The 274,347-nt window shown below is 40.8% G+C and overlaps 7 protein-coding genes and 1 long non-coding RNA gene across 22 annotated transcripts; 4 read left to right on the top strand and 4 right to left on the bottom strand.

The window, feature by feature from the left end:
• The first annotated feature begins 90,524 nt into the window (after positions 1-90,524).
• On the top strand, positions 90,525-101,539 carry LOC125906351 (alpha-synuclein-like). Its single transcript, XM_049604966.1, has 6 exons — positions 90,525-90,818; positions 91,226-91,385; positions 91,541-91,570; positions 93,341-93,471; positions 99,912-99,986; positions 100,760-101,539. The coding sequence occupies exons 2-6, from the start codon at positions 91,265-91,267 to the stop codon at positions 100,778-100,780; spliced, it is 378 nt and encodes a 125-aa protein (XP_049460923.1). The 5' UTR covers positions 90,525-90,818; positions 91,226-91,264; the 3' UTR covers positions 100,781-101,539.
• A 7,592-nt stretch (positions 101,540-109,131) lies between these two features.
• Positions 109,132-121,320, bottom strand: nop14 (NOP14 nucleolar protein homolog (yeast)). Its single transcript, XM_049604537.1, has 19 exons — positions 121,150-121,320; positions 120,536-120,718; positions 118,686-118,820; positions 118,327-118,468; positions 117,890-118,032; positions 115,770-115,901; positions 115,527-115,649; positions 115,277-115,408; positions 114,834-115,152; positions 114,598-114,728; positions 114,402-114,487; positions 114,153-114,288; positions 113,721-113,822; positions 113,157-113,310; positions 112,918-113,077; positions 110,655-110,802; positions 109,984-110,102; positions 109,696-109,851; positions 109,132-109,607 (listed from the first exon to the last, which is right to left on the bottom strand). The coding sequence occupies exons 2-19, from the start codon at positions 120,716-120,718 to the stop codon at positions 109,511-109,513; spliced, it is 2,598 nt and encodes an 865-aa protein (XP_049460494.1). The 5' UTR covers positions 121,150-121,320; the 3' UTR covers positions 109,132-109,510.
• A 756-nt stretch (positions 121,321-122,076) lies between these two features.
• On the bottom strand, positions 122,077-127,634 carry LOC125906115 (uncharacterized). The gene is made up of 7 exons (XM_049604536.1): positions 127,466-127,634; positions 126,694-126,822; positions 126,467-126,591; positions 124,569-126,125; positions 124,090-124,401; positions 123,858-123,997; positions 122,077-123,748 (listed from the first exon to the last, which is right to left on the bottom strand). Exons 1-7 carry the CDS (start codon positions 127,582-127,584, stop codon positions 123,161-123,163), a joined length of 2,970 nt encoding a protein of 989 aa, XP_049460493.1. The 5' UTR covers positions 127,585-127,634; the 3' UTR covers positions 122,077-123,160.
• Positions 127,635-137,272: 9,638 nt separating this feature from the next.
• add1 (adducin 1 (alpha)) lies at positions 137,273-169,627 on the bottom strand. 10 transcript variants are annotated; one of them, XM_049603422.1, is made up of 18 exons: positions 169,487-169,627; positions 157,198-157,406; positions 156,107-156,269; positions 155,630-155,781; positions 154,781-154,861; positions 154,431-154,580; positions 154,190-154,333; positions 153,912-154,010; positions 153,438-153,611; positions 152,888-153,145; positions 148,928-149,023; positions 148,729-148,821; positions 145,875-146,031; positions 144,932-145,309; positions 143,939-144,031; positions 140,628-140,643; positions 138,439-138,492; positions 137,824-137,961 (listed from the first exon to the last, which is right to left on the bottom strand). In XM_049603422.1, exons 2-17 carry the CDS (start codon positions 157,390-157,392, stop codon positions 138,441-138,443), a joined length of 2,301 nt encoding a protein of 766 aa, XP_049459379.1. In that variant the 5' UTR covers positions 157,393-157,406; positions 169,487-169,627; the 3' UTR covers positions 137,824-137,961; positions 138,439-138,440. The 10 variants fall into 10 exon arrangements, with proteins under 10 accessions (XP_049459378.1, XP_049459384.1, XP_049459380.1 ...); XM_049603426.1 differs by lacking the exon at positions 138,439-138,492 and adding an exon at positions 142,128-142,161 and having other exon boundaries at positions 137,855-137,961; XM_049603423.1 differs by lacking the exon at positions 138,439-138,492 and having other exon boundaries at positions 137,799-137,961.
• Positions 169,628-178,009: 8,382 nt separating this feature from the next.
• Positions 178,010-228,456, top strand: sema4d (sema domain, immunoglobulin domain (Ig), transmembrane domain (TM) and short cytoplasmic domain, (semaphorin) 4D). Of its 4 annotated transcripts, XM_049603447.1 has the most exons (21): positions 178,010-178,173; positions 189,924-190,039; positions 198,219-198,277; positions 212,611-212,744; positions 214,652-214,797; positions 214,895-214,957; positions 215,076-215,174; positions 215,266-215,359; positions 215,523-215,639; positions 217,250-217,401; positions 218,098-218,273; positions 218,383-218,539; positions 218,710-218,932; positions 220,119-220,231; positions 220,810-220,982; positions 221,178-221,224; positions 221,389-221,760; positions 223,552-223,764; positions 225,575-225,787; positions 225,990-226,081; positions 227,612-228,456. In XM_049603447.1, exons 4-21 carry the CDS (start codon positions 212,648-212,650, stop codon positions 227,630-227,632), a joined length of 2,568 nt encoding a protein of 855 aa, XP_049459404.1. In that variant the 5' UTR covers positions 178,010-178,173; positions 189,924-190,039; positions 198,219-198,277; positions 212,611-212,647; the 3' UTR covers positions 227,633-228,456. The 4 variants fall into 4 exon arrangements, with proteins under 4 accessions (XP_049459404.1, XP_049459401.1, XP_049459402.1 ...); XM_049603444.1 differs by lacking the exons at positions 225,575-225,787; positions 225,990-226,081; positions 227,612-228,456 and having other exon boundaries at positions 221,389-223,693; XM_049603445.1 differs by lacking the exons at positions 178,010-178,173; positions 225,575-225,787; positions 225,990-226,081; positions 227,612-228,456 and adding an exon at positions 185,276-185,443 and having other exon boundaries at positions 221,389-223,693.
• A 2,008-nt stretch (positions 228,457-230,464) lies between these two features.
• LOC125905486 (uncharacterized) lies at positions 230,465-241,160 on the top strand. Of its 2 annotated transcripts, none has more exons than XR_007451663.1 (3): positions 230,465-230,545; positions 237,460-237,680; positions 241,082-241,160. It is a non-coding gene; the product is annotated as an uncharacterized LOC125905486 (long non-coding RNA). The 2 variants fall into 2 exon arrangements; XR_007451662.1 differs by lacking the exon at positions 230,465-230,545 and adding an exon at positions 230,559-230,899.
• Positions 241,161-241,190: 30 nt separating this feature from the next.
• On the top strand, positions 241,191-267,814 carry shc3 (SHC (Src homology 2 domain containing) transforming protein 3). 2 transcript variants are annotated; one of them, XM_049603442.1, is made up of 13 exons: positions 241,191-241,250; positions 242,798-243,897; positions 249,243-249,313; positions 253,733-253,796; positions 256,370-256,489; positions 257,627-257,680; positions 259,010-259,061; positions 259,151-259,280; positions 259,381-259,534; positions 259,649-259,742; positions 259,857-260,048; positions 263,424-263,749; positions 263,909-267,814. In XM_049603442.1, the coding sequence occupies exons 2-13, from the start codon at positions 243,253-243,255 to the stop codon at positions 264,035-264,037; spliced, it is 2,031 nt and encodes a 676-aa protein (XP_049459399.1). In that variant the 5' UTR covers positions 241,191-241,250; positions 242,798-243,252; the 3' UTR covers positions 264,038-267,814. The 2 variants fall into 2 exon arrangements, with proteins under 2 accessions (XP_049459399.1, XP_049459398.1); XM_049603441.1 differs by lacking the exon at positions 241,191-241,250 and having other exon boundaries at positions 242,424-243,897.
• Positions 267,815-267,854: 40 nt separating this feature from the next.
• Positions 267,855-273,514, bottom strand: LOC125905485 (sphingosine 1-phosphate receptor 3). The gene is made up of 2 exons (XM_049603443.1): positions 272,823-273,514; positions 267,855-272,367 (listed from the first exon to the last, which is right to left on the bottom strand). Exon 2 carries the CDS (start codon positions 272,288-272,290, stop codon positions 271,145-271,147), a length of 1,146 nt encoding a protein of 381 aa, XP_049459400.1. The 5' UTR covers positions 272,291-272,367; positions 272,823-273,514; the 3' UTR covers positions 267,855-271,144.
• Between the last annotated feature and the right edge of the window lie 833 nt (positions 273,515-274,347).

The raw sequence follows: 274,347 nt of genomic DNA, 5'->3' as shown, positions 1-274,347 counted from the left end.
CCCACAGGTTTTATTGATTTCTTCGGTGGGAAACTGAATAAATTGTGTAAAGATGGTCTCGAAGAAAAGCAGAAACATTTTCTTTCTTTTTAGATGTATTAGAAACATTGGGAAAAGTATCAACGGTGTGCAACTTGGGCCTGATCACACCACAGGAAAAGTGTTATATGCGCATGATAGTAATAGAGATGGAGCTTCAGAGCTTTGACAAATATTTAATAATATTAACCCCTATTAAGTTCACTCCGTGAGAGATGGACAAATAAATTATTAAACCACAAATTGACGTGCTATGACATCAGCCGCTATTATTTCCTTGTATACTTTTAAATTTGCATGTAAAGGCCATTTAACTCATTGTGACTTGAGCTATGTCAGTTTGTGGGATATTTGCCATTGGAGGAGATTGTGAGCTATAACTGTAGCAGATCATGCAGCGTTACTCATTCAACTGTTTCCCTTTTGTTTACCGGTGTAGAGCGGATGTGAGACGAAGGAGACTTTCACATCAGACACCCGGAGCCCACTTGACCACAAAGTCCAGTTTGTTTGATTAGTGTAAACACTGTGTAGCATGCCCAGACACTGTATGTCGATCTGTGCCCGAGATACTCAGATGCGGCTCGCATCAGGTGTGAAAACAACTGTTACAAAACATGCAAGAAGCAGTTGGCGGGTAGAGTTGCAAAGGCATTTCTCAATGCCGCCTGCCCCTTTCGAGATCAGGATATGCACGCAGCATCTGCCGATGTCATCCTTTAAACTGCAAAGCCACAATATTGTTCTCAATATTGTCTCCAAAATGTAAAACATGGTAGACATATTCAAAGGATACCTCCACTGTATGGGCTTGGGATCTTGTGATTGCTTTTCTGCACTGTAGTGACAACATAAACAAATGTCACCAAGATGATGACGCGAGTGTACTCTGATATGAAACAACCATAGACAATACAAAATAATGGATGTAGCTACCATGACACCACCCATTGGTTTGTGGACTCCCATTTTAAAGCCTTGAGTTTGGCATTCTGGCTGTCATCATCTTGGATTTTTGGAGCCAGAAGTGACGATACTTGGACCAGAGGGTCAAGCTGGGGAGGAGCTAACTCAGACTATAGCAACGCATCGCAGACAGCCTGTCATAAACAGCGGCACTGCCCTTAAAATGGGTAACTTTAAGCCTAACAAAATGTTTACCGGTGAGTAACATAAAAATTCACCTCCGGTACAGTTGTCATCAATGGGGAAGTTGGCTATAGAGACCAAAAACGTAATTGTACCAGGCTGTAAACATGTTTCAGTCACAAATTTGTTTGGCATTTTACCATGGGTGTCTACGGGGATTAACTTGCTTCTAGAGCCAGCCTCAAGTGGCCATTCAAAGAACTGCAGTTTTTGGCACTATTGTGTTGACTCATACCTAACAGTGTTGCCAAAAATATCAATTCATATTTATTCTGCATATCTGAAATGGTTTTAATACTCATACCCTTCAGTACCGATACCAGTTATGCTTTCTCGCTCTCTCTTATTTTCATTGTTTACTTCAGTCATTCTGCTGTTCAATTTTACTGAATGGTATCGAAAATGGTATTGAACATCGATATGTTTCAAGGAATTGGATCAAAGTTAGAAATTCCAGTACATTCCAGTCAGACAACACTGGTAACTGATATGAAAACACCCTAAAGCTCCTCAAAATCCAAGAGCTTAATAAGGAACTGTTGCCCAAAAATTAAAGTTGGATGATCAGACGCCATTGTTGACATGTCAGTTGAGGGTTCATGGTGAGATGAATAGATGAATGAATGAGACAGTGTGAAAAATGTTGGCATATTTTGCTGGTCATTGCCTCCATTAGCTGCAGTCTCTAAAGCATAACTTGCTGTAAAGTTGCCATTTTTCCTGTGTGAACACGCCAAGTTGGAACCTGAGTAGATGCCAGTTTTGTTGGAGGACTCAGTTCTTCTACAATTGTTGTTAAACAACTGCTTGATATATGAATGCAGATATAAAATTATCTGGATATTTATCTTGAAACATCAAACTTTTGTTTCACTTTATTATTACATGAATGTTTTGTGAGCTTTTCCAACGATACCTCAAGCCACAAGACTTTTTTAAGGGAACCGTGTGACTCACGCAGCGGTCGTGTTTATAACTTTGTGACCTCGTTGCCCTGCGTTGGTTTATAGACCTTACAGCCAAAGTGGATGCTCTCCAGCTTGTTGACAGTGTAAGAGAGTGTGTGTGTGTGTGTGTGTGTGTGTGTGTGTGTGTGTGTGTGTGTGTGTGTGTGTGTGTGTGGACTTATTCCACTACTTCACAATGCCAAGCTACAGTATGTATGCCTGCTCACATACATGGCAGACGTGAGCTAGCTGCATCTGTACCAGGGAAAATGTGATGCGCGATACTGTGCAGTGGTGAAATGTCGACATATTATGGAACTTCACAAAAAGCCAGTGAGACGTGGGCATGCAAACACCATGTACGCATACGCTCACATACACTCGTGCACACCTCCACTCTGAACGCTGAGGGAAAAATACAACCTTTTGTTTGTCTTGGAGGCTTCGGCACCAGTGTCACCACATTCACATACAGCAGGCAAAAAGTCATTTAGCTATTTAAAGCACACCAGTGTTAACAATAAAGGGCTCATTCAGCTGGCCTTGTATTTGTGTTTTCTTGTTAAATAAGTAAGGAGCTCCGTCCTGCACCAAGCAAACAAGTGCATGACTCCACACTGCCGAGAAGAACAATTGACAGTGTGTGTGTCCCTGTTGTGACTGAAGTGTCGTTAGAACTAAACGGTTGTGCTATTGTCATCATATATACCCAGGAGCTACAAGTATCCTCATTTCCTCACTCTGCATGTGCTTGTGTGTGTCTGAAAGACGTATGAATAGAGGAGCAGTGTATTGTATACCTTAGAAAATTATAGCTTAGTGTGTTAGTTTCTCCCCTCTGTCACAGACCTGAGAACCACCGCAGGGAGAACATAAAGCTATTTCTGGAGTAGCTCACTTTCCCCAGCTGGGTTAAAGACTGCCCCAGAGGGTTTTGAACATAGCCATTACTAATAATGTTTATATAGGAAGATGTTTTGCAAATGTTTGTGGTAACTCAAAGAGTTTAAAAACAAAAAAAAGGAAAAAAAGTACAGTTTATTACAACTTATTTTCTTATTCTCTAATTGTCTTATTTTCATAGCTTTGGTCAACTCTTATTGGTAATATATAGATTGTATTCACGGAGTCATGCTAGCTGCTCTGTGAGGCTGTTCTTAGGGCTAAATGCTAACAGCAGCATGCTAACATACACACAACATGCTGGTGTTAAGAGGGTTTACTGTTTGCTTGTTAACCAACTTAATTTAGTATGGTAACATTTGCTAATTTACCACACGGCAAACAGGAATGCAGCTCAGCCTTGCTTTGATTTTTTTCCCAGTGGCCACTCGCAGTATTGCAGTCAAAAAAATCCCCTACGGCCCAAAAAGCATTTTCCCCATAGAGACCACCATTTTATCTCTCAGACCTAGCCTAGTAAGACCATCTTGATGACATGAGCTTAACATTCTGTTTTGCTCTCTGTATCAGTCTGGTCCCACTGTCCCCAAACACTTTCCAAAAATTAAAATCCAATGGAGCCAATCAGTGATCCACACCGTAGTTGACAATCAATCAATCAATCAATCAATCAATCAATCAATTTTATTTATAAAGCCCAATATCACAAATCACAATTTGCCTCACAGGGCTTTACAGCATACGACATCCCTCTGTCCTTATGACCCTCGCAGCGGATAAGGAAAAACTCCCCCAAAAAAACCCCTTTAACGGGGGAAAAAAACGGTAGAAACCTCAGGAAGAGCAACTGAGGAGGGATCCCTCTTCCAGGACGGACAGACGTGCAATAGATGTCGTACAGAACAGATCAGCATAATAAATTAACAGTAATCCGCATGACACAATGAGAGAGAGAGAGAGAGAGAGAGAGAGAGAGAGAGAGAGAGAGAGAGAGAGAGAGAGATATGCAGGTAATGACAGTAGCTTACAACAACATTATTGAAAGTAATACTATTATAGTTATAGTTCTGGCTACTGTGGTACAATATGTTGAAAGTATGTCTTAATATCTGGCAGTATACATGTGTGACAATAGTCATATGTGTAAAATAACAGTAGAAGTATGACTAATGACTAATGACAACAGCAGCAGCAGGAGGCATCTGGCAGGACCACGGCAGCAGCACAACCACACACGTCACGCTGTCCAGGCACCGCTGCAATATGAGTTAACCTGAGAGACAGTGGAGCACAAAGGCTCTAGAGAAGAAGCCGAGTTAGTGACATCCAGAATGGCCGAGTTAGCAAGATGCAGTAATAGGACATGAGAGAGAGAGAGAGAGAGAGAGAGAGAGAGAGAGAGAGAGAGAGAAGGTGAGAAGGTGAGAAGGTGCCCGGTGTATTATAGGGGGGTCCTCCGGCAGACTAGGCCTAAGTCAGCCTAACTAGGGGCTGGTACAGGGCAAGCCTGAGCCAGCCCTAACTATAGCTTTATCAAAGAGGAAAGTCTTAAGTCTAGTCTTAAATGTGGAGACGGTGTCTGCCTCCCGGACTGTATCAGGAAGATGATTCCACAGGAGAGGAGCCTGATAGCTGAAGGCTCTGGCTCCTGATCTACTTTTGGAGACTTTAGGAACCACGAGTAACACTGCGTTCTCAGAGCGCAGTGTTCTGGTGGGATAATAAGGCACTATGAGCTCTCTAAGATATGACGGAGCTTGACCATTTAGAGCTTTATAAGTTAACAGTAGGATTTTAAATTCAATTCAGGATTTTACAGGGAGCCAGTGCAGCGAAGCTAAAACAGGAGAAATATGATCTCGTTTCTTAGTTCCTGTTAGTACACGTGCTGCTGCATTCTGAATTAGCTGGAGAGTTTTTAAGGACTTAGTAGAGCTACCTGATAATAGAGAGTTACAGTAATCCAGCCTAGAGGTAACAAAAGCGTGGACCAATTTTTCTGCATCTTTTCGGGTCAGGATAGGCCTAATTTTCGCAATATTACGCAGATGGAAAAAAATGCAGTCTGTGAGGTTTGTTTTAAATGAGAATTAAAAGACAAATCTTGATCAAATATTACTCCGAGGTTTCTTACGGTAGTGCTAGAGGCCAGAGCAATGCCATCTAGAGAAACTATGTCATCAGATAAAGAGTCTCTGAGTTGTTTGGGGCCAAGAACAATAACTTCAGTTTTGTCTGAATTTAACATCAGGAAATTGGTGTTCATCCAAGTTTTTATGTCTTTAAGGCAGTTATGGAGTTTAGTTAATTGATTACTTTCTTTTGGCTTCATCGATAAATACAACTGAGTATCATCCGCATAACAATGGAAATTTATAGAGTGATTTCTAATGATGTTACCTAAAGGAAGCATATATAGAGTAAATAGGATTGGTCCGAGCACAGAACCTTGCGGAACTCCAAAACAAACTTTGGTACGTAAGGATGATTCATTATGAACGTGAACAAACTGAAAACGATCACATAAATAAGATTTACAATGTAAGCAGCCAATCAGGGACTACGTTGTAGTTGATGATGTAAAATGCAGGCCCAAGCTTGCAGAACAGTAATGGCAGCTCCCGCTCCCTAGTAAAGTAATAAGTGAAGTTATTGCAGAAATAGAGTCAATAACAACAATTAAACAAGAACAAGAGTATACACTCACTATGATTCTGGCAAAGAAAGAGGTTTTCCGACATTCTTCCCACTGGCTTTGGCAAAAGCTTAATTTTGCTGCGTTGGTGATGAGGATATATACACAGTGTTTTGTTACGCTGATTGGCCAAAGGAGTTTGTTTATCAAGGTGAGTACTTCCACCCACTGAATGTGTTTGGGGTGGCAGCGGGGCCAGGCTGATACAGACTGATTAATTTATTTCCATAACCACTTATCCTGCTGGGGGTTGCGGGGGAGCTGGAGCCTACCCCCTACCCAACCATTCATGCTCGCATTCATACCTAAAGTCACCAATTAACCTAACCTGCATGTCTTTGGACTGTGGGAGCAAGCCGGAGTACCCGGAGAAAAACCACACTGACGCAGGGAGAACATGCAAACCCTGCACAGAAGGGCTCCCCCACCCCAAGGTTCGAACTCAAGGTGAGGGGGTTCAAACCAGGAACCCTCTTGCTGTGAGGCATCAATGTTAACAACTGCACCAAAGTGGTACCTTCGCTGAAACAGACAGCAAAACAGAATGTTGAGCTCATGTCATCAAGATGGTCTTACCGGGCTACCTTGAACTGCAAGGAAGGTCAATTAGGAGAATATTTCAAAATCCTGTGACATCATTACAATGTAAAGTCTATGAGTTGAGCAGAAACTGTGTATATTCATTTGGCTGCATACCCAGGAATTAAACCTGGAAGCTAGAAACTTTTTTTGGCTTATGTATCAAGTGAGCAGTTCCATTGGACTGAATAGGCTCCATCTTGGTATCCAGTGTCTAGTTATTGTTATTCATCTGTGCTAAGTACATGACACAAAGTACAGCTGAGGCTGATGGGAATGCCTTTATTTTTGCAGGTAATTTTGTCACAAACCAAAGTACTGGAAAAATTAAAACTATGACCCGATGATGGCACTAGATGAAAGGTCAGGTGATCACCACAGTGATTACAGTTCATCCTCTGTGAACCATGACTGTCTGTACAAAATGTAATAGCAATCCATCAAATGGTTGTGGTCATATTTTAATCTGTATGACTGATCGACAGACTGCCCCCAGCTATGTAGCTAGGTTTCCATTATGGTTTTAAACAAACCCTTGGGTTGACAAAAAAAAGATAATTAAATTAAAAAATTAGAACCAAAATATCCAATACAGTTCACAGGCATACTTCCTGCTTCAGCCTTGTACCTTCTTACATCTAAGTGGCTTAGATAATCTGGCTAAAGGGAGCAGTTCAACACAAAATCTAAAACACTCACCTGAGCTAGCTAACATTAGGGCTCAGCTGGGGATGACGCCATTAATCTTTACATCTCATGCTGTCACGAGAAATAGCCTCCAATCTATGAGTAGATGCATGCTTCCTTCTGCATGGTGATATGGTTGGCGGGTGTAGTTAAGTAGACAGAAAATAGTTCCCACATGAAACTGCTCACAACAAGGTCTGTGGATTGCTCTCAATTTTTTCAAATACATTTTTGGCACTTTGACAAGCCGAGTGCCATCTAGTTGCATTAAATCTGAGAGAAGGCAGACATCTCTACGGCTGATATCTCCAACACTCTGCAACTCACATCAAAATGATTTACATTATTAAGTCAACAGCACTGCAGGTAAGAGGAAAAATATGTATTTTTGGTTTTGCGAACTGTCCCTTCAAGTGTTGGCTTGTCTTGTGGTCTAACCGTTTCTTATGGAGGGTGGATTAGCTTACAGTATCTTCTCTTTCATATACCATATTGTTTTTCCTTTCCCCTCTTTCTCCTCTCTCTTCATCTCTGGCCTCTTTAATTGTTCTTCATATATACAGTACATTAATGTGCACGCATACCCATCATCAACACATCCACCACGACTAAGCCTGCGTTCCATAACAAAGAATCCAGATTGTGTAACTGTCTGTCAAACCAGTTTTTTTTCTCTCCTCACTATTTTAATACCTCACCACAGAGTTGCAGAGGGAGGGAGGACCCTCCCCTCCCTGTGACTCATTCTGATGCGTGCGTAAGCAGCCGCTACAGACCTGAGAGTAGTATTCCATTACTCTTACCATTATTATTGTCTTCATCATCCTCATCATCGCTGTCGCTGTACTGTTAGCTGGCTATGCCAGGCTGTGTGTAAATGAATGCTGAAAAACAGAGAGCAACTCAATGTGGCAGCCAGGCTCAGATCTGAATGTAGATAATGCATCTCCATGGAAATGTTCAGCTGTTTAGTTTCTTTCTTTCTCAGAGTGCATTTTTAAGAAATGAGGAAGGAGCCAGGGACTGAAATTGTACAGAACAAGAAAACAAATAGAAAAGGGGGAAAACACAGGCAGATGTAAGATTGAAAGAATAGAGAGGCAGCAGGGAAAGCATGAAGAGAAAAGGGGGATATGGAAGGAGGAAAAAGGGGGGGGGGCGCTGGAAGTGGGGGAAAAGAGTTTGAAAAAAGCAGCAGAATGGCAAGCAGCAGGTGTTGGGGACATAGTAACACAACTCTGGGTCAAAGACGGATCATTGTCGAGGGGGTTTTCCATTGAGCTGAGGGTCTCTGTAGTATTATGTCACTCTTACAGCCCCATTAAGCCATAATGAGGGTGTTACCTAAATTATAATGTCACAGTGGACACTGCCAGCAATACTATTACACTTGGCTCCACAAACTATCAATGCTGTCACTGTATCAGCTTGTCCATATGACAATATACAACCTAGCTCCACTTTTGTTCTAAACATTGAGGAAAAACTCAACGTTCGACAGATCAAAGTGTTGGGGCATAATCAGTGAGCACAGAGGCACAGTAACCACGTCAGATGCCATCGTGAGAGAGAAGCCATGGCATGGGGCCAGAGAGTAAATATTCACTTGACGATAATGTGCGTGCTGATCTGGTGCACACACCCTCTGCCCACAGATAGGAGCAGCCTTTTATCTTAAACTGTACACACACTGGCTCAGTAACAGTGACAGGACAGAAAAATAGCAGCAGTGAGCAGTGTGAGAATGCTGATGGAGCATCTTCAGTTAGTATGGAAACTATCGATGACATGGTAAAGATGCAATATCTGTCTTATGCTGCTTGAGTCATTGCATAGATTCAAGCTCAGACTCATACTGCATGTGCCAACGTTATCCAGCCATACTGGAGAGTCTGTGAGGCCTCTCTCATTCCTGTTTAGGCATTAAAGTGATTTGCTCGCACATTACTAGATTCTTTTTCAGTGGTACTTCATTTTAAGGATCCCTATAAAAACTTTCATTATTGTGTATGAAATATGGCAAAGGAAAGGAGCCAAGCGAAAGTTATTAAAACTCCACCCTCACACATTAAACTTGTATATTAAGATAGATGTTAAGTGGTCTGACCGCTTGTCATTCCTTACCTAAATGCTGTGATAGCTTTTTCTCTGCGCTGCCATAATGTGTCTTATTCAGCTCCATTTCAAAAGGCACTCTTTTTCCTGAGGACCAAGGCCGGAGCCACAAAATGTGAGAAACAGAGACAGTTTTTGTGATGGGAGCAATTTGATACTTATCACAACTTCTGTGCGCCACTTGGTCTCTGCACCACGTCATGGCCATCTACAGCACAAAATGTTGTCGTTTCTGCGATAGGAAATGTTAAAGTGGACCACAGAAAGCTGGTTTCATCTCATAGTTCATCAGATAAGGCCGCAGACCGCGGTGACAAAACGCACCTGAGGAGCTTCTCAAAGAGGCTCTTTGTGACTCTGTCCCCCCTCACTGTCTAAACAAAACTAGTGACTGTGCTCAGAGCCAGGCTCCATTTCTAAAATACACACTTAAGAGCGTAATAATTGGCAGCTAATTGGCTATCACAGCGTTACGGTACAAGGGCAGCGTGGTCATTTAAAAGACATTTCCTGTTTTAGTTCTCTGATGCTTTGATTGATAAGCACAAAAAAAAAAGTATTATATCGTCAGAGATGCAGGCACCAATCCAACAGCTGAAAAGTTCTGTGATAAAGGGTGAGTTGTGGGAAGGTGTCACAATGTAATATTTGCTCATCTAGGACTGCTGAAGTCAGACCTAAGTCCAGTTCAAAATAGTAGGAGGAAGTATTATGCTTTGTGTAGCAGACTGTTGGGTTGAGTGCTTGAATTGAGCTAGTTTGTGCAATGTGCCGTCCAACCATCTCATTGCAAAAGTGTTCCATCTGAAGGCGGTGCGGAAAGCCTAACGTCATAGCCTCTTACTGGCTGCCAAACACCGCCGCAGTGATAATCATGAAACAAAACCAAAAGTCTGCTTTGTGAGGCTTTATTTAGGCAGAGCTGGCTTTGGGATAAATGCGACTGTCAGCATGCTAACATGCTTAATAGCAATGTTAATGCACCAGTATGTAGCAGGTACAGTGTTAACCATGTTTACCACTTCTATTTAGTGTGTTACCATGCTAACCTTTGCTAAGAAGAGTGCAGCTGACGATGATGGGAATGTCATTAGCTCTGCAGGTATTTGTAATAAACTAGGCTGACTCACCAGATGTAGACTGAGGCTATAAGCCAACCATTGGTCGGCTGATTTAGCAGGCATTCTCCCCTCCTTCTGCTATCTGTGTGTTATCACTTCCGAATCCCCTTCACTATGGGAAACAACAACAACCTTAAAGCTAACAACATTGACAATGGCAAGCTTTGACGAAGACTTGGATTGTGCAATAAGGTATGCCTGCTTTGAGCAGTGAATTTCTGTTAAGATCTACAGTGAATAAAACAACTTGTGAACACACCTATGAAAAGCCCAGACTCCATCTTGCAGGAATTTTATGTCCAATGTTGATCCACTTTTTGACAAGGCCAGCCGGAGCTGATTTGCCACATCTTTTAACTCTGGCAGCCGCATGCTGCAGTGAAACTGACATCACAAATATCTCAATCCGTTCCACTTCACACAAGCTTCTGTGAAATCATCGTAATAATGTTCTGCTAAAGCCACATACAGCTAGCCAATCATCTGGGGTTTTAATGGCTTTAGTGAGTTCCTCCACAGCTAAAGTATAGTTAGGTTTCACCTCCAGGGCACCAGTTATTACCAACAAATTATGCTTGTCTTTTTTATCAATAAAAGCCAAATCACACAGTGACATATGACTCTAATGTTTTTTGTGAAGTTTTCTTTTGCGGAGCCATTTTAATGACAGTGCTCGGTGCCTCCCCAAGTGCAAATGTTTCGCCAAAACAAGTCCACCCCAGTCACTATTTTACAAATAAGCACAATTGCTGCATCCTGGGCTTTGTGCTCCCTATGACTGTGATTGGTTTAAAGAAACACAAACAAGCCAGAGCACTTTTTTCCCTATAGCAGAAACATTATCGATGATTCTAGACCTCTCTTTAGTGCTGTGGAGATAGATCTGGCTCTGCAAGCCTAATGATAAACCAAAGTATGGGATAAATTGAAATGTTGACCCAATTACACTAGATGAAAAGTTCAGGAATCACAAAGTGATTACAATTCCTGACTGAGGGACACAAATGTCTGTACCAAATTCAATGCAGTCAATGCAATAGATGTCAAAAAAGTCAAGGGAATCACCAAATTTATTAGGGTACCCTATTATGGTTTAATGGATATCCAAATTTCTAGTGGTAAAGGAAAAGTCAGGAGCTCATCAAAGTAATGAGGATTCATCTTCTCGGCAATGTAGATATCCAAACCAGATTTAATCACAATCCATCAAATAATTGTGGGGATATTCACTAAAAACCAAAAACTGATTGTGGCACTCGAGGAAGAGTCAGTCTGACCCAAAGTGGTGGAGGGGCTGACTGCTGGTTGGATTGTTGGTTTCAGAAAGACACAAAAATCTGAGGAGGCCTCAAAAGCATGGCAGGAAGGGTTTCAGACGCTGTTTGATGATCAATCCCAGCACACTGACACTTGAGGTTAAAAACAAAGTGACTAAATGGAAAGTTGACATATTTGTAACCCCACAAGTGCCCAGCTAAAAGTATATTTACATGTCATGAATCAAATGCAACCCAATGTGATAGCTCTGCAATAAATGTTAGCTTTAAAAAACTAATCCTTTTTTAATCTTTGCTGAGACAAGGTCAACTTTATGATGTATTTGTTGTGTTGAATTATGACATAATAGCATCAATGTAACTGTTTCCATCCCCTGAATGTGCGCCCACTGTAGCAGTGACTTAACTCCAGACTCAGACCTACTTTCACTACATCACAGGATGCACTCAGGAAGGGAGGAACAGGCTGGAGCTTGAGCCCGGCTGGAGAGGAGTATGCAGGCATAATGTCGGTCACAGGGCGATGACCTCATAACATCGTGCCTTCAACCTGTAGTTACACAACAGCCCCAGCGCCACCCGTGTTGGAGAGGCCGGAGAGGAAGCGCTGAGGACAGACAGCCTCCCTCTCGGGGGGGCGGGTGGAGAGACAGGCCAGGGCTCAGATCTGATTTCGCAGGAAGGAAAGGAGAAGGGAGGGGAGCGTCGGATAAGAGCGCTGCCGTTGCTTTATTTTATCCTTTCTCCCTCTTAACTGTGACCCGGGCCTGTGCTATGAATGCCACAGAGGTGGAGTTATTACACACACAAAGCCGAGCCAGGTCTAATCTTGTTACTATTCTGTTCGGTAACAATACAGGGCTCCTTCTACAGGGGCCTCGCTTCTGATAAGTGTGGTTCAAGAGAAACAAAATGAGGCGAAAGTTATGTAACGTCTTGAGCGGCTGCTGCCACTTCAGGCTGATTTTTTTACTGATTGGCCTCAGGGCCCTATGACGTTTTAACATTCCTAAATTCTCCTTAAAACACTTAGTCCCGTTCACTTTCACTCTCCTTTGCTGTCATTTAGAGAGCCTCTTCTTCACTGACTAGCAGGTGAATTTGAAGTGCTGTCTGTGTGTCTGCCCTGGGCCAAAGGGCGCCTCAGTCTGGATATAGAAAGACAATTACTACAACAGGAAGCTCCTGTCAGCTGGAGGGAGACACAAAAGAAGGCTGTGATCAAGGAATGCACACACACCCATGTATACAAGGACCCTCATACATGCTGGATATCTTCTATCTGTGTATTCCCATTGATGCTTACAAACACACCTCACACAACATCCATTCCCACACCAAGTCTCCTATGCCTTCATTCATTCATCTGCAATGACAGGGCACTTCATCACCAGACAACACAGAATCTCTCCACCCACCAGAGGATGTGGAGGCCCATGCCAGAGATCTGACACAGTGCTGGCAGAGGAAGTGAATCCACACCCTGCCGGCTGGGGAACAACCGCTGCAGACCTCACTACCTGTCGGCCTCGTCTGTCAGCGTAACAGTCAGACAGTCATCTCCCAGCCATGTGTGTGGGTAGTATATTAAAATCTATTTAAAGTTATATTACGAAGGATTTTCCGAAAAAATAATGTATAGACTCATACATAAGTATTCCCTCTCAATCATTACTTACAACCCACTAGAGGTGTGTAATGGTGTGTTTTCCTACAGAGACTCTGCTCTCTGCCTGTATTTTCTTGCTTTCTGTGTTGTGATGTTTATGGGCGTGTACCCCCACAGCACTCAGGTGAAGTTGTGGCTTTATAAAAAGGTAGCAACCAGGCGCCATGCTGTAAGAAACAGGCATCCAAGAGGCACAGCACTGATAAAACACAAGTATAGCGAGGCAAAATGCCAAATCAGAGTGAATCTGGGGTTAGCTTTTACTTTTACTTCCGCAGGCAAACATGTTTATGAACAGCAACCAAATCCTCTGTAGTATACCTTTGAAGGAAAAGTTCAACAGTTTAGGGAATACACTAATTTGCTCTCTCACTACGAGTTGTGATGATTGAATCCACTCTGGTGTCGTCGTCGTCGTCCTCCTCCTCCTCCTATCCGGGTCTGGGTCGCGGGGGCAGCAGCCTCAGCAAAGAAGCCCAGACAGTCCTCTCCCCAGCCACTTTTGTCAGCTCTTCCGAGGGAACCCCCAGGCGTTCCCAGGCCAGCCGGGTGATGTAATCCCTCCAGCGTGTCCTGGGGCGGCCCCGAGGTCTACTCCCAGTTGGACATGCCCGAAACACCTCCCAAGGGAGGCGTCCAGGAGGCATCCTTACCAGATGCCCGAACCACCTCAACTGGCTCCTCTCGATGTGGAGGAGCAGCAGCTCTACTCCGAGTCCCTCCCGGATGTCTGAGCTCCTCACCCTATCTCTAAGGCTGAGCCCAGCCACCCTGCGAAGGAAACTCATTTCGGCCGCGATCTCGTTCTTTTGGTCACTACCCAGAACTCGTGACCATAGGTGAGGGTTGGAACACTCTGGTCTCTTCCCATTAAATATGTAAGCTATCAAAAGCCAAGAGACTGCCAGCTAAGCTTTGCATAGAAACAGGAAACAGGTGGGCACAGCTACCCTGGCTCTGTTTTTGGTATCTGTATGGATTCCACAGATTTTGTTGCCTTTAGGAACATGGTCAGGCTAACTGTTTCCTTCAGTTTCCAGTCTTTGTGCCAAGCTAAGTTAGCCAGCATTAGCATAGAGCTATCAAAGTGGTGTCATTCCTTTTATCTAATGCTTGGCAGGAAAGTGAATAAGGGTATTCCCCAAAATGTCAAACTTTTTCCTTTCAGTATCATAGATACTTGTTTTCCAATCAAACTTTTGAAACACGATCATGGTAATTTGCTAACAGTGTTAGTTACTGTGACACCGTCTCCGTCTTGAAAATGCTCACTGTAGAATCTAATCATATATTTGACATATGCTTCAACTCCATAGCCAATGTTCTTCATTTGAATCATTTATGAAAAACTGTCTTCTTCAAAAATACAAAAATAAAACATTGTCACAAAACACATGGAACATTCACATTCAAGACTTGTGTGCTCTGCATGTTCTATAGTTTCACAAAAATTAGGTTGTTGTTTTAAATATTAACCAATCAGAAGCAGGAGCTAACTGAGGTTGTTATTACTCATAAGCATTCTACAACACTATCAGGCGTTCCCTTTTGTGTCAGTTCAAAATCTCTAGTAAGTGTTCAGTTAGGTTGACAGTTTTATTCTGACTCACTGAATTCAAACTGAATATATCACAATGAAGTTAAAGTTTTGAGTTTCAGTGTCAATTTAAGGAAGATAAAATCCACATCAGATAAACAGTGTTGAAACTGTCGCCTTCTTTAAAATACAATCCCCCCAAATGGGTGTGTAAAAATATTCCTACAAAGTTCACCAATGAACACCCTCAACACTGAAATTCTGCACCTTAACCTCACAGTCTTTTATTCCCTTCATATCCAAAATGCTGGAGTAGAGCCAAAACAATGAAAGTCATATCACTATCCAAACACTTACGAACTGCACTGTATCAGTAAATCTGCATGTTTACCAGAACGAATCAGTTTCCGTGTTAGCCAACACTTTACATCTCATCTCGAGAATAAATTCATAAACAGTTTTAAACTACAGAAAGGAACATACTGAAGAGCTCTATTCATATTTTCTCATATAATATTTTATCATTCTGCAGCGAAGCATTGCTCATGTCGGCCATGCAAACACTGGCAGAGTTATTTTTCCTGCTTCATCTTTGACTCCCAACTACTAAAGCTGGGCTTATAAAAGTAAATTACATGTCTATAAACTAACCTCCTGGGTTTGTGGGGCCATATTTAAAGTTGCGTCATAGCAGCAAAACAAACCCTAAATTATGTAACACACAGTCATGGCACTCTCAGCTCAGCAGCTGTAGGTATTAAGATGTAAAATATATTTATACGTTTCCAAAAATGTTACTTGCTGGTTCTTTGCTTGTTTGAAAAATGCCCCAAATTCCTCTAGTAAACATGTGAGTGGACACACAAACACACACATGTATGTCTGTAATCAAACTATAAAGCCATTTCTTCAGGTTTTATCTCTTCGGTTATTGCTAAAGTCTAAAGTTTTTTTTGTCATTTACGCCTTACTTTGTGACTCGTTATACCACTGAAAAAGGCAAGTTTTCTGTTTTCTAATTAAAGACAGAGATACAGATCAGTTCAATTCAATAAAAACTGTTTTTAAAGGATATAAAAAATATGTAGTCATCCCCATGTCTGCCAAAGTGGTGAAACCTATACAGTAAAGCCACCAGATACACAGTGAGTTAGCCTCAGCTTCAAGTCAGCTCACCTTACACATTTCTGACTGTAACTTTAAAATTTTTCAAATAAAAATAAAATGTCAAGTGCTGTATCGTAGGCAGCTGGACTTGCTTGAGTTTCTTGAAGATGTTTCACCTCTCATCCAAGAGGCTTCTTCAGTTCTCCGAAATCAAGCAAGTCCAGTTGCCCATGATATAGCACTTAAGATTACCATGACCTGGATGACTGAGATTCTTTGCCAACATTAAAATAAAATGCACAGTTTGGTAGCTAGTTTCAGCAGGAACTGCCAATTGCTCTGACAGCCCTAAATTCTAAAGCCCTATTAGTCCAAAAAAAAAAATCCCATTGGACTGAAAGCCCATTTCTTCGAGAGCTCGTTATCACAGAAACACTCCCTGAAGTTGGACAACCCAATCGCCAGAAAAAATGTATACTGTATATTTCTGTAAACCGCGGATACATTTGTCAACAACACTGTGGTAAAGGCGCAGTAAGGTTTAGGCAAAAAAAAAATCACTTGGTTATGGTCAGTTAAAAACACCCACTCATAATCTGCTGGGCAACACCACAAACGGTTGGTAAAAACACCCGGGCTTGGTGGCTCAAAGGCCACTGGGAACCTGAAACTAACTGCAAGGAGTGTGTATTTTTGGAGAAACAGGACCTCGGAGCATGGGGCATTTGCACTGTTGCAGACATGGGCTTTCGTTCCAATGGGACATTTTTCAAACTAATGGCCGTCAAAACAATGTCATTACATCATTTCACCACTGCCATTGAAAAGAGCTATGATAGTAAAGTTGTGTCTGTACTTTAGGTACCAGCTAGTCTGAGCGGGCGGAAGTTCGCTGCAGAGATCAGCCTCTCATTGGGCGGAACGAGCCACCCGCTGAAGTCCCGCCCTACCACCTCCGGTTGTGTAGCAGTTTTCAACCGTTTTCAACACGTCCTTTACTAACTTTTGCAGTGTTTGATCTTGCGGAGATGTAGCCATTTTTCTGCCATGGTTCGCCTCCTCTAGGCGATATTTTTGTGGGCATATTACACCAAAACCTGTTTCCCCCCCGGCAATATTTTTGCAAGCGCACCGTTGCTGTTGCAACGCCCAGAACGATTGTGATCGGTTGAAAGAAGTACAAGCAGCCGGGGCGTTTTTTTCTCCAATCTCAAAGTGATAGTTGGCCCAGCCAGACCTTTTTTTTCTTGAGAAAGGTCTGATGAGCGAGACTAGGTACCAGCAGACCATTGGTAAACAAATGTCTCCTGGACTAACTTGTATAACAACATCTGCTTATCTTCTATGGATATCTTATTTCTGCTATTGTATCGATCCAGTCTTCCAGGTGTGCCAACTCTCAGAACTCCACACTGTATGTGAATGATCATACGCACAGGTATCCATACATGTTCTGTGACGTACAAATTCAAGGGTGAGGTCGTGGTCTGTGGTGGAACTCCATGGTTACATCCCACACATGAATACCTGTGTCTCTCATTCTCAGACTGGCCTACTTTCACCCACACATGACTCATCGCCGACCTGCTATCTGATAAAGACTCATTGTCCTTTCCTCTATTTTGAGGAAACAAGTTTGTCTACCTAATTGTCTACTGTTACATTTTCCTACCCATTCCTAAAATAGTATTTTTTACTTCTTACGCTGTCAGTGCGGTGTAACTGTGTGTCTCTTTTACTGTTGTGACAACATGAAATTATGAACAGCCACAACTGCTGATATGGTCTTATCTTCCTGTGGACTGCGTGGGAGGTTTGTGGTGCAATTTACTGCCACAAGGAGGCCAACCAAAGTCCAACAAATGAAACCAGGTTTACCTCTTAAGAACAGAAAAAAACAAGCTTTAAGGGAAACCCACTCCTCTGGTGTCCCGATGGGTGACTAAAGCAGATTAGATTAAACATGCTATCGCAGGTATGTGGTACTCTGGATTCTCTCTGAGCTGACACACTGACTATAACTTGTTCAAAGGTTTCCAGTGACCTGCATACCTCACAGCAGGACAGACTTTTCACTTACAGTACAATTACTCCCTTTACTTATTGTTACAGGGGGATCTCAGTAGTGTTATATTTCTATTGAATGCTCTATTCCTGTAGTTGCTCTAGTTCTTAAGGGCCATCCACACCAAGAATGACAACTCTGACAAGAACTCTAAATACATCATTTAACTTAAAAATAGTTCTAACTTAAGTGGATGGCGAAGTCCACACCACAAGTATATAGACATTGGCAAGTTATATCTCAGGGAGCACTTACAGAGTGACTTACTGAACAATGGAAACCCTGTCAGCCAATCAGAATTCATCCAAATTTACAGGGCATCACTTTCACATGGCAGATGACATTGTGGAGAGATTCATCATGTATCCTCATACAATCTTGTATAATAACCATGACTGATGTTACCCTGTGGTTGATATTACATACTTAAGATAAAGTTACGTACTTTACATAAAATTATGTAGGTTAATTGGAGGCAGGTTACTTTGGTTGGGTTTAGGCAAATAAAGTTATGTAGGTTAGGTCTAGGAAAAGAAACAAGAGACGACATACCTTATAATAACTCAAAGTTCACTTGGTTTCACAAGATTACAAACACTGGTCTCCTGGGTGAAGTCCTGTGTTGTTTGACCCATCAATCACCCCAGCCTGAGTCCTGTATTAATTGTGACTGCAGCCTTCCCAATTACGTGGGTTATCTATGAATTACTGGCCTGTGATTACGGGGATTATATACAAATTGTGATGCATTATTTTTTGTAGGTAAACATATGAACAGTGCATGAGAACAGCCTTGAAATAAAGCACCCATTTGATGAAACAGTCTTTAAAGACTAGATATCTGGAAAGCTAACAGGCTTACCCTCGGAATCAGTGGCGTTTTGTTATTAGCTGCTGGAGTGAGCAGCAAATGTTTGGCACCACTGTTTACAGAACATTACTGTTTATCAATGTGGATGCTCACATCATTATCGTTATTGTTACAAGAATCATTCTTCATGTGGACGGCCCTTTCACCATGCTAACCGCATGGCTTTAGAGATGGCAATGTAGTCAGTCGATTGGTAGATTGTTCTGTCTGAAATAAACTGAAATATCTCAACAACTATTGGATGGACTTCCATGAAATTCCAGTACAGACATTCAAGAGCCCCAGAGGATGAGGCCTAATGACTTTTCCTTTGTTGCCATAATGAGGTTGATATTTGTGGCTCTGGGTTAAATGTCTTCTCTAAACTACTGGATATATCATTTTGAAATTTTGTACATACATTCATGTTCCCCTCAGGATGATTTGTGATAACTTTAGTGGTCCCTTAACTGCCAAAATAGCACCATCATCGGGTCTTTTTTTTTGGTCTCATACTTTGGTTTATGACCAAACACCTGCAAAGCTAATGACACTCTCAGCTGCCTCAGCTGAAAGCAGAAACTTTGTGTCTCAGGCTAATAAAGTAATGGTAGCATATATGATATGCTAAACTAAGATACTAAACATGGTACACATTAGCATTTAGCTCAAAGCATTGCTGGGCTTAAGCACAGCCTCACAGAGCCACTAGCACTCTTTCTTCTATTTCTCAGTGTCTTTTGCCATTTCCATCTTTACTGTACATCACTAATTTCTACCCTTTTCCTTCCTGTGTTTCTTCTTTCCTCTTCTTTTCCTCCTGCTCTTCCACCCTCCTCCCTCTACTTCTCTTCCTCAATCTTCTCCTCCTCCAGTACAAACGCAATAGTGAGTGTGAATCCAAAACTCTGACTGACTGCAGAGAGCCCCAGAGGATACTGCATTCTTTCACCCTGCCCTAACATGTGCGCACACACGCACGCACACACAAATACACATAACCCCTCTCAGCTGCCTGTCCAATCGCCACACCCGACTGCATGACATCAGTTTGTGATGTCATCATGGGACCAATGCTGGCATGCTGTCCAGTGCAACTTCATCATCAGCATCATCATCCCTTGGCAGTGGCGGACGAGCCTCGAATGGGAGGCAGCTGGATTGTAACAATTCCTTCACCCTTTGCACATGTCAGTGTGTATGTGTGTGTGTGTGTGTGTGTGTGTGTGTGTGCGCGCGCAGAGGGAGCAGAGGGGAGGCTAAAAGACGCAATTGCTCTAATTCAAACAATCTGAGCCAGACGGAGCTTGGCTTTCTTTGGCTACTTCGTCCAGTTTATAAAAGCCTTTCCGGGCAGATTCACATCGTGTTTGTCAATATTTCAACTGCAAGGTAAATATTACAGTGACAGCACTTATTAAAGAGGAAAAGCGAGAGAGAAATGTGGGGGAAAGTCAGCTATCAGGGAAGAAGGGAGGACAGATAGACACATGAGAAAAGAGGCAATAGTCCGAGGGAAGGAATAAGATGGCACTGGACAGGAAGGGATGGGTTGTGATGACAGGGAAAGGCGAGGCATGACAGGACAGGATGGGATGGGACAGGGAATGGTACAGTAGGGTGAGGCGAGGTGTCACATGGTGGGACGCGACAGGAAAGGTGGTGCAAAACTATGACAACAGGTGCAAAAAGCAGACTGGATAGTGAAGTTAGGAAAATAAGTGTGAGAGAAAGGAAAATCGGATGTGGGGCCCAAAAGAAAGGAAAAGAAAGAAGAGTGGATTTGAGGAGGCATTTGGCATTTATCTTTTGAAGTTTCTTTGACAAATGTGGTAATTTTCGCTGTTGAGGAGACAGCTTTATTACAAAGACATGGTACGGGAGCCAAAAGGGAAGAACAAAGAAAAACAACGCAGAAGGCTGTCAATAGTTTTTATTTTTGTTTTCAACAAATCCCTTGAAAAGACCAAAACCAACAATGCGTGCTGTCTCTCAGTTCTCTCCAACTTTACTACCTCCCTACCACTCAGCCCCAAACCCATTTGTTCCATCTGAAGGCGTAGATCTTTAAAAGTTAGTCACAAATATAAGTAACAGCTGGGCGCTGTGGTTTCTGTAAAACACCATTAAAACAGGAGTAAATAGTGCACTTAGTGAAGTACCACTGTGAACTACATTCTCCATATGCACTTGCATGACAAAGCACAGGTGTGCTCCATTTGATGTCATTAGAAGCTATAACATTGTGGTGTGTTCCATTTGTGTTAGGAAGTGTGAATTTGCAAGTTCCCAGTGAGAAATTTCAACTGGAATGCCTCCTACGGATGGATTTCTGACTCAGAAAGTCAAAGGAACCTCACTAACCCCGACCTCAAAATCCAAGATGGCTGCTCTGTGCATCAACAGTAGTGAAAGCTGTAGTAATATACTATTTATTAGCATTTCTTTCTTAATTGTGTCTCATTAAAACAGTCGTACATACAGACCTGTCCAACTCGTTACTCTGAAAATGTAATAAATTATTACTCTTTTCAAAAGTAATAATATTGCTTTACTTATTACTCTGTGCCAACAGTAATTTGTTACACTACTCGTTATATTACTTTTCCGTTACACCCCATAAATTGGTATTTGCGAATCTCCCCAAAATTGAGATGTGTGCCTGTGATAATTTCAGGGTAATCGCTGTTAAGTGTAGCTAAGGCTAGATAGCTTCTATTTACCTGGGGGCTTTCTGTTGCCTGTGACCAGTGTTTTCCCAAGGCCCTGCCCAAAAAAATGGACAGTCACTCATGGAGCAACGTTTCATCCACAACATATCCAGCCACAAGCTTCATTACGTCTTTTTAGCTGCAGCTGTCCACCCTATTAAATCCAGTTGGTTGTTTAGCCAGTGTAGGGCTACAGCTGACCTCCGCTGCCAAGGAGGGCTCATCTTCGGAGGGGTGTAATTCCTGGAGCTTCACGTTGTTGTGCTGTCAGTTGTAGTAGGTGTTTCAGAGCGGAGGTTTGAGGACGTGTTTTTTTGCAGTGGAAAGAGTTTTAGCCCAACTACCCGCAGCAACAGTGGTCATGTCATCTTTCCTCCCGATAAAACCAAAGTAATGGGAATATTTTCATCTGCTAAGGTAAGCATTTCAAACTAGCTTGCTGCTTTATGACAGGCCTGCGCGGTGCAACGACTACTAAAACGAGTCCGCTGATGTGACTGTCAGTAGTGACGTGATATCAAAGGTAACATTGTAACGAGGTGTTTGGTTTTGGAGTAGGTGTAATATTATCACTGAAATTTCATTAGTAAGTAGTTACACTACTCGTTACTGGAAAAGTAATATTATTGCTGTACTGCCCAACACCGGCTAACAATGGCTAATCTAGCCAGAACTGGTATTGTAAACAAAGTCTTGGTTTTCTGACTTATACTTGAACGCGGTCAACTTGGGTGTGATGTTATTCCTAGTTTTTAAAGTAAATGGAACGCAGCATTAGCCCTGATGAAGGGCTAGTAACCAAAGACTTGGTTGTAACATTAAATATATTTTTATGGCATATATAACTTTTTTTTTTTTTTTTTTTTTAAAGAAAGTGCAATCATTCACTGTGTATTCCACACGGCTGTACTCCACCAAACTGATGAGTTTGGCATGTCTGAATAGCTCCACCCAAAACTGCCTTAAAGTCCCCAGTGAAACGTAAGTAGGAGCACCTTTAGCTTCAGTACTGTGATGTATTTCTCAGTGAAATGGAACATTTGAGCTGTGTACAGTTAAAAGATTGCTTTAAATCAAAGCCTCCACATTTGAGTGGACCACTAAAAACTGGGCAGGCTTAGAGGTTAGTGCGATACGGAGCTACAGTGCTTGGCGGACTGTTGGCTCCACACATACCTCCCTGACCATTAGATCAGGAGAAGGATGAGGGAGAGATGAATGAATTCGCCCTCTACCACATTGTTTTGGAAATGAAAACAAAAGTTGTGCCCGCTGATATCCAAACATGTCTCTCTTCATTCTTCCTCGGTTAAGTAGCTAATAGACTACAACCTACAAACGGTGAAATGCTGTTTTATATATGACTTTGGCTCAGGCCCCCAGGAAGTGTGCCAGGCTTTGAAGCCAATCATCACAGCGGCCAAACAGTGGTACTGCAATTTCCAGGATAGGTAACATAATGCCCTGCAGCCCAAAAAGACTTTTTCACATTGAGTTACTTTGGGAAAGACATGCATAAACTAGATTTGTTTGATTTGTTTCATTACCACAAGTCTGTAGTGCACACGCTCTAAAGGCTGCATAGCACGGAATTTGTGCCGAAAATCCCCGGATCATCCGAGTAATTTTATACGTGGCAGTTGAACTATTTTGGCTTCATGCACCACTGAGCGACTTCTATAGGAATGAACAGGGCTCCGCCACCAATGATGTATCCAGTTCTTGTAATACAACCATACTATGGCTAGCTAGTTGCCTCTTGTAAATACCCCTAAGTGCAGGATCAGTCAACAAACATTTGAAACCATTTTACCAACAGAAAGAGAAAAGGCAGGGATTTTGTTTTACAAATACTCTGATACTGATTTTTTGTTTTGTTTTGTTTTGTTTTTTTTAACACGATTTACATTTAACAAACGATAAATTACTACTTACACAGGGACACAGGGTTAAAACTAGGAAAATGTATTTTTCATTTCATGGAGACATTAATGACAATTAACTAAGACTGTGTTACCCAGTGAGTTTGTGACACTGGAAGTGTCTCTGGCTCATCCCAACCGACTGTTAATGAAAACTCATTGTGACGAACCGTAGCACTGTGGCGCCTGTGCAGTGAGTGTATGCCCTGGAAACAACCACACTGTTACAACACACCTGGAGCCCATCCCAGAGACAGAGAGACAGGGAATGAGAGACAGACAGAGAGACAGAGATGGATGGATGAGGCTGTGACAGCGTTGCAGCTCTTGCTGCAGCTCTTTTCGCCCTGTAAATTAACTCTACAGTCTGATTAATTGCTTCATTCGGAGCAGCCCATGCTGCTTTTAAGGGACCCTGTCTCCAGCCCGCTGGCTGTCAGGCATTAGTGCTAACATCATGCTGCATAGATCACCTCCAGATGTTGTCACGTATACTTTACATCCACTAAAGCAAAATACTGTTAAGCCGGGCGCATAATGTGAGACATGAACTGCCTTTGTTAGGTTTGTTTTAAACTGTCTTTTCGCTTAACAGCAATCTAAAAAAATCTTACATGATGTTATATGTCATATCTCACTGTATAACTAAAGCTATGGCCTTTAACCTACTTAAGGGTGTAGAAGACAAAAGTATGTAAATCTGATGCAAATCTGATGATCTCAAATATGCAGTTTCTGCAAAAGAAAGCTGTGGCTGCCAAAGGGGAAATACTGCATATAGTGTACAGTATTCGGCTGAGTTGGACAGCAGAAATCATCTGTGATGAATGTTTTACATTAGGGTAATAAAGTGGACTGGAAGAATCCACATTGGATCAATAGTGCAGGGCAGCTTGCCAAACCATGTCATTAACCGCATATTAATTCTGGCAGCAGCCGCCGAGCCACATTCTGATCGGGGTGGTTTCTAGAGGAGTGTTTACCAAAACAAGACTTCCAGCTCTGCTTTAGCGGTTTCACAGAGCTCTCCAGTGACGTAGGAAACCTCGACATATTACTGTGTTTATGTGCGCATGCAGAAATGTGAGGTCATGTCAGTCTTGTAAGTGTACTTTCTCACCAGAATGTGCTATATTGTGGACCCATTCCCAACGAAAATTAAAGCCTGGTCCTGCAATGGATCATAATTGCTAAGATAACTTTGCCCCAAACAATAAGAGTATGGAAAACTGTTGACTGAATGTATTAAACACAAGTCAGGCTCTTGATAAAAAGGAAAAAACAGCACAGTCAAATAGGAGTTATATTTTAGCTGGAATGTAAGGCTAAGATTTACCACAAACTTAAATATACCTCAGTGCTTTATAGCCTCTCTAACATCAGCTGTGTATTGACTATCAACCATATAATCTCTACCTTCCTCTGCACCTCTGATATCTCATTCTTCTCACTCCAAATATAAGACATGTGTCAAAATGTTCCTCCCCTAATTGACCCCTAATCACATTTGCTGAACACACAGACGTCTGGGGGGTCTGTCGGACTTGCCTCTCCTGAGGGTGTCATGTTTGCTCTGTCCTTTCCATCTCACTTGTGCATCATAATGTCCATATACATTTCCTTGAGCCTCTATTTTTGACCTCTGCACAGAAATCCAGCAAAGAACTGAAAATTAAATCTTCTGTTGCTTTGTTATTTTACAGATAAAAGTTTAATGTTGGTACTGTTGAAGAAAACACACAAGGAGAGAGCACTATAGTTAAAGGGATGCATTGGGATTTGTAAGGTAAGGAAAACAGACTGGATTACAATGGCGTAAATGTGAAACTTCAATGGAACATAACTTAATGAGAAAGACTTTTGAGAATCAATCCCTCTGTCTGGAGCAATACGCTAAAGATGATGGAGGTGAGAGTTCATGCTGATACTTATTATTGGCTGATTAAGATGTATGATGACCCCTAACCCCTCCGAAATCTAAACCACATGTGGCCAAAAGAGGACACTAATAGATCTCTGATGAGCTTTCATATAACCCTGTTTGTACGGAGGCTGATCTTGCAGTATTCAGGCTGTTCTCATGCACTATTCGTACAAATACTTACAAAATTTATTTGCATCAGAGTTCATATATAACCCATGTAGTCATCAGCCGTTTATCCATGTATAAGCCACATGATTAGAAAGGCTGCAATCACCTGACCAATGCACTGAAGGGAGTCAAGAAGAAAGTCGTAACAAGAGCAAAGGTCCACATAAGGAGCCTGCCGGTGGATGGGTCAAACAACACAGGACTTTCCCCCAAGGAGACTGGTGTCCGGGACCATGTGAAACCAAGTAAACCTTGAGTTACTTTAAGGTACATTGTCACCATAATTCTTTTCCTAAACCTAACCTACATAACTTAACTTCCCTAAGCCTCTCGTATCTAAATTTACATTAAGTACGTAACTTTATGTTAGGTAAGTAACGTGACGATGCCCACCCAGGTTTCTTCTCCTAAACCTAACCTACGTAACTTTACATACCTAAACCTAACCTAGGAAACTTTACTTACCTAAAGCTAACCTAGGTAACTTTACTTGCCAAAGCCTGACCTAGGTAACTTTACTCGCCTAACCCTAACCTATCTAATTTTACATTAGGTATGTAACTTAATGTTAAGTTCATGTTACCATGCCCAACCATGATTCTTTTCCTAAACCTAACCTATGTAACTTTACTTGCCTAAGTCTCTCCTATCTAATTTTACATTAAATACATAATTTTATATCAGGCAAGTAACCTGACGATGCCCACCCAGATTTCTTCTCCTAAACCTAACCTTTGGAAATTTACTTACCTAAACCTAACCTACGTAACTTTACTTGCCTAAGCCTAACCTATCTAATTTTACGCTGAGTACGTAACATTACATTAAGTTCATAATGTGATGATGCCCAACCATGATTCTTTCCTAAACCTAACCTACGTAACTTTACTTGACTAAAGCTAGCCTATCTAATATTACGTGAAGTACATAACATGACGATGCTCTATTATGTTTCTTTCCTAAACCTAAACTTTGTAACATTATTTGCCTAAACCTAACCTACGTCACTTTTCTTACCAAAACCTAACATACGTAACTTCACTTACCTGAACCTAATCTATGTAACTTTACTTACCTAAACCTAACCTAGGTTACTTTACTTGCCTTGCCGTTTTTATGTGCTTTTTCATTAGGTACGTAACGTGACGATATCCAAGCATGTTTCTTTTGCTAAACCTAAACTTTGTAACTTAACTTGCCTAAACCTAAACTATCTAATTTTACATTAAGCACATAACTTTACCTTAAGCACATAACTTTACCTTGAGTACGTGATGTGGTGAGGCCATCCATGGGGCACTAATTTGTTAGATATCATAGTAACCACTGTATGTGCTTTTTCGTTAGATATCATACAATCTATTGTATGACAATATGTTGCAGTTTTTATGTCATCAGGCTCATAGAAGTTTCAAGCTCAACATCTTTCTTTTTTGGGTGCTAAATATCATTATAAATAAACCATAAAACCATATTTAAAGATGGCCACTGTAAAAATTCAGGATACAAATTGAAGGATCTGGTTGTAAAAGTCAAAATGTCTCATCTTGGCGGGTCCACAATATAACCCATTAAGTCACATGTGACTGTTTCAAGTTGATGGCTTCCAGTTGGTCTCCAAGTCTTTAAACACAAAGAGGCTAAACAGTAATTGGATTTTTATTAAGTTTCTGTTCAAAACAATGAATCTAAATGAAAGAGTATCTATGTAGATTTACACTGACTTTTTAAACTACACACACAAAGTGCAGTGTACTGTCGAAAACAAACAAGGAATAAGAGTTAAAGCTGTATTATCCTACTCACTTTTTCATAGTGTAACAGGCAAACTGAATCATTGGCTTCAACTTTCACCTCCGCTGCTTCTCTGACATCAGTGCTCAACTAACCATTGAGAAGAATTTGGCAGCTCATATCTGGCTCTAATTAGGGATTTTGTCAGTGCTGTTTGGAACAGAGAGACACAGAAAGAAAAGTTGGGAAAGGAGGTTTAATTTTGCAATATGAAACAATGTTAAGTCAAATGTTTCCATACTTAATCAAAAACTCATCAATAAATGTCTTTATGCATGTAGTTTCACTCATATCCTGCAAATATCGCAAAATGTTCATGAGAAGTTCTAAAATGCAAATATATTCATGCTCATGAAAAGTGACAGAGGTATTTTTCCCACCACACGAGGATTATGTGAAGGAAACTGCCAGCGGTTTTCACATTGAACTAACGTGGTGGAAAGTGAGGGTGTTGTGGTCAGGTTGGTGTATGGGTGGATATGGCCTTAAACTCTGGTGACCTGGGTTTAAATTCCCACCTCATTCCAAGGAGTTTTCTACTGTGAGAGTTTCACTTTTTAGGAAACACATTTCTTACTTTACCATCATCAAAACCATCTCCTAACTTCAGTTTCTCAATTTTAACCACAATCTGAACCAAAATGTTTCACTCGCCAAACCATAATCCCTTTCTTAAGCCTAACACTGTATCTAATTTTTGATTTATGTCGACAACATGCTGAATTTAAGAGTTGATTTGACTTTGTTGGATCATGTGCACATCATTACTGAATGTTTGCTAAAAATGTATGTCCCCAATTACAAACCCCACAGTTTGTAATCTCACTTTATCTAGCTTTGTCACAAAAACGCCAAGTTAGCAATATCTCTGTGGATGCTGGTTTCAGTGTTGGTTTCCTCAGTTAACCCCACACTTTTGTCTCTCAAATATCTCAACAACTACTGCATAGATTACCATGAGATGTTTTAGAGACATCCATGTTCCACAGAGGATGAATCATACGGTGACCCCTGACTATTCGTCTAGTGCCACCATCAGGTTGACATTTGTGGTTTTTAACAAAATATCTTGACAACTGTTGGGTGGATTTCCATGGAATTTCCACAAAACTCATTAGCCTCAGATGTACTTTGTGTTTAGTGCTGATTAACAAGAGTAAGATGTGAACGTCATAAACATGACCTGCTAAACATCAACATGTTCCCAGCTGGCATTGGATGTCAATATGACATCAGGGAGACATTGGACTCTTACGTTGGACAGAAACAGACAAATTTTGGTTGGACTGAGAATCGGGTTGACAATATTCTAAATGTCTAATGATGTAAGAATTTGATGTCGTGTGGGCGTTAACATTATGATGTTTTGCAGACATTGGGTTTTTATCTCCATACCTTATGATGATGTTACTATTCTACATCAGCAATACTCAACTTTTGGCCCGTGGGCCAAACATGACCCACTATCAGGTGCCAGGTGGCCCATCGCCAATTAATTATTAATATTAGACAATTAAACAAAATCACAATTAAAATATATTAATTCGTTTAATTTCAATGCATTCATTCATTTTCTTTGAATGTGGATAAGGTGCCAAAGTGTATAAAAAAAAGCATAAAAATATAAAAGAGTACCAGTGGACGATTCCCCCAGACCACCCAACATAGGTCCAGGCTAAACCCCAAATGTCCTCAAATCATAGAAATCCCTGACCTGTGTGGGGTCCCTGCCACTGGATTTGCCTCTTGAAAAGGATGAGTTTGGACACCAAATGTTGAAAGGTTAAAACATTATATACTTACAGCTATTATCAATGTTTGTTTATAAACTGGTCTCCTGTCATATTGCAAAAGTGGCCCCCAGGCTAAACAAGGCGAGTATCCCTGTTCTGCGTCAAGATGCTGAATTTTGGTTACTGAACACAACATAAAACCAACAAAATATCAATGTCAGTGTTCTACTGACAACAGGTGACGTTGGCATTAGATGTTGCCCCAACACATTCTCACTTCGACCTTGTCACATATCAACATTTGGTCATGGACTTTCCACATTCAGAGACGATGTGCAAGGTACCCTGAGTGTGTTGGTTGTTGACGTACTGGGACGTTGTGGCAAGTTCTGCCTGTTACATGCATTGTCTTCTTACAAAACTCCCTTCCATTTTAACAGGAAATTTACCATTTACATAAAGTCTTTTTTAAAATAAACACACTACATCATCAGTACACTGCAAATCGACATTTTTTTTCCCTAACGCACATGGTTGGGTTTAGGAAAAAAGAACAGGGTTTGGCTTTTTGATCTTACGGGACACAAACATCGGGTTTTGTTCATCGTTGTCTGATGCCGCATGTCACCACCCAAGCACCACATTTGGACTTTGTAGTGAAACCAGGTTGGTTGTCCTGACACTGAATTTTGGTCAGCGGACATTACAAACTAAATTCGACCAAATATCAACATCTAATGACGTTGATGGTCAGCTGGATTAGCATTGTCATTGTGAACATATTTGCATGCTGACATTTAGCTTCAAACACTGCTGTGTAAATGTACAGCCTTACAGGGACACTAGCATGACTGAAGACTCTCAGTCTTGTTCATTCAATTATCCTAAAAGGAAACCTGGATACCTAGTCTTGAGGAGTAGAAACTGTAATCTCTTCTTGGTGTTCAGTCAGTGAGCCAGAAAAGGATTAGCACTGACACAGGACACTGAATTCACCCAGGTATGTCCAGAATGTCATCAACTACAACATTAATAATTAGTTGACAATTACTGAGCATGGTTAACATGGACATTTTGTAAACTTTATGTGGCTATGTGTGCATTATTCACTGAGCAAAAAAACATGTATGAATGTCTCAACAGCAGCAAGAAAACTGCTTGCTATAGAGTGACAATACATTGTTGCTGTGTTGACAATAAATGCTGCTGTTATTTATGATGCCTGTTAAACAAAAACCTCACACAAACAATGTCAGTCTATACCTCTCTAGTATGGATACATTACTCTGTTGTTACTGTTTCCTCCACTTTTCTAGGACAATCTTTTGTAGCTATCCATCATGAAAATGCAGCAACACAAACCCAGAATGGTATTAAGTCAAAGATGATTAGATGGATTCAGGCCAGGGAAGAAAAAGCAGCTCAGCGCTTGAGTAAACACATGTTTCAGGCACTGATGGCAGAGGCTCACAATGAGATCAGACCATTTCATTAGCAGCCATGGTTAAACAAGCTATAGACTAAACACAGACACACTCCCAACTACATACGCATGCATAAGCATGTACAAATCAAGATATTGCAGAAGTTGCCTTACTTGTTTAATTGATATTTACATATTTTATTTTGTAATACCGAGCTGTGGCAGTTATAGATGTATTGCTAGATATAACTGCAATTATAGCAGCATTAATAATAGCCAACCATTGTTGATTGAGCAACACTGCAGTCAGCATTATCTCACATTATGTTTAGGATTGCTATTGAAAACACTTTTATAGGATCACTGAGTTTACCCACAAACACTCTGCCTAAGTGAAGTTATGATTACTATAATGATATAATGTGCTAACCACCTCCATTTTTTCCCCCTCGACACAGAAAGATTGATGGTGGCCAGTCAGACCGTTCCCCGAGGAATCCTTTGAAACCCTGCAACAATGTTGCTATAACAAAGATTCATTATGACTTTTATAAAATAAGCTGTCCAATAAGATTGTGAAAATGATTTATTGCCTTTCGAGGGGAACATTCCTAATTTCTAATAAGCTGCAATAATTTTCAGAGCAATCCGCTCCATCTAAAACCGGTTATACTACATTAATGTCTTTTACTTGCTAAATGAATTAGCATTTGCAAACAATAATTTTCTCTTGGGGCTTTAACCACAGGAATTTGACAAACTCCTGCTATTAATCCTGGTTAAATACCAAACTGTAGACAGCACAAATATAATTGTAAGCCAATATAAAGTCTCAGCTGGGTTTCGCAGTTGCATTGTTTTACTGTGCAGCGTCATCTCTGTTTATATTGCTCAATTCTTTATTGTCTATGTGCTTTAAAAATTAAAGATGTTGAAGTTGCAGAGAGTTCCTAGTGAGTGAGTCTTTGTTTCATTGGATTTCTCAGGAGTCGTGTCAGACCAACACCAGCGTCTCAACAGGAAACAGAATTCCAGAAAACATCACATCCCACACTGAATAAAAGATTGTTTACAGTGTAAAACGCAATGGTTCAATCCAAAAAGCTGTCGAAAAGCTGAAATTGCGACAGCCAATCATCAGAGGAATCAATCATCCTATGATCATATGCCACTGCTGCCTGATCCAAGTGTTGATCTGACTCATCACACGCTTTTAAATCAGCCCTCAGATCTGCTAATTATTCACTGTTACGTTTGCTGTGGTTCACTGGCCTTCTCAAAAATGGGTCGAGTCTCTCCTGCTGAGTGAAACATGGTTTCAATAACAACACTGTAACGATTTGACAATCATCATGGTTGCCATTCGCCACATCTGAAATCAGCACATTCTTGGCTTCATGCGTCACCTTGAGGCAGCTCAGAGGAGCCATACCTCTTGTGAAATGAGTGCATGCTCCTCTTATGATATTGCTCGCCAAGTTCAGAGGTTAAAAAGTCTCATCTGACAAATAATACTTGCACTGACTGAGGTGATCACTTCAGATACTGTTTTTTGTGAGTGAGAAGGAGCTTGATTTGTCACTTGGCCAATGAAGTGAGCTCATCAGTACCACATGAGGCAACATCTGGGGTGTAATGAGCAACTGCAAAAGTTCTGATTGAGAAAGCCCTTTCACCTTTAAAAACACACACAGATGACTTCTCTAACATCAAATATTCTTATGCAACATTTAAAGTAAAATTCGGCAGAGTTTTCCGCTCAAAAGTGAATCTGCCTCATCAAGACTGTGTGTCTGTGGTTTCTTTCGGTTTGACTGACAGTTGGCAACAACCCATCAACTGTCATCAGATTTTAAATGCATAATTGCTACATCCTGATTGGTGCATGGAAGCATGTGACTTTTTTTTTTTTTTTTTTTTTTTATTGAGTCACGCCCACTTCGAACCAGTAAGGAGAGCACAGTCAAAACTGCACAGAAACTATGTTCATGCAGGAGCCCAGCTGATTGTAATAAGATGCTGAATGAGGAAATATGTTTTGGGTGCCTTTAAAGCACAAGGTATTAAGTGTTTTTATTGGTAACATGGAAGTTATCACTATATATATCACACTTGACATGTCTGATTCTAGTGCTTAATTTCCAGTGTGAAACATGCTGTCTTCACTGAAAGACTATTTTTACAGAGGAGTACAGAAGACATGCAACAACAACAACAATCACTTGAAGCTCAATATCAGTACACCAATAAGCTTGTGGTGGACTACCAGAGGAAACAGAAAGCCCCCTGTCATGTTAGGTAGAGGAAGTGCAGAGAGTTGACCTTTGACTAATCTCTGAACCCATAGGTCTGACAACGATAAGTCTCCGGGTGCAAAGGAAAACATTCCGGGGGTTCCGGTGTAGACAGCGGATATCCGGACAAAGACTTTCACTTCAATGCGCCAGCCATTTCGACAATCTCTAACAGATATCTGCTTACAAATGCAGATACATTTTTAAAAAGCTCATAAAGCTAAGACATTGTCAGATGACAGCCGATAGGTTCCAAGATTGCATTTTGGCCAATGCATTCTGCCTCTTTTGCTCTCCACATGGACCGTCCACCTGCCACTAAAACGTGACTGGTCAATACTGCTCGGACTACATATGAAACCAGAATGCTTCCAATATCAAAGTCTTATACACTGCTTAGAGATTCTGCTTACATCTGCAGATATCTGTTTGTAGAGATTAACCTTTTATATTTTGGATATAAAATGTCATCACTTTATCATTTTATCCTGTTAGACATTTGTGTTTGACCACCAAAATCTAATCAGTTCATCTTTGAGTCCAAGTGGATGTTTGTGCCAAATGCAATAAAATGTCCTTTTGACAGTGGAATTGTAATATAAGCCAATAACCATTTTGATTCAAATATAGCTAAATACTGATTGGTGGAAGTAAGTGACACCCCATTTTTCTATCTGAGCTCTCTTCAAACCAGCTCAGACAAAAAAATAAATATAGAAATCTGTTTGTTGAAATAACCAGAATCGTTCAACTCTGAACATTACATGTTCATGTAGGACCCCATCAATCATTGTAAGAAGCTGACTGAGATAAATCAAGTTTCCTGCCTTTAGATTGCATCCAGGTCATTTAGATATTTGATTTGACTTGTTTTTGACATGAGTGTCTGTGGAGACATTTCCATCTTACTAAAAGGGTCTCAAAGTGGACAAATCTAACAACATGAGCAACGCTCAGTTGGTCTTGACTCTGTTGTGTAGCAACAAGGAACATTTATTCTTCTGACTTACACTGCCTCTGTGGATCAGAAAACAACTGTACCTACTGCAGAATTATCCATGATCTCCAAATGCCCCAAATGCCAAACTGCAACACTTGAAATGACCAAAGAACCCTAAAATTAGAGCATACCATCAGTAAGATGCAAACATTAACACTGGGAGTAGAATGCAGCATCCTGGCTCTCTGTTTTCAAGACTCGGCCAACACACCTGACACAACAACAACACTTAATAACATCCTGACAAAAAATATGTTACTTTATAAACACCTAGAAGATGTATATGTGTAGAAATGTTTTTGCTGCCTGAAAGAAAAGGGTGCAATGAAGTGAGGAAAACAAGCATGTCTTTAAAGTGTAAGCTGCTTTTAATTAAATCCTGGTGCTAAAAATATATATGCTGTATATATTATTTTTTATTCCCCTGCCAGGTAATAAAACCGCAATTGATTATTGTGTTAAAATTAAATAAACTTTAAGCTGAATTTTATGACTCCAGACGTCCTGCAGAGTTTGGTGAGCAAGCTGAGGTCGTCTGTCAGGACAATGTACTGGAGTATCACATTCAGAGAGTAACCTCATATCAAACATAACACAGTGGTTTACTTTTGTGTTGCCATCCTTTTATGACCATGGATATTTCATTAAGCATAGTAATGAGATATTTAGGATTGAGAGGATATCAGATAAAAGTGTTTTCTGTCTTTTTCAGTCAAGAATGTCAATAACAATTTCATGCCTGCAGGTCAGAGTGATACCTCCAGGATGTGTTTGCATAGATTTGCACAAGGGCTGGAAAGAGTGGGAAAGCTCTAGCAACACGGAAAAGCAACGACCTCAGCTTGTATTACTGACATACAGTATTATCTCATTATGGCTCAGTCTTTGTGTGACTTTAGAGCAAGAGACAACCTTCGGGGCTCAAAAATGTAGCCAACGCTGAAGTGACAAAAACTGCAGTTCCCCGAATGGCCACTTGAGGCTGGCTCTAGAGGCAAGTCAATCTCGGTAGAACCCCATGTTAAAATGCTCAACTATACAACAAAAATAAACATGTTTACAGCCTGGAACAATTAATTTCCTCCTTTAAGACAACTATACTAGGATGAATTTTTATATAACTCACCCATTTACTCTACATTATAGGCTAAAAGTTATGCATAATTAAGGTTGTGGCCACTATGAGTGACAGGCTGTCTTCTAGGTGTCATCTCTGGCTCTCTCAGTCAGATTTACCCCTCGCTTCTCCCAACCTCCGCCCTCTCATCTAAATATGGTCATTTCTGGCTCCCGATATAGACAAGATTGCAACAACTAAAATGCAGAACTTGAGGCTTCAAAATAGGAGGCCACAAACCAATGGGTGATATCATGGTAGCTACTACTTTTTTTTTTTTTTATTCTAGTCTTTAGAGACAGTTATTATTAGAGTTATTAGACAATCGTTTGTGAATCAACACAGTATCTCCAGCAACAGCAGGTGTTACAGTCCATTTTGTAAGAAACTCAGATGTCGTGAAACAGTTAGGAAATTTCATATGAGAGATTACTTGCACAGGCACTGGTTTTACAGTGCATGTAATAAATACTGTTCAATATCTTTCAAACCTGTGTGCCAAACACATGTTGGGTGGACTGAAATTCTGTGTAATTCATCTGAACTGTAGTCTATTCCGTTATGTCATAAGAAATCACTTTCAGATATGTCATCTGTCTTAATAAATCATGTTTTTCTGGAGGAAATAAAGTTTCATAACACAGCAAATTTGACCTGCATTGATCCATTGATTATCTAAATCGATAAAGGTTGGCCACAAATTTAAACTGCACTTCAGAACAAAACTGTCATTGTAAACTCAACGTCCAATCACCCAATCAAACTTTTATTAAACTGAAGCCTCAGAGACTTCCTACAGTTTGACAGTGATTAGATTCAGGCCAGAAAAGGGTGCAAACTAAGTCAAGGATATCCTCACCGCACCCTGCCTCAGCAGGCGTGTTGCCTGCTGCCTCGTGCGCAATACTATGCTCGCTATTTTCCATCGTTCGGTCTCATTCCAGCTCTAATTTCAGAAAAGAAAACACATTTATTTAAAACATGCGGTCCCTCTCACACCTCTTTCCCTGTTTTTCACCACTTTTTTCTCCCTCTCTTTCTTTCTCCTCGCCTGCACCAGTGTTCTCATCGTTTTCTTTTTCTCCGTGTTTCCTTCCCCCTTTGCTTTCTCTGTTTGTCCTCTGCAGCATGTGTCCTGTCCTGTGGTCTTTCTTTAGTGTCCATATGCTGTTAGAATTAAAAGTGGGGATGGAGGGAGTGAGGGGGGGTGGGCAGCTCAACCCTCCTCCTGAGGGAGCATCTGCTTCTCTCTTTCCTCTTGTTCACAATCATCCCTCTCTCCCTCTCGCTCTCTTTCTCTGCGGACTAACAAACAGCTCTGACCTCAGACAGTTGGATACATTACAGAGGAGCAACATGATATAAAACAAAAAAACATGGAGCCAAATGACAGATCAGGTTAAGGATGTGGCCCGACTCCAGTACATCACAAACATTTGCAGATAATTGAAATAACTATTCTGCTCATATGTTGTAATCTGACAAAAACACATTCTTAACTCTGAAACTCTTTCATATTGCGTTTGACATTAGATGCTCTTTATAACACCCTACAAGATGTTTAAATTCAAATGCTAAGTTACTTACATTATATCTTTCATCATGCTGTCAGTAATGAAGGTTTCTACAAGCACAATTTAGTCAAGGAATAACTTGTGACAAATACCCAACAATGATAGTCAGTGTTTTGCAAATATGTTTTTCACCTTTGTAATAACTTTATTATGAGATTTATAGCCATTAATTTAGTCAGTTTCTGTGTTCATGTTTTTGGGAACACTGCAAGTCTCACTATTAAGCATTTTCAAGCCCTATACAAACATTTAATAAATGGTTTACAGCACACTATAATGCAGTTGTACACAGCTATATGCGGAGAGTTAGGTGAAAAGACTGACCCCTCTGAACTCAACAACCGCAAGCAGACAGTTAGCTTATCTTAGCATAAAGACTGGAAGCAGGAGGACAGAGCTAGCCTGGTTCTGAGGGAGTCAAGAAATAGTCCAGCACAAGAGCCTCCATAAAACTACAAACTGGCAAAGATTATATTTCATACAAATCCATACATACTTAGGCTAGAACTTAAATAAAAAAGACTTTTCGCTGTCATGTGATTTTTTTTGCTGAGTAGTGTGGACACAGAAATCCAGTCTTTTCTCATCAGATCTGAGTCACTTTCACGTCAGGTGCTAAATCCGATACATATCCGAGCGCAGGCCATGTGAACTGCTGTGGTCATTATCAAATTCCAGGTGTGTTTGTCCCATACATCCATGGTTTTCCCACATCATGCCTAACTCCGCAGGCACAGATCACTCTCCATACAGTGTTGGAGCAGCCCGTTGAATCTACAGAGCACTGCTGTAGCCGTACCGTTGCTGCAGTAGGCTGCTTCAGTTGCCAGCCAATAGAGCCCAACTGCCAGATGCTTTGATGGGAACAGCTTGCCTACATTTTAAGTCCTGCCGTGAAAGTGTTGTCATTAGGAATCGACAGAGAAATTGGAATGTAGCCCTGGATGTTCTGAAGTTTCGGAGGAACTGTTCCTCAGTGAAACCTTTCACAACTCCGCCCAATCACCCCTGACTGCTACTGCACTCTCACCTCTCTCTCCAATAAAACTACAGTACAAGCAACAGGCTTTTGCATTCCTTTGTCTTCTCAACCTCATCCTAAACATATGATTGCCATCCTCCACAGCAATCATGCAAGAGATAAACACTTGCACCTACTGCTGTCTTTTTTTTTTTTTTCCAAATGCATGTCTATCAAATGTGACATTTTTCGTAGTTGTTTCAATGTGCATGTGTGCTGTTATTGGTTGCATGTGTGTCATTTCAGGGCAGAGATCCATTAATGTTGATGTCAGATATGAGTCTCTTCAAACATGAATATGATCAGTCTAGCTGAAAGTTCAGATCTGAGGAGAAATCAAAATTGAGTATTAAGCCCTGTAATGTGAGCACAGCTTTAAACACGTTTTTATGAGAAGTTTCGGTAACATAAGCCGAACATGTTTTAATAACAGGTCTGTAATGTCATTACTTCTCAGTGTTGTATTTGGGCCAATCTCACATTGTAAAAAGGAAATGATGAATTTGTCTCTACGGCTTTGAATGCTTTCTCACTGTGTAAACAAACATCTTTACGGATCGACTTGACAGTTTCCAGAAATCCATCAACAAACACGGAGAGCAGCTGAAGTGTTATGCATTCAATATGTCCATAAATTAGCCACGAACCCAATAACACACCCCGAAAAGCCATTTTCCATGAGCTATTCCAGAATGTGACTGGTATAAAATTTCATATCTCCAAACGATGCTTTGAATCATCCCATGAAATACATCAGCCTCATGTTGCTCGTGAGATGCCGAGCAGCTGTTTAAAGCGGGCCGAGTAACAAATTCGGCCTCTAAAACACAGGCGTCGTGTAATGTATGTCTCAGCGGGCTCAATAAATATTGTAATAAAATTATGATAGTGTCAACGTTTCCAACCTCCACGAAGGGAGGAAAGTGGAGTGAGGTCCAGGCACTTATGTCAGAGACAAGGTCTTTTGTTATGTGACATATAAATTTGAACAGGCCCTATACGTATGTGGTATTTAAGGAGGAGAATTTAATCAAACTCAGCTCCGTTAATGTCCGTGGTGGGCTGTCATGTGTTGCCATGCCTTTACATGTAAACCTTCTTCTGCCAAAGCTATGAAACAGTGGGTACTATCTAATGTCACCTAGTTTCAGATTTTTACCAGAGAGACGGTTTCATAGCTCTGCTTAGCATGATAAAGCAAAGCAGATTATTTTAATTCTTAAAGCGACAAGTGGTATCATCCTACACTGATGTGGTGTTGCAATCATACAAAAAAATGAGTTATCCGCTGGGAAAACTCACGTGAATGCCTCCCCAAGTCAGAACAACAACTTGGAGAGTCTATGAAAATTTTGGTACGAGTTGCCAAGTTGACGTTATACATGCAAAAACATGGCGGATAAAAGTAAATGTTCGTTTAATGGCAATACAATTTTTATTGATTCATATATTACATGTAAATTTTTTTGCTCATGTAATTTTAAACATGATAGCTTGTAATTGTTCGATGCTGTCCATATAGTGATCTAGGTTAGTTATTCATCATTAGTCAGGTAAAGCAGTATTTTTGTAGCTTTAGGTGATGCACTGGTGCAGCTACAAGTCTGAGAAAAAAATCACTTTTTAATATAAGCTTCATACTGTTATCAATGTGTTGTTAATATGGTCTGAGAAATAAAATACAACACATCTTCTTAGTGGCTTCCATGTTGTTCCCACATTACAACGTCCAGACACACCAAACCGACATCAAAGAATTAATAATGAAAAAAGGCCGTCTGTTGCATCGCCTCATGTCGCCTGTGTCTTAGCCTAACAGTTGCACCTGAACACACCACAAAGACTACTGCCAATGGCCACCAAAAATAGCCAATAGACATTTCTGCTCAAGAACTTGATAACTAAAAAATAATCTTACCTAATATAACAGATTTGTTTCCATCTCACGCCCTCTTGACTTTCATCATTTGTTTACCTTACGAACTTAAATTTTTCTTGTAGTGCACTCAGTAACTGGCCCTCTTGTCTCCAACACTAATTGAACATCCTGTAGCCAAAAAGAAAAAAAAAGCCAACAAGGGCTGAAGAAGGGCTGAAGAAGGCCAGTGTTGCGGAAATGCCGCAAAAACCAGGGCAACAGATGCTCACCAATGGCCCAACCATTGGCTTGGTGTGTCAGGGCCTTTAAAGCTCATGAAAACACCAAAGTCAAAGGAACAACTCCCGAACTTGGGAAATGGGACCATCTTAGGAGCGTTTTTCTCAGAACTACCAGTCTGCTGATGTGAAACGCACACTCTGTAAAATCAACACACGGAAAGCAGCTGGACCAGATGGTGTCCCACGGCCGGTCCTCAGAGACTGTGCTGTGGAGCTAAGTGATGTATTCACTAAAATCTTCAACCTGTCTCTCAAACAATGCACTGTCCCCACCTGCCTGAAGACGTCCACAATCATGCCAGTCCCAAAGCAGGCTGCTATAACAACTCTCAGTGATTACAGGCCCGTCGCACTGACACCTATAATCATGAAGTGCCTGGAGAAACTGGTACTGCAACACATCAAGACTGCTCTGCCACCCACCCTGGACCCCTACCAATATACATACAAAACCAACAGATCAACAGATGACACTATCTCATATGTCCTCCACACTGTACTGCGTCACCTGGAGCAACAAGGGGCATATGTAAGGCTGCTGTTTGTGGACTACAGTTCTGCATTTAACGCGATCCTACCCAGCAGACTCTTCACCAAGATGTCCGACCTGGGCATACAGCATAACACCTGCCTGTGGATTAAGGACTTCCTGACAAACCGGCCACAGTCAGTCAGGATGGGCCCTCACTGCTCCTCCACTCTGACACTCAGCACAGGAGCCCCACAAGGCCGTGTGCTGAGCCCCTTCCTCTGCTCTCTGTACACTCATGACTGTGTACCATCTCACAACACCACCACCGTAGTTAAATTTGCAGATGACACGACTGTGGTGGGGCTGATCACCAAAGGCGATGAGTCGGCCTACAGAGAGGAGGTACAGGGGCTGACAGTGTGGTGCAGAGAAAACAATCTGACTCTGAACATCAAAAAAACAAAAGAACTCATAATTGACTTCAGGAAGAAGCAGGATGTCCATTTGCCACTGTACATCAATGGGGAGAGGGTGGAGAGGGTGTCCAGCTTCAAAATCATGGGCACACACATTACAGAGGACCTCACATGGACAGTTAACACTACAGCACTGGTCAAAAGGGCCCAACAACGACTGTACTTCCTGAGAACGCTCAGGAAGATAAACCTGTCCCAGCAGCTCCTGAGGTCATTCTACTGCTGCTCAGTTGAGAGCATCCTCACCCATGGAACCCTGGTGTTGTATGGTAGCAGCTCTGCAGCAGACAAAAAAAAAAATCCCTGCAGGGAGACATAAAAACCGCACAAAACATCATAGGACACCAGCTACCTGCCATGGAAGACATTTTCACCTGCCGCTGCCTGAAGAAGACACACAACATTCTAAAGGACTCATTTCACCCTGCCCATCACCTGTTTGAACTGTTACCCTACAACAAATGCTACAGGTCCATCAGAACATGCACCACATGTTTTATGAATAGTTTCTATCCCAAAGCCATCACCATAATGAACTCTGAACTGAAAACAAACCCCCAGATCACATCACAACAAAATGTGCAATAATTTGTTTATGTGCAATAATTTTATGAGCACTTTATTTGATCTCTTTTAACTGCATATGTTGGCATGATGAGTGTATGGTCTGTCTACTGTGTAGATGAGAGTATGAGTGATGGATGAATGCATTTATTTACTTATTCTTACTTTTCATTTATTTTTATTGAGTCTGATCTTTAATGCAACTGAATTTCGTTGTATGTTCTGTACAATGACAATAAAGTAATCTAATCAAATCTAATCCAACCAACAAGACAGGAAACACTGCATTTTGCTTTTCACAGTTACTTCAGTCGTCCACCATCCGCTATTTTCGCTACTTTGGATAGTAACTGCATAGAACTTGCTTTGACATTCTTTGGTAACTGGGGATAGCTATCGGGGAAAACAAAAGCGCTATCCTCTTCCTGTTTTGGCTGCACAAGGTTTGATGCGCTTCCTTTGAGCCTTAATTTTCCCAGGAATTGTACCTGGTGGCAGACAGACTTGCACAGTGAAAATGAGGTTCATGAGGAACCTAACTTACCTCTGATGCTGTCATTATTCTATAGCTATTACATTGTGCAATCAACATAATGATAAGTTAAGCAAAAAACTCATCTATTTCCCCTTTAAACACATGGAGACTGTTGAGGTCACGTCTATTGTTTTGCAGTACGACAGGACTGAACCCCATGCTTTCATACGATTATGTAATTACCTCTTAAATACCTTTTTACTCCTTCTCACACACTATGTCATTATAGTTGCCTAAGCTATAGCTCAGCTTTTGCGTTTCTTGTGTATGAAATTATGTCTCCAACCCCTCTTTCACGTCTGCTCTGCCCCGCTCACACAAACATTGGACTGAATCTGCAGGGCACCTTCCCCGGCTCTGCTGACTCAGGCAAGATCAAGGCGTGGGGAGTCTTCTTTTTGGCATCAGGGCAGCCATGAGGATCTGGAATTACTGGGCATCGCGCCATGTGACGACGGTGTCACACTTGTTTTGTACGTGTATACGCATAGCAGTGTGCTTTATATCAATAAGATTACACAAAGGGCTTTCCTCACTGTGTAGGAAAGGGTGTGTAAAGGCGGCACGCTTCTGCGATGTTGATGATTCATGTGAGCTTTTTTAAAAAGGTGTGACTTCTTTTTCAAGAATGCAAACGACATGTCCATACTTGACCTATGTGCAACCTCAAGGTGAAGGGTTTGGTCCGTTTCATAAAACCGTAAAGCTCCTGCTACATTAAGCTGCATGTCTGATGCAATTGCATCATCGCAGAACAGATGTTTGTGACATTTTGCATCCAAACTCTCTCGCTCACGCGCTTGCCTCGCTCTGCTTCTCCTCTATGTACTGTACGTACTTTACCCTCATATAAACTTCTTCTTCAATGTCAGTGCACCTTCTGGGACATTAACAAGGCTATCCCATAAGGTTCACTGAACGCACAGGGATGATGCATTTACCTAAGCAAGATTAGATGACATAAACAAAACAGCATATCACAGCAACCAGGGTTTCAGCCTGCCATAAAGTAAAGAAAAAATGAAGGAGGGGGAACCAAGGATAAGAAATAATGACAAAATCATGCTGTTCGTTTGGCAGCAAACAGCGAGGAACACTTCAGAGGGAATCCAGGGAAACTGAGTAAGCATATTTGCTTTTCTCTCTGGAGTGTCTTCAGCGTGCATTGCGGTGGGGCTTAAGATGAGGCTGCTATGTATTAACAAGGTTTGAGTTCAGACTTGTGTATGACAAGTCATCTGTCTGTTTTAGGCTCGTCACGTTCCACTTTTCCTTCTTACACCGATACGAGGTATGGTTCATTAGTAGTGTGAGAAATGAGAACGGATTTCTCACAGCGAATGAACAACCCTGTGTTTTGTAGTGAGGACTCTACCAGATTTTTACTAATTACAGGCCAGAGGGGGTACAAGCTAAAGCCAAACAGCCTCACACACATCAGAGAGAAGAATGCCTCTGCCCTTCAAAGCCTCGTGAACGTATGTATCCTCAAACCACAAGCTGCTAATACACTGTAAAGAGAGCTATATTAAGTGAAATATAAGCCAGATAATGACTGTCAGACGACTTCTACAGTATACAGGCTTCCACATGTTTCATCTGCTTTATGCTTTGCATGTCATAGTACAGCCGTACCTGAATACCTCTGTAATAAGTAAGGGAAGGTAAATACAAGACAGGAACATAAGAACCACTTGACGTACCGTTTTCTCCTTTTGTTTCCCCAGTGAGTAGTGCAACTTTTTCTTGCCACAAAGGGCAATACAACTCTCATATCTGTTCATGAAATATCAAGTTACAACCAGAAGACTGTTAGCTTAGCTTAACATTGGAAGGGGAAACATCTAGCTTGACTCTGTCCAGGCTTTGGCTCGGCCAAGATGTAGTTGCGCTCATAACTATTACTGTGTATACACTTTGGTTTTTGGACGGACAGATACACATACAGTACAGGCCAAAAGTTTGGACACACCTTCTCATTCAATGCGTTTTCTTTATTTTCATGACTATTTACATTATAGATTCTCACTGAAGGCATCAAAACTATGAATGAACACATGTGGAGTTATGTACTTAACAAAAAAAGGTGAAATAACTGAAAACATGTTTTATATTCTAGTTTCTTCAAAATAGCCACCCTTTGCTCTGATTACTGCTTTGCACACTCTTGGCATTCTCTCCATGAGCTTCAAGAGGTAGTCACCTGAAATGGTTTCCACTTCACAGGTGTGCCTTATCAGGGTTAATTAGTGGAATTTCTTGCTTTATCAATGGGGTTGGGACCATCAGTTGTGTTGTGCAGAAGTCAGGTTAATACACAGCCGACAGCCCTATTGGACAACTGTTAAAATTCATATTATGGCAAGAACCAATCAGCTAACTAAAGAAAAACGAGTGGCCATCATTACTTTAAGAAATGAAGGTCAGTCAGTCCGGAAAATTGCAAAAACTTTAAATGTGTCCCCAAGTGGAGTCGCAAACCATCAAGCGCTACAACGAAACTGGCACACATGAGGACCGACCAGGAAAGGAAGACCAAGAGTCACCTCTGCTTCTGAGGATAAGTTCATCCGAGTCACCAGCCTCAGAAATCGCAAGTTAACAGCAGCTCAGATCAGAGACCAGATGAATGCCACACAGAGTTCTAGCAGCAGACCCATCTCTAGAACAACTGTTAAGAGGAGACTGCGCGAATCAGGCCTTCATGGTCAAATAGCTGCTAGGAAACCACTGCTAAGGAGAGGCAACAAGCAGAAGAGATTTGTTTGGGCCAAGAAACACAAGGAATGGACATTAGACCAGTGGAAATCTGTGCTTTGGTCTGATGAGTCCAAATTTGAGATCTTTGGTTCCAACCGCCGTGTCTTTGTGAGACGCAGAAAAGGTGAACGGATGGATTCCACATGCCTGGTTCCCACTGTGAAGCATGGAGGAGGAGGTGTGATGGTGTGGGGGTGTTTTGCTGGTGACACTGTTGGGGATTTATTCAAAATTGAAGGCACACTGAACCAGCATGGCTACCACAGCATCCTGCAGCGACATGCCATCCCATCCGGTTTGCGTTTAGTTGGACGATCATTTATTTTTCAACAGGACAATGACCCCAAACACACCTCCAGGCTGCGTAAGGGCTATTTGACCAAGAAGGAGAGTGATGGAGTGCTGCGGCAGATGACCTGGCCTCCACAGTCACCGGACCTGAACCCAATCGAGATGGTTTGGGGTGAGCTGGACCGCAGAGTGAAGGCAAAGGGGCCAACAAGTGCTAAACACCTCTGGGAACTCCTTCAAGACTGTTGGAAAACCATTTCAGGTGACTACCTCTTGAAGCTCATGGAGAGAATGCCAAGAGTGTGCAAAGCAGTAATCAGAGCAAAGGGTGGCTATTTTGAAGAAACTAGAATATAAAACATGTTTTCAGTTATTTCACCTTTTTTTGTTAAGTACATAACTCCACATGTGTTCATTCATAGTTTTGATGCCTTCAGTGAGAATCTACAATGTAAATAGTCATGAAAATAAAGAAAACGCATTGAATGAGAAGGTGTGTCCAAACTTTTGGCCTGTACTGTATATACACATGGATATATAACATGTACATTAGTGAGCTTTACATCTGGGCAACACTGTCTGTGTGAGCAGCACAAGACCACAACCTTGCTGAACTGCGGCAGTTTGCATGCATGCAGTGTTCACACAGACAACATTGCTGCTGCAGAGCTGCCTGTTGCAATGAGCACTGTATTTGCACAGTGAAATGCCAGTGCTCCACTAGCTGTGCAAGCCACAGACGTGCAAATATTTTATAATAAAAAGTCTTCTATTAACAAATAAAAGGATTCTGTCCACAGAAGCATTATATTATTCTCAAGATGGAAACAGGAAGTGTTAAGTTACAAAGAAGAATTTTTATTTTTTTTTATATCTGTGACAGATAAAGACATTTAAACTGTAGTGAAAGTTGGTATGATGTCAATATGATTAACAAAAACACAATTTTCACGGTCTATTTTTGCTGAAAACTGCATGTGATAAAATTGGTGAGACTCTGAATCTCTAGATGTTCTGCAACTGTGCAGCAGCCAAGCCTGAGCAACACTGCTCATATAAGCAGTGTGACTGCTTTCACCCGTTAACAGGTTAACATTTATCAGTCTAGATTGTTTTGGTGTGAGTTGCTGAGTGTTGAAGATAACAGCCATAGAGATGTCTGCCTTCTCTCCGGTGTAACAGAACTAGATGGCACCTGGTTCCAAGTGCCAAAAAAATGCATTGAAAATTGAAAATCTCAACAGCAATGTCTCTTTCCATAAATCATGACCCAGTTATTCAAGATAATCCACAGACTTTGTCGTGAGCAGTTTCATGAAGGAACTATTTTTGTCTACCAAACAGGTAAGAGGAAGAATTTTTTTTTCTATTTTGGGATGAACTGTCCCTTTAAGAAGCTAAAACCCCAATTGTCTGGGTTTGCATATTTAATAGACCCCCACCCCTCCAAAAGGTGGATGTCTTCTGTTACCATTTAGGAAGTTAACCTGAATGTTTACTTAGTCAGAGGTGTTACACTTCCGCATGCTTCTCACCCCTTACCCATATTCTGTAACATCTTCCTCCCCCCATGTTCTTTCTCTTCTCTTTCTCTCACACACATACACAATCTCAATGCACACACAAGTCAAGTAGACGGTTTGAAATCCAAGCTATTGATGGTCACCTTGGGAAATGCCAGCGTTAAGGCAGAATAGAGTCAGCCATTTCTTCCCACACCTGCTGCTTTGTGTCACTTTATCCCAGAACATCCTCTCTGGTCACCTTATCCTGGCCTTCCCAAAGACAAGTATAGGATGACTAGGAGGATGATTGCCAAGTGCTCCAAAATGACAGGCAACTCGTAAAAAATGATAACAAAGATGTGTTTTTTTATGTTAGAATATTTAACATAGTTAATTTGCTTGCAAAGTAAATTCTGTGACACAAAACAGAGGTTACGTTGTTGCAGGTCGCTATGAATCGTCCATTTCATCAAAGAAATATGTCATGTAGGTTTTACTGTAATGCAATTTATATTTAAAAAACTCTTTTACTCAGCTTTCCCCCACTGGGATACACAGGTAACCAGAGCAGTTAGTGCATCCAGTGACATCAGATACCGCCAAAGAGAATCGACTCTTTTCTCCAAGCCACGGGAAACACAGGACGCAATCTAGGCCTCTCACAGTCAGCACGCTATCCAGCAACACAGGCCCAAAGCTTGGGTTACCAACTTACGCTCCTCTCTTTGTTCATATCCCCATTCAGCAGAGAGAAAGATAACTGAGGCTGTTTTAGGCCCTGAGGTGAGATTAACGGCCTTTGGGAACCAAAGTGGCTCGTTAGGACTGTGTATGAATTAAACAGGAAGGACTTTTGAAACATTTGTTGACTTAAAGATTTTGAAAACACTTGATAAAGTTAGCTGGCAGTTTGTTCCCATGTGATCTTCTCTTTTCTCACGAGGGAAACACCAGAGGTCTGTTTGAATCAGTTTGCAGGCATGTACGTGTTGAGTGGGGAAGGTTGTCCATAGATGTTGACTTGGGCCTGGGAAACAAACTTAATCTGAATGATCCACTTTCTCAGAACATAAATTTGTGACATAATTAAACACTTCGCACAACATCACCAAAGAGGGGTCTGATGGCAGGAGTGTGTTTCATCTGTCCCAACCGGAACTGTGATGTTCGGCCAAATAAATAGAGGGTATCAGCTTTCCCGCAAGCCCAGTAATTAAATGAGGAGGCTTTTTTTAGCGCCGCGCTGCTTTGAATCATATCGGCACCGGTTAGATAAGGCTACATGTTAATTTGCATTGCATGAAGAACATACAGAAACACGCTGAGAATTAGAGAAAACAAATAAGTCTGAAACGCATGGTCTTTGAATTTTAATCAGATTTGTTTCCAGTAAAAATATTTGCCTAATCAATGGTTTCCCTTAGAGAAAAAGAAACAATCATCACACCATGGATCATTAGGCAAAATGGGCACACGCCTCGATATGCCTGTGCCCAGCAAGCCAGCTAAGTTTAGTATTGCCAACACTTTTGATCATCATTAACAGCTACAATGGCACATAGAGAGCCGTGCTGTTTACTACAGTGGAAAGAAGCTCTCATTAACAGAACATAATAACTGTAGGCACCAAAATGCAGTCTGGGAGACAGTGGCTTCAGGCCGAGTTTATACAAAACAGTGATTGGCTTCTGATTAAAATATTGGCAAAATAAAAAGGCGTCAGTATGTCACTAAAAGTCAATTAGCCATCCGGTAATTACAGCACTTCATTGTTAACACCACTGTCAGTAAAAATAGCAGGGCTGGGAATAATACAGTGTGGTTTTTTTAAGCAGAGGAAATATGGTGGAGCGTAGGAGGGCAGAGCAGTGGTGGAATGAAGGTCAGGTAGCACCTGTTTAACATCAGCGGCTAACAGCAGGAATATGAATCAAACCATCTGGGTACAGCTCTGCCCATCAGATACTGCTTGGCATGCAGCTGCACAGTTTTGTGTGTGTGTGTGTGTGTGTGTGTGTGTGTGTGTGTGAAAAAGAGGCACAGACAGACAGATATATGAGAGCAGAAGAAGAGAGAGAGAGCCAAAAATGAAAACCAGAGATCATTCCCGAGTCTACTCTGCAAGTGGAGGTGCTCGACAAGATCAGCATTTTGTTTCCTCTATCAAAGTTCTATGGGATTAACCTCTCAACCTAATAAATATATTTAGAAATATTTAGTCCATATTTAGAAAATTCAAGTTCAGCATCTTGTGGGGTGGCACAGTAACAGAGTCAGAGGGCTCTGCCTGTATTCACAGAGCTTGAATTACATTTATCAGGGACAATACACATTAATTAACATCAACTTAATGTAAATTAATTTTGAAATATATGTGAGAATTTTGTTTGCGCATCCATTTCTTCCACATTCATTCCAAGGGAATGGGTGCAGCTTTAAATTGTTTTTCATTTAGGTCACTTGCTATTATATAACCACTGTCACAGTAGGCCTATACTTCTGGTGGTACTACAGGTTTTTACTTTGGGAAATTAGGTGGTAAGGTGTGGCTGAAAGAATAAAAGAGTCTGATTAGGACCAGGTAATCTAGGTACTTTTCAAACTTTATCTATTCTCCCTGAGCAGGCTCTCCCGGTTCTTCAAGTCTGTGTGCAGAGCTCTACCTTCAATGCAAGCAGCATAATGGCAGAGACAAGCTACCGATCTAAGTAGGTATCCAGGCGCATTCTTGCCATCAGAAATTTGGGAATTGTCCCGCTGGGCCAGTCTTCTTTTTCCAGCCCCAGCAATATATAGCTTATAATATAGGTCATCTTTGCTGCAGTGACGAGGCTGGCGCAATCCATAACAGCAGGTAGCACCTGTCATCACAACTGAAAGTATCAAGTGCTCGGGCAGTTAGTAGCTAGCACTCGTTAAAAGTATTTAGCATACGTGGGGCGTTGGTAGCGTAGTGGATAGTGCCGGCGCCCCACGTACAGAGGCACTGCCTTGCTGCAGTGGTCGCAGATTCAAGTCCGGCCTGCGACCCTTTGCTGCGTGTCAGTTCCCACTCTCTCTCTCTGTCTCCTCATTTCACACACTGCCCTATCCGTTAAAGGCAAAAGCACAGAAAAAATAATCAATATCAATAAAAAAAAAATTTAGCACACGAGTAGAAAGAGAAAACCCGCAGCCGGCAGTGCAGAGACAGTATGCAAAAAATGAAAAAGGCTTTGCTGGCTGACATTACCAAGTGTGCTAAGTTGACAGATTTATTTAAGCAGTACAGGTGATGATGAGGACAGGGGTGAAGAGGCAGAAACATCAAAGGGGACTGAGCAGGGAGCAGGTGCTTTGTGAAGCTTGGGCTACATGTTGAAAAAGGCTAAATCAGCTAACTAAAGGACAAAATGTCTTTGTTAACTTTGAGGTTTCAATGCAAGTCCTGCTGTGGTTTGACCATTTGCGTGGTTTACCTAGTCAGACTCAGTGCACAAACATTTAGAGAAGCTTATACTAAATTTCTCTAAGTAAAAAAAAACAAACAAAAAAGAAGGTCATCAATTTTGACTTGAAATGAGTAATATAAACATGTAAATTTAATCATTTGCTTCTAGATTATTCATCAGTCTGCCTCCCGACAAACAGTGCACCCAGAACGGTGATGTGGGGTAATTATAACATGGAGCTAATTAATTATTAGTTAATTATTCAGATTGTGCCCGACCGAGCCCCATGGCCCAAAACCCAGCCACCAGATGCTCACTGGCGACCTCCCCCCACCCTAGGTCTGGCTCCAGGGGGAGCCCCAGTGTGCTCATACCGGGCAAGGTGCTCAAAGTCCAAGTATGCCAAGTCATCAAGGCAGTGGCGGTTCTAGGCCAGCTTCAATGGGGGGGCCAAGCTAGGGCCAGTCCTTTTGATACAGGGGCACATACAAGTACGGTCAAATATCTAAGTCTGAACAATAAGATATATATATGTGTAAGAGGGTCCGGGGGCATGCTCCCCCGGGAGAAAATTTTGTATTTGATTTAAAGGCATCAATCTGGTGAATTCTGAGAGCAAAGTTATGATGGCAGAATATGCCTAGATTTCAACATCTTTGTGCTTTTTATGTGTGAAAAATGTTCCATTTTTACTGATAAAAACATTAGTTGTACTATGTTATGGTGAAGGGTTACACTTAAAATACGGCCAAGTATTAGGGGTTAAACATTTCAGAATCAAAAGAAAAATGACTGACGTACTGATCTGCCTCTGGAGGGCTATTTTAATATTTAAAATCATGTGCAGACAAAATATTCTTTTAAAATTCTCACACTCACAAGTACAGTTCCAGATACGCAAAACGAAAGGAAAACAAAAGGTGAGATTCAAATAAATTACACACAAACAGGCACAAATTACTACTTTCCTCCCTCCCTCTCGATTTGCAAGTACAGCACCCTGAACCAGAGCATTTCAAAAGCCCTCAGGTAGTTGAATGCCTCTGGGACAGGCCCATTTATAGCAACCCACTGGATCCATGGCGTGCGCGATCCGGCCGAGGCGCGGGTGCTGGAGCTAATAGCAGCCATTCAAGAAGCTGCTCCACCAGTCGCGGCCTAGAAGCGGCTCGGCGCTCCGCTCCACTAAAATTACGCGCCGGGTCTATTTCTGACGGCACGTCAATTTGCACAGACCAAATGAGTCAAACAGGAAGTCAGGCGCAGAAAAGACGAGAGTATCCAGTCGATTTTCAAAATAAAAGACCCATGAAAACTCCGGATCGTATTTCACATCACTACACAAACATGATGTGACAGGCATGAGTCAAATGAAAAGGAAAAAGTTTTCAGAGCTTACCTCAATGGTGCTGTGTGTTGCCGTGCAGGCTCAGAGTTGTCTTAAATACAGCCACACAATTCTCTACTGATGTTTTCTGGGTGTTTTCAAGAATGCTCACGAAGTGGATGTCAGTATTCTTCAATATTCCGCTTAGAAATGCGGTCTGCTCTATCAACTCAGGCTCACATTAGCACTAGGAGAGGAGCTCGTAGCGCTAGCGTAGGAGCTCCAGCCGGTGCGCTACAGAGTGACGTTCATTTACCGGAGGCATTTTATATCTGGCCATTTTTTGGAGACTGTGGCAGGGCAAATTAGTCAATGTATGGGAAACACTAAACACTAGAAAACTCAGGCCCTTTTCCTTCTTGTGTGGTGTATTCTGCATGATTCACTGGGTGCGCCTCTTTAAGTGGTCCGACCGGCAACCTGTTGAGACGATTTAGTTCCGCGTTCCCCCTCCGACTCCTCGGCGGGGGGGCCACAGGGGGGGCCGGACTCGGAGTTACGGGGGCACTGGCCCCTGCTGGCCCCCGCCTAAAACCGCCATTGCATCAAGGTCTTCTTGAGGAGCTAGAAAGTGTCGCTGGGGAGAGGGACGTCTGGCATGCTTGGCTTGGCCTGTTGCCCCTGTGACCTGCCTCTGGATAAGCGGATGAAAATTGATGGATGGATGGATGGATGGATGGACTACTCATCAGTTATTTTTCGACATATATTATTTGATAGCCAGGCCAGCAATGAAAATGATTCATTAAATACTTGCTCTACAGGTGAGCATGACTCTGAACAACAAAGGGAAAGGACATTAAAGCAGGGAGTAGGACCCAGCAAAAATCTAATTAGAGGTGCACTGTCTGCTGGTTGTATTTTAGTTGTTTAAATACTGCTGACTGCTTTGCAATATTTTAAATAAGGCTGAAAGGCAGGCTATTAATTCAAATTAGGTGTCAGGTGATCATTACACTAATTCAACTTTGAATTTTTGCTTTCTTTCTACACAAACATTAGGAGGAAAAACTTTAAAACATTGTTTCATTGATTTATATAATAGCCTAAAACAAACAGGGCATGTTAACTGACTGTTTTTTCTTTTTAAATGAATGAGTCAGTGATCGATTTTTAGGTCAATCAAATTGGGTCTGCTTGACAGCAAATTCCTGGACTGTTTTTTGTTGTGAGTTGGCCCCTGCAAGTATTTGCAAATATCTATGCAAATTTTATACATCAACTCGTGTTTATTTTTATATCAGTAGTGGTAGTACATTAATGCAGCCTACCTGCCTGAGATTAAGTACAATAAGTAGCATCATAATGCAAATTTGCTGTCTTTTTATGAATAAGACAGCAATTTACAGAATCAGCTCTTAAATGGGTGAACAAATTTTACTCTACCCGTTAAAAAGTGTGAAAATCTCATTTTCTGTAGGATCCCTATAGATCACAACGGGAAGCTTCTAGCAACCCAAGGTCATGAGTTATTACGAACATGGGTCTGAGGCAGCGGCTGTGGTCAGTGAATGCCTCATTAGGGGACAGCTGGCTGATTGTGTATTATGTAATTTTCAATTGCTTGGACGAGAGGTTAAACCCACAGAGCCCTGTTAAAGGGCTGTGTGAAATGAAAAAGATATTATATTAATAGTTCTGCGTAACTGGGAGCAACTTTGAAAGCTGATTTAATTATCTTAATAGTGCAGTTTATATATAGTATTATAGTAGATGATGACAATGAGATATGTGGAGTTTTCAGCCTCACAAAGACTTAATGGACTGTCGTGCATACACTGACAGCAACAGGAAGACGGCGTGTGCAGGAGCCTCATCTCCCAGAAGACACAGACAAATTAACAAACAGACAAGAGACGTAAAAGCAGCCTACGTGTCTGTGTGTGTGTGTGTGTGTGTGTGTGTGTGTGTGTGTGTGCCAGAGGGCCAGCTAGGCATTACAGCCATCCCAAACAATGCTTCAAATTTCTTGTTGTGTCACCCAATCTACTGTATGCTATTTTAGCTAATCCCTTCTTAGATTATCGCCCCAGGCATCTCATATAACACCTGTTGTTTACCTCTCAGTCATCGAGACACAAACGGCTTCATGACTTAAGAACTCATTTATCTCTGCTGCCACTGGCCTTTTAAATACCTCAATGTGATCGCTATATTGTATCTATTGCTTGTCTGATGGTTACTGACTGTATAGCACGTTGCCCACCGGGGATTAATAAAGATATCCTTGATTCTTGATTGATTAAATCTTATGAAGCACATGGAGGGTGACATCTTCAGTCACCACCCCCCTCTCCTGTCCATTTCGCTTTTATGGGTGCCACCACTAACAGCTGTGGAGTGGAGAGTGAGCTGATGACATCCTCCGGGGTATTTGTGCTGTAAACGTCAGGTCTAAGAGGTTAAATAAAGCGCTTAATGCTAGGACCAAAGTCTCCAAAGAGAGGGAGAGAGCAAGAAAGAGACACACACACACAGAGAAGGGGGAAAGGGCGTAACTTGACACCAACCACTACCTCTATTATAAAGAGCATCACTAGCACCACATCTGTCCTATATATAGCTTGTGGGCTGCTTTCAGTTTCAGTTTTCCCCCCTCTTTCTTTGTATCTGTGAGACTCTAACCCTTCTTTTCTCCACAGCTTCCACCCTCCTGCAGCCTCCCCCCACCTACCGTCTGTCAATCACAGAGTGGGGTCCTAATATGTGTGCATGCTTACCTGCATTCAAGTGCATGAGCTCATAAGTCGAGGTTTCATGCACATTAGAAATGATTTAACACATTTCTAAGAGAACTTTGAAAAGATGGTCTTTTCTCACAGAATTAAGCTGCATTTCACTTATTGCTTTGGAAGTGCACCAATAGGCAGGCCTATATTTCCGATTGGCAGAAAAGGCCTCTCTGCTTTATTGTACACCGTGTTAATGGCTCATACATTATAAGCAGTATTTCAGCTCAGGATTTTGGATACCGTCACCGAGCAACAGCAACCTCAATTCATTAAATCGCATTAAAAACATTAAATCAAAGTCTTAAATCAAAGTCTTTAATGCAATTTGCAGCTACAGCAGAAATCTGCTCCATTTACTCATCTATCACTAGAGGGGAAGAACATTAGCTACAGTGAGGAGGAAATGAGCTACCATTAGCAGGTTTTAATTATCCACAACATGTATTTTATTATACAAGACATCAAGACATCTGAATCGTGTGGGGAAATGCAGATAAAGTAACGGGTGAAAAGTCTCAGCATGCCTGAGGGCAGAGAAGAGTATTTGCACTAAACAGAAGTATAAGATGTCAGTTGTCAGTCAGACTAAAAACAGCAGAAATAACATCAAAGTGTTGTTGTTGTTGATGTTGAGAATGGATTAAGTTTTCAGGAACCCTAACGGATTTTACTTGAAATGTGTCCATGCTTGCAGCTTTATGAGGTTGTGCCGTGGGGCTTTGAGCTCAATACTAACCTCAGCATGCTAACATGCTTACAGTGACAATGCTTACATGCCGATGTTTAGTAGGCATAAAGTTTACCATGTAATCGAAATTAGCTTAGCATGTTAGCATGCTAACGTTTGCGAAATGGCACTTAACACAAAGTGGCTACAGCTAAGGCTGGTGGTACTGTCATTAGTTTTACAGGTACAGTATTTGGTCATAAACCAAGGTAGTGGACAGATTAAAAGTTTGACCTGATGATGGCGCTGATGAAAAGTTAGAATCACTAAAATTATTACAATTCACTCTGAGGGGGACATGAATGTGTGTACCAAATTTCATCACCTATCCTATAGTTGTTTTTTTTTGTTTTTTTTTCCAACCCATCAAATAGTTGTTGAGACATTTCATGCAAAACAACAATACATTACACATAAACCTTATGGCGCCACTAGGAGAAGTCAGGGGATAAGCAAAGTCAGTAGGATTCCTCTGGGGACCATGAATGGCTACCAAATTTTATGGCAAATAATCCTATACTTCTTAAGAATTTTTTTGCCTAGACATCCTGGAAGGCCAACTCAACAATCGACCAAACCAAAGGTTGATATTGCCATCCACAGAGCCACTGGTGTGGCTAAAAACATGAACCATAATAAACTAAAAGTAGAAAAGTATTAAGCAGAGTTTTTGGGAGAAGTACTGTAAGTGACTCAAAGCCTTGGTCGTCTGGTTGTTTGAGTTTTCCTCCCACAGTCCACAGAAATGCAGCTCAGGTGACACTGGCCAATAAATAAATTGCATTAGTAAATGTTAAGGTGCAGCCTATTCTTCTACAAAATGTGTTTATAGGGTATTATTAATTATGTTGGCAAATACTCTTCGGGCCAAACATGACTGTAGCTTTGACTGTGTGTTAGCCTTGTAATGAACTGGCAACTAGTGATGGGCCAATTGAACAACCAAATCTCTTTGACTGACACTTTTTAATAGGGACGCACAATATCGGCACGTCATCAGTATTGGCCGATATTAGCCTTGAAATGAACCAGCCAACATGCATTGTCTTATTTTGCACAATTAATGAATATCACATACATTGAAATGCACAGTATTTCATGTCTCCATCGGCTAGTGGGTCATCCTGATAAGAATATGCATGCATAATATGATATGAATATGTTACGATATGATGAACAGCACTGAATGAATGAATAAGGACCGATAAAATCAGACTTGAGTCAAGACCTCTGCCAACCAACACCAAAGGTGCATTCACATACTCCTTGGATGGCTGTTCCTCCGACTTCAATGTGTTCATGAGCTTTAAGCTGTTAAGTGGAAACAACATGGACGCTACAAAGAATATGTATTTCATTGCTCATAGCATTTAAACAACCAATTCTGTAACATTTGATTGAGATTACATAGCCTACCAACATACAAGTGGTACTCTGAATCATAAATGCATCAACTCAGAGAAACCGATACTGTCCCATCACTACTGGCAACCTGGGCCTGCGTAACAACTAACTGCAATGAAGGTAAGTGCATTAAACACAGTAGGTACAATCTGCTGTGTGGAGGCTAACGTTTTAAAGTTTTATATTTTAATGGAACACTGTCTTGCATTATCAGCTGGTAAACATCTCGGCTACAGAGTTTCCTTTCAGTGTGTCTGATACACAGCTCAGTTCTTCACTTGCTATTTCAGTTTGACGCTAAAGGAGACATGCAGACGGTTCCTGGTTCCTTGTGGTTCCTCCATCAGCTCTGAATCCGAGTGGGTGGCTGACTAACTGGTCCACTGGCATTCCCCCAGAGACACAAGGAATGACAAAAACTTAGAAAAACAAAGGCGCACCAAAACCCCAATTGAGTTGCACAATAAAATCCTAATTAGCTACTGGCAATAATGATAATAAAAATATAGTCTAGACATGCTGTATTGAATAAAAAGTGGGGATTTTATGAGAGCGTAATGCACAGTTTAAAAAAAACCTCCACACTGTTGTCTGCATTGCCAGTGACAGCTTATATTATCTTGTTTTATGAATAATAAAAAGCTTTGCAGTTTTCTTGTTTGCTGATGTAAGGGGAAAGTATGCTGGTGGGTGTGAGTGAAGTCTGGGTCAGAGTGGCACACTGGAAACAGCTCAGTGTTTCATTAGCTTGCCTACTGTTGCTTTATTGTTATTGAAGTGGCTGTTAATTTAAGCTAACTATAATGAAGAGCCAGTTGAGTTAGGGACATGGTATACTCTTCAGCAGTAATTCTCGCCTGTGCTTTTTTGAAAGAGTTAGTGCTTGCTTGCAGTATTTATTTAATGGCACCATTTTGTTTTTGCTTTAGCACACATCTTAAGCAGCACAGCTTGAAGAAATAGTTCAACATTTTGGCAAATATGCTTTGTTTTCCTTTTTTTGCAGAGTTAGATAAGAAGGCTGTTACTGCTCTGATGTAAGGGCAAAAAACAGCAAGCTTGGTTCTGTCCAAAGGTGGGAAAAAAATCTGCAAACCAGCACTTCTAAACTCACTTATAATCATGTTTTATCTTGTTTGTTCAATCCAAACAAAACCTGATTGTGCCGGGCTATTTCCTGGGCAACATTAAACTAACTAATATAAAGAAAGCTAAACCATGTAGGCCAATTTCACACAAAACAGTCCTTTAACAACACTAACATGTCCTATCTGTGTCTGGCAGTCCCTTCTTTTACAGTCTTGGCTGCTTTTCTCCATTTCTCGAGCCAATTTCTGAACGCTAACTGATGTTCACGCTAGCAATCAGATTTCGGCTTTTGGTTGCCGAAACTGAAGATATGGTTGCCATTTTTATTCACCTTATTTTTTCAGTAATTGAGATATATGCAGCTATATGCCAGCTTTATAATTAAAATGTGACATAAAAGAATCTTTAAAAGCTTTATTTGAGTAGTTTGTGTTTATCTGATTATATTATCCAATAATCTGAACGTATCTGTTTGTTCAGGTTCATCTGGTTCTTTGTCAACTAAATCAATTTGCACATCCGTTTTTTGATGTTGACAGGCTGACGTTTAGTTATACTCCCTTTACATACAACAATGGATTCGTCCATTTCAAACGTTACAAACGTCACTGCCCTCATACTTCCATGAGTCCATTACGATTGTGTAGATACAGCCAATAGGTGGCACTGGAGGGCAGAGTCAAATGTTTGACACAACAACAAACAAGGCAATGGTGCAGACGATTGTAATATTGTACTCTTAAACAAAGGCAGTGTAGACTATGGTGGCCTGTGCGGCTATTACTTACATCCCGACAGGAACTGCCCATTGGTTCAACAGCTCATTGGTTCGACATCCCATTGTTCCGACCATATTAAACTCATTGTTCCGAAGTCCGTTCCGAAATCATCATGATGCCCTGTGGTTAAGGTCTGGTTAGGTTTAGGCACAAAAACCACTTGGTTAGGGTCAGGAAAAGATCATGGTGTGGGTTAAAATGAAAAAGAAAGTGACAAACTCATAAGCCGTGAGCCTGCTCTGCCTCAAGCCGGTCGTGGTGCACCATACGCCCGCCGTGAGCCGTTCAGCACCGCGGACAGTCGGACTAATGGAATGTTGAACCAATGGGCTGACGAACCAATGACATGAACCCCATCCCGACATGTGGACGAAGAATCCTTTTACCTCTATTACCAATTCATTCCGTTTTGCCATTTTTTAAATGTCTGCATAGTCACGGTCATATCTTGCTTGAACCGCCCTACACTGCCTCCTCGATCACCAGTGACACTGCTCTGTTTCATCTGAATCCATAAGCTTACAGAAAATATGCACAAATATGGCCGAAATGAACACGGAGAATGGACAGAAAGCTCCGTCCATCTCTGTGTCTAACATTGAGCATAAATGAGCCCTTAGTCAAAGGGTTGGCAACCTTTAGTGCCATAAGAGCCATTTCTGACTAAAAATAATAAAAAAAAATCTGACTAGAGCTTCAAAACATATTTTAGCCTTATAATGAAGGTAACACAGCCTATTAAGTTTAAATTAGCCTATCAACATTACTAATACGTCTACCTGTGCATCCATTAATATGTTTTACATCAAGGTGCCTTTTCTGCAGTGGGCTATTTATCATTATTTGGTACTTTAACGAGTTGGCAGTGAAAGCAAACAAATCTGTCTGTCCACACACTATTGAATTCTCCATTTTTGTCAGAGCTGCCCTTTTTGCTGTCCCTTTATTATTTTACAGAACAGTTGCCACAAATGGCAACCAATGACCAAGAATTGGTTGCCAATTTCTCAAAATGGCTGTCTAGGGCAACAATTACTGTCGAGCCTTGTTAACTACAATATTACTGCCTCTTTAAAAGGCTTCCCACAACTTGTTTTTGATGGAGTCGTAAAGCTTCTTCTCGTCTTTAAAATATAAGCTAAATTATTCGTAATATACAGAGCTAGATATTAGAGGAATCATATTTTTGATAAACTGTTTTTTAAGCTGGACATAAACATACATAAACATAGTGTAAATACATAATCTGAAGGTTTAAAGAAGATTTAGATTAATAATGGACCATTCAGGTGCCCAGATGCTCATTTGAATGGCCTCACAAGCTACATGAACACTGTTTACCTTATTTGGAAATCTGGTGTTTCCATGTTTGTAACAATGAATGGGACCAGAATCTCTGTCATGTAACTTACTCCCACTGTTTTATTGTGTAGAGACAGTGTGGCGATGCTGGTTGTTGCCACAGCGGACACCCATAAAACAAGTCATTCTCTAACTTTGTTTGTCGCTTACTCCATGTAACAAATGTGGCAAAATCTCTTGCACTCAATCTTTTTCATTGTTTGAGTTGATATAGTGCACTGTGAAGGATCCATTGATGGAAATGTGCACAGAGTTTTGAGCATGGTTGAAATGTAAAAAAGCATCTATTTTTGTGGACCTCTGGTGAGGAGCTTTTCCTGCAGCGTGCGGGTTCCCTTCTACTCTCTTTGATCTTTTTCTGGAATCAAATGTAATGATTGTGGCTAACTTTGAAATCTGGAAACACACTTGCTGTGTCTCATTGCAGAGCTCCTTTGCACGGTTCTCACTGGCACATTTAGGCTGCTGTTTTATTCATTTGAAATACTGGATCAGTTTTGATGAGATACTACAAACCACTAACCAAGCTTTGTCTCATTAGTGCAGAGGTGCCAGGGGGTTTTCATTGTGTCAACAGACCACACCACATTATCAAAGGAATAGTTTGACATTTTGGGAAATAAATTCACTCTTCTTCTTGCCAAGAGTTACATGAAAAGATATCTCCTATCTGCCCTCATGGAGCTTGAGCTGGGATATACCTAACTTACTGAAAACAGAGGGATACAGCTGGCCTGGCTCAGATCTACAAAGATCAAAAATATACCTACAAACACCTCTAAAGCTCAAACAGAAACGTAGAAACGACAAGACACTATATGGTTTTGATTATGTGCAGTACACGTTTCCTGTTTCCAGTGTTTTTGCTGAATGAACCTAACCACCCTCTGGCTCTAGCTCCAATGCTGCATTCAAGTCATGGGAAGGATGGTAGAGGTGGGAAAGATTCCCACGTAATCTGCGAGTATTCACTTCTCTCTGTTTCCTCAGAGGTTAACACGATCCAGACAGTTTGCGATTGGTCAAAGGCATGAATTCTCATGGCAGCGTTCTCAAAATTTAAACTCTACATGAAACCACCATGATTTTACTCCTCCTCCACAGGAAAATTTATGTCCAAACTTTCGTAATTGGTGGTGTGACTAAGCCCTGACGCTACATCTGCGCAGGAATGGGTGAATGAAACCTGAGTACTCTCAGCCCTCCATTGCATTAAAGTATTAGTGGACCACAGCGTAAGCAGTATTGAATTACATATTCCTGGAAACCCAATGTACTTTCTGTGTCCACTAATGTTATACAGTTTGATTTGACTGCTGTTGCATGAATAATGTGTATTGATTGAACCTGCAAAGGTTGACTGCAAACTCACTTTATACCTACTTTAATCTATTTTCATCTGCTGGTGGAGTGCATTACTTGTACTTGATGACAACATTGTTGCTTGGTAATAAAACATTTCTTCAACCTGCTGCACATTTATTTATTGTCTTTTCCATTCATGCAGTTTTAGTTTTACTGTTGTTAACAGTTGGGGTTCTTCTTTATTGTTTTTTTTTCCTGGTCATCAAACATTATCAAATACCAGCGTATGGTGAAACACTGATAAACACAGCTTCTGTCTGAGTACACCCAGTAAAGCAGAGACTTAAGGCATGTTAAGCTATAATGTCTTTCATGTGGTAATGGGCCTATTTGTTGGAGTTGGGGGACCGTGCTTTCATGTTACTTAAATGACTTTATGAGACTATATTTCTATATATAAAAAAGATCTTTTTACCACAAGCACCGCGGAGGGTTTTTCCATGAGACTGTGCATTTTGTAGTGAAGTTCTTGGTTTCTCTCTCAACCTACTACAACATATTTTAACAGTGAATTGTCTTATAAATATAAACCAGTGTTACTACTGTGGTGTAGGAAAAACTGATAACTTTTTGTTTTAATATATCTGGGAGGGATTTTTTTTTTTTTTTTACCATTTTGCATTATCATTTTGGGCTGACATTCCACCACTTGATGGACGGCCATGAAATTGGGTATTCACGGTCCCAAGAGAATGAATCCTGTTGATTTAAGTGGTTCCTTTAGCATCACCAGCAGGTCAAAGAATTCACTTCACCTGAGAAATATCTTAACATCTACCAGACAGACATTTATGGCTCCCAGAGAAAGAAACCTTAGAACTTTGGTGACTTTGGTATCCACTTAGGTTGAATTTGGTGGCCCCTTTATTTCCATATAGCGCCATCATCAGGTCAAATTTTGAAATTGTCTATTTGTTTCTGACCAAATACCTGTAAAAACCCAAAACTTCACCATCAGCCTTAGCTTTTTGTGTTTTGTATTTTTAGTGCTTAGACTGTATAAAATAATGAAAGAAACTACTGTGCGTCACCCATTGGTTTGTGGTTTCTGTGAAGCGTAGAGTTTGGCATTTTGGCCGTCACCATCTTTGTTTTTTTGGAGCCAGAAGTGACTATATTTGGGCAAGAGGCTGGAGCTCTGGAGCAGCAAGGGGTGAATCTGACTAAGAGCCCAAGGACACTATCCGTAGGCAGCCTGTCACTCAAAATGGCCCTGCCCTTAATTATGCATCTTTACACCTTCACATCTTTACACCTTAACAAAATGTAAAAAGTTCAGTTATATATAAAAAAAACAGAGATTGACTAGCTTTTGGAGCCAGCCTCAAGTGGCCATTCGAGGAACTGCAGTTTTTCAAGCTTGTGCATTGGCCTCATTTTTCAGCCACTTGGTTTAGTGCTATTTAGCAAATGTTACCAAGCCACCACACTAAATTAAGATGGTAAACATGTCAATTATAATGCTTGCTTGGCATCAGCATTTTAGCACCTCCACTGGGAGCATATTAGCATGCTGATGTTAGCATTTAACTCAACGCACCACTGTGCCAAATTATAACCTCACAGAGCCCCTACCATGGCTAAAGACTCTTTGTCTTGTTTGTTATTAAAAAATCTGGGGAGAGTTTGGTAATTTACCAGCAGGTGCTTCTTGTCTGTGTGATTCACAATGTTTAACACAAACAAGTGTAGGTCTATTTTCAGGGACATGGGAATACGTTTGTCTCAACTTGGCCAACTTGTGCTTCATCTTGAATCTAAAATTCCCCCACTGTCATTATCAAGTGTAATGAGTTCAGGGCACTTCAGGTTAGGAAGCTTGTGCGATTCATCTGTCGCTCCTTGTGGTTAGACTAACCTAACTTCACCTTGTTGAAGAGTAATTTGACAACGTAATGAGTTCTGTCGAAGGATGTCCTCACTTGATCTTTCTTTCTTTTGAGGAGTGTGTTTTAGTGTGATGAATTAAGTTTGTGACTTATATGAGAACATGTTTCTATCTTTACAGAAGTTCTAACTTAAGATCTTAGGTACAAAGCATTTATCATCATGACGCACAAGGAACCAGTCGACACATGCATACAACGTCCAAAATAAGAGTTTATAATTTCATCTGAACAAAGAGTCTATTATGGCCGACTCAGGGGCAGAGAGAAGACGCTGACTGCTGATATTTCTGTTTATTTAAACATTTTACTCACAGTGAAACAACGTTAATTTTGGTTTGTGGGATGTTGGCGGTCGGGGATTGTAGAGCGGTGTGAAGAACAGATGGTCTGAGTAAAAAACCTGCTCAAAAACAGACAGCCAGTTGTGACAATGCAGCTTTTTTTCCTCTTTCTCAATTGTGAAATTCACCAGTGTTATTTTGTCCCGCAAGTGACAGATCCCTGCCCTGGATAGACAGCAGATATTTGTTTTAAGCTTTTGTTTGACTCTCTGTATATTCAGTACAATACGGTAATCACAGAAGAGAATAAGCCAAAGACACCATACTTGTTTAGCAATCAGTGAATGCAAGAGAAAAAGAGAGAGCCCCATTCCCAGCCATAGCACACACATGGGAGTCTGTTCCCACTAGTGTCTTAAAATAGTCACCAAGGGCTTTTCAATTACACAGGCCACGCTGTAAGAAGGGGCCCAATCATAAAACCAGAGTGTTTACCTCCTCTCTAAATCTTACTCGGCTTTGATTAAGGGGGCAGAAGGCGGCTGAGAAGCTGGGACAGAAAGGACAAGGCCATGGGGGGAGATGCTGTACAAAAACTGTAGGAAACACAATGAGAGTTGTAATTGTCAGCCATCTGTGACCTGAGGCCAGCAGGGCATCCGCCATAATGTTAGCTCAGTTCTGTAACACTAGAAGTATGGAGACAACACGAGTGGGGTCATTACAGAGGCAAAGTCAGGTCAAGTGAAGCTGAAGTTCAACTCGGTCTATGATAAAGGGGCAGTCCTTTATTTTACATGTCAGAGTCAATCAACCCATCATGGGAAGCACTGCTAAGCCTGTGAAAACTGTTGAATTATTTTCACAGACTTAACAGATTACACAAGTGACATCACCTGCATATCTCAGCTTGATCTTGGTGATTACAAAGTTTAAACCCAAAGCTTATAAACTGTGAGTTTGAAGGTCACCAGAAAAAATGCTACCTATATGAATTATGGGAAGTATAGAATCCAGTGTTTTTCGAGCTTGAGCCATACAAATCAAGATATCTCTGCTCTTCCTGTTTTTTTTTCTTCAGTTCATCTCTTGAAAGTCCTTTACAAATATCCTGCACCTTTACCTTTAAAGGAACAGTTAGCAATTTTCACTTTCTTGCCAAACTACATGAGAAGACAGATTTTCGTGTCTGTTAAGTAGGCTATAGAGTCGGAAGGAAGAAGGAAGAGTCCAATCAATTTTTGCCATAGACAATGATATGTGACTCACAGTTGGAGCTCCTCTACAGCTTGGAAGGACATGAAACTCCACTGGTTGAATCATCATATGAATCACAAAAATATCTGGCTCTATGATAAAAAGTCAAAACATAGAAACCATAGACTGTATATAAAGATGGACCACAAGACAGTTCCCCAAAAGTGAAGCCAAAAAGACATGGGCCAAACTAAAAACTTAGTTAACGTCAAATAAATTTTTCCCAAAGATGTTTCTATCATTTTAGTCAGTTCTTATTAAGCTGATGTATGTTCACGATTTTGCTTTTCTGATATGTTTGGTTTTAATTAGTTATTTGATCTATATAAAAGGGGTTTTGATATCATGATTGACAACTGTGATCGACTTGCAATTGGGTGGAACAGGTGTATGGGCAGGACCTTGACACCACGGTTCCAGCCCTGATCATTACTGTGCAGGCTTTGGCTCCAAACGACATCACCAGCGCAATGCAGCAGCGCCCAATCCGATATATTTTGGCTTCATTTTTGTACAGTGGGAAGAAGTGGAGACATGTCGCCCATCTTTATATCTAGTCCTTGGTACCAACGTGTACAGACATAACAAACATAAAAACACTGAGGGAGAAAGTAGCTACACCTCTCAAGTTGTGTCTCAGCAAGAAACATGCAATCACAGTGCCTGAAAGTAAACTGCGTGCATACGGTTTTAAGTAAAGGGATTCTACAATCTTCATTTTGAATTGATTCACTTTTGGTTTCTGGGTCAATTATGGAATAATCAAGCAACGAAGTCATGGCCTTCACAAAAATCTATTGGAACTGAGACAGAGTTCAGGAACACTGAGGATATTGTAAAGAAAAAACTGTAAAAGAAAAATTTGAAATAGGAATACAGATTGGGCAAACACACTTTGCACCTATAGCACGCAATTTGCTCAGCTTAGCATTAAGACTGGACACAGGGGGAGACAGCTAGCCTGGCTCTGTCCAAAGTTTAAAAATCCACCCAACAGTACCTTTAAATCTGACTAATCTGTATCTTGTTTACCTAATGTGTACATATAAATGTGAAAACGTGCTGTTACTATTTTTAAACCAAAGACTACAGGAAGTTGTTGAGCCCAACTGTTGCTCATCTAGAAATTGTTACAGTGACTGTAAAACCACAAATTGCCATTTTTGCATTTCTTTCTGTATACAGATTGAACAAACATAACATGTTTGTTAGTGACATTAGGATGAGCTGGTAGAAGCATTTTTGAACTTTACACAGAGCTGTTTCCCCCTGCCTCCAGCCTCTATGCTAAGCTAAGCTAATCATGCCCTGGCACCAACATGTGCTGAGTGTCACGATCTTAACTGTTTCACAGAGATAAACATTATGTAAGGTTTGTCCTCAGAGCTGCACTACAGGATTCCCTAACTGTCATCATGGAAAATAGAGCTGCTCCCGCATGAAAGTATACACACACACGCATGCATGTGAAATTGCGTGTGTCACTTTATATGTCTTTATGAAAATAACAGCCGCATACAAGGGCGTGGACGTGGTTATAGAAAAGGATTTACGCTCGTGTTCCCAGGTTTCATTGTCGATCGCTGCTTTGAGGAACCAGCTGAACCTGTTTGGGCAGAATTCCCTCTCAATAAATCGCAAAGTAAAGGACATCTTTTACAGCACACCTTACTATTCATGTTACACTGCAGGTATCATCATGATGTGTTACTTTTTCCTAAACCAGACAAACACTAAAAACAGCGTTCAGAACATCACTATCCAGGGAGGAAACTGTTTACTACTGCCTTCAAGGTGCTGGGCTTCCTCAGTGCTTTAACACTGCAGAGTTTTTATCTGCACATCTTCATCAGGGCATAGAAAATCTATCTTTTTTATTTTATCTTCTCTTCCATCTGTTATTTGCTCATTTCCAGCAACTGGAAATAATCTTGACAGTCTAGTTTTTGTCAGTTGTAGAAAAGCAGTGTTACTAATGCAGCAGTTATATGAGTCATTGTTCACAAAAAAAGTTACCCACACATTGGAGCCATGACAGGGTCCATTTAAAAATAAATATATTAAACAAATACTTGTTTTTGAATGTAGGATTTAGGCATAAATCATTGATGCTCATTTAAGGGTACATTTGATTTTTGTTGATCTTTAATTCAGCAGGTCAACCTCAGCATAAACACCCCCGTCTGATCTTTTTCTGCTGGCTGGATGCTCAGGGGATTATGTTTTTTAACGAGCTTCTCCTCATAGGAGGTGGATCATCCCTAATCAATATTTCAACGCATATATTAACATTATCCAAATTGATTAGGTGCCTTTGCATCCTTAAATGTTGTTTATCAAAGGAAAGGTCACTTGATGTATTTGGCTGTGCAACAGGGTATCTTCCTGAGGACTCCATAGGAATACATGGTGTAATATTGATCAATGGTTTAGCTTAGCTTAGGTTTATCATCGCTAATAATTCATAAGTGAATGTTTACACATCTCTTTGGGGAAACAATGCAGAAAACACCAGTGTGTTTGTTTTACTAATAAGAGAGTCCAATCAGAAAGGCAAAGATAAATCAATACAGATAATAAAATCATCATAACCGCCGCATGCAAAGATCACATCAGTAAAGAAACATAAAAATGTATGTTCAGAGCGAGATGACTCATAGTACACACTCTGCTAAGTGTCTCACCCCTGCAGCTGTGTTAATCCGCTGCTCTGTCTGTGTCGCAGTGGTGTTCTGCAGGGGTTTACGCCTCGTTTCCACATAGCTCTGTGTATGTATGCGAGTCAACCGGAAGTCAATTTATATCCATGATTCCTGATGTGTTTATGAAACTCCTCCTTCCACTAATTTGTCCCAAAAATTGAGACAGATTTCGGGCAGAACGTATGCACTCTGCAACAAGAGGTTAGCATAAAAACAAAAAGGCTAACAGATTATTGAATGAGATACAGCTCTATCTATACATTTTTTCCTATGTGAAAAGTTCAGTGGTATATTCAGCTAGCTAACATAGGCTAGCTGTGTGACATATAGAGTGCATGCATAGTGGATCATACATCTTTTAACAACATATTTCACAAAACTGGCTACAAAGCTGACAGGCCAACCTCCTTACTTATTTGTTGCTGTGTATTTTTGGTCCTGATTTTGTCTCTGTGCTGCTCCATGCGCATATTCCACAAGATTGGAAGGCGAAAAACACTCAAAATTAACTTTTCTGATGTTTGTGTGGTGGCGGTTCTAACTGTCTATAACACCAGAAGCCAGAAGTCACACCAGAAGTCACTTAACCTGATGAATGTCTGATGACCAAAATATGTTTATGTCATTGTGTAGGAATTCCCTTTTCTTCACCTATGGACTATTTTCTCCTACGCACCTGTCTACAAGTTTTTGGAAGCTTACCGACCACCCTGTGGAAGCTAATGGGGACCCAAAAAAAATGTGTTCAGCAGAGCTCCAAGATACATGACATATTCTAACATCATGTCAAACATGAGACAAGCCTTTCATTTGAAGGAGCAGGAATTAATTTTTCATGCACTGATGGCAGAAATATGATAATTTTGACAATAAAAATGGAGCACAGCAGTTGTAGCGAAACAATGAACACAAGTAAGTCTCATCCCTTTTTTTCTCAGACTGTAGGCTGATGTAAGTTCACTCACCGAGTCTGACCGACTCCAGTTGATAAAACAATTGATTCAATTTGAGAACAGAGCATTAAATTATTAATCCTGGCAGGGAAAGCGTTTTTTAGTGAACACATAGTGGTGCATGATTCCTGTCTAATGCTCCATTTGGCACGTAGGAGGAGGTAAGATGATGTTAAAGGGTGAAACACAAGCATTAAAGATTTTTTATTATTTCATAAGACAATGGAAAACAGGAGTGCTTTAAAGCTCATCAGTGCACTCCTCTTTCTTTCTGCCTCTGTGTAGCAAAAGCTCTCTGGGCAAAAGGCTGCAGATTTTAGTGAAGGCAGAACTGAACCTCTTTGATGGTATTGTGGGAGAAATCCAACAAGAAAGATTGTTTTGGGTGGAATTACATATGCGTGATTCAGCACGCAGAAGCGCAAACTGTTTTGTTCCTAATCTGAGGCGCAACAATGCGACTTTGGCCCCTTTGTCCTCAGATCAGAAATGTGGCCTTGGTTCACTCTTGTCTGGAAATTCCCATCCTGAAATTTCTCAGATGTAGAAGATCAAGCCAAATGAATAAGCATATGTTTGAGAATTCCCACCAGCTGAATGGGATTGCTTTCAATGCAAGGAAAAATCTTCCAATTTGTGATCCATGCGAGTCAACATGGCCAACTGAGGACACAGACACTTCTGATCAGGACAGACTGAAGTGCCACCACAGCACTGACACAGTGTGCACCATCTGCGCAGGTTGTGTCAGCTGTCATGTGTGAATAAAGACGTTTCACATATTTTGATATCTAGCCATGAAGCTTTTCAGTTTTCTCATCACCTTCTGTTTTCTGCAGCATGCAGCTCTCAGTGTAAAGGGCCGTCTGTATCTCATAAAATGTGAGATTTTACTGCCGTAGAACCACGCAAAGCATACTGTCCATAAAGATGAAATATTATTGTTGCTATGCATGTTTGTATAAACATGTGGAAGGAAGACAAATATAGAAACATGCAAAATAATGTGTGCAATTTGTTATATCATAAAAAAGATTTATACAAACACTACGTGATGTCCCACTATTTGATAGCATTCTTGATGACCCTATTCTGAGATGTATTTCTTGTAAGCCTATAAAGGCTGAAATTCATTTCCCTGCATCATACACAACATCCCCATTTAAAAAAAAAAATAAAAAAAATAAAAAAAGGCCAGATCTGAAGTCATCATCAGATTCTCAAAGCACCAAACAACACTTACAACACAGCGGAGAGAAAACTGTGTTGCAATCACATTCCTCATTCTGAAAATCCAACCCTCCCTGTCTTTTACTAACATAAACAAGCCTATGGTCTTCAGCTCATTCATACGTCTTTGGAGTTCCTGCCTGAAAGTGTAAGTCTACCAGTTCTGACTCAAGGCCAAGGGACGCCCTTTTTCTCTTTTCTCTTTCTCAGCTTTGCAACCATTCATGCCCTGTGGAGCGTATGCTCCACCCAAACAGTGTCTCCATGGTGACACATACTGTATATAGACCAACCTTTAAGGTGTGTGTCAGTGTGTCTCTCTTTTTTTTTTTCTCTTCTCTACCTAAGAGGCCTTTGAACCGTGACAACGGTTGAACGACAGCGTCAGCAGATAAGGGGTTTCCCCCTTTACGGCCTCCGGTCGCCCAGGCAACATTCCTGAGTCGACAAACATTGGCTCGGACCTCTGCATACCAGAGGATCTCCCAGGAAGTCCAAAAGGCTTTCCTGGTGTGTTGTTATTGTTGTTGCTATAGTAGTGGCTGCCAGCCAGCGAGTGTGTACAGGTGAGAGCAGGTACACCTACTGTATCTGCTTCTACGTGTTACCCTCCATTAATACTTAGGATGGAAATAGAACACTGTCTTTATATGGACAGGGACACACCTGAAAGACGTCACAGCTGATAACACTGTGGATTTTCCCAGACACAAAACATTACACTATGTTTGTATTGTAGATATAAACAATGTACCAACATGATATCTGCATTGACTTTATAGTTTGTGAACAGACACTAAAATAATTATTCAAATGTGCATGCTCATCACCTTTATTATTCAGAGAAACTTCCTCAGATCTGTGACAGAACCATGTGCAGCATCAAAGCATCACATATATAAGTTTTAAGACTTAGGAGATTTCTGACCTGACCCCTGTAAAAGTCAGTGTACGTGGTTCTGAGTGTGTGTGTGTGTATGTGTGCACGCACGTGGTTTGCCATGGTCACTAGGGAAGTGAGAGGCTTGCAGCCGTTCAGTGCAAACACAAACCAGGGCCATCTGCATGCCTGGATCCACTCCAACAGCAACACTAGCACACACACACACTTTACATGATATCATGAATTGGGTGTCAGCGGTTGTAGCACCTCATCTTTCGACGTAAATGTATACATCTGGGGCTGAGGCAGATGTTCTGCATATTGTGATAACCTAAAGGGGTTTTTGGCAACATCTTCTATTCAAAACTCAGAGATGTTGTACAATTAACAATGTAAATTAGATTATTACTGTTTAAATTAAATAACAGCTCCTGCAGTGTTTTTAATGGTTCTACATCGCACACATTGTGAGTTAGATGTGTCTCGCCTTAGGTCCTGGTTTCGCTGTTGCTGGGTAATGTTGAGAAAACAAGTGAAGCATGTTGTTATGAAACAGTGACTGATGCTGTGTAGCAGCAAGCCAAAGTGAAAATGCCTCTTTCCCTGCCAGAGATTTGTATTGGAAACCACAAATCCATGGCACAGGACCATGTAGGCCTTCCTCTAGCACTGCGCAGATCCAGTTCCACAGGAAAATGCGTGTATGCGTGTCTTTTCATGTGTGTGATGGAACGCCAAACGTGCTTAAAAAGCTTTCATTTGGCTTCACTTGTAACTCCGACTGTAACTGTAACCGAGTGTCTTGTCGATTTCACAGCAAGAAGTTGAAGGAAAGATAAACGGCCTGCAACAGGTTGCCATGGCGGTTAATGAACATCTGCTGAACGCACTTAATTCAATTGGTCAACCCAGAAAAAACTTTTTTTCCCCCCCTCACATACCTGAAGTTGATGGGAACTTCACATGCTTTGGATTTCAGAAATTTCAAAATATTTTCTAAGACTCATCCCCTAACAGTAACTTGAACTTGATATCTCCTTCTAGGATCCTCTTTTTCTTTCTCCCCTCTCATCTTTAGTGGAAATGTTTTTGGAGAAGACATCCTTAACTGATTAAGTCTTCGAGGTTGTCCTCTCGGTCCAAGTTGCTGGGCTCCACCAAACAAGAGCAATGGGATCCCAGCTGTATATACTGTACAGTCAACCATCCATCAAGCTGGTCCCCTTTCCTCTGAAACTCCCCGACTTCCCTTTGAACCTATCACCGCGGACTGAGAGAAGAAAAACATTTGACAGTCACGACAGTCTGCTGAGTCCTCTTATCAGCCACGCAGACAGTTAATATGTATGGATTATTAATCACTGAGCGTCCAGATTGTGCTGGAGCCTCTTGAGCTATAGCACAGACACTCATCTAGTGGAGAACTTTGTTTACCAGAGGCTAATTTGAGGTAAAGTTGTGGGGGTTTTTTCCCCTCTTTCAATTTCAGTAAGTTAATGGTGAAAAACAGTGGGTCTTACCAGTGGCAATCCTCGACTCTGGAAGGGAGCAGCCCATTGAGCATACATATTACATATTGTAGTACATATTGCATATTGTGGGTTTTTCTTTATCTTTATTTTGGGTTTGGCATTTTGGCCATCACCATCTTGGTTATTTGAAGCCAGATGTGACCATATTTGGACAAGAGGGTGGAGCTGGGGAGGAGTGAGGATCTGACTGAGAGCACAAGGATGCTACCCACAGACATTCTGTCACTCCAAGCAGCCATGCCCTTAATTATACGTAACTTTAAGCCTTAACAAAACCTAAAACCTAGTTGACATTTACATTCACCTGCCATACAGTTGTCATGATGGGAATATTAGCCACAGAGATCAAAACTGTTTTGATCTCTGTGGCTAAAAGTTAGAGCATTTTATCATGGGGGTCTATGGGGACGGAAAAGCTTTTGGAGCCAACCTCAAGCAGCCATTCGAGGAACTGCAGTATTTCGAACTGTCTTCATTTTCCAGTTTGGAGGTTATGCCCAGGGCCCTAGAAAGTACGCCGCAATTTGAAGCCAATTTAACACAGTGGCCAAACCTTGTAACTACAATTTTTGGGTCTGTCACATAACACCATCGAGCCCAAAAAGGATTTATTCCAAAGACTTACATTGGTAAAGAGATTCTGTAATCGGTGGATACATTTTTTGAGAATCACGACCCCTACAAAATGGTCCAATTCCATTTGGTCCAATAACATTTAGAAAGTCTAGAAGAGCAGTGCGATTAAACCCTGTTCAAGTTAGCGGAGAATCCGGTAGAAGTTGGCTCAGCCAGCCAAAGTTAGCCCCTTGGCTATGCTATATAGGTCCAATAATGCAAGAGATCTAGATCACTTTTCATCTAGGAAGTTGAACTTCTTTGGCTTCATGCGGCACTATGCAACTTCAGTGGGAATGGACAGGGCCCCACCATCAACGCTGCATCATGTTCTCTTTGTATATATCCATGGTCGCCGCTTGTGCTAGATTAAAAGTCAGAAGATCACAAAAGTGATTGCAATTCATCCATAAGGGGGCATGTCCATCCATGTCGTGACATTTCACTCTTTACCATAAATGTCAACCTGATGGTGGCACTACAGAAAAAGTCAGGGCACCATGACTGTCTGTACAAAACTGCTGTGCCGATACATCTAGCAGATGTTGAGATATTTCACAGAATAAGTCAAAATGCTGTCCTTCTGGAGCCGTTAGAGGAAAGGTCAGGGGATCACTTAAGTCATTATCATTCTTTGGACACCATAGATAAGTTCCAAATTTCATGGCGATCCAGTAAAGATATGTTACTAAAAGCTAACAATGTCAACCTCTGGCCTGGCTCTAGAGGAAAAGTCAGGAGCACACTGTAGCTTTCTACATAGATGTCTGTAAATGACATTGCAAGCCATCCAATAGTTGACGACTAACCAACCGAAAAAATTTGTATCACAAAGCATTTTCTTGTTCAAGAGTGACAGAACACATCAGACTAGTTAAAACTTGCCGGTGAGTTTAAGTTATCACTTTGATCTGACCTTCAAACCTTCTAGTCTTGTGTTTGGATTTCAACAGATGCACTAAATTGCTACCAGCATGAGCTACAAATCTGATGTGACCACTGAAAGAGTCTTATCAGATGTACTGTGAAAGTTGTCACTGAGGAGGGATTAAACATAGTTACGTGGCAAAGCTTTATCGTCAGTCCCAATCACACTCTCACTTCCCATCAAGGAGTTATCTGGATAAGAAGATGTTTTCATGTTCCAATCATCATCTCAGCGGATATGATACTGCTGATGCTTTCACAAAATGTAGTGTTGTGTAAGAGCTAATGGAGAATTTCGGTAATGCCCTCAGTAGCAAACAAGCATGTTAAAGATAATCTGAATTTAAATTTCCTAAATGTAGAGTTATTCAGACAAAGTAAACCTGCATGATAGATAGTTTTGTCTGGTTGTGGAAATCAAAAGGTAACAACAGTTGAATTTTTTCCATGACTCTGTATTATTACTTGCGCCAGTGTTGGTTTGTTGTTGGTTTGTGTGTCTATTTGTCAGCACAGGTAATGAAAAAAGAAAAAACTACTGGCCAAATTTCCTGAAACTTGGAAGGGTGTAGCATGGGCCAGGAAAGAACCCATTGAATTTCAGTGCGGATCCAAATCATGGTGCAGATACAGGAATTCTTTTTTACTTTCGTTAACATTGCAATAGATAGATAGAGCATTTGGCCTCAGTAGAGGTCTGCGTAGTCTGTGTCCTCTTCTAGTTTTATATGTTACCAGTGACACTTCAGCCTACGTATGATTGCCTAGTTAAGAACCTCAGTTGCAAACAAGCAGATTTCCACCTCTTGTGATCAGAGGACATCTTTACTCCCTACTAGACTCTTGAGATTTCTGTATTCATCATATGTTTCTTCTTCCTTGCCTCCAACTCATCTCTCTCTACTAAATCTTATACTCATAACACCATCGCATAATTTCTCCTTCTTAACATATCAATTATTTTTGCCTTCTTCCAGCTCAGGTTGAAGTATGGACATCTTCTCCCTGCCAGCTACAGCGGACTCAATGACCACACCACCTGCCCAGACAGCGAACAATTCCAGGGTGATTTGGACAACAATCTGTTGTGTCAGGCCAATATCACAGCTGCATATTTCACTCATCTCCCAAGATCTCTTAAAGACATATCACACTTTTATTACACCATCCCCCCACTCTCTTATCTCAAATATGTTCCTTTTTATTTGTGCCAATTTCAAAATTTCCTTTCGACTATCTTTACCTAACAATTCATGGCATCTTTATAGATGAGGGAATTCTGCATACAGGATGTGTTCTGCTGTTGCATTTATTATTGTTATTTATGACTGACATAATACTGTCGGTAAAATTGATCAAATGTGAATACCAGTCAAACAATAATCACAATTATGTGCCAAAACAGGCCTGTTAGTCTAGATATGGAGTGTGATACTACTCAGATATGTCACACACACACACACACACACAAACACACACACGTCTGTTGTTTTAGTATCTTTTGGCGCCATCTAGTGAGTATTTCTCTGTGCAGGCAGGCAGTTGGTAATACCATGATAAAGGAAAGTAATGCATCATGAAATAAATGTCAGACATATGTAAGACACTGACAGATTTCTGTTTGAAAAATGGGTCAAAGAAGCCATTAAAACACAGGCATTCAACACCCACAGTGTAGAGAATCGACAAAACCTGTGAGACAGAGAATATCCAGGTGTGAAACATCAGGACTAATTCCTGGGAATTATAACAGTAAAGCTGGTAAGGCGATACCATCTGGATCGAAGAATAACAGCATGAGATTTTCACTAGTGAAACCAGAATGTCTGAAACCACTGCTGGGTGGGAGAGAAAAAACAACAGATGTGATGTGAAGTATTGCGTAAGGTAAAGGTTGATGTGGGCATCACCCCACCAGTGTAATTAACTCAGTATTAGTCACTGGGGTCACTCCCTAAAAACGATCATATAGTGGGTGAAATATGTAAAACCAGCTATTCCATGCGGTATGACTCAAAGAAAATATATTTTAGGAAACTACAGTCAGCTACAGTGACCTAATTTAAAGAATATAAAGTTTGGGGAATTTTATGTCAAAATTACAATGACAGCTTTACCATCTGTGCATAATTCAATTACATTGCATTTTATTTATAAAACCCAATGTCACAAATCACAACTTGCTTCAAGGGGCTTTACAACATACCCTAAAACGTCAATTAAAAGCCTAGTCCCAATTAAACGTCCAGTCCATTTTACTAGCCCAATGTAGCTACACATTTTGACAAATAAAGGCCTGTCTCAATTAGAGGCCTGCTCTGGTTGCCAAGGAGTTTATTTTTTAGAACTCTTTGGATGTATAAAACCGGATTGTTGAGTACCCACTTGAGCGAACATTAGCTAGCTGTTTAGATCACATATACAAATATAAATGTTTAAAATTTTATCAGCACGGAGATGCTACACATTGTTAGCGCAGTTGATTTAATTTTACTGAAACCATGAGCACCTGAGAAGAGTTACCAGCATGACAAAAAAACAAGTGGTGACTCCCTTCCTCTGAAGCCGTCATTAAGTCAGAATGTGTGTCCATTCCTTGATTTATTAGTTATTTAGATCCCTTTAATCCATAAGGGTCCACCAATCAAAAGAATCAAAAGTTTTAAAATTAATCCAAGTTATGAATATTGTTTTAACAGGACAAAGTGGCGTTATTCCTGGATGTCATGAATCAAGTGTCGTAAAGTAAAACATTATTGATATGTTATTCGAAGCCTAAGTTTTATACAAGTAATATTCACACTGGTTCAAATAAACAATTTGATCATATTTCACATCTTTGCTGAGAAAGAGTTTTATGTCAAAGGAATTAAAGGCCTGTCCCATATAGACACCTGTCCCTAATATCCAGGTGCCTGGGTTACTTATTAAAGTTTTACGGTACACAATCTATCCCAACACCACTAATTCAAATAAGGATAAACAGCAACACTTTGTAATACAGCTCACTTTACAGTGTAATTTTGTTGTACGAATCAGCTACCAATAAAATATGGACTGCTCCCTGGTGCAGTGGAAGAAAACATTTGGGCATTTTAGAGAAAGAAAAGGACAAACAAATTATGCTAAGAGTATTTTTGTAAATACTGGGTACCTATGGGTTATAGTACTGGGAAAATTGTGCAAATAACCTTAATATTGCTGTGTAATTATGGCTTTTAAGGCAATGTGTGAAAATGTTTGCTGTGAAATATCTGAGTGAGGACGCTTTCGAGCAGTAGCATTAAATAATGCAATATGAACTGCAAAACCATAAGTACAGAAAGCTGCAAATACAAATTAGCAATTGTCCCTTTCATGGTGCTCACAGTTACACACTCTGGACGCCTTTGACTTAAACAAAAAAATAGAGAAGACACAGAGGCAATGCAAATGATCACCTTTTCACCTCTTGTTGCTGCACCCACTTTTAGATCGAAACACCTACCAACGCCCAAGGAGTGACTAACTGATGAACAGTCATCTCTCCTTTGTGATCTGCAAAGTGTCTGATGATTCAAAGCATGGCCGATGTCCAGGCAAATGCAGTGGGAGTGACTGTCTGTGAGCCATTATTGGGATGGATGGAAATAAAAACAATAAACAAATAAAATATGTTGTTAAGGTGAAATTGAGGGAAAAGCAATGCAATGCTAGAAACTAAGAAACAACAAACAACACAGAGTAATAGTTTACATAAGTGACAGGAGATGCCTGGAGGAGGAGACTGGACTATCCACGCAAATATGTATGTAGTATTTTTTGTGTTTATGCGTAAGTGTTTTCTCAACTTTTCTAAGTTTAAATGTAATTTTACAATTGAAAGTATGGGTTGGTTTGTATAATAGACAGCTAGGCTCTTTATTTGAAGCCACAGAAAATATTTTCTGAGCAGCTGTTGATTTTTTTTCTTCCTCTTGGCAGTCTGAACCTCCCAGAGATTTCATCAGAAAAAAAATAATATTTGAAGGATTCGTCACCCCGATGTTCCTGGTGTTGATTCATCTACAGAGCGAGCGCTCATTGAGCCAGAGAAAACAGAGAGATACAGGAATGACAAGCATGTTCATCGATTTCTAAACGTCTTTGGAAAGCTGTGGTCTGAAATGTACTCAAGGCTTCCTTTTACCTCCTCAAGGCCGTCATAAATCTGACAACGTGAACTCTATAGCAATTCAAATGCAGTAAGAGTTTCATCTTTCTGTATCTGAGTGATTGATGCCTTTTAATATTTCTGTTTTTTCTCTCGACCAGGTCAATGGGTTCAGGCAGCTGTTGCGTACATCCCACAGTAGGTGGCACTACACCACATGGAATAAGTTCATATCCTCAAACACTTTGCACCTGCATATGCTATTAAGTAATAATGCGATGAATGATCATCATATAAGTCATGTCTCATTATTAGCCCTCATTATTCTTATTTTAATAAAGATGAGTTTATCATTTGTTTTATCTGATCATCAGTATGATTTCCATATCTTTGTCTCTCAGTCACAATGACTTTGTGACTTTGGATCTCAGTCAGTCCATCTTTAATGAGGCCAGACCCATAAAAAAAATTAAAGTTTCACTGTGAAGTTCTGTGTTTTTATTTCATCTGAACCAATCTGGTTTGGATCTCCATGCACACTCACCCACACACACACATGCATGCATAGAAAAAAAATCTGCCAATTACTGTGTGACCACTGGTGACAGCAGGGCAGAGCTGCAGAGTCATACTGGGGTTTTGATGTGTCTTTATTCATAAAAGACTCCTTATGCTTCACTGGTTACTGTGCAGGAACAGACTGTGTGTTCCTCTTCATGCATACACTGCAATGCACTGATAGCTCTGTGTTCAGTTGTATCAGAGGAATATTTCAAAACCTAAATGTGAAAACTGTATTATGCATGAACAAAGGACTTCTATAAAGCAAGTCATTATGAATCCCCCCCCCCCGTAAAAAAATAAAAACAGATTTTGAGATGCAATATCTGTGACTCATGTTATGTTATCCCTCTGAATGATGACTCACTGAGGGTGGTAATTTAGAAAGAATTACATAGAGAGGAACAAAAAAATAAATAAATGAGTCACTTTCTGCTGTTTACGATCTTGTTTTCCTTTGTATAAAAATGAAGAAGGATCTTAAATAAATAAAACTTTTTCAAGGACTAGCAGCATGTTATTATGGATTGCCCATTATTGATCGACACTGCTGATGAAAGAAATTGCATTAACATGACATACCTCTCTCTAAGCTGTCCACTGAATATGAGAGCCGAGGTTTAATCTGCTACTTTTGTCCATCTGCGACACTGTTCAGTGATTACAGCAACAAGCCAATCGTTTCTTTTATCATCAAAATGATTTATGGTGTTAGAACATGTTGGAGAAAATGAGCCAATCGTAACGATCTGTAGTCTGGCTGACAGCAAGATAAATTAGAGTGCTTTACTGGCACCTCTGCCCTGTCTGACCTAAAAATGGAAAAATATACCAGTATCTGTGAAAAATGCCAATCATTAACGCAAAATGTAACATGTACGAACTGCGGTATGGATTGCGTATTTAAATAAGGTCATAGACATCATACATTCAAATGAAGAAACCTGTCTGACAACTGCTGACTCAGTATCACATCTATTAGAGTATATTTATGATCAGTAACAGATCAGAGTCATAGAGTCAATACCCTAAGAGAAAGCCAGCATTTATGGTTAATATCTAGAAGTTAATGCATCGTTCCATGGCAACAAATATGAGGTGAGCCCAAAGTTAAGATCTGTCTGTCTGGCTGAATAATTTAGATCGATGACTCCCAGCTATGGGTCCTTGTACGTGAAAAGATTTTGCAGCAGCTCAGTAAACTTGTAAAATCAAAATCTGATTTAAAAAATGTCCACATATTGAGTCAGCTCTAACAGCACAACACCTTGAGGCAACTAAGAGTGTGTGAAAAGCAAGCAGAGAAGAAAAAGAAAGAAGCTAACAGTAATGGATAAACAATGGTTAAACTTGTCAGCTAAAAAGTAAATGGTTGAAATTGTAAGCTAAAAGTAAAACAGTTAAAAATGGTTTAAAATACTGAATAAATTGTTGATAATATTGGCTAAAAATGAACCAATGTTCACATTTCTAAATGCCATTTTTCCATTTATTTGTCTCATTCGTCTTCTCACTTGATCTCCTCTCTATTCTTTTATTTCTACAGTATGGTGGGATAAAAAGCTGACAGGCAACAGAAACCATTTTAACAGAATCACATTAGATAATAATTAATATTTTGTGATTGAATTTTATGCTGCCTCACAAGATTTAAAGGTCCAGTGTTGCAGGATTTAGGGGGATACATTGGCAGAGGTGGAATATAATATAATAAATATGTTTTCTTTAGTGTATGAGCACATGAAAATAATAATTGTTGTGTTTTCGTTACCTTAGAATGAGCCATTTATGTCTTCATAGGGAGAAGGTCCTCGTCTACAGAGTCCGCCATGTTGCATCACCATGTTTCTACCGTAGCCCAGAACAGACACACGAAACACTGGCTCTGGATAGCCCCGTTTGCGTTTCCCATCAGCCACTATAGTTAGCAGCCCGTCTGCGATGAGCCGAAAGACATCAGAAAAACACAGTTTTTTCAGATTAGTAACCTGAAACTGCTTTATTTTAGCTGTATTTTAACTTATGCAAAGTTTATTTTGGTCCGCAGTGATAGTGTTGCTATTTTTACACTCTGATTCTATCACTGCAGCTAAAATTAAGAGACACCTGTGTCATGAGAACTGGGAAAAAGGACATTATTTTATTAGAAAATGAAATGCAACATTTGGTCAGCTAGATGTGGTCAGTCATTAACTACTTTTCCACCCTTTACTTCAGTAGCGGAAACAGTCTGGCATCACTTTAAAGTGTTTCATGTGACATATTCATCGTCACACAATTACATAGCAAAAAATACTCTGTAATGTCACATAGGCCTACAGCCTGGTAATACCTACACGTAATTTAAGACTTGGCCGACAATGACTTTTTTGATTTTCAATATTTCTACACTGCCATTGTAAGATTTCGGAGTACCGTTAACATCGCATGCCACAAATATTTTACTGTCTCGTAGTCACAGAGAGTTTTGGTACTGTTTCACCATGTCATTTATAATCAACACCCCCACCTCTTTCACATGAACAAGCTTGTGGCAGCAGAGGAAAACCCAGAGTTGACTGAACTGGTTGATAACCAGCTTTGTAGTACTGATTATCCAGATGGCCAATGTTAGGGTCAGTCAAACCATAGAACTGAAAGATTTCCTAGGAAAGTTGAACTGGCTTTGCAGTACAGGCCTTAGGTCTGTTTGTTTTGGAGAGGAACAGACCTCTGCAGATAATTCAACTTCTGGTAAAAAGCTCCTGAACCATGAACAGTGACGGAACCCTTACTGGGAGTTCACACTTAGCACATGGGAGAAGGTTCAGCAGTCCTCAGTGCTAGATGTCACTAAATCCAACACACTTCTCCTTTAATCAGTATCAACAAAAACAAAAATCAACAAAATAAACCCTCTCTTCCAGTACCACCAGAAACAATAACATAAATCTCGGAACCATCGCTTATCAGTTTAACGACAATAATCATATGCATTCTGCCTATATATGCAGAATCTGTTCATAGAGATTACATCAATAAACACATATACAGAAATGGCTAGTAGTACGGATTACAGGATTTCTACGTGCATTAATCTAAAGAAAGGTTAATGCTACAAGCTACATTGCTATTAGTCTGGAATCCATTCGGTCCTGTAATTGAGCCTGTGGGCTGCTGGCTGCCTGGCGCTGCACCGTACTGAGCCTGGGGCTCACCAGCACACACAGTAATGAGCCTGCTTGTCCCCTGCAGCAAGTGATAAATGACACATGGCCATAATGGCTCTTCTCTGTAGCATGTGATTGACAGCACAGTGAAGAAGGACTCGGCCCTGTGATACTGTGAACATTTGAAAAACATGCATTGTATCTTCATACAAACCACAAATGTTGCTTAGACAACAGTGGTGAGAAATGAATGCAGGCTAGTTCAATGCATAAACAAGGCGGTTTCCTATCACACGGATCATATGCTGTTGTCCTTATCGTTTAGTTATCCGTCTATTTAATTAATTTAATATCTTGTCTCTGATAATGATCAAAGTTATTATTTGGCTCAGGTTTCATTATTTAGTGATGTGATCTGAATATTTTCTGTGTGTGTTTAGCCACTGTTATCTTAAATGATAAAGCCTATCAGGAACACTGCAACATACCAAGCTACAAACAGCAAATCGATAAATGCTTTGCATACTTAAAAATAGCCCTGCTTATCAAGTGCATCACAGTGCATGTGCAGTACATCTATGATCTAATGTGTACTGACAGTTTCCATAGTGTGACTCATTTTAACTGTCTCAATTTAACAAAACCCAGCTGTGTTGAAGCTCATATTATGATGAATATGTTAATCTTACCGTCCAATTTGAAATGATTTGAAATTAGTAACCATGTTTTATGGTTAGGAGTACAAAAACAGGCTTTGTAAACACTGCTGTCTCTTTAATGATATTTGACTGTAGTGTTGTACACTGAACAAAAAAATTAAACAAAACACTTGTTTTTGCAGTTTCGACAGGTTAAGTTTAAGACCTAAGAAGTTATTTATCAAATTTTGGTCACAAATTTGTTTAAATCTGTGTTAGTGAGCACTTCTCCGTTTCCATCCACCTGACAGGTGCCACATATCAAGATGCTGATTAAACAGCATCATTACTACACAGGTGTGCCTTGGGATAGTCACAATCAAATGTGCAGTTTGATCACACAACACAATGCCATAGATGTCAAAACCTTTTAGGGAGGGTGCCAGTGGCAGGGATTTCCACCAAACCTGTTGCCTGTAAACTGAATGTTCATGTCACTACCATAAGCCATCTCAACTGCAGACCATGTAGAACCACACCAGTTCAGGACCTCCACATCCAGCATCTTTACCTGCAAGACTGTCTGAGACCAGCCACCCGCACAACTAATACAACAACTAGTTTACAACCAAAGAATTTCTGCACAAACCTTCAGAAACCCTATCAGGGGAGCTCATCTACATGCTCATCATTCTCACCAGGAGCTTGACCTGACAGCAGTTCATCATCATCATAAATGGTTTAAGTAGGCAAATGCTCAAGTGTTCTCTTTACAGATTAATCCAGGTTTTTACTGGGTAGATAGCAGACGACATGTACAGCATCATGTGGGTAAGCAGTTTGCTAATGCCAACTTTGTGAAAGAGTGCCCCATGATAGCAGTGAAGGTATGGTATGGTTTGGCGTAAGTGACGGACAACAAACACAGGTGCATTGTATTGATGGCAGTTTGAATGTACAGAGATACTGTGATGAGATCATGAGACCAATTGTCCTGTCAATCACCCACCACCACCATGACCCTCATGTTGCAGTATGATAATGCACAGCCCCATGTTTACAAGGATCCATAGACAGTTCCTGGAAGCTTAAAACATCCCACTTCTTACATTGCCTGCATACTCACCAAACATGTCACCCAGGGTGCATGTTTGGGATGCTCTGGATCGGCATGCATGACAGCGTGTTCCAATTCCCGCCAATATCCAGCAAATTTACACAGCCATTGAAGAGGAGGGGGCCAACGTTCATCAGGCCACAATAAACAACCTGAGCAACTCTGTTTGAGGGAGACGTGTTGCACTGCATGAGGCAAATGGTGGTCACACCTAAGTAATTATTTGGCGTATCTGTGACCAAAAAATGCATTTCTGTAGTGCAAGTCATGTAAAATCCTACTAAAAATCATTTTTCAAGACAAAACTGCCCATTTATTGTGACCATCCCGAGGCACACCTGTGTAGTAATGATGCTGTTTAATCAGCATGATATGGCACGCCTGTGAGGTGGATGGATTATCTTGGAAAAGAAATAGCACTCACTAATTTGAGAGATATTAGTCTTCTGTGTGCATAAAAAAGCATTAGATCTTGAATGAAAACTGGCAGCAAATAAATAAGCGTTGCATTTAAATTTTTGGTTAGTATTGCAAAGCCCAAACTGAATTAGGCTGCCTGTATGACCTGGAAACACCAACGCAGCAGCACTTACAGTAAACTTAGTAGCCTATAAATTGTATTTTTGAGTGTGTTGAATTTGCTTTTCAAGTGACGAAATTATTTTCCATAACATTTCCATGTTTTATAGTGGGGCAACAACAACTAGCTACTCTGGCCAAATGCAAAACCAGAACATTGTACAATTTAAACATTTGACACAATACGCTGTTTCACATCCCCCACATAGTTTAACACAGGTGATAATCAGACTGGGCACTTACCTGTTCTCCTCAGTTTGTTTGGTAACCCTTTGGTAAGATGCTCGAGATCCGGAAAGTCTGTTTTTCAACAGGTACCATCTCCTCCGACTAACGCACGAGGACAGCAATGAAAAAACAAGCTTTCTCAGATAAGCTAACAGTTAGCCATTTTCCTGGAGAACCACTCAACGTTAAATGTGCTTATTTCTACCTGTGGTTTGGTTTATAAATATATCCCGCGGCCGCGGTACCGAGGTGTTTATTATTTCTTCAAAAGGCAGACTTATGCATTTGTGTCGTAGCGGTACTGTCAACTTCTGTCAACTACGAACTACTGACAATAATAGCCGCCGCCATTAGGTGGCACTGTGGCAACAGGCAAGGAGTCTGCGCATGCGTAATTGTTTTCCCACACTAGAGGTACTTCCGTGTGGTGCTATCCAAATAGTGGCTTCTTGAGCAAAGCTTATTAAAAACATTATTTAAAAACCTTTATACCCAGCCAATTACCTTAAATTGTAAAATAATGATAAAGCATAACAATAATTATTTTTCATGCCGTGCATTAATTTCAGTTGGGAATCACCAGAGGCCTCATGATACAATATTATCATGATACATGAGTCATAATACAATATTATTGCAATTTTAAACATGTTGTGATGTGCTGAGTATTGCTATTAGAATATATTGCAATTTATTACCCTTTTTCAACTGTAAATTATGTCCTCAAAGGAAAACTTTGTCAACATCTGTTTTATCTAATAAGATAAAGTCTGTTCATCTCACTTCAGTTATTTTTATAGCAGCAAAATGTATCTAGTGGACTGAAAAAGCAACTGATCACATTACCCTAGCAGGCTACCAAAAGTTTAACTTGTATTTGTAATATTAATAACTTACATAATAAAAAAATATACTTGGCATCCGTGTAATGATACGATATTGTAACATAAAAATATTGCACTATTATTCTGTATCGATTGTTGTAATAATCCACAATTTTAACTTTTAAAACCTACACTTCTTTCTGCTGCCACCAGGTGGAGCTATACCAATTTGAATCTGAAAAATAAGTGATGTCACTCCATAATCTTGGCAACTACTGGCCACATCGCCATGATATTTGCTGTGGATATTCATAGTGGATGGTGATTCACAGGCAGAAAACATAGCAGTAGACTTTGGCAGAGACTGGGGATCTGAGTAGAGAGAAGACATTACTAGAAAGATACAGAGCGGTTGTGGAGGGAGAGTGTCAAGGCCATCTGGTTACTCAAAAAGGAGATGCCAGCTCCATAACATCCAGACACTTTCAGGGGATAACTTTCATGCTACCTTAACTTTTTGACTTTAATAAGTGAAGGCTTTTCCATTTGTTCCATCAGATCTCTCCTCGAAATTCTTTTGTAATAAATCTTTCATCTTCTCATTCATGCCTCTGGGATAAAGGATATGTATTTGTTCAAGCACCATCAGCACTCAGTGTGCAGCATTTTCTTTTTAGTTCATACGTCATTTCATTCATTTTCTAGTGTGCCACATCACTTTGAGTGCTAAGCCTTTTTCAAACACACCCATTACGCTTTATTGGACGTTTCCAGAACAGTGCACCGTCTGAACATAATGGCACTATAGAAAGCGATATCAGCTGACCACTTAGCATTAATGGCTGCAAAAATGTTGCTGTCAAAATGCAAGGGATCAGTGCCCTGGTAAACTAGTGGTTAAGACTCTCTCTTCTCTTGGAGTGCAACAAAGTGATTGCGTGCCAACTAATACAAGAAGGCAACAAATTAAATTCAGTTTAACCGTAAGAGATTCCACATCAGACAAGACAGGATATTAATGCTAAATTGTACTGTTGGTGGTTTCGGATCGATAACTGGCAGTAATGTAATGAGTTTAAGAGTCTGTGCCAAACTAGTGAGGCTGTTGTAAAGTGTACCAAACTGATGAGTCATTAGGATTCCTCTGGGCACTATGAATGTCTGTGGAATCCATTCAATTGTTGTGACATTTCCGTCTGGACCAAGCGGTAAACCACCCAACCAACCAACACTGTCATCCTTAAAGCCACACTGATAGAGTAGCCAAAAAGCTCTGCTTTATGTGGTGAGAATTTGGCAAGTTGATTACGGGCTTTTCAAAAACTTCCAAGTTCCATATGTCTCCTGTATTCAGCCGTCTGTTAGAGGAAAAACATGATTCTTGGGCGGCAGTAGCTCAGTCCATAGGGACTTGGGTTGGAAACCGGAAGGTTGCTGGTTTAAGTCCCTGTACGGACCAAATATGGAGTGTGGGCTAGTAGCTGGAGAGGTGCCAGTCTGCCTCCTTGACCTTGAGCAAGGCACCAAACCCACAACTGCTCGGGGCATCCATGGGCAGCCCCCTTGCTCTGACATCTCTCCATTATATGCCTGTATAGGTCCTGTTTGTGCATGTGTGTGTATTTTGGACCTGTGTGTATATGACAGCAGAGTGAAAAATTGAATTTCCCCTTGGGGATTAATAAAGTAGATCTTCTTCTTCTTCTCCTTCTTCTTCTTCTTCTTCTTCTTCTTCTTCTTCTTCTTCTTCTTCTTCTTCTTCTTTAAATACAGCACATTTCTTTTCAAAAATTTGTAACTATACACCCTTGCAATGATGAAACTGGAACCTGTGGCACCACCCAGCATTTGAAATCAACTCAGAGTGTGAATGCATGGCTTCACAATAATGTCCCTCTCCAAGGCCTGCTCCTCCAGCCGGTATCCTTGGAACTGTCTGAACATAATCATACTTAAACCATAGTTTATTTACCGTGGACAGATCTTGTGGGAAATGAGAAATGTATAAACTTCAGCAGTGGATGTAAAACGAGTGACTCCTGGATAGTCTCTGGATGGTATGTGTTGAGGTTTAAGTCCAGAATAGAGTAACTAACCAGTGTATAAACTGAATAAAGCATATTTGAATTGGAGTTTGGTGAAAAGTGAGTGTTGTGTCTCTCCCTGTCATAACAAACTCATTGTACTGGCAGTCTGCTAAAGTGCTGCAGTCATTCTCGGCGGTGGTCAGAGCAAGGCTGTGATTACAGCTTCTCTTGTATAAGCTCAACCCTTTTGTACTGTACTTAAATAGTGTTTTGTATATCTGTAACTCTGTACAGGAAATGTGTTGTCTGGTCTGTTTCCTTCTTTCTCACATCAGCACTACTTCTCTGCCCACACTTCATCTTCTGTGGTTTTCTGGTAAATTTAATCACGAAGGTTCTGCTCACGTTGTCATTACATTTTCTTCTATGTAAACCACAACAGACCTAGTGTTACGTTATAAGATTCAGAACCATGTTTTCAACAAGTGATCTGAAATTATATGCTTTAAAAGCAAGAGCAACATTTTTATGTTCCCCACCTCCCAGAAATATCAAAGATAGCATATTTAAATTTTATTTTTATTGCATAGTTGAAACATATAATGTGAAGTATAGACTTGGTACATACATTGTAGATGTTTGACACTGATATTTACTCTAGAAAATGAATGGATACAGTGATACATTATTGATAAAGGCTGTTATATAGACATGTAAAAGGAAAATATAATGTATCATGATATAGTTGGAGGAGGAAGAAGTGGATGTTTTCCAGCGTATTTGTATAGTTCCTTGCTATTCATGCACCTATTTTGCATTTAAATTATACAAATTTTGAACATGGCTCTGATTTGTCTGAGGACCAATTGCTAAAATACTTTATGATGTGTTATTGTCCATATGTTTTTATAGCATTATGCAAAGCACTTTGAATGTGTATGACATTTGCCATACAAATGAATTTGCCTTGCACATTGTTTCACCTCCACTGTTGATGAATTTCCATAAATGCTCACTTTGTTACATTACTGCTGTTTACATATGGTTAGAGTCCTGTTACGCACCACTGACAACCAAATTACCTTGAATGATCAGGAACTGTTGAACATACAGTGGGGAGACAGTAAAAAAAGAAAGACATGGATGACCAAGAAGAAAAGGTCACAAGAAAGGAAACGATTATTTGAGCTTGACTCATGTATCACCCCATCAAACAAAGTAAACAACAGTATTTGTAGCCAGTACAATTTTACTGTTGTGTCCTGTCCTATGGGTGCCACTTTCTAATGAGGCACCCCTTATTTATAAGCTGTAACTAATAGTTTTATTAATGGTTCATAAATAATTTGCTAATGCTTTATAGATTAGTTGTAAGCCATCAATAAGAACAAATTTGATGTTGTCAGATGGTTAAAAATCCCACTGGCAAGTCTTTATTTTTATTTTTGGTAACAATATAGTTACAAATGTTGGTAATCCATTAATAAATGTTCATGGGTTTATAGAAGTGTAAACTTGATAGCTCATAAATAGTAATTTACTAATGGGGCTGTTGCTAGGTTGTCATTTTAACTAACTGGAAAAGGGCTGCACACAATCAAAATTCATAAATTAAAAACTTATTAACACTCTCAACTGCCAACTTGGTAAACATTATCAAATACGTATTAGCATTCATAACAGCTGCCTTGATTGCTTCTTAGAAAGTACATGTAGCCTATATCATGTATTATGCATTTCTATAAGCCAAGAACAACTTTGTGGTTGTCAGGTTATGTTTATCCTTACTTTTTGATAAGAATGAAGATATAAATGTTTGTAACCCATTAATAAATGCTCAGAGGTTTCTCACTCTTTAATATGACTGCAAGTCTGCATTTATAAATGGGTGATAAGTCATTAATAAAGGCTTTTAATCATCAAATCTGCAGTTGTAAGTGTTAATAAGTTGTTGATAAATGGCTCAGGTTGTCTGCAATCTTTTTATTTAGAAATAAGTGGATACTTAAGAGTTCAGTGTGAAGGATTTAAGGGGACATATTGGCAGACATATGTTTTCCTAAGTGTATAATCACCTGAAAATAAGAACTGTTGTGTTTTCGTGATCTCAGAATTAGCTGTTTACTGTAAAACTTGAAGTAGCCTGGGCTATTATTTTGTTAAATCCCTGACCTCAACAGGCATATATCAGGGACAGGTGTGTATATGGGACAGGCCTTTAATTCCTTTTAAACAAAACTGTTGCTCAGCAAAAAAGGGATATACAATCAAAATATCTGTTTGAACCAGTATGAATATAAAAATCAGGCTTCGGATAACTCAAATAACATTTATGTGTTATGTTATGACACTTGTTTTATGACACCTGGCATACCGACACATCAACACTTTATCCTGTTAAAACAATACTCATAACTTGTATTAATTTTTATGTAAAACACCTTTATTTCTTTTGATTAGTGGACCCTTACGGACTAAAGGAATATAAATAACTTATCGGGTAATCAGTTAAAGAACTTCTATAAAAATGAATTGCCTGGCAACTCTAATTGAGACCTTTATTTGTGTAGCTACACTGGACTAATAAAAGAGACTGGGCATGTAAGGGACTAGGCTTTTAATTGAAGTTTTACAGTACATCTACATAGGGAGCACTCCTCGTCTACAGAGACCACCACGTTGCACCGCCATGTTTCTATAGTAGCCAAGAATGGACAAACCAAACACTGGCTCTAGATGGGGAAATTTGTGTTTTTGCAGTTTTGTGTTTATGTGTCCACCACTGTTGTAGTGGTTAGCACTGTCGCCTCACAGAATGAGGGTTCCTGGTTCGATCCCAGGAGGGAGCCCTTCTGTGTGGAGTTTGCATGTTCTCCCTGTGTCAGTGTGGGTTCTGTCCGGGTACTCCGGCTTCCTCCCCCAGTCCAAAGACATGCAGGCTGGGGATAGGTTAATTGGTAACTCTAAATTGTCCGTAGGTGTGAATGTGAGTGTGAATGTTTTTTTGTGGGGTTTTTTAGATATTTTTTGGGGCAATTTTAGCCTTTAATGTATAGGACAGACAAGCATGAAAGGAACAGAGAGAGAGAGGGAGTGACACGCAGCAAAGGGCCACAGGCTGGAGTCGAACCCAGGTCACTGCGATAATAGCCTTGTACGTGGGGCGCCTGTTCTACCACTAAGCTACCAACGCCCCATGAGTGTGAATGGTTGTCTGTCTCTATGTGTCAGCCCTGTGATAATCTGGTGACCTGTCCAGGGTGTAACCTGCCTCTTGTCCAGTGTCAGCTGGGATAGGCTCCAGCCCCCCGCAACCCTCCAGAGGATAAGCGCTTATGAAAAATGGACGGATGGATGTCCACCACCATAGTTAGTAACTTCTTCGCAAAGAGCTGCGTCAGAAAAACACAGATTTTTAACATGAATAGCCTATGCTTTAGTTAATGTTCTCACAGGTTTAAATCAATCTGTTTGTGTTGTGAGAAAGAGACCTCTGCAAATAATTTGGCTCCTGGTAAAAACCTCCTGAACCATGGACACTGAAGAATCCTACCTGGAATAAGTTTCAGCTGGTTACAATCAGCATTGCATTACATGCCACTAAATCTCCAACACATTTTCATTCTGACCTCGTCACATATTGACATTTGGTCATGGATTTTTCACATTTACATATAGCGTGCAAGGTACCCTGGGTGTGTTGGTCAAGTTTTGCCTGTCTAATGCATTGTTTTCTTTCAAAACACACTTCCGTTTTCACAGGAAATTTAACATTTACATACAGTCTCTTTCAAAATAAACGCACTACATGGATACAACACCGTGACTGACGTTTTTTCCTTCAACAACAAACACACATGGTTGGATTTAGGCAACAAAAGCACATGGTTAGGTTTAGGAAAAAAGATCAGAATTTTGCTTTAGAATCTTACGGGACACAAACACAGCTCTCTTGGGTGAAAGTCGGTGTTTGTTGGACACACTGGATCTGTAAAGGGACTTTTCACAATCTTGCAACCCCAAAATTTGTTGTTACTAATGCTGTATAACTGATCTTTAAAGCATAAATTACTTCTGTGTCACTAAACCATACACTCTTCATAAGGTGTTGCAACTATATGAACATAAAATTTTAGCCTGTTGGTTTTTTGAGAATAAAAAACATAAATATATAAACAGAACAACTCCAGGTGACTTAAATGATTGTATACACAGTCTGGTTTATACAGTCAGCCAATTCCAACATGGGCTTTTAATTTACAATGCAAAAGATTCCCCAGGGACCCTGTGTGCAGCTGTAGTTAACATCTTACTCACATGTGGGAACAGTGAGTAGCCCAGTAGTGTGATCTTGCATAATTACAACCTACTGTCACTAATTGATAGTTGGGCCCAGATGCATTCAGCCGACTGGTTTTTAAAAAAGCTTACAGCACCTACACGCTGTGGGCAACCCACGTAGAGCAGAAAAGAGCTACGTAATCTTTGTGTGTGTGTGTGTGTGTGTGTGTGTGTGTGTGTGTGTGTGTGTGTTGGAGACGGACGGACGGACGGACAGCGGAGCATCTCTTCTCTCGCATCAGCATCACGGGGTCTAATCGCTCTTTCTCCGTCACCGAGGCGTAGGAGGCGTCTGTCAAACCTGTGGAGCGTCTGTCTGTCTCTCTGTCTGTGCCCGTCTGTCTGTTGGGAGGACACTACTACACACGTCGTCTCTTAGAGTAGTTGTAGTTGGGAGACAATAAACCGGTTTTACTGCTCTTAGGGGGAAATCTCGACTGTCATCCCGGAAGACTCGCCACATTCTCGGCGTAAAAGAAGTTGAAGCGAACAGGTGCGTAAAACACGGCTCTTCTGCTTTTTGGTCTTTTTCTCCTGCAAATAATTTAAAAACCATTTGTTTAGAAATCTCACCTGCAGTATTGTTTTATTTCCCCTAAGGCATAGCATTATAATAGGTCGCTTTCCCTTTTTTTTATTTAATAAATCCATTCATGGTTTCTCAGTTGGGCTGTGACCAGTTCCTACAGGTGGGATTTTCAGCAGCCTCAAAGCATTGCTTCTTCTATCAACTGCTCAGATATTTCAGACGGTGATATTGCTTTGACAAAAACCTTTCAGAGAGGAAAAGTAGGGCGGCGGCATCGTTTTTGTGTGTCTTTGTGTCATACGTTTTATTACCGAGCGCTTCAATCCGGGAGTGCCTTCTCATCATTGCGCCTGTTTTTGACATCCTCACAGCTGTGTGTGCGTGGTAATTTGTGAGCCAATCAAGCAGCCATGGACATGTTTAAGAAGGGTTTCTCCAAAGCCAAGGATGGGGTCTCGTTGGCGGCTGAGAAAACCAAGCAGGGAGTGACTGGAGCAGCTGAAATGACGAAAGATGGGGTTCTGTTTGTCGGTGGGTGCTGGGAATTGATTTGATTGATGATGATGTCACGAGAAAAATTGGACAGACAGCTTTCATTATTCATTATCATTACTACTAGTATTTTTATTACAACTGCTACTATTCGTGTTTTTGACTAACTGAGCTTCACCTGCTTTTTCTTTCAGGTAACAAAACAAAGGATGGAGTCACAACAGGTAATACAGTCAATTCAAGCTTCACTGTGATTGTTCCATTCTCTTGTTAGTCTGAAAAAAAATCAATATTGTATAAATTTACACATGTTATAAATCCAGCCCCTTTTTTTACACAATCTTTGACATAAAAGCAATGGGCTAATCTCATTGAATCCTGGGGTGGTCAGTAAGAGAGATGCAGGTTAGTAAGTGCCATATTTACTCAGCACAACCTGCCGTACTCCCTGCGGGCCAGGCCTTGCCATTTCTCATACATAACAAGCAGAGAAGCCAAGGGAGACTTCCTGTCATATGCATCCAGGGAAATGGCTGTGTTGTTGCATCATAGCTGCGAGTAAAGTGAGTGTTTTGGAAACTGGGATTAGACAGAACGTCTTATTAAAGCCACTTAATGAAGGAGGAAGGAGGATTTTTTTTTTTCCCCCTCCCAAGCAGCCATTAGACCTATGATCTAATAATCTGCTTTCAGGAGGTCCACATATGATGCCTTATAGCAAAGTGCAAAAGCTTAGTTGTGATGAATTATCATGTGTAACACAATCAGCATACAGTGCAGCAGCCTTTATGACGTGTGACCCCGTGTTAAAGGTTGTACGTGACAAGTTCCACACAACATAGATAAAAATGTAATGTGTTATATTTATGTCTGCTGTACTGTCCTGCTAATAATCTCGCATCCTTTTGAATTCAACATGTGTGCCCTTACGAAGGCCCTGATCCCTAGGGTGTGCACCTCTGGTGTAAACACAGTATTTAGCTCTTAGTGACCCTCAATCCAGCACTTGTTTTAAATGGATCTGCAGATGCATTATTTACATACCTGATTATATCAACATAGATATTTTTAAGCCTTAGCTCAAGAATGAAACCTCACTGGTTTTAAAATTCTCATTTACAATTCACTTCCCTAAACAGTTTACATAAAAATCACACAATGCACATGTAAGATCAGATGCACCGATATGCAAAATTCAACAATACCCAGCAATACATTGTTAAAACAGTAACAGGTGGGATGAAACTAGGTGTAGTCTATTAAAGGAAGAATGCCGCCACGCTGTTCCTGAGGTTTCTCATTTAACCCACACTACAGCTGCTGATCCAGTTTTAAATTACTCTGCAGGGCGTTCCAGGTAGATGCATTAGAGTATTACAGTAATGACTTTTTTACTTTTACTTTTCATTTCAATGCAGAAAGTAGCTTTCACCACATTTAAGTTCTTTCATTCAGGTTTGTCTCAAAGCTACAATATGCTATATTCAAGAAGTGCGAGATATGAATGAGATTGTAATGTAACCTTTGAAAGAAGTATCAAAATCTTTCTCACACAAATAAAGGTATAACATTTAATATGTTTAGGGGTATTGTGGCAGTGAAACAAGCTGATTATTTTAGTATGTGACAATCCTCACCTTCATGCGTCTGTTTATTTGTTGGACTGTGATCACCAAGTGTTGGATTGGCATTAGATGTGTGTAGAACTGCCTATATGTTTGATGACTTTATCACCTTCATCAGGTTAGACAAAGTTACATAAAAGTAAAAGTAGGTAATCGTAGTCATACTAATTTCTATTTTACCACTGCAGATTAAAGGGCAGGTGGCAGGTCGACTCAAATTACAAACTACAATTAGGCCTAAGCTTTGAAATCCAGTATTGTGAGATCTGTGTCATGTTTATTTTCCAGCATGCTTATCCTCACAGGTATTGAGGCTCTATAGAGCTACACCCTCCTCAAATGCTTCTTCTTCTTCATTTGTCTCTACAGCTGTGACTGGAGTGTCTCAGGTGGGTGAAGCCATGGTTACCGGGGTTACCGCTGTGGCCCACAAAACTGTGGATCAAGCAGGCAACATTGCTGTTGCCACCGGATTGGTCAAGAGGGCCCCAGCCAAACAAGTACGAAAAAATCTTTTTTTAAATCAGTATAGGTATCATTGTCTCCATCAAGCCTGGGGAGTTATGCATTTGGTTGTGTGTGTGTGTGTATGTATCTGTCCTCAGCTTATCATGCATACTACTGGACCAATCAGCCTAATATTTTGTGTGCACATTTATGACTGTATACTCAAGGATCTCTCACAGTCATGGTGATTCGTAACTGCTCATAACTGTTCTATACGATCATTGACTGATAACTCCTCACTTCTCTTAACCAGTCAGTAGGTGCCACATGTTCTCAACCAAATCACGTAGCAAAACTTTAGAGCAAAAGGTGTTTCTGGCAATTGGCTCAGCTAAAAATAGGAAGCCTTACTGTCTGTTGCAAGCAGGCCCCAGAAAAGACGCTCAGCCTTGCAGCTAATTTTTTCCAGTGGCCACTCATGGTACTGCAGTGAGAAAATCCCCTGTGGCTCGAAATCAACCCAATCTCACAGAAATACGTGAAATGACCACGACCTTTTAACACCGCATTCCGTGGTGGCGGCATGTAACACCTACAGAGGTGTCCTCCAGTGGGTGTGAATTTTCGGGTCAGACTGTAACGTGACTGATGAAATATCATTGTGGGTGGACACCAAGAATTATATATAACATCGAGAATTATCTATAAAATCAAATTCCAACAGCCAGATGGGCAGCTAACCAACTATAGGGCTGAAGTTCTTAGATGTTGCTTGTGTGATGTGAGCACCTCATACATAAGACAGGCAGATCCACTCCAAGTTGTGAATTATATTACGGGATGATGTTTTGATAGTTTGGTCATTTACTGTCACTACCCCCTCCTAAAATGTAAGTAAAACCTAGGTAGCCTTAGCCTTCTGACTTCCTCTTTTCAAATGTTGGGTGTTGTAAAGAGACAGACATATTTGAATTGCTAATGGTACATAGTGTGTGTTTTAATGGACTGTAAAGTGTTATAGTCAGCAGCACAGCACGTCATTTGACTGCATGTCTCCAAGCAACGTTGGCCTTTATATATCAGTCAACCCCTGCCACTAGAAACACCCACCCAGAGGTTTGGAAATTAAATAGTTTTAATTTTTTAGTTTTTAAAGTTTTAACAGTTTTACCATCTTCTGAAATATGTAAAAAAAAAATAAAATAAAATACACAATTACACCATATTAGCTTGTATTTCCTTAAATAAAAAGTAATAATAATTCAAATTTTAGTGCAATTTTACACCTTCAGAAACTGTAGTTTGCAGCACAACACATCCCTCCATTTCATGACAGTGCCTGCCAGCTGTAACTCCTCACTGTGTCAAAATGGCCTCCTGACCTTGAGCCATTTGTCATCACTTCTCATATCTGTTGTGAGTCTTTCTTCTCTGAAATGAAAGCCGTTACGTATTGTTAGCTTAGCTGCATTGTTCATTTTGTCAGTCTGGCCATCGTTTGTCCAGAGGAGTAGAAGGAGGAGGCGGTAAAGGCAGTTAACTGTAGCAAACAATTTACTGTCGCGACACAAGTCAAATATGAAGAATGACTTTCGTCTCCCCTCTCCAGTGGGTTCTTTTGGCCCTCTCCTCTCTGGCAAGGATTTTGATAGCTGTTCATGTAGATTTTTGATACAGTCAGGGCTGTAGCCACCATTTAGGACACACTCAAATAGAATTGCTGTTAATAAATATAGGAGCTGGTATTTATCCATTACAATCCTGTTTATTTCCAAAAATATGATTGAATATTTAACTACATTAATGCAGAACAAAACATGATGCAGGGTCACGCCCCCCTCAGTATTTAGAACATGTGCATAAAAGTAGCAGGGGACTTTTAAAAGAAAATAAAGACATTTACACAATGAATTGATGCAGAAGAGGCACAAATTGGTGCATAAAAAATTCAACAAAATGTAGGGAATTAAGTGAGGACTCCCAGACCCTGTTTCTATAGGTGTCAACCCACTGTTGAACGTACACCCTTGAATTTACATTTAACAGTCTCTGAGACATGTTTTTGACTGTAAATGCAGTCATTCCAGTGTTATCTCATACAATCGCACTTTAGGTACCTTTCAAAGATATGGACCACTAGTAGCACTATGGAGCATTGTGTGTTCCTGTTTTGTAACTCATGCACACACTCAAGTACATAATGCAAACTTTTGTCATTTAACAATAGTACACTGATCAACAGTTAGTGGCTGGAACGGACATCCAGGGAGCTAACTGGGTAGAGCATGTACTATAAAGCAGAACTACCAGCAGTAGCTTAGGTTTGAGTCTGGCCTGGGCCCTTTGCTGAGTGTCATCCCCTGTCTCATTGTCTATTTATCGAATAAAGCCGAAAATGCCAAATGGAAATTCAGAACAAATGGTATCACTTCACCAAAAAGAAAAGTAAACATGGTCTAAACATGGACCCCAAGAATACACATACATACTGAATGTAAAATAAAAAATAAAAACCTTGGTGCTGGATCTTCAGCGTGCACAAGATCCCCAACCTAAATCTCTCAATTTTCACTTTTACTTGACACCAGCTCCCACCCAGCCAACATATGTTTGTGGGCCCCACATGGGTTATGCTGGGGCTACCTGGGTACCAAGTGGGTATGGGCCCAAAATGGGCATCTTATCTTGGGCCCACTTGGGTAATATGAGTAGATCCCAAATAGGTACCACATGTGGGTCCTAGTTGGGGCCCTAATGGGAAATGAGTGCACAGGCTCAGGATGGGCAACATGAATGGGGCCCATTGGGTATACCAAGTGGGATAGACATGCGCACACACCATCAATCCCATATATGGTGATTACATGGGTCCAAGATAGTGCATGAAGAGGTAATCAGTGTATGGGTGTAAAATGGGGAAATATATATGGAGCCCACTTGGTCAAACGATATGGGTAAGAGAGGATATGTGGGATCAAGTTGGGCAGTAGGGTGGGACGCCTGTGGGTCAATTGTATTGGTTGCATATGGGCAAACACAGGTAAAACCTGGCTGTAGATTTTTATTAGCACAGAAACTCAAACAAGACAAACTCTACAGGAGGAAAAGATGGCCCTCGTGTTCCTGCTCTGCTGTTTTGTTACCTCTGGTCTTCTTTAGTTGTCAAACCATAGTAGTTACACTTCCCCATGGTTTATATCTGGATTAATAAGGTGGTAATTCTGAAGGGATGACTACATTTGCTTGTAATTACCCTCCTCTCTCTTAACATCGCTGTGAGTAGCAGGAAATTATAAGCCAATCAAATATTTCCCAGGGCAACGCCAACACTTGTTTGTTGTGATGCTCGATCTCCTGTCCCCTAATTAGCGATGAAACACAATTTAGACTCCAAGAGATAACAGCACACACACACACACACACACACACACACACACACATGAACACACACTTCTTTAGCTCTGCTGTGATTAGCTGTGATTAGTGAAAAGTACCATGTAAAACGATGAGATAGCAAAGAAATTATCAAGTTATTTTTCTGCCAGTGGCGTCAACTGACACCTGAACAAGCAGTTCTTTTATTAAAGCAATTAAATTATTTTTTGCCCCTGCTGCTTTCATCCTTCCATGCTGGCATTTACCAGAGTTGTTTTTATAATCAAAAGACGCTCGCGGTATTTCCCCACAAACATCCAATAGAGTCTTTTTATCCTCGTTAGCAGTTGTGTTTTTAAGGCAGCTAGATAGCTTATATTCACCCTGAGGGATAGAACACTGATGGAGCTCCACCTGGTATGTGATCAGCCTCTTTATGAGGAGCCCCGACGAGCCAAACTGGCATGCAGCACAGACAAACAGATGGACAAACAGACACAGAGTGGACTGACGGATGGAGAGATGATGGAGTGACTGACAGAGGAATAAACAGATAGATTTAAATCAATATATGTGGAGAAATCTTGGTATTCCCAGTGAGAGACTGACATGCAGACGGCAGCAGACTGTGCTCATTTAACAATCATTCCCAGGCGGCTCAGCCATTAAACATTCATATTGATTTCATTTAAAAATTGATGCCAAGTTGAGAGACTGTCATCAAAGATTGTCTCATGTGCACACACACACACACAAAGACACACGAAAAGAGGATGGTGGGAGTCTGATTAATCTCCTCATCTCGTTGTTTGACCAATTCATCAGCTGCTGCTGGTGACTCATATCAGGAGACAACAAAGCCAGAAAGGTAGAAGGAGAGGAAACTGTCAATGAGACAGAGTGGTAGGATGTGCGGTTGGGAGCTGTGGAGGACGCACGACAGGAAATAGAAAATGATTTCAGCAAACAAGTCTTATTGCTCAGATCTTTTTAGCGACATGCAATAAAACAGGCTCCTGTATTTCACATCTCTGAGAAGTAATTTCTGCATGAAACAATACAGATTGTAGGTGAGGTGTTGCCTTGGTTTTGCTTTGGGAGATGGTTCACACAGATATTTCAGGTTTGATTTGTCCTGACAAGTGAACAAATCTTTAACTTTTGGCTAAAGTTTAATCTGACCACAGTAAAAAGACAGGTTGGTGTTTATTGGCAGTCCAACTATGTGTGTGTGTGTGTTCACATGAGCACACATCTCTCTGGCTCTGCTGGGAGAACAGATGGAGGCTTGATGGGTGGTGTTAAATGCAACAGCAGGAGGACAAGGTGCAATAAGTGGGTTAAGGTTATGTCAGCCGCCGGTGAGCGCGTCGCACACACACATACACATGCACACGTCAGCACACTGTGACCGCACCCTATTAAGGAAGGTCAGTTCAATGGCACAGTGTAATCAAGGCATCCTTTCAGCCAGACAGGAGAAGCGTCACACACCCCCACCTCGCCTTCTTCATTAGCACTTCATGCCTCGTCTCTTTCTCAGCAGCCCACTCACTCGGAATGACCACCAGTCACAATGATGGTTAGGAGATGATTGCAAGTGCCTTTTAATGTATAAATGGACAAAGCACAAGTAGGGGGAGGGTTTCAGTGGGGTGTTTACATTCTGTGTTATATAATATTGCACAGATTATGACATAATGATAGTAAGTGCACCCAGATGTTGCAACTAATGATTGTCTGCATTATTGATTAATCTGCTGAGTATTTTCTCTATTAGAGGTCTAGTGTGCTGGGAGAAGGGGCATCTATTGGCAGAATGTTTTCTTTTTTTTTAAAGATTATTTTTTTGGGCTTTTTGCCTTTAATATACAGGACAGTGTGAAATGGGGAGACAGAGAGAGTGGGGGGACAACACGCAGCAAAGGGTTGCAAGCCGGAGTCGAACTCGTGACCACTGCAGCGAGGCATCACCTCTATACATGGGGCACCAGCACTATCCACTAAGCTACCGACACCCCTGGCAGAATGTTTTCATCAGTTTATAATCACCTTTAAATAAGAATCATTGAGTTTTTTTGTTACCTTAGAATGAGCTGTTTGTGGGTAGATTTCCTGTTCGGCGAATAAATCCCAGAAGCCTATGCACCACACTGGCAGATAAATGTTTGTACCAAAATAGTAAAGTCATAACCAAACGAATGCAGAGAGTCTGTACCGTATTTTTGCATCATTTATTCTCCCCTCAGTCCACAAGGATCCTAAATGAACACAGTGCCTAAGACTGCCCGATTTTATGACCTTATATTCACTATGACTATGACATTTTACAGAAACTGTATTTAATATAATTGAATGTGACAAATGATTGATTCATTGACTGACCTCTTCTTTAAGTTTGTGTTCAAATCATATACCTTATTTTCACAATGAAATGTATTGAAACAAATATAAACGTGATAAAAATGCAATTTCTTATTTTGGCTGGTGAAAAATGTTGTTAGCTGGTAGAGTTTTTCACATACCTGACCCCTTAGTTGGTGAGTCAAAAAGTTAATTTCAGACACTGGTTGCAATGTTTCAGCCTCACAGCTTGATGCCACTGAATCCTACACCCTAGAACTTACATCATTTTGTCAAAAAAAAAAAGCAAGCAAAAATATTGCAAAATGTCTGTGATCATTTCCCACAGTCCAAGGTGATGCCTTCAAATGTCTTGTATTGTCTAGCAACAGTTAAGTGTATCCTCATACAAATATTCCTATATCTTACAAAGATGCACATATAACAAAGATGTCCCCTAGGGGAAAGTCCTGTGTTTGTTTGACCCATCCTCCAGCCCAACCAGCTTTGTTATGCTGAGTTTTGCTCTTTATATTTCTTCCTATTTTACTCCTGTTGTCGTATTGGTCACACGATCCCTGCCTTCACAATGACATCGGTTATATATCAGTTATTGGCTCATGATTCTGGGGGCTTTATAGACATTCTGGTTCATAACTTTTTGTTGGCATACAAAGGAACAGTGTGTGAGAACAGCCTATTCAAAACAAAACCAATTACATTTACTATGTAACACAAAGTAAAAAAAAAAACTTTTCCTTTTTGTCTTTTCCAGGGTGACGAAGCCTCAGCAGCACAGCAGGAAATGGCAGAGTCACCGATTGATACTGACCCTGCTGATGTTACAGAGGTAAGAGACTCCATCAGCAACTGGCTGACCTAACCTACAGTCAGTAACAGGAAGCTGCATTTCAAAGTCGCAAACCTGTTAAATAATCCTCCAGAGCTGAAAAAAATCATTACTAAGGTGAAACCATGTTAAGAGAAAAGACAACATGACAAGGGACTGTCCACCCCAAAATCAAAAAAGAAGACGGCAGTGTGCATCTACTCACGGACAAGAGGCTTGTGTCTGTGAAAAAGCAAGACGTATACATTAATGGCGTCCTCCTCAGCTGAGCTGTAATGTTAGCTAGCTCAGTGGTGCTCGGTGAGCTAGCAGTAGATGAAACTTCCTTCTGGGAAGTGATACGGTTCGCGGGTGTAGTTCAGTAGAAACAAAATAGTTCCTACATGAAACTGCTCACAGCAAGGTCTGTGGATTATCTTGTAACCAGGTCATGATTTCTGGAAAGAGGCATTGCTGTTGAGTTTTTCAAATGTGTTTTTTGGTGCTTTGAGCAACACAAGCTGAGTGTCATAGAGTTCCATTATATTGGAGAGAAGGCAGCCATCTCTACGGCTGATATCTCTAACACGCGACAACTCACACCAGTCTAGACTGATATATAGCACTACAGATAAGAGGAAAGATGTGTATTTTTGATTTGGGGTAAGCTGTCCCTGTAACGGGTGTTGTAACATTACCTCAACTGCTTTACACAGTTCCTGATATGTAATATTGTAACGCTGATAGTGATGTTTCATTCACATTAACCCCCGCCTCTCCCTCTTCTCTCTCAGGACGACACCGATGAGAACTGATCGAAAGCTTCACAGTCAAAGATGATTGATCAGTGATCAATGACCGAAACATTCCATGTCGCTCTGCCAAGTCCCGTTGTGCCTCGTTTTGGTCCTGTATGGAGTCTGTTACCAACGTCTGTATGTGTGTGTGTGTGTTTCTGTTTGTGTTGTTACGTATGTCTGTACAGCAGTATATGTGTAAATGTTGTAGAGAAAGAGAGGTGTAGTGTGAGTGTGAGTGTGTGTGTGTGTGTGTGTGTGTGTGTGTGTGTGTGTGTGTGTGTGTTTGTGTATGCGTGTGCCTTTTACACATCAGTCCTGAAAGTTACCAGCTGTCATTTACAGTGAGTAAATGTCACTGTGTGTGTGTGTGTGTGTGTGTGTGTGTGTGTGTGCATGCGTGCGTGCGTGTGTGTGTATATGTATGTCATCTGTCAACTGTGTGGCTATGTCAGTAACTCAAACATGGAAATATACCACTTCAAGCACCTAAGTGTCTCTATATAAATGAACAATTTACAGTGATCTGTTTGAAATGGAAGCGTAATGATATTCTCTATTTTGGTCTGTATACTGTCACTGTTTTTTGCGGTGGACTGTAAAGTGCTGAGCTGTTTGTGCATTCATATTGTATTTTTTCAGTTATCACTGTTATAAGGAATATATCTTGTATTGAATGGATTTTTGAAAACCAAGAGCATGTCTAACTATTCAGCTTAACTGCTGTGATATGAATTTATTTGGAGTTAAGTGTTGAATAAAAATATGTATAAAACAGTGTGTTGTTGAAGTTGTGTTTTTATCTGTTGTTAAAGGTGGCAAAAAGAGTTAAATGTGAACTTTTGGGCTCTCCTCACCATCTCAGCTAATTCCTAAAATTGCTTACTGAGTTTGTGTGTGGGGGGAGGGGGCCCTGTCTCACTCCGAAGTCAACGAAATCTGGCGCTTGGGCAATGACTTGTGGCGTCAGAAACCAATGAAAAAAGGCATCCTGCAATATTGGCCTGATACGCAGCCGGTTGTTGCAGTTTAACGGTAGCGTCAGGGGTAAACACGGCAGGGTGGATGGGTGGACACATGGACGACATCCTTTTGTTACCTAAACCTAAATGTGTTTTTTGTTGCCTAAACATCAATATGCAGTGTTGTACCAACGTAGTGCGCTAATTTTGAAAGAGAATGTATGTAAACATTGATTTCCTGTGAAAACAGAATCAACCATCGCACCCAGGTTACCTTGCATGTTATATCTGGAAGTGGAAATATGTAATGAGGTCAGAGTGAGAATGTATTAATGTGTTGGGGGGGAAAGTGCTCAATAACTTCAATATTTTGCCTCCTTTTAATTTTTACATTAATGTTCTCAAGCTATGATATTTTTATATACTATGGGGCGGCTGTGGCTCAGAGGTAGAAGATGTCATTCACCACACTGAAGATCGGCAGTTTGATCCCCGCCTCCTTCAGTCTGCATGTCGCAGTATCCTTGGGCAACATACTGAACCCCAAATTGCTCCCAATGGCTGCTCCATTGGTGTGTGAGTGAGTGTGAAGGGTTACTGAGTAGCAGGTGGCACCCTGCACAGTAGTCTCAGCCACCAGTGTGTGAATGTGTGTGTGAATCGGTGAAAGACACTATACAAGTGCAGTCCATTTACCATTCAATTTACTCAGTCCAAGCTAAATCGACTTTGTTCCTTATACTTTATTTAGCACATTCTTAGGTATCTTTAGTATGCTCATGTTATCATGCTTATTGAAAGTTATTACCTATATACTCGAGTATTCATGTCTGGTTATACTCTGGTACTCATATATAGTCATCCTTTGTATGATGTACTCATTGTGATATACTTGTACTCTTAGATAAACGTCTGTCTGTAATCAACCCCATTATATTGCATTTGTCATTTCTTTACTGTATGCAAAGTGAGCCTTTTTAAACCCTGTACCCATGTCTGTGTTGATGTCTGAAAGCTGGTAGAAAAACCACAGGAAATTGAACATGGGTACTGAACTTAGCAACAGTTGCACTCATTTTTATTTTGTGGACTCACATATATTATATAGCCTATTCATTAATTAACATGCTCATATAGGCTACTCCACAGTTAATAATGACTTTATGCACTCAGTTACTCACCTATAACACTTTTTAATTTATCCATATGAAATCATTTGTTTTATTTTATCAATATATATAATCATTCTTTTTTTATACTCCACATATGATCTTCTATAGTCATTTTTTTTTTATCATACTCTACATGTTATCTTATGTAATCACTTTTTATTGTATCCACATAATATCATGTCTTTAACATTGTGTTTGTTAAGGTTGTCAGAGAAATAGATGAAACCTGAGCCCCTGATTCTGTCTGCCTCAAAAAGCGAGACTACTCGAGACACGAGACACCAAGCGGAAATGTGGGCAGATACTCATCACACTGGCAAGTCACGATATAGAACATCTAAATTGGCCAGACAGACTTGTTGGTTTCTCTCTGAGGTTTTTCATTGCTGAAGCCACACGTCAGGCAGATTTTTGGGGGGGCTGTGGCACGCGTCTGTTTTTTTTTCTGATTTTGTTCTAAATAAAAAAGATAAAATCTTGTTGAAGAAGAAGATTCTTTTTTTCATAGCCTGTTGGCCAGGCTTGATCCTCTTCCCAGCCTTATGGTAAGCCCCCCTCCCTGTGGTGGCTAGAGGTTAATCCCCTAAACAGGTCTAGATGTGGAGGACCAGAGTTAGGGACCTTTAGGCACTCCTTCTAGTTCTGCAAGAAGCATGGATCTCATTTAGAAAAAAAGTGCATAGGATTCATACTAAAAATGTACGTACAGACAAAAGCCAAAAATGGCGAGCGTCAAAAAATGTTTGACAAGCTCTACAATCAGGCTTCCACCTCGCCATCTGCGTCACCAATTTCCCATCTCCAAAATGCTCGTAAGCATGGGTCAAAGTTTCTTCCATCAAGTCTTTTTCTACATATCACAGCTTTTGCGTGGGAAGTGGCATACGCCGCTCTCAGGCCTCATTTTGTGCGTTTGTAATGTTTATAACCCGAGACCCCAGGGCTAGGCCATAGGGTGACTCAGCTAAAGGGCTGATCCCTGACGGTGAGGCCTCCCCACTCATGTCTGTGGTGAGCAGGAGCGAGAGTGACGCATGTGGGTTCAGTGAAGTGGCCCTCCTTCAGTCTGAAACCAAAATAGCGGGGGCTATCAGCAGGTAGTGCCCCATGTCCACTCACCCATATTTGTCTCAGTAACAGGGAAGAGATAGCTGCAGAAGGGTAGTCTTAACCTTTCATTTAAATACCCCTCTAATGTTTAGGCTAGGGAGGGAAGGCAACCCCATTGTAAGTCTTGCTCCAGTGCTGCTTACACGTAGAAGGAATCATTACCTTCTGGATTGGGCCTGCTGCGTTGTCAAGGCCCAGCCCTCCTGCTGCAAAGGGACAACCCAAGAGCACTGGTACCCGATTTGAAAGAGTCTCAAGAAGACCTGAGAATAGATGTTTCTAAAAGAATAGATGTTTCACCATCTCCTCTCACCAAAGGGTAGCTCTCTCTCAGTGACACCTCTGCGTTTCCTGTCACTGTATGTTGACATGACAAGAATTATCACAGAGAATTGTTACTAACAATATTAAATGAATATTATATGCTATGTAGGCTAAGTTAAATGAATCATTGCAAGTGTAAATTAAGAAAGTGTTACATTGTGATGCGGTCTCATTATTATTATTATTATTATTATTATTATTATTATTATTATTATTATCTCATGAGAAAGTAGGACAAAAGACAGTCAGAGACAATGATGTGTGTGTAAGTGTGTGTATATGCACTTGTCAGCTAGTTGTAAAAATAATCATTCAGGGAACAATGTGCACCATGGATGGATTGCTGAACAGGCCTACCAACTGTCATTGCCGCCCCTTCCCCCTGCAAAATGTCCCTCAAATTAACACATACTAACTGGAAAGACACTTAAAATAAACACACAGAGACAGAAAATAAAAAAAAACAAAGAGACACAAAATGACCATGAAGAGACACAGAAAGACCAAAAACACAAAATGACCATGGAGAGACACAGAAAGGCCAAAAAAAGATACAAATGACCAACAGAAGACACAAACTGACCACAAAGAGACACAAAATGACCACAAAAACATCACAAAGAGACCCAACAAAACCAAAGGAAGACAAACAATGACCACAAAGAGACATAAAAAGACCAAAAAATGACCAAAATGACCACAAAGAGACACAAAAAGACCAAAAAAATGACACAAAATGACCAAAAAGAGACAAAAAAAGACCAAAACAGTACTCACAATGACCACAAATTGACCAAAAAGACATAAAATGACCACAAAGAGATAGAAAATGACCACAAAAAGACACAAAAAGACCAAAAAAGACATAAAATGACCAGAAAGAGACACAAAAAGACCAAAAAATGACACAAAATGACCACAAAGAGGCATAAAAAGACCAAAAAGATACAAAATGGCCACAAATAGACAAAAAAAGACCAAAAAGACACAAAATGACCAGAAAGAGACAAAAAAGACCAACAAAGGACTCACAATGACCACAAAAAGACCAGAAAAGACACAAAATGACCAGAAAGAGACAAAAAGACCAACAAAGGACTCACAAAATGACCAAAAAGACACAAAATGACCACAAAGAGACACACAAAGACCAAAAAAGACACAAAATGACCACAAAGAGACACACATATACCAAAAAAGACATAAAATGACTACAAAGAGATACAAAATGACCAAAAAGACACAAAATGATCACAGAGACACAAAGAGACCAGAAAAGACATAAAATGATCATGAAGAGACACACAAAGACCAAAAAAAGACAGAAAATGACCATGAAGAGACACACAAAGACCAAAAAACACATAAAATTACCACAAAGAGACACAAAAGACCCAAAAAGACACAAAATGGCCATACAGAAACACAAAAAGACCCGACAAGATGCAAAGGAATTGCAGACACAAAAAAGACAAAACAATCACAAGAGATTTAGAGGACCTGCAAAGAGACATAACAAAACCAGGAAAAAAAGTCTGTGTGTCTTGCTCCTGTGTAGGAAAGGTGGTGGCACCTTTTGCATATTTGTGCTCTGGGGCCCACTGTCCTTTAAACTGCCCATGATGTGCACCAGTAACAGGCTGCTGTTTTAAGGATTTGAGTATCTGCCAAGATCTTAAATGATATAAGGGTCCATGATTAAATGTACTACTGTTATTTTCATCACAACAAAACGTGTCTTTTGGCATTCTGTTTACAGGCAGTAATAATGCTGCCTGTATCCACTGAACCAACCAGTATTACAATAAAACATGTTGGCCTTGACTACAGTATGTGCTGTACCCAGCTGTCCAGCAGCAGCCTGTATGTATAAGAAAGAAAGACGAGACAGACATGCACTAAAGGTCCGTCCTTGCAAACAACTCCTCCAGCATCTTTCCTCCGTGAGGCAGTTCTGCTTCATTAACACCAAGACCGATGTCCCATTTTCATTCGCCCAGCATCTTACCACAGGATATGGGTACCGCACATCCATCTACAGCTGCAGCACATCTTTTTTTCTTATTTTTGGTACCACACTACTTGAGAGCAAGTGTCTCAGCAGTTGCTGAATTTGAATTTTCTCCACAGAAAAGAAGCTTACAGCCACATTTCTTACAGATGTAAACATGGCCTTTGTGAATCACTCCAACAGTTTACATAAAGATCAGTACTCCTGAGAAAACAGAGTGAGTCATTTCATTCTCTACTTTTCAATTCCACTAATGACTAATGAATCCTGCAGAGAGGCCTGGACTTGTACACGTCTTCACTTGTTGTTAGTCCACACCACACGTCAGCTGTTTCCTGGAACATCCCTGCAGACTCAAAAGTAGCTGATGACTTGTTATTGTTCATCATGGCTTCATGCAGAGACAGGTACTGCGACAACATGACGTTTGTATTTCGTACTTTTGCTTATGTCATGACTCAGCATCCAGAATTTATTTCTGGCCATAACTCTGACCTGAGAGGAGATCCTCGGAAGACTTAATACTTTTGGTGTCAAAGAATCATGTCCTTACAGTACTGCTTTTAATTGTTCAGACATATACTCATCTGCATTACAGCTACACTAACATGGTATTACATCTATACAAACACACATATCCCATAAATACCTTTAACGCTGTGTTAACGAGCTGTAACCTTAAAAGAGACCATCCTATTTTCTATATTATGTTAAATTGTCAGAAGTCTTTGTGAAACGTGGCCAAAGTTTCAAATAATGAGGTAAACTCTGTGAGCAAAAACTTCAGGCTTCAGATTGTTCTGAATACTCTATTTTCAATGTTTTTCTCTACTTTCAAGACAACCTGACAGATTTGTTTTAAAGATTTTTCTGGAACTTTTAGGCTTTCATTTGATAGGACAGTGGAGGTATGAAGGGCGGTGAGAGAGTGGATGCAGGACAGAATCGAGCCTACAACCGTGGTGCCTGCTCTACCAGGTGAGCTCAGCACCCAATGGATGGATTTCTTTTTATGGTCATCTACTTGAGTCACATTACTGCAAGTGTGTATATGACGTGGCCTACACCGCTACATGTAGCTACATGCTAACGCCAGGGAAACATGTAAACTTGGTTGCTGCTATTTTATATTTGTCCCCCATTTCGGATTATACTCTTGCTGGAACATACCTGGTTGAGAAGATATCAATTTTGAGGCTTATATTTGTGATTTTTTTTACAGGTAGAAAGTGCAGCAATACTCTATTAGAGTCATTCCCAGGATGCCATAACAAGACACGGAAATCCTGGAAATGCTTACCAATCAGAGCAGACTTGGTCTTTTTTGGTAGCAGGGGTTCAAAAAGAGGGGTTCAAGATTTTTATTTATTTTTTTATTGCTGTTGTTGCTCTCTGTAAAGCGTCTCTGAGTATCCTGAAAGGCGCTATATAAATCAAATGTGTATTATCTTAATATATAATGATGAAAACTCTGTGGGTGTGTCTGTGTCTCTGTTCTACGTTTTTTTCCTCACTGACTTGGTCAACCCATGTGAAATTTGGCACAGTGGTAGAGGGTCATGGGAATGAATGCATTGCAATGAATTGCGAATGAAGCAATATTACATCAATTGGCCAAAGGGGGGCGCTATAGCAACTGATTGAAATTGCAAACTTTGAATGGACATATCTCATGCCCTGTATGTCGTAGAGACATGAAACTTTGCACAGAGATGCCTCTCCTCATGAGGAACAAATTTGCTTCAAGACCCCATAACTTCCGGTTATATAGATTTTACGCCATTTTGAATTTTTTTGAAAAACACGATCTCTTCCTAGGAAGTTTGACCGATCCGCATGAAACTCGGTGAACATAATCTAGTGACCAATATCTAAAGTTCCCTCTTGGCAAAAGTTGGAAAACTTACTAAAGCTGAGCTTCTATAAGGCAATGAATATTGCGGAGGGTGTGGCTCATCACATAAAGGTGTATAACATCTCAAGGGTTTCACTGATCACCACGCAACTTTGTAGGCATATGACCACACATAATCTGAGGGGACCCCTCCATTATTGAACCCATCAAACAAAATGGGGGCGCTAGAGAGCTAATTTCTTATCTAGGCCTAACCAATATAACGATTTTTTTCTAAACTTGGTAGATATGTAGAACAGGACGCCTCAAGGTGACTGGAGAAATTTAACTCTAACTGGCAACTGGGTGGCGCTATAACAACAGAAAAATGCTTAGAAATGGCTAAAATGCGACCGATTGCTGTGGCTCCCCCTGTGGCTCCCCCTGTGGCCCAATGTTTGTTTTTTCTTCTAATTTTTGGTATGACTTAGTCATGGTATGGTATGCTGTACATAATCACGGAAACTGTCAGTGTGTCATTCTGTCTGTCCCACGTTTTTCTACTCACTGACGTGGTCCATCTATGTGAAACAGCACTGAAGCATTGAGGATTGGCATAGGTAGAAGGTGACAAAGCTACCAATAGGTATGGACTAGTTATTATTATTATTATGACCACCTCCTTCTCCTGATTCCATTTTAATCTTTCCTCACACATCCCTGCCCTCTTTCAATAGGCCTGTTTCGCTGCGGTTTAACTCTCACATGAAAACAATGAAGTAAAGCTTCAGTTTTTTCTTCCCTCTGAAGACACTCACTGAATAATCCACGTTTTACATACCATAGCATCTGACTGAAACTATTTTTTATTTCTCTTATGGTGGGAATAACTGAATCTTACTTGACTGAGCATGACTGGAAACACACGTGCATTGTTGATGTAAAGCAAGAGAACAGAAAGATACTGTCATTTATTGTTTTCTGTATTCATTACATCATTATAGTGATGGATTCTAGTTGGAAAAAAGAAGAATGCAAACCAAGTCTCTGCTGCTGTGTCGACTGACACTTCCAACATCAGTATCCGATCGTCCCATCAAACGCCTACATCATAATATCTGACAACTTGGTGTGCATTTGACAGCTATTTGTCAAACAGTATAAAATGGATGTTATAACAAGGACTTATCCTATCTCATGATGAAAAAATAATCCAAAGGGTACAAAAGAGTTCCACAGATTTCAGCCTTGTGTAGGCTGTTATCCACATCTGGATGAAAGATGTCCTTTTGAAAGAGGAGACATGATGAAGATAAGTGACTGAGATCCTGTATTTCACTTCCTCTTCCTCTTCTTTAGAGCCTTCCACTCTCCCTCCTGAGTGGCCAAGCTGCCAAAGAGTTCCCTCACCTTCCTCTTTCTCTCTGCATCTCTGAAACACAGAACATGTAACAAGTGAGAGGCTTTGTCAAAGAAACATTCTGGCTGACATCCACAGGGACACTGTGTGTTCTCCGTACCTGTTCATGACCTCGTTGAGCTTTTCTCTGGCCAGGAAGCGCGTGTCCTTCCTGATCTCCCTCAGAGCCCCCTTGAACTCCTTCTTGTACTTGTGCTTCAGTCGCTCCTTCTCTTTCTCCTCTCTGGTGCTGCCACGCTTCTTTCCATAGTCCAACCTGAAAAATAGAAGAAGTAAAGGAGATATTTACACCAGTTGCACTACCAAGCATATCTGCATGCTTTCTCTCAGCTTCTTGATGAAATAATACATTTTTACAGACACATGTATTTACTGGAATATCACTTACACTTCAACAATCTTTGGTGTGAGCAGCTTCAGGGGAATTGGCTTCTTCTTGTCTAAAACCAGCCGACTGTGCGTCACGGGAGTGCTGCTGATGGTCTCAAGGATATCACGGCAAAGCTCCTACAACACAACATTTTTGTTTTTTTGCTACAGTTTTTTTAATATAAATTTTTAGGCAACACATGAATCAGCAGAAGTTTTAATGCTCATTTCTGGACAAGTAAATGTACATAGGTAAATACCTCCATACATGGAGAGATAGAGAGATAGTAATAGTGATAATATGAAAAAAAGAAAAGTTAAAAATATAATAATAATATAAATAAATATAAATAATAATAATAATAATAATAATAATAACAACATTAATGTAAAAAAAGGAAATACAAATGAATAAATTAAGATAAAATAACATAAAATACAAAGATGTTAAAAGTGGTACAAAAAACTCCAAATAAAAATTAATGAATAAAAAATAAAATTAAAAAATAACATTTACAGTAAAAAATTAACAATAAAGGATAAGAGAGAAAATTAACAATACCACACTTTTTTAAAATTGTTTTTTCTAAAAAAAACAAAAACAAAAACAATAAAGAAGAAACTAACAATAAGATACTTTGAGAGACAGAGAGAAAAAGAGAAAGACCTCCATTTATCTTCGGCACTAACCTGTAAAAGCTCCGGTAATGTTTGGGCTGAAAGGTGTTTGGAAAGCAGTGTTCTGATTGACTGGATGATGTATGTGAAGGACATAAGGTCTTTGTAGAGTAGGCAGCACCTCTTCACCAGGTCCAGGCAAGTGGACAGACACATCAACCTGCAGAGAGAATGTCGACGATCATCTCAGTTTCATAGTTTGAAATTTGTCTCATAGTTTGCCTCCATTTTCCTGACCTCAACAACACAGCAATTACATGCACAGCACTCACTACAGTGCCTCGTTGAAAACTACGTAAACACGTGTATATATTAAATATATGTGGGAATATATTTAGGGGCACTAGAGCCATGCCACAACTGTATCTAGATATCTACAAGAACTCCGGACAAATGGCTTGTGCTCCTGATAGTATAAGATGTAAACACGGCAAATGGCGTCCTCCTCGGCTGAGCTGTAACGTTAGCTCAGTGGGGCTATGTGAGCTAGCCGTGGATGCATACTTCCTTCTGTGCAGTGATACAGTTGGAGGTGTAGTTTGCTAGACGGAAAATAGTTTCGAGGTGAAACTGCTTACAGCAAGGTCTGTAAATTAGACACATTGAGATATCTGTTGAGTTATTTTAAATGTATTATTTTGGTGCTTTGAGCATTACAAGCCAAGTGCCATCTAGTTCTATTATATTCGAGAGAAGGCAGACATCTCTATCAGCTGATATCTCTAACACTTGGCAACCCAGACCAAAACAATCTAGACTGATAAATAGCACTACAGGTAAGATGAAAATTATGTAGTTTTTATTTTGGGGTGAACTGTCCCTTTAGTGATGACTTACGGAGTAGGTATTTGGACTTGCAGCAAGCCTCAGTCTGAGTCATTAGGAAATAAAATACTTAATCACAACTGCTGCTTTAAAAGGAAAACACAGAATAAATTACTTATTATGCACAAAAAATGCTTTGTGAAGTTTATTCTTCGTGACTCACAGGTTTATTTATTTTTCTTTGACAAATATAGCAAATAAATTAAATTAACGTCTCTCCAACATAAATCACTCCGACTCAAAGGTGGTTTATCGCATGTTATAAATCTTAATTTTAGCTGAGTAGAAATAGAAATGTATATTCTCACAAACTGCGCACCATCATGGTCCTTTGAAGCCTGCTTGCAAGCTTTGCTTTGTGCCCACACACCAGCTGCTGTGTGAAAACACGCTGGCGACTCATCAGAATCACACAAGTGGATGTATCAGCGCAGAGCCGTGCAGTCTGTACAGGTAAACACGGTATGATGGCTTATCTTTCATATCCGTGCGTTAATAAGGACCCTCATCACTCATTAATTCCTTTTTAGCACCACAAGACATGCTTATATTTTATAAAACATACAGCAACAGGTTAAAGAACAGATCTGCATGAGGGCATGTTTCTGTGCTTCAATTTTGTTTTTTTCTTTTTACAAAAGAACAAATGAGTTTGTCTTTTATTTCACTCATATAAACGATAATTAATCAGTTGAACTTCCTGTCTTGCCGTTTCATTTCTTTGGTGGTCATATTCTGGTCCAAAGCAAACATGAGAAGCTGTGTGAAGACAACACATTTTCTCACACTTCATCTCCCTCCCTCTCTTCCTACTGGGCCTATAATTGTCTCTGGGCAAGTGTTCGCTCCTGTTATTACATGGTGTTGTTACATGCTACGCTCTGACTGGCCAATTAAGGCAGTCTGATATCTGTTGTTTTGTAAATGTCATGTCTCTGGTGGTCAGCTGTATGTACAGAGGGGGCACACAAACAACATCTGTGGAGAATTTTGGTTTTAATTCTTAACAATTAAAGATGTATCAGCTCCCTTTAAACATTCCTCCTGTCCATACAGGCTGTGCAGACATCTCTTCCTAATGTTTCTCCAATGGAGAAGATGAAGGTCACATCTACAGACCTTGTTCAGTAAGTGCAGCTGAAGCTTACATGAAACCTTCTGAGACAAATCAAGTAGGGATCTTTCAAAGTTATGCTTTTTTTAGTATAAAATTCTCACTCTTATTTCCCTTATGTACCTTTATGGACAACTCTCACCATGTTACTTTGGTGTCTTGTGGCCAAAAGTTGTTGTTCCTTGGTTACCACTGACATAGTTTTTCCTTGTTGTGGTTGCAAGTTATACAACAGATGAGCTATGATTAGGAATTTTGTCTGCTCATTGCAACAACATCGAACAAGTCTATGAGTCCAGAGGTTTGACTAGCTTCTAGATTCCCCTCCCCTCCTACCTGTGGTGATCTCTGTCAAGGTCATTTTTGAGTTCCAGGTGTTGGGCTGCAGACAGTGGAAGACTCTTCTTGCTCCAGCTCTTGCAGGACTCGGAGTCTGACAACACCAGCAGATCACAGCACTTCCCTGACGGCCTAAACGGTGGCACCATGGTGTAATCTGCAACACAATGCCAAAGTCTGTCAGCTCTGCGTCACCTTATGAATTCTGGCACTAAAATATATGTTAGTAAACCTACCTAGAGATGTCTTGTCCTGCACGGCCAGATGCAGCGTTCCAGCCAGGAAGTTGATGAGCTCGGGCAGGAAGCGCTTTGAAAAAGAGACGTACTCCACGGCCAGACTGCACAGCACTAAACCTGATGTCACCTCCTGTAATGACCTCACTGGACACTAAGGACGTTCAGATCACAAAGATACACACAGATATGAATCCACTCATGCAGTAACATTGATTTTGTGGTTGACATTTATGTCAACATAACTGCCATGTAAACACCACGTATAAATGTGTTTCATCTGCAGCGCTGGAAAGAAAACAACAGTGCAACATCATACAGCCGTTGTGCCCTGAAAAAAAACTTCGAATGAATAACTGAAAATGTTTGAGGTGTGTGTATGAAAAGCCTTTTCTTATCTGGAGAAAATCCACACACACAAAAAAAGACTAATGAGAGGAGGAGGGCTGGTTTCAAACAGAATAAGAGATGGCAAAATCCCATTAGAGGCAAGAACAGTCAGAAAAGTACAAAGACAGCCGTAACGACACAGACAATAACAAACACGCCGAAGACTGTGTGTACCTTGGTGAGAGCCTGGCTGATGTAAAGCAGCGCTGGAGTGGTGACTGGGTGTCTGAAGTCTGAGGTCGGAAACAGCAGGGCTGTCACCTTCAGGTAGATGAGCTTGAGGCACAGAAACAAATCATTTTACATTCTCTGTGTTGTGTTCCAGGTTAAAACAGTGATTTTAAGAAGGTATATCTGTCTTTCTATATTTAAATATGTGTATTAAGATATATTGGTATGTATATATCTATATACGTGTGTACATATGTATGTATTTTTAGGCATACATGCAATAAGCTTTTGTACCAGGTAGACTGAGTGGTTCCAAAAGCCCCTTTGTTATTATTATATTTTGCTTCATTGTGTGAAATTTAAAACCTTTAAAATCCTGATCCACCCTGGTGAACATTGAACATGTTTACAGTATTCACAGCTGATAATCCATACCATGTCTAGTGCTGGGAAGGGAACATGCCCTTTGACCTCAAGCGCCTCCTCCATGCTATGACCAGCGTCTCCGAGGATGTTCTGCATGGCCTTACAGGCTGCGTCTGGAAACATCTGGCACAGAGTGTACACCTCTCTGTAATGACAGAGAAGAGAATAACTGTACAGTAATGATCTGATATGCTTCAGGGTCTGAATGTTTGAACCAGGAGGTGAAACCTGAGAGAGAAAGCCACTTTTTGAACGTACGGTATGAGCTTATCTATGGTGGTGAGTTGAGGAGGACTCCTGTTGGCCAGCTCTCCAATGTACTCCAACAGGAAGCCGAACAGTTTCTGAGATAGAGAGAACACTCTATGCTCATATGGCACTGACACAAGCTACAACTGGCTACAGACACAGAGGCACCATACTCATTAACAGAACGGCTTATTCCATGTTTTACCTGCAGTTTGAGTTTATTGCCTGCAGCCAAACTAGGATGGTTGCTTTTCTGTGTCCTGGCCACGATGATGCGCTGGTTGTCAGGGGTGTGGCCTTGGAGCAGATCTTTCAGGTCGTTGTAGCTCTCCGGAGCTACAAGAGGAGGAAACACAGTTTAAATCTGGGTCAAATTAATGTCTGATTTTAATAACATGGGTCCTGATTACAGTTTGTACATTTGTGTATGTGTGTAGCTACCAGTAAATGTGTACGGGAGCTCTGCTTTAGCTGCCTCCTGCTGGGCCTTTATCTCCTCTTTGCTCAGACTCTTGTTAGGTTTGGCACTTGTTTCTTCGTCCTCCTCTTTTCCCTCCTCGTGATCGCTTTCTTGTTCAGACTCCAGGTCTGAGTGACCATCTTCTTCTTCTTCGCTGCTGCCCTCACCCTCCTCCTCCCCCTCCTCTTCATCTCCACCTTTCCCCTCCGCCTCCGAATCCTCCTCCACATCACTCTCTCCCTCTGCTTCATCGTCGTCATTTTCTTCCTCAGACCCCTCTTCAAGGTTCCATTTTCCATCCTGGACACACAAAAGAAATTCAGGACAGAATTTACATGCTAATGCACAAAAAAAAAAAAAAATCAGAAATAAACCAGCTCTTTAATAAACGCATGCTGCATCCTGCATCCTGCATGTCACTTACCTGATAAGACAGGGTCTTCTTGTCGTCCTTGTCCAGGATGAAGCCATCATTGAGGTCATCAGCAGACATGTGGATCTGACTCTGTGAACTCTCACCGACTTCTTCTCCCATCATCCTCCTCAGACGGTCAGCCTGGAGACAGCACAGAGCAAATCTACTGTCACACAGAGCATTAAAATATTTGATGATGACAAGACATTGTTTGCATTGAGATAAAAGAGTTTAACAGCCGCCCTGCGCTGTGACATACCTCTAGTTTCTGCAGCTTCTCTCTCTCCTCTCGAGCGATCTCCTCTGGGGTTTTCAGCTTCTCTGAGGGCTGAGCCTTCATCTCGAAGCCGAGCTCTCTCACCATCATATCATACTTTTCCGGCTGAAGTGCACAGAGTAAGCAGAGGATGACAAAGAAATATCAGGCTCCGTCTTTGGTGAATGACAAGGACACAGCAGAAAAACAACATTTTGTTCAATGATTTGTGAGATGCGACCTTACCTTGGGCTTCTCCTCCTCAACACGGTCAGCTTTGGGAATCTTTTTCACCATCAGAGCCTGGATGCTCTTCCACTCCTGATCCAGCTTCTCCGTCAGCTCCTGTGCCTCCTCTTTCTGCACCTGGCGTTCCCGCTGAAAAAGTGATACAAATTTAAGAAGTTAATCACCTGGACCACAAGACACATCTCCCCTAAAATATCATTACAATCATTAGTCAGTAAAAAGCCAACATCCTTTAAGGATAAGGCTGGAAGTGTTTAATATTTGTGTTACGAAAACCAACAATGTGTTAGTACTTTCTGACCTCCCCCACCTGTCTGTGGAAATCAGCCATAAACCCATTGGTCTCTATTGAGGAAACAAATCTTTAAACAAAAAGGAGGTCACAAATACTTACTTTATGTTCGTGGAAATGTTAAATTATTTCCTTAAACAGACATATTACCATTCATACTCAGAATGCAATATTGTAGAAGAATGGGCTACAACTCAGGAACTGTACTGTGTGCAAGGTGTATAAGAGGTTGCCAGATCGTGATATATCATGGGAGTCTGCCCTTTAAGACGTATCTTATCCTTTCCATGTGTAGTGTGCTAGTTAGGTCACGTAGCCACAAATTGTAGGCTGGAACTGTTGATTGTTTCCATGACAATAGTAATAGCTTTTTTGCTGTAATGATACAGTAGGAGAGGAATTTTTGTTGGGCAATGGAGAGTTGTCTTAATGCTTCAGATACACCCAGAATGATTAATATAGGTTCTGGTTCTAGTGAAATATTAATAATTTCTGAGATGCCGTTGAAGACATCGGACCAAAAAGATGCAACCTTAGGGCACAAGACAAAGCTGTGAGAAAGGGTTGCTTCTGAGGTTTGACATGTATCACAAGCTGGTGACACATCTGGATATATGTCGTGTATTTTGGCCTTGGAGTAGAGGAGTCTGTATAGTGTTTTAAATTGAATAAGACAGTATCTGGCGTTGTTTGAGCATTTGTGTATGTGTGTGATTTGGTGGCGTTTTAAGACAGCTGAATTTAGAATCCTATTAGATGTTTTCGTATGTAATCTCAAATCTGCAAGTGCCTGAAAAAAAATTACTGTTTGAAAGACTGAACTTCTTTTGCAGCTGTGCAAAGGTGGCAAATGTACCTTCTATATGTAGATCTTTGATACTTCGTATTCCTAAGTCTCTCCATTTACAGAAGGTTTTTATCTAAAATGGATAAACTGAAGTTACTCAAACAGGAGTAAATAGTGTTATTTGTTCGGGACTGCTTTCAGCTGCGGATGTGGTGCACTAGGAGTATTTGCAGCAGCAGGACGGTGTATGTGGGATTGATTGAAGATAAATTACAATATCTGTGTTCAGTAATGGAGGAACAAGTAATCCAGTGGAATCGCTGGCGCTTCTGGACAACAATGGAGCTCTATGACACAAAGGAATAAAATGTGTGTCCACATAATTTCTCTGGCAGAAAAGCACTGGCAGGGTGCTTCATCCCAGCACTAAGCACTTTTCTGATGAAGCACTGCACGTGGGTTTTGTTTCTAAGACAACAATATTCTGACATTAACATTAGCTAGGTAGCTAACATAACACTATGTTAACAAAGGGTTGAACACACAGCTAACAACAAGCTTGCAATGCACATGGTGATAAAAGCAAACACCAAAAGGACGGGCTTCTGTCAGTTGTTACAATTTCTGACTAATGTACAGCTAAAGAAGCGACAGCGACGACACCAGCGCCTGCTTGAAAAGTTCTTAGATTTCAATTGCAAACACTGCCACACAAAAATGTCGGGGCACTCTAAAAAAAACCCCACCCTGGATGCAGTGCTTTTTCTGTTGTTCTTGAAAACAAGTGAAAAAAGATGAAGGCTATTAGCGAAAAACACTGTGTGGACACTCAGGCTAGGCACAGACAATACTTGCTAGTGAGAGAAACTCATTGTTGGTTTTGTTTTCTATGGGATTTTCTCACAACAAGAAAATGTTGGATATCACCAGACTTTTCCTTTAATGACTAATAATTGCATATGGTGACAACGCAGTTCACTTGTTGGCATATATGTCCATGTTTAACAGGGTGAGTCAGGTCAGAGTTTGCTGGCTCACCTTCTCCTGCTTGGACTTCTGGATGAGCTCTTCAATCAGCTCCTGTCTGGACTTGGCTCTCTGGCCTCCTTCCTCCTCCTGCTCCCCTGATGTCTTCTTTCTGAGGAGACCGCCTCCTCCGAAGTGGGCGGCCGTCAGCTCAGCTATATGAAAGAGAGGAATAGTGTCGTTATAATGTACTAGCTTGGTCAACTATAAGACTTATCAAATCTAGTTGTGGGCTGGGGATGATAAAACCCCCACCTAAAAAGCCATGGGTTTTGCATTTCAATAATATAAAGTTGGTAAATTCATGATTTACCAGTGTTTAGTTTTTCCAGACCTTGGTAAGCTTGACCGAAGGATTACACATGAACAAACTGATGCTGAATATTTATAAGATTTATCAGGCATACGAAGCTCTGTTCATCTGATGTTCGGGCACCAACACTACTCACCTGACAAAAGACCTTTCTCCTCTGTTTCATCATCGCTATTCACATTGTCGTTGAATTTCTCGATCTCAGCCAGCGACTGGCCGTAGTGAGTCAGCTCCTCCTCCTCGTTCAGGTTGTACACATCCTTCTTATCATGGATACGCTGAAAGATAAAGTATACACTGTGAGAGTTGCTGATTGACGTTTTCAGTAACAAATAAGTCACATAACATTTCAGAGGGCCAAAGTAGGAACAAACTGGTCCTCAGATAGTGAAATTACTAAATGATTTCATATCTGTACACTCGGTTTATTTAGTGTAAATGCATGTCAGGACTTGGTGTCTGATGTGTCCTGACACAAGTCATTTTATCACTGACCTGTCTCTCCATGGCAAACCTCTTCAGGATTTTGTCCTCTGGTGCCATCTTGGTGTCGTACTCCCCAATGCGTCTGTCAATAAATTTGCTGGACTTGCCCTTCTGTTTGTATTCCTTCAGGAGGGTTTCTTTTCTCTACATGTCAAAAAAAATCAAGAATTGCACATGATTTCTGTCCACTTCTTCTCAGACAACAGAAACAAACACAAGCGCTCACACCTCCCAGGCAACTACAAAAACATTGATTGTTGTCGTTAAGTGCAAGAGTTATGTCAGCATTATAAATCCCGTGTTTATATATATATATACATACAAAATCATAAATTCTAGATTTATACTCTACTCTTATCCCACTTTAACCTTCTGATCATGGTACTCTCTGTCCTTACACAGCTCTCAGTTTCTCCTGCAGAATATCCCTGTCCCAGCATGATACTGTGAGCACCAGGCTTCACAGCACAGATAGTGAGAAATGGATAATGAGCTGTGACCCATGGCTGCCAGATACAGTGCGACACTAGAAGAGTTATCTTTTATTTTTTACTTAATCAGATAGCAGAATGTTTTATGTTTTTATTTTCAGAGCCTGCTTCCTTTCTTTATTGTGCCATGTGGCCAATTTACACTGACATTTCCCACTCCTGTGACATCTATTTGCAGCCGCAGTTCTCTGGGTGTTTGGTCAGTTTGGTCAAAGAACCAGGTGCCATTTTCACAAAGAATCCTAATGCTATATGTGTCTCCTGACAGGCTGAGATAGGGGGAACTCAGAAAAATAAGGGACACGTCAGTCTTAAGTTTAGGATGACATTTGTGGTCTAACAGTAATTCATAGAGAATTTTAGAGCCAAAATCAGTCAGCTGCTGCCTGGTATGCCCCTCATCACTTCAGCCTTCTGTAAAATTACAGTGATTATGAAGTTTAAAAAAAATAAAAAATAAAAAAAAATAAAAAAAGTACAATTTGATGGCAGCTGAGTTAATAAGGATCCAATTGGCTCATCAAGAAAATAAAGCAATCCTTACAGATGGTTGGCACAGCATTTTTGTATGTAGGAAATCTATATTAACTTAGAATATCTCAGCTGTCAAATGTATTCATCAAATCCAAAATGTGCTCTTCAGACTCTATGTTGTCTGACAGTTCATAAAGTGTACATTAAATAATTACTATTTGCAACACATAAATTACTAAGCTGATAATAAGCTAATAATCAATATGCTTTCTTGGCACAAACTGGATAATTCCCTAAAATTGGTGATATATGTAGAATAATCAGCCTACAGTAGCAAAATGTGAAGATTTTTGGGGTCAACTGGAAAATTTCAGCATGCAGATTAGGTTCCATGCCACAAACAAATCTATCAAACAATTCAATATTTTAATTTTTCTTCATCTACGAAACATTTCAGTTGATAAAAAAATGACAACGTTTCTTAATGAAATCTATCTGTATCTTATTTCACATGCTCCTGTGTATTGTTAAATGTTTTATACTCACCTGTTTGGTGATTAAATTCATTCAGCAACAACACTAAATTGTCAACACCAGTAATTTTGATTAAGCATCTAAAATTGTGAATTTATTGTCTTCAGATTGTACCAAACAGCATCCAGTGTTACTGTTTTCAATCAATAAACCTTTAATGTGTCACATGAAATCACACAAGGTACAACTTTAGTGCAACTTACAGGAGAACATAAGGTAGCCTAAAAGTGCAAGTAAAGATGTTTGTGCATTAAATGATTTTAAAAATGAAGGACAGCAGAAATGCTTTGGCTGTGTAAACGCTTGCAGAGAGAGAAGTTGATGAAGGTGCAGGATCAACAACATGAGATTCCCTCTTACCTTATTAATGGCTTTGGATCGAGACACACCAGGCAGACCCACGTCATGCTTGGATTTCCTCCCCAGAATATCAAACTTCTTCCTGTTGATTTTCACCTCGAAAGGGTTGTTTTTGATCTCAGTGGAGGTCTTGGTTTTGCGGACCTTGTCTGCGAGGCTCCTCTTCTTAGGTGCCTTCCCCATCTGTAACACAGCAGTGGAGTGATCGAGCTAACATCACTGACAGACCTAATCAACCTATCTACATCTGAGAGACTGAGGGAGTCTTGTTTGTACTGTTGTTACAATACATGAATTAAATGGGCACCGACTAACATGACATTTTTGCTGCTGTGGTGCAAATTAACTTCCCTCGTGCATCAGTAAATTTGAGTGTCTTTTAATTTTACTCGGGCTAACATTAGCTAGCAGTTAGCTTTGAGCGCATTTTAGGTCAACACTGACATAAATGTGTATGTTTAAAGTACTCATGAATCCAAAGGTATCAAATGTAGCGAAAATGACCATTATCTGTCAAATTACAAAAACTGGAGCTACTTTAAAGCTACTTAGCTTCAATACGAGTCGTCAACAGTTTGTAAACAAACTGATATTGTCACGCAGACGCAGTTTACCTTTCAGTCGCCTTGAGGAGTCGATTTATTAAATCCAGGCGGAATGAAACATGGGACACTGAGGCTCTGTTAACTCTGAATTTAATAAATAACACTTTAATATTTCACTATCCACGTTGTTTCACTGGTTTTCCATTTCCAGCGTGCAAAAGTCTGAGGTCAAAGTTCAAAACAAAGAAGAGAGCTACTTCCGGTTTAAAATTCCCCACAGCGCCTCTAGCGTTGAAAAGAAATGCGTTCTCCAAAATAAAGGTACAGACTCCACAGAAAATTGGGTACGTGTTTTGTGTCCGTTGTTGTGTTTTGATATGTTTTTGTGATGTTATATGTCCCTGTGCTTTTATTTGAAACTTTTCTGCCCATCTTGACCCCCTGACAGAAGAAATATTGCATCTCAAAAACACACAGACAAACTGAAGTATATCTATTAATTCTGCTTACAATGCTACTCACCTCGTGGTAGCTTGGTCACAGCTGCTTTTTCACGTTTTTGTAAAGCAAAATATAGACTTTAACAAAACGAAGAAAAACGGCCTAGATGGCATCTCTACATATTACAGCAACTACAACAATATATATATATATATATAATAATTCTCTATCACTCCACTCTAGGAAGAAAGAACAGCATATCACGAATATGCATATTCAGAACAAATAATAATAAATATAATAATATACAGTACTATGTACAGTATGTAAAGTGCTGATTGTTCTTTCATAGGGGACAGTAATAATAAAATAATATATATATGTTAATGATATATTTTAATGTTAAAGCAGTAATCAGTTCTGATATATGTCCAAGAGGCTAAAAATATTCCACTCTAGGAAGAAAAGACAACATATATCTATATTTTAACTAGAAACACATTAATGGCGACATCATATAGTAAGGAAAAAAATATTTATTTACAGTAGGCTATGTACAAGAAGAATATGGTAAATTAAAGATCAAACATTTATAGTGTAAAACCAATCAAATTGTGTTTGCAAGAGAAATAAATAGACATTTAAACAGAAATATAAAATATGCCATCAGTCCTGTGGGAGATTTGATAAAGAATGAGAAATCTAGATTTTAACACAAAACAAATAACTCCAAAAACTTCCTTTTTCTTTTTTTTGTGAGCAGGAGAAACAGTCAAACCATATTGTAAGCTAAACCTGCATACATACAGAAAAATGCATTACCGTATTTTGAAGGTGAAATGATGGTGCAACACCACGGTTGCATCATTAGGCAAAGCCAGTACATGTAAAAAATATTTATATGTAAAATATGAGCGCTGTACATCTTTTAAATGATAACGATTCTTCAATTTAGCTACAGATTTAGATTCAGCCAATCTCATTTTGCTTATATGAAACCAAGTATAAGATAACTATGTAAAAATACAAAGTGGGGTGCAGCTTGAGTAGCTACAATCTCACCTGTGACAAGAGAGATTCATAGAACTGTCACATTTTACCTCAGGTCTATATGTGAAATATCACAACACAAATACAAATGAGCAGTTCTTTGCTGGGGCCCACCAGCCTGAATAATGGCAACAGGTTTGCCTATCTTTATTCCACTCAAATCATGCATTCAGGCAACGAAGCAGTTGCTGCATCGAACGGGCTGGCCAATCCATCTCAAACCTCTCTTTCGCACTCCAAAGCAAGCTTTGAAGCAGTGGTTCAATGGAATTGCTTTGTATCAAAGCTTCAGTGTCACACTGCCATCACTACTTTGATCTGCTTCATTAACGAACTAGTCAGGTGATGCATTCAGGCTTCGAATGGGCTGGCCAATCCATCTCAAACTGCACATGGCCACTGAGCATTGGCATAGGCAGAAAGTGAAGTAGACAATGTTTTAATTTCCCCAATTTTACGCTGTTCCTGAGTATAAATCGGGGCAGATGTTATGTTGCCCTGATGGGGTATGGACTAGTATTACTTTAATTTCGAATTTCTGTAATTTTCAGCAATGCTTTGTGCTTTATTTCTGCAGGAAATGCATTTTCTAGTTATGGCATAGTTTTAAAAACTTTCTATTCCGCTTCTGATTTGGCTGGGAGATTCTCCTATTTTGGGTGCGCAAGACGTGGTGAATTCTGATCCTGTTGAACAGTTTAACCATGTAAACAAGCGAATGTCTGCATGCTTCCTTACCACACACTACCTCACTACACTCACTGACAACCTCCATGCTACTGTTAAATAGCTTCTGTCCCAAACATAGTGTGTGGATCACTGAGTTGACATTTTTCCGAAAGTTAGACTCAAGGGCAGTGATCAAATCAACCAGTGCTGTGCTGGGCACTTTCAGGCCTTTCTCACCTAAGACGAGGTCAGTATATTGCTTGTCCTTGAGAAATGTGTATCTGCTATCAGTAGGCACGTATGTAGTGAGAAGTGAGCAGTCGTTACAGGGACCTTCAGGACCAGAGAATTTACCCACAACCTTATTCACAATGTAGCCTGCAATATACACAAGCACATCTCCATCAAGCTCAAATGCAGAGGAGGACGAAACTGGAGTCATCTTGCTCAGCATGTCCAGAACACCTTCAGGTGGGTCGAAGTCAGCTTTCAGGACAGTATCAACACTCTAGAGACAAGAAAACAAACAAACAAACAAACAAACTAAATGAGCCTGAATTTCTAGTTTGTGAAAATCCTGATTATTGGTGACCATCAACCTGTCGTGAGTTCTGGACCTTATGTTCTTGTAGACTGGTTCTGGTTGAGCTTTGTCTCTGTTTTCTGAGATCCGATCCGATCTCACTCCCTGACTTGTCTTTCTCACCCATCAAGAGAGTTTCTCTCACCCTGACCTCAGTGCAGTCCATCAGTCCTTCTTAATGGATAATAAAACAATTAAATGTTAGTAGTTCAAATTTCACAAGAATATGTAAAATGTTATGAAAATCATAGTCAAGTTTTACTTACCAAGATCTCCAGAGTCACTGGCTGATTGGTTGGAAGGACTCTGATTGGATTCCACTGGATGGATCCCAATCTCTGTTGCCCCAGAATCAGGAGCTCCTTGAGAGTAGCTGTGCTCCTCTGCAACCCTCTCTGCGTCACTGATGCCCGGGGGACAGTTCTGGGAGGCATACGTACTGATCTGCAGCAAGAACGTGTTGAGATCTTCTTCACAATTGGTTTTTTCACAGTTGTTGAACATCAATCCTGTGGCCACAGCCTGATGTTCACATTCAAACTGGACAGAGTCAGGGTTGTCACGATTACCACTGCGGGCTGAAAACAAACACACATCACACCAAAACTGGATCAACTGAAAGTTAGTAGTACTTTAGGATCATTTTTAAAATGTATTTTTGATATTGTGCATTGAGCAAGAAAGATAATCTTTTAAAGTGTTCCAGGCAATGCTATACCAAATACATAATTTAAATTTTATGCACCTCTAATGCTTGAGTAGGCATTTTCCAGGCAGTCTTGATTTAATCTGTTTGTCAACAGGAAGGACACCTGATGCCGCTCACGAAGATCACACCACAGCATTTTGAGGCACAGGATGTTATGCTGCCACCCCTCAACACATGGGACCTGCTTGGTTGTAGAAGCATCTAGAAGCCTCAGACGTGGAAGCCACTCCATGCAGCTGTCCAGGAATGGAAAATGGGCAGACACTTCAGACAGTCCAGACTTCAGCTTGTGAGAGTCTTTCAACTGCTTGGAGTTGAAGCAGTCAAACAGGCCGTTAAAGCTTTCACAGAACTTGGCGGCCGCCATGTAGTTTTGTTGAAGTTTGCCAGTAAGAAGCTTGACTTCTGACAGTGTCTTGATTCCAACTGCAACTGAGTGACTCAGGACCTGTGTAGCAAACCTGACACGCATGGAGGCAAATGGAGGGAGATACACATGTTTTTTTGTTAGACGGCAACAAAGACGAATTTCTTGTTTGCTGTCATAAGCATACAGATCTTCCAAGATGGCCCAGGTGATCTCATTCCCATCCAATTGAAAGCCGTGGTTCCTCCAACTGTTCCTGATGTTCTTTATGAGGTGCGGTGGATCCCACATGCAGAAAATTCTGATGCCATCAACATCGAAATACGGCTGGTCCTTAGTCACCCCAAGGCGCGTGAGCATGGCACGATTTCCAGCACACTGGTCACAGATGAAAACAAGACACTCCATTCCTGCACTTCTCAGCTCACGGATTCCTTCAAACAGTAGTGACTGCAGACGATCATGAGGAATGGGCCCACTACTGAAGCAGTATCCGAAGAGCTGTTTCCACTCTTTGAAAAGGCCCCTCACCATGAAGGCTGAGGCATAGTTGGCCACATATGGACTCCGCTGTCCTTTCCCCAAGTCCTCAAATCCCTCGACCTTGTCAGCAGACTCATTGTAGTGGACGGCTTCCTTGATGGACATCGCATCTGTGATGATTGCACACACCTTGTCCATTGGCTTGGTGGTCTCCATGGCCTTCTGCATTGTTGTCAGGACACTGCGGTTGAAGCCTGGCTTGAAATCAACCGATTTCATTACCTTCTTCAGAGTGCGAACAGATGGCATTGAAAACACCTTGCACAGAAGCCGATAACATTTTGGGCTTGTGTGGAGGAGAGAAAGGAAAAAAGCTTTGTCTTTGGTGGACCAACGGAAACCTGGAGCCTTACGCTCGCACATGCGGATCTGTGTGTAAACAAAGGCAAAAGATTTGGCTGGCAACACACGCTGCAGCTCCTTCATGAGCAACCCCTTTGCCACAGCCTTGCTACTCTTTTTTTGTTTGAGATCTTTCACCTGCGATTTCAGCCTGCACACCTGCGAGTTCAATCTCCGGATTTGTGCCTTCATTGAATCTATACAGTCATGATGTTTTGGTGTTGTATTGGTGTGCGGTGCTTGTGAAGAAGGGCCCGGAATGTCCTCTGCTGATGGCGGGGGAGGCAGAGTAGGCCCTGTTGCAGCAACATCTGGTGATGACGGGCGGGCAATAAGTTTACCTGTAAAAGACAACCATTTGTGAATACTTTGAAATGAAGTCAGTATATCAAAGTGTTGATACCATTAAGGTATTCTGTATGATCACGTGAGCAAGATCAGTGAAAGCAGCCTGCCTTCAATATCTTGATCATTCATGTGTGCTCATGGTATGTATTTGAATAGTATATTACCTGCCAGCCTTCTTTTGATCATGTCATAACAAATAGAAATATTTTTGACACAGCAGCCTTTTACTTGAATCCTTTAAAGATGTCTGTCTCAGGTACTGGCATTTACATAATGTTAGACCAAAAAATTAAATAAAGAAGTTTGAGAAATTTCAAGAAAAAGAGAATCTTACGTTTCTTTAGTGGCAACTCCTGGCGCTTCTTTGGAGGCTTTCGCTTTTTCTCCACCGCTAGTGTAGGTGGTGTGTTTGGGACATTCACTCTTGTGGGAACAGCACTCCAAATCAGTCCAGCGTGGCTAAAGATAATAAAACAAGCGTTATCTTATTTCATCTATCTATTATAAATAAAATGATGAATGGAAGGCATTTGATTATGTTACCACATGAATAGTACATACACATCTGATGGCCTTTTGAACTGGCTGGAATGAAAATGGCCACTGCAGACTCTGTAGCTCTGGTGGAGCTGCTGGGTGCTTATCCCCTCCAGAGAGGCATTTCTCAAGTTATGCACCCACCTTGCACACCTGGAACACAATGTGAATAATTCAAATGCTTCTGTATTAACCCTACAATGCCAACATAATTTACTCCTAGGGACCATTCTTATCTTTTTTTTGTTATTAGATTTGTAGACCATTATAACAGAAATAAAACATCAAAAAAAAAAAAAAAGTAAATATTTATTTGTATAGATGCCAAGGATGGTGTCTGTGTGTTAGTGTTTGTTTGTGTGTGTGTGTTCATTTAAAGTCCAAAAATGGACTCATAAGTCAAGTCAAGTCAATCTTTATTTATACAGCACACAACAGTTGACCAAAGTGCTACACAGGTTAAAACACAATATAACTAGCAATATGAATAAGTAAAAACACAATATGACACAATAATATGCACTGAGGGTTAAGTCACTCAAGTTTATTAGCATCCCATCTTTTTAGTTTATTGCTAAAGACTGTTAATGTAGAGCCAACAGCAAACTCTTTTTCATCCGGTGCTTTCTCTTCTAACATTTTATATTAAACAAAATCATTATAACAAATAAAAGCTCATCCATGTGAATAAAAATAATGTGATTACTATAACTCCCGTTTCAGTGCATTGACACGTGCAGTTTTGCAAGTGTTATCTGGCATATTAAATTGATACGCACACCTCAGGAGTTCTTACCTGTCGGGATCCTTCGGGAAACGGTGGAAGGCCAGGTGCGGGGTGTTCCACTGATAGTTCTTGCAATTGATTGCACTACACTTTTTTCTTTGACTTTTTTCATCCTTTCTCCTTGACATCTTGAATGTTGTCTGGGCGCAACAGTCCAAGCTCGACAGTCCAAAATGGCGGCAGTGCTAACGCAGCGCCCCTAGTTTTTCTCCTCCTCCTTCTTCTGCTTCTTCTTCTTCTTTGTGTTTTCTGGTGGATTGCAATACCAACTTTAAAGGTGCATACCGCCACCTACTGGACCGGAGTATGTAGGACAGGCTCTAGTTTTACATTACATTATCATGGATAAATAATAAAGAAACAAAACAAAATTAAAAAGAAAAAAAAAAAGAAACGCCAACCGCTATATTCTATAAAACAAACCAGTGTTATATAGGTCAACCATGTCACCATGGCAACAACATTACCCACATTTACACAGTATGTGAGCTGCCCTACCAGAGAGGAGAGGACACTGGACTTGCTGTATGCAAACGCCAAGGATGCATACAGCTGCTCTCCCCCCCCCCTCCCCTGGGTAGGTCAGACCACAACCTGGTGCACCTCAACCCCTGCTATGTACCACTAGTCAAGAGCCAGCCAGCGACCATGAAGACAGTGAGGAGATGGTCGGAGGAGGCTTATGAGACACTGCAGGGCTGTTTTGGTGTGACAGACTGGCAGGCACTCTGTGAGCCACATGGGGAGGACATCGACGGGCTCACAGAATGCATCACGGATTACATCAGCTTCTGTGTGGACTCCACTGTCCCAGCCAGGACTGTCCATTGTTACCCAAATAACAAACCGTGGGTAACAAAGGACATCAAAGCCATCCTAAATGCAAAGAAGAGGGCCTTCAGAGCTGGTAACAGGGAGGAGGTGAGAACAATACAGGGGGACTCTTCTGCTGTCTGTCTTGGTCAACCATGTCCCACTCCGCCCTCCTCCCCCACTCCTCCCTCTCACACCTCAACACCCTCCTGCTTGACCCCCCCTCCTCCTCCTCCTCATACCTCCTCCCCCCGTGGTCACACTGACTGCTCTCTCCATCATGAGGACTACACCCCCCCCCCCCACGTGTCGTCACCTCCACAGTGTGCTTCACTGCTGACCATGTGAGAAGACAGCTGATGAGACTCCACTCAAATAAGGCTGCAGGCCCTGATGGTGTCAGCCCCAGGGTGCTCAAAGCCTGTGCCCCCCAGCTATGTGGAGTACTTCAGCATGTCTTCAACATGAGCCTGAGTCTCCAGAGGGTCCCCTTGCTGTGGAAGATATCCTGCCTTGTTCCTGTGCCCAAGACGTCGCGTCCCAGTGGCTCCAAGGACTACAGACCCGCGGCATTGACCTCCCACATCATGAAGACCCTGGAGAGACTCGTCTTGGAGCAGCTCAGGCCCATGGTCAAGCCACTTTTGGACCCCCTCCAGTTCACCTATCAGCCCCGACTTGGAGTTGAGGACGGCATCATCTACCTGCTCAACCGTGTCTACGCCCATTTGGATAAGCCGGCAAGCACTGTGAGGGTCATGTTTTTTGACTTCTCTAGTGCGTTCAACACCATACGTCCAGCTCTACTGGGTGACAAGCTGACAGCAATGCAGGTGGATGCCCCCCTGGTGTCCTGGATTGTAGACTACTTGACTGGCAGACCACAGTATGTGCGCTTGCAATGCTGTGTGTCAGACAGAGTGGTCAGCAATACTGGGGCCCCGCAGGGGACTGTCCTCTCTCCCTTCCTCTTCACCCTCTACACCACGGACTTCAGCTATTGCACTGAGACCTGCCATCTTCAGAAGTTTTCTGATGACTCTGCTATAGTTGGATGTATCACCAAGGGTGATGAGGATGAGTACAGGGCTGCTGTGGATAACTGTGTCACATGGTGTGAGCAGAACCATCTGCAGCTCAACGTGGCAAAGACAAAGGAACTGGCGGTGGATCTGAGGAGGACCAAGACACCGGTGACCCCTGTTTCCATCCAGGGGGTCAGTGTGGACATTGTGGAGAGCTATAAGTACCTGGGGGTACACATTGACAATAAACTGGATTGGGTTAAGAACACTAACGCTCTCTACAGGAAGGGCCAGAGCCATCTCTATTTTCTGAGGCGACTGAGGTCCTTCAACATCTGCCAAACTATGCTCAGGATTTTCTATGAGTCTGTGGTGGCCAGTGCTATCCTCTATGCTGTTGTGTGCTGGGGCAGCAGGCTGAGGGTGGCGGACACCAACAGACTCAACAAACTGATCCGCAAGGCCAGTGACGTCGTGGGAATGGAATGTGACTCTCTGATGGTGGTGTCAGAGAGGAGGATGCTGTCTAAGCTATCTTGGACAATGTCTCACACCCACTCCACCATGTGCTGGTCAGGCACAGGAGTACTTTCAGTGGGAGACTCATACCACCAAGATGTACCACTGAGCGCCACAGGAAATCATTCCTGCCTGTGGCCATCAAACTGTACAACTCCTCCCTCTGAGTGGCCCTGTGACTATTTCACCCACTGCAATAATTTAATCTAACTTGTGCAATAACCCCATTCACCCTAACTGTATATATTTTGTTTGTGTAAATAATCTTGTTCAGTTTACAATATATATATATGTATATATATATATATATTTATTTAAGTTTATGTTTGTTAATAATTCCTGTTTATTTAACTCTATATTTGTTAATACTATTGTTTAAATTTCTTATATTTTCACGTATCTTTCCTCTCTTGCAAGGAGCACCTGTAACATAACCAATTTCCCCTCGGGGATCAATCAAGTATTTCTGATTCTGATTCTGATTCTGTAATCTATTACCCCTCTCTGTATCTCCCACACCTTATCTCCCTTAGTTCCCAGTATCCCTGCCAAATTCCAATCCCGTCCTGCCTCTCTCACCCTTTGTTGCAACATTACCCTTTCATCGTTATATTTACTACAGTACATAATTACATGTTCAACATTTTCAATAATATTACAATATGTGCAAACTTGTGAGTTAACTTTTCCCAATAAAAATAAAGTATTATTTAAACCAGTGTGATCAAACCTTAATCTTGATAAAAGTACCTCCTCTCTTCTATTTCTTTCCTTAATACTCTGTGCTCTGACTGTGTTTAGTATTCTGTAATAAGTTCTGCCCTTACTGTCCTCATCCCACTTCTTCAGCCAAAATTCTGATATTTCCTTTTAGATTAGTGCTTTTCCTTCACCTTTTCCAAATAGAATATCAGTTACATGTCTCATAGTGCTCTTTTTGCCACCCTATCTGCACATTCATTACCTTTTAATCCCACATGGGCAGGTACCCAGCAAAATTCTACCTCGATCCCCACTTTCTGAACTCTGAACAGACACTGAAGAATTTCATACATTAAATCTTCCCTGAGTGACTTCATATTCTGTAAGCTCAATAACACTGCTGCAGAGTCAACACACAGCACCACCCTGTCTGGTCTCACCTCCTCCACCCACTGAAGCCCAAAAATGACTGCCATCATCTCCGCTGAATAAACTGATAATTTATGTTATCCTATTGCTCAGTTGAGTTTGAGAAAGTGGGATGTAAACTCCTGTACCAACACGATCATTTTGATCTTTTGAGCCATGAGTAAATAATTGTAAGTAACTGTAAAAATGATTATTTATGTATTTTTTTTTTTTACAATGCCCTATTTCCCTTTCCACCCAATCCTTCTTTAGGTTCATAATACTAAAATCTACTTTAACCTTGGGAAAAAGCCATGGAGGAACATTACTTATTGGCAAAGGGGAATTAAAACAAATTTCTTTAATGCCATATTTTTCAATTTTATCTTTTATCTTCCATCCCAAAACCATTCCCCTTAAAACTGTTATATTCCCAGCATTCATTTGTGACACTTTGGATGTCTTCATCCCCACATCCTCTTAACTTAACTTAAACCCAATATGCTAATGAGAGTTTGTCCCTTCTGAACTCTAGTGGGCTTTCACCTGATTCCACCAGCACGGCATTAGTTGGAGTTGTCCTCATTGCACCAATACAGAGTCTCAAGGCTTTGTTTTGCATTCTTTCAATTTTGTTGTGAGATTGTGTGTGATTTAGCTGCTGCTCCATAAACAAAACATCCATAATCTACTGCTGATCTCATCAATGCCTTATATATATATATATATATATATATATATATATATATATAGATATATATATATCTATATATATATATATATTAATGCCTGCTAATCTGCTCCCCAATTATATCCTGATATAGCTCTCATTAAATTAATTACTTTTTTGCATTTTGTTTCTAATTTTTCAACATGCAACTTCCACGTACACCTTTCATCGAGCCAGATCCCCAAGTATTTAAACGCAGCGCCCCTAGTGGCTGTTGTCAAAAATTCAACGGAGCTTCGCCTCTTGGTGTCCATACTCTTTGACTATAGGGTGAATAGTGAACTCTTGCCTGTAGAGGGCAGCATTGCGCTTTATGAGCGCACAGCCTGCCGGAAATTCATTAGTAGAAGAAGAAGACAAACAATACACAGGCGGCATGGCTAATGCTAATGGTACTTCAGACACCGCAGCCATGGGCTCTACTGAAGCCACTTCTTATGGATACTTGAAGGACTTTTATGAACAAGTCGGTACAGACTACAACGGGAAGAACCTCACATTTTTATGCAAACTGTGCGCTCCGACTCTGAAGAAACATGTCCGGACATCAGCCACATCGCTAACAAATCTGAAGCGACACATCGAGTTGATGCATCCCACCAGTCTTGGGAAATATCTGCGAATGAATGATAATCACAAAAGATCGTTTACAAAGGGTAAGACAGCTGCTAAGATCTGTTATTAACTGTGCTCTGCAGAACTGATGTCAACACATATCTTTAGCTATAGCAGCTGTAATGGAGCCAGTAGCAGCTCACTTGTCAGCATGTAAATTACATTTTAGGTTTATGAACTGCTGCATAATGTAGTTCATGCAGGCGGAATGCAATTTCCATTGCATCTTCAGTATCTTTTTCCACTTTCTGCTCAATAGGCTTTATGGTTCAAGTGGTAAAACTTCATTTTAATCTGTGATCTAAACTTTGAGCTGTGTGAACTTGAGCAACAGTGTTTATTAGTCTCTTTCTTGGCTTATTACAGCTGCACCCAACATGTCAGTGGCTCTGCAGAAAGCCAAACACACCATAGACCTCAAGGACCAGCAGATCCAACACCTACAGGAAACAGTGGCACTCCTCACAGAAGAGAGGACCTTCCTGAGAGGCCTGCTAGAGGATGGTGATGCTTATATTGAGTTTAACATCAGCTAAATTTCTTTTTACTTTGATGTGCATTTTCTGTGATTTGCTCTATTCTTGTTTGTGCAAGGTATTTCTTACACTGCATTGTTTTTTAACCACAATATTCTGATATCATAGTTCTGAAAGGGAGAGCTGTCAGTGTATCTCCTGCATCAGCTGGGCCACTAGTAAAGAGCGAAGATGACCCTCAAGTCGGCTACGGCATCTCCAGCACCTCATCGTCTTAATTCCACTCCCTGAGAGGAGGAAGCAAAGAAGAAGAAAAAACAAGAAGTACAAGAAGAAGAGATTCAAGAAGGTGAATTTCCACAGAGCTGTTGCGAAAGTCACAGAAATTTTGATAGTTGAATTATCTGTGGGTTTTGGGGAGGTGTTGTTGACTGAAGGGCTGGCAATCAAACACTGGCACTCATCTTAAATGTATGTAAACACACAACAGTGAAATCAAACAGTATTCTGTTCCAGCCCTGTGTGTTTAGGGCGTGCTGCCCTGATGGAAGGTAGGGATTCTAAGTTGTTGAAACAGTCCAAGACCCCAAAATATTCAGTTTGATATCACAGAAGGCCAGCAAGTGAATTATGGCCATTTTTACTCAACAAATGTGATAAATCCGTTATCAAAGTAGTTGCAGATTAATTTTCTGTCAATCAACTAATTTTTTATTCAGCTTATTCTTTCAGCTTTAACTTACACACACCTTTTTTGACATGTATTTCTAAGACTTATGTGATACCTATCCCTAACCTATCCTACCTGTCCGCGGCCATGAGCACCTTCCTGACTGCGCAGGCTGACCTGGCTGCATGACATTTTGTGCTTCTTGTAAGATGATGAGAGCAGCCAACTTCCAGTCCTGGAGCAGCCATTAATAGAGATGCTACCAGGGGGGTGTGCCCATTAAATCCTCTGCTCAGACTCGCCGCTGGCTGAGGGTGGATGTCAGATGCTTGCCCATCAGGGACAACAGGAGATGGAGGTGGAGAGTAAGGTGTGTTAATCGAATCATCAACTACTGCCCTGAGAGTTTAGAGCACATCTCTGTAGTTCATCTCCCCCACAGCATGGTGGCATTCTGCACACAGGTCCATGTTGTTAGCAGACATGTTGTATGCTGTTTCCTGAAGTTGCTGGGAAGAATGACTTCTGTCCGATTGTATCTGAAGGTTACTGAGCTCCTGTCACACACATTGATAAGAAGCTGATTTTGAGGCACTTTTATAGAGAGTAAAATTAGGGATAAAGGTGCAGACTTGATTCTTGGATAGAGTCAAGGTGAGAAGGGGCAGCATTTGTGTAACTGCTGCTATAGAAAGCACCCTGATGGAAATAGAAACATCCCTTGACAATAAATTACTCCAGTCAGTGCAGCTAGGAGCTCTTGCTGAGAGTGACAACAGTACCCTGACTATTACTAATAATAATAATAACAACAATAATAATGGCTGAATTAGAAATATCAGGGAAAGTAATCACACCTACACAATAAGAGTCTATAACTGAGAGGAGCATAAAGTCAGGGTGTGAATGGAGGCAAAGTTCCCACAGTTACAGTATGAGGTTTCTCCATCTCTGCTACTTTCTACTTCACTGCATTTGTAAGGACAATATTGTACATTTTACTCCATTACATATGACAGCTATAGTTCCTTCTTACTTTGCAGATAGCAATTATGTCACGCAGCTTATTTAACATATACATTTATAAAATATGAGGCACTTTGTCAAGATTGAAGTACCCAACCATATATGTAGTTGGTAGTATGTTTCACCTTAAGAGCTTGTAATATTTAAGTGCAGCTTACATAGTGATTAATCAGTGTTAATAATCCAATGATATATGATAGAAAAGTTTGGAAGGAGCAGATCAGCATTATAAATACTTTAAATCTTTAGTAATTTTACTTAAAGCACTTCTGTAGTTTTAGTTAAGTAAAATGTTGCATTTACTTACGTAATTTTTAAGTATTATTGTAATACCTTTTAATTAAGGAGCAGTAAATAATGTGCTGAAGGCCAAACCTTACCAACTGCAACATTAAAGTGATGCTTACACAATAATGCATCATAATTATAACCCAGTATTCTGAAATGGACCATTTGCATAACGTGTACTTTTACTATTGGTACTTACTCTGATATGTTTGTACTGTAATTAAATGCATGACCTTTAAATGTAAGAGTATTTCTACACTGTGATGTTGCTGCGTTTACTCATAAAAAGATCTGAGTACTTCTTTCACCACTGTACACCGTTTATTGATTACATCCGTTATCAATGTCTGTGTTTCGTCTGTGCCAACTGCAAACCTGCTTATTTCAGCTGTAGAGGAGGCTCACCCTGGCCATTATTGATGATATTATTACATTCATTTGCATAGTAAATTTCATTAAGGAGATGCAGCTCAAAGTGGTTTACACGTCGAACATGTTTGCATTTTCACTGTAAGCATATTAATATGCTGATGTGAGCACTTAACTCTAGCACGGCCTCATGGAGATGCTAACAGGTCACTAAGTAAGCCCAGTGGTCATGGTAGTATCACACCAGGCCCTGACAACCAGCTATAGTATACCAAATATAAAGATATTAATATTGTTACATATTTTGTATTCAATTTTGATTTATTTTGATCCTTGTTTTTATTTTTACTTTTGTTGTTTAATGGTTTTGTCTGTTTTCTTCTGTCATCCACCTGCATACTAAAACCGATTGTTGTGTCTTATTGCATGAGTGCTCTTGATATACATTTACCCATTGTGTGTAAAATGTTGAGATTATTACTGTCTGCATACACATTGCTGGTAATGCATCATCAGATAATAAACTGTTGACCATAAAACAAAATTATTCTACTTTTTTTTTACATTCTTGATGCATCTTTATCATCTACTGCAATGTTACCTGGAATCACTGATCCTGAACCTGAATAAAAACTATTAAGAAGGTGGCCAACAGTATATTTATATGTAAATTACTACAACTCCACAATACCGATTTCCAAGGTAGTGTTTTTTATTCATGGTTGTAAAAGAGGCAGAACCATGAGAAAAGAGAGGTGAAGTCTGTAGATGGTATACTGATGAGACACATTTAAATTGGAAGTAGTTCAGACAGAACACACACCAGCATAGCTGTGAGGTTAAAAAAGATGACTCAGATGAAAACCATGACTACAAGGACTTTAGTAATGTTATCAGCACACTAAAGCTAAAATAAAATATAACTGAAATAAAAGAGGGGGAGTTACAGTCATTTAAAGGACAGTACACGCTCTAAGCACTCTACACATGCAGTCCTTAACAAGTTAGACATTCTCAGCTTGTATGCAACGCTGTAGATACACCATCTGTCGTGAAGCGTCTCAGATTAGGTGAAGCTTAGACTGATGACGAAGGCTTCGTTAAAACAATGAATAAACACAAGTTAGGAAGCAATGCGACCTGCGACCTTAAGCACAGCTCATTACACATCAGTGACGTTAAAATATAATGCTTCTCCAGTGTACATCGTGGCTTAACCGCAACTGGAAACACACAGGTATTCAATGACAAAGTCTATTAGCGCAGAGTGGAGTTTAAAAGTGGAGGCTGAGGGTTCTGAAATATGGTTGATCATGCGGCGTCCTAACAGTGACACTGTCATTTACATGTTCTGCAACTGTGTGTGTGTTTATGATGTGGAGTTCCCAGACAGTGGTTTATAAAAGAGGAGGTTCACAGTGCTCTCTCACAGCAAGCAATCATGGCTCAATCTACTTTGTGAGAAAAAGCGAAAAATATTACATACAGAATGAAATCTCACACAATATGAAGCATTTCTGTTTCTGACTTTCAGAGATGCAAAACAAAGCCAGGCTCAAATAACTAGAATAAATGAAAAACATAATCTGAGAATTTGTTCTTACACATTCCTTCATACTAAAACTTACAGCTAATATCAACCCTCGGAATGATCGACAAGCACGACGCTTGCTGATGCTTCTCAGGGTGACTCATGCTTTGTTGTGAACCCCGCTCAGCATCACCAGGTTCAAACTACATCACCTGCAGGTTTGCAGCACTGCAGATAAACGTGGTTTGAGGAATATTAAACCCAACTTGCACATCATATAAAGATCTAAACCACTTCACAAAATATCTCTAAGTTAAGGCCGTGTTAAATGCTTTTGAGTCGATTTTGAGTTTTTAAAAAAAGTCGTCAGATGTGATGCAGCTTGTGGATGATTTAATCAAATAGTATCCCAGCTACAGATCCCCCGTGCTGCTAACGTGATTACATGGGTGCAGAGCTGCAGAGGCAAAATTAGCACTATGCAATTTGTAGTTCTCGCTGTCAAAATTTCCCACCAGTTAAATGAGAGAGTACAAGCGTCTCTTTCTGCATTCACTGTTTTTAAAAGACACTTTGACATATTTTTGATACAATCCCAATACATTCTAGTGGTTACAACAGTTTAGTAATACTTCTCTTCGAGAAAAAAAAAAAGAAAAAAGAAAAAAAAAAAATGAGGGCGATAACACCCCAAAACCTCACATTGAGTGTGGGCCTGTAGTAGCAGACATGCATTAAAGGCCAGATGGAGTGGACAGGACAGAATGTATCACTCACTCACAACTAAAAAGCCTCTAATAGTTAAAAACCTTTATGCAATCATTTTTACACTGTATACAAAATTGGCACACACTAACGAGGAAAAGTAGGTTAATAAGCCGGCGACAAATGATATCAAAACAACAACAAAAAAAGCATATCTGTGTGTTACTGTGGCTTGCTCGAAGGGTGCGATGATAGCAGACCAAAAAAAAAAAAAAAAAAAAAAGCAAAAAAATGAAAAGAGGCAAAGGCCAGCCTTGAGGACCGATCCAACATTCTCCGATCTAGGACTCTGTCTTTTTTTTGTTTTTCTTTAGGAAGGAGGGAGTGCGGAACTTCTTTTTCTTTTTGGAGGGTGATTTGCTGGGAGACTCTTCTCCCTCCTGGTCGCCAGCGTCAGCGGGTTCCTCCCCCTCGGCTGCGTCTGCTGCTGCAGGGGCGGAGGCGGAGGCGGAGTCTTCGGCAGGAAGTGCTGGGGCGTCGGAGGGGTCGTCAGGTGTTAAGTCTGGAAGGGTCTGTCTCAGGGTGGCTGCGTCGCTCTCATCCTTATAGGTTTGCTCTGGCAGGGACTCTGATGGGATGAGGAGGAGAGAGTTATTGATCCAGGAGGATGAACTGATGGAACCTGCACTGCTGGGCTGACACACCACTGAGGCTACTGCAAATCATCCACTGGATAAGCTGTTAAACCCAAAATTTTCTACTTTAAAAAAGCTCTCACTTGTCACCGCTTGAGTCCACACAACTAGACCTCTTTAATTCAAGTCATCTATGAGACTGACGTATTTGTATAAAGAAGACAAAAGTCTGACATTTCCAAAGAAACCATTCCCACTAAATTCAGAAACACACACATCAAAGGCCGAACCAAGATACACTGTCTCTCAGAAAAGCGTCTCTCCAGGACTCGTTTGCGTCTTACCTTTAAGAATAAGCAACTAAAAATAAGACTTTGCTCTCATTAGCAGGATTTTCTCTCTCTCTCCCGACTCCTTTCATTTTCCTTATTCTGACAGGCCCAAGCTGGTGCACAACATTTTTGCTTTACCTTCATTTAAACAGGGAAATCTTAATGAGTGCAGATCCCTTGCTCATGTGCACCCTGTGTACAAACAAACAAAAAGCAAAGTCTACAACACAGAAAATATTGCAATCTTTTTTTCAAAAGATTTTGATGCCAAAACCACACACGTGGGGTTACAAAAGTCCGGTGAGAGGATCAAGTCAAGTTAATTCAAAACGGGCACAGCTCTCAAAGAGAAATTAGGCCGTGATTAATCCAGTTGCTGGGAGTATAAAAAAGATATTCTCTCTTGACTTAATAAGGAGGTCCTGTGGGAGCATGTCTTGTTTTGAAGGATCCACGTGTCAAAATCAAAATAAAGAGGTTCACTACAGTAATCTTTAGGGCTGCACAATGTGAGGAAAATATGTGACAAAGCTGAATATTGCAAGAACGATTTTACTGACGATAAACAACACATATTAAAGTCTACTTGGTTCTGTCTTTCTGCTACTTTCAGTATACTGTTTTCAACATTGTTTTATTAAACAAACTGAACTTTGGCACCAATAAGAAAAGACTGATAGTTACACTTAAAGTGCAATTTTCTACTGATACTCTTTAAAGCTTTAATTCTTCGCCTGAACCTGATGTGGCTTGTCCCTAACCCATCGGATTCTGGCCAGACCAGGTTGTAATTTCTCAAAATTCCCTCAGGCTTGAATTAGGTCGGGTTGAAGGCAATTTCCCAGCTTTTTTTTTTTTTTTTTCCTTTTAATGCAGACCTTGTAGTCATAGCGCTGCAATCAACCAATTATAAAAAATGAAAATTTCTAGATTTAGAATTACATTAAAACTGGAAAAAACACAAGATGAGGGGGTCAGTTGCTCACATTCTGCACACAAACTGTCATCTGTGCACAGTGGCAACTGTTGCATTGGACTGAAGGGCAAACTAGAAAAAGAGAGTGAGGAGCTACAAGGTGTAGTTGGCAGTATTTGCCTCTGCTTCCACAGTAGTGGGAGAGATGTGTGTAACATGCAGCTGTGAGTGGTGATCATCATCTTCGCGCTTCAGATTGGGTCCAGCTTGGACAGAAAATATGCCGCTTCATGTAGGTTGAGCCCGATCAAAGCACTAATACTCTTTCAGATAACTCAAGTTTAAATAATTCAATAAAAAAAATAAAGCACCAATCAAGCCTTTATGTTTGTCCAAGTCTGTAAGCATCTAAAGAGGGCTGTGCTAAACAAACACATTCTCACTCTGACCTTGTCACATATCAATGTTTGGTCATGGACCTTCCGTGTCCAGAATTTACATTGACCCATCCACCCACCCTAATTGGACTTTTGGTGCCTTAACTTTCCTTCTTGTCCCACCGTTTTTCCACCTGATGTCGCTGAGCGCCACTAAACTATACCAGCGTCTGGCCGCGTATCATGCCGACGTTAAAGGATGGCTTTTTTCCATCAGTGTCTGACACCACAAGTCACTGCCCAAGCTCCCGATTTCGACAACTTCGGCGTGAGACCACGTTGTGCTAGAATGTAAGTCTAAAATTACATTTTTATTATTATATCACTTCAATGTAAGCAACCCTGCAACACCTGGGGCCTGTTTGGCTAAATGCATAATTTAGACCTTATTAGCAGATTCTAAATATGACATAATGACATGATCTTGAGACTTAAATGTCAATAATGTCTGGTTAACTCAAACTAACAATCTGCAAACGAGACACCGCTTTTGTCCAATTCTGTTTAAAATCATGCACCCATCACCAGATAGTGACCAAAAAATCCCATGTCATCATTTAAAAATACTCCCAGCAAAAGAGTCAAGAAGCAACAAGTGCTGGATCCAGAAGCTCTGATCAGTGGCCCAAATAGCATCCGCGCCACTGCCTCAAGCTCAGGTACAAGCTCACACAGTGCAGTTGGGTGCAAAACCACCACAGCTACTGCTCACATGCTTCAGAGACGAGCAAGAAAAACCCTCCGTCAACACCTAAGAAAACGTTACACACCAGTCTTGATTTTACATCTCTTGTGTCTGTCACAACAGAGACAGGGCCGAACACACAGACAGAAAAAATGGAGACAAAACAGCACCACACAGCCAAAGCATCAAACCTCAACCATGTTACAAGCTAAACCAACAGGGAGTCTCAGCAGAGGCGACAGCAGCAAGTTTGGTTGAAAAGCCACACCCAAATAAAACACTGATGTACCTGGTAAAGGACTCGTCTGTAAGACAAAAAACATTCAACACATTTTCAAAACACTATCTGATTTTTTTCCATCAAACACAAAAAAGTGTCATATAACATTGATAAAATGTGCATATGTGCAAGAGAGGTTGGTTAATCTGACAGTGAATCGTTGGCAGGAAGAAAAGAGAAGTTATAAAACAAAAAAGGTTTGGTGAGCTGCGAGGTGTACTTCAGGAACACCCTCCACTTTTCATTAGGCCAGGTCACTATCATTTGGTCAAATGGGACATTAAAGGGTAGCTTCAGTATTTTTTTTAGCCTCGCTGCTATTTTGCTATGTTTTTGTATCAACGTGACTGATCGAAACTGGTCCAGTATAGAGCGACAGTGCTGGAGCTGGCAGTCACTACAGGCTGCAATCTATCCACTTGGGGCAATCGCGCATCGTCAGTTTACATCCACTAAAAGTGCTTGTTTTTACCACTGACAGACTCAGATTGTTATTATTAGTGTCTGACATTATGAAAAGGACACCACAAAGATAGACCTTTTTGTTAAAGAGAAACATGCTTTCCCTTAACCTGAAAAAAAGCCATGTAAACGCTATCCACCAGACTCCATCTAAATAAACAGTAATTTTAGTGTGTATAGAGCCAGCATGTTTTCACATCTTACTGGGTGAATTAAGGGTTTATTTCAACCACACTAGAGTTGATGATTGTTGGAAAAGTGGAAAGACGAACCAAGAAGGTGTTGTGAGTTTTATTTTGTTTCTGTTGACTTTGAATAAAGTGTGTTGTACGCTTGTAAAATTACTATTTATTTAAATGGAGTCTGGTGGGTTTGGTAATAACTATTTTGAGTCTGTTTCTGGTTTAACAAAAAGGAGCTTTATCTTTAACAAAAAGGTCTATCTCTGTCGGGATCCTTTCCATAATATTGTCAGACAATGAGAATAATAATCTGAGCCTGTCAGTGACAAAAACAAGCCCTTTTAGTGGATGTAACTTGATGTTGTATGATTGCCCATTTACGATACATTGCGGCCTGTTTTGCTGCTGCTGGCTGCAGTGATCTCGCTCAATACTGCACCAGATTAAGAAAGTGTTTATCTAATTTGTCACTTTGACACAAACACATGGGAAAATAGGATTCACGTTAAAAAAAAAAAAAAAACAACAACTTTAGTTACCCTTTAATACCTGATACTACAGATCTTAACCTGAAAAAGACTGCTAAGAAAATGCATCAATTTCTTACACTAGAAACAGTGAATCGTGACAAAGGGAGGAGCTCTGAAATAACCCCCATCAACCCCCGAGAAAGAGATTCAGAGGAGTTCAGAGAGTTAAAACCGACTGAACAGTCTCAAACCCCAGATATAAGGGGTTAGTTCAGACCACAGAACAGCTCTACTAGTGAAGCCATGCAAAGAAAAAGGGTAAATGATCAAACACAGGTATGGAGGGTGGCGGGTAATTAGGAGGGTGGTGAGGAGGTGGAACAGTACGTACTTACTATGGCAACAGGTACTCTTTTGTATTTCCATCTCCTGATTGTAATCGCAGCCACAAAGAAGAAAAAGCACAAGTAGAAACAAATGTCTATGCAGATCAAACCACAGGCACAGTGTTAAATTAAAAAGGAAATTAAAACGTGAATAAGAGAAAACAAAACAAAAAAAAAAACACCAGAAGAAAATCTTAAAAAGAATGGTTGGGAACCATTCTTAGTAGACTCCAAAAAGATGGAGAATGGAAGTGAAGGGGTAAAGGACATACCATACATAGAGACATATGTTATATAACAACATTTCAGGTATTAGATTACACCTGCGATCAAAACTACTCATCTCCTTCCTCCCTCGTGCTGACTATAACTCATAAAGATGACTGATATGTTGCCAATTATTGATTAAATAAAGATTTAACTAACTTTTAGAGACAGCTCTTGTATCATCGTGGATGATACTGTTCACATAGGTGTAATCCAATAGTAATAAAGACCAAGAGGGGGACAAATAAATATAAAAGAATAAAAATAGGCCAAGACGTCTGCACTGGGGTCAGTCAGTAAATACTACTTCTTTTTTTTCAAATACTGTATATCACATCTTTTCTATTCAATATTTCAGTGAGTGTTTTTTCAAACTATTTCCTGATATTATGTCTGGAGCATAGACTGTATGAAAGTAATGGATGTAGCCACCGTGATGTCACCCAATGGTTTTTGGACTGCTGTTTGAAGCCTCAAATTTGGCATTTTGGCAGTCACCAGTTTGGATTTTTGGAGCCAGAAGTGAGTGTGGAAAAGAAGGCGAGACTGTGGAGGAGCGAGGGGTAGATCTGACTTGCCGGACCTTTCCCGAACAGGACTCTCCCCACTCCCACTCCATCACGCAGTGTAACTGGCTCCAAAAATCCAAGATGGCAATGGGCAAAATGCCAACCTTTACAGCTGAATGAAGCACACTAGAGTATATAAACAGCCACAAGCTTTGGAACAAACTGTTGTCACTTTTCTTTTTTTGTACGCAGTGTCTTTCATGACAAACACAATATAGTGTTGCATGTGGTCAGTTAGTCAGCAACCACGCAGGCATGCTGTTGGGGGGTTTTATAACCTACTTCCACTCTCTGCTACTTGGTTAGGGACAAGGAACCCTCCAAGTGAACACAGAAATGGAGTGGAAGCAGGTAGGGAGAGGGTGTAGTCAATGGTTTGGCAAAGGCCCATAGGCTTTGGTGATGCCTTGCAGACAGCCTGTCACACGATGATGAGTAGCTTTGAGCCTTAATAACATTTAAATGTGTGAATTAATAAAAAGTCAACCTCCATACAGTTGTCATGAATGAGAACATTTGCTAAAGAGACCAAATATGTATTTTGTAACAGGCTGGAAACATGTTTATTTCTGTTATAACATTGGGCATTTTAACATGGGTGTTGACGGACTCGCTCTTGGAGCCAGTCTCAAGTGGCCATTATGCGAAATGCAGTTTCTGGCACTAAATTCCTGCATTTTTCCACCAATAGGTGCTGCAAGTATAAAAACCTGTATTTTTTTTAATCTCTCGTAGCATAAAGCTGATTAAATAATCAAAACCTCTTGGCCTGTTATTACAGAAATCACAACATAGCACCTGTAGTAGTATTAATCATTAAAGACCACAACATGAACAGACCCCAAGACAGACAGGCAGGTGGACGGGCAGGAGGCTCCGCATTCCCTCTGTAGACCCTAGAAAAGCCCCAAAACCCAGCAAGAGGGCTGAAGAAACCCATGCTGAACCAGGCCGCATCAGGTCGAGTATGTCGGGCCAACCTACCTTCCTCTGCTCTGACCGGGGTGCTTGGTGGCGTGGTGGTGGGTTTCTGGCTTTTGGGCTCCTCCTCCTCAGGCTCTACTAGCTGCTCAAGGTCTAAATGAAAACCAGCAGAAATAAAACTGTAAGAAGCTGTTCAGCACAAATAAATATAATCAAAATGCTCACTAAATAAATGAGCATTTAAGATATTTGTCTGTGATTTTGATTGAGCCCTCTAAGAATCTTAAGATGTCAACACCAACAACACTGCAACAGAAAGAAGGGAGGACACAAAGAACCAAATCAGGGAGGAAGCCTGAATCAGGAGAACACTGCAAACGCTTTCAAACAAAGTCTGAGTAAAAATCAACTTTTCTGGAGAGCCAAACAAACCAAAACTACCATTAGTTTTATTGGAAATCAGTCAGAGGCACAGAAGGGAGACCAACAGAGATATATCCAGGACAGGGTAGTAGGAACAGAAGGAGGACACCAATATTGATGTCCACACATGGGGCGCTCTGATTGGATGACTGAGCTCAGACACAGCTTCCTTTAAAAGGTTAGCACAACACTCCACTGCAGAAGCGCTTTTAGACTTGCGGAGAGAGCACCCTCAAAGAGAGGGGATGGCTTTAAATATCAAAATAAGCTTGCTTTAAAACTCCTCACATCCTCTCTACTCAGCTCCTCGTCCAATCAAACTGCAGAATGGTGTCTGATCTGCCAGAACTCTGATGCCTAGTTAGGACAAGACATCAGAGAGAGGGGATGAGGGGAGAAAATAATCAAGCAAAGGCTTCGAAGATTGAACTGTGGGTGGGGAGGATGCTTGCGCGTGGTAAAACAACAGTAGCAGACTCCAAACCCCCAGAAAAAGGAGAGGACACAGCAGGCAGGGATTCCCACACTCCCAGTGCAGCGGTGTGTTTAAAGATGGACCAGGGCTGAGCAGGGGGAGGAGGAAAGCGGAAGGCCGGATTTAAGGGCATGACTCCGCTTCATCTGCTGTACCTGGAGCCTGATCTGCCTGAGCCGCCTCTTTTACCGACGACTCCTTGCTGAGGGCTCGCAGCACGGCGCAGTGGAACTCCTTGTGTGGGGAATCTGGAGCTGAAAAAACCTCTTCTGCGGTCGAAAAAACGTCATCTGTAGAGTCTGCAACGCCCTGAGCTGGCTCAGCCTCACTGGAGAGGGCGAGGGGGGAAGAGGCCGGCTCAGAGGCTGGTGTGGCAGGTGTGGGAGGTGCAGGTGGAGCTCTCTCTAAGCTGGGTGAGTCAGTTGCAGACTGTAAAGGCGTGGAGACAGATGCCTGACCCCTCGGGAGCGTTTCAGGCTCGGGACGGGGCATGCTGGAGGTTGATCCCTCCCCATTATCATCTCGTCGCTGTACTGTGAAGTCATGTGTATGTGTATGTGTGTGGAGACATAATATCACCAATCTGAAGATCATCAGGTTTTTGCATGACTTTGCAGGGAGGAAAACATTATTTCATTACAAGTATCTTTGAAAAAAAAAACAAAAACATCGAATTAACATTAAGCTGAACAGTTCAGGTGATCTTTCCTCAGTTCCTGTCTGAATCTATACTTTCAGTGTAGACTAATCTAACTGACTTTTCTTAAGGGAGGTCAAGGAAGAGCGATTACAGAAGACTTACACAACACATTCCCCTGTTAATGCAATGCTGTTTTACTCCGGGAAGGATCAAACAATTATTAGACTCTCATCGGCATTGTCATAAATGCTACCTCCACTAGTCATTATGTACATGTATCATTATAGGATCATTGTAGAATATAGCTCAGCAACCCAAGAAGAAAAACATTTTATCTAATGTAGGGTTGTAAATTTATAATTCTTAAAAAGAATACCAAGGTAGAGGGGGTGTAGCAAGAAGTTTTTTCCCCACATTACACTGAGATTCATTTCATCTCCTCCACACATCCCCTTTACCTTCAGGGCCTTTCTGTTTCTGCTCCACCTCCTTGCAGTACTCCTCCAGCTCCTGGTCGGTGAGTTTGGTGAAGGGGTTGGGACCCTGCTTGCTGACGATAACCTTGGGCTGGTACTCCTTTTCAATGATGGCCTTGGACGCGGTCACTAGCTCCCCCTTCAGGACACACAGAAGAAAAGCAATGACAGATGAGACCCTGAAGGTAACGCAGATGACTGCACGTTACACATGGAAGGATTGAATATGTTGGAAACTAGAATGCTTGGAGAAAACTCACTCACTTAAACTGGATTATTAGATTAGAGGCAGTTTACACACATAACTATTATGCAGCGTGATCAGTATCAACCCTAGATGAATAAATGTATGTCTTCAGTGCACACATTAGAGCTAACAGGCTATTTCAAAATTCAGGAAGCACACGTCATTATGTAAAACAGCAGGTTACTATATTAGGAAAGAGCAGAGCTTTTCCTTTTTCAGTCCATACAGTAACACTGATGTATAAAAGCCAAGCACTTACACAATTGAGAAAGAGTTCAAGCCAAAAGCACACCAACAGGCAAACAGGAGGTAGTCAAGATGAAGCATAAAAGGCATGGCTGCAGTAAACTATATTGTGCTTCAAACCAAAAACAGTTTTAACAGTTTAAACTTCACTTACTCATTCAAGGACTTACTAGATGACTAGATCTAATACCTTCCCACCTTTACTTGCAACAATACGTTTTGAAACAATGGTGAATATCTCTCCTTCAGACAGACTCATGACAGCAATATACACATCATCTTTCACCTCAAGGATCCTCGCTGACACAGACAAAATATTAACTGCATCCAAAGTTCTTAGGCTCTAGAGGTCTAGAAAATGGCCTCACGTTGCAGCACTATGATTCACTTCATCTAGACAAGCCAAGTGCATATCTGGAGCCTCACAGGAATGACTGAAGGATGATGTGAAGTACAGGTGAATAGAATTTGTGACTGGAGCAGTAAGTACCTTTCTAATTGATTTAGCAGGACTATAGGAACCCTCGGACACATCGAGGCCATCAATAGTGTCTGTACAGTCAGACAGAGGGGCGTCCTGCAATAGTAAACCCAGTGAGGGAGGGGAGCACAACCCAGCTCTTAACACCAGCACATTAAATTGGCAGTCTGTCAGGCAGGCGTGAATGTGTGCAGACGTTTAAGAACATATCACCTTTCACACACTCACACACACAAAGGTGGAAAGAGTACTACTAAATCTCACTAGGGTACATATAATATCACCCAAGTAATCCTCAAGCACACGAGGCGACTACTTTAGGTAGGATATTTATGGTCACTGTGAAAGGGCCAATTTGTCAACCTGACCATGACCATTTTCACAAGAATACAAACTAATAAATCTCCCAAATGTAAAATTTGGAGAGATCATCTTTCAGAAAAGAGCCTGAATAGGTTCTCTTTGTTATTTAACAGAAACACAACTGTAGGTTTATCTGTAACTCTAAAAGAGTTGCAATATTTTCCTTCATTTAAAGCTGTGTGAAATCTTGATAAAAGTAGGGTCAATTATTTTTGTTTAGTTACTTTCCACCTCTGCACTCACACATACCATACAGACAAAGACAACCACTGGAAATGCGTGCAAAGAGAGATGGATCTGGAAAGAGATGTGGGGCTGTGGAAAGCATAGCAGTGATGGAGCAAAAAGCCAAGCTCATGCATTGTAAGTGAACCACAAGAGGGTGTGCTATACAATATTAGGCTTATAACCTCTGAGTGTTAACAAGGTAGTATATCAAGGGTGCCTTTGGTCTTACTATGGACATGCTGGGTGAAGTTTTAGGCACCCCTAAAACTTGACACGTTAAAAATAATTAGCAGCGGATTTAATTTGCCCATGTCCTGCTCATCCAAAGCTAAGAGCTGCCCAGTGAAGGAAGGGCAAATCATGCAAACTGAAGTAAAACTGTTAGCATTTCAATTTTCTCCTCTCAAAAGAGGATTAAGAGTGCATGCAAAGAAATAAAAGTACATTAGACTGTAGTAGAGCTTTGATCGAGCCCAAAAATAAGGCCCAACCCCACATGAACCTGCTTAGTTTCACTCCAAGCCTGACCCAGAATCAAACCACCGGCGGGTCAGGTCGGGCCTAATCGGACTCAGGCAGTGAATCAAAGCTCTAAACTGCACTGGGGATTTTTTTAAAACACTGAAAGAGACCAAAATGAACCAAACCAGCACTTGCAAACCAGTCTGCAAGTGCTGAGAGAAACAACAGCTTCAACTCTGAACTACCATAAAGAAAAAGGCAAAAAAAATAAACACCAAAATAAGAAATGAAGTAGGAAAAAATATATATGTATGAATATGTACACAACCGGAGCTGGCAGGTTTGGAGAGCAGACTGAGGTTACCTCTCCGAAACACTACTCACCTGCCAGATTGAAAATCTCTGTGGTCAAAGAATAATGTGACAGTTATAAAGTCACCCCATGCTCTGGGACACAACATGGAGGACATGTTTTGCTCTCTGTTATTAGTGGTGAAGTTACTTCTTCAGAAACTGATGTCAGGCCAGATTACAGTGAATGGGTTTTTATTGCAACCAATTTAATTTATCAAAGCTTAGGGACAAGTTCACGCACAGTATTCACACTTTACAGCATTTTGGTTTAAGGGGTGACTCCAGACCTGGACAGATTATGAGATTTTTTAAAAAATTAAATCCACTGAAACTGAATTTAAGACACCAAACTACAAAGATACTTAAGTATTTCATTAGTGTGAGACTCATATTCATCTCCAGGTCAGGATAGCTGTAGCAGCGAGGCTTTTAATGTGCCAAGTTCACTCACTGACCTGGTTATAGGTGCGTTCCACCACGGTGCTGGCACACAGAACCTGTGACTGGGGCCCTGCTGTCTTTATGTCCTGCAGGTTCTGCTCCCGGATCTACAAATAACAACATTTTACTTCATAAATGAGAGATAAACACACAGTACATCCATGTGCATCAGCATCATTAAGTAAAGGCAGTAAAAGGAGAACAATGTGATACCTTATTCCTCATCTCCAGGACTTCTTTTGGGTTGGTGTTCAATGGGATGAACTGATTGGCTGCAGCAGCCTGGCGGAGTCCTTCCTCCTTTGTCCACTGTGAACACCACATGAAGTGTTAAAATAAATAAAATAAAACCAGATATACAGAACGACATGAAAACCCAAATACAAAAATAGATTTAGACAAAATACTATGCAGGCTTCACAATACAAGAATCATGCGGAACTGAAATGGACAAAATTGGATGGCTTTAAAAAGGTTTAAATGTAAAAAGTGAACCAATGATGATGAGATTAATTTATATATTAACAGATTTAGTAGGGGACTGTTAAGCATTATTACCTGTATCACCTCTCTGATGCTTATTTATCACCCTGTGATATTAGACTGTATTTTCCCAGTAATGTGCGCTGATCACAGAATTCAGTCTAACATGTCTGATTTGGGTAGTGGGGTTCACAATCCCAGACTGGAGCAAGACTAAATTATCTAAATACAGAGTATTAGGGCAGTCCTGATACATGATCAATCCCATTTTTTGAATGTTTACTCAGAAACTGTTGCATAGAGCTGAAATGTCATAAAAATTAAGACTATTATCAGGAAATGCTAGAAAACTACAGGCATTATGTTCACAAGGGCATATGTGTAAATGTAATTTCAGCATTTATAAATTATGCACATACATAATTTCACACAAAATATCTAATCACAGTGTTCTGTAGTTACATTTTTTACATTCATCTGGAAGAGTCAAACTAAAACACTACGAAGTCCCACATGAACCTGCACAATCCTGCTGAAGTGAGAAATGAAATCTCACTGTGTTGACACTGTGAAAGTTTAACAACAGGTGTTTAAAAAGAGGTCAAGGAGCTTAGAAATGTTTTATGAGCATATCAGTTATGAGAAAGAGCTGTGGTTCATGATATTTTAAGATGCTGAGAAGTTTGTTTGACCCATTTTAGGAGCCCACAGAGAGAGGAAGCACTGTTTTTAAATCCCTCTGGTGGTTAGACAACCTTTTTGGCTTACAGGAATACCTCACCCCCCAAATGGCCACTTGTGTAAAAATTACTCATCCTGCATGAGGTTGAATTCGTGAAGACAACTTTGATTTTCTCACATGCTTCCACAGTGAACAAAGAATTCAAAAACTAAGAAAATTCTTGATGAATTGAAGTCAAATGGGTCCATGGTTAACACTGGCAAAACTATTTTAAAAATCCATTCACAAACTCTCACACACAAAGTCTCATTTATCCAGCTGTATGCTCAGTACTTTCTAAACAGAAAGCCCTTTGCGATGGGGAACTGGACTTACCTATGCTCTCTTCAATACCAGACTCCATTGACAAAAACAGTAATTTTACATCACTGTACATGAGAGCTGTTGGTCTACCGCTGCCTCAATCTGTAGTTTGTGTCACTGTGTGACTTTGGTGAATCTGAAGTAACCGTTTAGAACACCAAAGTCACCCAAATACATAAAGACAATAGCTAATCGAAGCAGCCGTAGACCAGCAGCTAGTGTTCAGCGAGGTAAAATTACTGCTTTTGTCAACGGAATATGGCTTTGAAGAGAGCATAGATAGGTTTTACTTTCTGTTCAGTTTTTAAGATTAAGATTTTAACAAAAATGCACGTTTGGGAAATACTGAATTTATACTGGATAATGAGACTTGGACTTACTCCATGAGTTGTATGAGAGTTTGTAAACTGATGTTTTGGTATCATTTTGCAGTTGTTAAATGCATCCTCCTGTGACTTCAATATAATAAAATGCTCCCCCTTTATTTGGATTCTTGGTTAACCAGAGGCATGCGAGATTCAGTGTAACAAGGGCTCAGTAACTGGTATACAAATGGTCATTTCAGGGGTGAAGTATTCCTTTAATACTCCGAGGTAATAAGTGTTGGTGTTGCTCAGTCAGAAACTGAAAGAGACCTCACGCATGACGACAGTTTAAAGGTGCACAATAAGATGCAGCGAGTAAAGTCTAAGAGTGTATTCGTACTGCTGAAACCCATTTGTCATCATCATTGATGTACTATTAGAATCAAAAACAAACAGAAGGATCACACTGAAGATCAACTGAAAACATCACAGAATGAAAAAAGGTGGGGGGGAGGGGGGGGTGAGGGAGGGAGAAGTGAGGGGTGAGTGGGTGGGTGACAGATGATGAGGCTGGCTTACGAAGCGAGAGTGGCAGTGAGGGGTGAGCTGGCATCACCAAAGTCATTTCCCAGGCTGATACACAACAACAAGGACGACAGAGATAAGAGAGAAACAGACCCCAGGACACTCGCCCACATTGGGACAAAAAAAAAGAAAGAAAAAAAAAAGCCACAACGCTATAAACTAAGACAAGAGTGTATCTTTCCTGCAGTGGATGAAACCTTTTATTGTCTTGACATTTTCCTTTTATTGTGAAAAAAATAGCCCCATCTACTTTTCACAATGTTTTTGTAAACCTGGTAATGCTCAGCATGATTGGAGGAAAAAAAGTCTTTACCAGTTTCTTGCACCAAACTGAATGAGCAGCGGGTGAATATACAAATCAAATCTTCAGCTTTCATGCAAAATATTTTGTTTAACCTTTTTTTTTTTTTTTTTTTTTAAAAAACTAGGCATGTAATTCGCGGGTGGAAAGCGTAAGCTCATGACTTCATTCCCGTGTTGACTTCAAGCTTGGCTGCTTAGCTGCCAAACCAGGGGCTAGATGAGGGAGGGTTTCTGGATGGAAGTAGCTGGGTTGGGGTTGGTTGAGTATGAGATGAACATGTAAACGCGATATACTCACTGAGAAAGAGTCTCACAACACAACATTTCCTACTTTCCCAACAGGAGATAATTGATTCAAAAGTCAGGTCAAATTTCATGGCTTTTTCCTCTGCTGTTATTTTTTTTTTTTCCAAACAAATCCATTCATGCAGGCCTCGAGGTCAAAACCATTTTCAGAATAAACTGAAACCAGACAAAAATAGAGGAAACAGAAAAGTACAACTGGGAGCAGTTGAAGGTGTTTCAGGACAATAAAAATTAGAAAAGCAGGCTGCATAACTCCTTTGCAAGGGAAAGTTTTCTTTTTCTTTTTTTTTTAATGTATCTGACATTATTCTGGCAATTAAAGGTTCTTAGTTAGAGACATGCCACCTCCCTCATTTGTTTATTTAAGTCTTATAAATATGCTGTGTGAGCAGCCCACAGAGCAAACTCACACTGAGATGGTTTTGGTTGATATAGCCTCAGATCTCACCGTACTTGCTTTCTCTATTCATTTCACTGAATCATATTTGAGCAAATAAGTTACCAAAAGCTAACTTCAAGATGCAAAGATAAAGCTAAGAGTGTGTACTGCGGGGGACGGTGAGCAATAGTGTGGTTAGCAGCAACGTCACCGTGTCTTGCCACATTCACCTGTGCACTTGAGGACTCATGCCACACCCCTGCTGCTCGCTCCTCTGGGAAAAACATCAACACCAACAATGCATTTCACTACTACACATGCAGTGGGGCATGCTTTGGGCAGCTGGCCCGGCATCATGAAGCATTAGGGGACCAGGAGGGAAAGAGAGCAAAGAGGGTCAACGAATACTGACAGCTACGCTGCAAAGTAATTAACAGAGCAGAGTTAACTGCATTGGAAAGGTGGGTTAATAGGACACCTGAAATTACAGTGTGAGCGAGCCTAAAAAAGACAAAAAGTAGTGAATGCATGATTATACCGACTTCCAGTTTTAGATCTGTACTACAATTTTATTCCTCACTGTCCCCAGACTCTCAGGATGCCGACCACCTGCCCACTTCCACCAACAAGGTAGCTGTAAAATCTTTACTATGAACAATAAGGTAGGCACAGACCAAGCAGTTGGTTATACAGCTTGGCACGCAGACACCAGACGAGAGAGACTGCAGCAAGGGTTTGACGTGATCGTGTGTTATGTTCGTCCACACCTTAGGCTTCGACTTGGGGCTGCTGCCGTCGGGCCCGTCCTCGTAAGGCTCGTCGGGCCGGCCGCCGGCATTGAGCCAGCGGGTCTTGTCACGCTGGCCGCGCTGGAAGCTCTGTTTCAGTGGGGAGCGAGCACCTGAGTCACTGTCCTCCCCGTATGAGTAACCACCGTGGGCAGAGGGAGGGATCTCCACGTCACTGTACTTTTTAGCTTTGTCTCGCAATGCCGGGCAGCGGTAAGGGTAGCCCGTCCTGTAGCCCTGGGAAACAGGAAGATAATCAACAGCAACAGGGGTTAGCAAATGTCAATATAGTAACTAGCTATCAATATCTATAGCCAGACCATGTAACTACAACTTTGTTTAAAAAAGCAGAATAACAAATTCTTCTCTCAAACACAACATTTAATTTACAGACAATAAAACACACCAGTTTGAATAAATTCAGCATATTGGAAGAATATTTGTCAGTAGGTGTCATGTCATCAGAGAGTCAAGGTAATAATATACTCCCACTCCCCTGCAAAAGTTTCCCCTTTTCCTTTGTACTTACCAAGTTATCGAGCATTCTCATGAGTGCCTCAAACTCCTGCTCCCCGATTTGCCACTTAGGGTGTGTGGAGGACCCGTCGCCAGCTGGCTCCGGGACCCGCGGGCGTGACTTGTATTTCGATGGGTCCAGCATCACCAGATTATCTGGCCCTCCAGCGCTGGCCAGTGTTCGCACCTGGAACAAATCGGGGCGAGGGATACCGACAGACAAATAACAGACAGATCCAGAATACAGAAGGAAAATAAAATGTGGACATGAGGACACACAGACACATAAAGACACGTCAACATGAAGAAACATGAACGTATATGAAAATGTGGAGAGACAGGAGACAGAGACCATTGTTATGAAAAATGCAGACAAACACGGTGCCAGATATAACAAGCAAAAGGAAAATACATGGTTCATACATCATACTTTGATCTTTGATATTTCAGAGGGAATATTTTATACAGAGCTCAGTGTGTGTCATACCTGGATCTCACAGGCAGTGACCAGATTGTGGATGTAATAGAAAGCTTCCTCCACTGTTTCGCCTACAGACACCAAGCCATGATTCCTCAGGATGAGCACCTGGGAGAGAGGGAAAATAAAACACGAAAAAAAGCACATTCTCATTTCTTCTTTGTGTTTAAAAAGTTATAAAATTAGAATGTATGATGACACAACTATATTTAAAATTGACATTTCCTTGGCTGCAGAAACAGTAGTCCTCTTGTATTCACTCTCACATACACACACTCTGCTGTTACCTTGCTGTTTGGCCCGAGGTTCCTCTGTATCAGAGCAGTTTCTCCCTCATCCACCACTATGCCATGGTAGTCATGATAGGTCACCTCACCCAGTGACAGTGCCTCAGGTGAGATGGGCAACAGGCCGCATTTCATGGCTGACACCTGCAATCAAACCAACAAGACAACGCAACATAAGACAACAATATGTTCGAATCTGTTCATATAGAGGCCTAACTACTTTGTATACTCTGCCCCTTACCGCTGCACCCGCAGGTGTGTGTACATGTACGATAGACTTGACATCGGGCCGTGCAGCGTAGATGGCGGAGTGGAGGGTGAAGCCGGCCTGGTTGACCCCAAGATTGGTGCTGCCCCGGTCGACTATCTCACCTTGAAGGTTTATCTTCACCTGGAGAGCAGAGCAGACGACAATGGGTTAATGAAAGCTGTAATTTGAATGACTTTAGCTTTGAATCTGGCAGTTCATTAATTTTATTACATGTTATCACATGAGAAGTGAAAAGAGAAATAAGGAAAATGGCTTCATTCACTGATAGAAAACAGAAGAAAGGACATGCAGTTCTATTAGAGATCAGCGCAGATTCTCACCAGACTGGAGGCGGTCACTTCACTGTACAGGAGCCCAAAAGGGACAATTAGGAAGCGCTCCTGATCCGAGTTCACCCTGACCTAAAACACCATACGATAGTCAAGTTAGATTACAGTGTTACTTTGCAGTTCATTTCACTTACACCAAAACATACCCTCTTAGAACATATTCTAAACTTCCAAATAAGATACCCACATCGTTAAAGCCCACATGTATGTGTTGTAATTATATATAGCACTGAGAGGTTTTTTAAAGACATGCTCTACTACTTTAGTCGGACACCCCCTCAGACAAAGAGGCATCTGCACCACTGCAAATCCCTCATAGGTTTTGGGTGATTTAAACAGGAGGTATACTCTTGCTGTGAAGTCTGTTAATTAGTTAGCTGTGGGCTACAACTTGAGGTCTCTTTCTAATCTTGTATTTGTTGACACTTTCGGCAATGGCACCATTAAAAGTATGTCAAATTTGCTGTAAGCAGTTTCCTGTTTGCCATGTACATAAAGATGTACAGACAACTATCACTGGATTACTTTAATACTGAAGAAGGCAGGTTGTGGAGTTATAAATCCATGATTTCCAAGACAAACTATTTATGTTTATGGATGTTTAACGTACCTTGATTGCCTCCATGACCTTTGTGCTAAACTGCTGCTGACTGTGTTGGTAAGCAGGCCAAATCTACAAGCCAAACTACAGTAACTGACTTCCTTTGCTCCTGTGCCACCCAGGAGAGGGATGCCTCACAGTTTGCTATGCTCTGCTTTAGTGGAACAGATAAAAACACTGAACTGCTGAATGCCAAATTCAATCAACATGGTTTGCATTAGGAAAGAAGCCCATCTTACTGTCAGGTGGTTGTAGATGAGCTCCGACCAGCCGAACAAGTCAGCGAGCCGATAGAAGGCAGCCAGCTTGCAGCGAAGCAGCTTCTCGCCCTTGTCGTAGGAAATCGAGTCTGAGCCACGCAGATCATTCACTGGAGTCACCATACCCAAACCTGAGAGGAGGAGATGGAGTCAGACAGGAAGACAGGATTCGCTTACATGAAAGATGTAAAAAGGAGACACTACAAGAGCAAAATACTGAACACACAGCGCTCTGTACAGAAAGAAATGAAAACCATTTCTGTTTCCTTGTTAGCAGAAGAGACAAAGATCTCACAGATAATAATTAGATAAAGTCTGCTTACAGGAATCCAACTGGACTCGTTGTGCAGAAATTAACTTTGGCATACGGCGCATTACTCATTGTTCGCACACAAACATAGTGGAGCTGAGGTCAAAAAGTCGCACACACTCTTCTTCATTCTCTTCTTTGCTTACTCATGTTGAGTGCTGCCATGCCTCCCTGTGGTGCAGCGGGATACATGGAGGGCATGCTGGTGGTCATGAAGTCTGCGATCTGCTGCAGAGCCAGCAGGCTAGTGGGCGTCTTCCCCTTCTTCAGCTGATCCTGGATCATTGTCTCCAGCTCATCGCAGAATGCCTACCATCATTGACGCAGATACAAACAAAAACACAAACAAATGTAAGCGCAAAAAACAAACAGTGACCCAAAAACATAACGGGTAAAAGATGGACAGAGAAGGATTGTTCGAGGTTGAGAGGCTACATCTGAGACCAACCTCCAGACCGACCTACTCTGAATAACACGAACATTAAGTATGCTTTTTAAAAGACACATGGCGGAGAGGCAAGTACACACATTAGCCAAGGATACTCACAGTTGCCAGTTTACACCCGGCTAAAACTAATTACAGTCTAATACAACAGTCCCATACAACATAAATCCTACTTTTACGAAGATTACAATATTAAAATTGTTGAAACCATTTTTGAGCAGTTGATTCAGCTGTTTGTTCGTTGTGGAAGATGTAGTTTGTGGTGCTGTTGAACTGTATTGCATCATGCTGACAGGTGTCTTATCTAACAACAGGATTATTGCATTTGAGTTTCGGCTGGGTGTAAATAATAAACTGAGTGTAATTCAACAGTCCATAAAGGTGAGATTCAGACAAAGGTCATAAAAAAAAGTCACAGCTTAATGACTCTCTCAGCGCTGACCCAAAAAAATAAAGTAAAAACCTCATATCAGCACCACTCTGGGCCTTTTGTCAACACCGGAATACATCAGTGCTTTCCATACATACAATAGGCCTTTAAAACAGTGCTGCTCTCTGTCCTGAGTATTCAGCTGCTCACAGACACACTGTTGTGACGGGGAATAAACTGGATCCATCATGTGATGTTGAGAAGGCTGCTGCCTTTACACTAAAAAGAGCCCATTCACATTCTAACATGCTGGTTATGTCGGCGTGTGACCGCAGTATTTTGTTAGTTATTGTAGTGAATGTACAGCAGATGTAATGGATGCTACTGTTTCTGAATATATTTAATGTGTTTGTTTCACTAACCGGGCTCTGTAGTATCATGGACACCCTCTTCCTCTGCTCCATCATGTTGAAATCCTGCCGCAGGTCGGGTGCCATGTTTCTCTCCCTCTGGTACTCCGGGCTGCTCTCATCCACCCGGTCGAAGTACCGCTCCTTGTGGGGGGCTGTGGTGGGAGGGGGCGCCGTCACCACGCCGGCACCTGAGTCGCCGTTCATCCTTGGCTGGCCTCCTGTACAGGGAATGATAAGCGATTACAATGAAGCTTTTTCTGTCAGTTGAAAACTTATAGATAACACACATCATGTCCCCATATATCTGTTTCTAGATAACTCCCTTATTAGGATTAAAAACTTGTCACAGATAAATAATACCTGTTATAAAAACACTCACTGTCTGCTTTAAACTTTTTGTATAAAATCATGACAGGCTTTTTTATTAAATGTGTAGATGAAGGCCACACATTTCATGAATAATAAAAAACATATATCAATAAGATGCTGACAGAGAAAAGAGGAAATGAGTATCATCAGTCATCAGACCATAAAGCCAATCACACCGACAACACTTGCCGCTACTTCCTGTCACGATCACGTGACCACTCTTCCCAGCTGAGATGTGTTTTCATTGATTTTCACAATGTGTTTCCTGGAATCACAACACCACTCAGCTGTCAAGGCTGGGCAAAGGAAAGTAAAACAGAAACTGGAAATACAGCCAGAGGTATCTCAGCATTCAGCCTGGAAAACATCAGGGGTTTAATGACATGAAGAGGACAGAGAGACAGATCTCCTATAGATCCATGTCCGTCCAGCTGCCTGGGTGTATGTGAGGATAAAACGTCTGCCTGTCGATCACCGCACAGACTACTCAGGCCCTGACTCTGAAGGGCACAGACAAACTTGTGAGCACAGGGAAATGTGTGTGTGCAAGCATGCATGGGTAAAGGGGGGGGAGGGGAGAGGATGATGCAGCCCATTAGTCGGCATCAATACGAGTGTTCAGCCAAAACTACCATGACAACTGCAGACCAAACCCAAAGCATCCAGCATCACACTGAGAGTTGGCAGAGACCCTCTCTCTGTTTCTGACTGGCTTTATTGGTGTTCTGAGGTTTTCCACGACATCAAACTCAACATTTTTCCATAAATCTCAGGTCACCTGCTCCAATCAAGGTTTTTGTGTTTTCAAGCTGTTTGGCTAATTCTAGGGCAACTATGTTTTGTCTGTTTTCACCTCATATACACATTAAATGAAGGGAAATTAAATAATCCAATGTAACAACATCATAGAGAGAAAGCTGAAGTTGAGGAGAATACAGGATTAAAGCTGATTGGGTGAACTGTGTAGCGGATGGACAGGATGATATACCTTCATTTTATGTCTTTTTTGTGTTAGAACAATTATTTTATAACAAAAAATAATTGACAATGATCACAGATAACATAAAAACTGTACTCTTGTCTTTGGTAAAAATGGAAATATTAAGTGAAAACACGGTATTAAGAAATGTCTCTGCTTTTCACCTACCATTTGTTAATAATCACCTTCAAATAAATATAAAAATTAATTCATAATCTAAAAGAAGAAATAAAGTCCACACCAACTCGGGGGAGGGGGCCCATGGCAAATCAGCAAATAAGTGTTGTTTTACCTCGTTTTCTTGTTTATTCTTTCATTAATTTCTATTCACTGTGCTGATGTATACACCCATTAAGGTAAGTAGCGGATTGTTCTTCAAACAGTATCCAGCAAGTATCCAAAATTTGCTATCATGTGGCTATTGGGGGCCCCTCTTCCAAAAAATGTTAGGGTGCCCCACATTTGCCTGGTTTACCTCTCTAGACGGTGCACCCCTGGATGGTTACTGCTTCTCCACTAAGCTAGGCTAGTTACCTTTAGGTTGGACTAGTTTAGTTGCTTTTATTCACCAAAACCAGATTTAGCAATTAATGCAGCATCTCAGTTTAATACAAACTAAAGTACCAGGATATCAATTCATCATCATCATAAATATATTTCTATAACAGGAAACAGCTAGGGGAGGAGAAGTATGTAAATTTAGCTGTGACCATGACTAGCTGTGGCTATCTCCTGTGCTAGTTAGCTTTAACTGAAATCAGCAGTCTCTGCTCTTCAGTTTGGTTATTAGCTGTTTTTTGTAACTAGTAACTGCAAAATTATCACACTGTTTTCCAGGGGTGAGGGGAAAAAAAAAATCGATTCAGTGTAGTATTGCAAGAACTGTGATGATGTCATATCGTGGGGTCCTCTGGTGATTCCCACGCCTACAGTTTTCATTAAACTATACCATTCTATAGCATAAAAACAACAAATTAGAGTTTGGTTTTTTCTTTAAGCTAATTTAGTCTAAGTCTAGTCTTTAGTCTTTAAAATGTAGATACTATTTTTTGTGTCTCATATCAAAGGGCCATTCTGGATGTAATTCTCAACATCTTTACTCAAATATATTTATTGAGTATTTATACAAATGTTAAAATTAAATACAAATCCTTACGCCATCCAAGGGTGAAGAAACTCCAAACTGTGTCCAAAGAGGAGGTAGGTGGGACCCCTGCCTTTGTAACAATAGTTGCCCCAGATTTCATAAAACCGAATCCTCTCACATTCTTCCCTTTGGTGTCTCCTCTCGACTGTTTTCCTTTAGTCATTACTACTGTCTTAAACTGCAGTTACAAAAGAAAGACGTCGAGAATCGCGAGCTTCATACTCTCTCTGCAAAAATTCAGGAGGGAAAACTCTGTTGCTCTGTCTCACTCGTGTGACTAGGACATCAGTTATTGACAGAAAAAATAAGGACATCAGCAATTAGCTCTGGTGCCAAATACTCTCATTAGGGAGGAAGAGACAGCCCCTGGCCTGTTATAAACAAAATGTATCACCATGCACTGCAAAACTCAGGGCAGATTGGTTTGATGCTGGAAAATAAACAAAAACACTGGTGAAAAACCTGCCACATAATCACTTGAAAATATACTTAAAAGTCACACTGAACAAATAGATGTGTTTACACTGACAGATACAGGTGAAGTTGGTCTGTCTGACACAACAAAGAAAGGTACAAGACAACACTGCAGTCTCTGCAGCCCTTCCAAGCCTGGCCCGTGTCAGCCTGGTTAACAGGAAGATATTCTTAATGCTTCCAGACCGCTAGTCTGATCTCATTCACTTTGCTCCGACTTGTTTATGCTTGCATTCACTGTTCATCTTGGTGTTCATTGGTAGAGGCAGCGATGGGAATCAAACATGTCTGCTGACAACAGGACAACTAAAATAAGAAACAAAACTCTGAAATGACTAGACATTCATGCTGCTGTATTTTTTGCTTAGAGAGAAGAATATTCTTGCTCGGAAATACATTTATTAGCACTAAAACCAGAATAAACGCTGTGTATCAATGCTAATCATGCTCACAATGACACATCTCTATGCACTGAAGCACTGCAGGAGCTGTGTAACATGATCCACCGGTCCAACACTGCAGTGCACACGACCACAAAATCTGCAAACACCTGCAAATACGGGATGAATGAACCAGAAGTATCACTAAAAACCACATGACGGAGAAAAATAGAAGAGCAGCAGGAGCAACTTTGTAGCTCTCAAATATTCTGCTTTTTTCCTCTATCAGTACAATCACAATCAAGGAGAGGTTAGGGGGGATTACAGGCTGTATTGTGCATTAACAAATATTAATATTGGAGTTCAACCAGGTCACTTCCGCTGCCATCTCACGGAGCATTTGTTTGAGTCATTCCATGCTGCACTCTGCCTTCCTACAAACATTAACCGAATCACTCCAGCTGTGTAACACCGCACACAATTCCAGCTTGAACATCTCTAGATAATCTTTCTCCGTGGTGTAAACTTTGCTAAAACAAACGCCCAGATCCTTAACTTTATTTCTCATGGACAATGAAGCAATAACATCAGCAATAGATGCAGGAAGCTTTCTCTATTCATGCATGATGCTGTCGCTACCAAAGGCACCCCCGCCTCGCCAGACCCTCCTTACTGCTCATCTCTGCTCAGATATGTAGGTGCAGGGGCTCGGCTAGCCTCCGCTCCTGTTAAGAGTGCAATCGCTATGGAAACCAAACACATTACCATGGAAACAAGGGACAGCCTTTAAAGACTGCAGTTATGTAAGAACAGCTGTAGGCCAACATCGCGCTGCAAGCCCGTCGGTGTCACAAGGCGCACACCTTCAAACTAATGTGTTACTCATTTCACATTAGATTCAAAACATGTCAGAGGCTCTGTGTCTTAATCAGGGGTTTCTATAATGCAACATACATTGAATTAATAGCAGTGTTTGTTTAAGATCAAGATGAAGTCAAGTTGGGAATCAAATTCTTTATTTTTATGCATTAAACTAATTGTTGAATTGAAATAATGACAGCGGCCTGGTTACACTCATACAACATGGAATGAGACTGATGTACAGGGAAGCTAAGATGTTTTACCGTTTCATAACTGTTAACCGAAACTTTGGAAATGTCACTGTGTATCAGAAGCACCTGTCATTTTGCATCAGTGAAGGGTGGAGTCACTGCCATACACTACACTACTACACTGGGACATCAGTATGACAGTCCTGACAGCCAGAAAGTGCTCATCTCTTTAACCCGAACATTCTTTAGAGGAGACAGAAGAAAAAGGACATGAATAAATTCAGTAATGGTCCAAATGGAGCGTCTTGTGATGGCCCATCTCCCTAAAGGCAGATTCACCCGTGGTTCCGTAACCGCACCCATTAAATAATCTGTATTGGAAAGTACCCTGTCCTCCTTGACTGGAACCATGGGTGTGCCTGAAGCTGCAACTCATTCACCACCCTGCAAATGTTGGGGAATTCATGGCAGCTCTGACTGCAAGTATCTGGTCCTGGCACTGCATCGTGTGGCCTGACCAGCAGTCTGTGCCCTGCAGGTTTGGGTTTGGTGACCAAGACAGAGGTGCATATTGCAATTACAAATTAGGGCAGAAACCCATTTTCCTAAATACTGAATAATCATATTTGTCCATTGCATACAGCAGACACCATGACTAAGTTAACCCCAGCCTGCAGAGAAAACAGAAAGATTTTTATTTTGAGGCTGTAGTCAGATAAACCTGCCATGTGTCAGCTCCAGCTGAAGGCAAGTGCCCAACTCTCTCTTATATTTGACTAGGGCAAGATCAAAATTAACGTGTTTGAGCTCCTGCCTCCTGGATGCTGCATCAGAGTGCCTGCTAGGAAGACTTTAAGACACTGACAGCTGCCTGTGTACCAGGGGCCACTGACACACAGCATATAACGGCTTATGCACATCAAAAGCTGCTATTTCTGCCTCCATGTTCACTGTGGATGTGGAAAACCCTTGGACTGGATGCATCCAAGGGTTTAGTCGTTTCCAAGCAACAGGAAAATGCTGTGACGATGAATCAAGCATTGCATTCATACAGTACAGTATATGCCATCTGCTTTTGTGTGAGAGGAATCTGTGGAGACATTTTGATTTGTCATGTAACAATCGAGCGTTTTAGACTTGCTAATGCTACAAATGGAGGCAAAGGAAACAGCAGCCTAAGGGTGGGAATACTGGACTTGTTATAATTCTTTCCAGAGAATACTACAAAGCTTGGCTATACAGTATGTGCTCTAGGGTTGCAACGATATGAGATTTTCATGGTACGATAACCATCTCAGAAAATACTGTGGTTTCACGGTATTACAGAATTGTTGTTATTACTAGTATTAGATGGGTTATTTTTGGTTAAACAAAGGTTTTATTACTATATTTGAAACATTTTTAATTTAAGTATGTGTAAAAAGTCTACCTTTTGAAAACAACTAAAATGATGTAGAAATTTTCTGTCCAGTTGCATTTTTTCCCCCAATATCGTAGATAAGCAAATGTACACGGCACACCTTGAAACCGATATATTGTTGCAACCCTAATGCTTGCTTGATGGCCACAGACAGCTGGTTCAATGTCTTTACTTTGACCAAAGTTTGCAGTCATGAAAAACTACTGGCTTAACTAGAAACGCCAGAAGCAGCCTTGTGAGGATGATTCAACTAACATCATCTTTATGTCACTTTCAGTGAGCTTAGTGTGCGCATTTCCTTTTGAGCACACTTGTATTAGTCCCCACCATGCTCATCTGCATTATTAGCTCTTCACCAACATCATAATCAAGCAGTCCCTGATCATGAGAAAGACATTTTTCATGTACACTAACACTATAAATGCCTTCCAGGAGAGACTGTCTAAAAATGTGCGCTGTTATCCCCATAATTTAATGACACTGCATAACTCTAAAGGTCTAGCTACAGCCATGCTAGCGGCTCTGTGAGGCTGTATTTAGACACAGCATGCACAAACTGACAATGCTAACATGCTCAAATTTAGCTATATGCTGTTTAACGTGTTCCCATTTTGTTAATTAGCACTTAATACATAATGTAGCTGAGGCTGATGGGAATCTCATTACTTTTGCAGATATGTGGTCATAAACCAAAGTATTGCACTTAATTATTCATTTTGTCCAATACTTTTAAATTTAAAAAAGTAAACAGTAAATTAAAAAAATATTGCCAGTGCCTCATGTCAAACATGGTACAAAATATCATCTTAATCCAGCCAAAAGTTGTTAAGATATTACAGTCTGGACCAAAGTGGCAGCCGACTGACATTGCCTCCATGCTGCTAGCCTCGCTAACAACCACACTGAAATGTCTGTTTAAATTAATGTAGAAAATCAAATACCTAATAAATCAAGGTATTTCACCACACTGGGAAAAAAATCATCAGCAAAAAAATTAAAAATCCATTATCACCATAAAAAAGTCCAGGTTGACACGTTTTTCTATGGTGTGTACTGTCAGACTGTTCATACATGGAAGAAAGACCTATTTTCTCAGGCAAAAAGCTTTAACCCACAGTTTATGAGCCTATCAGGACAATGTACATCTGTACACTTGAAAAGGAAAATGAACAGGAAGCTGTTGCGTTAAACAAGCGATTGAATTTCCTCTAGATGATTGACTAAACCGATGTTTTGAACCTGCAATGACACCACTAAATACAGATATTTCCATTCTCCACAGAGACAGCAGTGGGCCAATAATGGAAAGAGAAATGTAGAATAGCACCAGACTCTCTGCGCTCCCATGGTGGCAGGCTTTTTGTCAACTCTAAAGCTCTGGGTGTACATTGTGCATATTTCAAAACTTTATCATAATTCTCTTTTGAGAGACGGAAGCTTGCAATAAAGACAACTTTTCAGCATGACTAAGCTCTCTGGAAAAAAGAGATCTATTTAGTTTGTTCCAAAAATATGCCAATCAAGCTATCGGCTGTGAAAAGATCATTATGGTGTGGGAAAAAAAAGATGGCCTGTAACAGTTTCAGTGTGAGAGTGTGTGTGTACAGTTGCTGTATCAAGCAGTTTTCAGACATTTGAGAGAAGCACTCGGACAAGGCTCTTTATATATCTGAGCTGGATGCCTGTCATTACTGAGCACGAAGAATCCACTTGCAACTGCTCGTCAGTGTGTGTGTGTGTGTGTGTGTGTGTGTGTGTGTGTGTTACAGACCCTAACTACTGTGACTGATAGGAATGTGTTAGGTGTCATTTAGCACTGCCTTATGTATGGTCCTGTGCACCTGACAGTAAGTGACGTACACAGTAAGTCACAGCCTTGCTGAGAACATGAGCTAACATCCCACAAACCAAAATAACAGTGTTTAACAACGTAAGGAGACAACAATACACCTGCGTATTACTGACATCACTGCTTAAACCACATCATGTAAGAAAAGAAGGCAACAAAATAAGATCTTGTTCAACGTGTTCAATTATTTTTCTCAGTATGTATGTATATCATACCACACTGCATGCAAAAAAAATGTTATTCTAATTTATTGTGTATGTGTTTCAGCTCTAAAGCGTGCTGTCTATCTGTGTGATCCTGCCAAGGTAAGAGAATTAGATGAAGAAATACCAAGATGGCAACAAAGGAAGAAAGTAGAGCTGTAATCAGAGCTCGTGTGGTTATTTCATGAGAAATGTTGGTAAAGTTTATCCGTTCCCATCTGGGACGAAGGAGCCATGTTGAATAAGCAAGTTATTTATATTGGATCTGGTTATTTATAGTAGAGCTGTGCACAGCTGAATTCAACCAAACCTCATTGTTTCACCACATAATCATGCTTTTGGAGACATTTTAAAAATCACTGTGCCGAGGTTTGTTTCCTCTTTGAAGTCAGATGGACTGCTATAGAGGATACAGTTCATTGTCATCCACTCACTCACTATATTACTTTATGTCTTTATCTATTTTCGCTATGTAATTACATCACACAGTACAGTTTCCAGGTATTTTTGCTTGGCCAAATGATGCTAACCCTCTGAAAAAATCTGAGTTAGGGGCACACAGCAAAAGAGTAACTAGGCTGAAAAGTTAGTGGATATAATTTATATTTTTTATTACAGCCTGACCAATGTATCAGTCAGTTGCATTCAATTTCTTGTACATGTACAATGACAACAGAAATATTCTATTCTACATTCTATGTCAAACGATTTGATTAGCCAATATTGCCCTGTCACAGATGTATCGGTACCAGTGTATATGTTGTCCAACATTATGCACAGATATTGAAAGGTTGTTTTTATTCATAGGACATAATCCAGAAAAAGATGCCTGGAGTAATTCATCATAATTAAATTCTCAATCAAGAGCAATATTTTCAAGTGCACTGATGTCATTTTTGACGATAAATACATTGTAAACTGTAAAATACTGTAAGATGTTAATGTAAATTATCCATTACAATTATTTGTCTCAAGTGTTGGATAACCATCTGAGGAATAACTGTGTAGCTAGATAAATACATACAGAAATAGCTATACAGATATAAATAAACAGAGATAATGGGGTTGAGGGGGGTAATCGATACAGCATACATAGTATTGCAATAGTTTGCTTGGCAATATTGTCTTGTTACACGAACGCCAAGTATTGATTTTTTTTACTTCAAATTATTAGTTTTACAAATACAAATCAAACTTTAAGTATCCGACTAGAATAATAAAATCAATTGCTTTTTCAGTCCACTAGATTGACACTGAAGTGAGATTAGCAGAGTGGAAAATTTTATCTTATTAGATAAAACAGATGTGGACAAAGTTTTCCTTTGAAGACATAATCAGCAGCTGAAAAAGGTAATAAATCGCAACATGTGTTTTTGCAATACTCAGCATACTGCAACACATTTAAAATCGCAACAATAGCGGCTTAAGTATTGAGATAATATCTTATCGTGGAGCCTCTGGTGATTCCCACCTTTAATAGATATAGATGGATAGAATATTGGCCAATATATCAATATTGGGAATTTTTACTCCCTAATATTGGTAATCGCACCAGCTCACAATTCCAGTATTCATCAAATAACAACCTGACAATGTGAATGGGGTGACTTGATGAGCCTACAAAGAATTATCATCAGAATCTGCAGCTCCCCTCAGCTTCACAGAGAGTTTCAGCTTTATGTTGTTTGACCACTATTTTACTGTTCAGATTCACTCTCTCAGCTCTCATAGAATTATTGCAGCTGTTCTCAGGAGTGAAGCTCTAAAAACCCACTGAACTCTATCTGCTCAGTTCTAATCAGCAGACAGACACACTTAGCAACTAGCTGGCTAACACAGTGGAGCATTTAGCAGCTGAAGAGCCAGACATTTTCCTCTGCTTTGGTAAATGATGACACCTTTTCCAAGCTGCCCAAACCCTTTACACCCTAAAATGGAATGATCATCAGATCAATTAAAGCCAAGATACCTTCAAGCTTCATTTGAGAGACACGGAAATCCCTCCTGAGAAAAAAAATAATCTGTAAAGCGTCATCATCATTGAGACTGCCGACATGGGAAGGTATTATCTGCCGCAGACTACCAAGGCCAAGCCAGACACCATGTTATGTTAGAGTGTGAGTACAGCGGCTCAGGGTTTATCTGGCTGTCGCATGTCATATGGGACAGAGCAGTGGAATATTGCTCTCTCAAAACAACATCCCCCTCCCTGTGCAGTTTCCCCTGGTCTCACACTCTGGCCTGTACCATCATGTGAGCATCTGTGGAGCACTGTACCAGCTAAATATGTGACCGAAACCTAGATACATATACTGACACGATCTTTAGTGACCTCTGCAGTGTGAGTGAAAGTTCAAGAGTGGCTGTTTTGCATCACTAGCTTTAAAAAAAAAAGTCTCCTGCTAAGCGATCGCATATGGGAGGAAGGAAGGAAAGAGTGAAATAGAGAGAACGGACTTGAAATGAGGAACACATTTTCAGCTGCACTGCAGTCAAGGGTGTGGGCGTGGGGAGTGGGAGTAAAACAAACACTCTGTATCTAGAGTGAGTGTGCATGCATGTGTGTAGTAGTATAGTGTGTGTGTGTGTGTGTGTGTGTGTGTGTGGAGGGTGGCAACATGGAGCCAGACTGACAGAGCTAAGCTCCGTCCATTGGGAGTTTCCCTCATTCTAACAGAATTACCGAATCCAGGGAGTTACCATCTCTTAACACACACACACACACACACACACACACACACACAAACACTCACAGACAATTTATCTTGAAGGTTTGACTTTGCTAATCCTCATACAGTATGAGGGGGAAGGGACTTGACAGTGGACTTTAGAAAAAAGCCAGACATTGCAACATCTTAGCAGTTACGTTCTCCAGTATGGGGCTAAAAACAAATAGCTAAGTGTCAGACAGCGAGGCACATTAAACCCTCTAACACTCGCAGGTTATTTGCACCTCTCAATCCTCCAACTGACACTCTTACTAGAGCTGAACAATTAGGGCTGCAACAAACAGCCATTTGCATTATTTATTAATCCCATCAGTTTATTGTTTAATTACTCTATTCATCTTAAAGTCTAGAGAATTCTGGCTGCACAATTAATCGAAATACTATCCAAAGTGCAATATCCACATTGCAGGAGCTGCAATTTTTCAATAAAGGTAAAATGTGTCACAACATACCTTTATAACCGAAGCATTGTGGTGCAAATCATATTTCAGATAGATGAATTTCATATTTTTCCGTAAGAAATTAAATGTACAAATGATCATCATACCCACTAAAATCGCAACTTGTATCAAAATTGCAATATCCATCAAAATGATTATTGTATTTTTTTTTTGTTTGCATGTCATGCATCCTTATAAAATGCAAGAAAATAATGAAAAACAGTCATCACAGAATCCCAGAGTCCAAGGTGACATTGATTTGACTGACTACCAGCCCACAACTTGCAGAAAATCCACTACTATTGTATAAAATATTAAAAAGCAACAAATTATCACATCTGCAGAGCTTGAAGCTGCAAATAATTTGACATTTTTGTTTCTGATGATACATTTTGTGACAATCCACTTCTGGTATATGCTAACATGATATAGCTTTACTGCACTACTGATGTACAGTGTGTCCATGCACTGTCAGAGTACACTGTATATTTGGAGTTAGCAGTATGGTGCATGTTTTATCTCTGCCTATACTTATAATGTTTGGTTCCTATAATGTTTCTAGAATTAATTTCACTTGTGATTTGGCTACTACAACACAATTTCCCATTGGAATTAATAAAGTATTTTATCTGATGCAGTGTGGCACGGTGTTTCCTCTAATACTGTAAAAAGACAGGATGAGAAGTGCTGTGCTTTCAATTTAAAACATGATGTACTGTATTATTATGCAGGACATCGTGGCATCCGTACGACAGGAAACTGCTCCATCACTCCACCACTGAATAAATCCCACATCCTCCTGCTTCAACACACACACCCAGGATGGAAACACACTGCATGAAGACACATATCGACGTACAGTAAGCAGCCCATCTTACATAGCTACAGTAACTGAGCGTGTGAAATGCAAAATAATGCAACCACAGGCCTGCTCGGGCAGCGGGCTAACGACACACACACACACCGGGCACAAAGTGTGTAGCCCTGGGCTGTTGTTTTTCAGCACAGGAAGCCGTCTGAACACAGGAGTGTGCTTTTAACCAGAGTAAAAACGCAGGAACAGTCTTTTTACAGCGTGAAAACGTGCCCAGCAGTCGCCTCTCTGCAGACTGCACCGAGCAACACATTAGCAAAACACTGAGAGCTCGCGACACTGAAACACAACGACACTGTGGGACAAACATTAAAACACACACACACGGGCTATGTTGTAACGGACACACTGCTGACATGTACACGGTTAATCTCGAGCTTACCCTCTCTTTGATGAAATGATGAAATATATGAACTCGGTGAAAGCGGGACGGTGGGTTTCACTATCTTTATCCCTACCCTGGAGCTCTCAGAGTGGGTTTATCTCTCTGCGCTCGTCGTCCCTGCGTCGTTCCGCCCAGACACCACTGGGTGCGGCAAACTGGGTAATCTGCGGCTCGCTATTGGACACACGTGACCACGTGACATCGCCGAGGCGCCTGATTGGAGCAAGAGCTGTTGCCCGCCCCGCAGAAAGGGGCATACATTCATTGTTTTTGTTGCACTGCTAATGCTAAAGCTATGAAGCTAATATGGGTAATTTTTCATTTTACAGATTTATAGATTAATTTATCTGGAAAGTAAATAAGTACATGGACTCAAGTACTGTACTTAAGTGCAATTTTGAGGCACTTCTACTTCACTTGAGTTTTTTCATTTTATGTTACTTTATACTTATACTACACTACATTTAGGCTATTTGATAAATTACCTTGGAAATTAATATTTCACATTTAAAACATATGATAAACTTGTGAAATAAAACACACTGGATCTAAATATTTTACTTTATTTGTGATCTGTTATTTAAACAAACAAAAAAAGCCGTGTGTAGTTGGGGCACTTTATCATATTTCTGATGAGTTATTAGCTGTTCAGCCACAGACACTTCCTCAAACATGTCAATTTTTTTTCATTAAAATAACTGTTTGAGGCCCAAAGAGTAAAATTATGCAATACTTAACTAGAAAAATCAAACATTACGAAGAAAATCCAGAAAATGAATACAGGTTTATGTATTTGAACTCTGCAAAGGTCAGACCAAGTCATAGTTTTGCAGGTCACGTAGGCCAGTCTCAAGTCTTTGCGATCAAGTCCCAAGTCAAGACAGGCAAATCCTTAGTCAAGTCCTAAGTTCTAAACTTTGAGTTTCAAGTTGTAATGCACTTGTCACCAAATGTAATGCCCTTTAAAGAACAGAGTACCGTAAAAACTAAAATTAAAAGCCTTGTCCCTTTTACTAGCCTGGTGTAGCTACACATTTTGACAAACAAATGTCTGTATCAATCAGACGCCTGGTCTGGTTGCCAAGCAGTTCTTTTTTTTAATAGAAGTTTTTCGGATGTATAAAACTGTGTTGTTGGCTACCTCAAATTATGTGTCCATTCCTCGATAACCCTGTAAGTCATTTGTATTCCTTTAGTCTGTAAGGATCCTCAGATCAAAAGAATCAAAGGGTTTTTCATAAGTAGTGTGAGTAATGTTTCAACAGGATAAAGTGGTGTCGTGCCGGTATGTCGGGTGCTGTGATCCCTGAGTGCCATAACTCACTCTCTTTTGGATGTACTGGCTTTTGGAGCTAGATCAAATGCATGTAATGCGTGTGAAAGGAACGAAAGGCCTGTCTCAAATATAGGCCTGTTGATTTAAGTGATTCAAGCAAATAGCCTAATAGCTCGGGCTTTTAATTGAAGTGTTGCGGTAATTTCATGACATCTTAAACTGGCTTAGGTAGTGTTCACCAATATGGGGCGTCAGGTCATAAAAATGGTAATGATTATAAACATTTAACTGGATGGTTTAGGTAGCAGATGAATAGACACAACTGTTTACAATCTTATCCATCTATCTGCCACAATGCCAGGCTGCTTGTGTATAGTCGAAATAATTGCTTTTTAAAATGTGAACCCCCCCCCCCCTTTTTGTTAAAACTAGTATGCTGGAAGTTGTTGAGTCTCTGTTTATAATTTTTCACCTGCATGCTTAACTTATGCAACTTGTTTTTTGTTGACCACTGCACAGTTTTTGCATGCAAACAAAGTTGTCTTTGGTATCACATTTTCCCACTGGCATTCAGTAACATAATGTAGTTCTTCATGGTTCTCTCTTGCCCTTTGATTGGAGGCTATCGAATAGGCTCAAACAAAATGTATCATCTTGGGAATTAAGTGTCAACTTGCTGCGAATCAATAGTGTTGATTCAGGAAATTGAAGGAAATTGATTCATGGCACACATATTAATAGCACCCTTTTTGATCTTTGGGGTGGGGGGAAGGTATCAAGTATTTCCAGCTCGAGAGGCTCAAGTCCAAGTGAAGTCACAAGTCATTGGTATTAAAATCCAAGTTGCAAGTCTTTTTTGATTTTGTCAAGTCAAATATAAAGTCATTAAATTTGTAACTCGAGTCTGACTGGAGTTCAGTTTTTTTTCCTTTCCTCTCCAAATAATCACTGATTTATCTTATGACCCTCTGGATGGACTCAGCCCCTAGGTTGGGAAGCACTGGGCTAAACTACATAACTGTAAATAAAGCCTAGTTATAGCTTCTCCTTAAGCTGCTGCAACAGTAAAATGTTGTGTACACATTTAATGCATCATTATTAACAATATAAAACATAATAAGATGCCAACCACAGTGGACTGCAGAACAAGTACTTTTCCTTTTTATATTTTTAAAGGTCCGGTGTGTAAGATTTAGGGCAATCTATTAGTATAAAAGGTATACAACAGTCATATCTATATTTTCATGAGTGTATAATCACCTGAAACTAAGAACCGTTGTGTATTCAGTAAGAGTGAGCCATTTATATCTACATATAGAAGTTTCAGTTCTGCAACCTCACGGTTAGATGCTACCTATCCTACACACTAGACCTTTCATTGCATTTTTAAAAATTCTAACGTACTTTCACTTCAGTAGGATGTTAAATACAGAACTTCACTTGTAATGGAGTATTTCTACATTGCAGTATTGGTACTTTCACTTAAATAAAGGATCTCAGCAGACCAACTTCTCCCATCACTGTTGGCAGCAGTAATACACCAAAAAATTAAAGCTCCCATAGAAAGTGAAAGAACAAGCTCACAATTTCTGTCCATATTCACACCACTGAAATCTGTATTTATATTTTAGCCACTGCATAATATTAAATGTTTAAATAAAATGGTGTGATACTGCATTTTAGATCACATTTCCATCTGCTTGGTCCTGTGTTGCTGCATATAATAACGTCACTCTAAACATGGGCTATATTTGGTGATGAAATATTTAAAGCCATAGCAACTCACAGTACATTTGTAATTTCTTTATAGATTATATGACAAAGGCTTAAGTAACAAAATAAGATAAAAATGAATGTATTTCTCAGACTGTAAAGCTGTTAAATTTGACAGAACAAAAACAAGAAGAAGAGGAAGAAGATATACTTCATTAATCCCCGAGGGCAAGTTTATTTCATACTATTATCATATACACACAAGCCGGAAATACACACACATGCACAAACAGTACCTATACATGCATTGAATGGAAGGATGTCAGAGTGCGGGGGCTACCCATGGACAGGCACCCTAAGCAGTTGGGGGTTTGGTGCCTTGCTCAAGGGCACCTTTGCAGTGCACAGGAGACAAACTGGCACCTCTCCAGCCATGCTTCATATTCAGTCTGGACAGGGACTTGCACCAACGAACCTTCCCTACTCAAGTCCCTATGGGCCCAACAAGAGATACCTGTTGCTTTGTGAAGTCTGGGTTATGATGGAAAACGACACCCTAGTAGTCCATAATTTAAATGAGCTGCCTGATATTGTCAGCAGACATTTTTTTATGTATAAATGTCCTGTATTGATGTAGCACTTAGTAATAAACCTTTTTGTACAACTTTGTAGAACAGAAAAATGATTCAGACTTTAGTTTAGCTTGGACATGTGAGATGGTTGTATACATGATATACTGTACTGTGCAAAGGCACCTAACTGCACGGACAGTATTACCTTTTTGGTGATCTAACCAATCGTGCATTTTGATCAAACATGTGAGATTGAGAAAAACATTATTGTTGTTGGATATTGTTAGAAGTCTGGTACTGTGATTATGCTGTGGCTTCACTCCACAAGTTAAGACATGTATGTTTGTTTATATATTCTTTGAAAATTTACCATAAATAATCAAGACCATCCATCCATTTTCTAACCGCGTATCCTTTGGAGGGTCGCTGGGGTGCTGGAGCCTATCCCAGCTGACATTGAGAAGGATATAAAGCGAGGGGTAGGTACACCCTGGACAGGTTGCCAGACTATCACCGGGCTAACACATTCACACCTATGGGCAATTTAGCATCAATAATTAACCTATCCCTAATCTACATGTCTTTGGACTGGGGGAGGAAGCTGGAGAAAACCTACGCTGACACAGGGATAACATGCAAACTCCACACAGAGGGGCTCCCACACCCGGGATTGAACTGGGAACCCACTTGCTAACCACCACACCACCATGCTGCCCTAATGAAGACCATACTGATGTTGATTAAATACTTCAATTAGTAGCCTGGGCTACTATTTTCTTGAATTACTGAAATCAACAGGTCTATATTTGGGACAGGCCTTTAAGTCCGTTCACACAAAACTGTTGCTCAGCAAAGATCAGGAAATATAATCAAATTGTTTATCTAAACCAGTATGCATATTACTTGTATAAAAATGAGGCTTCAGATGATATATTAATTATGAATCATTCATTTGATCTAGCGCCGACAGCGCATCAGAGAAGAGAGTTAGGACACTTGAGGATTATGTCACCCGGCATACCAACACAACCCCATCCTGTTGAAACAATGCTCACAACTTGGATTCATCTTTAAGAAAAACCCTTTTGATTCTTTTGATCTGATGACATATGGACTAAAGGAATATATATAACTTACAGGGCAATTGAGGAAGGGACACATAATTTGAGGTAACGAACAACCCACTTTTATACATCCGAACAACCTCTATAAAAATGAACTGCTTGGCAACCAGACTAGGTGTTGAGGTATTGAGACAGGCCTTTATTTGTCAAAATGTGTAGCTACACCACACCTGTAAAAGGGACTGGGCTTGTCTCTAGGACTAGGCTTTTAATTGAAGATTCACAGTAAGAGACATTTGCTGTGATATATGTGATGTATGTTTTTAGATAATACACTTCAATGTATTTTAGCCAAATCATCTGTACAGTCAGAGTGTAGTGTTTCACAGCCTCACCTCTTTGTCCCTGTGCAAACATGTCAGATCAATAATTTTCGTCTGACATCCTTGGTAACTAAATACAAATTCACCTTATTTTATCTTGCAGCCAAATTCCATATACAGATGTGGTGCTATTGCTCAGTTCTGACGTTATGGTTCAAGTCAGGTGGGGTTCAAAAGTCTTCCTGAGGTCAATTACTTCACACTGCCCGCCAGGGGGCGCAGTTAAGTGCTTTATTGGATATAAGGCGGAATTTCCGGTGAAAACAATCCAATATCCCCTCTGGTACTATATCACAAACCCTCCATAGTGTCTGATGTAACAATTTAAATATATGTTGCCGCATAATATTCGTTGGGCCTCTAACTAAAGAAACAACTAGGGAGACCTATAGAATCTGTGCACGTGCAAGATACAACCATATGCATGAGCAGGGCAATGGTTCATTCAATATATGGATGACATTTCCGACATTTGCCACTAGATGGTGCTGCTTTGCTTTGCCACACTGGGGTAAGTCAACCTGTAGCACTCTAATATACAATCATAGTTATTCTCTATTGCAAAAATAATCATGTCACCTCCTAAAGTCTTTCACTAACCTGACCAGAAGTTATATATTAAACTATTATCAGTTTAGGGTAATATGTGAGCTAATAAATAAGCTTACATTTGAAAAAAATATGCCATTGCATTTACTCAAGTGAGAAGGTACAACAAACTCCTGTCCTTTTCCACTTCTGTATGTTTGTCTCATAGGAATTATTTCTGTTTCATGGGATTTAAGATAGTTGCTCAACTATCAGGTGTCTGAGAAACATAATAAAACAATACCACAAGTAATTATTGAGCAAATGTCTGTCTTATTGCTTGTTGTAATATTAGTTTGTTACATTTCTTCAGTAGCGGGGGAAAGAGAAGACCTGTCTCTGATTAGCTGACAGTTAGTAATCACTGAAGGTTGCCTCAGTTTTAAGCACTGACTCTTTTAACCTCTGCGAGACCTCATAAGTATCTTGTATTCAAAACCATATGGGGTTGTATCAAAATTTAGAGTTTATGGCCTATACTCTTACTATGAATGGACTGACCTCTGACTCTTGTGGTGTCGATCCTATCTTGTACCAGCTGACACACACGCACTCCCCTCTTGACTGATCCCAGACCAGCGCTGGCCCTTCTAGTGTTGTGAATAATTGTGGTCTGCCTTGTAGCATGGATACACCAGCTAGGGACTCTAAATATATCCAACTGGTGTGTCTGAAGAACTCAGGCATGAAGATCATGTACTTACACTGTAAATCTACACCTAACTCTATTACTTTCTCATCCATTGTGTGCGCGTGAGTGACTCACTGTTCCTGTTACATTTACATTTGGGGTGTTTATCTGATATTCTTATCTAAGGCAGCATTAAAATAAGCTTCACTGTGTGGTGTCTTTGTGTCTGTCTTTCTTTAACATCTACAAGTTAAGCATTAAATGTCATTCTTATGCAGAGTATAATTTAAAATATAAAAAATAAAATAAATATAAAAAGGGGGACAAGCAACACAAGAAAGAGCTACATATAGAAAACAGGTAAGTACATAATAATATATCTTTGAAAATGTGAATTTGTCTAAGTGGTGACAAATCATTTGAGCACCAGTATTACGTTTGGGTTTCAGCACACATTCCTTGGTCACCTGTTTTCTCTTAGCAGCACATGTCACAGAGTGAAGATAAACCCAGCTGCTTTACGTATTCATTTCAGGCAGCACTTACCGTCCCCTTTTAACTCCAGCCAGCCTTCATACCCTAAGCTCTCAAATCACCAGGGGCTGATATGAAAATAAACAATTTGTAGTATAGCGGATGATGCCTGGGAGTATTGGCATACTTAAGGATATGGCGAAGAAAAAGGGCATTATGGGCTTACCGCAGCTCAACCGGGGCAGGTAAATTACCCAACATTTGTTATTCAGTGAGCCCACAAAGCAGCCACAGAGGTAGAATGCGACGCTGTTCTATCTTCCACCAGCAGCAATCTGTCTTTCAGTCAAAGATGGTATTGTATTCGGGCCACAGTGCCATGGAAAGCCCCTCTCCCTCCTCCTCTGCCCTGCACAATGAGACAAGGGTCAGCCTGTCTTTCCTCCACTGTGTTTTTGATTCACTTCTCCTTTAGGAAAATGTTGTGTAACCTTTGACCTCCAACAGTGACCTTTTAAACCCACTGGCCCCACCTACAGGGTGTCCTCAGCCAAAGGTTTAAGGTAACTGACTCTTCACCAGGACTGCTGTAACCGGCCACAGAGGACACTGAGGTCATGTCCTCACTCATATTTCTGGAGATCTGCAGGGTTTGAAAGAGTGAATTAAAATGAAAGGGATTAGTAAGCTATTCTCCACACAAATTACATATCTGTAAAAAGAAGCCTTTCAAAAAGTCCTGCATAAAAATAAAAAAGTAAAAGTACAGAAGTTCTGTGAGCAGTGCAGAACAGCTGTTTCAGAGTGTTATTATATTTCATACTATTAGATTATAACCACAGTTGCATCAACACATGAACATTGTTTTAATCCTGTGGCCGGAGAAGGCCAAGCTAATTTTAACTTACTACTTATATTGTGTCAGTTTTACATAATAATGCACCATACTTTGACTTTTTAATCCACAATGTGACCATGCTTCAGCTGCATATAAATATCGTGGAGTAAAACTCAGAACATTTACCTCTAAAAGTAGGGGAGTAGCATAAAAATTCAAATATTTAAGCAAAATATAATTACCTCAAAATTGTACCAAAGGTTTTTTTTTTCTTTTTTTTTTTAAAAAAAAATTCTTATCCACTCTTGGACTCTTGAGGAAGTACTCAGATCTTTTACTTACGTAATACCGATACATCAAAATTAATTTGTTGATTATTTTTAAATCTGCAAATTAAGAGATAACTATATAGTATGACATTTACCTCTGGAATGTAGTGGAGCAAAAGTCTGATTAAAGCTGTATAAAATGGATGACTTTTACATACTTTCATTTGTTTTTTGGTATTTTCTGCTACTTTATACTTCTACTTCATGATTTCAGAGGCAAATATTGTACTTTCCACTGCACTACATTTATTTAGTAACTAAAGTTACTTTGCAGATTCTGATTAATATTATAAAATGTAGTCAACTTATCAGTTTTAATGCGTTACTATTGATTAAGGCAAGACTTTATTGATTCACAAGCTACCCAGCATTATGTAACGTAATTATCAGATTTACCAGCTGCAACATTAAAGTAAATATTAACACAACAATAATTATAATCTAATATTACAGTATAAATTATTCTGAAATTGAGCATTCTACATAATGAATATTTTTACTTAAGTACAAATTTGAATGCAGGACCTTTACTTGTAATCGAGTATTTCTAAATACAAGGTTTGAGTACTTCTGTCACCACTGGGTCTCTCACCACCACCAGCACCTCCTCCCCCTGCACCCAGCACCCTGCACCCAGCACCCTCCCCCTGTCTGTTGATATCACAGCCCGGAGAGGTTTGAATCCAGTCTCTGGCCCCAGCCGCCATGCTGAGCTGAGAGAGAGCGACCAACCAAACTTTGTCACGCCGCTGCTGCTGCTGCTGTACCGACGCACATCTCCGTACACGCCGGGACAAAGAGGAAACCTTCTCCACGGTGAGTAATGACACAAGTTATAACTCCAGTGCACAGTTTGGTCGGTGCTAGCAGAGAAGCGTCGGGACTTTCCTGTTTCAAATTGCTCAGTTATTTCAGCAGCCTGAGCCCCGCTGCTCGTGTTCATGCGTGCTGTCGCGGACTCGCTCAGCTGCACTTGTTGCACTGTAGCCCAAACCCCCACCGAGACACAAAAGAATTTAAAAACGTCGCTATAATTGACGTTTCTCTCCGTTTTCACGTCGCAAAAACTTTTTAAAAACTTTCCCGCGACGTTGTAAAGCCGAGGTGCGTAAAAAAACTAAGATGTTAACGGACGACTGGTTGCTCCAAGAGTCCACGCACTCGCTGCTGTCACCGTCCTTGAAGCGCAAAATACCTCCTGAATATAATATTACGTGTTCACCAGCCGTGCTCACACAAATCTTTTTAAAGATTAAACTCCCCTTGCACTTTGAAAATGCCATTCTGGCACTCAGAGGTCACTCAGGGGTTTCTACCCTTGGCATGCATAAATCAAGGGTGCTCTTTGACTGCAGCAACAAAAGACTTTTTATTGACAGCACTGAAGCACATAGCCACGTTACCACAGTTTATATGAAGACTGGCTGGAGCATCAAACCATCCAAACCCCTGCTGCATACACCGCTGTGTGTCTCATGATATGTTTGTGCAGCAGCCTGGAAGGCATCTTGAGCCTGGGTAGGAGGGCAGGCCAGTGCAGCTGGGAGCCATCAGAGGATGATCATAAACCTTTCACCTGCATGCATGTCTAGTCTAAGTTGCTGTGGTGCTTTGTGGACTGGAGAGAGTAATAAGAGGTTATGGAGCTGCTGTCTGTCTCACCATTTGCCCTCTGGCCTGGCTAACTCAAGTCCCCGTGTCTCTGTGTGACTCTCTTGGCTCCTTGCAGTATAATTCAAAGTACACCATCATCACCGTGGTTCGTCTCTTGACCTTCTTAAACCCTGCAATGAAGTCAGGCTTTGGAGAGACCGAAGGACAGACGGGTTCCTTCACAAGCCCCACTTCTAATGTGAATTGATTCAGATTACAGCTGAAACAATTAATTAGTTAGTTGATTGACAGAAAATTGATTGATCAAATGTGAGACTGCTTTTTTAAATTCAATTATAGTGAACTGATTATCATTGATCAATCTGCTGATTACTCTTAGTCAATGAAACGTGCTCTGTAACATTAAAAAGTTCGAGCAAAATAACCATCACAATTTCAAAAACCAGAGAGGGCAACTCCATTTAGCTTATTTTGTCCGAACCACTACCCAAAGATGTTCAGTTTATTGTCATGTATTCACATTTAAGAAGTTGAAGAGCATCCATTTCTGTTTAGAAAACAAGTTTCAATTGTAATTTAATGTCCATTGATTAATTGTTTGAAAGATTACTTCACCCCCCGAATGACTGTTTAATATTTACCCCATGTTACGTTGAATTTGTGTTTTTCTTGCATGCGTCTGGTGAATGAAGAATCCAGAAATGGAGAAAAATCTTGATGAATTTAAGTCATTTGCCTCGGTGTGTAGCACAGCAAAACTCTCACACAACTTGTGCAGTGTAATGCAAGTCTCATTTATTTGGAGTGGGAATCACCAGAGGCTCCACGATTCAATATTATCACAATACTTTAATCCCAATACAATATTATTGCAATTTTAAATGTGTTGCAATATGCTCAATATTGTGGTAAAATCTTAAGAAAAAAAACTTAACTCTAAGAAAAGACTTTGTCACCATCTGTTGGATCTAATAAGAAAAAGTTTTCAGTCTGCTCAACTCGCCTCAGTCATTATTTTTTTGCAGCAAAATGTATGCATTGGACCAAAAAGCAGCTGATTATATAACTCAAGTACTAGGCTCTCAAAAGTTTAATTTGTATTTATAGAATTGATAATTAACACAGTTGAAAAATTGATACTTGGCACTGTGTGACGATACGATATTGCCACACAAAAATATTGCGATACTTTTCCTCCCACCTCTATCATTTATTCAGTTGTATGCTTGGTACTTCCAAAACAACACAGAACAGCCCTTTTAACCCCTTTGGTGTTTTAAAGGGTTAGTTTCATCAAAGTCATACAATAACACAAACTAACTAACTGATTGAGGCAGAGGTAGCCCAGCAGCTCACGTGTTCGGCGAGATAAAATTACGGTTTTTGTCAGTGGAGTCTGGCTCTGAAGAGGATTATATCGCACAAGTTGAATGACAGTTTGTTAACAGATGTCTTTATATAGTTCAATACAGGTTAGTGAACAAGGACCCCTTTTACTTCAATTCATCAAGAATTTTCTCCGTTTTTTGGATTCTTCGTTCACTGGACACATACGAGAAAAACAAAGTTTTCTTCACGAATACAGCCTTGTGAAGCAGAGGAATTGATATTCAAATGGTCACTTGGGGGTGAACTATTCTTTTAATCACCTAATTGTTTCAGCTCCATATTGATTATTAGCTGAAATCATTTTTGAGGCTAAAATGCAAAAAAATTGATGATTTCGGCTTCTCAAATGTGAGGATTTGCTGCTTTCCCTTGTCTTAAGTTAAAGAATAATTTGGGGGGTTTGGACTGTGGGACATACAAAAAAAAGCTAATGGGAGACGTCATCTTGGGTTCCAGGAAACTGTGATTTATTATTAATCAAGAAAATAATCTATAAATTGATTTCTAATGAAACTTATAATTAGTTGCAGCAAGGTTCCTGATAAACAGAAGAATTTGTGAAATTGCAGTGTTTGTCTTTCCCACACACTCTTTTTAACATTTGACACCGGCTCATTATGAGCCTATATATTAGAGTCAGAGTCATATGAGCCACTCATATGATTAAAGGACTGAATGCTCCTCACTTAGGAGTAAGGAAACACCCCTCATGTTATATACAGGCTTACATTGCATAAGCACTCTGGAATTTTGTAACATGCCAGCTATTTAGTTTTCCCCTTAAATACAGCTGTTGTGTTTTCTAAATCTGTTTTCCACTGCTTCGTTAGCGGCATTAACTGCCCCTCCTCTGCCACTTAGCATTTCACTGAAATGCATAGGCTATGACATCCCTCAGTAAGTAATTCTTCTGCCTCATCGACTTTGATTCCACAGGTCCTCAGCTAGGTCGTATCAGGCATGGGGGCAGCCACCCGGATCTTGTCAATATGATGGGCTGGCTGGCGCTTCAGTGGCACCCGGGCAAGCCAGAATTATGTCAGCCAGACCCTCAGGGGGGCCCGCAGAGCTAGCCAGAACAGGATATTGCTGTGTGATCATTCACCAGCAGCAGACAAATCATTAAACCAGTGGCTGCGTGCCGCTGAGAGGCTCAGGCATTTCTGTCTGTCACACTGACTTTCCCCTCAGGTTAGAGGTTGTGTTTGCATTGCAAGGCTGTCATTGACTCTTGCAGGGTTTGGAACTGCCATTGGAAAGAAGGGTAAATATGGTAGATGTATTATTTTGTGTGAAAATAGATGCAAATCTTTTTTCCATTCTGTTTTCACTGCACAGTCTTTAAGGTAAACTGGAGTCTTTCTTTTTGTAGACTTTCCCTTACCTGCTTTTTATAGGAGGAAATCTTTGCACACATGTTGCTTTCCCGGGACTTCCCATTTCAGGCAAGCTAATTATGCTATTTTTAACATGTGTGTGTCTGTGTTTGATTTGTTTAAATTCTATTAGTGGAGAAACTGAGCTATCTTTAAGTCGCTGTTTGTCTTTTTCCCACATTCATTGGAAGCACAGGATTCACATGCACTAAATGAAATTACACAGAACACTCCTGCTTGTTAATGATAACCACACGTAAACATGCAAACTCGTCTGTAGAGTCCTCTTTTTAAATCAATTATCAATTTAAAATGGGTGGGAAATGGGAATTTAGTCAGGAGCTGTGTCACTGAAAGAGAGCTTTGTTTTAAACTTGAACTTTGTGCAGAAATGGCGCTTGTTTTGGATGTCAGGGGTTATTTACTTGGATGCCTTGTTTGGGTCTCAGACCAAGCCCTGGCTGTTTGTCAAATTTCTCTCTTGTAAAAAAAAAAAAAAAAGTTAGGAGCATTGAATTGGTACTGGAGTGCATCCAGTGTTGCATATAGGAGCTCACAAATAAGCACACACACTGCGTTTTAGGTGTTTCTGTTCAGATCCAAATGCAATTATTCGACCACCTCAAAGAGACTTTTAGGAGACGTCACATTTCTTCACATGCTTACAGTGAGTGACTGTCAGGTAATTGAATAAGCTCTTAATGGATTTCGGGGGTGACCATTCATGAGCCCTCAGAGGCTTTCTTCTCTGCCCCTCTGCTGAGTTTGGTCGTCAGCCAGTCTCCTCGAGTAGAAAAGGCTGAAATACCTGCAAATGGTGCGGGCAGTAGCACTTCACCTCCTGCTGTGGAGGTCACTGTAAAAGGTGCGATGTCTTTGACACGGACACACACGACCCCTTGTTTTTCCCTCCTGCTCATTTGCAATCTAATTATCAGGAATCTGCCCGGCAGTCGACTCTGCAATAACGCCTCACTTTAAAGGGACAGTTCACCCCTAGATCAAGATATACATATTTTTCCTTTTACCCTTTAGTGCTATTATTAATCTAGATTGTTTTGGTGTGAGTTGCTGAGTGTCGGAGATATTGGCCATAGAGATGTCTGCCTTCTCTCGAATATAATGGACATTGATGGCACTCGCCTTGTGGTGCTCTACAACAATGTCTCTTTCCAGAAGTCATGACCTGGTTACTCAAGATAATCCACAGGCCTTGTCGTGAGCAGTTTTATGTAGGAATTATTTTCTTTCTACCAAACTACACTGGCTAACCATATCACCACGCAGAAGAAAGCGTGCTTCTACGGCTAGCTCACCTAGCACCACTGAGCTAGTTAACATTACAGCTCAATGAGGATGATGCCGTTAATATCTAGGCTACATCTTGCGGTCATCAGCATGAGCCTTTCATCTTTGAGTACATGCACTCCTTCTTTTGCGTTGTGATACAGTTGACGGGTGTAGTTTGGCACAAAGAAAATAGTTCCTACTTGAAACTGCCAACAACAAGGTCTGTGGGTTATCTTCACAAACCGGGTCATGGTTTCTGGAAAGAGACATTGCTATTGAGTTTTTCAGTGTATTTATTTATTTATTTGGTGCTTTGAGCATTAAAAGCTGAGTGCCATCTAGGCCCATTATTTGGAAAAAAGGCAGACATCTCGATGGCTGATCAAAACAATCTAGCTTGTTAAACAGCACTACAGGTAAGCGGACAAATATGTATTTTTGATTATGGGGCAAAATCGTCTTATTTCGATAAGAGAGTAACTCGGGAATCTGAGCCAAGTCCTCAACGAGGGCACGTCTCAAGCTCGTTGTAGACGGGAGGTTCCAGATGTAAAAGTGGATTCATGCGCTATATGCTGAAAGATGCACATGACAACAGTTTCCTTAGAGTCTTTTAGGAAACAAGCTAGGTGAGGTTGATGTATGACTTGCAGCAGCCTCATTGTTTTGGTCCTGCAGGAGTTAAAGGGTAAAGGTCAGGGGCCAGTCTGCAGTGCTCTGATGTTGAGGTGTGCTGTGCTGGCTCGACGAAACAGACATCTGGGGCAACCCCCACCTCTTCTTGAAACACACACAAACCTCCCCTGCCACACCCTTAGTACCCCAGCACCCCTCAGGCTGGAATAATTTCCTATTGGCAAAGAGAAAAGCATCTGGCTCCATATCAGCCGCAGACAGTGGCATATGTCGGCGCTTTATGTGTGCGCCCATGTGTTACTGGCCATGCATAATGCATTGCTGCATTCCTGGGATGTCTCAGCAATATTGTCTCGTGATTGAACATTGGTTTCAGATCAGCCAATACAAAAACAAACACTGGATGTTGAGCTTGGTTTCCTGTTTGTCTTTGTGTAGCTTGTAAGGTGACAATAAAGGTAAAGAATGGTCCACACCCTTCGAGGCTCAGTCGCTTTAATAGTTTCAACAGTTCAAGCATTAGCGCTAACAGGAATATAATTGCATTTATGAAAGCAGCACAGGAACTCAGTGAAGATTCCCAAGATGCTGCACCCAAAGCTATGACTGCTTTTGCTGAGAGTGCAGGAAGCTTACTGATGCGTTGCTGCAGCGCTATTGACAGCTTGCTTGATGTTTTGAAAAGGTTCCCAGCGTTGTGTTGCTGAGAGCAGGGAGCTGGAAGGGAATGGAGCAGGGAGCTGGACTACATACAGTACATTCTGTTACTGTGGAGGATATCACTGTGTTTCACAGCTGAATGGAGAGGTGCTCTCTGTCCTTCTGCAACTTTAAGCAGCATTTGTTTATAGGTGATAGTTTTGCATAGCGACGATGTTGCAGGACAGAAACCTAATTTGCAGTCGACAGAATTTACTGTTTTCTCCTTGTTGTGCATGTTTGTTGCCAGTTAATTAGGTACAGCTACATTAAATTAATGCAGCAGCCATTACATAAATCATACCTGTAGGGTTCTTAAGTTGAAACTTGTGTTGAATCTCTATTAGTCTGCACAAGTTTACGCAGGAGGTCTCTGATAAATAGGTGACTGAATGTATATATCACCCAGGGCTAAATACAGTGCTGAGAGAGAGCAGCAGCTGGACCTGCAGTCCCCATTCACAAAAAAAGTCCCCACAACAATAGACACAACCTCACAGATGCAGATACACACTACCCCAACCTTAACCCCCTCCCCCTCATCTTCCTTCCCTTCACTCGCCACCCCAAATTCCCCCTCCCCCTCCTCAGCAATTGTGTGCATTGACGCTTTCCAGAGGCGTGATCTCTGCACCGTCGCTCCCCACTGGCGAGCAGCATTTTGACTGCTGTGACAAGGGAAAGGCAAACCTGGGTGTTTTGTTATACACTCACATGAAGACACCCTGCCACTGACATGCGTTTAAATGAAACATCCCTTTAATGCAAGCGCTGTCCCTCCACCCTTTGCAGCCTGTTGTGCTTTTTTTTTAGTGTTTATCCTGCGAGAGAGAGAGAGAGAGAGAGAGAGAGAGATCGAAGGAGGGAGTGACAGAGAGAAGGAGCATGACCGGGGAGTAGAGAGGGAGGAGGTGACAGACCGCTCGTGCTGGATGATCATATTCTATTTTCTTTTTTTCATCTGTCATGCAAACCATCGCTGACTCTCCCAGTAATAACAGTGTGACTGAGGCAGGTTGGAAGAGCCTGTCATTCAGCGTTCTCCTCTGTCAACCTGCAGGAGCTCTCCTGCTCAGATTATGGTAAGATTCACGTCGCAAAACAGCTTGTGCAAGTGTGTCGACTGCTGGCGTCTCACAATGTCAACACCTCTGCCATAGCAACCAGATATGTTTTTATGCTTACTATGTGCAGCTGAGAGGGTCTTCAGGATAGGGAGTGCTATTTTTACTCAAATTGCGTTCGGGAGGTAAATAATTCAGTGTTGTGGTGGATGGCATGTTTTCATGATGCAGTGAGTGGGACTGTGCTGTGCTTTATTTGTGAGAATACCCACATATCTCACCTAGATCAGCTGCTTTTTGCTGCACTTTTATGAGCTAAGATTTCAGATGTTTAACGAAGACTGTTCACTGTTGTTTGCTGCTTTGTTCACAGTAAAGCCGGGCACACACTGTATGGATTGAGCCTAATTTTAGAGCCGAATGTCTGCCAGATTGGTTGTTGTTTGGCGTGCAGTCACTGGATCACGAAGCCTGATTAACCATCAGATTGATATCTGGCAAAATTCTTGTCTGCTGTCTCTTGGTCTGACCAGTTCCATGTTCTGATTTCCATCATATCTGCTGTCAAGAGATCCGCTCCAAACTGCGGTGAGCTTGTTTTAATATCACTGGAGTAGTATTTCACATGCTGTCGCTCAAACTACATAAGGTGACACTGCTGTGATATTAAACTGAATTTAGACCATATTGTCTGCATCTTCCAGACATCTGCGGCTCCACTTTTTTCTGTTTTTCTCAGTAACGCTGCCTTTCCATCTTTATGTCAACATGCAGGATGCAGCCATCTTGTTTTAATAAACTTTATTGCAATTGTCTCTGGACATAACCAAGTGTGATCAGCCAAGTCGTGGCAGGTCAATGATCCGTGCAGTGTGAGCATAAAATTCGCAGGTCGCAGCTTTAGCTGTGGAAACAGTTTGGGTTTTCTTGGCAGGCTGTTGTCAGTAGTTCATAAATCTCCCTCAAGAGAGGAAGGAGTGCCGTCCGAGGTTGGACATTTCAAATTTTCCTCTACCGTGCCATAAGTTGTTCTCTCTAACTGACATTGAAACACTTTATAAAGATGCTTGGTTTAATTGTTTGTGAGTGTTGGGCTTATGTAGATCAAAGCTAGCTATCATGTGTTTCAAAGTGCTATCGCTGCACTTCAAAGAGCACTGTTCTTCTGCCTCTGAGTACATCTCTATCTCAGCTGTGCACTGCTAGAAACCATTCTCTCTGTTGGCATTCACATGGCCTTTATTGAAACCACCAGCTGCAGATTTCTTGCAGCACATTTTGACTGTTGCACTCTGCGTTCAGTATTTTGTTGAGTGCCAGCATCCAGGCTGTGTGTCATTGTTTGCGTGAGAAGGCATCAGTGTAATTTTGGGCTTTGGGTAAGGAACTCCTGGCTTTGCAGGAAAACACTGCATACATCATCACAGCAGTGTGCATGGGTGAGCACGTGACATTTTTCATATAAAGCTCTCATACTTGGGTGGATTGCCACATTGTGCAAAAGCATGGACTCTTGCATATTTCGACAATTCGGTAATGTATGGAAATGTCATTTGGAAATAGACTTGTTGTGCTTCTGGAGAGAAATGCTGTGACATTTCATCCATAACATTCTTGTGGCAACTCAACAAAGAATGAGCCTAAGAATCTCTCCTAAATCTTTCAGATTTCACCCCAATTTGTCAAAATTTCTCAGATGGTAACTGTGACGTTGGAGTTTTTCCTCCTTAGAAAATATTTCCCATAAACACAGTGGCTGAGAGTCCAGAGGAAATGGAACTCAGTTGATTACTAGAGATTACTTGGGTGTATACAGCTAATGCCTGTTTCTCCGCTGAAGACAGGCGCATGGAAAAAAGAGCTTCCATTAGGCAGGAAAATGATGAGACAGACTGACAGGTAAACACTAGAAAAGAGGTCTTCCAGATACAGAGTTCAGAGTTCAGGGGTGATGCAGCATGGAAGAGGGGAAAAGAAAGCAGGGAAGACGAGGCACGTCAGCCTCTTGAGCCAAGATCCCCCCACAGACAGCTTGCCGCTGGCTGGCTCTGATGCTGGTGGCTGTCTGTCTGGGTTTGGGGCTGATAGGATTGGGTGGGGTTTACCCTCACTCCTCTGTCTCCCTCCAGTTGTAGTTGACAGCCATAAAACCATTAAGTCCTCTTTGGTTAATCAGCGGATTACTAACTGAAATAGACATATTTCGGAGGTAAAACATGATTTTAAAAAGCTTTCCTTTTCTGCTTCAGGTCTATTTTGTGTATCTAACTGGGTATCTAACCTTTATCTGCTTATGGAACATAAATCCCACTCTGGCAGGTCACAATCTGTGTAATGCCAGTCCGTTAACACATAACTGGGTATAATCTATAAATCTAACGTGCTGCTATCGTAATCTCTGAAAAGGCAGATAAGCTGAAGAGCTAATACCACTTTTGGAGGTTGCACATCAGCCAGCAGGACACAGGATGCGCCTCAGCTCATCGCCTCATTAAAATTTCAAAATGTGAATGCTGGCAGTGAACAGCTGCTGATTTATGTGCATTCCCAAATATGCATCATTAGCAGAGGTGTTTGTCTATAGATTTCCATAAATTACGGCATTTGTCACACTGTCCTGATAATTTATATTATCTTTTTATTAGTGATGATTTATGGATGATGCAAGCTTTTGTGCCGGGTGATGAACCAGCTGCACTGATCCAGCATTTGTCATCAGCGCCTCTCAGTCACACAATGCATTCTTCATCTCTGATTGGCTTCATACTGTCTGCCTGGAGGATTTCTTGGTGCACTCTATTTATGCTAGCTAGCTGGCTGGTTGGCTGCCTTGGTAACTATGGTAACAGTATCCCCCAGAAAGTTGAAGAGACCAGGGCTTGCTAGGCTAATTGTGAGCAAGTGAAGCGTGTCTGCAAAGTTAGCTGTAGTCCCAGCAGCCTGGACCGCGGCCTGTTCGGGGGATTTTATGCAGCAGCACAATCAAAGCAATTTGCAAACATTTCTTTTATGAAGTATTTGTAGCTTATCAGAGGACATTTAATCATCTAGCTACTTGACCTACATACTTATAGAAGAAAACAATGTACATAATTCATGAGAAAAAGGCATAAACTTGGAACTAAATCACCATTACAAACACTTTACTAATAGTGTGCAATTATGTTGCACACTAATTATCATCAATTATCAACCTGCTTTTCAGTGTTTGAGTATTTATAATGATAATTACACAGTTACACTATCGATTACCAGAAGATTAATCTGAAAGGAATTGATTCATGGTTTTATTCGTCTTCCAGGCAAAATTGGCAAACATTTCCTGGTTCTTGCTTCTCCGATATCAGGATTTGTTTTTTCTTTGTCATTAATGATAGTTGACCGAACATCTTTTTGTTTTATTCATCCAGAGGTCTAAAACCCAGCTTTTTGGATATATCAACTTGGGCTATGGTAGGCATTTGTCACTCTTTTAGCGAAATCCTAAATGATTGAGTTGCTTTTTTTCCACCTGGACCTTTATGCTCTGCCATTTCTCCTCTACTCATCACGCTCTAACCTGTGACAGGCTGTCATGCTACCATAACTGTTACACGTTCACATTTATGTCGTTTTTTTTGTCGAACTGCAAGTCGCACGTAGGTTTACTTTACCAAAGGTTAATGACAAAATCACTTTATGACACTGATTTCGTGTGGGCATGGCATGAGAGAAAAGTTGGAGAGATCCTGTGCTGTTACTGGCAGAGTCACTGCGTGAGTTCCCACTGAGCAGTAACTTGCCAAAAGAGTCCGGGAGAAGTCCAGGGCTTAACGACACCACATTTTATGCTACAATACTGAAGCCGCTCCTCTTTTTCAAGCCACTGCAGAGTTGGTAATAATTTCCCTTTCAGCCATATTTGTTGTTGCTGTGGGTATGTATGACGTCAATTTGTCAATAAGTTGAAATATCGCTAGTATCACAATATGAATTTGTCATATGATATTAAAAATTGTGCCAGAATTATCGTGAACGAGATGATATGGCACACCCCTATTTCTCACTATTACTTTAATAGACAAAACAATGAATTGATAATGAAATTAAAGCTTTAAATTATGTCACCTTAACAGCCCTATTTAAACTGCCTCTTCACTGCCTCTGTATTATGCGGGCGACCCACTGCTGGCAGATTTGAAAAGTAGCTGCTTGCAGTTAGCAGCTAACTCAAAAAAGCTGATGCTATTGCGTCACATGTCATGCTTGTCACGCCTCTTTTGTCTCTGCAATGCCAGCATGCTATGTAAACTCCCACACTGGGGCAGGATGATGTTGCTGTTATTTGGTTGTGTGCAAAAATGCAAAAGCAGTGTAAAAAAAAGACTTTGTAGAGGCCCCATGATACGATCACTGTGTAAATACAGTTATTGATATCATCTATTCTTGTCTGCCTACAGTAGGTGTTAATGATGAATGATTTATTCTAAACTAACATTGCTTTGTTTCTCTCTTGTAGACTGGTGTTGTGACATTTGCCCTGGGCCTTTCCCTCAACCGTTTCCAACTGTGTGAAGAAAAGTGAAAAGGAGTTTTAATGAATCAGTATTCGCTAGCCGACGCGATGACAGACAAGTAAGCAGTTTATCTTTTTTTCCAGAAGTGTGATTTGTGTATTTGTGTAAAGAGCCCACTGTACTCTGTGGCTCCTTTGTATAGCGTGAAGTAAGAAGATGATGTTGTCCCTGTGATTACACTTCTCTCGCTTTGCACAAGATTGTCTCCTGGAAGTGTTTGTGTGAGTGTGTTTTCAGTGCAGAAGTGGAGGAGAATCGGGGGGTTTTGGCAGCACAGAGAGAAGTGTGTTGTGCTGGGGGGTTGGTATAAAGACAGTCTGTTTTACCCCCGAAGACGTATGACATTTGCATCAGGGCTGATTTGCATTCTTGTTCACTGTGCTGGTATGTTGCTGCTGTTAGTTGGTCTTTATTTCCCTGACAAAACACAGTCATTTAAAAGGTTTGGAGCCTTTGCTGTTCTACCTCTTCCTTTGCTCCTTCTGTGTTCTCCCTTTTATTTCTTTTTTTGTGGATCCTTGTTCCCTCTTTTCATTTTGGACCCGCTCCCTATCTCTTTTCTCTTTTTGTCTCTTTTGTCAACTTTGCCTTTGTCTCCCACTCTGCTGTTTGTTGGATTCGATCTACACAGAGAGGACGGAGAATTTAGGTGCAGTAAGCAAAATAATCTGCTGTCAGCGTTCATAATAAGCGGAATAAGAGGTGTGGGCCAGTCAGCTGAAAGGGATAGGCGCAAAATACACGGCGAAGGCCAAACAAGGCCAGGCCTATTATGTGCTTGAGTTACAGCAAGTGAAAGGGGTAGTTAAAAAAAAAAAAAGTTCGGCCAGCACCAAACCTAAGAAACAGGTTGTTTTTAGAATACTGTGATGGATTGTAGTGATAATGGATGCATGTGCAGGGCTTAGTGGAGAGGCAGAGGAGGTTTGTATGCGTACAGGAAAGTATAATGTTGATGTGAATTAGTGTTTGTATGCACTTAGTCAACCTCCAGCATCTCTCCATTTATTACTAATGCACCTGTTTTGAGAAAGAGAGAAAGAAAAGGGGGAAATCTGGTGAGTCACTCTGTCTTTTATGCAGCAGGCCTCAGGGTAGCACCCGCGGCTAACACCAGCACAATATAATGTCAGTATAAAATATCTAAGTTGGTTAGTAGAGCTGGATAATACTATATTTGCCCAGTGGGGAATTTCTCTTGCAAATTAGAAGGTTGCACCACTTAAGCCATTCCCTTAAGAGCATGCATTGCAATTTTTGCAGAGCCAGACATTTAGGCTTTGGAAATTTTTAAGTGTTTTGGATGCAACATAAAAGGCAAACAAGAAAAAAAAGATGTTCTTGGAAGCTTTATCCTGCAAACAAGATGCAGCAATATTTTTTAATAAGGCTCTGCTGGACCAAATCAAAGCAAAGTGAAGTGAAGGTTTGGAGTTTCTAAGTAAGTGATGATGTTGTTGACAAGCTGTCCCGTCGGATGAAAGGTATCCGAGCAACCGGAGAGGGGCGAAAGGGGGTGGGGGTGGTAAGTTTATTGTGCGCTTGATGCTAGTCCATGTTGTAGGATGATTGTTCGTGGTGGAAGAATGATAAATGTTACGCCAAAAGGAAGTGAGGGGAAAAGTTGGAGGACGTGCCCCCCGACGGTGATAGCGAACAAAGCCTCCCTCAACATGGGACTACTTAAGATTCATGCAAAGGCTGAAGAAGACGGCCTCTTATTTTCTCTCTAACACACACACATGTATTCCTCCCGTTCTTCTCTCTAGCTCACTCATGAGCAAACATTTACACATAGCGGGATATCAGTGGACATTCCTGTAGATAATGTGCATTCCAGTCGGTGTTCCCAGATACACACTAGCCTGCAGACATGCCTTGAACAAATGAAATACTTTGAACTCGCAATTTTCTGCCACTTCTAACAAAATGCATACAGAAAGTGAAATGCACAGTCTTCTTCTTTTTTTTTTTTTTCTTCAGTAAAAGAGTTTGCGCCTGTTGTCCATGCAGATGTCGCTTTTGATTCAGGAGCTGATAATCCAGCTGCAAATGTGCCCTCGTACCCTCAAAAATGAACATGTCTCAATTGCAGGATTTTAAGTTCAACCTCCTATTGTACCAGGATGCTCCGAGATGAGGAAAGTTTCTAAAGCCAGATTTGCTCCGCAGTGCTTGTAGACAGGGATTCTTTCTGTTGAAATTCAAGCCCGCGTTAATCCTCTTCAACACACTGCTTTTGTGTGTGTATTTGTGTGCGAAAGTACAGAGTCCATGCACCCTCCATCCAGGATTTGGATGAACTGGAATTTCACCCAGTTGTTGTGTTATTTTGCCTCTCTCAAAATGATTTGCACCAGGGTTCACTGTGTTGCATCATGTTTGAAAGTAGGACAGAAAGACGGTGTCCCAAATGCACAGAGGGAATGTAATCATATGAAAATATGTCACATGGTATATTAAAAAACATGAAAAAAAAATTGTTTTTCTGAAATGCATTTGTAAGTGTAAGCTGTGGGTTGCACTGGGTGTCTCTGATCACTGGGGAAAACACAAAAAGGAAAGAAGGATGGAAAAATGCGTCGTTCCATAAGCCCCCAAACCATACTCATGTTTCTTTATGTAACGGCTCCATTCTTGTTTTCCATAAGGAGAATCCTCCTCCTACTCATTCCTCCTGGTTCCTCTCTTTGTCCTCTCTCCTCAACCACTGTATGAATTTGCACGCTCGAATATCCTCTCTCATAGCAAACCCTGTTTTCTCTCTCTTCCTCTGTCCCTCTCGTTTTCCTTCCCTCCCCCACCTGTGGTGGTGCATGCTGACAACCCTGTCAGAGACTTGGGACGTTTATAGATGGACACTAAGGGTGGTTGCACAGATGAGTGTGTATGTGTGTGTGTGTGTGTGGTGGGGGGCTTTTACTGGAATGACCATACTGTCATAGAGATGGGAGGCCTTTTCCCAGTCTACTGTATATCTGTTTTCTTTGTGGAGCTATCTGTGTCAGTTAAGGCCCCACATATGTGTATTCATGTCAGCCTCAAGGGAGCGAGGATCCAAAACCGCCATCAGAAGCTGGTTAAAAGCTTTTCTAACAGTCACTAACACAAAGCTGCATCATGTATTCTAGTTAGAAACCTGCTTAACTCCCAAGTGTCTGATCAAAAGTTGCACCCTAGAGACATTTGAAGACTGAATAGTAGGATATGTTCAGGACACACATTTAACAGAGTGCCCTTCTTTGTGCAGTCCGCTCTGCAGTTTGACATTTGGTTTGTAGAATAATATTTTTGCATTTTTCCTACTTTGCATCAAGCACCTGAATTTATTTTTTTAAACATGTTCTTAGCTCTTAACTGCATCTCATATAACGATAACTCCATGCTGATGTTTAGGGTTAGGTCGGTCCACCACTTCTGATCCAAACTTAAATATCTCCGTAACAATTAGATCGATTGCTACATGGGTGATTCCCCTATGAAATGTAATATGTCTGGACAGCTACTGGATGAATTGTCATGAAATCTGATACAACTAAAATATGGTCCGCAGAGCATGAGAGTTTTTTTCGATGATCCTCTAACTTTTCATCTAGCTCTGCCAGCAGGTCAAAGTCTGTCAAATTTTTTGGTTTATGTCCAGAAACGTGCAAAAGTGACGTTACTGTCTGCATAAGCTGTACTGTGTACTTTCAAGCTGCAGACTTCTACTGGGCATGCGGACGTGCACACCGTTTCATTCATAGTACATTTGAGGGTCCTTGTCCTGATCTACACTCCATTCCAGTTGTCCAGGGTTGTCTTTGTTTTCTTTAAAAGACTAATTATATAAATGTGGGTACTCAAGGATCTTTTCACACAACCTCTCTTCAAAACAAACATCCAGCATTTTTTAATCATCTTCTTCTACTTGGAAACCAGCTGGAGGTGCAACTGCCACCAACTGCATTTGAGTGTAGAGCAAGAGATTATATTTTGTAACTGAAGCATGCGCAGTCTGAGCGCTTGATATGTATACGATCCACGCAGTCACAAGTAGGGGTCATGTGGGCATGGGCGGGTGACGGCATTTATGTTACACGGACCAAAGCAGAACCTCACAGACAGGGAAACTACGAAGCAGACTTAAGCCACACTGAGCCACTAGCAAATGTTTAAGAAAAAAAAAAAAAAAAAAAACAGGAGCCGCTGGTAGCCGAGTGGTTGCAGTGCATACCACGTGACAGCAACACCCCAAGTTCGCTTCTGGCCTTAGGACCTTTTTGCACGTCATACCCCTCGCTCTCTCCCCCTGTAAAGAAAGAAAAGAAAGCCTATAAAGCAGAACAATGAGTTACAAAAGCTCAAACCGAGACCTTGTATCAGCTCAGGGGAAAATCAGGTGTCACAGTGGAGCGAGCTCAATAGCCCATCCTGGTATGTTTACCAAAGGCTGGGTTTCTGAAGTAGGGCCTATTAATAAATTTGTTCTGGCTTTAAGAGTCTTCAAAAGGCCAACGTTGCCCAGTCCTCATTCAAGTCCACTCATCAATTAAAAAAAACCCAGACCCTTGACATCTCCACTTCCTCTTTGTGCCCTCTCCAGACCGCTGTGTCACCAAGGGCGTGGTTTGGGGGCACGGTTGGGCTCGCACCCGGGCCCGACACCCACTCAGACGTCCTGAATTGAGACATGTGAAGGCGTGGTGTCACCGGTGTCATTTGGATTCGTGGGTGCATAGTAAAAAGTCTGTATCAGCTGTCACAGGGTTTTGTGGGAGCCGAGGGAAGCCAAGTCAGAGTGCTTCCTAAGGATGTCGAGGGGGATGCACCCTTTGCCCTATGGCTCATCAATCTTACGCAACTGTCATCTTCTCCCAGTGGTCCACTGATGCTGTCAGAGGAGGGAGAGAGGCTGGGACTTGCTGCGTCGTCGTCATGTTTGTGCTCGCTTGCATCCATGGTTTTTTTCTTTGTGTGCGACAGTGCGTGTCTGTGAGTGAGGAAGTGACAGGAGAATGGGAAAGTCTGGAGGAAGATGGAAAAACAAAGGGTGATGCAGTGTGCTTAAAGTGGCTACACACTGCAGCTTTCAAGCATGGCGGTTGACCTTGATCTACAAGAGTAACCATCCTGAAACTGATAGTAACCATGAAACTAATCTGAAGCAATATGCTATTATTTATGGTCAGCTAAAATCAATATTTGATCAAAGAAATAGCCAACAAGCGATCTTGATATGGAGAAATATTCCGAACCACAGCCAAGTTATTACAGGATGCTGCGGTCAGTTAATAACATACAGTTATGTCTTGGCTGAATGTGATCCGATGTAAGCGAACAGCCCATGATTATAGTCTGGTGTGTATCATCTCTGCTTAACATAATCTGATTATTCTTTTATACAGTAGAGCAGGGCTGGTGGGGGCTGTGTTACAGTAGATTACCCCACCCAGCAAATGCTAATGAATCTGCATATTTGGGTTCATTTGGGTGACCTGAATTCAGTTGTCTGGAAGATTTGCCTTGTTCTGGGGTGGTATTTGTTGCTTCGTCAGCAGCATCCATTGTGTCGTATTTAGTCTGTTATTTTGGGATTTTACCAACTTTTTAAAATTCTTCATGTATTGAAAGACAATTTTAAAGTGTTTTTTAGGATGTAGAGATAAGGCATTGATTCCCTGTTAAAGAGTACCAGTAGGAATAGACTCAAACTGAACTATAGTCGAGGCAAAGTAAATATGTAAGCCCATGTTTTCCTCTCATACAGAGCTGGATTGTAGGGGACTGTGGGAATAAAGCTTGTGTACTTGTGCAAGGAGAATGTATTCAGCCTTGTTGTAAAGGTTTTCATTTTGCTCAGGGAAGCAGTCTAAGGGAACAGACTGGAAAGTTTTGTGAATGGAGGCTCAACCATCTGTCACAATGGCAATAAGATTTCTACCTTCCCTCCCTTTGACTTATAAAATCTTGTTTTCATGCACTGAAAAGAAAAGCTAAAGAATTTCCCAGCTGACTGTTCTGTTACCGCTGATGTAGATTATTCCCTGAAGTCTTTGTTCTGGTCTCGATTCATTAGTGATGCACAACTCCAGTGCTGATGCAGTACAAAATTTTTGAGGCCCTGAAAGCATTTTTTTCCAACAAGCTTCTTTTTGTGAGTGGTGCGGTCTTAGATGAAATTCTGCCAAAGCTAAAACAGTTTTGGTTGGTAGTTATCACACCACACTGACACATTCCTCATGAACCAGATTAGCTGATTTTGTGAGTGTTAAACTCTGAATAGATAATAACTAAAGATCATTTTATCCATGCTGGTTGTGGCTCTAGGGATGGCAATATCAGGCCATCAGTTGGTTGGATATGGTGATCTCTGACATTTCATCTAGTAGCACCAACAGATTAAATCTTTAACTTATCCAGTCAAATTTTTCAACATCTACTACAGAGACAGGCACAACATATGGCACAGACATTCATGGTTCCCAGACAATGAATCTTAATGACTTTCTTGATCCCCCAGACTTTCCCTTTAGTAACACCCTGAGGTTAACATCTGCTCATCTATTCTGGGTGAAATGTCTCGATAGCTAATTGGTTGCTTCCCTCTCAGGATGAATTCTGATAACTTTCAGCCTGTTTCAACCTGGTATTAACAAGCGTTTCGGTGGTCTAAACGAGGGATGTCAATGGTCAACCTTTAATCTGTTAGCTGCAGAAAATGTCTTTTACCAGTTACACATATCAGTCTGTAGGTTAATTTTGCCACTCTTCATATTGGTGCACATTCGGCCATTAAGGTTTGTGACACTGTCCTGACCTAACAATGTTACTGTGGAAACATTGTGCCTACCCTCTGGTCTTACCCCAGCTTGCACCACTAGCTAGCTTATGTTAACTCCCTCCCAATCTTGGAGGTGTGCAGTGCAGAGCGGCCAAGACATCAGTGAAGACCGGCGGTTGGGCAGTGGGCGTGTTACTACATGTTAACGCAGCTAGCTGGCTGTCTGTTAGCAAAGCTGACAGAAACCAAAATAAACAACACATGTTTACAACACAAAACATTAAACTGTCATCACCTCTAATTTGATAGTGCTTTTAAATGCAGCCCTAAAGCTCGCTGAGTCAGAGGCATGCTGGTCCAAAGGAAAGGCTTCCTGTATTTCATGTCTATCTTTTTTTTCTTAAAATTTACTGGGTTAGGTACCAGTTGATGGGTGTTGGCCTTTCAAAAGCAAAATTAACCGAAACTGTCATTCCTAATCTGAACACAAGTGGACAGCAGAAACACACCGGCATTCACACCCATGTCTCTCATCTGTCTCCAGCTGACCACTTGTGATCAGATTTCGTCACTGCCTGCATCAGTTAGGGTAGAAGGTCAAAGGGCCCTGTGCACAGTTATCATGTCCACACTCTAGGTAGCTGCTCGGTAGTGTGCTTGCCAGTCACTTTAGCAGACCAAAGAGATATATTTTTGCTTTGGGGGAGTTTAAAGACAAACTTAATGTCAAGTTGTTTGACCCGTCCTGCAAAGTTGTAAGTTGAAATGCATAATGCGACATTTCTCTGCATTCCACTATCAAATTGATAATCTCATAAATTGTGCAACATGTTCTCAGAATAAAAGTTGTGCAGATTTAAGGCTTGGCCCCGACTGACCTCTCATAGGATTAACCCACATAGGGCAGATTGGGCAGTGTTGAAGGCAGGGTGCCTTCATTTTATTTACATCTGGTTGATCCTCAGACGTGGCTGGCCACAGTGAACAGTCAGTCCTCTGTGGTGGATAAAGAAGTGGTAGAGGAAATGAATATAGCAGTCACAGGCCTCGGGTTCCTCTGATCGTATTAGCACAAGATAATGTTTATGGTTTGGCTGCTCACCATTCATTTGTCCTTGGTTATAAAAAGTTAGCACAGTATCCTGACAGACATCATATGATATCGCCGGCTTAGTGGTTGGTGGATATTTAAGTCGCTATATAATTGTTTTGTCCTTCCCAGAATGCTTTTATACCTCACTTGTGTATGTGTGTCTGTGTGTATATGTGTGTAGGTGATACTGCTATATGTTTTTGTAAATGTTTTGTTAATGTTTATTGTGCAACATGTGTTTTCATTGATTCATTAGTGTATCTGTCTAACCATGGTCTAGACAACTAACTACACATACACCAACTGCTCTCTCCCTCTTGTAGGCTCGCACACTTCATGACTGTCTTGTCTGATCTTTCTGTCTTCTCCCCCCCTCCCTAGCTTGAGGATTTTATAATTCTCTCCAGAGGAAGAGCGTCGCATCTTGTAAGGAGCCACAGGTCAGAAACTCTACTCCTCTCCCTCCCTCCCCCCCTTTTGTTGCTGTGCAGTCCAACACTGAGCTGCTCACGGGCCCGCATGCTTCAACACGAACGCTGCATGCTTCTCCAACCCCCCCTCCTCCTCTGTTACCACCTCGGGGCTTTACTCCTGTTTTTATTCCCCCTGCATGACCACACCTGGGCAATCCGCCTTTGATTTGATTCCGCTTGGCTTTGGTGCTTGTGGAGAAAAACGTTTGCAGTGATTTTCCTTTTTACCAATCATTTTGTTGTTTGTTCTCACCGTGTGATTTCCTTCCCTCTTTAAGTTATGATCCTCTTGTTTTATATCTGCTTTGAAGCGAGCTGATGGTTTATGTTGTCTTATTCATATGTAATAATGTTCATAGTGACATACACAGTGTACAGTGCAGCTGCCTGCTTCCGGTGGCCTTTTGGACAACCAGCTTTGCTCTGCAATTGACCATTCACTAAACAGTGCTTGTCCAATCATAGCACCAATCACTAAGCACAGCAGGCCTGTCCAGCATTGAATTTCTTCGAATGCTGACGCAGTGTGAAAGTGGCTTTAAACTGGAGTTTGTACAGTGGTTTCTTATCGCCTTTCAAAAAACAATGAAAATAATGTTTCCAACAATGTGTCTCCCTACAGTGTTAGCATTTACGGCTAACCAGTGCACCTAGCGTGACCTAACGTTATTTCCAATGGCAAGGAGCATATTTTTAGCCAAATACGTCATCATGTTGGGTTACACATTATGTTGCAAAAAGCCTTGTATAGGAGCAACACTTACACCGCGTGGGAGTTGGTGTAACTTTAGCAGCTCTGTCCTGCTCTTAATTCAGTTTGGGGAGGTTTACACTCCAGCAAGGAAATAACTTGTTACCCAAGATAGCCCAGTGTTTCTTAAATAGTGTCCCAAATTGGTTAAGCCTCATCCTAAAAGCCTTTTGCCTCCAAAAGGCTGTGAGGGTGAGATAAAAGTGAAACATATTACATGTCTTTATGTATGTTTTTCTACAATAAGCATCCAAACAGGGTTATAAAAAAGCAAAATAACCTTTTTAATTACTTTTTGGTTATAATACTGCACTATTATACTAGCTCAGCATAGCAATACATGAACATCAGCTGTGAGACTTTTGGAATGACATCATCTATGTAGCCATCATGTGCATATTTAAAGGTATACTATGCAGGATTTTTCTACAAAACGATATATACACTCACACAGAAGTAATCCCTCTCAATCATCACTTATAACCCACTACAAGTGTCTCTGAACCTCTGTATTATATTCCTGTTTTCTATTTGGAACATTTGTGGGCGTGTACCCCCACAGATTACAGATGAGGTCATGGCTTTATTAATGGGTAACAACCAGGTGCCAGACCATAAGCAGGAGGCATCCAAGAGGCACAACACACACACACACACACACACAAAAAATGCACATATAGTAAGGGTAATCCCCAAACAAGAGCGAATCAAGGGGTTGACTTAAGCTGGTGAGCGTGTTCACAGCCAGTGAACCCTTACCCTTTAAGACCCTGTTAAAAGTTCCTCATTTTGAAAAGATTCAGCTGGAAACAATAAAAAGTTAGCTGGACATAGTGTGTAACTAACAGAGTTAATGATAGTTGATTAGGTAGGCACGCTCAATAAAATACACTGGTGACATACACCAGTTCAGCCAACAAAGTCGATTGTCACTGACTAGAAATTAAGAAACCTGCTTTTATATACCCTTTTGTGAAAACAGGGACCCCTGGCCTCAAAAAAACTTTGTATTTCAAGTTGTAAACTCTGTACGTGCAGTGCAAGAATTTACATGACAAACATAGCAACAGTAACTAAGGGAGGAGGGGCCTAGGGGAGGGTCACCTGATGCCAGCACTTGTCTCCCAGGGATCAGTGTTGCATCTTCTCTTCAATTACTTTTATGATTAATTTAATGTCTCCAAGATATTTTGCTGATTTTAAGTGACCTAATTTTCTTAAACGCCTTCAGTTATTCATTCATTACCACGAGGACGGAAGTGCGCCCTAAATCTGCCCACCAGATCACGAGAAAAACAGTGTGATAAGTGTTTTTTAAGTTTCAGGCTTGGCTTTGTGTCGTTCATCCCTCTGTGCTGTGAAGGAAACGGTGAAATTAGTGTTTTATCTCTTGGTATGCCAAGTTCACGAGGACACACTGTTAGTGTTGTGGCAGCCTGTGGGTGATGGGGTGAGTTTTCACACAGCACTCCAAAGGAGGTTTTTGTCTCTGCCGGGCCAAAATTACCACCATGAAATCGGTGCCTGCTGAGAGAAAAGCAGAAGAGAAAGGATGCCTCCTTAAAGGCAGAAAGGAGAGGAGGAAAATATAGCAGGGATGTTGGTGATGTTTACAGCCCCTTCAAATGTCTCTTGGCTGGTGGGAAAACCCAGGAACTGTCATTTAAAAGACTGTTTTGTTCTTTCACTGCACCAAAACAATCAGTAGATATTTGCAATGCAGCTAAAGTTGATCAAATACATATATTTTTATTCCAAGTCAGATGATTTGAAACCCAGACCGGGTGATTTATTCCACCCGGGGAGCTGAAGTCACCTGCCCTTGGCTATTGCCGTTTTTTTTTTTTTAAAAAAAACTACCACCAATGCGACTACCATTCACCAACTTGTGACCGCAAGGCCTTCAGCTGGGGACCACAAGACCTTCAGCTGGGCTTTCGCAGCTTCCCAAAATAGTCCCACATTATACGCCCCAAGGCCTTGCTGGCATCACAGTAGCCTCAAGGAAACGACATCAAGTGAAAGGTTTATGACTTAACTGTGAGCTGCGGCTTCCATGTCACCCGGGATATATAATGTGCCAGCGTTCGCCACAAGGTAAGTGATAAAAGTTTTTAAAGGCAGCAGTATCACCTACAGTATGTGGGCCCTTGTCCAGCTCAGTTTCTACAGGAAATGCTTTTATTTATCCGTTTACTACTACGTGTGCATTATTGGTGATATTGCCATCTTGCAACAAAGATATTATTGTCATATTGACACGGAGAAAAGGCTCTTCGTGGGAGAGTAATTGCCTCAGGAAACTGCTTACGTTGCTGCCTGAAAACTGTATTTATCAGTTTGTTTAACAGCTTAAAGGGAAATTTTCAAACCTTTAAATGCACAAGTGGCGTCTTTTCAAGGTGATCCTCAAAACTGAAGTTTCTTTATTGTTATTTTTGCTGTTGCAGATGTCAGTAGTAAAACTCCTCCACTTTCCCCTCTTCTTTTTAATTAAAAGAAAAGGCGCATGGTGATTATGTTTTCATGTCAGACTACAGAGGGACATTGGGTCCTTGGACGGGGAACACCACACAGCAGCCCTTGTTCCTGTAGTTAGCTCATTTCACTTGCCTGTATGTTTATAGGGAAGTTTTTCAGATCTTCCAGAGCCACGTGACTCAGGGAAAGGGCGTGTTGTTTTTAAAAAGCTTGCCATCGGCAGACTAAATATACCCTTTACTGGACCTGACCCCTCATTTGCCTTTGCTGTGGCCACTTTAGGTCGACATGCTAGCTCAGCAGGGGCCCTACAACTAGTAATTATATAGGAGGGTTTCCATTTAACATCCCCTGTGTAGTGTTGCCTTCACACAAGCTCTTTTCCTCAGTTTAGACATTGGGGTTGTCATTGATGGTTTACCTATATTTTAATTCGGCCTACTTTATTTTTTGTAGCAGTTTGCAGCCATCAGAAATGAGCATCATGCTCTCCTTGTCATCATTCAACTTTAAATGTAGCTGCGAATTAGTGTTGTGCATGTCGTAGATCATGATGTTAATCCATGATCTGGCTTTTTAAAACTTCTCCTGCCATCTGTCATCCAGCAAGCTCACCATGGATAATGTATGATGACTGCTGCATCAGCTGTTGCAGTTTTTAGATGATTTTTTTTTCTCTGTATGACCAGCAGTCAGCTGTGCGGTGGAGGTTATTCAGCTGTTCATTGGCTTTCAGATGACTTTATGTTAACATGATGTGGCTTTGACACGCTGGCTTTGCACTTCACAACTGAAAGCTGATGTCTATCTTCAGTGAATTCCTGATGGTTGGGCCATGGACCGCAGCTGCAGGTTTAACTGTTGTGTAGATTTATCCAAACAATGGGAGAAATTTAGCAACTATTCTTGAAAGTTGGGGGAAAATCCACTGATTTGACACAGCTAAGTCTGCTTGCAGTACTTCTACTACTACATATGTGAAAAAAAGTTATATAAAGCCTGTCATTGCTCCAGAAAAAGCTGCAAAAAATTGCCTCAGGTGACTTATATTCAGCCAACCAATAAGTAATCATCTGTTGCTGTTGAAAACTACAAGTTTGAAAATGGAAAAGAAATTCAGGGGGTGTGGAGAAGTGCGCTTACTAGACCTCTGTAGCTCGCTCCTCATCTCTGCTAAGGGCTAGCGGCTCAAGAATACTTCAGGCACTAACTAGCAAAACACACCAACTAGCACCAACTAGCAAAACTCTCCAACTGAACTGCCTGTACTCGAGTTGCATTATGGGTAATGTAGGCACCGAGTTTTGACAAAGAAGACGAAAGCTTGGAATAAAAAGACATTATCCCTGGTTCTGCTGCATCAATGTTATGCCTTTTCTCTTAAAATGTGCATTGTGAGCTCCACATTGTTAACAGGCACTGCTGGAGGAAGTTTTCAGAACTTTTACTTAAGTAAAAGTACTAATACCACCTGAGAAAATACTCTGTAACAAGCCAAAGTCCTGCACTTAAAATGTTTCTTATGTAAAACTATGTAAGTATAGTCAGGAAAATGTCCAAGGTATTAAAATAAAAGTACTAAATGCAGAAAAAATGTCCCCTGTGACTGTCATATATATTTCATTATTACTCTCTCATGCATTAATGTAAGAGCAGGATTTGTATGGATTTCTCTGTTGTATTTTTTTTTTTCGTAGGTGGAGCTAGATTTAAATTATTTTGTTTTGAGCTGCAGCTTATGATTATTTTCACTGTAATTATGTAATTGTAAAGGAGCAAATTCATAAATTTGGGAATCTGGAGCAATAAGACATTTACATTTAAATTTACAATTTAAATTTGTACTCAAGTGCAGTTTTGGCTGGGCGATATGGACAGAATAAAATATCACAATATTTTCGACCTAATACTTCGATACCGATGTTGAGACAATATGTAGGTTTGACTTTTGGTGCTTTCACCGAACATTTACACAATGAGATTTTGACAAATAATCATCAGTAATGTGGCTATAATAGCTCAGTTGTCAAAGGCAAATAATGAACCTGCTGAGTTTAGAAAATCACATCACTTTACTGTATTGCAGCCTTTAAAACCAGGATATGACAACAGTTGTGACTTAACAATATCCAAAATCTAAGACGATTTCTAGTCTCGTATCCCAATATTGATATAATATTGCTATATTGCCCAGTCCAGCCCAGTACTTGAGTGAATGTACATTCCACCGCTGGTCATAGAAGGGCGACGTTAAATCTGTGGATTAGTCTTTTAAGATGTGGTCCATAGGGTGCACAAATACTGGAAACAGACTATAGCCTTGATCATCAGATTGAAGTTTAACAGTCAGCTGGAGCTGTAATACCAGTAGCTTACCCCATACTGAGAGACAGTAAAGCCTCGGTGGTCAATACTCGAAATGTCAAAAACATCTCATCAGCCTGCGGGGGGGGAAACACAACCCAAAACTCTGATGCAGCTGGCAGTATTTTAAGATGGGCTCTAGGTCCCTGTCTGGTCTCATAAGAGGGATTTGATGCCTGCAGTTGGCATTATCATGTACACATGTGAGCGTGCTCGAGTCTCTGCCACATCTATAGCCAAACTCCATTAATCTGCAAATGACATTGGAGCAGACATCTGTCCCCATCAGTGTGTCATCCTCTGTGGTCTCAGGATTTTGTTTCAAGGGAAGGCTCTCTGGTTCACTCAATTTCTCATACAGGCCTGGCTCCAAATAACCCTCTATACCCCTGGAGGATATAAGAGCACGCCTTAGAGCTGCTGGAGAAAGAAGCAGTGACAGTACTTTGAGTCTCACAGATACTGAAGCTCTCTTTTTTGCTATGGCAAAACAGATCTACAGATGTATATTCTAAAGACAGATTCAGTCTAAGGCTTAATATATATGTTAAATTACCAGCACGTAAGAGGAGGGGAGTTAAAATGTTTTTCTGACCCATGACTCTTTTTCCTGGTCATTCATTAGATATATGCGACATGTGCTTTTATCAAGTTCTTGATTAAATTATGCCGTAATCTCCCATGACAGTCACATGATCATTATATTACTACCAGTTATGAAGTCAAAAGTAATGATAGGTTTATTAAAAACTTTCAGCAAAGCACCCTCAATAGAAATAAGCTGTCACTGCTGTGTTATCAGCATTCCCACAGCTGGGTGGGTACTGCACAGATGGTCCTGTTGATTACGTCAGCACTCGTACAGCTGTGAAACTGTGGTATATGCACTTATTTTACCACTTGTTTTTTTATTTTCTACCTTCATGAAGGTTATAATGTGAGAGGTGTTGATTATGATCATGTTGGAGGATGTAGTTTGTGGTACTGTATGGCATTGTGCAGCAGGGTGTTTGTGTTATTAATGCCGCATTTACAGGGCACGACACTGCTCTATTTGACTCAGTCTTTATTAGTCTTCCATCACCAAAAGTTGTGGATTGTACCTGGTACTGTCTTTGGTTCCTGATTTTTCGAGGTTTCAAGCAAGCTTAGACAAATCAAGAAGGAGTGGAGGTAAAATACTGCAGGCTTCTGGGACACAGGAGATTCAGCACAAACCCACTATTTTTGAATAGCCAATCTACCGCCAGTGGCAACCACAATTTGTTTATTCCCTTAAAACAAATTTTACAAAATGGCAGCCTGCAAAACATGCCAAACACTACGTGGCACAGTTTACGAAGTGCAAGCATTCCTCTTTTTGGTTGCTGATGAAAGGATTCAACTAGTGCTGTGTTCAAGATGGTATCATGGCAGTTTAATGCAGCATTGCTATGGTGATCAGCTAAGAATCCCACCTACACTGAGGCAGCACTATCCACACTGGAAAACGAAATGGAGAAAAGGACATGGTGCCAAAAGAGAGTCGAGTCAGGCTGAACCATATGGTGAAAATGAGGCATTAGTCCCCACTCTTTGATATAAACGATCTGCGATGGTTACAGATTGTTCTAATGTCGTAACAGCTGTTGTCACACATAAGAACAATTCCTTCTCGTCATTGCCAGTTGTTATAGACTTTACGTGGAGGTGCGAAGTAGCAACTTTACAAGGGCAGAAGTTATTAACACCTCAAGGAACGTCAACAACTTAGAGCAAAGTTAAGTGCGCAGCCCAGCATGAAAATGCCACACTGAACTGCCCAAAGAGACATTCTTTCCACAAAATGAACTCCACAGCTCATTTCCCATTACACAGTTTGTTTGTGCGTGGTTAGGCCCGTTAGTATTATAGCAACAGACGGAGCAGAAAAACAAAATGACTAGCAGCCTCTTGGCGGACTGCAGCAAAAGGAAGAAGAGCATCTCTGTGCATTGATGCTGATGATGAGTACATGGAAAAGAGAGCCAGTGAGGGGAAAAGAAGCGAGGGGTTGGGAGTTGTTGGCAGGCGCTGAATGTCCAACTCCCTCACATCACCCTTCATCACACTCTGTATCCTCACCATACTCTCAGCTCGCAGGATGTGGAGCTTCTTTTCTGCACCCTCTGCATTGAAAATGAAGTGGCAAGTGGTGAAAACGCTCTGTGGTCCTATGTGACAAGTCATCCTAAGATGTCATCAGGGAATTGGATTATCTTTGAGTCAGATACGGTTGGTTTAGTTTGTATAGCTTCAGTTCACTTTAACGATTTTCTGTTGGCTCAATCGTTTTTAGTACTTTTACAGACGACAGCAAAATCAAATGACCAACCAACCAACTTGAGTCCTCTATTCATTTGAGTGAAGCCAGTCTGACAATGTAGTTGAGATGCCAATCTCCACTTAAACCAGATTTTTGGACAACACAAGGGGTTAAGAGGAGTTAAAGGCAGGTTTTGATTTATTGTTGAGCGTCAGATTTCTCCTATCATTAGTACTACTGCAACACCAAACGCATGCATCGTCTATATTTTAGGTCGTATTGTACTTCAATAATATTAGGTCAAAAGGTCAACCTTGTTTCACAACTGAATATAAGACTGTTCTGTGTGGTCACTGTATTCACGTTGTTTCAATAACTGTGATGGTGAGCGAAGGGTTGCAGTGGAAATGGCTTTGCTAGATGTGTAATCGAAAAACTGAGCCTTCTTTCAACATGCTCCATATTGTCTTTCCTCATGACAATCTCCACCTGCATCACAAACTTGTAGGAGAAAAACACAACCCATACTGCCCAATCATAGCTCTTGCAGTCACCACATGTTGTAACCATAGCTGCCGCAGTCTCAGTGTGTAATTACATTTTTGAGAAGGTGAGCACACTATGGTGTAGCTTAGGTGCAGCTGTGGAGCCCATGCACAAAGCTGCCATAGTTATGGCATGACCCCTAAACACAGAAGTGTAATTGAAGTGTTATAACCAAAGGACCTACAAGTATACAAAGCAAAATTTTGTCATTCTAACAGTATGGTACAAAATGAGTTCACTGATTAATAGTTGAGACTTTTGCTGTATCAACATGAACCAATTCTGTGTTTTTGTAGCATGCATTAGGGATGCACTGATCTGACAAAGTGGATTGGTATCAGTGTTTGTACAGGCAAAAATGATAATCATAAAAACCCGTTCTTTGTCTTTGATAAAATTCTGTGGTTTTGATATCAGTTACAGCACGAGGGACTGTAAAATGAAAAACTCATCGAACAAGCAGAGGAGAGCAACCAGTGCTGCCTCACCAGTCAGATACAAGCCCCTTTTACACTGCCAGATTTTCCGCGAGCGTTTAGACACACAGAGCCAGATTGGCGAGTTGGTCCAAGGTGCCCAGTTTTCCGCCTCGTAGGGTAGTCATATTGGTGGAACCCTTTTTAGTTTAAAAAGACCTTCCGCAACGGGAGGGGTTGTTGATGACTTCTGGGAGGAGCAGTTGATGACGCCTCATGTGGGACCCACTGGTGGTGGATAAACAGGAAACAGCTGATAGCAGGAATGAGCAGCTAGTAGCAAAAGGGAAACGCAAACCTGACAGACACTGTAAAAATGAGCAACTGGGGAGACAAAGAATTGCGCGCCCTCCTTGCCCTCACAAATGAAGAGGCGATTAACCGTCAAATGACGGGGACAGTCAAGAACGGGCCGACTTACAAGAGAATTGCCAAAGGACTGACTAGCCGCGGCTTCCCTCCCACATCACTATTTACATCACATGCTGAGCTACACGTTTTGTTACTTGCTCACGCCCCCCATTGCCCCAAAAAAGCGCATTCTGTATAAACAAAAATAGGTAGGAGGCATTTTGCCGTACTTCCCAATTTTGTTTTTATACTGCCAATGTTGAAAAAATACTGATTGGGCTTTCCTGCAAATTTGCACAACTCCTGTTTAAAAAGGGCTAGATACACATTCAGGGTAGACCCTGCCACTTCTGCTTAACAGCAGCATGAGTGTTAGAGCACACACTCTTACTAATGGTTAGACATTTTCATAACTTTCCAGAAAATCCATTTGTATATTATTCAGCAGGGCTTCCCCACTTACAGTTAATCTAACTGAGCGTAACCGTAAACTGTCAGCTATTTCAAAACACCTGCTGGGACTCAAACGTTTTTGATATACTGCAAAATGAACCCGATTTGTTCTTGCTGTAGTCTGTTGACTTTTCATGACGCATTTAAATTTGACTTATCTGCACCCACCAGAGGGAAGTGTTTTTTTTAATGAAGTCTTCTTCTTTTAAGACAGTCCTATGGATACATGTTAGACACCTGTCAGCCTTAAAGCAAAGATTGTTTGCTCTGAAGATGCCACTCTATATCTTTGTCAGTATCCGTTTGGTCTCTACAAGGACTCTTTCCTCATTTCCTTTAAACATGCAACATTTTTTTTAAAGAAATGACTTACAGGGAGGACTGTAGTTGTGGTGGGTTGCCTCTGCTGTTCAGCAGCCATTGTGGTCATGCTTAATTAGCTGAGAGTGTGTGCCAAAGGGAAAAACAATAATCAAATAGTGTATAGCTGCAAACCCCACACCCAGCGGTTACATCTGGCTATCAGTGATTTTATTATGATGACTGGCCTCAATCGTGATTAAATGTTTGGCACACCCCTGATGATTTGTTTGTGTTGCATAAAGACATAAAATCACTTTCCAGATTAAGTTTTCTCTCTTGATTCTCACAAAAACATTCACAGTTATAGACCACAGATAGGCAGAGCTCCAGCCACCCCTCCCCCTCTCTGTCCCCTGTCCTCAGTGGGCAGCCTGCCAATGTCTGTGCCCAGTTAACAGCACAGTGCTGGGAACCCCAAGGCCCCAAGCAGGTGTCAACCTCCCTGCTCAGCCAAAGGAGCTGAGAGAGGAACACAAAGGGCTCAAAGAGACCTGCCAGCATGGTTACCGTCTTAAATATCCCAGGCCAGTGTGGCCACTCCTCTAAATCTCTCAGCAGCATAGGGTAGCTGCCAGTTTGCTCTTTCTGCTACTGTAACACTGACTCTCAAAGGGGTTTGAAGCTTTTTTTAAACTCTGCCCTTAATGGGGGCTCAGAGTGGCGAGATTGATGGAGGGCGTCAGGAGTGCACAGATAGAAGGATGAGTCTAGTTTGAAGCTTTTATTCATGCGGCATGCAGCTAGAGGAAAGGAGCCAGAAAGTCGAAGCTAAAAAACAAAGAAATATCCGTCTGGGGTTTTCATCATGGATTTAGTATTGTTATCTCATCCATTCACGCTGTGCCTTCGTCACACCCTTTCTTTCTCCCTGCCTGTGCTTAACAGTTTCTGCTGCCGTCGTCAGACAGTTTATGGATCATCTTAACGGGATGCCTCCACGTCCAGATCTCATGGGCTTGTGTGATCTTTGAAAACAGTGGCTTGTCTGAGGGCTAAGCTGTCCTGGCATTTAGATTGGCAAGACTGTAAGAGAACTGGACGAGAGGGGAAAGTGATGCCTTTTTCTCTCCTTCGCTCCCTCTCTGTTCATTGTTGCCTACTCTGCAGTGATGATGTGGATGTGATGGGGGGGTGGAGTGGAGTGGAGGCTACCCTCATCTTCAGTAAACAATAGGTCCTTGTGTGTTTGACCCCCTCTTCAGCAGAGTGGAGTCCATGGCTCGGGCTGAAGCCGGGATGGAATTCCATCTTTGCCAGATTTAGTCGGTGGAAACCCCTCACAACAAAACCCCAACACTCCCAGTGTTAGGAGGGTCATACCTCAGGGGCAATTTATTCTTATTTACAACCACATCAATAATCAATTATCATCCTCTCCCTTTTTCTGGAGCTGTGGTGGCCCCCATTGATTGTCTGAATGTGCTGTGCCACATGATCCATCTCCCCCTCGGCTGCCTAACTGATTACTAACCTATATTTGAGTGGGATGAGCCACAATGGTGCTACTAGGTCATTAAAAAGTGGTTGACAATGATTTATTTGTCCTATAATCGCATCTTTTGTTGTGTGATTATGGTTAGAAAATCTAAAACAAGGACAAATGAGCTATGGAAGTAGTAAAAACACTCTAAATTTTCCTTCTAAGATCATATCTTGTGTGTCATCTTTATTCGCTTGGTCTCTCTTCAGCAGCTTTGAGTGAACTCTTTTCAGTGGCTTGAATGCTGCTAATCAAATCCATATTACTGGGTCACGGTGCGGCTGCTTGTTGGTTCCTGTCAGAGAAAAGTTTTGTTATCTCAATCCTCGTCTTACAAGTCATCCGATAACCTTTTTATCCCCTTCTTCGCGTGACCGGCCCACCCATTTTGCGGAGGTGTGCTGCGGATACGTCAGCTTCCTTTGAGCACGTTGTGGGAAACCAGAATAACCTGCTTTGTGCCAGATCACTTTACATCCTCAGAGAAGCGCACGCAGTCACCAGCCAGACCCACCTGTCCTCTGTCTGTTACAACATTAGCCGTCAGAGTCCTCTCCATTATTGTAAAAGCCAACGTCATCCGGGCTAAAGGAGAGTAAAGTCAGGCTACAAAGCTAGAGTCGCGCTGACGCGTCCCACACTGCTCCTCTCACATGATTGGATCAACAGGAAGCACTTGAGCTTTACAATTGCATTATGTCAGTTAATCACTTTCCAGGTTAATACCATTTCAGAGTTGGTCATATTGACAAAAAAAAAAGGTAATCGCTCTTCCGTCCATGTCAGAATGAATCTGGTTGATAGTCATGAAAATTGACCTTCAGATTATTTTGCATGTGGCCTGCACTGCAGTAAATTTGGCAAAGGTTTCATGTATTACAAGCGGGATTGAGAACAGATTTAGAGATTTGTTTTAATATTTTACTTAAGCTTTAAAGCATGAGCTTTTTCCCCCCTCCAGCTTTTCTGCTGACCTAAAACAGGCGACTTGAAATAGGGTTTGTTAAACCAGAGGATATCACCATTTTAGACAAAAATGAGTGACTGAAAGCACAAAAATATCATTAGTTACGGTCATTTAATCTTCTATATTTGAGGCGTATCACTTTCAAGTTAAAATCATGTACTCATTGTGAATTTTAGTGCAACAACTGTGACATTGTTCTTTATTTTATAACATTACATGATTAATGACACCATTGGTAACAGTGTTTACTATCTGTTATAGTAACTTCTCAGCTTCTGGGAAGACTTTTAACAGCAGAATCTGCATCGACTTGCACTTTAAAGCCATGTGCCAAAGACAGAAAAACAAAATATGAGAACTTGAGGCTTTATTGAACATGATCCACCTCCTGAGGTGTGCCTGGGTAAGCTGAACAGTCACACACATAGCACAGAGCGGACTAATGGAGTCCTTATCAGGCCCATCCTGAAGTGAATGCACCAGGAGAGAGCCGTTTAAAGGCAGAAAGATCATGATGCTCCACAAATTGGATGAATTGAAAAAGACACCCGCATGTGATATGAGCTGATAGCTACCAGGAATGCTGTCACCATCATCATCGTCACCGCTGTCGTCATCATCACCTGAGGCAAACGGATATACAACAATAGTGCAGCACAGAATAAAATGTTTTAAAAAAAAAAGGGGGATTTTCTTAAGCCGAAGGTGTTAAGTTGTTGCGTAACGCACACGCCAACAATGAAGTGAGGTGTCATGCAGCGGTCACAACATGCACCATGTTAACTGCACTGTTAATTGTTTCAACATACACATTTATGGGAGTGTCAGGCCGACTGTGTGTGTGTAGTTTTTGTGCCTGTTACAAACACGAGTGGGAGTTTTTCAGTCACTGTGACTTGTGTTAGTTCAGGACCTCATCATGTGCTGCAGCCCTCCCTCTCTTTCCTCCTCACACCCTGTCTGTCTGATCCTTCATTCAGATGAAACTTCACATCCATCAGTTCTTCAGATTTGTTATTTAAGTGGCTCCAAGTTCCTGAAGAAACCAATCAGTTAATATAGACCCTTCAGATGTCCATTGGAATAAAAGAAGTATGAAAATTACAAATGTCAGAGTTGTCTTTGACCAGTAGCGTGACTTTACTTCCTTCGGTTTGCGGTATGTCAAACAACACGAGTGATTCATGAGCATGATAGTGAAAAGGACACCAGGTTGCAGGTTCAGATCGTCATTACAAAATATAAATCAACTAATAAATTTAAAGTCCGAAACCCCACAGAATTTTATTGACTGTCATGTAAAAGAAACGCAGGAACCAACAAACACTTTTTGCTTGAAAAATGACTGAGGAAAGAAATTGATTAATTTTCTTTACACTGACTAATCGTCGCAACCACCTCTAGAGTCAAACAGTGAGCAGAACTTCTCTTTGTTCTTTAACATGAGAATGTTATCTGTATCTCATCTGAGAAAACATGAATTTCACACTTGCTTCTATTGAAAGAGAGCTGTGCGGTTTCCGTCCAAAATATCTTCCCTCATCGATTTTATTCAAACGCGTGTGACGTGCTTCACTAACCTCCTAAAGCGATACAAAAGCGGATGAATCAGTCCTGCCAGCTTTCAGTATGAGGGAAGTGGATTTGATGCCTGTCCCTTTTTAGCGCCTGTGCTGCATGATAACATCAGCCTGTGAGCAGCCCGTTCATTTCTACATCCTTGTAAAAACATTTTTTTAATTTTGGAGCATCCTGCTTTACCTTAGTGCTTTCTCTTTCTGCAGAGGAAACTTCACAGTTCCGAAGTTACCAGAGTCTAATATGGGATTTGGCGTGCTGGGAGTGTTCCTGGGGCTGCTCCTAGAGGTCTCCACCCATGGACCCCACGCTGTGCCCCGAACCTCTTGGAGACACCAAGGTAAGCCTCAATGTCATATATATACATTATATAAGTAAATAATTCAAAATAATAAGACAAAATACAAGAAAGAGAGGAAGTTTGTATACCCTGTGTCCTTTATACAGTAAATCCCATCCTTACAAATCTAAACCACTTCTTGTAGAACCTCTGTGCTGATTTAAATTGAAACTTTGCTCGAGTCACTGAGACTCTGCGGGCACTCAGTTTGGGAAGTCATACTTGTTAGTCTTATTTGGTATTCATCATCTTGCACAACCTTAAAACAAGAAACAAGAGATGCTGATGCAATGTTCAGTTTCACCACTGGCAATGCATAAAGAGCGAAGCATTCACACTGTTTAGATAGATCTTTGTAATACCTCAAACTCTCGGTTCACGCATAGAAAGCTCAGCGACACCTGCTTTCTTATAAGTATCTCAGGCTAACCTCAGTGTCACCACAGGTCTCAAGTGAGAGCATTTAGGCGTCAGGCAGAAGTTCTGTTTGCATACTGCTGTTTACAGAAATAGCTCCAGCAACTCTGTGGGAACCAGCACAGCTCAAAGTTTCTGCGCTCACTGCAGCACAGTCACTGTTTCAGTCCGTCAGTGAGGGTGTTTGCTTTCATCATTGTGGTGTTTATGTCCAGGCACCTGCAACCCGAACCCACTTGCACCTGGCACAACCAAAGCCAGGCCGGACACAAGCACTCCGCTGGGTTTGCCATCAATCACGACCCGAGAGTCTAGCGAGCCTAACGAGAGATACACTCACGGAACATGTTTCACGTAGAGAGGCAGAAACATGTGTCTCAAACATCTGTCTGAGGGTCTTCACAGTATTCAGAGTTGTGCTTTGGTGGTTTTATCTCCAGGCTTCACCTTTTGTTGACTCAAGGTGCAACTTAAACCTGTACTCGCTGTTTTTTCTGTTGTTTGTTTAGCAGAAACAATCTTCAAACATAATACTGACATAGTTCTGGCCTATAAAGTTGTTATGATGGAGAGGGAGCAACATTAGCATTCATTTGGGGTCTGCTTGTTTTTGGCCGCCTCATTCATATAAGTCCAATATTCACTCTCCTTTTTAGCTCTGCTTTGGTCTCCATTAACTCTGCCTCCACTATGATCACCAGCTAGTCACTAACCGTGTCTGTCTGCTGCTGGGTGCTGAACAAGCCCCCAGGAACAGCACGGATTTTAAAGCCAATTTGACATAGTGGCCAAACTGTGGAGTTACAACTTCTGGGTCAGTAATGTGTTAATGTGTGGCTGAAAATACTTTTTCCCAGAGACTTACGTTGTGAAAGAGACGTTTGTTCATCAATTGATACATTTTTTGAGCATGACAACCCCTAAGAAATGATTTAATTCACTATCGGTATTTTGTCCGTTCAGTCCAATAACATTTCTTAAGTCTAGAAGAGCTACACGATGCAATCACTTTTATCCCCATTCAAATTAATGAAGGTTTAAACCAGAATTTAGCCTCTCGGACAGTGGGAAGTGTCTGGTTTGCTTGTTCTATGGGCCCTGGAAGATCCTGATAATTTCATAACCTTAAAGATCAAGCATGAAAGGTGTGGAGAGAATGATATGCAGCAATGGGCTGTGGGTCGTAGTTGAACCTGGGGCCGCTGCGGCAAGGACATAGCCATGTGTACGTAGCCGCGAGTACATTGAGCACTCACTTTATCATGTGAACTACTGGGCGCCCCGACTTGAGTGATAATTACTCATGGCTTTGTCACTACAAGGGATCCCTTTCATATTATAGACAGTCATTTGATCTGTCGTTAATGTAAAAATATTGACTACGGCAGCTTTAAGTTAAATTCTCAAACTCTCTTCAAAACCTGGCATATTTAAGTTTTGGTTGTTCTGGATATGGATCATGTGATACCATCCAATGTTTTTGTGCTCAGATTTAGATCTGATGGAGTTTTCAGAGCCTGACATCTTCAACTACTCCACCTTGTTGCTGAGTGAGAAAAGAGATGCACTCTACGTGGGAGCCAGGGAGGCCATCTTTGAGCTCAGCAAGAAGAATGTGACCGTCAAAAACAACAAGGTATCAAAATACCAATATTGTGAACAGAATATTGTGAGAGAAAAAAAATCATTGTTAAATTTTAATTATCTTTCTTTTTTCTTTTTGCCATTATAAGGTTCAGTGGACGGTTGCAGAAAACCCCATGATGATGTGCACGCAAAAAGGAAAATCAAAAGAGGTTAGTTCAGTTATTCATATGTTAATTTAGTTTATCTGTCTTAACCTATGTGTTATAAATTAACAGTCAAACAATAAAATATCAATTTGTTCTTAATTTATCAATTGTTGCGTTCCAGAGGGATTGTCTAAACTACATTCGAGTGCTCCAAGTTGTAGACGACGAGCGGCTGTATGTCTGCGGCACGCACGCCTTTCAACCTCAGTGTGACTACTTGGTGAGTCAATGCTCAGTCCCACTAATACACATGTGCTCGGGCTCGCCAGTCATCACAGCAACCTTGAACTGAAATGTAACTCCTCTTTCAGAACCTCGCTGACTTTTCTCTGAGCGGTCGACCTGAAGACGGCCGGGGAAAGTGCTCCTTTGACCCCTCACAAAGCTTTACTACTGTCATGGTTGGTAAGTCGAAGCCAGTTTTATGTCATTTCACAAAGAGCTCTTTTGGTCGGCAGCCCTGCGGTAAAATGCATAATAATCCCCAATAATCTCTTGGGGTTTTTTTGGAAAATGGACTGGCTAGACAATAATTTTAATTTTATTTTATTCCCTGTTTTTCTCTCAGATGGAGCGCTGTACTCAGGGACAGCTTATAACTTCTTAGGCAGTGAACCAATTATTTCCAGATACTCTCCTTCCCAGTCCCTGCTGCGGACAGAGTACTCCACATCATGGCTCAATGGTGAGTTAGGACAATATGTGAAAAATGAACATTTTGAATTAATGTAAACTAGTGCAGTGCCTGTTCACAATGTGCCTGTTTGGGACAGGCCTCGAGCTTTCCCGAGAACAGCTCATCCAAACAACTTCACGCTCAACACTGTGCTTCCTTGGGTCCTGAGCATTACACGTGCCATGACATTGTCACGTCCCCTAGCAATGCTTGAGTGTACGTGTCATTTGGGTGCAAAAGCTCACACAAACATTCATCTGTGTTTTTAATGTACTGCAGCAAGTGACAGAGCGAGCTGCGCCCAGCATGCCGTTCAGTGGTATGACAGCTAATAGGGCTCCTCTCCCACAGCACAGCATGTACTTCTGGAACACTTCTAATGTATTGCTCATAAATATGTCCCATAGATCTCGAGCGCATCTACAGATGGCTCATATAGCGCCGCTAAGCTAGCTAATGTTACACCTCGGCCAAGGAGGACGCACTTAATGTTTACATCATCTGTCCCGACCATGAGCCTCTCGTCCATGAGTAGATGCATGCTTCCCTCTGTGCAATGATACGCTTGGCGGGTGTAGCTCAGTAGAAAGATACATTTCAACATGGAACTGCTCACAGTCTGTGAGTCTGTGGATTATTTTGAGTAACACTTGAGTCATGATTTCTAGAAAGAGACATTGCTGTTGAGTGTTGCAAATGTATTTTTTCGGTGCTTTGAGCACCATGAGGCGAGCGCCATTTAGTTCCATTATATTAGACAGAAGGCAGACATCATACAGCCGGTATCTCCAACAATTGGCAAATCACACCAAAACAATCTAGACTGATAAATAGCACAACAGGAAAGAGGAAAAATATGTATTTTTGATTTCGTGGTGAACTGTCCCTTTAAGACATCCTACTGTGCAAGCATTTGCTCACATACACAAGTAATATTACTGAGTGTGATTGTCACTTTAACCAGTTAAAATGACATAACGCTACAGACAGCAGGTCATATCAGCGGCCACTACTTAAGGTTAATTCTGTGAGTAACTTAATATCAGGCCAAAATGAAATAGTTTAAATTGTGTATGAGGTAACAGATACTCCACTCTGAAACACCACTGTACAACTGCGAGTGGATTTAACTGATAGATCTCATCATCATCTTCTCGTGTCACGTCGGTTTCGGGGCTCAAATTCTACAGTTAAACTTTCGTTCATATCACATCAATAATTGAAGCTTATACACTTAATATTTCTGAACCTTTGGACCAATGGTAATTGGTTCAAGCAGCTCATGAAAAATAAGGTGTGTCAAATTAAGGGGTCTACAGCTGTCATCAGAGTGTCAGATACATATTTAATCAACATTTGGGTCAGTGAATGTATCAGATCAGACTTTGTACTCCGTATTAAGGGAGCTGGATCAAAAAAACTGGATCATGCCATCCCTTGTGTCTTATTTTTAAGGTACAAAAGAAGTTTCTAAAGGTTTCTACTGAATTATGTGCAATAGCACCCTTAGGAGCAGGAATATAATGAGGCTTTTACAATAACAGATCAATCATCCGACTCTTCTTTCAGATACCCCCTTTCACCAATACATTTCTCTCTCCTCTCTGCTTTCCTTGCAGAGCCCAGTTTTGTTTTTGCCGACGTGATCAGTGAGGGGAGAAACCGAATCGACGGCGAAGATGATAAAATCTACTACTTTTTCACCGAGGTGTCAGTGGAGTACGAATTCTTTGGCAAGCTGCTGATCCCCAGGGTGGCGCGCGTCTGTAAGGTCAGTACACGTCACGTACCATCTGCACATACCAGCAGCATCCCTCTTTAGCCCTCATCCACCTGCTGTCTGTGTGCGCGTGTATTCTCTGTGTATATCCCTCTGTCCCCCTCCGTCTATTATCTTATATCTCTTTTCTTATATCATGATTCAGATCAACTACAGTTAGTAAGTTATGAGTGCCCTGCCAACATAGACTTATAAGACACCAAAAACATGGTTGCAGCAGTGAAACATTTGTCAAAAAAACAACTTTTGTCTTCTCCCAAGGTTTAAAAAATATAGTATGCCACAAAATAGCTTCCCATAAGTGTTTTTTAATAATCCGTTAAATCATTTTATAAATAGTTTTATTAATTGAATCAGTATATAATTAACACAAAAACATGAAGGATTTCTTCAGTCTTACCTAAATCACATAATCAACAGAGCATTTGTTCCCTAAAACTACCTACACCTGAAGCACTTCTTGCTTTGAGCGAAAGGTAATAACTGAACACAGCTCAGGGAAAAAAAAAAAGAAGATTTTGAAAAGTGTTCCCCCTCATCCCCAGTGGAAATTACACCCTCACACACCCTCACACACGCTCATACGCCTGCCAATTCCTCTCCCTCCCTCTTCTCATTTCTTTTTCCTTCAGCCTCTTTCATCTCCCTCTCTCCACAATGTGATAAAGATAAAGCTCTTGTCCACAGGGTGACCTCGGGGGACAGCGCACTCTGCAGAAGAAATGGACGTCCTTCCTAAAAGCCAAGCTGGTGTGCTCCATGCCCGAGCTCAACTTTGTTTTCAACGTGGTACATGACGTCTTCATCCTGAAGGGGGCAGACTGGAAGGACACAGTCATCTACGGGGTCTTCACCTCTCAGTGGTCAGTGACTCGGGAGGGATCAGTATTTGTCTGAAAAGGAGGGATATTTCAATGTAATGCAGGTCCCTAAATGTACTATTCTCCCCTCCCCCACATCCTTGTCCGCCAGGGGTAATGTCGGCTTGTCAGCAGTGTGTGCTTACAACATGACAGCTGTGGAAGAGGTCTTCTCCAAGGGCAAGTACATGCAGAAGGCCACAGTGGAGCAGTCCCACACCAAGTGGGTGCGATACAACGGCATGACTCCTTCTCCACGTCCTGGAGCAGTAAGTGCACTTTAAGGCAGCTCCAATGATTAGGACTGAGCTCAGTGTAAATGTTTTGTGTAGTCCGAGACCAGGAAATGCTTTATTTAGCCAGGATATGAAAGAAAATGAATAAATTGGATGTGAACATACTTTCCAATAATTATTTGATGTCTCCTGTCTGCCTTCAGTGTATTAACAACCAGATGCGACAGCAGAACATCAGCAGCTCTCTCCACCTGCCAGACAAGACCCTCCAGTTTGTTAAGGACCACCCCTTGCTGGAGGATCCCGTCCTGCCCATCGGCAACGGGCCTCGCCTCATCACCAAAGACGTCAATTACACTCAGATTGTCGTGGAGAGGGTCCGCGCGCTTGACAAGAACATTTATGATGTCATCTTCACTGGAACAGGTAACAACACGTCAGTTATTAATCCAAGTTATCCTCCTGTTTAAATGTTTATTAAATAGATTTTATTATTTTATTGCAGTCTCTGGAACATGTAAATATTAAGAAGAGTTTATCAACCATACATTATTTTTATGAATTAGTCGGTGATCTGTTCAGTACATACTTTTAAAATGCTCTCCCATAGTGTAATTCACCTCTATTATGATTAATTTTAGTCCAACATTTGTTTATTTTACAGTATGTAAAGTCGAAGATGTTGTGACTTTTTACCATTTACTTTTACTACTTAGAAAAATTTGAAATTGATACTGTTACAAATAAGGCTGTCCTCATCAAGTTAATTAGCTCCTGATGCTGATCTTATAGCACTGGTGTGCAGATATAGTGCCCCCATGTAATATTTATTCTAGTCAGCAGTTCTTGATGTATGTAATTAAAGAGCTTTGTGTTACAAAAAAAGCTGCCTGCATCACAACTGTTTTATATGGTTTTTTTTTTTTTTAAATTAAATTACAAAGTAGACGATATTTAAAGATACTGTAAATATTCAAACAAATAAAAACGCATTAAATGTAAATCACAAATCCTCTCAGAGGAGCTGCCTTTTCATAATACAAGTTGCGTTTAAAGGTGTCAAACTCTGGAAATGAAGAGATAGAAAGTGGCCGATGGACAGTTTTAATGTTACAGTTCAAAATAATTGTACACTTTTTAAAAGCCATGTCTCAACAGCAAAACATGGCTACAACAAATCTTTATTGATCCATATCCCTCATAAATAATTAAATTTGTTTGTAAAACTAAAATAATGGAGTAAAAAAATAGAAACTGTCTCCAAAAAAGATGCAAATAAATAAATTTATATATAGGGCAAACAAGCCTGCATAAAGTGCTGCATAAACAAAATAAGAAAAACAAGGCAAGTGTTAGGAGAACTGCTGCATCAAGCTGCCTGCCGCTTAACACCTGGCAGTAGTGCGTCTGTTTACACCGCCAATGACAGCTGGCATAGATGGAGAATGATGTGGGTAAACAAACAAGGGAAAGAAGCTGATCAGAAGCTGATGACATTCGGCTGTGTGGACGGATCACTCAGTACATCCCGTGTTGTAATCTTTTGTTTTGAAGAGGCCCATTTCTAGCTTCTCTCTCGACTAAATGTCATTTTACCATTCTCACCTTTCAGATAAGGGAGTCCTGCACAAGTCGGTGGTGTATGAAGGAGACGTGCACATTGTGGAGGAGGTCCAGCTCCTGAAGAACTCTGAGTCCATCAAGAACTTGCTGCTGTCCTCTGAGGTCAGTGACTTTACTCTGTTAGTAACTGTTTAAAGAGACACTGTGGCTCAATAGAAAATGTGTTTTGAGCTCAGCAGATACAAACTGCACCCAGACAGGCAGTGTGTCTGTGTTTGTAGTTTTATTTTAAGTGTTTAAGAGAGGTGTTGATTCAACTGTGTGATTATTTTGGAGGATTTAGTTTGTGGTGCTGCTGACTGTGTGGTATTTTCCACAGAGGTGTTTTGTTATTTACCCTCACGCACATTTGCAAGTGTCTTTGCATGTTTTTCTGATGTGCTCACTCTGCTGTGAAAAAGCTTACGATAGTAAGTTACAAGAAAGATGGCATGACTGTTAAAAAGCACAAACAGCAGATGAGACAACACGTTTATCTCTACTGTGGTGTGTTTGTGGTTATCTGGAGTTCGCATTACAGCTTCTGCAGATGGCAATTTGCTGATTTAAATTTTTTTTAAGTTATTTGTAGACTTGTATATGATTAAGGGTTCATCTTTGGGAACTGAGTAAAATTCCAAAGTGATCTGTAAGTGTATTTCTTTTGTTTTTGTCATGTTAACAACCTTGTGCTTCCACAGACACGCTCCCTGTACGCTGGTTCAGACTCGGGTGTAGTCCAGTCCCCCACAGCCTTCTGCGGCCGCTATCTGTCCTGCGCCGACTGTGTCCTGGCTCGAGACCCGTACTGCGCCTGGGACCCTCACACTGCTGCCTGTGTCAATATCTTTGACGCTCCCAGCCAACGGCTTAGGTAACTCACTATCAAGCTTTTCTACATACCGGTGCTCCACTCATGCATTATCACACTGGCTAGCGAAAGCAAAACCACCGTGGAGTGACATCTTTACTGATAGGCCATCCTGTTTGACCTGACTGTCTCACGCTCATTTCAAAGTGTTTGCATATTTTAGATCGCCATGAAAATAAAGCTTGTTTGTTTTTCCAGGAAGCTAATCCAGAGCCTGAATGGTGACGCAGACAAGTGTCCCTCAGGTAAGGTTCAACACGCTCATATACAGCTTAATAAAGACGCTTTATAACATGGACAATGAAAGGAAAAAGTGGGCAATGTCAGTGCTTAGTAGACACTGATTATGGTGTGTTTTCAGGCCAAACTTTAACTGCCCAAAAGTCATTATTTCCTCTCTGTTTTGTAGCGTCACGTCTGTCTTTGAAGGACTACCAGCGTGTCTCAGTGAAACTAGGGAGCTCCGCTGAGCTGCCGTGCCTGGTGCACTCCAATCTGGCCCAGGTGATGTGGAAATCCAACGGCTCTGCTCTCACCGAGGCCTCTCGCTTCCACCTCATAGGTGAAAATGGTCTCCTTATTTACAGCGTGGCTCCAGAGGATCAAGGTCACTACGAGTGCTGGTCAGTGGAATGGGCCCCCGCCGCTGGAAAGAACTTCAGCCGCCTCCTGGCTGGATACGTCCTGACTCTGGATCTGCCGCCCAGAGCCCCTCACCAGGCGGGCCACGTGACCACCACCCTCGGCAGCCGGGAGCCGTCTAGCACACACGCAGCTGAAGGTAATGGTAAGACAGACAGAGCCCTACTAACGTCGGCCCTCGCCCCTCCCAGCTTCACAGCCACAGTCCAATTCACCTCCCCACCCCAAACTGACTCATCACTAACCCCGCCACCCAGCAGCACAATCAAGTTCCAACCAAAGCCGCACCTTCCCTCAAGCTCCAACGCTCCCCGCCCAGACAGCAGGGACCCAGCGGCTGAGTATTTGCAACACAACAACAGCACCGCCCTCCTCTTCCTCTTCCTCCTGTTTTTCCTCCTCTTCCTGGCTGCGTTGGCGTACAACTGCTACATGCAGTATCTTCCAGCTCCATGCCTGCGGGTGCGAGCCGCTCTGTTGGGCAGTCACAAGAGCGCCCATCAGCCCGAGTACCTGGCCTGTGAGGCAGGTCTGATGGAAGCATCCGCAACTGACAAAATTAACATGACGGAGCAGCCGACGCAGAATGGCAGCCAGACCACTCAGAACCTCCGGGCGCTCCGCGACACCGGGTACGAGACTGAGCCGGAGTGTGGCAACGGCGGGATCCCCTCTCACACTTTCGGAGACGACAGCCCGTCCCAGGAGAAACCCTTCGATGTGGACTGTGAATCTCAGCCCATTCAGTTTGCAGATGCAGACGAGCCTTACTGCTAGCCAGACGCCTCTGATCTGCTCGTTCTTCTCAACATAGAGACTATTTATGGGGGGGGTCACACTCTTGCTGCATCTTCCCACGACTCACAAGTAAATGGTTTCCTCTATATGAAAGTATGTTCAGTGTACAGCATCACATAATAATCATCACAAAGCTTAAATCAGGCGTCCCGCTTGCCTGTAGAGATTTATCTCCTGTTGTCTGATTTCTGGCTTATGATGATAAAGCAAAAAACTATATTCACAGAAGCTGCACCCTCTCAGCTTAGTCCAGCAAGAAAAGCTATTTCTTAAATTCCAAATTGGAAACATTGTTTACCAAATTGGTAAGTTACCTTGATGTTTTCCAAATTGGAGTCGTGTTTTTTTGTACAGCCTGGGTTAAAAATAATCTCTTGAAGCTTATCTTATTTCAAAGCAACGTGTCAGCTATTGGACTTTGGGTGAATGCTTCAACGTTACAGTAATTTCTCAGGGAAGATTTGCTCAGTACGTTCTAGCCTAGCTTTGTGCAGTGTTGCCATCTGCACCACCTGGTATGTGGGCCTTAATCTCACCCAGCGAGGTGGCGATGTGGGGTTTGAAGGTCACGGAAAGAGAAGGGGACAAGCAACGACTTGCATGATTAGAAAAATGCTGGAATAAATCAAACCACTGTCTCGTGTAGAGTCGTCTTTGAGTGACAGTGTTGACTTTGTCTGTATTTAATTTTGCTTTCCTTCCTGTAAAGTCGACATTCCTATATGGATACAACTCTGATGGTCCTGTGTATTAACCTGTACTAGTCATCTTCCCTTACGTTGTCTATTAATAACGGAAATATGTGCGGTATGACGTGATGCTTGGTATCAATCATCAAGTTTTTTCTGAAACAGCCCTGGAAACAATCTTTTTTATCATTATTTTTAATCAAACCTTCAGTTGTAGAACATTTTCAGAGGATTATTATTTAAGATGAGTCACATTTGTGGAAATATCATTTTGTCTATTGTGTAAGTAATTGTTATCATCTTCATTTGTTTTATTTATTGCAGTAGGTTATTTTTTTTTTTAAGTCCATTAGTCTCCCTCTTTTCTGTGTTGCATGTTGCCCCTTCTTTAGATTTCCCATTTTCCTCAATACTCTCTTTTCCCATCACTCCCTCCCTCACAGCCTCCTCTCCTGTCGACACTTCATCTTCCCTGTCCTCTGGAACTCCCTCTGCCCTCCCTTCCTCCTCTTCCTCTTCTTCCACCTCTTCCTCCGCCAAGCCCCACAGTGTCGGGGCGCGGGAGGCAGAGGTGAGACTGTTGCCTCCCCTGCTGAAGGACCAGGCCTGGGGGGTTCACGCCCAGGAGGCCTTCCTGCTCTTCTGTCTCGCCTTGGGTGAGTGGTGTCTGTGACTCAGCTCCTGAACTGGAAATCGATTCCTTCTCACTTTTTAACCTTCCCCTTTTTCACTCTCTCCTCTCTGCATGTTGCATGTTACCATTTCCCAACATGAACTAACCGGGAGTGTGTGTGTGTGTGTGTGTGTGTGTCTAAAACAAGCCTGCTTTGCTTCAAGGCGTCTGACTCATGGAGAACTGTTCATCTCCGTTTTAGGTGTCACATAAGATACCTTAATGAGTGAATGTTTAAAAAGATAAGTTTCGATATTGAACTGTCGACCTCTCGGTGGTCTCACAGTTCTCAATTCTATGTAATGAAAGGTACAGTTTTGTGTATAGTATTATGTAACAGCGGTCTGACGTGAAACATGTAAAATTTCGAAGTGGGTCCTTTTTTTTTATCCAGGGTGTTACTGTAAGCTCAAATGTCTTACATCTCAATACTTTATCTGGATCATTTTTTGTGCCTGTAAACAAGTGTAAATATATTTGTATATTTGGGAAAAATACCATTTGAAGATGTACATAAATCTAGGGGACATTTTGGGACTATTGCTCTTGGTAGGGAGGCTAAATAAATCTTGTCAAATGTTTTCAACACTGGTTTGTTTTCTTAAATGTTTGACTCCAGTCATCATCATTACGTAGTGAGGATAACAGCGAAAGGGACAATAAAAAAAGCTACTGTATGTGACGGAAAGTTGAGGATCCTGTTGCAAAATACCGGAGGTGTGGACTCAAGTCACACTTGAGTCACAAATTTGATGACTGTGACCAAAAAAAGCCTTGCAACTCAGCTTGCACCACACCAATGACTCGTGACTTCACTTGGACTTGAGCTTTTTGATTTGAAAATACTTGATACCTTCCACTTTTTTATGTTTAAGTTCAGTCACCCTTATTAAACAAAAAATGTACTAAGTTAAAGTATGCATGATTTTTGCAAATTTCATATCTTATTCTTTTGTTAAAATGACATTACATTCAGTGAAGAGTGCATTATGACTTGTTTTGGACTCGAAACCCAAAGATGAGGACTTGGGGCTAACTCGGAACTTGCCTGTCTTGACTTGGGACATAAGTGCAAAGACTTGAGACTTATTTGTTGTGACTTAGAAAACAATGAGTTGGTCCCACATCTGGCAAATACTGAAAACATATGCAAAAAAAAAAAGTTTAAAAATTGGTAATCTTACAAAGGCTGCAACAATTAGTTGACTAATCAATGACTAATCGACTATTAAAATAATCGTTGACTGTTTTAGTAGTCAACTAATCGGTTTGAGTCATTTTTTATAGAAAAGTACTATAAAAGAACCCCAAAGTACTCTTATTGCAGCTTCTTACATATTGGCAGCATTACACACTCTCCCATGATGGTGAACTACTAACCTCTCGTGAGTACGAGACAAGATATTAGATGACATAATTTTCGGGTTTGAGAGAGACAGACTGACATTTTTCAACTTTCCAACACATTTTTCGATAAAATGATTAGTCGACTAATCGAAGAAATAATCGACAGATTAGTCGACAATGAAAATAATTGTTAGTTGCAGCCCTAATGCACCGCTCAGTAAATCTGGCTTCATCAGCAACTCCACCTTGTAGAAGATGCACTGAATAACAGCTGAGATCAGACATTATGCACACTTGTACACTGCATGTTTATTTAGTCGCCTCTAGAGCTTATTGCTGAAACTCGAACTCCACAAATGGATCTCAGGCAAGTATTCCTATCTCATGTACAGTACGTCTATGTGACCATCGGGGGGGTCAACATGAAGTCCTGTTCTGTCCCTCAGGTCCCAGTGATGTCCACATTCACTGGCTAATAAACGGGCACACTCTGGACACCCCCATAATGGAGTACCGCCTGCCGCTGGGTCAGAGGGAGGTTCTAGTGAGCAGCTGGCTCCGAGAGGGGCCGCTGATCAAGGACGCTCGTTACCACTGTGTCGCAGAGGCCAGCACAGGAAATGACATATCTGAGATTGACCTTCACCTCACTATTGGAGGTATCTGCACGTGATGCTTGTATGGCTCTGAAAATGTGTGTAGAACTTTATGGACACATCTACCTTGACAATAAGTATTTTCAGTATTGAAACCTATTATGTCTCCAATGTGAGATATACTTTGAGTAATGCATGTAGAGGGTTAATACAGTGCCTGGGATTAGTTGCCATTATTTCAGTAAAAGACGTTGTTATTTGACAGATGAGGAGAGCATTCCTACCAGGGATTTGAACCAGTGGAGAGGTGCGCTCACAGAGCACGAACAACTGCTAAAGAGATGGGAAAAGGCCTGGGTAGGTCTGTGTTCGTGCATGTGAGTGTGTTTTCTCACAACTTTATAATAGTTATTGTGCAGTCGCCTGGGTAGACTTACATCATGGGCACCAGTTTTAACCTGCTCTGCATGTTTGGCTGTAGGCGAGTGGTTTGAACCCTCAGTGCCAGTTTGTTTTCCAGATGATCTTTACTTAACAGTGTTTTCTACGGTCTGAATAAGGTGTTTATCAGAGTTACTACACTAAATTACCAGCTGTTCCTGCAGCTTTTTTGTTAACTGCAATTACATTTAACTACATTTTGTGTTCAACATGATCTATTAACCATATCCAGCTAACTGTGTTACAGATAACTAAAGATTACTAATATCTCACAAGGCTTCTGACTAAAATATTGAATGTCTTAAGGGGAGCAGGTCATCATTAGATCAATCTACAGTAGATTTTAATTCACAATTAATTATCGTGTTTTTTTCTATTTAGATTTTATTTTCTATAACTTAAACATTAAAGGGGATTCTGTCTCCATAGTTATAATGTTTCGTCATCCATCTGTACCTGTAGCTGTAAAGGCCTGGAGAAACATGCATAAAAGTTTAATTCAGTTCAGTTCAATTCAATTGTATGTATATGTAGAAAGGTAGAAATTTCAGGAAGAGCAACTGAAGAGGGATCCCTCTTCCAGGACGGACAGACGTGCAACAGATTTCGTGTGTGCAGAACAGATCAACATAAATAATTTACAGTGATCCACATGACCAAATGATGCATAAAGAGACAGATGCAGAGAGAGATGCAGGGCAAACAGTGAGGACAATAGCTACAATAACACTGGTTTTAGTTTACAGACTCAGATCCAGTCTCTCTTTGTTTCATTTGAATGCAGATCTACTACTGCAATGCAAGCTCCCTCCCTGCAAAGCAGTTTCCAAGTGGTAAACTAGCTTAAAGGGACACTTTCACCCCAAAAATATTCTTCCATTTTTTTCCATCTTACATTTAGTGCTGTTTATCAGTCTAGATTGTTTAGGTGCGAGTCCCTGAGTGTTGGAGATATCAGCAATAGAGACGTCTGCCTCCTCTCAATTATGTCTTTTTCCAGAAATCATGACCGGGTTACACATGAGTGCCATCTAGTTCCATTATATTTGAGAGAAGGCAGACATCTCTATGGCTGACATCTCCAACACTCTGCAACTCACACCAAAACAATCTAGACTGATAAATAACACTACAGGTGAAAGGAAAAATAAGTATTTTTTTAATTTTGGGCTGAAATGTCCCTTTAACTTAAGCTATTCAGATACATTTTTCATTATATTTTGAATTACTGGTAAAATCTTAGATGTGGTGGCAGATTCAGAGGTCTAGAAGCAGGCTACTTTAACCTCTGTTATCAACATTTAAAAATAATTTGCATTTCTGATAGTGACTGAAAGCATCTAAGTGTATTTGGTGAGATTTTAGCACACTACAGATCAATCCTTAACACTTCATGTGTCTATCCTCCCCTAGTTGCACAGTACAACTCTGTTTTTCCTTCCACAGGAAAGCTGTGACGGCCACTGAGCCCTCTTAAGACATCATGAGCTTCACTTGTGTTGGCTGAACCACACCTTTTGACACTGAGACTATCATAAACAGACGGAATACGATGTCTCAGTGTCACTTCTTACGGAGAAGCTTGATGGAGCGTGCAGCAAAGAATTCACAGCACCTGCCTTCTGCAGAGGGGGCTCACCTGGCTGTGATGATGGTGTTGGGACTCCTTCCAAAAACTGACGAGGAGATGAGGGTCATCGGTCTGAGGACACATGGGCTGCCTGTCTTCTAAACATGCATTAATTTCTATTTTTATTGATGAAAATGAACATCCTGAAAGCAGTGCTTGTATGGAACAATAAAACTGATGGTGTATGAGGAGCACTGATCTGAATTTGTAAGTGATGGAGCATCTGTGGCCTGTTTATAGTTATTTTCACAGAGGTCTCAGATGTGTGCTCCGTTGCTGCCTTCTAAAGCCTCAGTACGGTCCTTCAGAGCTATACTTGCAGTTTGACATTTTCACTTGAGATTATACAGTGTCTTTAATATTTATTGGGCATTTATTTTTTTCCTTCCAGAGAGTCAAAGCCCGAGTTTAGTCACAGGATTTCGATTGCCGGATTGAAGAAGGTTACTGTGGGAAGCAGAGTTCTTTCCAATGACAGTATACCTCTGATGTTTGACATTAAGCAAGATCATATCACCAGGAGTGAAATTCAGCTTGAAACCCCAGCGTCCAAAATGCCATCCTTGGCATAGCTTGGATTTTTACAGTCTGTACCTCACTGCTGCTGTCTGCAGTTAGTTTTTGTTCACATTAAAACTACCTACTTGCTTTTGAAGCACAAATAAATGGAGTTTATCTGTTGCTTACATTGACTTAAGGAAAAGTGCATCACATTTTTGCCATGTGTGAATAATGCATGTTTATATTTTTACATCAGGTGATAGATTAAATATTCACAGACCTGTTTGACCCATTTATAAACAAGTTATTACCCCTGCAGGATCAAAACCAGAGTGGCACAGTGCCATGTCAGCCTTTTACACCAGAACACTTTCTACCATCTGAATTATTAACCGACCTCTGCCGAGCATTTCTTCTTGGAAGCCAGTTATGATATTTTCAGAGGGTACGATGTCCTTAACTGACAGCTTATTTCCTTTCTAGATGTAGGTTGTAGACTTCATCTGAGATGCTTAGGCCTCATATGTTCATAGAGGAATGGTTATTTAATATTCTATCTTTAATGCAACTTGGAATAATGAGAAAAAAGTTCAACCTAATGTCAAAATTAAGATATTTATTGTATAACAAAACTGCAACTGAGGAAAAAAAAAAGTTTCTGAAGCTCAGTATTGCATTGTAATGCCTTTATATTGTTCATGGCTTTACCAAAAACTTGAGCTATAGCGCCCTCGTGTGACTAAGTAAAGGAGCACAAGCAAAAAAAAAAGAAGATAGTTCTTTGTTTATTACTTCCGTCATGACTCAAAGTCATGGCAGCAAAGTTATTTACACATTGTTATGTAAATTAGGTGCTTTTTTCAAAAGGTACTGCCGAATACTGGTTTAACTGGTTTATTTCTGGCCACACAACAGCAGTATCACAAGGCCAACTTGCTGATTCTGGCATGATGTCACAAGACAGTTCTCTTCCTACTGAATGTAAGAAATCAGTGTTGTGAACCTAATGCAAATCCCTGTCACCCATTATAGGTCAGAAACAGAAATATCTTCCTTTTTTTTTTTAAGATAATTGAGGCACTTTGGGACGTAGTGTTGTTTGATAGCAGCAGGATGAGTAGGATCTAAGATCTTTATACAAACTAGCTTCTATGCTGAGAAAATACAGCTAATTTTGCACAGTTAATTTGCTAGTTCAATCATGAACATTGTTTTAAAACAAACCAGCAGCGCATTTTGTATGCTGAAAGCTAATGGTGTATGTGGGGCCTATAAGAGTTATTACCTACAGTACATGAGTCATGCCTTATGTTGTGGATCCATCCTTGGGACTACTGCACTCCCAGATTTCAAATGCACTCATGGAATATATTTCCCTATTTTCCATTTTCCTAGGCAGAACAACATGCCTGGTAGGCCTAATTAAAATAAATGATACATAAATAAATAAAATAAATAAAATTTTAAATTATAAATAAATAAATGACTATATTTAGACTTTGATGGCAGGTTTAAGTCAGCATGCTGTGAGGTATACAGCCTTAACAAAAATTATAACAGCTGCACTAATAGTGGTCAGCTAAATATGCATACAGGAACAGTACTAATTCCATACCTTAAAAATCACAAACAGTTATGATTAGAAAATGACTAGTAAGTGTGGTAGTGTGTTCTCTACATCTCTCTTTTCTTATTTAACTGACTTGACGAAGTTGGCAATTTAATTGGTTTACTAGATGCAGCGGTGCATGGCTCGCTATCCTCTTTAGTTTGTCAGATAGGTTAATTTTACAGGTTCTGTCAATATGAGAAATGCTCCCCTGGAAAGCGAAATGGTTAGAGATGCTTTATTAGCATCTAATATAGAAGCACCATAGGGAAGCAGCTGTGCTCCGGTCTTTAATGGAGGTCGGGCGGTTAACCGGAAGTACATTCACCAAACCAACCAGTCAAATTTCATCCTTGAAGTCTTGACTCTTAAAAACAGAAATACGCCGTTTGAAAACAGGTCTGATAAAGCACAAATCTCATCTTTGTGTCGCTTGCCCAAGAGAGTTATGCAGTGCGACGTCTTCTTCGACTCACACTGGTGTACTAATAGGCTCATTACTGCCCCCTGAGGGCGGGAAACACACTGGCACTGACAGGTGGTGACCGCAGCTGTAGTAGAGGTTTTACCTAGCAATGGCCGCAATGAGCCTGTTTCATTCTTGTCAACAAACTAAGATAAGCGACCAAGCGACTCAAAGGTAAAATTTATGCTTTATAAGAAGTGTTTCTATTTTTTTCCCGTCCTTCAAAAAAACAAGGCTTCAAAGTTGAAGACTAAGAGGTTGTTTTGGCAAATGTACATCTGTTTAGCAGCCATGTTTGCAGCAAGAAAGTCAATGGTATTAGTGACACAGCTGCTCACCTGTACTCATAGTAGTCGTCATTATACCTGTCCGAATATAATTAGTTGCCAGACATATTTTCAGATAAAGTCTTCAACAGAAGTGACAACTCGATTAGCTTTTTACTTTAAATTGCACAAAGGCTGTCATTGGATAATTTAGCTCATGTGACCAGAATCTCGCGTCAAGATAACGTTAATCAGTTCACAGGTGAGTAATTATGCTAACATTTTCAAATTATACTGTTTTGACGTCTTTTTGTGTAGCTAGTCTATGTAAAATAATATAAAAGTCATATCGACCTGTTGCTTTATGTCTCTAAAGATTTTTCAAAATTATTTTATATAAAGTTTGTTAATGAATTGCAGAAATGTCCTATTTTGGGGGGATTGTAGTGTTAAGAGCATAGATCATGGCGTGGTGCATTGTCCTACGGGGGGGGGGCAATTGCCATAGCAGAGTGCTGTTGCTATAAGGGAGGGTACTTGGTCTGCTAGGGTACCTGTGTGGGTGGGGCACATGAAGTGGCATCCACATCAATGGCAGGACCTGAGGTTTCCCAGCAGAACATTGCAGTGTAATAAAATGATGATACTCCCTTCACTCGCCAGTGATTTTAGTGTTTTGGCAGATCGAGGTATAAGAGGTGGGGCCCTGATCGTTACTATGAAAGTTACTGAAGTTACATGAAGCCAAAAGCTTAGACCTCTCAGTTATAAAATTATCCAGATCTTCTGCATCGTTGGGCCCATAAAGCAAGTGCACCACAGACGTTTGCGAGCTGAGCGGCTAACTTCCTCTGGCCGAGCAGCTAACTTGCCCTCCGTAACCTTAAATGAGTGTAACATAATTTTATCCTGCAGCTATTCTAGGCTTCATAAATGTGTATAATTCGTCATACATGAAGACGTGATGCAACTTGTAAGCAAGGAGATGTAACCCTCGCCATTTGCCTAACCCATACCGTAATTGCCCCTCTTTTAACCTAGTCTCGCTCACCAGACCTTTCTCAAGAAAAGAAAGGTCTGGCTGGGCCGACTCTCACTTTAAGATTGGAGAAAAAAACTCCCCGGCTGCTTGTATTGCTTTCAACCAATCACAATTGTTCTGGGCGGTGCCACAGCAATGGTGCGCTTGCAGAAATATTGCCGGGGGGGGAAACAGGTTTTGGTGTAACACACCCACAAAAATATCGCCTACAGGACGTGAACCATGGCAGAAAAATGGCTACATCCCCGCAAGACCAAACACCACAAAGTTAGTAAAGGATGTGTTGAAAATGGTTGAAAACTGCTACACAGCCGGAGGTGGTAGGGCGGGACTTCAGCAGGTGGCTCGTTCTGCCCAATGAGAGGCTGATCTATGCAGCTACTTTTAGCCTAACACTTCATAGCTAACTGAATGCTAATGTAGCATTTTCTTCAGGGCTTCCACTTCTAGACCAAGGGGTGAAGGAATCGTGGATTGACATGCAAGTGTAGTGGGTGAGTTAAGTAGCTGGTAGGCTGCTCCAGCTGCAGCTATACATACTGCTTTATGCTCCACTGAGCAACATTTAGAATGAACTGGGACTCGCCCAACACTGTAACCAGTTCTCTTTAGACATCCATGACATATTCAGATTAGGACTTGGTGTTACAAAGAGGAAGGCGTTTATCACAAGATACCTTTATTGCAGCACGCTCACCACAGGCTGATCAGGCCTGGGTGTGTGTCAGAAGGTTAGCTCATCTGTGGTCACCTAGGGGCCCAGATGGGATCCTTTCTCTTCAGCCATAGCCAATGACTGCACCTCTTAGCTATACTGGCCAGATCCTACATCACTTTCCTCTGGGCCTGCCGATTAATTCCGATTTCCTTGAGGAGCGTAGTGGTGGATCTAGCGACGAAGCCTCTGCAACCCACCACGATCAGTCGCACCTCAGCTTTCCTTTAGTCTTTAGTCGCTGCTTGAGTTATGAGTTCAACCTAGCGCAATCTCTTGCGTTCAAACGCCTCTCCTGGCATCCTCCTAAGGGACAGTTAGTTCTATGAGGAAAACGCGCTGACAGGACATCGACCAGAGAACCAGGTCTGGTTATAAGTTGGACGCTGCTATCTCGGGTGTAACTATGAGACACTAGTCCAGGTCAGTGCGCACTTCCCAGTCTTTGGCTCCATGCTACAGGCTTGACTTGGGAGGCAAGAGGCTTGCTCCTTGTTTGTCTCCCTCCCAGATAAACAATGCAAACCGTTTGAACTTATCCTGAGGTTTGAGAGACATGGTGTTGGTGGTACCCTCTTGGTCTCAAGCTCAGCTGCCAAGCACTTAAGTACCTGGTTGCGCTTCCAAGTGTATCTTCCCCGTGTTAGACTGGTCTTGCATCGTACCAGGATATGCTGAAGTGATGCAGAGGCAGTGTGAGTCAATGTGGCCCGAAATTCAAAGTGTTTGCAAACTACAGCAACCACAACCCTTGGCCCTGAAAGGTGCAGAACTTTTTAATTTTGCTTGGGATATTTTTGGCAATAAATGACAGCTGGTCAGCATACAAAAAATGCACTTTTTCATACATTAGAAAATACAAAATAGTTTATACTAAGATGTTAGAAAACATGGGTCATTTGGGCTGGTTGCCTAATCACAGTGTATATGTAGTTGGCCTATTTAAACACTACCAACACATATAGATTTAGACTAGCCTATATGTCTATCACATAAGAAAATAGAAAATCAAATAGATACCAGTTTATTCTCAAACTTTTCGGAAAGACTTATTTTACCAGTACTTTCTGACGTATTCCACAGGTCTTTTACTGCACTCGTACTGTGTTAATATTACAGTAACAATAAACTCATGAGGTGTGCTGTATCCTTAAAGAGGTTTAATTAAAATGCCAGGTTGTTGCGTGGGTCGTTCTATAAGCAGTATTTTGTTAGCTGACGTACAAAAATGGATTGGAAAGTGTAAATGTGTCTATAGAGCTATACAGACCCCCCCCCCCCATGAATACACTAGATGTGTATTATATGATCCTCCTGCATCTGCTGCCTCTGCTGCTTTTTTAATGAACCATTCACAGAAAGCTCAAATGATGCCCCGGACATGATTATGAAAATGAGCTCTCAAGGCTACTCATTGTCCACACAGGAAATTCTTACATCACTCTGCTCTCTTCAAGTAGGCTATCAATATTGTTTTCCTTTGCTATTCATTTGATCGTGTTTCATTGAGCTTTTAAGAAACATGACACACAATTGTATAACCACAGGCGGCGATGTTATTGAAATGTGGTCACAAACAGGCTCATATTAGGTCATGGATGTGGGGCAAGAAAAATGACACTCGGTTCCATTCAGTGTGAACATATTGTTAACCAAATGTTGTGTAACTTTTATTTATATTTTTGTCAAATCTAGAGGTGTCCCTGGCCCATTTAATATGTATAGACTAACTGTATACGGTATGGTAATGTGATGTAACTCACAGTTAAAAAAGTAGATGGTTGTGTTTTAGCATCACAGTGCAATAATGGAGCAATAAAGCAATGAGTTGACAGCAAACAGGTGCTATGGACGGTTTATTTAATCAAAACTGAACTTGCATTTAGTCATTTGCAGTTTTACTTTATAAAGTCTTATTTTTGCAACAAAAATAGAAATTAAAAAGTGAGTGTATTATTGTTAGTGCAGTCTTGTTCCCATTTTGAATATTATAATGCAGAAAACTATGAAAATGTACATGGCCTGACCATTTAGTTCTCCTCATTCCATCCACAAAAAAGTCTTATTTAAGATTTCTCTAATGTCTTCTGCATATTTTGATCGTGGATGTATAAAGAGAACTGGATACAGTGTTGGAGGGCCCCATTCATTCCAATGAAAGTTGCTCAGTGGCACATGAAGTCAAAAAAGTTAAACTGTCACCTATAGAGTAACTTGACCTCCCACTTTTGGGGGCCCAAAGAGCAAGCACACAAGAGACTTCAGCTGGCCAAGGGGCTAACTTCGCTAAGTTTAGCCTTCTGCAAACTTGAATGGGGATGAAATTATTTAATTGTACAATTTTTGAAATGTTATTAGGCTGAATGGATCAAATCCCATTTATACGATGATTTTCAGATGTCTCTTTTACAGTATAAGTTTATAGGAAAAGGTATTTTTGGGCCTCATGGCAGGTGATGGACCCTGAAGTTGTAATTTCACAGTTTGGCCACTATGTCAAATTGGCTTTGAAACCCGGCACTGTTCTTCAGGGCTTGACTTCAATACTTGACTTTGGATTTCTAACTGTAGCCTCTTAGCAGAGTATGGCAGTGTCGGTCAGATGGTTAGTCAGCCACTGACGCCCAGGCTAAAATGTCTCAAAAACTATTGGATGGATTGCTGTAGTGTTGCACGGTATACCGGTACTAAAATAGTACCGCGGTACTAGAGTATTCCAAACGGTACTATACTGCATTTGGAAAATACCGGTTCTTTGAAATTGATTCAATTCATTAATTTAGTTAATTTATTTTACTCAATTATGCATACAAACACCTTTCTTGTTCCTATTGGAGCACAGATTGCACAAGTGGTGTGTATGACAACACCTGTATCAACATTCGCAGCTGGCGCCTGTGAAAAAAGACGAGAAAGTCTGCCTCGCAAAGGGAGACAACACGAGACAAAACAAACTTGGTGGGACATTCGAGTTACCAAACTGTGACGTCCGGACCGAGGTACTTACCGAACCATGATTTTTTTGGCACCGTTACACCCCTACTATTTATTGTTCTAAAGGTTTGTATCCAAAAGGACTTTTCCTTAGGAAAAGTACCGAAGAGTATTGAAAAGTATCGAAATTCATATTGGTATTGGTACCGAAACAAAGATTTTGGTATCGTGACAACACTAGATTGCTGTGACATTTATTACAGACATTCCTGGCCTCCTGAGGATGAACCCTAAAGAGTCTGGTGATCCCCTGACTTTTTCCTCTTTTAATATCAAGAGGTTCACATTTGTATTTTTAGTGAAATACCTTAACAACTATTAAATGGGTTTTAATGACATTTGGTCCAAACATTAATGACCCCCAGGATAAATTGAAGTCAGTTTTGATGATACCTAACTTTTAATGTAGCACCACCTAGCTGGCCACCAACGCTGTTAGATGTTGATATTTGGTTGAATTTAGGTTGTGTCGTCAGGCGACCAAACTTCAGTGTCAGGACAATGCCAGCGTCAATTTGACAGTAACCAAAATCCAGTGTCTTCCAACTGTCTCACCAAACATCATCTTAATGTAGAATAATGACATTTGTCAGCAAGGTGTGGAGAACAAAAAGCAATTCTGCAAAATGTCATAATGTTTATATCCACGCTATGTTAAATTCTAACGTCATTAAACATTTAAAATATTGTCAACCAGTTTTTCATTCCAACCGAAATTTAAAGTCTGTCCAATATAAGAGTCCAGCGTCTTTCTGAGGTCATATTGGCTTGTTTTGTTTGTTTGTTTTTTTTATATATTCCGCTTTGATTTTGGCAGCCTCATCATTTCACATGCAGTAGCCTATTTATAATCATAATCATAAATACTTTTTCAGAAATATTGTTGTGCTGCGCAAGAGCCATTGGATCATTTGACTTATCGTCTGTGGGTGATCAACACATGTCTAAGGCTTGCGTGGTGTCTCTTACAAGTCCTCCTGCTTCTGCTCTATTGGGGTTTGTCCCAGTACATGACAGGGTCCTCTTAACATAGCTGTGTGTTGTGGAGAGAAAAACTAACTTGTTTGAGAAGTTGTCTGCTTTTGATGAGTTGTAAGTGTGATTGTGGAAGTTTGACCTATGAATGCTACTGGGATACCTATGCAGGTGTGAGAGTAGCCTCAATCACTGTAATCAGAGTGATGGTCTGCTTGAACAAATGAAAGCATTATTTTCCTTCTGTTGAAGTGATTTTATTTCCTCACAAAACCTTGTGGAAGCAGGTTTGACATTTTCATTGCAGCAACCCAATGAACTATACCAGTTATACCAGCTGAAGACAAAAGCCCAACAGTCTTCCAGGTCTGGTTTGGCACTGGTGCTTTTAGATTCTGGGTGGGCGACTGGGGTTCATTTTTAATTGTGAATGTTAAAAGTCTCCTCAAATATTACAAACCTAAATTATGAGCCAAATCCCTGGAGCCAACCAACCCTAACCCTTTGTCTGCTGTCGGTGAATAATGTATTTAAAAAATAATAATAACAAAAAATGGTCACATTTTACCAGTTGCCTGTGTCTGCCCTTTCTGTAACATTGGTTATTTTGCTTCGAGCTAGTCTGAAAATAACTCTTGCTTTTTTGAATGTTTTTGGTAACCTGGCAACAGTAGTCAAGTGGAGAAGTGTCTGCTGCTTTCCTTGCCAATGGATGCTCTTTTCCTCTGTCTCTCCTTTCTCATTCACTCTTAATGAGATAGAAAACAGATATTAAATCATATATTTAACTGCAGTGAAACACATGTTCTTACTCAGTATTAGTCATTAGTACATCTATAAAATACTATGAACTTCACATGGTCATCTTGACAACTTCTGTGTCACCTTTTATTTTGTAAATGCTCTTTTAGTCAATGCACAAGATTTATGTAATAAGCAAAAGACAGATTCATATTTATGTTGTCAGTGTTGACATGAGCAGTGCGCTCTTATTTTGAAAGTCACTTACTTGTGGGTTGCTAAGATGTTTACAAGAATTTCATTCAAAGAGGATAATCCTGATCCGGTTTGTGGCATCTTATTTATTTTTTATTAGATGCTCTTCAACCTGTGATGCTTACATCAGCTGTAACCACAGATGGACCCTATCATACGTGACAGGAAGCTCCATGCTGTGGCCTAAGCTACACAGGAAATGCCCCCAGTGACCAGCCACCACCATTCATTCCAGCAGCAGAAGATACTCCAGATAATCCCGCCTTTCCTTTTCAACTGAGCCCCCTTGTGTTTCTCTGCGCTGTGACAAGGAAACGATGGGTAGGCCTTCAGAGTGACTAGTGCTTTTTTGATCCTCTATCCCCATGTCCACACAGCACTTGAGGTCTACTACATGTTCCAAGTCAGCCATAGATCCACACACTCTTCCTCAGGTGTATTAAGCAGAATTTCTCACTCTCACATTGAGATAATAGTGCAATAGTGTAGGAAACAATGATGTTTAAGTAGGGCTGTCAAAATAATGCATTAATTTTGATTAATTAATCACAGAAAAAATAACATGTTAAAAAATGTAACGCTGATTAATCGTGGTCTGTGGTGCCTTTTGACCCGGTGTGCCACTGAAGGCCACAGTGGCTTTGTCACATGATGGAGGCAGATGAGACGACACTGCTTGGCCCCCTGAATGAAACATTAACATTTAGAATACGCCCAGATGAAATTTGGTATGAGCACCTTTCTCTGCAATTTCTGCAGTAAGGAATTTGCATACCATCAGAGTACTGCAAGCCTGAAATATCACCTCAACACGAAGCATTTACAGTAGCAGCAAACCTAGAGGTCCGAGCTAGCACAGCCTCTGATGCTATAGTGCTAGCAGCCAGCCTTGTCAAGCTGCACTAGACCAGGCATTTAGAAGCAAACTGAGTAAGTCTACCTGTGACGGACTAACTAACTCCCTTGCAAAATGGACTGCAAAGGACTGCAGTCGAGTTTTGGTGGTAGAGGACAGGGGGACAATTCTGTCTAAAATCCAGCAGCTTTACTATGATACATCTGCCAAAATTCATTTGAATTGAATTTTTTAAAATACTTAAGTTACTTTAAGTTGATGTATACGATTAATTTAGATTAATTAATCACAGAGCAAGTAATTAATTAAATATTTTTTTAATTGCTTAACAGCCCTAGTTTAAAATATTTTGTGTAAATTGCAGTAACTAACAATACCAATGCTTGACTTATGCGTGATGCATGCGCAATGGTTATAAGTGTACGCAAGGTCGAAGTGATGTTACACCATCAGACATGGTCCTTCACAGGGGTTCTGTGTGATGGGTTTTCACCAGTCCATACGACATTTTGGAACTATGTGGGTGCGGATTGGCAGAGAACCATGCTTGAGACGTGCGTTTTCGATGTAGTGCCCCCTACAGTTTGGGAGAATATTGGTTTGCCATGAGGAGAAACCGTAAAGATCCAAACACTTTCTCATGACGATCCCGCGTTGGCTCATCGGCATGCAACCATTCATGCAGAGAGCATAACTGAGCTATAAGTCTACAGTCATGCTAGTGGCTCAGTGAGACTCAAGGGCTTAGTCCTCACATCAGCATTCTACCATACTCACAGTGACAAAGCTAACATGCAGATGTTTACCAAGTATAATGTCTAATGAACTTGCACTTGTATAGCGCCCTTCTAGTTTCCTGACTACTCCAAGCACTTTTACGCTTACAGAGTCATATTCACCCATTCATACACTGGTGGCCAACTGTACCATACAAGGTGCAATATGCTACTCAGTTTAAACGCACTCGCACACTGATGCCATCGGGAGCAGGGGGTTCAGTACTTTGCCGAAGGATACAACTGGGATAAGAGGAGCTGGGGACTGAGCTGCCGATCTTCCAGTTAGCAGACGACCCGCTGTGTCTCCTGAGCCACAGCTGCCCATGTTTACCTTGTTCATCATTTTGCCTTTGTGTGTTAGCATGCTAACCTTTGCTAATTAGCACTGAACATGAACTAGAGCTGAGACTGTTGGAAAAGTTACTAGTTTTACATGCATTTAGTCATGAATTTTCTTTTCATGGCAATACATGTCATTATTATTATATTTCACTAAAAGACAAAACTGTTGACCTGCTTGTGGTGCAAGAAGAAATGTCAGCAGGATTCATCCTGACCCTTCCATGAGCCCCTCCCCCCTTACATACTGTTGATATGTCTGTCGACCATTTCAAACTCATCTCTCCTACCTTTCAAAATTTGAAAAATAACACCTTTACATCTGACAGAGGTAGACAAAAGCCGGCTTCTTATTTCTAGTTGCCGATCATTGATTTTGACTGCTGAAAAACTGTGGCTGGCAGATTGTGTAAAGTTCTAGCTAACAAACAAAAGCTCAGTGACTCTGTTGGTTGTTTAAAAAAAAGTCATGTGGAAAGGCTGAGGGTAGGATGCCGAGTAGATCACATGGTAGAGCAGGCGCCCCATGAACTAAGGCTCTGTTCTTGCTGCATCGGCCACAGGTACAATTTCGACCTGCAGCCCTTTGCTGCATGTCATCCTTGCATTTACGCTACCACTGACCTATCAATCAAGGGCCAAAAATAATCTTTAAAAAAAGAAGACTGAGGCTAGAACTGAAGGAGGAGAACATTGTCTTAAAATATAGCATAGCATGGTATCAGAGTGACTGCTATTTCGTTCTAACATAACCTGTTTGGGAATAAACTCATAGTTGGACGAGCAGGGTTGTACAGGGTTATTTAGCAAGATAACTGAAAATTATTTTACTGTGGAGTATATAGCTCTAATTGGATTTTTGGCAGTAGTGCTATCCCAAACATTCAAACTGAAAATGAATACCAGCACATTAAAATTCAATTTGATTATTTCACTTTGATACTGGCACTCCTTCCATACGGTACTGACTCGGCTTGCACTGATCACATTATTATACTCTCATGCATTATTTTTGGTCTCTAGAATAGTGATTTCTGAGTTTGTGGCGTAGATTCAAGTTATTAGGAATAATAACAACAAGACAAGAGTGTAAAACTGGAAGATGATGATGGTTTTTAAAATTTTGTATGATATCAAAGCTTCAGTGTAGTCTTTTCTTGTTTAAATAATTTTAATTTCTCCTTTTTCTTCTAGCAAAACCAGTAGGTAACAAATACTGTTGCACAAACTGGTAATAACTGATAAATATTTTTGCTTGCAGTGAAAAAAACGAATCATTAATCATAACTATCTCAGAGGGTAATAATATTCCAATAGACTTTATGATATATTATTAAAATTTCCAAAAAAAGGTACATTATTTGATATTAGCATACAGTATGTCATTCTAATGATAAAATCAAATTTGATGCACATTATGTTTTTTCTAAAGACAAATGTCCAAATATATGTCTAACCATATTTATCAATCCAAAATACATTTGTTGTTCTAGTACATTTGTACTATGTGCCCTCATACATATAAACAGTAAATTGCTAATTAAATGTGTAGGTGGTAACTGTTCACATGAATGTGGAAAAAAAACCTGATAATGGTGACAATCAAAACCAGAGGGGGGTGGCATTTTTATTTCTAATTCCTTTACTGGATATTTTTCTTGTTTCTTATTTTGTAAACAGAACACCATCTTATTAAATCATGCCAACATCTCAAATCTGATGATGTACGTATCATTTTGAAAGGGCAGCAGTGAGAAAACAAAATGTACACCTGCGTCTGGAATGGTCTCTTCCACTATTCTGCAAGCCTCCCCTGAATGAGTCATCCAGCCGGCTCCTCATTGGATAAGACCATGCCATCCCAAGGGATTGCCTTGCAGAGGCAGAAAGGCCTTGCTTCCATTCACAGAAACATTGGTATGCCAGCCTGCTATTTCATTCACATAAAAGACTAAATATTGCATGCTTTTTGTCCTCTGCTCTTCTTCTCCTTTGTCTTCTTGCCTCCTCTTTTGATTTGCGAGGGCCTGCCTTTTCTTCCCTGCTTCTGTGTTTGCCTTTTTTTTTTCTGAGGAGAGAAAGCAGACGTGCTGTCTTTTTTTTTTTTTTTTTTTTTTTTTTCTATATTTGCCAGGCAGGAAAGAGAGATGTTGGGAGGGACTGCAGTGCGAAATCTGCAGCAGAGTGAGAGCGGAAGCTGCTTATGAATGAGTGTCAGTCTTTCGGCTTTGCTAGATGCTCCTGAGGACATTTTACATGAATGGTGTCTGGCTGTGTGCTTGCCGCTACCGGGGAGACAAAGATGCTTCATTGCTGCTGGTTTTAAGGAGACCCATGGGCTTTTTGTGTTATCCTTTTGGTTGTTTCATTGACTCATCTGCCTGAGAAACATGCCGTTCATGCTGTGTTTCTTTTTTTTATTTGTGCCATTCATGTAATTCAACCTGGACCAACTGCTGGGTATTTTAGACAAGCTGTGAGATTGTATCCGCTTCCTTGTTGGGAACTGAATTTTTGATTCCTTTGTTGCAGAATACTGATAGAAAATTAGTGCTACACATTAGACAAATGCTCTCAAAACAATTTAATAGAAAAAAATCATTAATCTTTGCATTAATGCCTGATTATTAATATTTTGTGCAGAAACAACAAGTGTATTAAGCAGTCATAGGTTTTTGAAAGTCCATAACTGAGAACCAGGAGTGATGTCTGCCCATATTCTGCAGCTATTATAAATTAACATGGACAATATATGAATGATGTTGCGTATTTCCAGTCTTACCAAAATGTTACTGTATTCTAGCTTTCAATGATTCCCTGTATAGAGGTTTATTTTAGGAAAATGGCATCTTTATGAAACATAAATAGAGATTTTATTCTTGAATCAACTACGTCTGTATTTTTTGTTAGAGAAGATTTTGGCAGTCACTCTGATTGTAGCTGTTTATTCAATGGATGCTTGTGTTCGTTATTTATTTATTATCATTTCTGTAATTAGTTTATTGCATTTATCACCCTTTTATCACAACTTTTATCAGTTCATCCATTTAATAAGATATTAATTGCGTGTAACGAGAATTCAAGCAAATTATTCTCAATAATTATGTCACTGAGTTAAATAATCAAGCTACCTCTCATTCCTCATTTCCTTTTCCCAGAAAAACAAATTACAGAGAATAAATATCAGACTGGGGAATTTAAAAATTGATTGGTTCCAGTGTGCTGTAAGTGGGAGGTTTTTTTTCTCCCTCCGACAGGAAGTGATTTGCAGTGTTCAGCAAGCCTTTTGTTGAGAAGGTTTTCTCAGATCAGTGAGTCATGCTTTAGCACTGAGCCGGCAGGCAGGCAGGCAGGCAGGCAGGCAGCAGTCAGTAGAGAGTATTTGCTCTTCCCTCGCAGTATCCGTGATCATCGACAACATAGACCTTTCTCTGTTATATTAGTTTTTGGATTTTTGAGGCTAGAAATCGGCAGCAGCAGCAGCAGCAGCAGCAGCATCACCGCTGGAAACCAAACAAGCTGCACCACAACACTGGCAGCCTTTTAGAGACCTTTTCCTCTCCATCCTCTTCTTCCTCTGCCTCAATGCTGTGTTTCCATGGATTGTGTCTATATATTTCTCTCTGACGGATTGGATTGCAGCTCTGGATTTTACTGAGAGCAGATTGGACTTTGGCGACAGCGGCAGCAGCAGCAGCAGCAGCAGCTCAACACAACCACCACTGTAACCTCAATAGAGAAAATTACAGTCAGGTGGCCTGTGATTGCTAAAAGGCGTTTGCTGCCTGTACCGCTGCTGCTATGTTACAGGAGAGGGTAATCAGCACGGCTCAGCCACGTCTGCCAGCACACTTGTGAAAGAGGCAGGCTGTGCGTGTCGGTTGGTGGAGAGAGGGGAGAGAGCAAGAGAGAGAAGGGTATGCTTCACCGTACCAAATACAACCGCTTCAGGAATGAGTCAGTAACATCCGTCGATGAGCTTCTCCACGGCCTTTCCATGAACCCCAAGGTCTCGGCCACCCCCCAGTCTGCAGCCGAGACATCTTACACACCCCCGACTGAGGTCCAGCCCTCCTCCACCACCACCGCTTCCAGCACCCCCACCAGCCACGGCTCTGACCACCTGGAAGATGGAGGCACCACCCTCTGCACCCTCATCAACAAGGTGTCCAGCCTGAAATTCAGCAACTCAGGCAGCCTGCTGGGCATCAAGGGTCTGCCCTCGGCTGTCAAGGACCTGGCTGTGTCTAAGCTGCAGGGGGGTGGGGGATCGGGCTCAGGCAGCTCCAGTGGCCCGAGCCCCAGCGCGGCGACAGCAGCAGCAACAGCGGCAGCAGCCTCTGGTGTGGGCGGCTCTCTGTGCAGCTCGGCCTCCCATTCAACCCCCTGCTCGCAGCTGGAGCCAGCCGTCAGCATGAGCAAGAAGAGCCGGCTGGACGAGCTCCAGCCCGGTGGAGAGGACTGGAATCCAGGTGGAGGTGGTGGACTGGTGAGCAAACCCTCCAGAGGATGGCTACACTCAAGTGAGAAGATCTCTGGTCCAGGAGTGACATACATTGTGAAGGTTGGTGGTCTCTCTGTCTCACTTCTGTTTTTGTCTTCTCCCAAATCTTTTCCCATTCTCTCTTTTCTTTCAATGACTCAAGCTCAGCTACCTGCAAGGAGGAGGGCGATAAAGGAGAGATAATGTAGTTTCATTGGCACATCACAACATGCCCTTGAGTGGGTGTATGTAGGTTGGCTACAGCAGAAGGCTGAGTGAAGGAGCAGTGACCAGAAAAAAGACATTGAATAATTCAGGAAATAGAGAAGGTCAGCATTTGAGAAAAGCAGAGGAAAAACCTGTGATGGGAAAACAAAAACAGCAATTATCAGTGTCATGTAAACATTTTAATTCATACAGTCCGTCTGGTATATGTGGAGCCACAGCGTTATGCTTTTGTAACCATGGTGATGTGTTATTTCTGTACATTGTGCATCTCCGTGAGCTCTACAGCTGTTTTAGCTTGCAGATAGTGAAATGGTGGAATAGGACAAAAAATCGACATAGAGTGCATGTTTGTCTCGTCTCATCCGTGTCTCATGTTAACGTTCGGCCATCATACATCATTTAAAGGGGCACAAGTTGGCGCACAACTACGAGAGCTATGAATGTCATCATGCCGGCAATGAGTCACTAGCATGAGGAGTGATGATGCTGAGCCCTGGCTCTCCAAGGTGTAAAGTGAATGAAAAAATGGAGCAAACCATTTTCACTGGAACCATAACGTAGCAGGAGAGTGTGCATCTTCCTTTTTTATTCATGCAGCACATTATACAAAAAGCAGCATTTGATTTTAGGAGGGCTGAATGAGCATACAGAAGAGCAAGATGAAATCTGTTATATTCCAAATCAAGTTACACAGTATGATTGCCATCATATGACACCTACTACAACTTGTCTGAACAAAGCCTACAGTATCTGTGACCAGCGTGACATTCCATTAACTGCATTAAGGACAGGAGCGCTTATTTGTCCAGTCAATGCTGCTGAAAGCTTCCACACTGTGAGAGGGGAAATGGGTCCAGTCCGTGCTCCCCCACCCTCTGCTTTCCCTGTGGTTTGAGATCCTGTGTGTATTGAGTTCAACGTGGTGTTATGCTCACAGCACTTTTAATTAGCATCATGTGGTCAGTCCGCGCGCATCATGCACCATTACTCTAAAGGGACATTGATTGACAGTGACACTGTTTACGCTCACACTTTTAGCCCACGGCCGCTGTGTGTTTATGCAAAAAAAAAAGTCCTCAACAAATGGCTAAAACTTAACTAAAAACCACAATAAAGATCCATGGAGCTGAGAGGAACTGCAGATCTTGGCGACCCCTATCACAATGTGATCCCTTGTTATATTATAGCTGCTTTAATTACTGTTATCAGCATCCTATTTGCCGTGGTTAGTATATTCTAATTATTTGCTGCCTGTGTTGTCATCCATGACTGTTTATCCTGCATTTTTGGTGCACATTTTTTCATGTTATTCAACATCTATTAATACAGTTCAACAACCTACTTCATTTCGCCTCTTAATTAAATTTCAGTGCTTTATCCTCTTGACCTGACATATTCTGTCTAGACTGAACAAACTGGACTGTATGATATAATATTTCTAAAGTAACAACAGTACACATTATGAAACAACAAGAAGTTTTCTGACGTCTTTAACTCGAGTTAAACTAAGCCATGTTTTATATGTGGATAAGGTTTCCCGTGTATCATTAAAAAGTTCTAAAAGGAATCTATGAATTTATCTAAAACTAAGGCTTTAATTGGTATTAAAATATCTTAAATAAATCTGTTTAAGGCCTTAAAAATGCTAAGACATAGGAAGCAGGATTTTAGGAATATTTTATTTCTGAAGTTGCATCATAAAATCTCAAAATAATTGGTTACATCTATTACTACAATTCTACTTTAAAAAAAAACAAACAAAAAATTACCAATTACCTCTCACATAAAGTCATGCCGATCAAGATAGCGGAACTAACTTCACTCATATTTTGTTTCTGGCAGGGGTGTTGTCTGCTAGCTAGCTGTCACTGTACCCTGGATGACATGGGGAAGTTCATATTCAGTGGAAATTGGCCATTTAACCAAGATTTTGGCTGAAACAGGTAGAAGGCAATGCATACAAGGCTGGCTGTATTTCTGGAAAAGTTCATCAAGGCAGTGGAATCCCACAAGCAGAGTGAGGAACACAAAAATGCCAAGCAAATTTGCCAACAAATGCCACATACAGTTCCCCATTTAAGTTCTGTACCACCCTCATCTCCACCACAACACAGAAAAATCATGTTATATGTTAGAATAAACAAGCAAAATTGTCCCCAACCCTAAGTGATTGATTGTTTATTTATTTATTTAACTCCTATTTAACCAGGAAGTCCCATTAAGATTGAAAATCTCTTACAAGAGAGACCTGGCCAAGGTAGCAGCCAATCGGAACACATTAGTATGCAACAAATACAACATTTAATACAAAAATCCACAATAAAACAACAACTATCCAAACATAGTGGCCTCACAAGAAAAACTAGCACATGTCTCTGTCACCACATTCAGTTCATCAGTGGATATAAGTGTTTATCATTTGGATAATGCTGTTTTTCCCAGATCTGGACATTACATTAAAAGAATGATGTAGATTCATATTTGGTTTTCTCCTTCAATTTTGGTCATTGTAAAACTGGTCCTTCAATTTCATCCTGGATGGCATTTAAAAAAGTCTTGAAACTTCTTAAATCTAACTTGCCTTAAACTGTAGGAACAATGTGGAAACAAACTAGATGTTTAAGTTGTGAGTACAGCATCAAAACTCCAGTAAGCAGCAGCTGTAGCCAGTATGATATATGACTTAATGTGTCAGGTCTTTGCCTGGTATAGAGCCAGCAGTGTGTGTGTGTGTGTGTGTCTGCGCTCACTCAGAGGCTGTTATTCACTGGGATCATTTATGAGCTCTTCAGAGCTGGCCTCCCATTGATTTTCATAATTAATTTGAAGTTCAGTTTTACTGTGTGAACCATGTACTTGTTTGTTGTACAGCATGAGAGAAAACATTGTGCTCAGAATAGGTCTGTACCAATTTTAGAACTGTTTGATATATTTTTGGCCCCGCTGAATTGTGCACTTCAAACTCACTGCTCTGAAAATAGATAACATTAAAAATTTGCAAACGTCATGTTGACAAAACGGTATTTGTTTGCTGGTGCTTGCAAAACGCTCACTGGAGAGAAGCAGCCTCATAATGTGAAAGTTATGATTCTAATATAACTTTTTGAAAAGGAGTGGAAATAGAAATGTAAGTGTGTCTGGATGTCTGTTTTGTTTACAGCCGGATTATGAATGTGATTCTGATAACGATAGGAACTCGTCAGCACAAAATGTTCTCAGTCTGTGCGATATTAATCAGAGGAGGTGTTGTAATGTGAGTAGGTGGCTGGTACTGAAGATTGTTTTATGGGATGGGAGGACTACAGTCACCTCATGTGGCATAGTAACACACTGATGCGGTTTCCAAATTGCTTAATTTTTTTTATCCCAACTCTGCATCAAGCTGATGTCAGACACTGGCTTTGTGAACTCCTGCTACATGTTGAAATCATGAAACACATTTGCTGATTAGCTTTAGGTCTGCTTGCAACAATGAAAGAATATTAACTAAAATGACCGATTATGTGGCATTTGTAAGAAGCCACAGCAGGTGATGGCAAACAACCAATCAGAGCTGAGGAGTCTCTAATGCAGCTGTCAATCCAGATGATGCCTGTTCTTTCCAATGGAGTTGCTCGCCAGGTGCATATGCCAAAAAAAGTTTTTCTAGCTCCCAGGTTTACTTTGACGGTATGTGGCCCACTGAATATGTGCAGTAATGTTTCTCCTACTGGCCCCTCCTGTGAGTTCCCGCTCAACTCATAGTCTTTACATTATGATGATGTCACAGATTTTTAAATCGCTTTTCTCAGCTTGAGGAAAGTTTTACAAATATAAAACCACCATGGCTCAAACATTTATAATAGAGAGATTCATAATTGACCTTCTTTGCAGTTTGAGGTGTCCTGTCAACCGTGTTACATACGTGTCTTTGACAGTGGTGGTTTGGCAAGATGCTTTTGGGGCCCCTGGGGACTTTTTTGCTGCAGTACCATGAGTGGCCACTGGGAAGATTTGCTGCAAGGCTAAGCAGCTTTCCTGGGGGTCTGTGTCAATTACATCAATCAATAAGAGTGTTTGTGACGTGGCTGCCATGTTGAAAACAGTTGAGCTAAAACAAAGCACCGCCCAATGGCAAGATCAACTTTCTCATTTTACAGCTAAACAGTACACTAAAATATGTTTCTAAGAACATTTGAGAAATAGGCAATGCAGTAACAAAATGTTGGTTCATATTTGATCAGCGCTGCTCAGTTTGACTGCAGTTCACAAGCAGTGATTGACATGATTGACAGCTGCTCCTTGGCTCTGATTGGTTGTTTTCTTTCGCACGCAGTAGATTCTAGCAAATGCCATCAGAAGCACTATAAGGAGGAGGAATGTGATTTTTTTCCATGTCTGTTTCGTGTACTTTGGACAGGATATAGTGACAGTTTCAGCAAATATCACAAAAGGGTTTTTTCTAAATAAAAGTTACCAACTACAGCTTTAACAACAGTGACCCACTGAAAGGCAGCAATGTCAATTGTCAGTGTGAATCACCCTTTTGTGCAGGACACATTTTAAGTAATTTGTTAATTGAGTTGGTTGGTTCATTGTTGGGTAATGGGTAGCTTAGCAATGGACTTTTATTATAAATAACAAAATTGATCTGTTCTCATAAAAATAAACTGTATGTGCTCTTGAGGCCTAACAATCATGTTTGCATTTTCTTGCTCATAAAACATTTTCAAAACTAATTTTAAGGTTTTTTTAATCCTAGATTGTTTACTCTATGTTTGATAGTTAGCAGACTTCTTCTTTGTATCCTGACGTGTTACTGCCAGAGAGTGTTGATCGATGGATTAGCATGAAACTGGCGACAGGAAATTATATTGCTCTGCTGCACACTTTCAGACATACATATGTGTGCAAGATGGAAACAAATCAGGGACTTGCTCACAAAACACTGCTCCATAGCGCTACCAGTGGTCAAAAACCACTTGTGACAGTGATGTCAGCAAGTCCCTGATTTGCTTTGGTCTAGTCAAACTTTCCCTCTCTGGGATTAATCCCAGAGAGGGAAACCATTGGTATATGTTAAAGGACTGCCGTTATTTGAATTTAGTGAGTTTGGATCGGTAACACAAACAAATTAGGTTTGTTGTTTTTTTGTTTTGTTTTTTGTACAAGATGATGTTCTAGTCTTGAATATAACTTTTGACATTTTTGCTTTCCAGTATCTTGGCTGTATAGAAGTCCTTCGGTCAATGAGATCCCTGGATTTCACCACAAGATCACAAATTACAAGGTATGTCCACACTTGGTATTCTGACTTTTCATGGATTCCCTTAAAAACAAATCCCAGAACATTAGTTATTATTCCATGTGATGCTTTATTGTTTATACAACACATACATAAGACTGATGCATCTTTGTTTACAAAAAGAACCAATTTAACTGTCAAACATTATTTCTTATGAGTTTTTTACATTTTTTAAGCTTTAGTGAGAAACTCCAACATTTTGAATTAAAAATCATGTCAGGAAATGACTATTATTAAACCCTTAATCCCCAATTATACTAACACAAGTTGTTATTTCAGCTGATATACGTGAACTTGAATTTATAGACTAAATTCCACATTAAATAAACTCACATTATAAGATCAAGAAATTATATTTCAGTAGGTTAGTTTCCACCCACCTGTTTTATGTGCATTTTCAATTAAAAAAAATCTGGGTGGAAATGCCAAAAGTTTGAAAAGATTTGGAAACAACACACTTATGAGTATGCGCCTGCAGGGCACACAGGGCTGTTTCCAGAACTCTTGCAAGAACACATAGCTGTATTATTAATTGTTCAAAACTCTCTACTTCCATTGTCCAATGTGCTCTCTGTTATTATTCTTCAGTTGTTTGTCTTCATTTGATATTTTTTGACTGACTCTTTTAATTTTCATCTTCATCTAATTGTTACTAAGTACAAAGAGAACAGCAGCATTTAACTGGAGAAGTAGTGCCACCTACTGCTTTTCTTGATGAACCAATCCCAATATTTGCATAACAGAAATTGTTGGAAAAGTCACATAAATTTGCATTTCACCTTACTGATTTCATTCATTTGGATGGAAACCCAGCAAATGTCAGTCTCTTGATCTCTAAAATTGTGCATCTGCTTAAGTTTACACTTTAAAACAGACACAAACCTAGGCAGGAGCATAGACAGAGTTTGCATCAGGTCCGTAAAACAAATAGCCGAAACTTGAATGTATCTCATCAGCATTAAATGCTGCAATTACCAAATTAGCCACAGTAACTTTCAGTCGCCAATAGGCCTAATTGCCTATCATTTATTCTTGCTAACTTGTATTAGCATATCCACCCAAACGCGTTATCTAGCATGGTACCTATTGGTAAAAGCACTTTTAACCAAATTTTCAGAAAACTGGCAAAAGAAAACTGCAAATTTATGTGCTGTTACATCCACCACTGTTCTTTAGATATTGGGACTTGGTTTATTAAGATAATAAGTGGGAGGCGCTAATTCTTCAGTCAGGAGCTACTGCAGAAGAGGGCACAAGAAGATGATGTAATTAAAAGAGCGCCAGTCAAACCTCAAATGACGGACACAGTGGATGTATAAAACAACACAGCAGACAAGCAAACTGGACAATGGAAAGTTTTTAACAACGAATATTACAATTCTGTTACAGCTAAATCTGTTTCCATTGCACTCAGTCACATTTACTTTTTATCGATACATCAACTTTTATATCTACCTCAAGTGTAAAGCTTTTTTAGTGATATTTTGAGATTTTTTGAATTTGTGGTGTTTTTAATCAGTTTTTTTATGTGCAAATTGAAAATGTGAACAAAAGAGGTGGATGTAAACACACCGAGGCCTACTGATGACTCTGTAGCTTGTGCAGGCAAAGGGAGTAGGAGCAAATTTGGGAGCAGAAAAGCGATGAGAAGGGCAACACATGTAGAGCAAAGGCAAAAACTATCAGAATCCCACTGTCAGTAAACCTTTTGTGAACTGTATTGTCAGTTCAAACTTTTTTGCCTTAGCAGATACAATCTTATATTTAGGCTTCAAGCAGCAAATTAAGTTTAATCTGCAATCCACCTCTTCTAAAATAAAAACATTTTGAAATGTGATAGGATTTTGATAGAATATATTGAGAGTGCATTTAGGGTGCCTGTTATCACAATTTGTTTGCATGGAATTTTCTGTGACTCCATGTGTATCTCTGAAATCATTGACCAATGTGCAGTGAGGCAAAGGCCAGCAGTGAATCGGTTTGTGTCATGTCCGCTTTTATGCTTGACTTCCTGAAGTCAGTCCAGGCTAATGTTAGCTTGCAAGGCCACACAGCAGTAGGCTCTGTCTTTCTCACTGTGTGTACGTGGGTTTCTGTTTCCCTCTAATAAAGAGAGAGATACACAAACAGAGAGAAAATGTTATGTCTCATGCTATTGCTATTATTAGATTTCCCCTTTTCTAAAAGAGCCTACTGCTGTGCGTGATTTATCCACGTCGAAAGGATACAGAAATTAACATTTCTGTTTCTGTCATGAAGCTGATATTCACTTTGTCTCAGAGGGGAATTTGACTTTTCTGCATCAAAGCAGCTCTATCTTTAGCCTCTGTTTAATCCACACATTGTTGTCTTATACGTAAAAATGATAGCGTGGTGATGGCCGCTGCAGATCAAACGGTTCACTTCACATCTTAAAGACAGTTTTAGATTCCACTCTGTGATGTGTAGCACTGTGTACCGGATACAGTTGCATGGTTTGAAGAGGTGCAGTGCATTTGTAATATTCCCTATGGCACCATATAAAACACTCTGCACTGCATATTGAATCTTGACTCGGGTCTCTTGTGGCCAAGGTGATTTCATTTTATGTGTAACAACCTGTAGAGTTCAAGCACACTGTAAATATAATCTTTCTCTTTTACTTGAGTGTATTACTAAACCCTTTTCTTGTCTTTTGTCTCATTTATTTATGGATAAGTTATATTTTAACCTCCGTATGTTACTAGACACAAAATCAAAACCAATTGCAGCACCAGCAAATAAACTGATAGATTCATAAATAAAACAATAATGATATAAAATAAAGGAAAACACGGAATACAGTAAGTTAAGATTAGGATATACAAACTTTTTACTGTACATTAAGCCAAGATTTTAGTTTCCAAGGATTGCTGAATAGTCTAGTAACTCTCACATCAGATTATGCAAAGGTGTAACAGAAGAGAAATAAATACAACTAGCTGTAATAATGATAAGTAATGACAGGAAAAATCCAAAAGAATCCAGAGATGATCAGAAACCACTAAAAGAAAAAACACATACCATCTCTGTACCTTAAAATAAAATCTGCTCCTAAATCTGCTAGCTGAGTGCTAATTAGCTAATGCTAGCATGCCGAACATGTACTATACCTACTGACCATCAAGGGCCATATTCACAAACACTCTGAGGACTTCAAATTTAGCCAAAAATTTTTAGCAAGGAGTCCTAACTTAGGAGTGATTTAGGAAAATTCCTAAATGAAATGAAATGAACTGCATCACATTATGAGTCTGAGGAAGCGCTTTCGTTGTTTGTGTAATCATTGTGCTGATGGAAGGTTGTGACAAACCCACGTCATCACTTCTGCACTGTTGCATTTTCCAGTTTCAAATATCTTAGTGTTGTGATCGGTTCACAGTGAGTACACTTCATCCAGTATTTGGAGAATATGTCTCCTACCTCTTTTTGTTTCCATTATCTTCTGCTCTGCTTATGAAACTCTTTAACCTCTTAAAAGTTCTGCTGCCTACTCCTAACAGTTTTTCACCTGACAAGCTCTCTCAAGGGCTGAGATGCTTTGGGAATAACTTTTACCTTTACCAGGATCTAGTTTTAACTTAAAGGCGAAATTCTTAGAAAACATCATAATTGTACAAATTTTCTTAGAATTTCGTCACTAGGAGCAACTCTTTGTACTATGAGGCTTTGTGAATATGTGCTTATTATGTTAGCATTGTCATTGTTAAAACTCACTTACTCTACTATTACGTATGAAAATAGATGCATCCATTTTAATTGCTGCTCTCATACCTCCATGCATCCTTTATGATGGCATGGATACAGCCAATAGATGGCAGACAGAAGGCTCTGTCAGTCTCCATCTGTCTCCTTATCTAACATTGAGCCTAAATGAGCCATTAGTATGTGTGCGCGATGATTTCAGCATTTAGCTGAGAGTTCTTTTGTGCCCATGTACATCCTCACAGAGTCGCTAGTTTGTATGTAATCATGAGGAGTAACCGCAAATACAGTCTCAACTTATGGGTATTAAATATTCGTAACTATGTTTCTTTCATTGATAATCATCTGAAAATAAGAATCGGCATGATTTTATTACCTTAAAATGAGCCGTTTATATCTACATATAGAGTGGGTTTTCTCTCATGGAGTCCGCCATGTTGTTCTACAGTAGCCCCAAATGGACAAATTAAATCCTGGCACTAAATAAGGCCATTTGCCCTTTCGTGTTTTTGCGTCGGCCACCGTAGTTCTCCTACACGCTTGGCACATGAGAAGTTTGCAACCTCACCACTAGATGCCACTGCATCCTACATACTGGACCTTTAATGGCAAAATAATAGTGACTCTGTGGCTGTCTATGGTCACCATCTTGGCTTCACCCTTCTCTCTCTCTGTCTCTAGGGAAGCCATCAGCCTGGTGTGTGAGGCCGTTCCAGGGACCAAAGGAGCTCTGCGGAAGAGAAAGGTACATGGATGGACAGAGAGGGGAAGGAGGGAGGGAGATGGAGTGATGCCCACACTGAGAGAGCTGAGAAAATGAATGTTAGTAAAAGGTACAGTAGAGAGAAAAAAGAGGAAACAGCATTAGATATTCATTTACCCTTCTATATATAGCATCGCCTCTGTAAGTTTCTCTCATCCTTGCTTCATGTAAAAAGAGAGGAAAAACAGAAAACGATAGAGAGAGGTAGATTTGATGAGAGAGAGAGAGAGAGATTGTACTTGGAGAAGAGAGAGAGAGGCCGAGGAGAGAGAAGAGAGATGAAGAGGTATGGGACTGTATGTGCGTGGGCGTAGCTCCAGCCCACGATGCATTGCACACCGCGCACAGTGCTTAGTGACTCATGTAGTGCACAATATCTGTGATCAGGAGGCTGAGCTAGTGTGTGTGTGCTCGTGTGCATGTGTGTGTGAGCGTCTGTCTCGCGTGTGCATGTACATGGTGTGTGTCCACAGTGTGTGAGGAGACTGTGTCTTAATGTGGGGTGTGAAATGAAGCATTACTCTGCTCTCTAGAGCTTGTTCAAATGTCAGGGAAGAGTATATAACACAGCATCAGCGCCGGCTAGTTTCTCTCTCAGAATAGATGTAACATATAAGATAATGTTATTTTGGCTGTGTGACAATCGCACCACGATGACATCAGATTCATACTAAGAATTTTGAATGGATTTTGGCTAATTTTATCTGGCCTCTTTGCTTCGTCTCTTCATCAAAATCAGCGCCTGCAACTGTATTTTGAGTGTGCAACACTTCACAGTTCCTCATTAATAAATTAAATTTGGGTGGCCTAAACTGTAATTGATAAAAAATACGGAAAAATAATGTTTCATCTGTATTCTTTTCCTAGTGGTGAAAAGACACATTAGTGGATAATACTCCTCAAAGCAGCGGTTCCCAACTGGTCCAGCCACAGGGTCCAGATTTCTCCTTAGTCATTAGGTCAAGGTCCACACAGTTAGATGTAATCAGCGTCATACTTGCGTTTGGTCAAGTTGTCGAGCTAGTTTGCTGTCTCTGTCATGAAGCTATCCATTAGTCACTCACTCTACAACAGGAACACTTTGGAATAAAAGCTATGCACCAGAAATTCACTGTACTTCAAATTAAAGGGTGTTTTTTACAAACTTGACACGTTCTTAAGTCACTTGCGGCCTAGTTTGCCATTTTGGGAATGCTTCATCACCTATTTGCAGAGAAAATCGTTAATATGAAGCTATAGCTAGCAGTAGCTTAGCTTAGCATAAAGCCTGGAAACAAGGGGGAACAACTAGCCTGGCTCTTTCCAAAGGTAACAAAATTCGCTCACCATTGTCTCTTCAGCTCAGTAACTAACCTGTTTTATGTTTGTTTAATCTGTACAAAAACAAAATGTAAAAATTCTGATTTTACATTGCGCCGGTTATGATTATGTGCCAGACTATTTCTTGGCTGGAGGCCAGTGGAGACGCCAAGAAGACACTGCATTCGGGCAAGAAATAGCATGTCCATCCGCTAAGTCAACTTTTGGTCTGTTGACAGTGGTGTTGGGAAAAGACCACTTCTAGTTTGTAGTAATGCAGAGAAATGTTCAGAAATGCAGAAAGTAAATATCGTTTTCTTCATGACATTAACACGCCAACATGCAGAGGAGCTGCTGGGTTAGTGGTTGTTTGATTAATACGACTAGACAAATCCAAGTCTCCAAGTTTTATATCATACCAGTTGAAGAAATGTGAAGGAAAAAGTTGCTGGTGTTGGCCATCAAGAGGGCTCATGCTAACACTGACGAAACCAAAACAGACCCTGGTCCCACAAGTGAAATCACACTTACGTGTGCTCTTCCCAGGTGAGAATAATAAATTAATTTCATAGTAATAAGTTATATAATAATGGAATAACATTCGTCCAAGCCCATGTGCTTGGTCTTGCATTTAGTCATTAGGCCTAGGCTTGGTCGGTTTAAAATGCTTTACTCATGCTACACTTTATGCAAAGGTCGTTGTGCCATGTGAGACAATTTATGGCTTGAATGAAGATTGATCAGGGTGAGTCTTCTCTCATATCTTGCCTTGGAATCACCAAAAAGAGATTCAAAGTAATCTCACACCATGTTGACCTCAATATTCTTCAATAAAAATATAACTTTAGGTTGTGAAAATACCAAAAAAGGACTTTGCAGTTTACACATCCCCTATCCCCCAAACAAAGATGGCAGTAATCTTCAGTAATTGGTGAGCTTCAGAGGAGCTTGGAGGTGGATTATTACCTCTGGACAGAGTCAGGTTTGCCATTTCCCCCCTGTTTCCAGTCTTTATGCTAAGCCAAAGTAAGCTAATCAGCTCTGTCTGCTATCAGTCTGTAGCTTCATATTTACCATAGACATGTGAGAGTGGCATCGATCTTCTCATCTTAACTCTCAGCAAGAAAGCAAAGGAGTTTTTTCCAACTAATGTTAAATTATTCCTTTAAGCAATACTGTTTAATTATTAAAAAGAGACTTTGTTGCAATAATTTGTTGTGTTTGTGTCTGTCTGTGTCCTCCTCGGATCCTCTCAGCCACCGTCCAAAGCTCTGTCCAGTATCCTCGGGAAGAGCAACCTGCAGTTTGCTGGCATGTCCATCAACCTAAATATCTCCACCAGTAGCCTCAACCTGATGACCCCTGACTGCAAACAGGTCAATGTGCAACCTTTGCAAAGTTATAGGTTCTGTGAGCCACATGTGATAAATATAAATGATACAATAATAATGCTGTGGTCAGGAAAAAGCATTATTACATTAGAGGAGTCTGCACAAACATCCCAGCAACCACATGTAGCGTGTGTAGTAAGTAATGCTGGGGGCAGATGCAACAAAAAAAGACACTGAAAAACAGATCCAGTGAAGAAGAGTATTGGACATGCTCGAAAGCTCAGTGAATAGCTAAATAAGTGGACCTTGTATTTTAGAGTATTTACCACATAGGCAGTATGTGTCACTAAGTTCAAGAATGAATCTCCATTGTGTGTGATCAGAAAAGTGATCAGAGGATGTTTGTTGCCAAATTTAGCTTGATGCAACTCAGGAGATCTTATTTTTAGCTGTTGCTAAAGTGACAAGATTTTTTTATAAATAGATTTAAGGATGTTTGTGTAAGGATGTTTATGCAGTATAAGAACAGTACAAAGAAGAAGACAAGTAAGACCACATGACCTCTCCAGATGTTGCTGGAATAACCAGAGGAGGTTGGCAACTTGACTTCCCTCATGCACATAACTATATTTAGCCAGTTATGGGTAATAAAGAAGTTTTCTTTGCGGTGGAGGTGGTCAGTGGTCACAGTGTGTAATACTGTCAGACCCAGTGTTCTTCTTTGTACTGCCTGCAGATGGCGCCAAAGTGAAATGTAATTCAAATCCTACACATAGTAACTCAAACAAGACATGATAATATTCCTGATATATTGAGCATCAGTGGGTAATAATGCAGAGAGTGTTTCAGAATAATCTTCAGATCCGGCTCAACCAATCCTACCTGTCTCTGGTCCTAATCTCTGAGTTGTAGCTCAAGAAAAGTTAAACTGAACAATTATCACTTGTCTCATCTAACTCCAAGAGCTGAATATTTCCAATATGGCTGCCTCATGATATGTTAGATACAGGACTCTTCTCTCTCATGGAATTAGCAGGCAAAGGCAGATACACAAATGAAATTCTGGTGAACATTTAAAAGTGTACAATCTTTGTAGAGGCATGCATGCACATTTGTATCTACCTGTGTGTATAAAGAGGCATTTACTAACTCATATGTACTGTATACCTTTGCTGTTGACAGATCATAGCCAACCATCACATGCAGTCCATCTCCTTTGCATCAGGTGGAGACCCCGTAAGTAACTCAGTGACCTTTGTTAGAGTAACTGGCATCTGTGTCTTGTGATAATTACAACATGAAGTACTTCATAAAAAAAAGGCCTGATTTACTGATACAATAAAAATATGTATATTTTTTGCCCATGGGAGATACTGTAATTTGTCAAAGGTCATATTGCCATTCTGTCTTGATTAATTTGTATTTTTTTTATGACACATTTCCATTCAGTGAATTTTTTTATACACTGCAGAGAAGCATGTAGCAGATATTGTGAAAACAGTTTATACACAGTGAATATTTTAGTAGTCTTTATCCAGTCTTACTGCAGTACATTGTTCACCAAAGACTGTTCCAAAAGATGTTTATCCCTCTTTGAACATGGCAGCAATGTTGATAATCAAATATTCAATTTGGATTACATTATCAATTAGTTATTCCTTATTTAGAAAATAAGAATTTTAACCTCACCATCGCTGATATTAAAGCTGGAGTGCACAACTTTTGTCTCCCCCCTCTGGCAGACAGAGTTATTACATAAGCACTATCAGTGTTTGCTTGTGACACAAGCCTGCAGGTGAGCTCAGCGCATCTCCCTGCCCTTTTCAAGTTTTCCCATGAAAATACTTTGACTTTAATCCTTTCTCTTAATGCAGACTTTATTTTTTATCCGTTTCTGACGTAATAACATCATCCAGATGATTGGCGCTGCTTCTTCATCATTGGGCCCATAGAGCAGGTGCACTTGAGACTCTCAACGGCCAAGTTGCCTACTTCCAGTTTAGCGCTCTGCTAACTTGAATGGGGATGAAATGATTTTTGCATGTGGCTCTGTTAGACTTTCTGGGCGTTATCAAACTGAATGGATTAAAAATCCTGATAGTCAAACAAGTCATTTCCTGGGGGTTGTGATGCTCAAAAAAATGTATCCACTGATTTATAGACATATTTTTCCAGTGAGAGTTCATGGGAGATAAAAGCCTTTTTGGGCCCAATGGTTTCACGTGACAGACTTAGGAGTTGTAATTCCACTGTTTGGCTACTATGAAAATAGCTTGGCTTCAAATGGCTTCAAAGGTCAGTGCACTTCTTGGGGGCCTGCTCCCTCGCTGTGGTCTCTCTCCGCTTCCTATCTCTTTTATGTCTGGTAGGCTGAAATAAATAGACACCACAACTCTGCAAATATTGCCAAATACATAGAGCTTGTACCGTGCTCTGGCTCTAATAACCAATGTGTAATAACAGTGACCTAACCAGAAAATAAAGGTTTTGGTATAAAGGTATTGTGTTATGTTGTAGTTGGACATTGTTACAACAGTTATAAAGTGCCTTTTTTTTTGTCTTTAGGACACAACAGATTTTGTTGCCTATGTAGCAAAGGATCCTGTTAACAGAAGAGGTGGGTGTTCACTCCTTAAATACTCTAAAGAGTGTCTCATATCTCACATCAACATGCTCATTAAAATGTGTCACTCTGGCCCTCATCAGCGTGTCACATCCTGGAGTGCTCTGATGGACTGGCCCAGGACGTCATCAGCACCATCGGCCAGGCCTTTGACCTTCGCTTCCAGCAGTACCTGCAGTGTCCCTCAAGCAAATTGTCCTCCACACATGACAGGTGAGGAGTTCACATATCATTCACTGAAGTACACATTCACTAACACAAGCCCATACACAGACAGTATTGAGTTTCACAATCAAACTATGTTTTCCCTCAGGGTATTAAACATGGAGGAGTTACCGTGGACAGAGGAAGAGGAGGAGTCCGCAGAACATCCCTACTATAACAACATCCCTGGCAAGATGCCTCCCCCTGGAGGCTTCATCGACACCCGGCTGACCAATCAGAACACAGCATCAGATGGATGCCAGGTACAACTCAGTTTATGTGGATCAGTGTCAGAAATTTTAGCTCTCATGTGGGCATAATCTGAAAAACATAATTCAATCTTTTTTTAACTTATAACTATGTCTGTATGTCATCAGATGGGGCCAGGCTCAGTAGATCAGACATATTACCAAGGGCGGCATTGTGGGGAAAACTGGGGAGATGAAAAAAAGCCCATATTCATACAACAGGGTGAGAAAATCCATGCTTTCCCTCTACGTAAATACATAAACTATGTTTTAATTCAGCAGAATTTCATCAATTTATCACCATGGCTGTGATTGTTTGTCCAAATGTCTACCATAGGATCATTTGATATAAGCAGTCTGCCCGAGAGTAAAGGTCAGGCACCAAAAACAGGAGAGATGCCCGCATATGTGAACACCCAGCAGATTGACGCCCAGGTGCTTGCAGCACTCCAGGCAGAGGCGGAGAATGTGACAAAGGGCATGGCAGCTGCAGCCAAAGAGAGCCCACAGAAGGACCTGTTCGACATGAGTAAGTCTTGGTTGGTCCATGCTATTGTTTTAGTTTCTGTGGTCATGTGATATGAATATTGGATTAAGAATCACTTGTTGAAGCATGAGTATCTCGACAGGATCTTTGCTTCGTTTTCAGAATATCATTGTAATGACTTTGTAATTCGAGTTCTTAATTATAGAGGTTTGTTCTTCTCAGTGACTTCATTGTGGCATTATAATAACACCGTATCAGTGTGAGGACAATAGTAGGCAGTGTTAATGCTAGTGTACAGCTTTATTCTTTCCTCCTTTCAACTTCCACCTTTAGCTTTGCTATTATTATACATGAAAGATCGGTTACATGACGATGTGTGTAACCATGTATGAGGAATCCATGATACAAATTACACGTGAGCAGTGAACTATACATTTCAAAAGTTAACTGTTCTTTTATGAAATCTAGGTTCAGGTGTCATTGTCAACCTACTGTAGGTCTTTAACTGGTAACAGTCACATTTTACTTTGTTTCTCTATTAATAAAATCCAGCTGTGGAGGAATAGTAAAAAAAATATCCTATGTCTTTTCCTCAATTCTCTTCTTTGACCTTTATTGAAAACATCATGAGGTCAAGGAGAGACGTAAAGGACGTAGGAAAAGACAACCATGGTGCTAAAACAATCAGACTGCACTATAGGCTCTGTAACTATATGACAGTGGATGTTATTGACGCAGGTAATTTTAAATGTTGCTGTCATAAGGAACTGTGGGGCAGCATTATCTCCTTTCCTTTTGCTAAGAATGGTCTAGTGTACCCTGAAGGAAATAAAAAAGAAGCATTTAAGCACCTTAGAGAATTCAACCAGCTCTTATCATGGCTGACTCTTAGATACTTACGGGTCATTTCACTCAGTTAGGAACCTTCCTCAGCAAAAAAGACAATTTGATTGCCATGCATTTGTATCAATAAAAGTTCTATTTGAATCAATCAATCAATCAATCAATCAATCAATAAGAGTATATATAAAATGATATGACTGAGTAAGAGATTATGCAGAGAGGCTTATGCCTGCTGTCTCATATCCATAAGATGTGTTTTAAACACTCTCTGGTCCCTTGTTTATTGTAACAATAATAATGACTTTAATAAGGACACAGAGAAAAGTCCAGAGCGTACCACATAAAAACAGACAATCGTCTGTGTACAAAAATAAGATATAATATATATATATATATATATATATATATATATAGAAAGACAAGAAATACCCAACACTACATTATGCGTGTTCATACAAAAAGACAAATTTTGTGTGGAGTTTGCATGTTCTCCCTGTGTCAGTGTGGGTTCTCTCCGGGCACTCCAGCTTCCTCCCACAGTCCAAAGACATGCAGACTGGGGACTAGGTTAATTGGTAACTCTAAATTGTCCGTAGGTGTGAATGTGAGTGTGAATGGTTGTTTGTCTCTATGTGTCAGCCCTGTGATAGTCTGGCGAACTGTCCAGGGTGTACCCTGCCTCTCGGCCGATGTCAGCTGGGATAGGCTCCAGCCCCCCCCACGACCCTCAAGAGGATGAAGCGGTTAGAAGATGAATGAATGCGCCCCCAAACAAGCTGGAGAGCCAGTCTCGATTAAATCCTGACTGAGCTCAGCTCAGGGTTGGCTAAAGCCTTTCTGAGACAGAGAGCCTGCACATATATCGATATATATGATTTTGTATTAAAGCAGGGCAGGTAGGCACAACATTTACAAACATTTGGCTGGCACTACACCACTGTGGAAGTGAAGCACTCTCATTCCATCATGAAAGGCCACATTAAGTCCTTGCAGTATACAGCAGGGTACAAAATGCTCACAGAAGAGCTATCTTCACATTAACTGAACACATGCTGAATTTGCGAGCATGCATATTACATTGCTCATACAACTTGCAACACTGTCCATGGATATCTTTATCATCAGAGAAATCACTGACAATATAATGGCCAAGATATTTAATCTCATTACACACTTGTTAAGTGTCAGGGTAGCTGCTGAGTTTTGTGTAGGTGTGAGGTTAAAGTGAATGTCTTGTGTTAGTTTTGTAAAAGGCTGGCACCTGTCCAGTATGTCTCCCTGCCTCTAACCCAGTACATGCTGGGAAAGGCTATAACATACTCTAACCCTGCCCTATGTCATGGCCCTGAATAATATTAACTTGGTATATAAAGTCAATGTATGAACATAGAGAACAAATCAAGACACTAAAGGCCCGTTTCCACTGAAGAAGTTCCTGGTACTATTTGGGGGCAGGAACTACTACAGGAACGTCCTGTCGCCCGGCACTCAACTGCTGTGTCTCCACTGAGAGGGCTGAGTAGGAGGAAGGTTCCTGTAAAGTTACCGGGCTCTGGATGTGACGTAATCGTTGCATGACCATTTTGAGCGGGGCGAAGTAGGGGCGTAGGGACGTAGTTAGCTGTTAGCCGTTAGCGGTGTCTGTATTAACTCAATAACTCAATAAACGGTCCGTGAAAAAAATATTTTTTCCAGCGGATGTCTTAGTTACAACATGATTGAGCTAACTGGAGTAGTTTCATGTCGTATCCGACAACAGGAGGCTTGTGATTTCCCAAAACTGAACAAATACCACACATAGCAACACAAAACTGCTTTGCTAGCTCAATCATGTTGTAACTAAGATATCCGCTGGAAAAAAATTTTTTTTCATGGACCGTACATTGAGTTACTGAGTTATTACAGACACTGCTAATGGCTAACGGCTAACAGCTAACGTTTAGCCCAGCTAATCTACAATAAATATAGTAATTACAAAACGTCACATCCCGCCTTGAGTATATCCAGTCAGCACCAAGTAATCCCCAAGCCCCAGCCAGGAGTCTCTCGGGGCCGTTCTGAGTACCTACTCCGAGGCAGGGACTTGTTTAGCCCCTGTAAAAGTTCTGGAACTCTGTCCTTCAGGGGTGGTTCAGGCGGTGGAGACATGCACCAATGGCCCCGGCCCCGTAAAATTACCCCAAAGTTCCTGCGGTGGAAACGGGCCTTAAGTGAAAATGTCAGGTTTACTTATATACAACAGTGTGTCATCTGCATATCACTGCATTAGTTAACAAATTATATGATGTACAGTGTAAGTATACAGATGTACTGTATGTGCATACAGATATAAAAATTGAGTGTGCAGACAGACTAAAAAAATAAATATACATTTTTACCATTATGAAGAAAGGTAAAGAAATGATGACCTTGTGTTTCTGAGAAACATGTTAAGGTTTTCATACTAGCAGTTGATTTTATGGATTAGCATAGTTTACAAGTCTTGATGGCTGTAAGATACCGATTTAAAAATTATACTACAGATATCCTTCCTCTCTTAATTCATCATTTTGGCACTGCCCTTACCTATACCAGAGCCTTTTGAGGATGCCATTCAGTCGCAGTCCCATCCACTGTCCCATGGGCAAACCCAGTCCCAGGTCTCCAGTCTTCACAAGGCAGCATCGGTGGACAACTCGAGTCCTCTTCTTGTGCGTTCAGTGGCCTTCCGGGCACAGGAGGAGCTGGAGGGCCAGCCGTGGTACCATGGCAAAATGAGCCGCCGTGACGCTGAAAAACTGCTGAAAGAAGACGGGGACTTCCTGGTTCGTAAGAGCACGACAAACCCAGGGTCCTACGTACTGACGGGCATGCACAATGGACTTGCCAAACACCTACTGTTGGTGGACCCTGAGGGCACGGTAAGATGGGTTAAAGGATGCGTAGAGTTTGTGTCAGGGAGATATTGTAGAGAGAAATGATTTGTGAAGGGGTCAATGACAGAAAAACTCAACCTTGCTGAACTTAATCTTCTTATGCGGCCACAGCTGACATTTAACAACCCTTTCTCTTTTTCAAAGGTACGGACAAAAGATCATATATTTGACAGCATTAGCCATCTTATTGGCCATCACCGTGACAACAATCTGCCGATTGTGTCCGCTGGGAGTGAACTGTGTCTCCTACAGCCCGTTGGAAGGAAACAGTGATGCTTGCAATGCCTGATGGGAAATAGGAAGCTCCGGACAGTCTCTCCTTCCATCCTGAAACTTGAAGATGAACCACGAAGAGAAGATGCTTGACGGCTCTATGCGCTGACAGTGTTTTTGGGAGATTACTTTACTGGAGGCACTGGAAGATGCAAGATTTGTTTAAGACAAAAAAAATTATTTATAGAACTGTTATTATTTTGTTGTGATGACTGAAATGCTATATTTTTGAGAAGACATAGGTGCATTTGGACATAATATCTTGATTTGGTGTTTTAAAAGATTAAAAAAAAGACAATTGTTCTTGTAGTTTAGATGAAGTGCAAATCAAACCTCAAAGAGGTGTTAACAAGAGTATTTTAGAATAAAAAAACCTGAAATTTTAGTTTTGTCTGTCAAGCACAACCACATTTCTACAAGAACCGTTGGCTAAGAGGTCGCTGAAACAAAAACAGTTTGGACAACAAATGCTGTTTATAAGGAATTACTTTAGGAGAAATGTCCTTTAATCTCACCAATAGCGTGACAGCTCACTCAATTAGTCACTATATGAAATCTGCTTTTATCGGGGATTAGAACTGAATGTGTTTTGCTTTGCAGTATCACAAAGTGTCGGGGTGCAAACAGACATCCTTCATAGTGCTGTCAATGGCTTTAAAGATAAACTTTTTTTATGAAGTATTTTCTTGTGTCACTGCAGTCGCATGACTTAAAAATCAACTGTTCTTGTGGACATTGTTCGTAGACCTTGATACCCCTTTATTTGAAAGAGGTGCTTGTGTATGCTGACACTGTAAAAATATTTATGCTTTTCAACCAGTGATTATTTCTGAATTGGTTCTCTCTGGATTCTTCTTTTTGGTGTGTAGTCAATGATTAGTTTCGGGGCTTGAGTCATGCAATGGATATTCTCACATTCTTGATTAGCATTTTCTTTTTTTTTTTGTGAACCTTTAAAAGCTATGATTATTTGAATGACCACAATTGAATAGCACAATCAGAAAGTTAGATCAGATAGATCATCCGTGTCAGTACCAAGACGAATTGTGTTTAGATGTCATTTACACTTTTTAATTGAAGAGACTGAATTAGACGAACACACAGTGCACTCAATACAGAATGTTTAATATTGGATCACCGTCACTTATCGATGTTAAACGAAAAAGATTTTATTTCTCAGTGTGTGGATATCTCATGGCAAGACTGCTGTACTGCCACTAGATGTCATCACAGAAATACTTGTTCACCCCTGTCACTCACGTCAATTATCCTGTGTTATCACTTATTCGTAGCAGAAGATGCTGGCTGTGTATTGCTTTACAGTACAGGGGAAAACACATTATTGCTTGACAGGTCCGAGTTAATTTGCATTTTGCAGTCCACTGTACACAATCATTCCTCAGAACAGTTCACTGTATTTAGAGTTACACAGACTGTTTTTGTAGAGTGGGAAGCAAACATTTGAAATGGCTAACAGAAATCGTACACAACAGCAACAGACTCTTAAAATGCTCTCATCCTTACTATTGTCAGTACTCTGATGGAAACCAAATGAATGGGGCATTGTATTTGATATGCACTGGACCACTTCAATTGAACCAAAATCAGCATGTGTTCAATGAGTTTGACAAGACAGATGCAATGTAATATAACGTGCCTGTATTTTGCTGCAAGAGGGAGTGTACAGTACATGCATCTCACAACCACACATTTTAGCAAAGAGCAGTATTGGGGGGGGGGTCCATCACCAGATTAATTTTGGTTTAAGCTGAGAGGACTTTCCTTGATTCCTTGTGTCTATATGAGAGTGAGAGTGCACGAGAGGAGGAATATGTTGGCATATTTCAGAGAAAGGTTAGAAGGAAAGGGCACAAAGAATCATAGAGGGGTTTTTTCTTAACAGTTATCCGCCATTAACTTTTAGTCCAATTCTTTGTGACATAATTTCATCAAATCTAATATCTTGGGAGAAGGAATAATGCGCTAATTTTTTTTTTGTTTTTTTAAAGCACTCTACTAACGTAAAGAATTATTTTGAGATTTAGATTTCCGAAAAGCAAATTTGTTTTGGAGGAGTGTGTCTGAGACTGACATGACACCTGTCATTTACATGAGGGAGTCTTTATGAATGTTTATGACTGTTGTCATTTAGTGTCATACAGTCATTTATTTCATTTTCAATGCAAAGTTTACATTGTTTGATAAGTCTTTGTTATGACAACTTGACATTAAAGGTTCAGTATGGAATTCTTGAGGAAGACAGTTAATTGTTGAGTGTCAGTCCAACTACCAACCCAAGGTTGTCCGTATTTGACGACCTAGAAATAACACTCAACAATCAACTATCTGCATCCTAAACCCTAAGTGCATCCTAGAAGTGCATCCTAAACCTTAAACCAAGACAACATAACCTGTCATAAACATGGCATAGCAGGCTGAAATATTAAACTGAAAGAAAGTATTAACAATTTGGACTAGTCCTTAAAATATCATGAAGTGTTATTACACTGTCAAATGCTTTTATAACTGTCATGAATATTTTCCTTCACTTCAATTGCTGAGAATATGTCGAAATCGTCTGTTTGAAGAGGGACAAGTAATTTACTTGTGTATTGCTTTCATTAGGGTATGTAAATGTATTTGACAGTATAATAACATTTAATGACATAATAAGTCTAAATTGTACCACTGAAGTTGAGGTCAAGGAAATTATTAATGTAACCATTAGAAAATGATTTGACAGTATATTATAACTTAATGGCATCTTTATGACAAATACAAATTATACCACTGTAGTTGAAGTCGAAGAGAATGTTCATGACAAAATCGTAATAGTCTCATGACCACACATTATTGCTGCAATTGTGGGGGTCCCAACCCCCACTAGGGGCCGTCAAAGCCTCACTGGGGTCATGAGGTCTACTTGACTTTAGGGAGAGTAAGAACACTTGACAATATAAAAAGCAGACCTATAGTTCAGCATTCAAGACACAAACTTAAAAAACAAATCTCACAGGATAAGGGCACAGGGAAGACCTGAACGCAAGCTGTACTTACAGAGCCGTTGCTCTTTGCTAAACAGGCAAAGGGCTAAAGGAGGGGCTGAATTTGTCAAAAAAGGAGCCAATAGCCAAAACAACAACAATTAAATGCATAATGCAGATAATTCTACAAATAGTTGCAAAAAAATATAAGAAAACTCATCTCTTGCAATTTTCACAGGAAAAAATCAGTTCAAAATTCATCCTAATTGATCATTTTACACAAACTTACTACAGTTTTTGCATTCACTATTTGGGTTACTTGTACAGTTTATCACTTGTCCTGCAATGTTATTGTTATGCTTTAAATATAATATGAAATATTTATAAAATATGCTAGGGTGTGTCAGTTTACTCAGTGATAGAAAAGGAGTCCATTAAGGAGAAACGTTGGGAACCACTGGTTTAATGTATTGTTAACACATAAAGCTAAATAGTTTCAATTTGATAACTAGGCCTGCTATGGCATGTTTATGTCAGGTTATGTTGCCTTGGTTAATGTCAGGTTGTCATAACAAAGACATCTCAAGCAAGGCAAACTTACCATTAGAAATTACATATAATTGGCCGAATGACACACTTAATGACAACAGTCATAAACACTCACACAGACTCCATGCTTATGACAGGTGTGGTGTCGCTCTTATGCACACCCCTTAAAAGAATGGGTTACAATTTGGTATCGAATTACCTTGGCAAAATGAGAAAAGTTAAGGACAGCATATATATATATATATATATATATATATATATATATATATATATATATATATATATATATATATGTATATTTCTATATATATTGCAGAAACAACTCCATACTTGAATCTCTCTGATAACATGATTAGCTGTGAGGCGTAAAGAAATTCTACAACCAAACACAGTGGGACACAAAAAGAACATGGCTTCTTTCCAGATTTCTGTTGATGAAAATGTGCCTTTTATTTGTACAAATGGTATTTTTATTTCTCTTTCTCTCTCTCTTCAAAGTGCAATAGCTGATCTTCAATGGGGCATGCCTGTTCACTAGAGGTTGTGTTTTGCCCTGCTGCGTGTTGCTGCTTGAGACTACTGTTTCCTCTCTCTATCTGTCTCCTTTCTCTCCCTCCCTCTTTCCCTCCCTCTCTATTATATATTCTAAATGTATCATTTCCAGATTCTAAATAAAAATCTTTGTCGGAGGGAATCACACAGAAACTCACTATTTTGGAACAGGTATAGTTGAAAAAAAGGAAATAAAAACAAAGAAGTCCAAATAATGTTTACAGATTTAATCTTTTGGTTGTATGGGTTTATCATTATTCTGTATGACTGTTGGCAATAAAACCGTGAATGTGTAGAATCTCTCTTGTATCTGCTGTAATAACATTCAGTTTATGGTAGATGCAGCATTAAGCAATAGTGTCACCACAGTTTTTAAATTCTAATTACATTTTGTCATGCAGATAGGTTTGGTTTATTTCAGCTCAGATTTTGAGATACTTGTTTCTGGGACTTCTGCCTTCATCCCCATACAGTAGAGGTGAATGGAATTTAATTACTCATGCTGAAGGCATTGAAAACTAGATTTTAAAAATACATCCATAAACACTGTTCTTGTTATTCTGGATTATCCTGGACAGAACAGACTTCTAATGAGAACTATTCACAGTGAGATCTTCGGAGTAACAGGGATGCTGTGTCAGGAAAAAGATGTTGAAGGTGAATATTTTTAAAGTTATTGTTCAATGCTGTAAGCAACACGTTCAAAAATTAATTCACCTCTATTGTATTGTGGTAGCTGCAGAAATCTCCAAAGTGGATGGACCTGGACATACAAAATCAAAACTACCTGCATGGCTTGATACCACAACAAACGTGAGAAAATAATATATATGTATTTGTAATTTAAGCGAGTCAACTTTTAAAGCTTCAGTGTGTAGGATTTAGGAGGATATATTGGCAGAAATCAAATATAATTTAATAAGTATGTTTTCTTTAGTGTATAATCACATGATAATAAGAATTGGCATGTATTTGTATACCTTAGAATGAGATGTTTGTATCATCATACGGAGTAGGTTACCGTCTACAGAGTTCGCCATGTTGCACCGCCATGTCTTTTTTTTTTAGTGAAACTGCTTTTCAGTGTTTTTACTGGTTAAAATCAGTAAAAAAATTAAGATCCGTTTGTTTTGGAGAGGAAGAGTCCTCTGCAGATAATTCGTCTCCTGGTAAAAACGTCCTGAACATCTGGACCTGGAGTTACCAGAGAAAAAAGGGGAGCACACATCAGTAGGTGCTGGGCTAGCGGCCTGTCTGCAAAGAGCTGAACAGAGTTGGAGAAACACCGATTTGAAGAGGAGACCTCTGTGGATAATTTGGCTTCTGCTAACAACCTCCTAAACAATCAACACGAAAGGAATTCTAACTGGGAGACGTTTTAGCTGGTTGCAATCTGCAATCCTCTCTGCTACATGCCTCTAAATCCCCCTAAATCTCACACACTGTCCCTTTAAGTAATTTTCACAAAGGAATGAGGGAGACACTGCAACACGAAGTGATCAGGTGAATCATCCTTATTCAGTTTACACGTTTTTTTACCTTTATTGTGTCAAAGCTAATATTTTGCATCATTTAAATAGCTGCACGTCGTAAACTATTTCTATTTCACATGCTGCATTCACATGCCTCTTCCTTCAGTTTACCAGCTTCATGCTTTTTAAGTTGATACAAGCTTTTCTACTTCTGGAATAATTATATTTAACAAACATACAGTGAAAAGATTCTGCACTGTACATGCAGCATGTTTTGCATGTACTACCACTGTTAACCAGCAGGTGGAGCCCTGGTATTATCTAAAACTAATGATGTTGAATGCACTGCATGAGCTACATTAATTCACAACAGATAACGGATGCAGTTTGAACATGAGGCTTCTTATATAAGGAAAAGAGTAGCTGGTTCAGCATGTGCTATTAGCTCATTTATATACATATACGACTTATAATGCAGTTTTCATTACAGTAACTGCACAGTATACTGTAGTAATGCTGAGTAAATACAAAATTACAGAACAGACTACGTTGAATAATAAATAATTGTTGGTCATTACACTAATAATTGTCTACAATCATTCTTCATTACATCATTTTGCAGTAAATTAATTGCACTTTAATTCATCGCATGTGAGTTTTCACGTCTTGTTTGTCTTGGACGGTCACATCTGTAACCACGGAGGTAAATGTTTTTTCTTTAGAGGGTTAGAGCACCATTCATTTGCAAACTGTCACTGACCTGTGAAAACCACGTACTCTGAAATATCCACTTTGCACAAGCTAAGAAAAACTGCCTTTTTCCAGCTTTGTGACGATGCATATTTTTCAGATGATCCAATGGTTTTTTAGATGATTAATGTTCTTAAAAAAGATTTAACCATAAAATGACCAAATCTGGAGATACGTGTTTCTCACTGGCCTCTGCTGAAATATGACCTGTATTTCACAAAGGGGTGATATTGATTGTGTTGTTGAACAAATTGGCCTCATAAATTAGTCAGTCTAATGCCAAGAGTGGCCATTTTAATGCGCTTCCCAAGTATGGATGATGCATATATATCAATATCAAGCACAAAGGAGAAACCACTGCCCTGCAGTCTAAGATATCCTTCACTCTGATTCAGTCACAACTCAAATTCCTTTTCGTCACCAATTCTGGCCACTGCACAAGCTCGTGAGCTTAAACAATAGCATCACCCTCACCTTCAGTGGTGGACTCAGGCTGTCTTAAGGACAGAGGTAAAATGAGAATAAAAAGGGCACCAGCGCACAGAATGTTTTCTAGCATGTAAGGCAGCCTGTGTGGCACTGCATCATTTTTTCTTAATTTTAAGGCCACCTTGGAGGGCACTTTATTGCGTTTTCTCCACTGGAGGGTCACCCTAGAGGGCACTCATGTTTTATCCTCCATAGAGGCATCTGAAAGGACACTTCTGCAGTGTTTGTTCAAGCATGGGGGCACCAAAATAGGTGGTCCCCTGAGTCCACCAGTGCTCACTTCCCTCCTGTAGATATCTTGCTCCAATCATTTAGTCTTTCCTGTCACTCTCAATGACGGCCTGAGCAGCCCCTCCTGCCACCACTGAGACCTCGCCATGGCCTGTGCTGGTCCCCTGCCCCTTTTCCAGCTCCGTCTGCCTGGAGCTCTGATGGTTCTGGTTGGGGTTGTTCTGGCTGCTCCACGACTTGCTCCTGCTGCGGCTGGGCTCCAGAGACTGCCTGTTAGCGCTGCCGGTCACAGATGCCTTCCCCTTGTAACAAACAGCACACACCAGACCCAGGAAGGCCCGTCTCATCTCGCGGCTGGCCAGGGTGTAAATGATTGGGTTCATGGCTGAGTTGAGCACAGCCAGTCCAATGAACCAGTCAGCCTTGTAAAGGATGGGACAACGCTGCTGACATGCCACATCCACCAGGAGCAGGACGAAGATGGGTGTCCAGCACGCGATGAAGACCCCGACTACAATGATGACAGTGCGCAGAAGGGACATTGCGTGCTCTGAGTTTCTGTGCTTGCTCACTTTTCGGCTGCTGGACTTCACCAAGATGTAGATACGGGCGTAAAGGACTGACATGGCTAAGAGCAAAACCATGAAAACTGTGATACAGAAAGCTACATACTTCTTGGAATAGAGAGAGAGGACTGTGGAGCAATCAGGGAGGTTGTCCAGGCAGTTCCAGCCCAGAATAGGCAAAGCTCCAAGACATATGGCGATCAGCCAGCAGGTCCCTATGAGCAGAAACACTCTGTAGTTCTTGTTGGCATCATAAGGCCTCATTTTGATCATAGTCAGGTGTCGCTCTATAGCAATAGCCAGGAGACTGAAAATGGACGCACCAAGCGCTACAAACATGCTTCCCTCTCTGACAAACCAGAGAGCAGTTGAGAGCTGCAGGGTCTTCTCTCCTGACAGGAGCAGGTTGACCAGGTAGGCCACTCCAGCCAGCATGTCGCACAGAGCCAGGTTGCCGATGAAGAAGTACATGCGGTTGTGGAACCTGTGGTTTCTCCATATGGCCACCAGCACGGTGAGGTTTTCCAGGACAATGAAGCTGCATATGATGAGGAACACAATGGTCTTGGTGTCCACGGTGCCAGGGCTTGCACCAACGCTGGGCCGGTGGTCCAGCTTTCCTGTGTAGTTGTAGTGGAGGTATATCTGAGGGTTGATCATCTTCAAAGCACCGGCTGCTGACACTGGATGTCAGGAGTGAGCAAGGAGTCCAGTGTCAGCAGATCCACCGTGTTTAACTGCAGTGGAAGATGTGATGAATTTAAGTGTTATTCCAGGAAGTGGCCAAAGTATATCTCAATATTATATTTATCAAATACAAAAATTGATGGCTTTATATGATGGATTTTAACTGAATAATCTAGTTTTCTTCATTCCTATGGAAAAAAGGAGGTTTTTAAGACTTGAAATACCCGTTCAAACATGCAGTCTACACCTTCAAACACACAACATGCTGTTTGTTTGTTTACAAAGGAACCTTGGACCGTTGCCCAAACTACCAGAAACACATTTAAAAGTTTAAATTAACCATTTTCTCGGCTTTTTATACATTAACTTAAATGTATTTTTTGTCGCAATCACATACAATAGACATTATTAATTCCACTTTACAGTAAATTCGATGTAATTAGCTGATTTATGCCGAGTCGAGCAGTTTACTTTCCCCCCAGATGACAGCTTTAACGCAACTTACCGTGGGATGCTCGCAGCCAGAGTTTAGTTGAAAGTGCACCGCACACTGAGAGACATACATTTCATTGCTGAGTAGTCGACTCTCCGTGTTTTCTCGGTTAAATGTTGAACTTTAGTCCCGTGTCCCTCGGCTCAGCGGAGGAGAGCAGCTTCTCATCTTTTACTGATCTCTAGACTCCGGAGATGTCGACGGTTGGATGGAAGTCACTCCCCCCTCTCCCCCCTCCCTCAGCCCGGGCAGGGAGCAGCAGGGACGGCTGAAGGGTCAGTTCAATTCATGAAGCAGGAGGTATGTGGAAACTCATAATGTTGCGGTAATAATATCCCAGACATGTTAAAAGTCCCTCAGGAATATGTTACAGAGTCCTAAAAGTATAGTTTCTATATTAACTAAGTTCCCTCTCCACTATGTTGTGTGGAAATGACAAACAATAAGCCTAGTTAGCATTTCTTATCTGTTCGGGAACTGCCCATTGGTTCGACAGCCCATTAGTCCGACTGTCCGCGGTGCTGAACGGCTCGCGGCCGGCGTATGGTGCGCCGCGACCGGCTTGAGGCGGAGCAGGCTCACGGCTTATGAGTTTGTCACTTTCTTTTTCATTTTAACCCACACCATGATCTTTTCCTGACCCTAACCAAGTGGTTTTTGTGCCTAAACCTAACCAGACCTTAACCACAGGGCATCATGATGATTTCGGAACGGACTTCGGAACAATGACTTAAATATGGTCGGAACAATGGGCTGTCGAACCAATGACATGTACCCATCTGTTCAGGCATTAAGCTAACTGTATCTCCTCAAGTTTGTCATTTGTCTTGACATATATGAGTCAGAAATTGGCTCATAAAAGTGAATTTTGTTCCTTTGCTTAAAAGGCTTTTGAGTGTGAGTGAGAATAATGTAATTTAGCTAATGTTAGCGTGCTAGCCGAGGGTTAGCTAAGTTAGCTAGTTAGCTATTAGCTAAGGGAATGTTCTTTAACTGTTAGTTGTCAGAGGAGGGGGTGGCCAAGTGCCACTTAGTTGTTTTTTTTGTTTGTTTTTTTTACACTCCCCAAAGCTACATATATTTTTCCCTGAGCCTCCCTTAGTGACTTAGAGAAAATGCAGGACCCTCCCTCCACCATAAATTATGGTGTGTTCCAGGCAACCCGTAACCCATGTTTTTACAACCATCTACGTGTGAAAGTGCACTGGAACGGCAGTCAAACCCATAACTTACCACCTGTGAACTCATACCAGATTGATGTACTCTCAGTTACGCTCTCTGATGTCACACAGCCCTCTAAACAACAATGGCAGGAGATACACGGTGAGAAATGGTGTCATTTTGGCAATTCTTTAAAGAAAACATATCTTCTAAACCCGCCCACATGTTTTCTTTAAGATTCTGTTATAAAATAAATACAAAATAAGACATTTAAATGTGTATACCCCTCCCCGAAGCCTAAATAGAAAACACAGGTTCCTCCCCGGTGCTTAAAACATTATTTGACATGTCTCCCCTTTTTTTTTTTGCACCACAC

The sequence above is a fragment of the Epinephelus fuscoguttatus genome, linkage group LG18 (assembly GCF_011397635.1).
Source record: "Epinephelus fuscoguttatus linkage group LG18, E.fuscoguttatus.final_Chr_v1".
Lineage (NCBI taxonomy): Eukaryota > Metazoa > Chordata > Actinopteri > Perciformes > Serranidae > Epinephelus > Epinephelus fuscoguttatus.
The sequence above is the reverse complement of the archived record's forward strand: the minus strand, read 5'-3'. Positions and strand labels throughout refer to the sequence as shown.

Bases quoted from the DNA above. Each gene is read 5' to 3' on its own strand.
- shc3 (XM_049603442.1), top strand. From the start codon at position 243,253: ATGCTTCACCGTACCAAATACAACCGCTTCAGGAATGAGTCAGTAACA. The intron at 259,743-259,856 runs GTGAGAAAATCC...TGTCTACCATAG, and splicing joins GCCCATATTCATACAACAGG to GATCATTTGATATAAGCAGT. The intron at 260,049-263,423 runs GTAAGTCTTGGT...TACCTATACCAG, and splicing joins GAAGGACCTGTTCGACATGA to AGCCTTTTGAGGATGCCATT.
- LOC125906115 (XM_049604536.1), bottom strand. From the start codon at position 127,584: ATGTCAAGGAGAAAGGATGAAAAAAGTCAAAGAAAAAAGTGTAGTGCA. The intron at 126,592-126,693 runs GTATGTACTATT...TATTATCTTTAG, and splicing joins TTCAAAAGGCCATCAGATGT to CCACGCTGGACTGATTTGGA. The intron at 123,749-123,857 runs GTCCAGAACTCA...TCTTGTCTCTAG, and splicing joins CCAGTCTACAAGAACATAAG to AGTGTTGATACTGTCCTGAA.
- LOC125905485 (XM_049603443.1), bottom strand. From the start codon at position 272,290: ATGATCAACCCTCAGATATACCTCCACTACAACTACACAGGAAAGCTG.
- sema4d (XM_049603444.1), top strand. From the start codon at position 212,648: ATGGGATTTGGCGTGCTGGGAGTGTTCCTGGGGCTGCTCCTAGAGGTC. The intron at 215,175-215,265 runs GTGAGTCAATGC...CTCCTCTTTCAG, and splicing joins AACCTCAGTGTGACTACTTG to AACCTCGCTGACTTTTCTCT. The intron at 220,983-221,177 runs GTAACTCACTAT...TTGTTTTTCCAG, and splicing joins GCTCCCAGCCAACGGCTTAG to GAAGCTAATCCAGAGCCTGA.
- add1 (XM_049603421.1), bottom strand. From the start codon at position 157,392: ATGAACGGCGACTCAGGTGCCGGCGTGGTGACGGCGCCCCCTCCCACC. The intron at 149,024-152,887 runs GTGTGGACGAAC...TGGTGTTCACAG, and splicing joins GCCCCAAGTCGAAGCCTAAG to TGGACAAAGGAGGAAGGACT. The intron at 145,310-145,874 runs GTAAAGGGGATG...ATGACTTCACAG, and splicing joins GAAACAGAAAGGCCCTGAAG to TACAGCGACGAGATGATAAT.
- LOC125906351 (XM_049604966.1), top strand. From the start codon at position 91,265: ATGGACATGTTTAAGAAGGGTTTCTCCAAAGCCAAGGATGGGGTCTCG. The intron at 91,571-93,340 runs GTAATACAGTCA...TTGTCTCTACAG, and splicing joins AAAGGATGGAGTCACAACAG to CTGTGACTGGAGTGTCTCAG. The intron at 93,472-99,911 runs GTACGAAAAAAT...TGTCTTTTCCAG, and splicing joins AGAGGGCCCCAGCCAAACAA to GGTGACGAAGCCTCAGCAGC.
- nop14 (XM_049604537.1), bottom strand. From the start codon at position 120,718: ATGGGGAAGGCACCTAAGAAGAGGAGCCTCGCAGACAAGGTCCGCAAA. The intron at 110,803-112,917 runs GTAGGAGGGGAG...TTCTCTCTGCAG, and splicing joins CTTGACAGAGATCACCACAG to GTTGATGTGTCTGTCCACTT. The intron at 109,608-109,695 runs GTACGGAGAACA...TCTGTGTTTCAG, and splicing joins CTCAACGAGGTCATGAACAG to AGATGCAGAGAGAAAGAGGA.